General features: G+C 38.9%; 2 protein-coding genes and 3 long non-coding RNA genes across 26 annotated transcripts; 2 read left to right on the top strand and 3 right to left on the bottom strand.

Moving 5' to 3' along the window:
- Nucleotides 1-63252: 63252 nt before the first annotated feature.
- LOC144323194 (uncharacterized) lies at nt 63253-64756 on the bottom strand. Its single transcript, XR_013388671.1, has 3 exons — nt 64546-64756; nt 64313-64401; nt 63253-63532 (listed from the first exon to the last, which is right to left on the bottom strand). It is a non-coding gene; the product is annotated as an uncharacterized LOC144323194 (long non-coding RNA).
- A 5644-nt stretch (nt 64757-70400) lies between these two features.
- LOC144304146 (uncharacterized) lies at nt 70401-94951 on the top strand. 14 transcript variants are annotated; one of them, XR_013371386.1, is made up of 11 exons: nt 70406-70611; nt 71402-71520; nt 72411-72487; nt 74037-74173; nt 77127-77236; nt 78630-78770; nt 78955-78996; nt 79274-79375; nt 80014-80193; nt 91466-91586; nt 94665-94946. It is a non-coding gene; the product is annotated as an uncharacterized LOC144304146 (long non-coding RNA). The 14 variants fall into 14 exon arrangements; XR_013371161.1 differs by having other exon boundaries at nt 70401-70611; nt 71402-72487; nt 94665-94951; XR_013371147.1 differs by lacking the exon at nt 70406-70611 and adding an exon at nt 70954-71128 and having other exon boundaries at nt 71402-72487; nt 94665-94951.
- Nucleotides 80320-100814, bottom strand: LOC144304500 (uncharacterized). Its single transcript, XR_013371475.1, has 3 exons — nt 100338-100814; nt 94827-98209; nt 80320-82014 (listed from the first exon to the last, which is right to left on the bottom strand). It is a non-coding gene; the product is annotated as an uncharacterized LOC144304500 (long non-coding RNA).
- A 2494-nt stretch (nt 100815-103308) lies between these two features.
- On the bottom strand, nt 103309-231642 carry NETO1 (neuropilin and tolloid like 1). 9 transcript variants are annotated; one of them, XR_013370873.1, is made up of 12 exons: nt 231214-231630; nt 229202-229255; nt 228831-228968; nt 222017-222265; nt 161887-161928; nt 161645-161772; nt 151580-151808; nt 127157-127270; nt 120906-121464; nt 119842-119916; nt 105641-106109; nt 103309-105234 (listed from the first exon to the last, which is right to left on the bottom strand). XR_013370873.1 is itself a non-coding variant. In XM_077882468.1 (11 exons), the coding sequence occupies exons 1-10, from the start codon at nt 231239-231241 to the stop codon at nt 119856-119858; spliced, it is 1602 nt and encodes a 533-aa protein (XP_077738594.1). In that variant the 5' UTR covers nt 231242-231630; the 3' UTR covers nt 103309-105234; nt 119842-119855. The 9 variants fall into 9 exon arrangements, 7 of the variants coding, with proteins under 7 accessions (XP_077738594.1, XP_077738461.1, XP_077738540.1 ...); XM_077882468.1 differs by lacking the exon at nt 105641-106109; XM_077882335.1 differs by lacking the exons at nt 103309-105234; nt 105641-106109 and adding an exon at nt 107849-110605.
- Nucleotides 231240-236020, top strand: LOC144296294 (uncharacterized). Its single transcript, XM_077869431.1, has 3 exons — nt 231240-231308; nt 231367-231993; nt 234366-236020. The coding sequence occupies exons 1-3, from the start codon at nt 231240-231242 to the stop codon at nt 234516-234518; spliced, it is 849 nt and encodes a 282-aa protein (XP_077725557.1). The 3' UTR covers nt 234519-236020.
- Nucleotides 236021-288358: the final 52338 nt, after the last annotated feature.

Below are 288358 nucleotides of genomic sequence, written 5' to 3'. Positions count from 1 at the left end.
GCAATACTGTTGAAGACGATGCTCCCTGTTTATTAGGACACGTCTGTCCTCTCCTTCCTCTCTTAAGCATGCTTGCAAAGGTTGTTTTTGAGAATCCTTCCATTTTAGTTTCCTTTTGTAGTGTTTTCCATTTAAACCATATTGATTTTCAATTTTCAGAAGCCTTATTATCCAGCTATTAGAGTGCATGGTATTTACTATGCTATCATGCAGAAAAAAACACAATTTATACATTTTTCAAACCTCTGTCCTATAAAAATTATTTAACACGCTGTCTGGAAAAATGCAATCGTGGCAGAGGTTTAAGGAAAAGAGAAAGTTTAGCTTCTCCTAAACTGTATTTCATAGCCATACATAAAAGTACAAATAAAAATCATGAGGGGGTTCAACTTTTTTCTTTTTCCTAAATGCACCTTCTCCTCTCATCTTCTCAAAGTGGTTGAAAGGTCAAACCTAACCATTAACTGTGACGCTCTGTCTCCTGAATTGAGGCCTCTTGTGTCACTACGCTTCCATTTCAAACGGATCCTTAAGAATTTTTATCTTGTTCATCTTTATGCCCAAATCTCCTGTAATGCTGGCCCTTGGTGGGTATCTATGTACTGTTTCTGAGTGAGAGAATTAGGACAATGGATCAGACCACTAATTGGACCGCTTGGGTCACAGAATAACATGCCTGCTTTTTCACTATTGGGAACTATTCCTAAAGAAGTTGGTAAAGTCTTCTCTAGAATTTGAAGGATAAACCATTTTGATCTAGGCAAGAATTCCCATCAATTTTTGCATGTCCCCAAAAGTATAATAAAGGTATCCATTAGGGAAAAATATATATATAATCCCCTTTAACTAACATGGATCTATTTATTTGATGTAATGCTTTCAGGCGAGCTTTTGGTATCACTAGGTCAAAGAATATGGCTAGCAATTTCCAGTTTCAAAAAAACAAGGTATCTTGGCAGATTTGATGTTGGCAGAATTGAGGCATGTTCTAGAAACTAGCAATCAAAAAAGGCTACCCATTTATGTTCAAGGCCCTTCCAGAACCACTGAATTGATTGCCGTAAAGATTTCTCGTTATACTATGTTTGTCTCACAAGATTTAACAAAGCCAGTATTGAATTCAGGGTATGTAGAATGTAGGTGAGAATGAAACTCTCTTGGAATTGCAACAGATCAACAATTAATACTTCTGGCTAGAAATATGAAACTTGGGGTTTTGAGACCCCTTCTTTGAAAGGTGTACAATTGTAACAGCACAAACTACCCATTTAAAAAGTATAATGTAAGGGGGTACCTGGTGGCTCGGTGGGTAGAGCAAGTGACTCTTTGATCTTGGGATCAGGAGTTCCAGTCCCACTTTGGAAGTAAAGCTTATTTAACAAAACATTTAAACATTATGAAACATTATGCTTTTGAGATTCGTTGAGGTGTTTCGTTCAACTATAGGTCACTCATTTCAACATTGTAAAGTACTACGTTGTATGTCGTATCTTAACTTCTTTGTTCCGCTACTGTTGATTGACATTTAGACTGTTTTGCCATTTGGGAAATGATAAATAATATTGCAGTAAGCGTGCATGTGCATGTGTCTCCTAGCACACGTATGCATCGGTCTGGGCCGGGTATTACTAACAAAGACTCTTATTTTGACCAGAATTTCAACAGCCTCCTCTGCTTTCCTCTGGACTGGTCTTCAACCTTGACTTCCAGCCCCCTACCCCCACCCCGCCCCCATCTTCGGTCTGCCTAGCTGAATCTTTGCACCATCATGCTAATCAGTTTAGCTAGAATTTTCCAGATTTCATCATCTGATAACTCTTGATATTTAGTGAAGTTCCTCATCCCCCACGTTTGATATCTGGTCCTCAGCCTGCTTTTAGCAAGAACCCCTGACATTGTATGTGGCCCCTTAGTCATTTCTGTCACTGACCGCCACTCTCCTGGTTGGCTCTCAATTCCCATCGGTCTTTCCTGTAATGGGGAGTTGAGTCTGACCTCCCATATTGCGATAAACCTTATTGCTGTAGTCATGAAGAAACTCTTCCTCTTGTAATATGTGTTAGAATAACTTAAAAAAAAAAAAAAACAATATATGTTGAGGAATGAATTGCTTAGTCTAGGGCACCAGCATCTTCAACTTATCAATATATTCTATTTTCTGCAATGAATAAAACAGTTTCCACTTCCACCATCAATATATGAGCATTTCAGTGGTCCCCCATTTCAGCCCTATCCTATCTCTGCCATCTCCTGGTGGTTGGAATTTTAGCCATTCTTGTTGATGGATAGTGAATTTCATTGTTTAATTAATATCTTGCTTATCATTAATGAGGTTAAGTATCTTTCCACATGTATATTGACCACTGAATCATTTGAATAGCCTCTTTACATCTCATTATATTTGCTCAACTTGCTTGGATTTTTAGCTCATTTTCTCATGGGTTTTCTGTCTTTCCTTATAGAAATGTAGAATTTTCCATATATTCTAGAAATAGCATTTTGTGATTATATGTGTTGCAAATAGTATCTTTTTCATTCCTTTAATGCTGAAATTTGGTGAACAAGCGATCTTATATTTAATGCCATTCGGTTTATAGTATTTTTCTCCCTGGTGAATTTTTTTTGTATTGTGTTTAATAGTTTTCTGTCCTGATACTATGAAGATAATCTATTAATGCAATTAAATTTATTTTTTGCTGGTAGAGTTAATTCACATTTGTTTACGTGTGTGTATTACACTTATAATCGCTGTGGAATTATTTCTTCATAAATGAAATGCAATTGGTTCAAGTTCTTTATATTTTGTCTTGAGGAGGTTCTTTTAGCCCCACACCATTTATGGAAAGACCACATGTCCTCCACTGCTCTGGAGGATTTATGCCATAAATATGCCATACTTGCCTGGGGCACTTTAGAGCCTTGTTCCCTTGCTCTCTTTGTCTACCCTTGTACCACAACATATGCTTTAGAATTAGTGGGTTTTTTTGTATGGCCGTTAAGTCCTCCCACAGTCTTGTCCTTCAGGAGTGCTTTGTCTATTTTTGGATCTTTGCATTTCCATGTAGATTTTGGAAACATCTTGTCAAGCTCCATCTAAAGTGTTATTTATTTTCATGGAAATTTTATTAACTATATAGATAATTTGTGATGATCTGACATTTTTGTTGTGTGGAGTCTTATCATACACAAGCATGGTATATATCTCAAATTACTAAAACTACTTTAAATTCCTTAATGTTGTTTTAAAATTTTCTGGCATTCTGTGCATCTTTTGTGGGACATATTTGGAGGTACACTTGATTCTCATTGATCTTGGTACTTATGTTTTATAAACTCACCACAGAGACTGAATTTGCAAATATAGAATCATTGGCCTTAGGTTCATGTGAACCTCTGGCTATCATATGTCAACTGATCAAAACACAGTCTTGTTTTATGTGTGATTCTGTTTAAGCACATCCTATTTGATAAAGAGGGACTAAGTCTTACATGAAGCTCGATAAATATTAAAGAATTATAAATATATTTGATTTTCTACCTTGGAAAGACTAGGGATCATGGATATTAGTTCAACATCAAAAATATTTGCTTTGAAATTATTTCATTATTTCAGTATTTATTTAGGACATATTTCTCTCAAGGGCATTTGTTATGATGAGCACTAGGTGTTATATGTAAGTTATGAATCACTAAATTCTAATCCTGAAGCCAATATTACACTATACGTTAACTAGAATTTAAATAAAATTTTTTTTGAGGGGAGGATATATTTCTCTCATACTTCCAAAAAACTTAAAACAGTTTTGACTTTTTAAAAAAATAATGGTAAGGGGTCCCTGAGTGGCTCAGTCAGTTGAGCGTCTGCCTTCCACTTGGGTCATGATCCCAGGGTCCTGGGGTCAAATCCTGCCTTGGGCTGCCTGCTCAGTGAGTATTCTGATGGTCTCCCTCTCTCTCTGCCCCTACTTCCCACTCGTGCTCTCTCTCTTTCAAATTATTAAACAGAAAAATATTTTTAAAAAATGGTAAGATAAAAATTTGCACAGAAAGCAAAATAGGAATCATTTAGAAGATTAAAAAAATCCCTGTTTATCTGAGTTGACCAACTTAATAAAACTTTAGGCAAGTACAGTGACATAAAGTTTTCTGAAAGACACAGGATAATCTAAAATATTTACATACATGATTTAAGAGAAAGCATAAAAATGCATCATGGAGAGATTAAGAGGGATGAATGGATGATTTGATTTGCAGACAAAAGCCATTTGAGGTCTCCTGGTTGCTATTGCCTTGGGTGGAGTGGGTGACATACAGAGGGATTGTGTGGAGTGTTGAGAAAGAGAACATCACTCTCACCATGATGTGCTCCCCCCAGTAAAGCCTCCCCACTCTGAGATTTGTGTATCCAGTGTCAGAAAAGCACTAGCTATTTCATGGTGTTTGGAAACAGAAACATTTTGTTTCTATGCATGAGGCAAGAGATGCGGAGTAGCTTTTCCCAGGGCCTGGGAACCAAGTCCAGGAGAGAGATTGCCTGTGTCTTGTGCTTTGCCAACACTGAGCACTGAATCTCGAGTTAAAGAATTGCCCGATGTTTTTCAGCAAATGCTTGTGACGTGTGTGTCACGTGCAGGACCAGCTAAAGAGCAGAGCCTCAAATCCACTGGAAAGCTCACTGGAAAAAACAAACACTGGAGAAGGCGTACCTACAGCACTCCCAGCACAGACACTAAAAATGAGGTCTAGAGCTAGATGATAATTAGTTGTGAAGAAAAGACCACAATCTCACTTGGAGTCAGAATGCCTAACTTAGACCTACTACAGCATTTGTATCCTATTCTAAATATTTAAGTTTTCAGTGAGCTACACTCAGGGAGTAGGGCCTGCATTCCCAGCCAGGTCCTGTCACTGCACCTGAGGTTCACTCCCTGAGAAGAAGGCCCAGCCTTCTCTGTAGGGGGAGCAGAGCAGGAATCTGCTGATATTTGGGGCCACATGTGGTGGAAGTCTCCTGGGCAGAGACCGAATCTGGAGCACAGGGGTGGGCTTTGACCTGGTGAAGAACCACCCCCTCCCCAAGCACTGGGCAGGCAGGCTTTCCCTCATACCATATGTCCTAGTCAGATTCAGGCTGCTATCACAGAAATACTATAAATTGGGAGACTTAAACAACAAATATTTATCTGTCACAGTTCTGGAGGCTGGAAGTATAAGATCTAGACCAAGACTCCAGCAGATTCGGTGACTGATGAGGAACCACTTCTTGGTTCATAGATGGCCTAGCTGTGTATTCAAGATGATGGAGACAGAGAAAGCCCTGGGCTTTCATATTTCCTCACATAAAGCCACCAATCCCATCATGGAGGCTCCATCCTGCCAATGTCCCCCATACCTAATGAAATCCCAAAAGTTCCACCTCCAAATGCCATCACTTTGGAGACTAGGCTTCAACATGTGAAGGGGCAGGGAAGACACAAGCATGCATTCTATAGCACCACATACCATCAACTCAGAATCTCCAGGCTTTTTTTTCCTAAGCATCCCACCAGCTAAGCTCCGGGAAAGAGGGGAGGGAGGGAGGGAGGACAGTCGTCTGGGGACCGGTCTGCCTGGACACCCACCCACAGCTTTGGAGCATCTCTCCTTAAACAAAAGCAGCTGCTCCTGGATTTGCCCAGAGCTGAGGCCCTGATCCTCTGTCACCCACACCCACCCCCCTTGCAAACACAACTCCCAGACTCTCCTGCTCTGCCTCCGGAGCCGATTCTGCTTACTAGGGCAGACACCCACACATTGCATTTCGTTTTCCCTTAGCATCCAGGACACCATGAATGTTTAGGAGTTTTTTGTTTTGTTTTGTTTTTGTAGCTTACTAACATTAATTTTACAGATTAGGTATCACAAGACTTACCACGCTTATTTCAATATTGGTTCTTTTTTTGATATTTTGGGAATCTCAGAAGATGGAAGTGGCCAGAATTCTGTCTCTGAGGAGCTCTGGCTACGAAGTAACCAAGTCAATGTTCTGATCATTGACAGTTATGATAAAATCTAACAAAGTGCTTCTGAGCTTTGGCTACGTGTCACAATCACGTCCCAGCCATCCCACACTTGTCAATTTTCATCTCTGGGAGTGGGACTGAGACCCTTTTAAAAATTCCCCAAGTCGGGGCAGGACCATCCTGGGCTGTGCATTGTACACTCAGGGCTGAAGCCATTGGTCTCACATTTATTAAGCTCTTGCTGTGTGCAGGATACTCTGCGAGGCACTTTGGACATATTTTCTTGTTTGTTTAATGAAACCTCCTCACAGTCTTATGACCATGACCTGTGGGGCCTGATGTTTATGGCTCGTACATGCCTCGCTCACTCACTGATCTGCTGTTTTCCCCACTCACTATTCTGCAGGCACTCGGGCCCCTGATTGTTCATCCAAAACATCAGTTCCCAATTTGAGGCCTTGGAGCACACATTCCTGGTTCCCAGAGACCTTTCCCCATGCAGGCACAGGTACTGCTACATCCTCATTCTGGCCCCAGTTTAAATAACTCCTCAGACAGGCTTCCTTGAACACCCCCTGCTCTTCTTCTTCCATTTAATACATGATGCAGGTGGATGATTTGAGTTCAATATGGTCAAGGTGGGGAAAATTGCTGTGAATTTCTTTATCATCCTTTCCGTACATTCCCAGGTGGCTCCAGGAGACCAGCTGGGGCTAGCAGAGGGCAGACTAGACCTCCACCAAATGAGAGGCCAGTCTTCCCAAAGAATCACTGAAAGAAAAGTAATGACCTACTACTCACAAGTATTCTCTCATCTCATTTTAATTCATGAACGGTTAAGCATGCAGCTTAAGCCAAACTTGAACATTTTATTGATCTGTTCAACACTATTCATGAAGATCATTTGTACTCACACAGTACGTTAGTGACTGATGTTATTAGGTGAAAATGGAATCCAGCTGAAAGGAAAAGTAGACATATATTGGGGACCAATTACCATATAAATAGACATTAACTATCTAAGAGAGTTCTCCAACATAGAATAAGTGAAGCAGGTCTTTGGGGGTGTTATTTCTGAGGTTTCAAATTGGAATGGTATTTCAGCACTAGCTTTCTCTCTCTCTCTCTCTCTCTCTCTCTCTCTCTCTCTCTCTCTTTTTCTTTTTCCCTGCACTAGCAGAGGAATAAAACTCTAAAGGAGAGGTCGAAATTTTCAAATGTTCAATCTATCACTGCGAAGTATCTATATGAACATACGATCCAGTTACAAGGTGTGAAAAGGCACAAAATTAGATACAAAGCTCAGCATTTTTTATATGAAAATGACAGTAAAATACCATCAACATTCAGATAACACAGAACACATATATTATAGGGGGGTTAATAAAGTTGCGTGGATTCAAAAACACAGCTTTATTTTTCTATTTTTAAAATTTATAGAAGCATTCCTAAAAGCAAACTGGCATGAAGTGATGATATTTTCCACATAAATTGAAAATACAAGAGAAAAATAAAATCTTTTAAATGTAGTTCCTCATGGAAGCCAAAATGCATCGATTTGCTTCGCTGTTTACTTACTGTGTAACTTGAGATGGAAACCAACCCTTCACTTTGTTCACTTAAAAAGTGAATTAAGGCTCTCACCATAATAAAACAAAATCTGAAGGATAAGAGAAACAAGGATAATCACTGGTTACATTTGCTTCTTTATGTGGATGCTCAAATTTTTCTGTAGCCCAAAACTGCGAATTAAATATGTTTAACTGTGAACACAGCTGATAAAAAAGACTACGGAGTTAGTTAGGAAAGTCTTTTCTCTCTTCTAGTTCTGGTTTCCATTATTTATATTTTTAAAACCCCATGATTTCTGTGTATTTGTTGACGGTACAGGCTTACTGTTTCTGTCTGACCTCAATGTCAATGATTATTTGCATTTGAATAGTGTTTCTCATTTTACAAAACAATTTAACATAATAGGAAGCGTAGTAACTCTATGAAGAAGCTAAGGCTCAATGGAGCTTGTGTAATATAGTTACAGCCCAGAGTCAAAAAAAAGTCTTGCTGAGACCCAAAGCTCTGTCTCCCGGTTTCAACTCCTGTGTTCTCACCACTATGCCGAACTGCTTCTGAAATAACAATGCATCTGTGCTCAAATTAATAGGTTACGTCTTTCTTGTGAGTGTTTATGTCAGCTATGGGATATACTGAATCACTGAATATTAGCTAGGACAGTGTTTGGCCTTCCCTAATATTCTTATAATAATAATGATAAAGATTACTTTGGATTTGAGTAGGACTCTGGAGTTCATAAATCGCTGTTATGTCAGTTGGCTCATTTAGCCATAAAGCAAATACATGGCTTAGTAATTTGCTACACTGCCTCGCCCTAAACAAGTTCACATAAGAATTCCCCGTCTTATCACTTATTTGGAGCTAAGATTTGCAAGGGAGGCTGTTCTCACAGTCTTTGGAAATTCAAACAAGTGTGAGGAAGTTATGTGTATGCTGCAAGAGCCCCCACACGATCGGTCGATTCTGACCTCTAAAATGCTTCGGTGTCTTTCTGAATTTAAGTTTTATTCACTCATTGAATCTAAATGTTTTGAATGCACAGTTAAACAAATGCATGTTTTAATTTTTCTTTTATATTGAGGCAAAATTCACACACCATAAAATTAAGCATCTTAAAGTGAATAATTCAGGGGCATTCATTTTGGACATTCACAATATTGTGCCAACACCACCTCCATCTGGTGCTACTTTGAGTTTCTACCATGTTTTGTGCTAAGGTCCAGCAAAAAGGCTGAGGGGACACCATTTTGGAGTTCGAAAACCTGCCCTCCTAGTGAGAAAGGCAGACGTCTACAGGAAGTTTCCAGGGCTCTGTAGTGGTACCAACAGGGGTGAGCTCAGGGTTCTATGGGGTCTATTATGGGGGCAGGTAGCAGTGTGGGCCAGAGTGCAGATGGTGACATCTGATTGGATCTTTGAGGACTAGCAGAGGACTTAGGCCCAGGAAGGAAAAGAAGGCAGGTCCCAGGCAGGCAAATGCAGAGAGGAAGCTTTGAAAGCCTAGAGCTGAATTGTGTCTCAGGGAGGATGAAGCTCTTCATTAAAACCAGAGCACAGGCTGTAAATGACACACAGTAAGAAACAGTGGGAGGAGGTGAGACCGAGACAGAGGCAGAGGCAGATCACAGTGGCCTGGCTGGTGGGAGAGCTTGCTCCTTAGGAGCCAGAGAAGTTCATCTGGCATGCAGTAGGCAGCCAGGGAACTCTTAGGGCTGCTCTGGCCAAGTTTTCATCGTACAGAACTCATCCGGCTGCCCTGTGGCTCGCTGGCAGTGGGTGGGCAAGAGGGAGGCAGCATTATGACAAGGAGGTCAACTACAATAGTTACTGATATCCCTTAATGCCCAAGGTCACTGGTAGGAACAGAAAGAAGAAATTGAAGAAATATTTAGGGAGCAAAATCCACCGAACACAGAAGTTAATTGCAGACAGTTGTTGAGCATAAGAGAAGTTAAGAAGAATGAATATCAAGTTTCTGGTCTGGTTGACAAGGAAAAGCTTTTAACAACCAACTTCAAAAGTAGAAGAGAATAAAAGAGTTAATTTGGCTTAGAGTGAGTTTGGCTTTAAAAAATCTGCATTGGCATTGCCTATGCAAGTCCTCATGGAGTGATCCTGGAGTCTGGGTAGACCTGGGGCCAGAGTTACTGACTTGGAAGGTGCAGAGAGTGGTTAAATTCAATCACAGGCGTGGGGTAAGAGTCAGGAGTTAACATGGAAGGAGTAAGTGGGTCAAAAGCAAAAACAAGGCATAGAAGTATCATAAAATAAGGATTAAGAGTGAACAGTTGGCATTTAGCATGTTCTCGGTGAGTCTACTAGAATAGTTTTGCATTTAAGACACAAGGACTTGAGACGTGAATTTCAGGTAAAGAGGCAGAGGCAAGGTATGATCCAATGTTGTGGGAAACCATGGATGAGACAGGAAGAATAGTGGAAATTAGAAGCCATTGTAAGATCTACGAAGGTGAGGGCTGGGCCACTGGGCTTCTGACACCTCAAAGTTTCAATAGCACTGTTCATGGCAAATGAATAGGAAAATGCATCTGAAATTAATGTATCGTTCACAAATAAATGAAATTGCATTTGGTTAGAATTGACTGTTACATTAACTGAATTTTCTTTTTAAAAAAAATCACGTAAAACTAAAGCAAAAAAAACAGTGACAATGACAGAAATCCTTGACTATAGAAATATGGCATTGGTACATGGATTTTGATTTAGGATGGGATGTTCATGATAACGGAATAACCAAAACTCTGTAAATATTCTTGCAAACTTATTATCCAGTCCAGTAGCCTACTGTATAATAATAAATCATTGATTCCCTCAGGTGAATAATGATATTTAAGTCCTAACTTTCTCTTTCTAATTGGCTAAGCAGCTGAAAAATCAAGTCAGGAAGATAAAATAGCATTAAATAAAAAAATAAAATAAAATATAAAAACAAGCATGTAAATAATATTCCAATAAATCACTGTGTTTGTCATATTTATCCTGTTTAATTCATATTATTTTTCTACAGAATTCTGCTTGAACATTTATTACACTGACTTCATGGCATTACCAAAGACAAAGAGCTACTCCTGAGTTTGATAGCTCCTTGATATATTTGGCCAATTTTTAGCTGAAAGGATGTGTTTTCTGAATCGAACCATCAATATGACAGAAGCCGGTAAGATAGGTGTTTTATCTTCAGCAAAGTTTTTGGAAAAAGGGATTAAAATCAATTTTTATCATATAATTGATCTACTAATTATTCAGCTAGGTATGAATTGTAAAGAAAACCCTAAGTATGGCCACTGTCTTGCTTACAAATCTTACTCGACCCTGATTAACTTGAAATGATAAATGATGAATGCTACAATGTGAAAAGGACAAAGAATAATAAAAAAAGAAGTCCAACACCCCTATCAGAATCACTATCAATGCAATGATTGCTTTGTACAACTTTTTTTTAAACCTTGAAGCTATTACGATGGTATTGCTGACTTCTCTGTCACTGTCAATTTTTATTTTTTTTAGGAAGTGTGTTTTTTGATGAATTTACTCCTCCAAAAGCCTGTCACTAAATGAAAGCAAGATATTCTTTCTCTGAATTTATTGTTTCTTTCAAAAAAAAAAAGAGCATTTAAAAGGTATGATTGGACCAGAATGGCGATAGGACTTCCCAGAAGAAAAGGTCATGGAGCTGAACTGAAGGAGGTCATAATACTGATCTATGATTTTACTAATGCAATCCTGACAAGAAGGCTAACTTAAAAATTTTTAAATGTCATCTTTTTTCATATATCTTGTTTTAATTTAGATTTGAACTTTTCCCTTCTGTGAAAAATACAGTTTTATATTTTTCCTAGAAGCATATTATTTGTTCATTAATCAAATTACATGATCATATATAGCAAAATAAACTTCTTGAGGTTCATGCAGGATGTCCACATCAGGGCCCATTTTCATAAGGCTGTGACAAAGAGCCAGTAGGAAAAGAAACAAACAAAAAGATAGCCGATGACCCTGGAGAAAGAAAGAAACACTAATAAGTCAAGTTCTTTGAAGCAATCTGAGGGAGGAGGAGGGTCAAGGGCAATAATGAGGGTTGGCTCTCAACCCTGGTTGGAGAGATGGAGAAACGGCAGGAAAGGTGCTGAAATCCTGGGGTTTCAGAGCCCAGTGGAGATGGTCGGGGGGAGCTGCCCCAGGAATCCTGGCTGCTCCATGGAGGGACCAGAGCTGCTCCAGGACACCCCTGAGGCTACCACTCTGCCACGTATCCCTTCCAGACCACACTTGGCCCCACATTTTTCTCCAGAATTGGCAGAAACTCAGATTTCTCACTGGAATAAATTATGTAAAGTTAGTTAGATGTTGGTAATATGAGTTTATTTTCTTTAATGCTACAATGTGTTGATGATGTGGGATGATAAATTTAGCCACCAAAATGATTCAAAGAAAAGAAAGATTATAAACTTGATCCTGAGCTATGGGATGTGTGAGGCAGGTGTCTGCGAACGTCAAGAGGAAGAGGGAGTTGGGATGGGGTAAGTCGTAGTTGGGCCGATATGGGATCCAGATTGGGGGTGAGGGACGAGGGGGAAAGATGCGAGGAACTCCATAAGGCACACAGGTAAATACCAAGGGTATTGGTAAGGCCAGGTGATGAGACTAAGCAGAGTTTTTTTTAGACTTCAAGTTTTCAAAAATGAAAAATGTCCACATACACACAAAGCTCAGCACATGGTGTAGGAGGTAGTAGATATAGGGACCACCAGTCAAGTAGGCGAAAGTCTAGGAGGTGATTTTTTGAGTAGACCTCCTGGGGAAGGGTGGGCGGTCCTTACTCTAATGGTTGGCTCTGGGGACTCCGCCAGAAGGCATGATTCTCCCAGGTGGATAGGAAGGCTGAGCTGAGAGGAAATGGGAAAATCCTGGAAGAGAGTCAGTACTCCAGAAGAGTATGGAGCACCCCTTACATGGTAAGCATGGGCCTCCCAGCAGAGGGGAGAGTCCCTCATGAGAGCCAAGGGGTTAAGACAAGGAAGCGAAATACTCAGCCAACCCTGCTGATCCCTCCTCTCCTTTCACTCCCCTGCAAGCAGCCAGACTAATGTTTTCCCCAAGTGGTGCACCTGAGGGTGCCTTCGCCGTGTCTGCAGGAGAGCAAGACAGCGCTGGCCTCAGACAGGCTAAGCCCTATCACTTTGTGCTCCAGTTACTCTTTGCAAGGCAGGTTGCTTGCTGACTGATTCCAGAACAATTAATCAATAATTAACAATTGGCCCCTTTCTGACCCTCTCCCTTTTAGCAAGGGTTCTCCAGAGAAACAGAACCCACAGGGTATATAAAGATGCATATGTAAGTGGAGATTGCTAGAAATTGTCCCACATGGGAGGCTGAGATATGGCCTGCCCCATAATAGCTGGAGAACCAGAAAAGCTGGTGGAATCATTTGGTCCGTGTCCAAGGTCGGAGAACCAGGGGGCCACCGGTATAAATTCCAAAGGCTGAAGGAGTTTTCAACATCCAAGGAAGGAAAAGATGGATGTCCCAGCTCAAGAAGAGAGAGAGAATTTGGTCTTCCTTGGTTGTTTTTGTGCTGTCTGGGCACCCAACAGATTGGGTGGTGCCTACCCACATTGGTGAAGGCGGAGCTTTCCTCAGTACATTGCATCACATGCTAATCTCTTCCAGGAACACCCTCAAGGACACATCTAGAAATAATGTCTCACCAGCCATCTGGGCATCCCTTAGCCCTCTCAGTGGACAAATAAAACCAGCCATCACACACGCTCTTCCCAAAATGAAAGTAGTCAGACTTTTAGATTTTACTTCAAATTCCATGCATTATTCATTTCAGTTTTATAAAGAACTTCCGCCTTCAAATATGTTCTGGGGTCAGACAGGTTCCTGACAAGAAAAGGGAGTGGAGGGAAGATTATGAAGCTCATTGCCCATGGCTGCTCTGGGTCGGGAGAGGAAGACTCTCTGTTTAGTGTCCCCTGTACCTAAACCGTGCATTTGTTTATCCCATTCCAATAATATTTTCACTTTGTTCCAACAGTTTCTGCTTTTGCAAGTTTTCTTTTCTTTTTTTCCAACCTCTTTCCATTTCTAGTTTTAAGTGAAGCTCCTTTTCACCCTGTCAGCCCCTCTCCTGACCCTCAGCCCCACACCCCCACATCCAAACACACCTTGATGGTCAGGTTCATGTGTCAACTTTACTCAGGCCCCAGGCTCCAGTCAATCCAACAGTAATCTAGGTGCTGCTGTAAAGGCATTTTTGTAGTTCAAATTAAAGTCCGTAACCCCTTGACTTTATGTAAGGAACATTATGCTAAATAATCTGAGGGGGCCTCATTCGGTCAGTCAAAAGATCTTAAGGGGGAGAGCTGAGGTTTTCCGGAAGAATTTCAGCCTGGTTTCCAACTCGTACTTCTCAACAACTTGACCCCACCCCCCAGCCTCCTAATCTCATGAACTGATTCCTTGCAATGACTCTCTTCATGACATTCTGCTGGTTCTGTGTCTCCAGTCGAACACTGACGAGCACACACACCTTTATATTTTGCCCCCTCGTGGTGTGGAGGGGCCAACAGAGCACTGCCACTTACTGCCACCAGCAAGGTCACATAAGTGGTCTTACCACCAATAAAACCAGCATAATAAAGCCCGCCTTCCAGGCTTACTGAGAGGATTAAATGGGAGTACTTATACATATTTCATGCCACCAAGAGACTCTCAATAAATTGGTTTCATTTCTTTCTCTTTCCCTGTTTTTCCTTTAATGATTTACTTTTTTCCTCTCCTTGTGACATACTTTACAATTTGTTTTCAGATTGTGTGAAAAACTTTCTCATTGAAATCTCCAATATCTATAAATAATAAAATATCTCTTCAAAGGCGTGGGGACATTAACCCTGGAAAAAACTAAGGTCATTGGAATTTTTATTCAGACCTCCTCATTTTTCAGGTTTTAATTCAATAAGTGATATATTTTTTTTTCCTAACAAAAGATTCATGGCCTAAATCACTAAATAGCCAGCATAACTCAGATCCATATGTGAAAAGTAGTCACTGTACATTCTTGAATCATTCAAAGCTTTCAGAGATTCCCTTAAAATGCTAATCTGTCCATTCATATTTTATTATTTTTCTGTTTTTACATGGTTCAGAATAATAGGCTTTTGGTAATGAAAATTATACCATTTCTCTTCTTAAAGCTGCCATTCCCCCCGCAGATCCTTGCACCAGTCACCTGTGTGAGTGCTTAGCTTCTAGACATTCTCTTTGAAATATTTCACCAGCTAAGACTTCTAATCCCAAATCATCTACCCACTGCATCATCAAAGGAAATATACCGATAAAACCGAAATTTCATTATAGTTTACTTAATACATTTCAGTGGGAAACCCAAAACAGAGAAAAAGGCATGAGATAATCTTTGAAAGTATCGTAATGACTCTGCTGTCAGTTGGAAAAATATAGCCTCTGGAACTCATTTTCTCTGAGGAGTAATCCTTGTTATTTTCTAAAAACTAGAATGCTATTCACACCAGAAGTTTTCCAGCCTCTGTGCATGTGGAACCACAGAGTGTCCTTTCCATGTCCTGGTTCTCAGGCTTGCATCCCATACCAAGTACAACAATTATCTTGATGACAAGGACTAGGAGAGAGGACTTCTCAAATGGCACAACCCAATTTGAGAATCTATGATGTACCCTGAGCTACTCTTCCTCAAATTGTGGTTTAAGACCCACTAGCATGATGTCAACTCTTGGGGACCCTATTGGACTGGCAGATATTGAGTCCATCCTAGACCTATTGGATCATAGTCTGCTCTTCAGAAACACCCACAGATGATTATCCTGGGCTTATGAAACCACAACTTTCTTCTCCTGCTTTTTTTGGTCAAATGTCTTCCATAGTCTCTTCATTACTTCTGGTAGAATTAGGACCAGTGAGGTGACCTTCTAGGTTAATGTAAACAATAGATCACTTTTTAAATTTTGTTTATCTTGCATAATGCAAACTCTTTATCTACCTGCCTACCTAGCTTTTTAAGGTAGGATACATGTGTTTTAGGGGATACACAGTTCACCAGTCATATGCTGTCCTTAGAGAGCTTTTCTGGTCCAACCACACCAGGAAGAGTGGCACACACTTCATTATCATCGAAGGCTAAAATGGCATTCCTTTCCACCAAAGCCTGCCATGGAAGAAAGGGCAGATTAGAGAAAATTTCTAGAAGAATATGTCACCCTACTTTGTATGTAATTAGTTCCTTGTTATATCTGAACACTTGACCCTACCTTTCATGACAAATTAGCCACGTTTCCTTCTTCCTCTCTCAAAATAAGTTTCTAATTGAAATTAATTCACAGTCAAGCAAAATATGATTGCCTCGCCCACTTCCCCACATGTATATCTTTTCTTGCGCTGCAAAGTGACATTTGAACATGGTGCAGAAACGCAGGCATCCTCCTGTTTAATGGATCTGCACACCCTTCACTCTTCACCTTCCCCTCTTAGTAGACACCTCATCATTTCTTTTTAACGCAATGCAGAACTTAATTACTGACCTTCTGTTAACAACACCAAGTGAGCCTGGAAATTGAACCCAACTGGCTCCAACGAATTTCTTTCCACTTTTCATAATAAATGCACAGAGATAACACAATAAATAGTTTGAAACATGAAATAATGTTTCTATTACATATTTTTTTTCTAACTTCCATTATTTTTTTTACTCTGTGCAAATGATTCCATTGCATACCGACAATAAAGAGTCAGATATAATAGGAATTTAAGGAGTGTTTTCCAAGGATCCCTTGAAGACGTTGAGTAGACATGTATCTGGGGCTGCATCGAGTCCCTGTTATGTGTGGGTAGGACAAGAACTCTTATGCACTAGTTAAGAGTTTCCTAACTTACAATGTTTCCCCTTTACTTGAGTCACTACCAGGAAAAGCAAAAGGTGTCTCCTTAGAGAGACACCTCACAGCCAAGCCTTCCTCCTCTGCTTTTCAGGGTGACATTTATCTCCACGTCGTCTACACATCCAGGCACCCAGAGTAGTTTGGTGCTTGTCTAAATGCTGCAGTGGCAGGAAAAGTCTGCCTATGAGCTAAATACATTGGAAGAAGATCACAGTCCCAATCTCTTCGAATTAAGTTTTAAAGCACTTGGCTACTTCTGCACCCATGCAGTCGGTTGTGCGGTTCCAGTCCGTTCAATGATGCCTTTTCTTACTAGGGAAAATGCTGTCACTTTTCCCACTAGGTCCTTGAGAATCTTCCCTGACATGAAAGCTTTGAATATTCGTGAGATATCCTTGGGGTGCCTGGGTGGCTCAGTTGGTTAAGCATCTGCCTTCACTCAGGTCATGATCCCAGGGTTCTGGGATCAAGCCCAACAACGGGCTCCCTCCCCAGCAGGGAGTCTGCTTCTCCCTCTCCCTCTGCCCCTGCTTATGCTGGCTCTCTCTCTCTCTCTCTCTCTCTCTCTCAAATAAATATTTTTTTAAAAAATATCCCTAAACAGAATTTATGTATTCTTTTCCACCCAGTGCAATCTTAATATTTTCCTTGGTCACAGGAAGCCACATGATCACCAAGAGAAGCCAAGGAGTGAGGCCTGCAGCCGATTTCTCCTTCACAGCCCTCAGAAAGGACCCACTCGGATTACCTTTTGATTTCAGACTCCCAGACTCCAGTCTGAGAGACAGATTTCTGCTGGTTGGGCCCCCAGTCGGTGGTAGGTTGTGATGGCAGCCCTGGCAAGCTGACACAAGCCCCACAGGGTTTCCAGGATTAGAAGACACGGAGGTCGGAGATCAAGGCAGCTCACTTGCAAATGCACAAGGGTGCATTCCTCATCCAGCAGATAACGAGCATCTTTTCTAAGAAGGAAGAGTATCAAGTGTTTCCTTTCTCCTGTGGGATCAGCTGTGGCCACTTCCTGGTTTCTCAAGCCAGATGTCAACTCAAAGAGTCTAAGGGCTGCTTGTCCTTGCTTCTAGAGCCTCCCACCAAGCACACGGTCCCAGCTTCCTTTCTGACATCTGCGCGAATCCCTCTCCGTCCTGTTCATTCCATGTAAGTGTGTCACCAAGACGAGATGTCAGCCAAATCAGGGCCTGACGTGGCTGGTCCGTGTGTGAATCTAGAAGTCTGAGCAGGTGACTGAGTCCCTTCTCTCCCTCTGCATTGAGTTTTTGAATTCTTTCTTCCCTAATCAGGCTGTCACTTTTATTAGGAGCATTCAACATACTTTTTCTCTCGCCACAACTGCTGTAGTCTCATCAATACCTTCTTGGCAGCTGCTTGATTTCCAAAGAGAATAGCAATTAGTACAGACTTATCTGAAGGCATATTCCCTGAACTCTTTCAACAGGCTTGCAACCAACCTCTTATCTGACTATTTTTGCCAAAATGAGCCATCTCTATATCTATCATTTTTCCTCTCTCTCTCTGAGGCTTATTTATGATGGTAAAAATATCTTAGAATTATTCCTGGTGAATTTATAATAATAGTTCCCACAACACTTTCCATCAGGTGACTGCTCTGTTTCTAGTAAGCAAATCTTGGGAAGAGAAATCCTTCCTGGAAATCCTTTCTTTTCCTTCCTAGCTTTTGAAACATGGTATCAATCTCCACTTTAACCTTGAGTTTCTATTCTCTTGGGGAGTTGAATGCAGGGAAAATAAGAGAAGTAGCAGTTCCTGTACTCATTTTCTATTTTTTCTTCTCTCTGCCCCCACTTTGGGGACCCCTCACACCACTGTGTCCTTCTGAGCCTGCACCAACGAGCTGCCCTCTTCTCTCGGGAGTGATGCACCAGAAGTGATGCTAACAGGCCTCGGCTAGAGCCCCATGGACCCCCTCACAGGGGCCCTCACATTTCTTTACATCCCTGATTCATGCTCTGTCAGCAAACAGCAAGTGCGTCAGAGGAGCCTGCCTACCTGAGGAAAGGAGGAGAGCCCGGGTCCCAGGCCACATCAGGGGCCTCGTGCTCCACAGCTCACTTGTGCCCAGGTGGAGTGGGGCTGGCTGGAAGCAACGGAGGAGGGAGAGAAGGTTCTGTGCCTAAGGACAGGCCTAAAAGGGACAAAGACTGGCCTCTCTGGACATTGATGCATTTTCATAAACAGGAAATGTTACTGGCTGAGTTGTGTCCCCCACAAACTCCTGCATCCACGTCTTCCCTCCCAGGACCTGAAATACAGCTGTGCAGATGGTGGAGAGAAGATCTTTAAAGAGGTGATTAAGGTGAAGCGAGGCCCCACAGGTGGGGCTCTACTCCAACACCACAGGTGCCCTGGTAGGAGTTCTCGAGTGGGCCACAGGTGCAGAGGGGAGACCAGATGAGGCTGCAGGGAGAAGATGGTCATCTAGGAGCCAAGAACAGAGGCCCAGAAGGATCCAGCCCTCTGGCACCCTAATCTCAGACCTCTGGCCTCCAGATCTGTGCGACAGTAAAGGCTGGTGCTTTGCCCGAGCAAACTGTTACAGAAAACCATCTACCTCAGTCTCTACTTAAAACTAAGAGAAGCTGTAAAATAACACTTTCTTTAAATTTCATGGATCAATTTAGTAGGAGAGATTCCCATTTGCCAGGTGCACAAGCTGTGACTCCCAGAAGCTGATGGAAACTTCACTTCATCCCTTTCCTGAGCCAAGGTGGGGTACGCAGATACTTTATTTTATTTTATGTATTTTATTTATTTTATTTTATTTGCTATTTTGTTATTTTATTTCATTTATTTTTAGAGAAAGAGAATTGTGAGGGGCTCGATCTCATGACCCTGAAATCATGACCTGACCCAAAATCAAGAGTTGGTCTCTTAACCGACTGAGCCCCCCAAGCGCCCGTTTGCAGACTTCTTGCATATCTTCCCAGTACCTGGCAATCCTTGTCACATCAGCTGGTGTACAAAGCTGCTGCCCCCTTTGTCTATGCCATTCAGTCTCTGGGATGGCTGTGTTATCTGGGAGTGGAGGGTCTCTCCTGTGGCTGCCCTTCCACCTCTGCTTCCCACCTCACTGCCCCTCTCGCCATCATTCCTTGGGGCCTTGCAAGTTCACTAAGAGTCTCTGCTGTGTGACAACCCCCTCAGCTGAGGTTCATCCCAGGCCCAGGTGACACCTCAGCAGGCTGAAGTAGGAGCCACATACCTCACCCTACTGTGACCAGCCTTCCCCGGTGTCATCCTGAAATTATATCAAATATCCATGAATCACTCTTTGTGTGTTTATCTCCATTGGGATGCAAAGTCTTGTCATGGGTAGTAGTCTGATTTAAACGATCATATAGCTTAATTATACGTGTGTGTGTGCATGTGAACGCGTGCTTGCATATGCTTTTCTATGCGTTGGTGCTTGCGTGTGCATTCATAGAACATCAAAGGTCCACTGTTGCCAAATTAAAGGTAACCTCCTCAGCCTGACATTCAAAGACCTTTGCAGAATGGCCCCAGTTTTCCTTTGGGGCCTTACCTCCCTCAGTTGAGATGTACATTTTTTATATTTTTCTCCTTGTGATGTCTTCCTGTGGTCAGAAACCTCCCCTCCACCTGGGGTGAAGCAGCCCCCCTCCTGCCTCCCCTGTCCCAATTCTGTCAATTGCCTTAAGGTTTAGTTTCAATGTTACCCTTATCTGTGGAGATATTTCCTGGCCTGCGACACCCACCTACCTCCACCCGAACCTTAAAACCTTCTTTGACTCTGCTTATTCTTCTCTTAGGATTTGTATTCTTGCTTCGTATTTCACGAATGGGTGTTTCTATCTTGTTCCTCCCAGGATAAATGTCAAACCCTGTATGAGTTTGCTAGGGCTTCTTCAACACAGTGCCCCAAACTGGGTGGCTTAAATAACAGAAATATACTTCCCCACAGTTCTGGAGGCTGCAAGTCGAGAATCGAGGTGGCAGCTGGATTGGTTCCTTCAGGGGAGAGTCTGTAATCCTCTGTTCTTCATTCCTTAGCTTCTGCTACTCAACGCCAATCTCTGCCTTCATGTTCCTATGATGTCTTTCTGTGTTCACATTTCTCCTGTTCACAAAGACAGTCATAGTGGAGGAGGACCCAGCCAACTAACTAATTATATCTCCCAAGGCCCTATTTCTAAATATGGTCACCTTCTCAGGTGTGGCAGATGAGGACCACCTCACAGGAATTTGGGTGGGGCAGGATTCACCAAGCTCCTTTACAAAGGCTGTCTTCTCCCTCCATAGGGTTTGATCACCCTACCCAGTGCTTCTCTCATTATGGCAACTCCATCATTTTGTTGAATTGAAAGATGCCATTTACACTGTGGTACAAGCTGGCACTTAGTTAACGATTCAGCAACACAGTTTAGGTTTTTATTGGCCACAGTGACTTTGTTCTTATATATTCGAATGGAAAGTTTATCCTGCTATCTCGTTTCCACTTTTTTGTGGCACGGCCCTACTGATGCAAGGCTCTGGAGAAGCTTAGAGTCTTCACACTAACACAACACAGAATAATGGCGTGGTCAGGAGAAGGGGGTTGTAGTGGGTGAGCGCAAAAGAAGATAAAGTGGCAGAGGGGAAGAAATTTGTTGTTTGGCAGATACCCAGCTTGTTCAGAATGCAGAAAATCACCTATTTGAACATTGTCAGTAGCAATGGGCCCTAGGGACACATTTATTTACATGTTTTCCTCAAGCCACAGCCCAGCCATTTCTTTGAAAGTCTTATAGATCTCAAGCTTGTTGACTCCAGAACTGAAGTGTTAGATTTTTTTATACAACTTTGCCCTTCAAATTCATATTATTGTCTCCCTTTTCAGTGTGTTGTGATATATGCAATTTATATTCAAAATGTCTTCTAAGACAATCTATTCCTCTAGCCCAGGGAAGTACTTTGAAATCTCTTTGTGAAACAGTATTTCTTCTGCTACTTTCTGTCAAAGAGATTTCCAAATGGCCTCTAGGATCATGTTTTTCCTATTACATTTTTTAACAGCCCTGTTCACAACTCACAGTGGGCTGTACAACGGGCTGCCACTCAGGACCATTCACCTAAGTCAACTGGAGTGAGTCTTACTGGAAAAGGATGCCTATTACCTTCAGACATAGTGACATCTTTATAAACAAATGACAATATGCATCTGGCTTAGAAGTTATTTATGAATTTTAGCATAAATAACAAATCAATTAAAATGAAATAAACCTTAAAGTGAAAGCAAATAACACATTTGAATAATTTCTGTGGTCTGTACTCATATATATCACTTCAATGTCATCTAAGAATTAATTTAACAAAGTATCCAAACATGAAGATGATTGTTGGAACTTACTAGGCAATGCTGAGGTTTGAGGTTTTATTTTCTTCTTTCATTGAATGCATTAGGATGGCCAAATAAAACGTTCATTTGTTTGTTTTTTGTTTTGTTTTATTTTTTTGTTGTTGTTGTTTTTGTTTGGGTGTGTATGTGTGTGCATTAAGACTTCATTAGAGAACAAATTATGTGGAAAGTGGAAAGACTTAGTCTATTGGTTTTAGTGGTTTGAGAATTGCATATCTGATTTGAAAAAGCCAAAGATTTATTTTAAAATGTATACTATTTATATACCATATCCACAGTAATCAAACTATTGGCGTTAAAATGTAGTCTCTGTAAAACTCTAGATGACCATCTGAAAAAGCAGTTCTAAGAAGGAAGTTCATAGTCATAGATGCCCACCTCATTAATAATAAAAGAATCAAATAAACCATCTAATCTTACAGTTCAAGGAACTGGGAAAAAAAGAAGAACAACAAATGAAGCCCAAAGTTAGCAGAAGGAAGGAAATAAACATTAGTACTGCAAAACATGACATGGAGACTAAAAAGGTAATAGGGGAGTTCATTTAAACTAAGATATGGTTCTTTGAAAGATAAATAAAATTGACAAGCCTTTAGTTAGATTCGCCAAGAAAAGAAGACAGTGGATTCAGGTAAATAAAATCAGAAATAAAAGAGATGTTACAACTGACACTGCAGAAATAAAAGGATCATGAGGCTACTATTAACGATCATACACCAACAAATTGGACAACCTGGTAGAAATAGATAAATTCCTATAAACATACATCCCACTAAGGTGGAATTATGAAGAAAGAAAATCTGACTAGACTGACTACTGATAGGGATAGTGAATCAGTAATCAAACTCTCCTCCCCACCAATGATAAAAGGTCTAGGACGACACAGCTTCATGGGTGAATTCTACCAAATATTCAAAGAAGAATTAATATTAGTCTTTCTCAAACTCTTCCAAAAAATAGATAAGAAGAAAGCTCTTCCAGACTTATTTTATAAGGTTAGTATTCCCCTGATACCAGAACCAGACAGGGATGCCACAGGAAAAAGAAAATTTGGGACCAGTAATCCTAATTCACAGAGATGTAAAATCCTCAACAAAATATTAGCAAACTGAATTCAACAATGTGTTAAGAGGAACAGACATTATGATCCAGTGGGATTTATTCCAGAGATGCAAAGATGATTCCATATCTGCAAGTCAGTCCATGTGATACATCACATTAACAAAATGAAAAATAAAAATCACACAATCATCTCAATAGTTGCGGAATAAGCATTTGACAAAATTCAACATCCATTTATTCTCAACAAAATGGGTGTAGTGGGTGTAGAGAAGTAGGTGTAGAAAAATCGTACTTTGACATAACCAAGTCTTTCCATGACAAGCTAACAGCCAACATTGTAGTGAATGGTGGAAGCTGAAAACCTTTCCTCTAGGATCAGAAACAAGACAAAGAACCCATCCTCACCACTTTTATTCAACATATTTATTGGAAGTCTGACTCACATTCATTAGGCATATTAGAAATAAAAGGCAAGTGTAAAAGAAAGATGTCACTATTTTCAGATGACATGATTTTATATATAAAAAAGTCATAAAGATTCCATAAAAAAAAAACTGTGAGAACTAATACACAAATTCGACAAAGTGGTAGGTTACAAAACACAGAAGTCTGTTGTATTTCTCTGCATTAAGATTAAGCAATAGGGAAAAGAAATAAAATAAATAAATAAACAAGACCATTCTATTTACAATTGCATCCAAAGAATACAATACCTAGGGATAAATTGAAATGAGGTAAAGACCTGTACTCTGAAAACTACAAGACACTGATGAAAGAAATTGAAGCAGATACAAATAAATGGAAAGACTCACTAGAAAATGTACCTGCATCCCCATGGCCTTTGCAGCATTGTTTATAATAGCCAGATATGGAAACAATCTAAGTGTTCATTGATGAATAAATGAATAAAGAAGATATGGGAGATATATATGTAATGAAATGTTACTCAGCCATAAAAAAGAATGAAATCCTGCTATTTGTGACAACATGGATAGACCTCCAGGGCATTATGTTAAGTGAAATAAGTCAGACGTAGAAAGATAAATAATATACAACCTCACAATCTCCCTTATATGTGGAATCGGAAGAAAGAAAGAAAGAAAAGAAAGAAAGAAAGAAAGAAAGAAAGAAAGAAAGAAAGAAAGAAAGAAAGAAAGAAAGAAAGAAAGAAAGAAGAAAAAGAAGAAAGAAAGAAAGAAAGAAAGAAAGAAAGAAAGAAAGAAAGAAAGAAAGAAAGAAAGAGAAAGAAAGAAAGAAAGAAAGAAAGAAAGAAAGAAAGAAAGAAAGAAAGAGAGAAAGAAAAAGGCCCATAGATACAGAGAGCAGATTGTTGGTCGTTCCCAAAGATGATAGGTTAGGTAAACTGTTTTTCTTTTTATTATTAATGAAGAAAAAAATAAACTTTACTATTAAGTTTTTAATGTAGCCTATATAAAATTCTAGGTTATCAATTGAAAAAAAGCCATTGATTAAATATGAAATTTAATATAAAGTACTTTTGAGACTTTGACAAATTGCTACATAGTTAAATATATGTCATTATTAAAGGCATTCAAATTGGCAAAGAAGAAGTCAAACTCTCCCTCTCTGCATATGACATGATACTGTACGTAGAAAACCCAAAAGACTCCACCCCAAGATTGCTAGAACTCATACAGCAATTTGGCAGCGTGGCAGGATACAAAATCAATGCCCAGAAATCAGTGGCATATCTATACACTAACAATGAGACTGAAGAAAGGGAAATTAAGGAGTCAATCCCATTTACAATTGCACCCAAAAGCATAAGATACCTAGGAATAAACCTAACCAAAGAGGTAAAAGATCTATACCCTCAAAACTATAGAACACTTCTGAAAGAAATTGAGGAAGACACAAAGAGATGGAAAAATATTCCATGCTCATGGATTGGCAGAATTAATATTGTGAAAATGTCAATGTTACCCAGGGCAGTTTACATGTTTAATGCAATCCCTATCAAAATACCATGGACTTTCTTCAGAGAGTTAGAACAAATTATTTTAAGATTTGTGTGGAATCAGAAAAGACCCCGAATATCCAGAGGAATTTAAAAAAAAAAAAACATATCTGGGGGCATCACAATGCCAGATTTCAGGTTGTACTACAAAGCTGTGGTCATCAAGACAGTGTGGTACTGTGACACCAATAAATAATAAATTTATTATAAAAAATAAAATAAAAATAAAAATATTTGACTCAAAAAATAAATAAACATATGTCATTAAATTCATTACTTCTCGGATCCCTGGATAGCTCAGCGGTTTAGTGCCTGCCTTCAGCCTAGGGTGTGATCCTGGAGTCCCGGGATGGAGTCCCACGTCAGGCTCCCTGCATGGAGTCTACTTCTCCCTCTGCCTGTGTCTCTGCCTCTCTCTCTGGGTCTCTCGTGAATAAATAAATAAAATTTAAAATAAATGAATAAATTCATTACTTCTGTAGAGTTGGCGAATTTTTCTTGATAACTAAAATATGTGTTTATCAAGCTAACGTAACTTGCTCCAGAAAAATATATCTACTCTGGATTTGAAACAAGTTTATGTTAATAGTGACTCCAAATTACCATAGCTGTGTATTACAAGGAGATCTCTTGCTGAATGCATAATACATGTATATTTGCTTGAGTCTATAAGTGTAAAATAGTCTGTCAGTTAAGAACACAAAGAGATGAAGAAAAATCTTCTAAAATGCAGATTAGAAGATATAGAATGAATTTTCATTTTCATATTAGTTAATGAAATACACATTTGTATTACACGACGCATGTTAAGTCATTTTTGCTTTGTCTTACTTTGTTTCGATGATTATCTATGAAAAGTGACCAGTAAAGCAAATTTACTTATTTCATGATGTCTAGTGAGCTTTTACAATATAACAATGATGTTGAACTTTTTTGGAGCCCTGTGCTCCCAGACAACAGGACTGGTTATGAAACACCCTATTGTTTCTTGTTCAATAAAATGGTTAATCACAAAGGACTGTGGCATCTTCAGATATTCTGACATAAGACCCATCTCCACTCTCCCTCATAATTCCCTTGTTTTCTAGAACCCCAAAATTTCTTCCTCTTCTTTGAGATATTGCATTCTCTATGACAATATCCTGATGGAAATGATCTCCTTAATTATCTCATACATAATCATCTTTGATATGCCACAATATTATCATGAATGTTTAATTTTGGAGAAATAGTTTATGATTTTCTTACATAATTTAATAGGTAACTGTATAGGCAAATTGGGCTGACAATATGCAATGCACCTTGCAACGTTATAATTTCCTTTCATATTGAATACTATTTAGACATGGGGAAAAAGAAACTTTAATACAAAGTGATCAAATACCAAAAGAGGCTGTTATTAAACCAGTGTGGGGCAGACAGTAATTGGAAGCAGCCTTAGAAAAGTAAGTTTGAGGAAAGATAAAGAAAACAAAAATTGCTCTTCCAGCTTAAGAATTATCAAGAAAGCAAAGTTGCTTTGGTGAACCTGTCTCTGTGAAATCTTATTGATTATCAGATAGATTTTTACCACCTTTTATTGAGGATATGGTGATAATTTGGGAAGCATATTTTCTAACTTATCAAAAGAAATTATCTCAAAATTTTCTGGAAAATAACAGCCAGGGGAATCCCTGGGTGGCTCAGCGGTTCAGCGCCTGTCTTCGGCCTAGGGCGTGATCCTGGAGACCCGGGATCGAGTCCCACCTCGGGCTCCCTGCATGGAGCCTACTTCTCCCTCTGCCTGTGTCTCTACCTCTCTCTCTCTCTCTGTCTGTCTCTCATAAATAAATAAATAAAATCTTACCAAAAAAAAAAAAAAATAATAACAGCCAGGAGCCTGAATGTCAAAGGAATGACAGACTGATCTAGAATCTGAAAAGGAACACCCAGCCATGTCACATCTACGTTATGTATTTAGCACTTTGTCACGAGCCTCTATCCAATTAACTCTCAGACTAACTTAGGTTGGGAGAGAAGCTCTGTAGGATTCAACAGTCAGATTTCTTTCTTCCTCTCTCTAGATTGAGAACTTCCTTATTCCTGAAGCAAAAAGTTTCTTTGCAGCTCTTCCTGACATGCCCCTGTGTCTCCATTAGCTGCTACATGGATTATGATAAAAAATTACTTTATTTGCCTCTTCACACTCATATTAAGTAGAACACTAGACTGTTATTCCTAAAGTACATATTTGTTTATGCTAAATTTTTTATGCTATTTTCCAATTGGTGATGGGGAACTATGAAAATTTTTAAATTTGTGGGTTATCCTAATTATTGTGTATGATATATAAGTAAATTTACAAAATTGCTCCAACTTAGCTTTATATACATGCATAAATATACACATGCTTATATCTAAACCTACATATTTATCCTCACAACTCTCTCATATGTAACCTCTACTGGTCTATTCATGGAACTAGTTCAAGCAAGCCCTACTCTTGATTCAAAGGCAAACTCAGGTTGTCTATAAGGGTGATTATATGTGTTTTCATCCCAGACAAGTAGACATACACACCACTTGGGCTGTCCAGAGCAAAGTGCCAGGTTTGATCTTCTACTTAGTGTTACTATATTACACAGCAGCAACAATCATGTAATCCTATAGTTGGTGTTTTTATTGCATCAATAACTTTAAAGGCAATCGCTATGAATCGTTTCCCAATATGATGTAGCATGCCTTATATCTTTCTAATTACTGCTATTTCTCTTCATTTTCTTAGAAAACAGTTTTTAGTTACATTATATTTGTCTTACTCCTTTCAACACTTTGGTTTGCAAAATTATTCATGTATTATATATACATATATATTTGTATATATTGTATATACTTATGTATTATATATTATGTATATATATATACACATAATGTTGTATTTTGTGTAATAATGGGGTGGGAAAATAGGTATCTTCAATTGGTTATATTTATAAAAAAAAAGCACTGTAAGAACAAATTAAAAACTAATAAAAAGTATTACCTACAAGGAAAGTGGAGAAGATAGAGAAGAAAACAATATTCCTGAATAGATCTTATTATATTGTAACTTTGAAAAATTTAAATGGTTTGCATATTTAAAAATGAAACTGAATGAAAGAAAAGCAATATCTCAGAATAAAAAGCAAGTCTGCAAATGAAAGTTGAAGCTTCTGAAATAAACATAGAAAAGGATTATTTTTTTTAAAATGTAGGACTATCAAGGTTCTGTATACACAGTTGTATGTATGCAAAGATGAACAGAACTACAAAAAAAACAACAAAAAACAAAAAACCACTTAAGCTTAATTTTAAATTTAAATTTCATTTTTTAGTATAAGTAATTGAGATTGTTTTGAAACTATTTTGTAGGTCTAACTGAAGATAAAGCAATTCAGTAATAATGTTAGGATTGTTAAAGGTCTATTTTTTATCTATGTAGGAGGAAGTACACCGATATAAAAATCAGAGAGCTTTCTTAAAAAAATCTAACAGTGCTTAACTGGAATTGGAAATAGATTAATGAAAGCATGATTTCTTTTCATTTCTAAAAATATGCATATTTTAATTATCTTCAGAAAAACATAGAAGTAATGCCAGTGGAAGAGTACTAATGAGCACCTTCGCACTCAAAAAATGGTTTCTAAATATCATTCCCCACTCTAAAGAACCTGCATCTTCAGAGTAGTGGCCAATTCCATTGTGGTTTAGGAAACACACAAATGGTAGTCCCAAAGGACAAGGAAGCCAACATGATGATACAGCCATTGGCTAGAATTGTGAGAATTATATATTAAAAGAGAATAATGCAATTTGGTGGAATGTACCATATAACACAAGCCCATAATGCATTTAGATAAGACAGACATGAACAGAAATCCAGCAAGGCAGAAGCAATAACAGTATTTTGGGCACATTTGGTGATAAGCGTACCACATCTTCCTCTAAAAATTAGATTGATGAAGGAAATAATTAAGCCTTCTCTTTATAAACTATATTTTATGATATACAAATAGATATAGTTTATTTGAAAAAGTACTTTCCAGAAGAATTCTGCCTATTACATGGGACGGGAATGATTACATTAAGAAATGGCCATTTTTCAACACATAATGGAAATTCAGTCATGGAAAGTCCATCCCAAAAATTAAATGAAAAGTTGATACTGGGAGTCACAGGGAAGGAATCTACCTGTCACCACTTGAACTCACAAAACACAACCCAAGCACCACTAAATATGGACACTGATATTGCATTCTGATATGATTTAAAGTGAAGCACATCACACCACCTATCAAATGTTCTTGCCAAAATGTTGAACCTTTTCAATCCTTGAAAGCTAACTTGAATTTATATGTAAAATGCAGGTAAGAGAGCAACTTAACTGATCTCAAGAAACCAAGCTGATAGGTCCAGAATATGGGATATTTTATTGGGCAATTCAGTTTATGCAGTACATCAATGAAAAATAAAAAGAAAGAAAAGGCACGAATGGGAGACTGAACTGCTATCAAATAATGAGTCTCAAAAGACATAATAATAATCTTAAAAAAACAATGTGTGCACTTTGCATCCTCATTCAAAGATTTTTTTAAATTTATTTATTCACGAGACACAAAGAGAGAGAGAGAGGCGCAGAGGGAGAAGCAGGCTCCATGCAGGGAGCCTGAAACAGGACTCGATCCCAGGTCTCCAGGATCAGGCCCTAGGCTGAAGGCTGCACTAAACCACTGAGCCACCCGGGCTGCCCTGCATGCTCATTCAAATAAAGCATTCTAAAAAGAGACTTTTTAAACTGTGAAAATTTATTGTTAATTTGGTATTAGATATGCATAAAATTATCATTAAAGAATGATACTTTTATTTCACCTTATTGCATTAGGGGTGTTATTTGCAGTAGACATGATAGTGGCATATTTTTTAAGAGACATGTAATAAATGACATACATGACACTGAAAATGTTTCAGCATATTTTAAAAAGAAAGAGATGAATCATATTTGGCAAAATCTTGAAAATTGTTGTATCGGGGTAATGAGTGTTTGTATTATGCTATTCTATTTCTGTATTCTTGAATATTTCATGATATTTTCAGTCAATAACCCTTGGTCAGCTGATATATAACATGAGTGTCCATCATGTGTTCTAAAGCCAAGTGTATTAGTCCATCCTAATGCCTTAAATGGCTAGTGATTTTATAATGACTGTGAACACAATGACACCTTCCCTTGGAAGCTTCCAAAGCATTTCACAATCAATGTGATAAAACCTGAACCAAGAGTCTCTTATTAACCTTATTAACACTGTCATTATTAACCTTATTAACACTGTCATTTTCTTCATTTCTCTAAATTAGGAATATATAATTATATTTTACATAATTATAATTACATAACTATTTTACAGATAAATTATATATAATTGTGTAAAATACAACTATATTATTATCTAATTATTATGTTTTATTTAATTATATATTTTATAAAAGTTGTCATTACCAACTTAGTCTCTTTTATTTTCTTTATCCAACCAAATTCTGCTTATTTTGCCCTTATATATGTGAAAAATCCACAGGATTCTTAGACATTTTTCTGATTTTCTTGCATCCACTCTTGATCAACTATAATCTGTACTCTTTTAAGAATGTAAATCTTAAAAAAGTCTTAAAAATTTCCCATTTTTCTTAGAACAAACACAAAAGTCCCTCATGTATCCCACAGGGGGTGTTAGATACAGCCCTCTGTCTTCCATCCAGCTGATTTTGAACTGCATGTGAACTTTTTAAGCTCCTTAAATGTGTCATAGTTCTTCTTGCCTCAGGGCTTTTGCACATCCATCTGTTCTGTCTTAAAAATGTCTCATGACCTTCCTACTGTTAAGTTCAACCGATAGGTCAATCTCAGATCTTGTTATTTTCTTTTTTTGATTCCCTAGATTGAATCAGATGTCCCTTTATTTATTTTCATAAACTCAGATTCCTTTCCTTCTTAGCACTTACCCCTGCTAAACTTTTATTGTTATTTGTGTATTTCCTTAAATTCTTTACCTGGATATTTAAGTTCTGGAGTACATGAACCATAGCTGTTTCCTGTTCATGCTTGTATCAGTGATTGCCAACACAGTGATTGCTAACAGTGCCAACTGACCAGTTATTTCTTTTTTTTTTTTTAAGATTTTATTTATTTATTCATGAGAGGCAGAGAGAGAGATAGGCAGATAGGCAGAGACACAAGCAGAGGGAGGAAGCAGGCTCCATACAGGGAGCCTGACATGGGACTCAATCCTGGATCTCCAGGATCACACCCCAGGCTGAAGGCAGTGCTAAACCACTGAGCCACCAGGGCTGCCTGTTATTTCTTGAATAAATGAATAGATTCATAAATAAATGAGTCTGTGAGTTGCACAATAATTATAGATTTCCTTGCCTCTCAGACTTACTGCTAAATATTTTGTTTTACTGTGATTTTGGATGCATCAAGATCCGGGCCATTCTGCAGCAAAGTTGTGTAGAAAGCACAAATTATTTTCACATTTTCAGCCTTCCTTGTCATTTATCTCAGCTCCCCAGCCTACCATGACTTCTCATTTTTGTGGTCCAGGGACCACAAAGACATGCCTCTGTTGTCTCTCCTGTAGAAAATACCTCTGGGGAAAGAATCTGGAAGACTTCATTCAGTATGTAATGACAGGATTTCTCTCACATTCAGCAAATATTTATTCTTTTTACTCTTTTTTTTTCTTTCTTTTTTTTTTTTTTTTTTTTTTTGGTCACACCAGATAGAAGGCATGCACAAAGCATTGTGCTTACAAAGGAAAATAGAACTCCCTGTGTCCCTGTGTCCTAGAGAGGTTGTAATTTGTTACTACTCCTAGAGGGCTTTTCATTAGTAAGGCAGAGTGTCATAAACCACAGAAAAGATCATTTGTAATATTGGGATTGGTAGAATTTCAGATATGCATCAAGTTGGGAGCTATTTTAGTGACAGCAAATAAAAATTTTCCTTAACTATAAACTCATGTGAAAATGAATTATTAATCCTCAATGGGAAGTCAGGCTCACTATGCAAAGGAGGACAGATGGAAGGCAAATCGGCAAATGGGGAGTCTGCTCTGATGACCACTGGCTCTCAGAAAAGCTGGACACTGAACTATGTCTTAAGTCTGATCGCCTCCTCAGGTCTCTAGTTTCGAATGGTTCCATTATGAGCACGTCATCTCCCTCCAAATCTTGGCTTCTAATACCACTCAATCATCTTGTCCATATTTGAACTTCATATACATCGATTTATACAGTGCATACTGTTTTATGTCTGACTTTTCCTGCTTGACATTATTTTTACGAGATTTACCCACTTTGTTGCACCCAGTTGGAGTTGACTTATTCTCAATGTTGTAGAGTATTCCATTATGTGAAAATACAGACTATTCAAATATTGTGTATGAGAACACTCACTGTGGCACTAATAGACCCAAGCTGAAATCTACTCAAATGCCAACCAATAGCGAAATGGATAAATAAACACATTCTAGATACTATTTTGAATTTTTTAAAGCAAATGTTCTACAGCACAAACTATAGAATAGTTTTCTTTAGGAAGCTTTTTTTCAAAATAAATGTTTTATATTTATTTAAGAGTCTCATAATGTTGTTATTATTTGTGGTAGTAATGTAATGTTTATTCTTATTTTTGTAAGAAGAGGTTGCTGCTTGGCAGGCCCTGATAAGACTGTGCCTTGGCCAAATACTATTCCAAAAAGAGCTGTGTTTCCTGATTTTGCTCATCACTTCAGACATTGACATCCTGGTTATGATTGTCAATTGTCTCAGGAATTATCTCTAAGGATCCATGGAGACATGAGGCTAAGGGGAGGATGTTTTGACTTAAAACTCCATATTGGTAACAAAAGAGTGAATTGAGAGGGAGTGAATCTTCCCTGTGGAATGCAACCTTACAAAGTTTGTTAATTTTCTGTCCAATCTTCAACATACCTGGAATTGTGAGTGAATGTACATGATAATTCATAAATTTGAAACATATTAACACAACACTATAGGAGTCTATTCATCTCCAATCTCTTTCCATTAGAAGTTGAATTAATCTTGGGGCGCCTGAGTGGCTCAGTTGGTTAGGCCTTCAACTCTTGGTTTCAGCTCAAGTCATGATCTCAGGGCCATGAGATTGAGCCAATGTCAGGCTCTGAACTCAGTGCAGCATCTGCTTGAGATTTTCTCTCCCTCTTCCTCTGTCCCTCCTGTTCGTGGGCTCTCTCTTTCTCTCTCTTTCTAAAATAAATAAATATTTATTTTTTTAAAAATTGGATTAATCTTTAACAACGCAAATCTCAGAGAACTGTCTTCAGACAACTCCAGTGTGGATTATCTTCCTTTGTTATTGCTCAAGTTAAATATTGTGTACTATCTTCCTCTTCTTATGGCATGGTGTTTGGATGGGATGTTGGAGCAAGATTCCCAATGATCAAACACTGCTCCTTGTGATTTGCATGACTTAGCATTCCTTCTCCATCTCAGTAGTCTCATCTGCAAAACTGGAATGACAATGCTCAATTTGGGGCTGGGTTCATACACAGCTAATGTATGACAATCATTACATGGGAGACAATCACTTGCACATATTAGCGATTGTTGGCATGTTGGCATGCATAAGATCAGACCCTTTCTAGAAATGTAAGTGCTTTCACTCTTTTGTGCTATAAGTTTTCAAAGGTCAAAATTTTAAATGAAAGTCATTCTGGTCCACATATATTTATTGCTTCAGCTATTGCTGGTCTGTTTTTTCACAGAAATTAATGACATCATGTTTCTTGTCAAATTATTTTATAAAATGCCTACAGTCTTATTTATTACCAGGAATCTATTTGCATGATTCTAAAACTATTCTCTTGTTATCTTTGTATCATCTGTCCCAGTAAATCCTCTGAAGTATGGTTTTATGGTCTCTATGTTCTTGACGAAAACAGTCATTTCTACTTAAGAAGGGCTGGTTGCAGGGTTGTGGGTGGAACCTGTGTCATCACACAGGACCTGCACTCAGAATACCACACACTTGGTTTAATACCCTGCCTTGCCATCTTGAAATTATTGAATACTTTTTAAATAGGGTGTCCTGTGCTTTCATTTTATACTAGGACCTCCAAATTTTGAAAATAGTCCTGGCACGAGATGGAAGATAAAAATGTCTTTACCACAGTCAGGCTTCCAAGGAGGACATCTCTGCATGGGAGTGTAGGACATAGGATGGGTATTAAAGAGTACCTCCAGGATCCCTATCTACGGGAAGGATGAGAAGGAAGCATAATTGGACAGAGGGAGAAATTGAGCCGTCATCCAGGACCACCCTTAGCTGAGTGCTCAGGAATTAGATTGTCCCATTAGAAGTGTCCAGATTTGAACTGAGATGACCATGACTTTATCTCTCTCTCTGCCTCTCAATAATCAGTTACTGAATCTAGGCTGTCCCACACAAGGATGAGAACTCCCGGGGTGGGGCGGGGGGGTAATAGTGCTCTGCAGTCAAGGAGTCAAGGTAATTGTTGAAAGGTCTGATATCCAAAGATCCAAGTCACCAGCATTGACAGCATCTAGAACTGACCCCTTCATTGTCAAGGACTTGTACAGCACATTACCCTGTCCCCGATCTTCTGCCCTTACTCTCCTGAGACACCTGCGTAGCACCCTCAAATATCCTCTTGGCGCTGGCAGTCAGCCAATGTGTTTACTCTTCAATCATTTTCTAGTCACTGTTTCATAAACTGAGTTTTCCTTCTAACTTGTGATGAATTTTTATGGGTCCATCCACACATTCTCACTACTTCCCCTTTGGCCTATATATGGATTTATTTGTTGGATGGGTATCTATACTCAAAAATTCAGCCCATGGCAATGGAATGGGGTAAGGCTCATTGAAGTGGAATTGAATCTGGGACCCTGACCTCATTAATGTGCCTCTTAAACCAAGAAAATGACCGCATTTGCCTCACGAAACTAGGCTGCTCCAGTTGCCAGCAGAGAAGTGAGGACCAGTCAACCATCTACTATATTTATACATATAGCTTATAAAGTCCAGCAAATTTAGGCAACAATCCATTGGCTATCTACTTTAGTATAACGAAATCAATTCTTCATTATCAATTAATAGCAAAACAAATCAATAAGTTCTTAAGTGTGTTAACTTTGCCAACAAATTAGCATAATATGAAGTGCCAACTAATCCTTCCACTCTGGTTTGCTTTATAAAATCAGAGGCAGCATTAAACACACACATGCACACACATGCACACACACGTGCATGCATAACCAGAAACTTACAATTATGTACCAGAAACTAAAATATCAAAAATTAGACACAATATTAGGATCTTGCTGATGTGCTCTATTAGAGCAAAAAAAATAAATAAGGTAAAGAGGCAAAAGAAATAAGAAAAAAGAAGTTTATTAATTTAAAAAAATAATAAAAATAAACAAAGGATGGTCTGGACTGGAGACAAAAGAAAGAGGACAGGTCGCTGTTTTCTAGAAACATTCCAGAGATGCTAAGTGAGGTAGGAAGAAGGCATTTAACTTTAGTTGTGGACCTATTGATTACTGCTGATTTGGATCAATTTCTTTGAAATTGAAGCAAGAAAAATTATCATTTGCAAATTCTGTATTGAGACTCTCAAAGCCTAGAAAGCATCAGTATTTCTCCAGTAACTTGACTCCTTTTTCTCTAGGATCATATAAAATGCCAGCTGGGTCACAGTATATAAAAGGCTAAATGGAAGCTGTGAAAAAAAATCATTGTTGCCTAGGTGCTTTCATCATCCTTAGTATTTAGAATAAACAACTCCAAATATTTCCAACTATTTCTGATACCACACTTTTTAATATTGGGTTCCTGAGATACTGGAAATCCATTTGAACCAAACCACCTGTCTCTCTTAAGCAAAAGATATCAGCCTGGAAGTTATAAAATTAACATCCAAATGGCTATTGCTTGAAAAGGGAAATAAAATCTTACATGGTATCATTCCAGATATGCTGGAAGGGTCTAATCCCACAAGCTAAACATGTATGAGTTCTATTACTGCAGGTCCATGCACTATGATCTTATACCTGATAAAACTGTTAATCCCCTAGAGGACCACATCCCATCATGGTCGTCACTTTTTATACTACTGGATGAATTATTGCATGGCATCTAGATAGAGGCCCCCCCTTAAGCAGTCAGCCGCCCAGTTCAGTGCACAATAAACCTCGGGAAACACTGTGACTAGTCTTGTTCTTACTCCTGGCTTTGCAATTGCATCCCAATATTTTAAATGCTTACTTCTGGTTTAGCTCCTCCATTACTGGGTGAACTTTCTGGAGTCAAGGATTTTTTTTGAAACTGAATTTTCCTGGCATTGTGCCTGGTTACAGCAAATTCTCAATGAATGCTTGCAGAAGGAAGAGGTAATAGAATTGACGAACATGCACACACACACACACAAAGAATTGACGAACACCTGCTGCTCCAGGCAACACACACACACACACACACACACACGCACGCACACACGTGCGCTCACACAGACTTTTAGTACTTAGATAAGAAAATTGAGATTCAGCACTTTACTGACAGATGCAAGGACACTCAGCATGTTGGCAGCTCTGATTATAATGCACAGGCTTTTCATTTGAGGTCCAGCGTTCTTTCAAAGGCATAAACTCTTCTTGCCACTGCAATCTTTTTAATATCTGTTGAATTCTTTTGCTGTCTTCTTTCACATGGACCTGAGGGACACAAACAGCCTTACACTAAAATTATTCTACTCTACTCAAACACATAACAGATCCATTCATACTCTGAAGCTAATATGAGCCATTACTGTGTCAAAATCATTCTCACTGAATTCTCAAGCATGGCAAAGTAAGAGTAGCTATGAAGCTGTCTCTGCTTTAAAACTAAAATCTCTGTAGGAACTCCAAAAAATTGTTACCTATCTAATAATAGGATAGTTGTTCCTCTCTACAAGGAAATCGGTAAAATATGCTTTCCTGCGGAGGAGCTCCGTGGCACAAGCATACTAACAAGGGGATTAGACGCTTTGCAAACTTCTTTAGTGAAAGAACTGACTTTTTTCCTTTTTTTTTTTTTTTTAATGGGCATTTCTGTTTCCTAGCAACTGGAAAGTTCTACACTAATCTATAACCACCTTCTTATGGGAATAGATCAACTCAGGTGCTATTTATGGCACTTGAGCTTTGGGGGAAAAAAGGAGAAAGACAACCTGAAAAGAATTTATCATCTTGTTTTGATCCCGGGTGTTGGTTTAAATTATATGGTCCTGATTCAACTGTCTTAGGTTTGTAATTACAGCATCGAAACCAGAGTAGGGGAAGAAAACGTCACTTCTTCCCTTTTAGGTTCTTTGGTTCATCTAATGATTAAATTGACATAGGACAGATTAACAGGAGCAATAGAAACTTAATTTTGTGCATAGGAGAGCTCATAAACATATGGGGCTCAAAAAAGTGACCAGAAGGAGCAGCTTTATGTCTTTTAGACAAACAATATATATATGAAGAATTGATGAAATAGAGGAGTTTGCACTTGGGTAGCAGATTAGTGAAGTAACAAGGTTTGTTTACTCAGGCTGCTCAGTACTGAATTCCTTGTGTCTGGTGATACAGATACCTCTTGACCTCCCTGTACAAGGAGTATGACTTTCACTCAGGAGATTTATTTCCTGCTTTCAGGGCTCAATGGAGGGTCAGAGTGTCCTTTGTACCCTGGCTGTTTCATAGGTAATTTTCATTTAAAATAATCAATATGGCAAATTGGTACATTTGGGGCCACCAACCCATGAACCTGAACAGATTACACAGGTGCTCTATAGTTATTAAAAAAGGAAGACTAGTGTATATTTTTAGAAATATTTTCCTATTTTGTTAAAGATTTTATTTATTTATTCATGAGAACACAGAGAGAGAGAGAGAGAGAGAGAGGCAGAGAGAGGCAGAGACACAGGCAGAGGGAGAAGCAGGCTCCATGCAGGGAGCCTGACTTGGGATTTGATCCCAGGTCTCCAGGATCAAGCCCTGGGCTGAAGGCATCGCTAAACCGCTGAGCCAACGGGGCTGCCCCAAATATTTTCCTATTAAAAAAAAATCCGAATTAGTGTGGTTACTTGTTTCAAAACCCACTCTGAATCTGGAAAGCGCCGCTGTAGTTGTGTACTTGGGAAACGTATCAGGCCATGGGAGGGATGACTCTTTCTCCCTCTCCACCCCTGTCACTAAAGAAATTTGGGGATGGAAAATCACAGCGATATGTCCCAACTTGCTTATTTATGCAAATCTGAAGGCAGAAGTCCTGGAAGTAGAATCTCAGGACCATCATTTGTCAAAATTCATCTCTCGTAAAGCCTGGCACTCTTGCCATATACCAAATCTCCTCAAAATATCTCACCAACAATAGAGCTCCAAATTTCCATCTGAAATTCATTCAGGATATGCAGTTCAAACTTGCACAAATTTAGGCATGACACAATGTGCTGGGGATGCAGTTTGAATCAGCAGCCTACAAATATTACATATGCATTTTAAGGGAATATAATACCAGCCCATGATTGATGATTTTGATAATACTAAAATACTTCTTTCTGGATTAAAGTTAGACTTATGGCCAATATTGTTTCTTTACTATCATCCTATTGCTGGGGAAGAAAAGTCTTGTCTTCTCCTTTCTCGGTTCTTTGGCTGGTCTAATAATTAAATTGACATAAGTCAGATTAACAAAAGGAAAAAAAACAAATTTAATTTTGTGCGCACAACAACTGCAGAGAGATGAGGCTTCTGGACAGTTGGTCAGTTGGGGCTCCCATGTCATCCTGAGCCAAGAAGAAGGGGGTAGGGGTCTGAGTCTTCAAAGAAGAGGAAGACAATTCACAGGAAGATGGGAAGAGCAAATGTGTGGCAAATAAATGTTTGCCATGTCATGCAGATAAGTCTTTCTGCTGTAAAAGTTATCCCTGACATTAGCTGTCTTCTGGGACAGGTTTTCTATGTAAATTCTTTGAAGGATTTAGGGAGAAGGGTAAAAAAAAACCCTAAAAACCTCTTTCTGAGTATGTTAAACCATGATTGCGTTCAACTCGAAATAAACCACATGCCAACATGGCACATTCTGGGGTCATTAATTTTCCTCCCCCTCACAATCATCTTGGCGTATTTCTAATTTAGAGACTATTTTTAATTAGTAAATTAAGAATTTGGGATGCCTGGATGGCTCAGTGGTTGAGCATCCGCCTTCGGCTCAGGGCATGATCCCGGAATCCCAGGACTGAGTCCCACATTGGGCTCCCTGCATGGAGCCTGCTTCTCTTTCCTCTGCCTATGTCTCTGTGTCTCTCATGCATAAACTAAAATATTTAAAAAAGTAATAAATAAAAATTCAAGGAGCCCTAGTAGGCAAATGTATAGACATAAACAGAGGTCTATAAGAAGAGTGTTACAGGGTAATACTTCAGCACACATCTGAGCACTTTGTTTGAGAACACTTTCTTTTACTGTGGCATCATACAAATTCCTGTTTAAAGTATCATGAGTTTAAAATGTAAAATTAATTTAAAAAATAAACACTAAATAATTTAATAATTTTAAATGCAGTGAAAGAAGAAACTGTATTGTTTGCACTTAGATATACACAGAATGTATATTTTTATGATTTTATTTTATTTTTTAAAAGATTTCTTTATTTATATGAGAGAGAGATCATGGGTAGGATGGAGAAGAAGAAGAGAGAACCTCAAGCAGAGTCTGCACAGAGCACAGAGCCTGACACCGGCTTGATCTCACAGCCCTGAGATCACGACCTGAGCCAAAACCAAGAGTCAGACACTTAACTGACTGTGCCACCCAGGTGTCCCTATTTTTATGATTTTAAAACTAACAATAAGGATACCTTAGTGTCTCAGTAGGTTGAGTGTCTGACTCTTGGTTTCAACTCAGGTCATGATCTCAGGGTCCTAGAATCAAGTTCCACACCCAGCTCCGTGCTCAGCAGGTGCTTGAAGATTCTCTTCCTCACCCCCTCCATTCTCTCCCTCTCTCAAATAAATAAATAAATAAATAAATAAATAAATAAATAAATAAATCATTTTTAAAAACTAAGAATAATACAGATTTAGATGTACACCAAATGCATATTTTTATGATTTCAAAACTAGTAATCTAATACTTGGTCCATCACTACTGAATGTATAAGGGTTTTAAAGATGCTTTATATGCAATAATTTCATGAGAAACAAATTTTGATGGAATCTCACTAACATAGGCAAATATATCAGAGAGGATTTAATAGTACCCACTGCCTAATTCAATCTATTTTACTAACTTGCTGTTATGGTCAATGATATAATCCATTTTAATTAAATCTCAGTTAATCTTTACCTATTATGTGAAGGATATGTGTGATCCAGACTGTATTCAGATATATTAGATAAGATCTCACTAATTATTAAATCAGAATCTAAATCTCTGAAACTAATTTTTAAAACCTACCATCTGCCAATCATGTATTCATGCCTTCATTTGTTCCCTTTAATGTGGACTGAGCACCACAGAAAGTATATCCTTATTGGGAATGCAGAAATACACTAGACATGAGGGCTTACAATATGAGGGATGTGATGTCTATGTAGGTAGGTATTTGATAACATGTGTGAGAAATGTTATAAAAGTGGCATAAACAAATGCTTTAGGAGCTCCAGGAAGGAGCAGTCTAGCAGTAGGTTAACAAGCAAGTCTACATTCTGTTGCAAGGCTGGCTGTTAAGAGGGATTCATAATTGTAGTCACAGTGGCCTCCTGTGGTCATAAGGTATTTCTACAAAGTGATATCCTTCAGTTACCCTCAAAAAAAGTCTTAAGAGCTTATACACATACATTTGTACTTAACGCTGGGACATGAAAAGGGACTGAGGAAGTAGCTCAGAATAGCCCTCTTCCTTATCGCTTCTCTTAACCTAGAATGTTTGCTTTCAAAGATTTAGGAAATGCAACTGAGGAGAGTAGGAAAAACTGACCATGGGGGGCACTTGGGTGGCTCCGTGGTTGAGCATCTGCCTTTGGCTCGGGGCATGATCCCAGGGTTCTAGGATCAAGTCCCACATCAGGCTCCCTACAGGGAGCTTCCTTCTCCCTCTGCCTGTCTCTGCCTCTCTCTCCGTGAAAACCAAAAGCCAAAAACCAAACACAAAAACTGACCATGGGTGGTTCTTTTCAAGACAAGCCAATTCTTTCTGGGTGCACATTCTTATTTCAGCACATTATGATTGTTCTTTCCATTGTGATTTTTTCATTTTATTTCCTTAAGTCAATTGATTCTATAATAATATTTTATAAAAGAATACATGGCAGACAGTTTCAGGAAAATTATCAGTCCCAATTATTTTAAAATCAGCAAATGAATAAGAAGTTTGGAGAGGGCAAGAAAACAAAATTATTCAAAACTCAAGAGACAATATTTGTCTTTCAAAAGTCCTCTGATGGAAAGGCCCTATTCAAAATGAATCTACCAGGGTATCGTTTAAAAGAAACAACATCTCAAGCTATAGCCAATCCTGTCATATCAGAAAATAAAGTCAGTAATCATTGGCATTTATCTTCGTATATTTCCATGGGAAAGGAAAGAAAGTGGATGAGAAAAAAGTAAATGTCTCTGTAAATGATGACGATATCCTTATACTGGCAAATTATTTCAAAGTACAAGTAAACAAAAAGATATGTCGTTTTATTTTGAGTCAAACAGGTAATTTGTTGTTAAAGTTTGATGTCCACTGTTTAAAAAGAAAAATCACACTGTCCTCCACGTTAGAAGTTTTTCAATAAACGGCTCATATTGGAAATATCCAGGCATATTTCTTCTATTAACATGTATAATTTAGATTTTCTAAACTCAAATTTATTTTTTTCTGTTGTGAGATAGAATATTATCTAGAGGACATATTACTCAAAAGTATTCAAATGTCAGGTATGTAGTTCCTGATCAAAAAGACCTCACATTTTGTTATTTTTATATAAGCAAGCATTTCCCACCCCGACTCAGTACAGATTATACAATATGGCAAAATTGGTTATTTAAAGAGTCACAACACAGTAGGATAATGTAATGTGGCCAATAAAATGACAAACAGAATTAACTATTAAGTGCCTGATAGGTGCTTCTGCTTCATGGGGCAAAACAATCTATATGGATGTCTTTCCACTCAGTAAACGGGGGAACAAATATTCTCTAAGCTTTCACAGTATATAGATATTCACAAGATAACCTCCCGGCCAGGAGCCTCCCTTTCCTAGAGGTAGCCACATATTCTTTGGGTAGCTTATCATCTCATTCCCTTCAGAAGCAATAGAAAACCCACAACACTGGTGTCCTCTTTAGTTTGAGAAACTGTCTCATGACAAAAGTTTAGAAGAAATTCCATTGCGAATAGGACCACAAACTTCGATTTTCCCTATCGAAAATGGAAATTATTTCCACTTATGGGCGTGATAAGGAGCAAGTTACATCTATAAACTCCTGGCATCAAAGATTCACCTGCAAAATTTGGTAACTCATCATTCTCACTATGATGACATCATTGGCCTTGAATTTTCACATTTAAAATATCGAGTCAGTCGTGTGGCCTTCTATTCATAGGAAAAAGTATCCGAAATGTTTACCCCATGTAGGTGAATTAATCACGGTCACGATCAATGCCCAGTGAAGCCCAGATGCAAAGAGAAAACAATGCAGGGCCCATGAGCTAGGGAGTGGGGGCAGGGCATCTTCTTTCCCTTCCCATAAACTGTGAACCTCAGGGACTCTGACCAACTATTGTAAAATACTATGTTCCCTATAGGCCAATATTTTCTTGAAGACAAAAGTTGTTTTGTGATGAGTTTAAATACTTGTGCACATCCCAAAGTCTGGTGATTGGGCCATAGAAGAAATGAAAAATAATCCTCACATATTAGAGCGTATGACCTGCTCACCAGGGACTTAATATATTCTTGTCTCAAGACTAAGTTTGCAACTGTTAAGCAGTCGGTTGATGACTGCAAATGAAAAGCTCTTGAGACTCTGATTACATTTTCTGAGCTGAGCCACAGCCCTGACACGCTGGCAGCTGGTGCTTCTCTCGGGCACCCAGGCTGGTGTGAATAGAAAGTGACAGCAGTGTGCTACATGTCACATTTGAATGAACAGCTACCATGACAGGAAGACTTTTCTTGTCAACATGATAAGTGTGGCTCTGTGAGAGCCCACATTCCATGTTATTTCTCCCTGGAGGGAAGCTGGTACCTGATAAGTAGACTTCATTCCATGAGGTCAACATTTATGTAGGAAGTATCTGCCATTGCCAGGCGCTGGGGTTATCCTGTGGGACCGCGTGCCTGCTCTCAGAGAGCTTTCATTCCCTGGGACAGACAGGGGAGGAGGGGTCAGATAGGGAATCAGGTCCATAAGTAAGAGCATCTGGAATCCTGGGATGAGCTTTGAGGGAAGCAGACACTGCAGGGCAAGGGAGACAGAAGGACTGGAATCTCTTGAACACAGAGGTCAGGAGAAGGTGGCTGAGATGAGGAAGGTAGAGCTGCCGTGGGAAGGTCAAGGAAAGGAACATCCCAAGAGGGAAAATAGCAGGGCCAGGTCATCGTGATAGCAAATCTTGGCGAGCCCATGGGCTGAGACAGGCTTTGACAGCTCTATCTGCACAATGTATATGACACATTATGTGACTTCATAGACATAACACGTTTGTGATAATACTCAACTATGGATACACATTACATATGATACGATAGGTAATTATATTCACATCATACATATAAGCAAAAGGACTGTCCCCAAATACATCAATCTGCAAAACAGTGGCTTCTAATAGGTTCTAAAGCAATGTCGAGTATTAAGAAAACGTGTAAGTATTTGGAAATATATTTAGTTCTTAACTATTTGTTATGCCTCCTTTTTGTTCATCCCACACCCTTCAGGAGCTGACTTTTCCTAGGAAAAATGCTAGAGTGGAGTTCCCCCTGGCCCACACCTCCATTCCATCCCCATGCTCACAGAAAATGAAAATATATCCCAGAAGATCTGGAGAGGAAGTGCCAAGAAAACTCAATCTAGTCCATTTTTATATCTAATGTCACCTACAGGGAGCCTAGTTATGCCGCCACCCTTACTGGCGGACACCATGACCTGTTGTACGCTCTTACTCCATTTATGCTGATGACGAAATTCCAAGTGGTCTGTGAATCATCTGCTATTTCCTACACATCTATTTTAGACTTGCCAAGGGAGAAGCAGTTCTGAAATATGTTGTTCTAGCGCTGCTTTTTTCCAAATGACATATGCCACATAATCTCCCATACCGCCACAGGAAATCCTGGACACTTTTTTTTAATTGCACAGCATCCACTGCCACTGATGCAGTCACCAGAGGATTATTTGGCAAGAGGGTATTACTCTAGCCAGGAGCAAGCAACACGGCATGCCAGCAACTAAAACTTGGTGGTATTTTGAGAATGTTGGGGTGGGGGGGAGCGCTTTATCCAGCATGTGATGTCTGATTGATGCTTTGTGGCAAGATCAAGACCTCCCCGTGTCCTCTGCTTCAACAGCTCGTAGTTAGGCCACTTCAAATGCCCTGGGCTTTCAGGCCAGGCTGCTAGAATTTCAAGAGACCATGTTTCATTTGCAAGGTAGAGTTTCGAGCTCAGCCCATTATTTGTAGACATTTGTTTTGTTCATGGCAAATTATACTCACAGACTGAGATTATTTTTGCCACTAATTTAACACTGGTTCACTGGGGGAATTATGACTTATAATAATATTTCACAAGCCAATAGCACACAGAGTAAGGTCTCCTTAAAAGCCAATAAAGTAATAGCATCCTCCAAATCGATGATAGCTTCAGCATACTGCTGTTCCAGGCAAAGAGGAGCTGAAAGAAATAAAATCCAAATTTAGTTGAGGTGTACCTTCCTGGGAGTCAGTTCTCTGAAGAGGTGGCTTTGCCAACCAAGAGCGGACGACCAGCTGCCATGGCAGAACAGAGGGCCGAGGCGCCAGCGCGGGTGCTATCCATGGTGCTGGTGTTGGCAGGCAGATGATCTCCTTCATGGGGCATGGTTTTCACTGCTGCCAGCAAGGGGCTAATGCCCCAAGGTCTTCGAAGTGCTTTTTATATCAGCAAAGAGTGGTCTGGCCCAGACTGAACACTCTTGGTAAATCATCACAAATTCTCGGGATTTAAGCTCTAAATGTCTGTCACTTCGTCGTCACTCCTTCATATGTTCCTCTGGATGAGGATGAGCACCCAGTGGCACAATTTTGACCACGTCATCCTGACACAGCCTTCTCAGTGCAAATGAACTCAGCCCTAGATCAAAACAGTGTTACTTAAGCTATAAAACAAGAGAATTTGAAACCATAACAAAGTAACGCACCACAGCAATGTTATTCGACAAGTGAGTTTGAAAAAAGGAAAGTGTTAAGGAATGCATCGTGTCATTACTTGTCACATGATTCATTAATTTACCTTTTTTTCCCTAAGGTAATGGGATTTTAAGTCAAAAAATGTTGCTTTGAGCCCAACTGAGCCTTTTTTAAACGTTAGCTAGTTTTGCTTGCATGTGTGAGTGTGCATATATGTAGGTGTGTGTAACAAAGGAACAGGAGAAGGGTGGAGCCTACTACCCCCTAGACGACATATGCTACAGATGCTACAGACCATAAACTAGTGTCACGTGCCACTGAGGCTTCATATTGAACACGTAAAGATAACCAGTGGACAAAAATGATTGCCTGAGCTCTTACTGATTCTGTGTGAGACCTGGTATTTCACAACGATAGCACTAAAACAGAATCATCTGGGATCATTGGACATGTGCATATACTTTCTTCATCATTACTTCTATTTCTAGAGTCTAGACACTCTTAGTTCTATCTGTTTAGCTACTGCAGCATCTTTATTCCAGGCCAGCTCCCTCATAGGCTAGGAGCGTGGAGGACCTGCTCACATTGGCATATACTTGCACCTAAATTAGGATCTTTTATGCAGATACCACGTATTTTCCCAGATGCAGGTGCAAGTGCAGGTTTAGGTCTCTTGTGTAATTAACACGACCCAGGCAGAGTTGGTGTAGTATTGAGGGGTGTGAGCATGATATGGACAATGACGAGTCCCTCATCAGTGCCGTCACTCAAGACTTGGCCACTTAGCTTTTCTAGTGGGACCACAGGAATGTTCTTTTTGGAGAGGTGGCATGATGATAGCGGTGTTAGGGAAGTAAAAATCACTACATCTAAGTTTTAGGGCAAATGTATGATTTTTTATCCTTAGGATAGAAATTGAGAAATAGAAAATATTAAGTAAGTGATTAGAAATATTTTTAAGTCTCTTGATACATATTTTTTTTCTTTAGAAAGCATTTCCACTAATTTTGCCTTTTATATTAAAGAATAGTACTCCTTTGTGATGTTGATTACACTGAGTATTAACTTTAATTCATCTTGACTTATTTGATGGGAGTAAATATTTTTCATTTAGTTTACATGCTACAGTTTCATTACTAATGTATATGAATATTTATCATTTTTATTTGTTTAATGTCATTTACATTTTTCTTTCATAAATCGTTAAGTTCGGGTCCATTCCTTTTACTGTGGTGTTGGTAAAAATATGTTTATAAGAGACTCTTAAAAATAAATCCTTTTTTGATCATTTTTAATAAAAATATTTTCCTCATTTGTCATTTGCTTATGATATTACTGAACCATGATTGTTTTCACATTTTTATATGGTCAAATACATTATGCTTTTTCCTTATATTTTTGTAATATATTTGTTTTACACATTTACATGTTGAAGTGATGATAAACTTTACAATAAAATTTGGAAAGCTCTATAAAAAAGAAAAGAATGCGTTTATAAAACATAAGAGCAAGTCATATAAATGTGATAGATATCAGATTGGATGAGATATTGATGAAAAATATCTCAAGAGAAGAGAGAAAATAGGGTGAAATAAATCCTCAACAAGGGACAAGCAAGGGGGAGGAACCATTTTATTTTTTTAAAAAAAGATTTTATTTATTTATTCATGAGAGACAGAGAGAGGGGCAGAGATACAGGCAGAGGGAGAAGCAGGCTTCTGAAGGAGCCCACTGCAGGACTCGATCCCGGGACCCCAGGATCAGGATCTGAGCCAAAGGCTGAAGATGCCCAACCACTGAGCCACCCGTACATCCAGAGGAACCATTTTAGAAGAACAGAAAAGAGCATTCCGATTGAGGGGAAGAGATAAAGTCAGCAAGTGAGAAAGCAAAATTCTTGGGAAGAGTGCATTCAAGAAGGAGAGAGTCATTAAGAGTGTCATGTAATGCAGAGCTGCCAAGAAAAACAAAGATTGAGGAAAAGGCACTTGAATTGATCTGCTATTTGTAAAACCCTCAGCTGCCACTCCAACCCTCCAGTACTTTCATGATAAGCCCCAGCTAATGACTCAAACTATCATCTGCAAAGCAACAGAGGTATGTGGAGAATCCCATTTAATGCAGTTAAGAAACTGACATTTATCACTCCATTCCCTGCAATGCAGAATTTGCTAAAATAAAATATCCTGACACAGGGAAGATTGTGGAGATATGAACGCTGGCTATGAACATTCAAAATGTGACATTTGTTCAAGAAGTTGTCATAACATTTTATAGATCTCTACTTTTAAAAATGCAATTTCAAGAAGCATTCTCCCAGAATAAGGACATCTCCTACAACAGCATCAATTGTAAAGTACAATTTCTATTTGGGGAAACAATGTGGATATCCACCTGGGGAAAAGAATCAACCTGTGCTTTCCTTGCTGAACTGTGCATGTACCCATGCCTCCCCCAACATGCCACCCACTCCTGCATGACCTCCCCGATGGCCACAAGGCACTGTCTTATATTTTGCCTAATTTTACACATCCACCTTCTGCAAAACAACCAACCACCATTACAATTCTTTATGTCCTCAACCCCTTACACGCCTTTGAAATCCAACTTATGTCTCTGATCCTCTACACAACTATTCTTTATGGTTTTCTTAACTTTTTTTTGTTTTTGTTTTTTTGTTTCACCAAACTCAAAGAATTCTATTTTTCCTTATGTAACATTATCCTCTGTAGCACTTAACCCACAAACAATTTCCTGTCTTGGCTTCTAGGACATGAAAGTTTTCTTGTCCTCTTCTGTGACTGCGCTTTCTTTTTATCTTTTAATGGATCCAAACCCATTTCCATCTCCTTATACTGCCAATCTTTTCCAAGGTTATGAATTTTACCACTTTTCTCTCTCTCTCCATACATTCCACCCTCACCCAATTGGCCATCTCACATACTACAAAGATTTAATTCATAGTTCTGTTATCATGTACATGTTAGTTTTTAGGAAAAAGCTACCAGAAAAGATGGCCAAATATGTGTTGAAAATTTGCCTCAAGGGGAATTTGCTTCTCAGTGTAGTCATTCTAAGTTTAGCAACTGGCTTGTTGTGTTATGCATTTCTTATCCTCATTTTTATCCATTTCCTAGAGATAAGTACAACCCAAGAAAGAAACCTTCCTTGTGGATCCGTGATATTTTTGACTGCTGAGTGACGAGCAACGCCATCATGTCCCCCAAGAGAACAAAACAACGACCAGGAGGTTGCTATGAGAGCCAAGGGAAAAGACGTTAAGTGATTTTTAAGAGAAACATCAAGATCTCATAGTAGATGAAACATATTTCTCTGTTTTACAGTGATTTTTCTCTAAATATCAAGACTAGTCATTAGCATCAGAATGTTTTCTTCCTGCCAGAGGGCACTGGCGTGATACTGACAAATCCTCAGGATCCAATCTCCTAACTCAGGGTTTCCTACCGGTCACCTGGTGGGTATTCATCATTATAATACTTCCTTGTGCTAGATCTATTCCCATTCACAGCTTTATGTTAATTTAGTCACATTTGGATTTGAGATGCTCTTATAAGAAAAGACATCTGACCTTTTATTGACATCTAGAAAACTACCTGGTTCTAGTATCAGCACACTGAATGATCCCTTCTCAGATGGGATACCTGGATAGATATTTATGAAAATCGCCCGCATGACCCATTTTGTGTTGATTTTATTCATCCAATGTTACTATTTTCACTTTACCCTGAAAGCTCTTGTCCATTTTCAAAGACTCTATGTAGATCACTCCTACCTATCTTTTGAGCTCCAGACTATCTGTGTAGATGACTTTTGACACATTTCCACCATGTTGCCAAAAGCAACCACTTAAACTAAGGCACATTCAAAGTCAACGTCACTGCCATATCTGTGCCTTCCATCCCTTCCTCCCAGAAACTAATCATCCGTAGTTGCTTCTTGGATTTCCTTTACGGAACATTGTTCTCTCAACATCTCACCATGCTTTGAAACATCACTATTGCCTTTGGTTCCCCATCTCCTGTTTATATCAGGAACATATGGTCTCCTGATATTTCATAAACATATCCTGTTTATACCCTGAACATATTTCTAATCCTATGATACCCATCTTGGTTCAAGTCCTCAATACTTGCACAGAATAGTGCAGCAACCCTCCTTTGCTGGACCCCAGCTTCTAATTTCAGTTGAATCAATCTTTCTAATACACTAGCACCAGCAGAATGCTCCTAACTCAGGGTTCTATCTGCGTTGCATTCCTGGCACTAAAGTCTTTATTGGCTTCCACTGGACTTACTAAAACCTAAAGTAAGATGGAGAGAATAACTAAAACATAAATGCAATCAGACAAAGCCAGATTTGAATCCTAAATATACCACCTTTTAGATTTATGACTGGCATGAATTCCTTCATTTGTAATATGGGTGTAATAATATTCCTTACTCAGTGTTTAGTATCATACATGGCAAATATTAACCTATTATTATTATTATTATTATACGACTTATTTCTCAGAATATTGAAAACACCTGGTGATTTGACTCCAGATAAAGTTTTTTTTTTTTTTTTTTTTTTTTATGATAGTCACATACAGAGAGAGAGAGAGGCAGAGACACAGGCAGAGGGAGAAGCAGGCTCCATGCACCGGGAGCCCGACATGGGATTCGATCCCGGGTCTCCAGGATCGCGCCCTGGGCCAAAGGCAGGTGCCAAACCACTGCGCCACCCAGGGATCCCCAGATAAAGTTTTTAATTTGAGTACCTTCACTCTGTCTTTTAAGCAAACCAATTCCCAAATAGGTTCTCAATAAGCATCCACTTTCTCGTTTCCATTATTTTCTTGCTATTCTATTTTCCTAATACAGACTCTGGGTGTCTACTTATTAAATTGTATCCATTCTTTCAAATTCAGATGCATTGCCATTATCTTTAAGAATACAACTTCCCCCTTTATCTTGGTAAGAATAAAATTGATAATATTGATACCATAATCAATATTAATTTAACTATTACAGTCTGCCATACTATGCCTTAAGAGCTTTACATATATTTCGAGGTAATCTCCGTCTCTTGGATCTTCATAGCATTTTGACCACTCTAATTCATCTTACGTACAGTGGGTAAAATTATATTTCTAAATTACTGTTCAGATCGTGTCATCTTCCTGCTCGAAATCTTTTCCTGGATCCTATTATCCCCCCCAAAAATAGCACTCGAATTCCTCGGCTGCTGATTCAACCCACTACTACTCACTGATCCAATTGTCCTCTGGTCTCCTGGATATACACACGGGCACTTCTCTCAAATTCAGCCATGTGCTACCCTGCATACACTTCTTGCTTTCCCGATGCTGCGTCCCTGCCATGCTGCCTCCCCTACCCAGACACTCTTCCCACTCTACCACCCTGCCTTCCTGTCTTTAGAAACTACTTCAAGTCCTGCCCCCTGAAACCGTCTTTAGTAGCAACAATTTTGAATGATCTCACTCACTGAATATGCAAGTACTGTCTGCATCTCTCATTTGGAAACTAACAATACAAGAAGTTTTTAGTGTGGGTTTTTTGTTTTTTGTTTTTTGGGTTTTTTTTGGGGGGGGGTATTTGTTTCTTACTTACTGGAAATAACTCAAAAGCTATTCAAAGACAAAGAACATGTTTTATGCTTCATTGTCTAATGCAGACACTATTTTAGGTCTGATGAAATGGCACATCATTTCCTCTTTAGGTTGCCTTTCCTTGTTGCCTTTCTCTTCTCAGATAAGTAAAGAGCTGGAGGATCCCAGGGAAAGAGAACATGGTATTGACCAGAAGAGCCACAGCTTTGAGCCACAAAGAAGACTGCTTGGAATCCTACACTAGACAACAATCTTGAAAGCCAAGCTTTGTTGAAAGGAAGCTACACATTCATCCATAGGCCACTCAATGGACCAAGAGGCAGGCTTGGCTAACTTAATCTTTGACCTGAGGAAGGAAAAACCTCAACCAGACTTGAGGAAGACATAGAAAGTGTATATCTTCAGGTTTGGGGTGATTGAGAAAGGGCTGACTGGAGACTCATCAAAAAAAGTAGGGCTGAGACACGGACATCCAGTCCTTTCCTCTCCAGCTGCAGTCCCAGAATTGGGGCAAGGGTGTGAGCCAGTTGCTATGGGTTTGTTATGTGCCACCCAGTACCTTCACAGAGCTCAAGTCTGCACCGTTGGCAGGCTCTGCTCCTCAATGCGTCAGCTGTGTCAACGCTAAGTGGGGGCTAAAGTCCTTGGAAGGCTCACTCGTTTCTTCACAGGGTGGTGCTGGGGCGGGACCAGGTGGGGGAGACAGCAGAGGCCCCTCACACATTTTTCTCTAACTCCATATGGATGAATTCATGTTAGCTGGACTTCTTATGTTGTGGCTCATTTATGAAAGTGGGGGAGAAAGAGAGAGAGAGAGAAAGAGAGAGAGAGAACATGAAAAGTCTGATCAGCTAATCAGACAGGTGTAACTAAGGATGACCCAACCTGCACGGAATGGAAGAAAGTTAAACCCACTGTGGAAGGAGTGTCAAAAAATCTACAGATAGGTGTGGAAAGCACCACAGCACCTATTGCAGTTTCTTTTCTTTTTTTTAAGATTTGATTTATTTATTCATGAGAGACAAAGAGAGAGAGAGAGAGAGAGGCAGAGACACAGGCAGAGGGAGAGGTAGGGTCCACAGAGGGAGCCCAATGGGGGACTCGATCCCAGAACCCCGGGATCATGCCCTGAGCCAAAGTCAGGTGATCAACCATTGAGCCACCCAGGCATCCATCCCTGTATTGTAGTTTCAAGGAAATCTGAAAACAGAGGAAGACTACCGACCACTGCACATTTAGGAATCTTGCAGCGCCACTGTGCCAGGCACACCTTGCACCAGCATAGATGGATGGAACGGTGTTTCCCTTGTGAGAGCGCAGCCCGGCTGGACAGAGAAAACGCATTGATCCCCTGTGGAGCAGGAAGGATCCCGAAGTTCCAAAAAGCCTCTCAATTGATACACCGAGTAGCGGTGGAGAGGGGAAGACAAACAAGAAGGAAACGTGTTCAGGCTTGACTTCAGGACAGAGATCAAATGAGAGCTGAAATCGCATGTCATCCCCTCCAAGAGGTAAGATGCGCTGGGACAGCAGGAGAGGAAGGGCCGTGTCCTGACCGAGTCACCGTCTTTGTCACAGGATGCCAGCGGAGCCCAGGAGCAGTGTGGGGAGGGCTGCTTGGTGGAGCCCGACAGCACCCACCCCCAAGCCCACAAGAGGCCCCTACCTCGAGGGCCGTGAGCGCACACTACCGCTTTCTCATCAGGAGGACTCCCTTAGGGGGAGAAGGTGGAAAAGGCTGAAAGACTGAGCATTAACTAAGGAGCCACCGTATCTATCTGACATCATCTCTGAAAGGAAATGTGTCTTAGAATAGCTGGAAATCACTTCTGGAAAGGCACCTGTTAAAATGGGAAGAGACAGCGAGGTGCTCTTCATTTCTCTAGTACCCAGTGGGGGGCTTAGATTGGAAGCCTTACAGGAGAGACTGATTATATGTAGGATATGAAAAGTTATACTCTATTTCCTTTGTGCATATAAGTTAATGTAAGTAGATTTTTGACAGTGGCGTGAATATACCCACATTACAACATGCTGTGAGTGCCTTGCATATAGAACGGATTCAATAAATATGTATTAAGTTGGGCCTTAAAGGATTTTGCAAATGCAGAGAATTCCAAAGAGCACTTCAACAGCGAACACACATTACAAGCAATCAACCCCAGGGTGTGCTTAGGAAGGTCGGCGGGTGAGTCTTCTGGCCCCGCAGCCCTCACTCATCTCCCAAGGGGCTACCTGGCGTGCGACTGGGTGCCTGGCACGCTAGAGCACTTACACGGTGATACAGCAGGGTGGCCGGGGGTGACTCTCCTGCTCACCTCTTGGGCTCAGGACACACACAGTGCTGCCCCTGCTGCTGCTGACAGTTTTGTCCCCCGGCTTCTGCACACCAACCCTGCTACAGGGCGGTCGCCTCTGGCTTCTGTCCCCCTGCTCACTTAGTCACTTAGTGACGTGGGCCTCCAGCTATGAACACCAGGCGGAGAGACTCCAGCTACCCGACTTCTGAATAACGAATGCTGATCTTTCATCTTATAAAGGGAAGGCTTGAACTTCCTGATGAAGAACAATCAGCTTGCCACCACCTTTGAGATCATGAGACGGGCCTTGTGTCTCAAAGTAGGAAAACACCCTTGGCACTTTGACACCTGAGAGAGAGGTCCAGCTGTGTGTGTGGGGGGGGGGGGGCGGGGGAGGGGGGGAGTCCACCTGTAAACACTGAGATAGCCACTTACTGGGCATCTGTGATTTCCTCTCCTCTCTGGGTATCTAGTTATCCCTTCTAGATCGCACATGTCTCACCCCCTTTATTTATTTATTTACTTTCACCCCCTTTAAATAATACTGTTAATTTACTGTTAATTTTTGGGAAAATGGAGCCATATCGGCCGGTGAAAGGAATGAGGCCACAGAGGCTGGTGCAGGTTGAAAACAAGGAAGATGACAGGTCAGACCCGGGATGCTTTTCCTACTTCTGCTTCCTGCCAGCGGCCTCAGATGACAGTGGGCAGAGGGCAGCATCTGCTCGGGACGCAGGCAGGTGCGAGGGTAAGCCCTCAGAGCTTACCTGCCAACCTCGGAAGCAAAGTGGAGAATCTAATCCAGGGCCTTAGGCTGTGTAGACCTCGTTCACTGCTCCATCCCGACGGCACAGGAGATCCTGGGCCCCTCTTTTCTCCGGGTCGTAGTGACTCGTAAATCACAGTTGCTTTTGCAATCCATGTCTTACAGTGCCACGGTGTCCTCTCAGATTTCAGTGTGACTTTAATGTCACAGAACTTCGAGGTCACTGGTCAGCTCAGAATTCGCCTGATTCACCCAGCATGTATTTTAAAAGTTTCAGTCAACATCAGGGAGGATATTTACATGCAGACTGAGTTCCTATAATCCTGGGTCCAGCAGGCTGCAGACTGACGTGATGCGGGGAGACAGGGAGGAGAGGCCAAAATGCAGAGCACCTTCGAGGTTCGATGGGAAAAATTATTAATCACCCGAAGAACGCCAGCTCCCTGCCCCAGAATGATAGACCAATGCAGGACAAGAGGATAGAGGCGATGTCCCCAAACATCGAGGGCCCCAAGACAAATAGTGAGAACCTCTGTGCCAGTGTCCAGGGGGAAATAAAAACAAAGAGAAAACAATGTGAGCAGTTAGTACTCTAATAGAGGTTTGGGCTAGAATCCCAAATGGGCAGACTGAATCCTCCCCTTGGTTGCCCCCCTTCCCATCAGTGATCCCTCCTAGGATCGAGTCTGTGGCGAGGAGCTAACTGACAGTAAGTCAATCCAAAAATTGGAGACTGGAAGAAAAGTGGAAAGCATTCCCTAAAATGATCTCTCAGTTACTTGAATCTCTATGGCCTGGAAGAGAGCCATAGAGATTTTAAAATCCAGGTATAATGGGAGAAGAGCAGAAATGGTTAATTGCACAGATCAAACCTATATTGTACAGAACCCTCCAGCTTCCCTCCTCTAGAATGTTTCCAGGATCCTTTTAGACTGATGATGAACTTCAGGCTGCTTCAAAGACCCACATGGGTGTCTTCGAAGGGGCCGTCACCTGTTAACGGTTCCTTAAATCGTATTGATCGATTAACCTCTCTCCACCTAGAAGCGAAGATCTTTGAGGGCAAGTGTTTTGGGCCTTGCTCTATTCCCCACATGGCACCCAAGAGCGTCCTGCAGAGCCACGTAATGCTATTCTGTTCCTGTCCTTTACAGTAATAGCCTCAGGCAGGGCCTATTACCTGCCATTTTTGGAAAAATGGAAAGAACTGACTATGTATAATGAAGGTCATCCCCTCAGCCCCATCCAGTGCAGAGATGAAAGAGAGGGTCAGACTCTGCGAATGTTTAATTTGCATCAGGACCAGGTAGCCACTATCAATGTAATTTCATGCAAAATAAGATTGGTGTCTGGACACTGAATAATTCATATGTAACTTACATAAATATATTTCCATTTGTGCTGAATTGTGCACATTTAGGTTAACTTGGGTTTTTGGTACTTATCCCCTAAAAAGATACTCTTATTAAATGAAGTAGAGATGTGTTATTTTCAAGTGGACTTCCTGTTCCATAGGGAAAGATCTGCTGTGTCATCTTGTAACCCTGGGCTTAGCCAGCCTGCGTTGATTTAGATGGTTGCGTGCGGCCCCCGATATTATTGCTGTACGGTCGTGTGATACCAGCTCCCAACAACAAATAAGTGGCAGCCCGTTTCTGATAGAGGAAGAAACATGACTTTTATTTTGAGCAGTCAGCTTGCATTACTTAAAAATATCCCCGGCCTCCTTTTCCCTACGTTTAACAGCTTTCTTCAGAAATAATTCACAGACCATAAAATGTACCTATTTAAAAATATACAAATCTGTGTTTTCCAGTGTACTCACAGCATAGTAAAAACCATCACAACAATGCAAGTGATTTTTTCTGTTCATCACCCCAAAAAAGAAACCCCATACTTCCCTGGGGTCACCCCCATTTCTCCTGTCCTACAGGAGATTTGGGCCCTACACCGCCCCAAATCTACTTCCTGCCTCTGGCTGACCTGGGCACTGCAGATAAATGGGGTCACAGAATTGATGGTTTCTTGTGTGTTGCCTCTGTCACTTAACAGCATTTTGGTGATTTGTTCATGTCACATGAGTCAGAACTTCCTCCTCTTTCTTGCAAATCCAACACCGTTGTATGGATATACCACATTTTGTTATGGGCTCACCAACTGATGGACGTTGAGGGGTTTTCAGCTCTCTAGCTAAATCTTGCAGTATTTTAAAAAGATGAATTTTTGAAAATTTCTGAAGCCTACTTTTGCTTTAACACTTTGGAAGTGTGAAAGTCAGCCTCTACTCCACATTCCAACACAGCAGCCTCCCCCGGCTCGTTGGCAGGGCAACCACACCAGACCCTGCGCGTTACTATCAAGATGGGCTTCCATTTCTTCTCCCCTTACATTCAGTGGCACGATCAAGATAACTGGCTGTCTTTTTTTTCCCCCTCTCATTCACTGGCTGATTCTGTGTCACCAATAGTCTTCATAATATGATGGAATAAAAATAAACACTTCCCCAAATTTGAACATGAGCCCTAGGATGGTAGCTAGAAAAAAAAAAAAAATCTGTTTCTCTTCAATTCAGCTACTGCCCACTGGGGAACACAAGCATTGTCTTCATTTCCTCTAGACCTGGGGTTGATTTATAGCGGAGTGACCTGGCTGGTACTCTGCCCTGAGATGTAAGAAACTTCGGAAAGAAGCAGCAGCTGTGAAGTACAAACTGGTACCAAACAAACCAAGCGAAAATCTGAAAGCAAAGCCAGAGCTAATAAAACTCTCATTACTACACATTTTGTTTGCTTGCTATGCTTTTTTGATTTCTTGATTCCTAATTGTCTTTATCTAAACGTGGAATGTTTAATGCGCACAGACACACAGAAACACACACATACACACGGATGCACACACTCTAAGCGTTCAATTAGTAAAATACATTTTGGATTCCTTTTCCTTTCTTCCTTCCTTCCTTCCTTCCTTCCTTCCTTCCTTCCTTCCTTCTTTCCTTCCTTCCTTCCTTCCTTCCTTCCTTCCTTCCTTTTCTTTTCCTTTCTCTCTCGGTCTGTCTCTGAGCAGCATATGAATTGGGACCTCACTGTATTTTAATTATTCCTTGTTACGGGGCTGTCTTTCTGGGAAGGAGGAGAGCAGCTTGGATGGCCTGCAGGAAATAAGGGACGCAGCAAAAAGCCGAAGAGACTGCATTTATGAAGACATATTTGACAGCACATATAAGACATGCCTTTCAAACCCAGTACCAGGCTTAGGTTCTGTTGCATTTATCAGAAAAATAAAATACAATAACATGGCTTTACCTCATGTGGAAGATAAACCCAGAGATCAGAAATCTATGATTAGTATGGCAATTCCCACATCTTATTCAGGGCCAGACTATGGCTGTTCCGCTCTACCTCCACAGAATTTGATTTTATCCAGCAAATCAACTCATGGCACAACATGGCTGCTGGGTTTCTAGCCATTACAGCCATATTCCATGTTGTACGGATGAGGAAGAGAAAGGACAAAAAGAGGCATGCCACATATGGCTTAGCATCTTTTAAACTCATCTTCCATGATGTCATAAACAATCCTCTCACTTAACACTGAATTAGCTACAAGTTTGTCACATATATTCATAATCTACTTACAAAGAAATAGAGAAGGGAGTCCTTTCCTGACTTCACACTTGCCCCCTTTTCAAGCTGGGTGGTGTTATGAAAGAGCGAGTGGAGCATGTATATTGGGCAGACAACTCTGCTGCTGGGTCTATCTTCCCATGTCCATACAGAACCCAGGACTCGTGCTTATCATAAGTTAAAACAAACAAACAAAAGGATTGAGGACTTCGATTGTTTCGTTGACTCATTCCTATTTTTATGGCCTGATATCTCCACTTATCCACTGAACAAGTATCTCTTGAATTTCTCTTGTGTAGACATCGTTCTAGATTCTGAGATTTAAGAGGATGAGGAAGACAAAACACCTGCCCTCAGAAACTTATATTTCAAAGGGGGAGACAACAAAAGCAAGACGAACACACACACACGCTCACACGATGGCAGGTGGCCATGAGTTCTCAGAATAAACATGAAGAATAAGGAGACAGTGATTACAAGGGGTTTAGGGAGTATTTGAGCCTTTGCCTAAACAAAACGGAGAAGCCCGTACTTGGTCACAAAACCAAGGTAGCTGCTTTGGGGACAGATTGAATTTGGGGGCAGGTGGAAATGTCAGTTGGCTGTCGGATATTCGAGGCTGGTGGCCTAGAGACACTCGGTTTTGTGAACTTTCGTGGATCTTTAACGCATGGGAAATGGGGAAGCCCCCTTCCCGGGTGGGTGCCTTTGGAGGGGAGTAGAGTCCCCTGGGCTGTGGCCTCAGTAGAGTCCCACCCTGTGGGAGGGTGGGGCCGAGGCCGGGGAGGGGGGGCAGGGAGAGCTGAGCAGGTGCAGCCTATGAGCTGGGAAAGTGTCTGCAGCAGCAGGGGCTTAAAAGGAAGTCACAAGAGGCCTCCTCCAGGAAGGAGAAATAAGCAAAGCTGCCAAGCACTACCGAGAAAAGCCAAAGACAGGGACGGATAATTTGCTGCCGGTAGAGGACCCAGTAATTCCACCGTCACGCTGGTCTCAGAGGCATTTCTCACCATCGTTTGGTGGATTAGAACAAAAGCCGTTAGTGGCTCGGGTGATGAGCTAGTCTAGACTGGCAGGTCCCCGGTTACGAAGAGTTCCTTTTCCACACCCTCTGCACCTGTGCTCCCAGAGGCCCCACAGCACAGATGTAGGAACTGAGCCCCGCACACACACCACTTCCGTGTGTATCACTCCCAGTGTCCAAGAGTCATTGTGAGGCACCTTAACCAGGCTAACGAAAGACAAAAAAGGACTCCACACAATAATTTTTCTTTTTTTTTTTTCCATAAGAACTGCCTTCAACATCTTTCTTTCCAGTCAGCTACTGGGCTAGTATGGTTCCAAATACAATTTTTTTTTCTCATCTCAGTATTTTTATTTGGAAATCATCTTAGATTTCCCAAAGAGTTGCAAAAGACAGTCGATTCCTGGGCACCCTTCGCCCAGTGTCTTCTGACGGTAGCATCTGATATAACCACCGCACATTTATCAGAGCTAAATACAGCAAGCTTCACGGAAGGGTCGATTTTTGTTTGGATCCCCCCAGTTTTTCCACAAACATCCTTTTTCTGTTCCCGGATCGCAAGCAGAGTAACACTTTGCAGTCAGCTTGCATTACTTAAAAATATCCCCGGCCTCCTTTTCCCTATGTTTAACAGCTTTCTTCCCCATTCTTATATGTGGCCCATCTTATGCATTTGCTGTCCTGGACTTAGAATCCATCGTCTCTCCTGGGAGCTCTAACAACAAGTGGTATTTATTAGAGAATGACATTTAGAAGCCTATATCTGGGTATTTAATGTCTGTAACACTATCAATTTAAAATGACTAATTTATCTAGCCCTCTTCTTTTGAAACGTGGATCCAACTTTTACTGGTAAAGTTCACGAGAGCAACAGAGTTATTACCTGAGAATCTGAAAACAAAAAAAAAAAACAAAGACAAAACACCTAGATATATCTGTTCTCATAGAGCTAGCTATAGAGTTATCCGTGATGGATCAAAAGAGAAGTATGTAGTCACCTTCAAAAATAATTAAATAAGTACATTTCCAGGGCCACATTAATTTTTAACATATAGAAAAATATATCAGCAAAATAATGCTTTTCACAGTTGCAGTGATGAACACTAAACGTTTCCAAATCAAACACAAACCCAAGGAGAGGAATACACATAGAAGCAAATTTTGAATATTCAGATGCTGTTGGCATTGCTAGTCTTATCTTGCAGGTAGAGATCCAATCCTTGCCGGTTATACTGAATTATTCCTGGTTCCTGAGCATCTCAGACTGAAGCCATCCAGAAGGAATACCTGTTCTCCCAGCCCAGCCTCACTTACCTCCATGCCCCTGCAGCCCTGTCATCTCAGGAGAACTCCCCACCTGCCCAGCTGCTCAAGCTAAAAAGCATTCCTGGGCTCCTTTCCATTCGGTGCATCACCAAATCCAAAATTTACCTTGAGCAGAGAGCCCTGGTCAAAGTCACTGGCATTTGGAAGCCACTATTTTCTCAGGCTCCTGACAGGTTCCCCCGATTTCATCCTTGTACGAATTTCAGTCTGTCTGTCACACAGCAGTTGAGGATTCTTAACACATAAATCTGAGCATGTCACTTCCCTGCTGGGATCCTTCCCACCACTCCACTCAGGACAAAGCTGATGTCTGCTACAATTTTTGGGACACGTGGCCTGATTGGGCAGCCCGGTGCCCTCGGCTGGGTCTCACCCCTGCACTTACTCATCTTGAATCTCCTCTTCCTTCCCAGTTCCACACCTTCCCATAAGCCCTGCCTCTTCCGAAGAGTCTGCTCTTTCCCCTATATTAACTTCTCTCTACCTTTGGTTTTTCTACTCAAGACCAAATAATCAGAGAGATGGTCCATGGTCCTGTCATCAAAAATAGGGTTTTCTGTTATGTTCACACAGCATGTTCTATTTTCTCCTTATAACATGGATCATGAATTCAGATCACAAATCACAAACTCATGTATCTATCAAAAAGAACCTTCATTCCCGGGTTGTCATAAGTTTAATCTCAAGCTTTTGGAGATGTTCTCCATCCTGTGGGTTCTAAGGGGCCAAGTACTGGTGTGACTTTCTGGGAGCAAGCACCTGTTCCCTGTGGTCAGTCTCTGTTCTGTGTCTTCATTCGGTGACCCCCTCAGGCCCTGCTGGGCCATCATAAGAATCTACACGCAAGGCCTCTCGTCTCTGCTCACTCATGCTCTACATGCTTATCCAGGTCACACAAGAAGTGTCCTATGGCTTCCATGTGACACCAAGGGGACCTAGTGAGGCTATTTGTGATCCTGCTGCCTGGATAAATCACCAGCAGTTTCTAAAGTGGGGTTCCCCCTTCTTCCCAGATATTCGCCCAGGAGAAACGAAGCATCCCCTGCTCCTTGGGTTCCCCAGAGCTACTTAGAAGCTTTATCATCACCCTCTCTGAGAAGCTTGGTCAATAGTGGGTAGAGAACAAACCATCTTTCTCAACAGTTCTCCAATGGGAAAACTTCTCTTGGCCTCCAAATGCTTCTCTTCACGGCACTTGGGAACATATTCCATTCTGGGGGAGCTTCCTTCTGACTACAGCCTGGGTGTTTGCTCACGTAGTGATTTCTGCTGTGTCCTTTCTCACATCCGCCAGGATGTGCTGGCTCAGGATTCATGGCAGTGTTGGCTATGGGTGGGTTTTGGGGGAGATGAGACTGGGTTTTGGTGAATATACATAGCCTCTTAATCATACAACTGTGCATAATACTGATTTATTTTAAAATTCTTAGGAAACCCCAGTCAAGTATGAAGCCTTGTTTCACTGAGGATTAAATACAGAGATAAACTCTTCACTGAGCCCCTTGCACTTCCCTCTGCATCTTCCTGAGCAGAGAAACCCGGGATGTGCGTTCCACCTAATACACTTACTACATTAGCTGTGAAAACTGCCTGAAAACAATCCTGCTTCTCATTGTGCTTTGGCTTTCCCAGGGAGATAACCCGCGGTTACTTAGAGAAAGCGACAGTCTTTTGATTCTGAACTTCAATTCACACGTTCCACCTAAGTTCAAGGACTGTATTTTTCTTTCTTTTTTTTTCAAACACTAGATAAACTTTCAAGAGATACCCCGAGGAAGAGTAATTACTTTGGAATTGATTCTGCTGTTCAAGTGGCTTCTCACTTTGGAGAAACAATTAGAGTTTTCCACTCCTCGGCCTCAATTCCCGGAATAATGGGGCATCGGAATTCTTCAGGATGAAGTGAAGAGCAGAGGCGGAGATGGAGCACGAAGATCTCACAGAGGCAGTGCCTGCCCTTACTACCCTGCGGTGCACCTGCCGCGGGCGCTGTTAAGTTGTGCCAAGTCCCATGAATGTGGAAGCCCCACCGGCCTTGGGAGCCACACATGCATTTCTGCAACCTGAGTCGTCATGTCTCCTAAGGACATGTGGGTTGGATGCTTGCAAATCCATAAATCCCAATGTCATGCCAAAGGCACGCAAAGCAAATCCCAGAGGAAGGAAGAGAGCTTTCCCATTCGGTGGGAAAAACAAGAAGCAGTTGGATGCAAATAGAGCTGAGCATGGGGCCAGCAGGAACCCAAAATTATGCTGCGTCAGTCCCCAATCTGATCATTTTGGATAGATCTGGCCACGAAAAGTGTTCTCTCTTGTTTCTTCCTAGAATTTTTGGACAGCTGATACCTGTGGCCAGAAAACATTTGTAGGGCTAAAAAAAAAAAAAAAAGAAAAAAGAGTAGTATATTTATTATCTAAATTCCGAGTTATCTTCACATAGTAAGAGATTGATACTAGAGATGCACACATAGACAGGAAGTCTCTGGGCACAGAAGTATTTCTGCATCAAATGAAATTACGATATTGGACTTATCATCACCAAATTTCTTAATCTCATCTTCTGAGGTTGTGGTTGAATCCTCCTGGAATGCATTTTCCTTGGTCACTTATTTATATCATGTTATAGTAAAACAAAAACAAAAACACAAAACAATAGTGGCATGTTTATTATTTCTGACACAAAGTTCTACTAGCGGCACGCACCGAGTCCCTCTCCAAGTCAGTCCCGGTATTTAAGAAGTGGGACCAAGAATCGGTGATAGGGTGCAAGACATAAAGAGACACTAAACCAAAGTTCTAAGAATACCTAGTCAAAGAGGGCATACTGTTCACGGCAAATGCACGTTATCACTAAAATGTCACCATGCACTAAAGGGGGGCTAATCTGGGCTACTCTGTTGTGTTTATTTTCTACGTTTAGGTAAGACCCTAGAAGAGAAGACATCCAGCTTAGAAATCAGGTTTCAGATCTTCTCATTAGAATATGATAAAGAACTTGAAGAAATCAAGTCAAACAAATCTAGAATCACTATAGGAGCCAAGTCAAAGGAGCAAAAACGTGTAACTTTCAGCTGGGAAGATGATCAGGGTCTTCTACACTAATTAATAGCACATCAAGGAAATAAATCATCCTGTCATGCCCTCCAAAGGGAGGCCACCAAATAAAGGTCTGGGGTTTCACACTATCATAAATGAGAAACTGCCCGGGGTTTTGGCCCTCACTGTGGTCCCAATGAACCCTCACGGGGTGCTCACTGCATGTCAGCTCTCATTCTCTCCTTACTGACCCATCAGCAGCATTCCACAGATGCCTCCTCCTCCTCCTTGACATACCTCTGCACTGGTTCCAGGGCACCATACTCCCTTGGTGTTCGTTCCTCCTACGTCAGTGGTTTCCCCTCTTAGGAACATGTCTGTGGCTTCTCCTTTTTTCCCCTAGTTTCCTGAGTGTCAAGGGTTCAGGTTTATTTTCTCTTCTCTGTGCTTACTCACCCCCTGCTAATCCAACCATGTCTTGTGGCCTCGGACCATTTATATACTGGCAATTTCTATATCTGGGTTTTAAGTCTCAAGCTCCTGAAATTCAGACTCATATCCAGCCAGCCACCAATATGAAATAGCAACTTGGACGTCTAATAGACATCCCCAAAATGCTGTGTGCATGGTGTGATCCTAATCTCTCTCGTCATATCTGCTCCATGGCAGCTTTCCCAGCTATGTGACAGCAAATTCTTCCTTCCATTCCCTCAGTCCAGATCCTCCATTTCATCTTTCACTCATCTCACTGTTGACACATCATGGCCAAGGAGTACATAGAAAATCCCAGGACTGCTCCACCTACTAAAAATCCCAGGCTGCTCCACCTACTGAAGAGTAGGAACTGGTTTGGCTCTGTGGGTGGAGTCTCACTCCCCCACCACCCAGCTCTTCTCTGGTTGCACCTACACTGTCTTTCTTCTCCTCCAGGAAGCCCACAGGCCAATCCCCACCTCCCACCATCAGCACCCACCATTTCCATTTCCTCTGAATAAAATGAAATATTCTTCCCCTAGGTGTCCACCTAGCTAAACCCTATGCTCCCTTCCAGTGTCTACTTCATGGCGCCTCCCCAGAAAGCCCGCCTGTTCCAGCTCATTTGAATTTACAACATGCTCTCCAAATCCTTCTTGGTCTACATTTTACTTTTCCCCAAGGACCTACCACCTCCTCACTATGTGACTTACCTGTTAGTTTTGTTTATGGATGTTGTATGCAAGAACATAAGACCCACGGTGCAAGCATCTCCACTTCGTTGAAGGATGCACCCAAATGCCTGGAAGAGTGTGAATTATAGAGTACAAAACGGATGAAAATTACTGAATAATCAAGAATTCTGTGAATAAATACCAAAAAGTTAGAAAATATTAAAAGGTTATCAAGAAAGGAATTAAAAGTATAATAGCCTGAAGATGTATACCTGCACGGCCTCTGGGCTAGGTGAGGGCTCCTTCTCCTCCCCCCTTCCCCACGGGGTAATGCTCCATTCTAAAAAAGAGCTCTGAAACCACAACGTTGGCAGATAAATAAATGAACTCAAAACTACATGAAGCATCCATATGTCTGGGCTTATTTTATATATTTCTCTTAGCCTCTTGCTTTTAAAGAGCAACCTTCAGTTATCCATTCCAGAAAACACTGTAGGGAGACTCCTGAAACAAATGAATGAAGAAAATAGGTTTGTAAAATCAGGGAAATTTTGCTTATTTACATTTTCCCAGCTGTTATCACTTTGGCTTCATTCTTCAAATTCAAAAGAGTAATACGTGGAAAACACAACAGATCTATTAGTATTAAGAAAAGTAGAGAGAATGACATATGCACACACATAGACCCAAACCAAAGTTGGACATTCATAACATGAACCACTGCATAGGGCGATTCAGTCTGTAAGCACAGCTTCCTCCATCACAGGAAGGACACAGAAGCTCTTCAGTTGTGGAGGAGATGAACCAGAGGGATGTGGCACTAAGGGAATCAGGGTCATAGAGAGGAGCGTGTCCTTTTTGGTGGCCTGTTGACTTTGGTGGGAATGGGGGGTGGGTAACAGAAGGAAGAAGGGACAGCTATAGAGAGCCTAGAGCAGTGGGGATTGTACTCCTCTGTCAGGACCCTGGGAGGATGCCATCTGCCATAGGTGCCCCCTCAGGAAAGGAAAAGAAAAAAGAAGGAAGCTGAGGGGCAGAGAAACCACAGCAGGAAGTTGAAACCTATTTGATTGACCGTCAATCATGAAATGGCTATGTAAATTCGAATAGATGACAAAAATCTCAGAAACATACATTTAAAAGCTTTCCACAATCCAGAAGACAGGGACTGACAAAGAAGCTAATTTCATCTTTTGAAACACAAAGACAGGAAAAGTTATTAAAATATACTGTGTGATTTTAAAACTGACCACTGTGGTTGCCTGTACTGTGTTCCCTTTAGTAAAGTTTGATCCAGTCCATCTTGAGTAAATAATAGCCATATGGCATCTTTTAAGATTTTCAGTTTCATTTTCTCTAACGTAGAGCAGGAATCTGCAGAATTGGGAAGCAATCCGATTTCAGAATCAGAATGAATTTTTATGTTTTCTTCAATCTTCTAAATCTCTCACTCATACACAGTGGTTTTTTTCCCACTTATTTCTATCAAGTTTTTCAAAACTATTCAATATAATTTTTACAGAAAAAAATTCTTCCTGTGGCTTCATATCTCATCCCTTTAGATGACAATTGATTCTATGCTACAGTTAAAATAATAAGCTCAGCCATGGCACGGTGGTGAAGAAACAAAACCACCTCTTGGTAAGCATACAACTAACTACAGGAAGCAGAAATTCTATAAATTTACAAAGCAGAGAGCATCCAGCTAAGCCCGAAGCAGCCCTAGTCACATGGGCTGATGTCAATATGTCTAAGAAATAGAAAAATAAATAAAATAAAATGAATAAGGAAAAGGAAATCTGGGTTGAATGATAATCCATTAAGAGAACATCTCCTTAACTCCAATCAACTTCTTTTTCTTCCCTTTTTTTTCCCAATTAACTTCTGAAATAATTATTGCCTTAAAGTCTTCCGAGAAGCATAAAACAAGCTGACGTTATCAGCTTGTTATCAAGGGCCCCCCTTCTGTACAGACACGCACAGGAGGGGAGGCCGCAGAGGTAGGGCGGCAGGTGCACCCTCCCACACGTCACACCTGCGCAGACACCTGTTCCTGAGGGCCCTCACCTGGCCTCAGGGCTGCGGCCCATAAGCAGGTGGCCGCTAATGCTCTGCTAGCTCTTCGTAGGGTGCCCTCTGCTCAATCGCCTACACTCAAAACAGCAAGTCGATTGCAAACATTTTTTTTAATTATGAAAGTTAATGCATCAACAAACTAGAAGCAAACCATGAATTTTTCATCTAGTTTGAAAACAGGCGGTCAAAATCTATTTTGCAATTAATATTGTATTTTATTTGACTTGTGATCAATACCTGGAGGGGTTGTGGAGTGTGGAAGGGGAAGCACTTATTTCCATATGCAAGTGTCGGGGCGGTTTCCCCTTTAATGCTCATGCCTATTCTATTCCACTGCTTCTGGAGGCAGAGAGGCAAGGGACAGGCATTAACATAAAATAATTGTATTTTAGGCTTTTAATCACATTTAAAACAATCAGTACACAATTCGGGAGTGCTGGTTCATTGGATGAGATCCAGCCACCAAAGCAAGATTTTAGAACCTCTGTGCTTGTAGAAAGTTCCATTCTTGTCCATATGAGAGTCCCTAGCCCCCTCTCGTGGTGTCCTCGAGGTACTACCACCACTCAGCCCTCCGAGGGTTCTGTTAAGTCGGGATTTTCTATTACCAGAAAGTCATTTGGAAGAAATAATTGAGAATATGTTTTTGTCTCCACAACTGCAATCCATTTTAGACATCCCTAAAGAATTTATGTTTCCATCAATTTTAATAAAATCAATTATTTTCCCTTAAAATCCAAATCTCTAATCCATTTGACCAGTGTAGGCGTTTCATTGAAGATTTCTTAAAATCGTGTTTACCTTGAGCAAACCTTGAAACAAAAGCAGAAGTAGGTCAATGACCATCTGAAAATTTTGAACTGAAGAGGCTGACATGGTGAGACAAGGAGCCCTGCTTCGCTGGTTCCTGCCTGGTCAAGCAGAAGATTACATAAGTCCCCCGTAAGCACTTACAGAGACAAAGGGCATAGAAAATCCACACTTCACATGTCACATTAGGGAGGGCATGAGGGCGAGTTTTAACCAGACCCGAGGCCCCGTGCGGCCCTCATTCTCCCGCTTGCCAGTGCTGCGTGGTGATTGACAATGTGGACAATGTCTTGGACATTACCTTAGAGGTGCACACACACAGCACACGGTGCTGAAAGAGAACTCATGAGACATCTGGAATGCTGGATCACACCAGTGTTGTCCAGGTGCATGAGGTATCCAAGGGGAGACCAGGAGGCAGTGAGATTGCATCTGTAGCTAACTGAATTTCAAACAGTTGTGCCGTTTTTTGTTTTTTTTTTTAAGATTTTATCTATTTATATGAGAAAGAAAAAGAGTGAACACAAGCAGGGAGAGGGGCAGAGGGAGAGGGAGAAGCAGGCTCCCCACTGAGCAGGGAGTCCAATGGGGGATGGGGGGAGCTCTATCCCACGACCCTGGGATCATGACCCTGCAGAAGGCAGTCACTTAATGTACTGAGCCACCCAGGTGGCTCAGGTGGTGCCATTCTTAATAGAAGTTTCTCTGCATAATAATAGATGTGTTATAAATAAAGATTTATTTATTTTATATATAGAGAGAGTGTGTGCTCAGGTAGGGGGAGGGACAGAGGCAGAGGGAGAGAGAATCTCAAGCAGACTCCCCGCTGAGTGTGGAACCTGCTGTGGGGCTTGATTTCATGACACTGAGACCATGACCTGAGCCGAATCAAGAGTCAGAGGAGTGGGACGACTGGGTGGCTCAGTGGATGAGTGCCTGCAAGTCTGCCTTTGGCTCAGGTCGTGATCCCAGGGTCCTGGAATCAAGTCCTGCATTGGGATCCCTCGCAGAGAGCCTGCTTCTCCCTCTTCCTGTGTTTCTGCCTCTCTCTATGTCTCTCATGAATAAATAAATCAGAAAAAAAAAAAGAGAGAGGAGTAACCAACCTAGCCACCCAGGTACCCCATAATAGGTTCAATTTAGAACAATACTGTCAAAATAGAGCTCTGAAATCATCTTAAAGGATTTTTAATAAAGCAATTTATATGGTTTTTAACTTATTATCTGAAGAAATCACCATGTTAACTTTATATATATCAGCTTTATATATATATATATATATACACACACAGGAATATATACTTGTATCTATATATATAAAACAGGAATAAATACATTTGTATCTATATCTATAGATATAGCTTATATAGAGAGAGAGGGAGAGAGACTTTATATATAAAGATAAACTTTATATATAGAGAGAGTCAAGTGGCCCTTCAATTTTGCATATAGAAAAGAAGATGAGCTCCCTTCATTTCTTCATGAATCACCTCTACATAACCATATTTTAAAAGCAAAAATAAATTTACTTTGGAATAAGACATTATAAGAAAAGTAGAATGTAGGTTCTTCGTCGAAACATATTCACAAAAAACTCACTCACAGTGTAATTGAATTTAACTCATGCCAAATCCAGAAATGAGTTCAAACCAGAATAACACGCAGTGAGAAAATCAACACGTTCTTCCAGAAGACAAATGATATTTACAATGAAGACACCTAATTTTGGATTCCGGTTACTCCATTTATGAGCTTGGTGATCTTGGTCAAGTCAATTAACCTCAGAGCCCCTCAGTGTCCTCATCACTGAGGCAGAGATTAACTTCTCTGACAATCGTCGTGATGAGCAAGTGAGACATGATGTGGGACAAAGTCTGGGACCCTGAACAGCAAGGAAACTTGCCACCTTAGAATCAATACGGGGTACCGGGACAATGCTCAGAAAAAGGATTCAGGATGACAAGGACATGACAGTTCCCAAGACCTAGGGGATGAGTTTCCCTGATTGCCTATCAAACCTTCAGCTGGTAATGAAAGCACACTTTTGGATAACGCAGTTATTGTGAAGAGAGAGTACCTACAAGACAAAGCAAAGCTCATCTGCGGATGTAAGGTGCCTTTGGGATAAAGTGTATGAATCAGGCAAGGTCCAAAAATATGGAGACGTTCTGAAGCCAAATTGGCCTCCTGTCCCTAGGCCAGGAGTTGACTTCATCGACAATGCGCCACCTGTTTGCAGATCCAAGCTCACCTGATTCCTGGCAGGCTCAGGAACCGTGACCTTGAAAATCTCATCTCCTAGGACCTTTCCTCTAAACAAGGCAGCGGTTATTTGCTGTTTCTCCTACGAGGTAAATAAAAACGGGCTTCTCTCTATCACGGTTTCCTTGAAAACACTCTGGAAAGAGGTCTGTCCGAGTTTGGAGGCTGCAGGGTTGGGGCGGCCTCCCTGGTGGGCTCCTCGGTTGCAACAGAAATAGAAGCTCCCTGCTTTAAGCAGAAAAAGAAACAGAATAATGAAAAGGATCGGGAACGCTCACACACTCACAAGAAGGCGGCTGTGCTGGAGCTAAAAGCCAAGTTCCTGCCATGGGCACATGGGGGTGGACGGGGGCGGGGGGGGGGGGGGTAGAGCTGTGTCCAGAGCAGCCAGGGAGACCGCTCTGCACCACCTACACCACCAGCAGCACTGAATGGTGCCAGCAGCCCTGGGGGTGGTCCCGGGGGCAGCAGGTGCCAGTGGAAGAGGTTTGGTGGGGGCGAGACCTGCGGAACAGGAAGGCCCTGGGAGCGGAGGAGGCAGGGGGGACCTCAGGCCTGACTAGGTGTCTGGGTGGGGGAAACGGGGAGCACGGCCTGGGCAGGAAGAGCCGCTGACCGCGGGGTCGCCTGGGCAAAGCGCGCGCCACAGAAGCCCCCGTGGGCACGGAGAAGCAGGCGGCACACCCCACGCCCAGGCATTGGCTAAGCCGTGGGGGACCGGCGCGCCCGCCCCGGGGTCCCGGGGACCATCCGGCCCAGCTGCTCCGGGAGGCTCCGGCCCACGGCAGGCCCGCGACAGGTTCCCCCTGCGGGATCCGAGCAGCATCGGCCGGGACCCGGGACCCGCCGCGGCAGCCGAGGGCTGGGCGCCCTTCACGCCCGACGGGAGCCGACGCCTGGGGCTGCGGAGCCGGGAGCCCAGGCCCGGGAGCGGCCACGCGCAGCGCCGGTGTCCGGGCGGAGGTCGACCTGCGCGCTCGCAGACAGCGCGAGGAGGGCAGTTTCTGCACGTTCGGGCCCCGCGTTTTGGGAGCCCCGCCGCCCCTCCCCAGGAGCCGGTAGTTCTGCCCCCACAGGGGCTACGCTGGAGCCGAGACACGCGGCTGCCATCAGGGCACCAGGAAGCGCCGACCGCGGCCCTGAGCCCTTCCCCCGTCGGGCCACAGGCGCCAGCAGGGATCTAACGGCTGGTTGGGGCCAAGGGGGAGCCGCGGGCGGGGAGCTGCGGGGCGGGGAGCTGCGGGGCGGGGGGAGCTGCGGGGCGGGGGGAGCTGCGGGGCGGGGAGCTGCGGGGCGGGGGGAGCTGCGGGGCGGGGAGCTGCGGAGGAGCTGCGGGAGAGCTGCGGGGCGGAGCTGCGGGGCGGGAGCTGCGGGAGAGCTGCGGGGCGGGAGCTGCGGGAGAGCTGCGGGGCGGAGCTGCGGGGCGGGGAGCTGCGGGGTGGAGCTGCGGGGCGGGAGCTGCTGCGGGGCGGGGAGCTGCGGGGCGAGCGGCCAGCGCGGCTCCGGGAGGTTGCTTGGGGAGCAGGGGGCTCGGCGGGGCCGCCCTCGCCCCCTTCCGTCGCGGGCCCGGGGCAAGGCTGCGCGGCCTGATTCCTTGCCGGCGCCCCCGAGGGCAGCCTCCTGCGGTCTCACTCGGGCTGTCGGCAGAATCCGGTTCCCTGCGGTTTCAGGACTTCCCTGCGGCTTCCTAGGTGGCTCCCGGCGGAGGTCATCCTCAGCTTGGAGACACTGCCCACCCTCGTTCCCTGGCACGGGGTTCGGGGTCGTAGGACGCGGCGGGGCTCGCCGCCCCCCCTCCCGCCGTGCCCCGCTGCCCCTGCCCCCTGCCCTCCCCCGGCGATGCCCCCCTGCCCGTCCTGCCCCCTCCCCCCTCCACTTCTCCTCCTGAGGCCTCCCGCCAGCACCCTGGGCCCCCCCGCAGGGATAGCTGCCCCTTCTGAAGGTCAGCTGATTTTTTCAACCGGAGTTTTGTGTGCCCAGGACCGTGGAAACAGCATCTAGATCCGTGTGCGATTGAATAACCGGGGCACGGGAGGGGGCCTCCTCCGAAGCGCGCCGGCCCCGAGGCCACGGGCCCCGTCATCATGCTGGCCCGAGAGGTGCCCATTGCCTCCGTGCGTGGCCCCGCTCGCTCTCTTTCACAGACACCCCAAATTTAAAGCAAGAGTCACATAGAACACGCTTTAATTTTCCCCGTCTTAGCCATGCTCGTTTACACACGTATAGTGTGTAATAAATACCTACCGGACACGGAGACGATCCGTATACATCTTACACGAACACGGGTAGAGGTCAACCCGCATATCCGCAGAAATGCGGTGCTTCGGGTCGGGTCCTGGACTCGGTGCAGGGCCCGCTCGCAAAGCCGCATCCACACGTCCGTGCACCGCATCCCCGACACGTGCCGCCCACGGCCTCGGGCTCCGCGCTCCCTGGAGGCACCGTGCAGGGCGGCGGCGGCGGCGGCGGACTCCCAAGTCCGAAAAGCTCTTGTGCAACGTGCAGCCTAATCGCTAAGCTGCGCCCGAGGACCATCCCCGCCCGTACAGGGCCCTCGGGGGTTGGGAAAGGAGCTGACGTTTGGGGGCACCTGGGACTTTGGTGATCTGCCTTGTTCCATCCCGGAGGGACCGCGTCTCCGCATCTGAGCATCAGGCTCCTGCATCTCTTCAGTGAGAGCAGCACCTGCGAGGTAGCGGCTCCGTCCCCGTGGGAAACCGCGGCCGTGGCGGTGTCCCTGGACGGCGTCTGTGCCCGCACCCCTCCCCGTGCGGAGCGGTGCTCTCGTGGGAGCTCTGGTTGCCCCCAAGATACTTTGGCGGAGTCCAGACACAGAGAACTTTCCTGTCACTCGCATGTCCTCGGAAGTCCCAGGAGTTCTCCTGGGGGGGGAGATAAATGCACTGCGACCCAGATCGCTCCATGCATCAAAAGCTTTTAATCTTTGTTGTTCTGTTTTTTTGTTTTTGTTTTCCTTTTCCCCTAGCAGACTCCCTTGCATCTCCTCAGTTTGACAGCCACTCAGCCTCAAAGGAAGATGGAAAGATGTGGCTCAAAGAACTTCCAGTAAGTGAATAAAAACGGGCAAGCACAGATGTGGGTTTGTCAGCTTTTGAAGCCATCTCATCACTGCTTTCAAAGTGAATATGTTTTGTGATGTTTCTATGGGCCGTTCGAGATAGCACGTTACCCCTGGAAATCACTTTAATCAAATTACTCCCTTTTTAATACTGGGTTTTTTCTTGTTACAACGGGCACATAATTTTCGGCAGTTGGGCAGAAAAATAATTGAGCATAATTGTATTTCAAAGGCCTATTGATCAGTTCTGGGAAAGATGGAAGAGCCACATGCCTCCCCAGTTCTCTCTCCTAGAACTGGAAATCCCTGGGCGTGAGACAACCAACAGGTACAAGAAGACAGCTGAAGGCAGGGTAAAGAAAGCAGAATGGGTAGGGAGCTGGGGATGTGAGGAAGGAGGGGGACGTAAGTTCCCCGTGTCTCCTGTTGGCTCCCCTACATCGCACCCAAGGGGAAGAGGCCACTAATATGCCTTGATTACTTTGTCATTACTAGGACTGATTACAGGTGCTTAGTTGACAAATGTGCAAACAGTTGGGACTAGACCTTACAGAAGTCTCACATAATTCATTTTTGAAAAGTGCAAAAGCCACCTGCATGCACACACACACCTATTCTATCTAAGTTATATAGAAAACCAAAACTCACATTTTGATTAAGGATTTCATAAAATCCTGAAGCTAGAGGGGACAATGAACCTCCAGCCATCAACTGGCCATGTTCCCTTCAATCAGACAGGGTGATGTCAAACGTTTCAGCTTGTCACCTTCTCTGACATCTGCTGAGGGTACAGTGATGGCCTACTTCTGCGACGCTATTAAAAACTCCCCTTAGACTCTAATAAGACTGTTTCTTCCTTGGAAGTTCTCGGTCTTTGAAATAGCTGCTAGCTTTTCATAGAGGAGAAGGGAGGGTGTTGGAGGGGAGGGAGCAATATCTCCTCCTGGGCACATGTCACTAGGGATTAACTATTGGCCTCAAAACTGTCTGAGGCTGTGCCCCAGATTAATTGTAAAACATATTATAGGAACAACTTCTGGACTCATTAGTACACAATTATCCGTGTGAAATTGCATAAAGTTATGGGGTGGAAAGGGGTTGGGGGTCACATGTCAGGAAGTGCAGCTACTCAATAACTGGGAGGCTTTTCGAGGTAACCAGGTCCTGCTGGTGGCCCAGGCAAGCAGCTCCAAGCACTGCGGGAGAATCACAGAACAGGTGAATACCATCGCAACGGGCCCATTATGCACACGTTTATTTATATACATGTAAACATCTTAAACAATAGAACTTAAAGATGATTTCACAATCTGAGATCTGAAGTAGTCCACCAGAACAAAGAAAAAATAAATCACTTTCCAGGTATGGTTATTACATTGCAACTATTTCTTAAATTTCTATATATGAGCTTGTTTTTGTTTCTTTTTTGTTTCTATTTGTGACAACTGCTTTGAGCAATTTGCCTGATTCTGTCCCTACTTGTCTGATTTGAATTCTCTCCTTCTTTCTCTCTCTCTCTCTCTCTCTCTTTTTAAGATTTTGTTTATTTATGAGAGACAAAGGCAGAGGGAGAAGCAGACTCCCTGTGGGAAGCCCGATGAAGGACTCCATCCCAGGAACCCGAGGACCACGACCTGAGCCGAAGGCAGACGCTCAACCACTGAGTCACCCAGGTGCTCCTCTCTCTTTTTTTTTTTAAATGAAAATCAAACATCATGTGTTCAAAACCTTGGCTACTCCCTCTTCAGGTCCTTCACTCTTGATCTGTCTGCCTTGGCTTATTTCTCCTGATAGGCAACCAGCTTCTAGGACTTCTCTGTCCCAACTGCTACAATTTGTCACTGTTTCCATTGATCTGAATACTCTATGCAGCTGTTAAAATTAGTTTGCAGGTTTACGCCTCTTATTTCACTGAATTTCACAACTTAAACACATCATACAGATCTGACACGATACTGATGTTACAAATGGGGAAACCAAGGAAACCTAGAAAGACGAGGTGACTGAGCACAATCTTAACTCGAACTAGCAGCCCGGGCTGTGACAGCCCTTCCGTGGGCTCCCAGCTGCCATCGGATGTTACAGGGGACTGGCTATTGGCCTCAAAATTGCATCTGAAGCTGTATATAAAATTAATTGCAAAATGTACTAAAGGAACTATTTCTTGGCGCATTAGTGCACAACTACCCGTGTGACATTGCACAGTTATGAGGCCATTTCTAAAGTGTCTTCCTTCTCTAGGTAGACTGTATCTGATCTAACAGTCATTCACTGTATTTTAGAAAGTGTTGAGTGGTTACTGTATCCTAGGCAGTGAAGTAGATGCTGGCATAGCATGGTGTGCAAATGTACCCGGTTCTTGCCTTCACAGAACTCACAGTTAGAGGTCATCAAATCATTCCACAAACATATTTATCATGACAAACATGAAGTGCTGTGCAAGTAAATATGGGATGTGCTGGGAAGGTAAAATTGGGAGCCGGTTCTAGTCTGCTGGTCAGGGAAGAATTATCTGAGGCCGGCATACATGATCTGAAATGTGATGAGAAGGAGCTGATGGGGACGGGCAGGAGGAGGATGTCAGCTGGAGCACTGGTCCTGAGAGAGGGAGTCGGTGGGACCACCCTCGGGACTGGAAAGGAGGTGGGATGGGCTGGAAAAAAGTGAGGGGGGGAGAGAAGGTGGGGGCGGGGTGTTTTTGCAGGTTGCAGGGACAGGCAGGGGGGTTCTGGTGGTCTTTATACCAGGAGCCCTGGAAAGCTGAGGAAGGAAGGAAGGAAGGAAGGAAGGAAGGAAGGAAGGAAGGAAGGAAGGAAAAAGAAAAGAAAAAAGGCATATGCCTTCACCAAAAAAATTATTATTCTGGCTGCATTTTGGAAAGGATACTACTCAGTGTCGAGGGTGGAGGATGGTATATTGAGGTGTATCTAAGCTACCACAGTGATCTTGAAAAACCTAAGTGGTCACAAAATATACTCTGAAGATGCTACGTAGCCAGAGATTCAGATCCATTCACAGTGTCTTAAAGGTGAGACGTTTAAGGACTCTCTGGAGCTCCGGGTGTGAGGGAGCCTCCCTCCTCCCACAGGCCCCATTGTGTCAACAAGCACAGTCCTTCCTTTCTTTTTTTTTGGTGGTTATTCCTTTGCTCCTTGTCACTTTAAAGAAAACACTGTGGTCCCTCTAGTATCTTTTTTAAATAGATATCTATAATTTTTCATTACAGTATACGTTGCTATAAAGGATATAATCCAGGGATAAAGTATATTGAGACAATGGAAAATAAAATTGTTATGTAATCCTCTGCAAGTATTCAATAAGATATAAGTGTTTTTTAAAGATTTTATTTATTTATTCATGAGAGAGTCAGAGAGAGAGGCAGAGACACAAACTGAGAGAGAAGCAGGCTCCCAGTAAGAAGCCCAATGTGGGACTCGATCCCAGGACCCCGGGATCACACCCTGAGCCAAAGGCAGACGTTCAACCACTGAGCCACCCAGGCGTACCTAAAATCTAAATATTATGGCAATCTGATATTCATCGTAAGCCATTTAAAATGCTCCAGAACAAGCTCTTCTTTAAAAGCCAACGACTTTACATTGACCAGTTTCTTCTTGAATCTGTATGTCCTTCCTGCTTCTGCTGGAGAACATCTGGAAGCATGGTTTATTGAATGTCCTGCCATATGTCTGTGCCACAAAACTGAGCATGTACATTTAATTTGCACTTCTCTGTGTTCAAAAGGCATTAGGGTAAACATTTATTTTTGACTACCTGACTATTGCAATTATTATTAGCAAAAGCATTTTGAGAAACAAATTACTATATGTTTTATGAAATATTAGGCATGAAAAGCAAATTCATGGGACATGAATCTCATGAGAGAGGGGGAGAGAGAAAGAGAGAGAGAGAGAGAGATGATGTTTTCTTTCATTTCCAAATACTTTATATTTGTGTGTGTTAGCACCACGTCTTGCTACAATGAAGTAGGGTGGGGCACAATTTTATTTCTATTTTACTGTTTTTACAAATGTAAGTGCTTAAAAACCTGGCTCAGAGAGACAGGAATGGAAATGAAATTTGTTTTACCAATGCCATTTATTTCTTCAAGCCCCTTTCAAGCTATATTCAAATATCACAGAGTGATCTAGAAAATGAAATGATTTTTAATACTCCACCCAGTGACAACTTGATTAACTTTTGTCTAAAAGGAACTTCAAAGACTTAATAATGGGCAAAGAGATTGTGTTCTTTCAATTAAATGTTGGGACATCTCACAGACCTTTGAGGCTATCTGATCCTCTAGCTTTCTCTGTTTTTTCTTTTTTCCTTTTTTTTTTTTTTTTTTGGCTGAGCTATTTTATGCCTGTTTAAGATGCAGAAAACTGAAGGTAATGATAATTCTTTTTCATAGATATTCAAATGCATTTTATTAGGTGGAAATTCAATTAATTTCTACCTTTAAGAAAGATGTTGCCAACATTGCATTTTGTGCAAATTCATGTCCGCACTCCTGATGGTTTGTGCGTGTCTGCCTTTGGATTATTGTTTGAAATGGCTTTCCTATCTACTGGTCCCACCAGTAACCAACGAGCTAAATAAAATCTTTGCATGTGTTTATTTTAGGTCTGTAGGAGAGTCACAGCAACATTGTGACACTGCTGTCGGGGGTCGTGTAGATCAACCTCATCGCTGCAAGTGGACCCTGTGGGAGAGAGCCAACTGGCCAGGTCAACGTAGGCCTTGGCTTTTATTATTCACTTGTGCTCTATTGACCCAACACAAGTCTGTCTCCAAACTGTTCCCAAGAACAGGCTGCACTGGACTTGCTGAAAAAGGATATGCTGCTGCAATTTATGGGCAATTTTACATGATCATAGATGTAGAACAAATATTTATTCCACAGTCTCTTCCAAGGGAAAAATATGTCTTCTTCAGACACTTGTTTATTTCAAACTTGAAGTATTCTCCTGTTACATTCCGTCCTGCCCACGTCTATTCATACAGAAAATAAGCACAACACTTGCCCATGTGGAGCTATCCTGCCTTCCTAAGACTTGGCCCTTCAGGCTAACCATCCAGTATACTTTCAAATGTTATTTTTATGACCCAGAATTTAGTGTCATCCTTATCACCGCTCTTTCCAATGGCCTCAGCTTATCTCGCTCTGCCTTATAGTGCAGGGGTCCTGCTCCATGTGATAAGAAGTATATCAGCATTTTATTCTTCTTCCCAGATTCCATTTTTCCATTAATCTAATCCAAGATTATCTTGCAGTCATAGTAGGCTGTCGCCATGCACAGAGGTCACTTGTAACCCAACGCATGCGACAGGCACTGTCTCGCACTCACAGTTCCTCCTGGCTTCACTTCATATAATTGTTATTTTATACCCAAATCAAAATTTTTTCATGACTGTTGAATTTCGTATTTTGAAATTCACCCTGTCTTTCAAAGTTGTTGGGTACAAATTTGGGCATCCTGATTCACTATGCTACATATCTTCTCTCATACTCAGCTTGGAGTTTTATTAAGAATAGGTAAGTAGGGTCTCAATATAATTTTCAGAGCTTAATAAACATGTAAAAGAGGACAAGGTAGGGCTCAACAATAATCTTTTTCTCACAGGGATATCCAACAAACCAGCACTGTTCTGATACCTATCTACCTATGTACCGGCCATCTATCTATCCCAAGATCATTTGTTGACTTGCAATTAAGTTCATATTCAGATCCTTCAAGCTTTTAACATAACACTCATATTTATTCTATCATCAAGCATCCCAGTAAACTTTTAGAAGAAAATACGGTTTATTTTAGTTAATTAATTTCTACATTGACTCCTTGATATTCCAAGTACATAAACCTCCTTAACATTCTGTTTTTAAAAACTCTTAAGTGACATAATTTTTTATGAACAGCTTTATTGAGGTATAACTGACAAAAACTGCACATATAATGTATGTATTTTGATAAATTCGGGCACATATATGCCCCTGTCACATATATATACCCATCATCACAGTCAAGGTCATAAACCCGCCCATCACCTCCAAACACTTCCTCACGTCTCTCCTCTTTTGTGGTAAGAACCCTGAACATGAAATTACTCTCTGGTGTTTTTTTAAAGTGCATTGTTGTGCCCAAGATTACGTATCCGAGGAACCACCAAGAAGCCGACATCGATGCAAACACACGAGGGTTTATTTACAAGTTCGAGCTTGGATCCAAGTACACCCGACACAGAGGAGCAGGGACTTGGGGACCCCAGGTGGGTTCCAGCTTAGTTTTATGGGCTGGTCTAGGGGACCTCCAGAAGGGGGGGAGGGATTTCTCAAGTTCTGTTTACATTCTGATATGGGCTTTCAAGGGTATTGAGCTCTGTTCTCATTCTAATATGGGGCTTCCTGCCGCTGGCTGGGGCTCTGTTCTCATTCTAATATGGGGTTTTCTAGGGCGTTAAGCTGTAAACTGTTTTTTCCTGTAACTGAAGCAAGGTAAATTTCAGCTCTTATTCACAGGGGCCTGGGACTGTACTTGTGCTAACGCTGAACTTAAAGTGGAATGGCCTTAATTTTCTCGGCCTCCACAGCATAATACAATATTGTTAACTGTTCATATGTTTAATCCTAATCCCAGTGTGGGATTTGGAGGTGAGACCTTTGGGAGGTAATTGGGGTTAGATTCAATAATAAGGGTAGGGCCATCATGAAGGGGTTAATGCCTTTTCAAAAAAGGTAGGGACAAGATTGTTTTTCTCTCCATTATGTGAAGAAGAAGGCCTCTCGTGGAAAGCCAGGAAGGGGGTCCACCCCGGGAAATGAATCATCTTGGAATTCCTAGACTCTGGAACTGTGATAAATAAATTTCTGTGGAGTAAGTCCCCAGTCTCTGATATTCTGTTATAGCAGGCAGAACTAAGACACAGAATCTGAGTATACCTAATATTTATATTTTGTGTATCTACAAGATTAATTCAGTGTCCTCAGTGCGCAGCCAGGCTGACCTGCATGGAGAGTGATTCCAAGCTTATTTAGATAAATCAGGACTTGAGGCATTGGTGCAATTGAGCTTCCAGTAAGTTTTATGTGACGTTCAGCCCCTTGGAGTTACTCATCCACAGCTACTCCAAGCAGAGGGGAGAAGGACCTAAAACTCCTGCTTTTAGTCTGTTCAGTTGTCATTGTGTATCCCAGCTAGCTTTTTGCCTTTATTACTTAGACAAACGACACTTAATTTTTTATGTGGCTACTTCTAAAATCTGACCTCTATTGGCCTATATTGTTTTAAATTACAATGCTGTACTAGTTCAATTTCTAAGAGATATTAGTTTTCTAGCTTATAAAATAATCATGCCTATGATTTTTGTATATAAGATTTAAAGAAACATTTTAAAATTTTTAATAAAAATTAGTATTTAACAAAAAATCCACCATTGGCTAAATAATTTATATATAATTTTTTAGAGGTGGAGCAACACTTGTTTGATTTACCAAAGTATTTTCTGTATTCAGCTTTTGAATTAATGCTTAGCCTTCTCCTGACAATTGAGCATATGGTGCTGTGCCCAAGATTGCGAATCCGAGAAACCACCAAGGAGCCAACAGTGATGCAAGCGCACGAGGGTTTATTAACAAGCTCGAGCTTGGATCCAAGTATACCCGACACAGAGGAGCAGGGACTGGGACCCCAAGGTGTGGTTCAGCTTAGTTTTATGGGCTGCTCTAGGGGACCTCTAGAAGGGGGGGAGGAATTTCTCAAGTTCTGTTTACATTCTGATATGGGGTTTTCAAGGGCATTGAGCTCTGTTCTCATTCTAATGTGGGGCTTCCTGCCACTGGCTTGGGCTCTGTTCTCATTCTAATATGGAGCTTTCTGGGACATTAAGCTGTAAGCTGTTTTTGTTTTTTTGTTTTTTTTGTTTTTTTCCTGTAACTGAAGTAATGTAAATTTTAGCTCTTATTCACAGGGGCCTGGGATAGCAGTACTTGTGCTAACACTGAACTTAAAGTGGAAAGGCCTTAATTTTCTCGGCCTCCACATGGTGTTCACACATTTTCATAAATGAATCTTCATAACTATGGTAACGTGCTCATCACGGAAGTATATGGTACAAAATCTTAGGGCAACGGAAATGTAGTTGTGCTATTTCCCTGAAACAGAAAACTTATCTGATAACATGACATATCCTCCTCACTCCAGTAGATGTCTCTCTTAGACTTTCTCAAGAATCTAGAAACTGCAATAAGGCAATGATCTTTTTAAAAGAGAGTTGTCTATAGATGTTTGGTGATACATTTTTACTCTCTTGAGAGAGAGAGCATTTTTGAAAATCAATTCAAAACGTGTCATCATTAGGGAAATATTTTCCTACTGTTTATGCATAAGTGTATTTTTATTTTATTTCTTTTCACACAACTTTAAGTAAAATTGGAGGATGATTCTAACAATTACAAAGGTGGGAGGGGCTTTCACTTACTAAGGATGCTAACCAAATGCTTAGGAAAGCAACTCCCTGTGTGCCTGGATGTTTGCAGTCTCTACTTCTTACTCTGGAACAGGTGATGGCAGACCCATCAGTGTTCTGGAGGGGCAAAGTGTACTCTTCATTCCTGCAGCAAGCCTCAGATTATTTGATCTTGGTTTAACTTCCTGATGCTGCTTTACTTGGCAGAGGATGTCTGGTGACAGCTGTGGGAGAACAGCTGTGATTTTTCCTTTAATGAGTAAAATGAGCCTTGAGAGCGGGGTAGGAAGTGTCCTCTTGAAGCGCGGTCCCCTTTACGTCACTTTAGACGAATGGTTGAGCAAGATTATATATAATAGGGGAAAAAATGCTTCCAAGTGCTCTTTCCCAAAGGAAGGTTATCCATCATCACTCAAATCTATAAAATCCATCATTCTTTCCTCCCCATTTTATGAGAGGCAAGAAATGTGATGCAGGTTAAGGGAGAGAACTGAAAGCAAACATTGATGCCTGGAAATTCAAAATTGAGTCTGCATCACTCCCAAGTCACACTCTCTCCACTGCGCGCGCGCGCACACACACACACACACACACACACACAGGAACTCTGCTCTCTGGCCTTACAGGTGGCACATTGCCATATCTGAGCTTCATATAGTTTTTGTATTAGTATTCATCATGCATATATGGGCTCAGAAATCAAATCAGTTGCATGACAAAGACTTAAATAGTTTACCTTGAATTTAAAACACTTTTTTTTTCAATTGCTAAGTTTTTTAACTTATTCTCTCAAGGAAGTGAATATTAAAATAAAAACTGGTAATCTATCTTATCGTAGGGGAAGGGTTTGGATCCCATAGGATCCTTCTAATTCTAAAACAACAAAAAAAAAAGTTTTCTGGTTTTACTTACCATATGTCTTTTAAGTTAGGAAAAATAGAGTAATACTTCTTTGAAAGACTTCTTCAATTCTTGTCAAATCTGCCCATTGAAATACCCTTTCAATGCAAACATTGAAATACCCTTTCAAAGCAAACAGAAGAAAATTCTGAAAGGTAGAGAGAAGTGATATAAAGCAGCCATAGGAACTGAATGAACCAAATCCTTTAGATCATGACTATTGAATGATAATGCATAAAACCTAAAAATTCAATGCTCTCGATGAAACCAACATTCTTCCAGTATAAAATAATATCGATGCTAGCTATTTCAATATTGAAGTTTCCAAAGTATATATATATATATTTTTTTTGCAGTAAAGGAAGTGAGCTAAATTTTTTATGCTAAACAAATTGTACACGTTTGCTTTCAAGTATGAAACAACATGTATTAAATTGTTTCCTCAGCAAGAATAGTACAGCAGAGTATGATTCAGAGCAAGTATGACAACTGGGTACAATTTTTGTTTGGTCCTGATATTTGAAGTTACTGGAAATAGTCACAATATAATAGTCACAATACAATCATGATGATGATCATCATCATAGTGTCTTGGTTAAAAGTGTATTATCTTGCCTTCACACTTCTTAGTTGTACATCAATCATGTTTACCCTCCTGGAACATAAGGATGATTATTTGTAGGGGTGATGTGAGCCTATTATTCTAATGTAACAAGTCCCCGATTGATTTCCTCTGTAACTCACTCCCTATAAATGCTTGCTACCTCTCAACAATGATGGAATCTCAGGTTCTGAAGGGCCTTGTCACTCCATCTCTACTGCTGGCTATGGGACAGATGACACCATGAGCTTTCTGACTTGTCAACAGATAAAACATTCTCCCTTTTTAATAAATTAATGGGAATGCCGCACCTTGAAGACATGTTTTTGTTTTCTTCTTTTGGGTTTTTTTTTTAAGAATCATATAGGGAAGCTCTACTTTGATAAAGATGAATCAGAAGTACTTTTTTCCCCTCTTCTTCCTGCTAAGCACTAATATAACTCTGAACCTTATATGTAAAGCAAACAGAAGAAAATTCTGAAAGGTAGAGAGAAGAAGGCAGACAAGTCAGTGACCTTAAAACTCAAGAAAGGAGTTAACTCAGTTCCTGGGTTTTCTTTTGGCTCATATAAATCACATACGAAGCTGAAGAATTCTACTGGCAACTCGGAATCATGGATGGATGCAGTCAGAAAAACCTGCTCTTTCTGGCTCAAGGATCTGGAAAGGGGGTGTACTGGGAAATAGAACATTTGAGACAGTAATCTCTCTACTCCAGCAAACACTACAAGAAAAAAAGAGAGGCCTTATTCTACCTCTGCCATCAAAGAGAGCAAGGAGCAAAACAAAACAAAATAAATAAACAAACAAACAAACAAAGAGAGCAAGGAGCTTAGATTTCTGATTTCCCCAGGCTCTAAACTCCCCAATGGATGGTATCATGCTAGCTGGGCAATAACAAGGTGCCCTCACATGGAGATCCTGGACTTCCAGCCCTATCCGGCAATAATGAGATGCCACCTTCACTTCCCTGCTGGGTTCTATCACCAATGGTCTAGTGCCCAGCAGTAATGAGGCCAAGCTCTCCACTCCCCTCTATGTTAGCAAAGGCCAACTTTGGAGCGTTAACAAGCTGCCCCTATGCCTCCAAGCCACTGAGGGTCTGATAGGGAAATGGAGTAAGGAGCATCCCTACCCTACTCCCTGGTATTAAGAGACTGACTGTGGGAACCTGGACCTCCAACCCCACTGGCAATAAAGAGGTGCTGCTCCCTTCTCCTGTCTAAGGGATGTAAGGGGAGACCAGCTAAAAGAATAGATGGAAATGAGACCCAGATTATACCAATATAATACTCAAAATGTTCTGGTTTCATTGAAAGTCACCCACCACACCAGGATCCAGGAAAAACTTGATTTAAATGAGAAAAATCAACCAAAAGAGTCCAAACACCAAAATGATACAGATATTAAAATTATTTGTTTGATAAGGAATTAACAACAACAACAAAGCTTTCACATTACAAGCACAAAGGAAAGTAAAGATAGGAGTCTTCAGGAAGGAAATCGAAGATAAAAGATGAAACAAATGGAAATTTTAGAACTGTAGAATACAATAACTAAGACAAAAAGCTCAGTGGATAGAATGGAGAGACAGAAGGAAACCAGTGAACTTGAAGGCAGAACAATGTTTATTGAACAGTAGGTAAACAAGAGAAAAGCCGACTGAAGAAAACGCACAGAGCAATGGTGGCATGGGCACTTACAGCACAAGACCTGAACCACGGGCCTTGGTGGTCCTGGATGGAGATGGGCGGGCAGGACTGCAAAAGTAGCTGAAAAATAATGACTAAAAAGTTCATGAATTTAGCCAAAGATGTAGACCTATGGATTTGAGAGGCTGTATGAACTACAAAGAACACCTGAAGAAATCCACAGCAAGACACATCGTCAAATTTATGAAAACCTAGGACAAAAGAAACTTTAAAAGTAGTGAAGAACATCTTAGCTGACATGCAATGATGGGGAATTTCTCATCAAAATAAAGGGTTTTTAAATGCAGAGAGAAAAGGCCTGTCAATCTTAAATTCCGTATTCAGTGAAAATATCCTTCAGTCATGAAGGACCTAGGATACTTACAGATGAAGAAAACCAAGAGTACGTATTGCCAGCCCCCATGATCTGTTGGAATGACTAAAGGATGTTCTCTAAACTGAAAGGAAGCCACAAAAAATCAACTGTGGAACATCAGAAAGAAAGGAAGGACGCAAGAAGCAAAAAAATGGATAAATACAATAGACTTTCCTTCTTGAGTTTCCTTTATTATGTTTGATGGTAGAAGCAAAAACATAGCATGGCCTTATGTGGGTTTCAATGCAAGTAAATGACACATTTAAGGCAGTTACTTAAAAATGGGGAAGACCACGGTAATATAAAGACAAGTAAAGTTTCTATATTTCCTCAACCTGGTAAAATGCCCAAAGTAGACTGTAAGTGTTGGAGTTATATAGTCCTAGAGCAACCTCTAAAAGTCATACAAGATCAATCCAAATGCCATATAAATAAATCAAGATAAATTCTAAAAATTATTTAAGCAATTCCCAGAAAGGCAGATAAATGAAAAACAGAGCAAACTGAAAGCAAAACAGAAAATGGCAGATGTAGGTCCAAAAATATCAATAGGCACGTTATAATTGAATGGTCTAAACACTCCAACTAAAACACAGAGATTTGTAAAATGGATGTATATAAAAAAATGAACAAAACAAAGCAAAACCAACTAGCAAACAATGAAAATAGACCTAAGAAAACTGACCCAACTATAAGCTGCTTATAAGAAAATCACTTCAAATATAATAATACGGCTGGGTGGAAAATTAAAGGATGAAAAAAGATCTACCATGCAAACATTAATGAAAAGAAAGCAGAAGTAGCTCTATTAAAATCAGTTAGCATTGACTTCAGAGTAAAGAAAATTGCCAGAAACAGAAACAGACATTACATAATGATCCACCAAGAAGTAGCCATAGCAACCCCGAATGTGCATGTGCCAAACAACAGAGCTGCAAAATAATGGTAATGCATCAGGGATGGACAGAATCAGGAGGAGAGACAGACAATCCACACTTCCCGTTGAAGACCAGCACCTGTCACTAAACAATTCATAGAACAACTAGATAGAAAACCAACAAGGGTAGAGAAGAACTCAACAATCCTGCCAACCCAACAGGATCTAATCTATAATCACAGAACACTTCAAACAGCAATGGGATCTGCACTCTTTTCAAGTGCCCATGGCACATTTACCAAGACAGACCATACCCCGAGTCAGAAAACAAACCTCAGTAAATTTAAACAATTGAAATCATATACAAGGTGTTCCTTGGTCACAGTGGAATTAAGCTGGAAATCAATAACACAGAGAGCCAGGAAAACCCCCAAACACGTAGGAACTAAACAATATACTTCTAAATCCTCCTTAGGTCAAAAAGGAAATCTCAAGGGAAATAAAAGAAGTACTTTGAACCAAATGAAAATACAAACACACTGAACTGAATATATAGGATTTAGAGAATGATCCCTAGGGAGTTAAAAAAAGAAAAAAAGCTAATGAACTAAGATTTACAACAGAAGCTAAGGATGAATCAGTGTCTCTGTCACAGAATATCAGTTTCTTAGTATTTTGATGTGATTGTATGGTGTTTTACCTTATTTTTTTTAGAAATTAGTAATAATGATTACCATCAAGTACTAGTTTTGTGGTGCTTTAAATGCTTTAGTGTTGTATATATAAAGAAGAATCAAATGGAAAACCAAATATCTACCGCATTTCAGAGAAGCAGTTCCACTTGCAAGTCCTTGCTAGACACTGAGTAACTAGACTATTCCCTCAAATGCACTTACATTTCTTTTACATTAGAAACAGCCTCCTTCTGGGAAGGGCTTTGTTGTTTAAAGAAAAATAGAGACTTCATTCCATAGCCCTGATCCCAATGAGGACAACTTAGATTCAAGAGAAAGGAAGGCAGCTGATGTACTTTCTAAACATCTGGCAAAAACATTTTAAAACACTGATTTAGGGATCCCTGGGTGGCGCAGTGGTTTGGCGCCTGCCTTTGGCTCAGGGCGCGATCCTGGAGACCCGGGATCGAGTCCCACGTCGGGCTCCCGGTGCATGGAGCCTGCTTCTCCCTCTGCCTGTGTCTCTGCCTCTCTCTGTGACTATCATAAATAATAAATAAACCAACATTTAAAAAAATAAATAAATAAAAAATAAAACACTGATTTAACACATTGGGAGGGATTTATAGGAAGTTTTTTTTTTTGCATGTAATATCAGAAGGAATGATTACGAGGCTGTTTCATTTTAAACTCAAAGTTCTAACAAACTGATGTGATGCTATCCTCTGAATAGCTACTACTGACCCGCCATCACTTATAGGTTCCTACCTGGGAAGTCTACCTTAAAACCCTGCTCATAATTATTATATGAGCAAAAAAGAATCAAAATGTCATTTGCTATTCCTAACAGTAAAAGAATACCATGAACTACTCAATACTGTTGATATAAAACATGAGGGAGATGTTATAAAACTCAATGACAGGTATAAACATCCTTCAAAACGCATGTAAGATCAATCAGCCCAATTGATTACCAGCAGCTTCATGCAGGTAAGACAACTGCAGGTCCTAGTGGGAGCCATGCTTATAAAATGCCTTCCACTGGGAGCCCTCCCCCAGGGGGTAACGGCGCTTCCCTCCCTAACATCCAGTACACAAGTGGAAGCTGGGGGAATTCAGCTGAGAAAACAGGGCGGGTGGAGAATGAGTATGAGTTATGTGATCAATCAAGTCAGAAGTCAATGCAACAGATAGGATAATTAGTATAAAATTAGTGTGTCATTAATCTGAAATGAGGAAACGCGGGTGGGGGGAGAGAGAGAGAGAGGGAGAGGGAGGGGGAAAGAAAGATTCAGACAGAGGGAGAAAGAGACTCATTCAAATTGCCTTAGGCAGTTCATTTATTGGAAAGTAGTTTATTGTGAAACTGTGAACAATATATTAATGCCTCCAGGCAGATACTTTCTATTTGAAATATAAACTGAATCTTAGAGCTAGAAGGTCCTTGAAAATCATTTGGTTCTTTATTTTACACATGGGAAAATCACGCAATTCAGCGATTTACTGAAAGGCACAGCCAGGCAGTAGCAGAGCTGATCATAGAAACCGCTTCTACCAATTCTCAATTTATTTCTGATCAGACTGCTTATCCTTCTCCCAAAATTGCTAGTGTCAAACAGAACTCTGGTATTTTTATTTTTATTTTTATTTTTATGCACAAGACTACACTTCCTCCGACTGACACACAGGGCAGTTGGTGACATGCAGAGAGGTGGGTGCTGTTGGCCGGCCCACCAGAAGGCAGGTGCAGGTCACTGACCACAGAGCCTGGTGGGGATTTGGTGCCCATCCTCAGGCCTGTGATCTCACCCCAGCGGGCTAGTTACCAGCACTGCTGTCTTTTGTGAGCATTTAAGACTTCTCTGGGCCTCTCTGTTCTCAGGAGTGAACTACTACACAAATTAACTTTACAACATGTGAAAACATATCCTACACAGCTACGTGTGAGCACACAGGGCTGCTGTTACTCTCACAGTGCTTTCTAATTGGTTCGCACACATCCAGACTTGCCCTTGTCAAAGCAATCTTGGCAAATAGTGAACAGAATCAACCTCTTCCATCACACCCATGAGGCTCTGGTCTTCTATATTAGTTCTTCCTTGTCTTCTAATTGCCAACAAATAAAGTATAAATCACCCAGCATGGCTGCAGGAAACCGCCCCACCCCCCCACCCCTGCCTGGCCCCAGGTAGACAGGATGACAGGGATGGTGGCCTGAACACATTACCCGTCTAATCAACTATACCTTTCTGCACATTTATGCCCTGATCAGATCATTCTTTCCTTCCAGAAAAAAAAAAAAAACACTTTATTAAGTGCCCAAACACGGCCTACTCTATGACGCCTCACTGTGTCAGCTGCAATGTCAACGTTGAATATTCTCATAGAAGCCTTGCAGCAACATCCCAGTGAGGGACCATGTTTAGGGACTATTTTATAGTTAAAATACATTTAACACAGCCATTTCTCACCATTTAAAAAATTATCCTACTGTGGTTTTCAAAACAGTTCCACATTATATTGAATAAATTCTGGAGGCTGGTAACGACCAGCCTCCAGAATAATATCATAAACTATTTTGAGTTACTGTGATAGGAAACTCAAATTCTAAATTTAACAGAGGACATAACTTACAAAACAGTTAGTCACATTAAAAGAAAATTCATCACTTGATTCTTGCAAACAGTGATTTCCCTGAGTGCTTTTAAAACATCATTTGATGTATGCCAAAGATTTCGGGGGCATGGTGTTGCATGAAGCAAGGTACAAGTTGTTGATTTAATATTTTCAAAAGGGTGGTTCAGTTCTCAGAGCTGTCAAGATAGAACTAAATATGTTAGAAATTACTGAATTGATATTTCAGGAAAAACTGCATTTTCCCAAAAGTTTGGCACAGCTTTGATTTTTAAATAAAGGATTCTTATTTTTGTTTATGGCTAGTTCAACTGACTTAAAAACGTAAACCCATCAATTCTCTTAAATAATATGGTAGTATTTACAATTAATTTCAAAGAACAAAATAATTAGTAAATATATCTGGGAATAATAGACTCTATGTCTTCAGCTTTAATGGATGAAAAGGAACATATAGATGTAGATTTAGATGTGATGTAGAGAGATCTATCCTCTTAAGTGTAAAATACCATAACAGTGAGAATATTAAAAACTGGAGAATCTAGAATATCATACATATACTGTTAATGTTCTGCAACTGGAATCTTATGGAATCAAGACACATTATCCCCATATCCACTGAATGCCAATAATCAATTAAAAAGTTGATTGACTTTTGGTTGTAATAACAGTCGTACTGCATTTATGCAATGAATTAGAGTGCACAATAACAATGCAGGCTTCTTAAGTCTTATCCAGTAAAATCTTCCAAACACTCTGTGCAATAAGTAAGACAGACTCACACAAATAAAAGCTATCTGAGCCACCAGTAAAAAGGGAAAATACATCAAGACCAATCCAATGAATAGATGGCCGTATGAATAATTTGAATTTGAAGGGGCTACTAGTGTTATTTTGAGAGATGAGTAGCACTGAAGCAGTAAACCCTCTGGGAGCAGAAGACATCCCATGTGAAGGAGTGTGTGCTGGCAAAAGAAGTGTGTTTAGAAAACAATGGAGTCCTGTGAGTTGGCTACACCTAGAAAGCTCACTGGTTCTCCTCTGGCCAAGACCATGGATTCCAGTGGTCTCTGACCACTACAAAGCATGAACATTGGTGCTGCCTACATGCTGAAAGAGGTGTCTGCAACTTAGTGTGATGCAAATTTGCTGCACAAAATTGTAAGAGATATTATTTTCTCCAACTCCAGAAACATCTGTTATTAAATAAGTTTTGCAATTCTTATTTCATATTTACTATAGTAATAGAAAATATGAAAAAGATTTTGCTTATCTGATAGGTGAAAATGCTTCAAAGTTTTGTTTTTTTGAATACTAATGAAGTTGAATATTAATCTATACATATTGGCCATGGGGTTGCTTCTTTAGTAAATTGCCTACTCATAACAAGATATACATTCTTGATTTTTCTCCCCAAATTGCTCATCCATCTTCTCCATATATAAAGCCATATACTAAGCCATTGCTGGAGTTCATGTTAAAACCTCATGAGTCATTCTAGATTTTTCTCTGTTCCTTACCCTCCATATAAAATCTTTCAGCCTCTACTACCTATTCAATCTCCAAAATATGTCTGGAAGTCATCTTGTAGACAGCTGCTATAGCTTTCCATCTAGTCTGCATTTCCTGGAGACTCTTTTTATTTATTTATTTATTTATTTATTTATTTATTTATTTATTTATTTATTTTTTATTGGAGTTCAATTTGCCAACATATAGCATAACACCCAGTGCTCATCCCATTGAGTGCCCCCCTCAGTGCCTGTCACCCAGTCATCCCCACCCCCCGCCCACCTCCCTTTCTACCACCCCTTGTTCGTTTCCCAGAGTTAGGAGTCTCTCATGTTCTGGCTCTGCCTTTCTGATATTTCCCACTCAAAAAAAAAAAAAAAATGAGACTCTTTATATAGTCATGTACTTTGAGAGTTTGGCCTAAAACAATCTCAGCTTGGAGGATGGACTGCTATTTTGCAATGCATTCTTCCAATAGGGACCTTGCTGTGTTTTTCCCCAAAAGTCACATGTCACGAGTGTTACAATCCTTCCACCCTCCCACTCTCAAAATACACTTTCCACAGAACTGCCAGAGTGACCATTTGAGATAGAAATCTGATTAGGTTGCTATACAGTTCAGATAGCCATGATTATCTACCATTTAGAAAACGTCTACATTTTTTTAAAAATTATTTTTACTTTGAAATAATTTCAATCTTCACAGAAAAATTGCAGGTACAATACAAAGAACTTTTCCCCCAAAACCATTTCAGAAAAAGTAGTCAACATGTTGTCCATCATTCCAAATATTAGAGTGTGGATTTCCTACAAATGGGGCTTTCTCCTATATAATCACAAGATGGTCAACAAAAGTAGGAAACAAAAGTGGATACATTACTACAATGTCACCCTTAGATCTCATTTAAGTTTTTCTAGCTGTTCCAATAACATTTGTGTGTATGAGTGTACATGTGCACACGTGCCAAGGGCAAACTAAACACTTGATAAATGTCAGCTGTCATTTTGAAAATAAATCCAAGCTACTCATTTTACAGAAGGAGAAACTGAGGTCTAAAAGGGAGATGTGACTTCAAAAGCATTCTTTAGAGTAAAATGATCCAGATCAAAATCATGTCTTTAAATTAATTAGGTCTCTTTCTTAATCTTTTCTTGATTCTGATGCTTTTGAAAATTACAAGCTAGTTATCTTCTAGAATGTCCTTTCATTTTGGTTTATCTCCTCTCTTTATAGGATTTGACTCAGGTAATGCATCTGTGGAGCAAAAACTGAAGTATAGTGTGTTATTTTCATTGTGTCCTATCAAGTTTGATTTGAATCATCTCTGTTGATGTGAACTTAAACTTACTTTAAGGTAACTTTATAGAGAAGCTTGGCAGATGCTCCTTGTCTGGGTAACCAACACCATATTTGAGAGCCAGGACATTTCTGTCACCTCCTTCTCTGTCTCTGTCTCTCTCTCTCAGTTGTAGCTGTCACATTAGCTAGAAACCAGAACTCAGCTTTGTCTTCTCCCTTTTCCTACTTCCTCCCAGCCAGTTATCAAGCAAATACAGCAAAAAGACCAACTTCACTTGGGGGAAAAGCTTTTCCACTTGTCAACATTAGTAGAGACAATGTCAGCTGACAGGGCACTGACTGAATAGAGGAGCCTGATCTTACAGGAAAGAGCTGGGCTGGGGAATCATTAGCATTAGTAGATCATACTAAAAAGAAGAATGAACAAAATCACTTGGAAAACATTTATGGAATAAGGAACAAGGACAGAATCCTTAGAAACACCAATATTAATGGGATTGTTGCAGGACAAGAAGCTCAAATAATAAAGTATCACTGAAAGGGTCCAACAGAGCCACAGGTAGAGGAAGAAGTAGCTAGAAGAAAGAGCCTTTCAGAGCTTCATCAACAGCAGATATACCTGCAGAGTGACTTAGCCAGTCTTTGAAAGGAGAAAAAATAGAGATTTGAAACATTTGCCTGTTTCCAGGATAAATAAGGATTTATATATCTTGCTCTGGGAAGAAGGAAAACTAACACATACTAGATCTCAATACACATTAGTCATTTTGTTAAGTATCTTAGAATGATCTTATTTAATAAAATCTCATGAGAAAAAAATGTAAGTAGGCATCATTATTCCTGAAGGTATAGTCCAAGCAATACTCAGTTGGCAAATGTCTTACAAATCGATTAGAACTCCGGTCTTTCAGAACCTCAGCCTATGCTAGGCCATGTATACCAAAGAAAGATGAAAATATGTTCAGATTTCTATGATGATAAAACTAATACTATGTCAGAGCCATAGATTTCTGTTGCCCTCTCTTTAAGTGTTTATATTAGAGTTTGATTTTGTGAGTTATGAGTTCTTTTTTAAAACGTTCTGAAGGACAAAATTCTCCTCTGCCTTATAAATGTCCAAAATCAAATGTAGACCACACTAGTGATGATTGGAAGCAGGCATTTGGGAAATAAAGACTGGAGAACATATAATGCAGAAATATTCCCCATATATTTATCCTCTTAGTTATCCTCTAAGTTACCTCTTAGTACTTAGTAACCACTTAAAATATCAAGTGCCCTCTTAATGTAGAGAATACAGTAATCAGTAAAACACACAAAAGTCCCTGTTCTCACAGAGCTTCCCGTCACAGAATGAGATGACAGAGAATAAAACCACCAAATACAATATGCTAAGGGATCATGATCACTATAAAAAAATAAGGCAGGATCAAGGGCTCAAGACAGGTGGCAGTGGGGTAGGTGGAGTGTAGGGGCAGAAGAGGATGGAGCAGCACTCTTTAGACAGGGAACCCATGGAAGTCATCTGTGTCAGGATGATAAGTGAGTAGAGACCTTGAATCAGTGAGCCAATGTCGTGGCTATATAGGGGAAGAGCTAACAAGGCAAAATGGCAGGTCTTTGCCATTTGAGAAACAACAAGGAGGCCATTGTGGTTGACTTGGAGGAGATAAGAGATGGATGTTTGGAAGCTGGGGAAAGACTGTGTAGGAACTACTATAGTGGATATTTAATGGTAAATGTTCTATTTTGAACCAGTGAGCCCTTTTTATTTTAGTAATGTGTTCTATTCTACTTGATATTCACCGACAAGGACACTGTGCAGATGTTCAAACTCTAAAGATGGAGCCCTTAGAATGGAAGAAACCCATTAAGCTCACTGCCTCTATTTCTCTGGCAGTGCAGAGCAGAGGTTAAAAAGATACTTAGCAATTATCTACAACTTTAATAAGCTGAGTCCTTGTAATTAGCCATTCACGACATCCCACTGTGATACATCTAAGCATTGTAGTTTCCAGTTTCTAGATGGAGAACTGGAGTCAGTAATAAAGCTGAAGGCTCCTAAGGACATTATTTTCAAGTCTAGCTTAAATTTTAGGCTTACTAACTTCATGATATGTTATTAGACTGGAAAACCCCAAATCATGAATCGTTCTAGATGCAATACTCATATGGCTCATTACACACAAAGGTACTTAACAGCTTTTAAGTCAGAGGAGGAGAGTTACAATCCCAGACCCCTGTCTAAGGATTTTGTCTTCAACTGGAAATGCATGGGTTTAAGGCAGAAAGGTCAAGTTCATCACATGAAAACTTCTGCAGTGGCAGAAGCATGCCATTTTGAACACAGAATCAATGATGTGTCTCTGTAGGGTTACTTTGTTTGAATCAAAGAGAAGTTCTTTATCACCACACTATTGTTATATAAACTTTAGAAACTATTTTTAAAATCATAAGAATATTAGCCATAGAGATAAAAGTTTTGTAATGAATAGAAATAAGGATATAAAACATTGGCAAAATATTAGAGAGGAACACCTCTTAACACTATGTTAAGAATATGAGCTTTGTTGATAACCAGGTATGGGCCCAGCCTTAGCTATGTAGAATTTGGCAAGATTCTCAGTCTTTCTAAGCCTTTTAAAATGGGAAAGGTAATACTTACTTCAGAGTCACTGTGAGTGTCACAATACCTGTAACTTGGTGAGCACAATTCCTGGCATATAGTAAGCACTTAATAAACTGTAGCTCTTAGAAAAAATACTTTAAAAATTACACTGTTTTTTTATATTTAAGTGATAAAATGTATTAGTCTACATTTCAAGACTCCTTAAAATATACTTTTACAAAGATCTACAAAAGTCTCACATCCAATACTTTAAAGAGATCAATAAAATATTTCCATGCATTTTTATAATGTAACACAGTGTAGGTTTTATATATTATAAAAGTCATTTTTGTAAAATTTCCATGAGGAATTCCTGCTTCTAAAAGAGATCAGTTATATCTACACAACATGGCAATATCTGATTACATCTAACATTTGACTATAAAGTGTAGCTTTTAGGAAATAAATAATGAAATAGTAAATGGTGTTCATATTTTAAACTATTTTTTCTGTATGTCATTTCAGCATGTGTTCCTGGGATTGGAAAGAGGCATCCTGCATGGTAACATGACCACAGAGATGTGGGTTATTCATACCAAGGACATTTTAACCCCAAAATTGTTTCCTAAAACAACTCTATATCTCATGCTGAAATAATTGGATAGTGAAGAAAAAAAAATAACTTACCCAATCAGAGATATATAAGAATTTCATGATGAAATTTGAATTTTTCTTTCTTGTAAAAATTTAACAGCATGAGAAACATTCACCTATTTTTATCTGTTATTTGATTGTCTATTATTTCTGGAAAATAAACAGAATAAATCAAATGCATTTTTCCTTTCTATATTCTAAATGTGGTCTTGACACAGATTCTAAAATATAAAAGCTCAACCTTTCCAGAGGGATCAAGCGATACTCACACCACATGGTTGTATGTATTCTGGAATCCATATAGGAAATCTCCCTGGTTTTATTCCGCTTGGTGTCTCTGTGGGCTGGTGAGTGGTAATTTAGGTTAATGATCGTCAGCTGCATTCCAAGCTTTAACACTAACCACCTCTTTTCACTTGTTTTCTCTCACATTAACTATCTACAGATGATTTCACTTGCAAAAAAGGAAATACTTTAAAGTGAGTCATCCTGAAGCCACACTGTAGGGGGTGCTGGTGGTTGTGTTCTCTGTGAGTTTACCACGCCGGAAAACTATTTTGAGTTGATTGTAGAGTACTCATTGCCTGTTGTGTCATTGGTTAGCAGCAATCTTCATATAGTAACGTGTTACTAAATGGTGTATCACCACTACCTAGGATAACGAGCTCATTGCCCGAATTTTCTATAGAAGAGATACTGAGAAGAAATCTAAGGCAAACCTCAATTATCAAAATTCAGATCAGGGGGCTTCTGGGTGGCTCAGTTAGTTAAGCGATAGACTCTTGGTTTCAGCTCAGGTCATGATCTTAAGGATCCTGGGATGAGGCTCAAATTCGGCTCCTGAGCACTCAGGGGGAGTGTGCTTGTAGATTTTCTCTCTTCCTCTTCTTCTCCCTCTGCCTTTCCTCTGTTTGTACTTTCTCTCTCTAAATTAGTAGATAAAAAATCTTTTAAAAAATTCAGGTCAACTCTTGGTTAAAAAAAAAAATAGAGTCCAGAATCTAAAAATTAAGATTTATTATCTTTCTCAACAATCTACCATTTTACAGCATTTTCGTGTTATCTCATGCAGCCTATATTTACAGTCTCATTAATCTTCTAAGCCACATAATAACCACAGTGTATTTTTTCTGTTTAATAGATGAAAATTCAGGGAGATACAGAAATATAAGTGGTCACACAACAGCTAAGCGCCTGCCGGTCCATCTGGTTTTCCTATTATGCGACACTTGCTCCGTTTTCAAAACCTTCTGAGATGCTATCAATATTTTAGAAGACATTTATAAAGACTATATCTGCCCTTTGAAGTAGAAATTTATTTGATGCAGCCCATATAGTAATTTCTAGAAATATAAAATTAGACATAAATCGATATCAACATGTATACATACCTCATTCCTTTACTTACAACAAAGTGAAAATAATCTGTATGTTTTAATAACTGATACCAATATTTTCTCAGCAAGGCAACAATAAAAAATATTTCTTAAAAATATGAACAAACAAATACATAATACTTTAGGACATGGTTGAGGTAGAAAGTCAGGCTTTGTGTTGGTAGGATGGCTTCAAAAGAAAAAATCAGACCAGTGGTCATGAGATGAAAAGAGAGAATTGCCTTTAAGCTTTCAAAGAGAAGTTACATAAAAACATAAAAGTGGGAATTGAGGACTGCAGAGAAGATTCATGGGAGGACAGGACCCTAGCCATTACATGGAAAAATTGTCAAGAAAATCTCCATTTTTGCAGAGTCCAAAATGACAAACAAAATTTAAAATCTCAGCTACGTGATTTTTAATGTGTATTGGGTTCAAAGACCGGAAACACATCTTGTGATCCTCAAGTGTTTGGTGAAGCCTTCCTTACTCACAAATGCTTTGAGTAGAATGTGGTTGTGCTGGATAGAGTGAGAGGCTGGACATTTTCTCTCCTGTATTTTCATGAAGGTAAGCAGACTCATGGCATGCAAGCAAAAATGACTCTTAAAATACAAGACTTTTTATACTTAAATGGGAAAAATGTTTTAGAGAGAGCTTAGACACCTTTGTCTTTGGATATCAATGACTAGCCAATGGGGATTTGGGTCTTCAATTTCAGTGGCCAGCCCAGAGAAATATATGTATACATGACGCCAATGTGTCTTGGACTCTGTACATTTTTCTGCTCAGCCACCTTCATCATGGCGATTTTTTTCCTTATAAAATCAAAATAACCACTTCACTTTCAGACACTACATTTACAGTCCAAGTGGAAAGAAGAGAAAGTAAAAGTTGTGGCCCACTTGACTCCTTTTTGGCCAAAACCAATACCATTTGCTGAAGCCACACTCAGTGAACAGCTTGGGCATCACTGCCTAGAGCTCATCCACATGGCTGTGTGTAGCTGGGGAGGTGGACACTTAGCTGGGCACATAGATGCTCCAAACAAAATTAAGATTCTGTCGTTAAAGAGAAGGGGCGCAGTGACAACACTTTGAGGCTGCGGAGCTCTCCAGGGTACTGGGGACATCATTTCACCTTCTAAAAACAATTCTTAAAGTCTGAAAGTCCAGAGAACTGGGAGTTTGTCATTCTGTCCTCAATTTTAACAACGCTCTACGTGTTCCCCCTATTCATACCATAGAGTTAATTAATGCAAACGGTAGTTTCCTGGAATAGACTCATTAGGTAAATCCCAAATGGATCTCAGGCTGCCAGTTAGGAATAAAAAGATGTAGGCTTGTGTACAGAGACTGCATTAATTAGAACCCATCTGGTTTCATGAAAAGACTCCAAAATCTTTACAAGCCAAAAGGATGTGTTTTATCTGCTGTGACAATAGCAGCACCTAAGGCTCTCTGTCAACTGGTTTGGTAATTAGTATGCCAGGGCGTCTACAGCTTACTTTTCTGCTGGCCGCCCCCCCCTCCCCAAAGTTCTCCATGTCTAGCATATTTCGAGAAATCATTAAAGTCCACAGCATCATGACTGCAGAGACCCATTATTTCTTTTTTTTCTCTCTCTTTTAAAGAGACAATATTTCCCCTTTCAGATTTTGTTAGTATTGACCAAAATATGGTCTTAGGAAATGAAATCTGCTTTGCAGATGCATTAGATCTATCTTGTTTTTTCCTGACAGAGTTCACATGGTATGTGGGGGGCATTCAGCAGACAGCACTGAACTGACAATGAGAAGGAATGAGGTGGTATTCTCTGATCTGTTGAGAGACCTTCAGGAAGGAACTTGACTATTCTGGCTTCCAACTTCTCATCTGCAAAGCCAGGAGTTTGGGCTAGATGATTCTCAGAATACTCTATGCTATGTAGATCATTTGATAGAGGTTCCTTTTATTAGAGGATAAAGAGTTGATTCCCCAATGCTTCCAGGTACTGTCATTCACAAAGAAGACTGAGAAGGGAGTGCAATTTGGGCAAAGACTAAAAAACAAAAGAAATGTAAAAATGTTAGTTTATGTCTAGACAATACTGAGTACCCACCTTGGTGGGAACTAATGAGAGGCACTCATAGGTAGGTTTAGCTATTAGATCACCCCAATTATTTGTATATGTATATAAATAATTAAATATCCCCAATCAGGGACAAAAAAGTACAGTATGTACAAAAATGCATGATGTACATTTATGTATAAAAAATACTGGTAGCATTCCTTGTGGTCACCCTAATGAGGTGGCCGGGAGAACAGGACTTCTGTATATGAAATATAATATACAGCAATATATGGTAATAGTACTATGTGTCACCCTGATGATTGTGATGCCAGGACCGAAGCATCTTTTTTGTTTGGGTGGCAGGAAAAGAGTGATGGGGTAGAAATGAATAAGTCTGAAATGGAAATGATAACAAATGATCAATACAAGGGGACTATGCTTAGTCATGTAAATTAATTAAAAGTGATCTCTGTCCTTTTACTCATGCTAAAGAAGTAAACTTTATATCTATTAGAGTTCCATTTATTCCATAAATAAGTCACAAAAGAATACAATAAATGCTGTTAATAATTTACAGAGTTGGGGCTACTGGGATGGCTCAGTCAGTTAAGCATTCAACTCTTGATTTTGGCTCAGGTCATGATCTCAGGGTTGTTAGATCCAGCCTGGCATTGGGCTCTGCGCTCAGCAGGGAGTCTGCTTATCCCTCTCTCTGCTCCTTCCCCCACTCATGCACTCTCTCTCAAATAAAATCTGAAAAAAATAAGAAGCTGAAGAAAATAGAAGTTAATAAGGAAATAGAACTTCAGTATGCTAACTCCTATATTGAAGTTTTACTATTTTGTCTCCTCTTGTCCCCTGAAATGTGTATTTTCTAAAACCAGGTATTTTCATTATCCCCTCCAAGACCCTAATAATCCTTATATAGTGACTATTATAATTAGTATGATTAATATTGACCAACAATTTAGTTACTTAAGGAAGATTTTTTTAAATTTATATTCACTCTGCTATTTCTCTGGAAGAATACTGCTTTGATCTTCAGGTTCCAAAAGAGATTAAAAACCTCATAGCATCCACCTAATTCTTGGGAAACTTTTAGGATAGAAAAACAAATAGACCCAACCACTCCTTCTCACATGGTAATGCAGTTCAGATGGGTTAATTGATAAAAAGTGTCTACTCATGCATAATGCAGGATAATTATTCATAAATAAAGAGCAATTTTGGAAGAAACATGCCAGAAATCATGACTAGAATACTTAGTAAAGTTTTGGTTTAAGACTGGGTGGAAGAAATTTGCTAATACATTCTACAAATACTTATTAGACATCATCTGCATCACTCTGCTAGATTCTACTGATAAAATATAAATAGGACCATCCCTCATTGCAAATATCCAAATATAATGGAGAAAAGCAACCAACAAAAACTGTTATTGAAATGACATATTGTGATACATTAATCCAAGATTCTGAAAGCAGACTATAGCGGTGGCCACACCAGACTGATAAAGTCAGGCATACTCTGGAATGCAAGAAAGATAGTGAATCTCCTCAGAGATTGCCAAAAGTCAATTTGGCAAACAAAGGAGGTAAGATGATCCTAAAGACCCCAGGTTAAAACAGAAGTTACTGTAATGAAACTGGGTCTCTGAAATTCCAATTTGGCACCAAAGAAATATTTAAGTCAGCATGTTCTTTATCAAAAGGAAAGGAAATTAATCTAGGATGTCCACTTAGAAAATTTATATGCCTGAATGTCAGTAATAGCAATTAATTGGAAATAATATATATGATGACTGAGAAAGGAAGGGCCAGAGAACCTTCAAAGTCACTTAAAGAGGGATTGTCTTTGTTGAAATTTGGTCAACTGTAGTTTGAACTGATTGAAACTCAAAGGAACATTAAAAAACCCTTGAGGTTTACAGGACAAGAGATGGGGTTGAGGGTAGCATTAATGGCTTATAGTATTAGTAGCTTATGGCTACTTTGAAAAATGGATCCTGAAAACTCTGTCCAGAAAGTGACAGAAATTTAGGTAATTTCCATATTCAGAGCCCAAGAACATCACTGAATTAGGTTCAGACTAATTAAACTCAGGCTTTCTGCCCTACCTGGGTGGCTTCTCTCACATCAACCTTCCAAGAATATGATCTCATTTTCCCCACTGTGTTGCATTGATTGGTTTGCATGAACACTCGATTACTTTCTTCTCTGCTAACGACCATAAGCTTCTCAAAGTCAGAGAACCACTCTCTTTTTTGTACATCATTCTCTCTTCAGATCCGGCATGACACTAAGCAAAGTTTGAGTTGCAAGAGTGAACGGTGAGTGAATATATTAATTTACAAGAAGATAATCTGAGCAGGACCTTCATGATGGAAAGTGTACAACTCGACTTCTGCTTCCTGTCTGGTCTCACCTCCCAGGCAGAGCATCTGGAACGGACTGCCCCCTTCTCAACCAGTGGCAGCACTCCTCCTCTTTGGAAGGGCCTTGGCAAGTCTCTTTCCCAGAAAACATATTTTCCTTTGACTCCCAGCTTAAGAGTCACTGGAGGGGCATAGGCTATGTCTCCAGGCACACTACATTTGAATTGTGCCACTGCCAAAGAAAGTTTGTCATTGTGAGGTCACAGGAAGGCAATGTATATTAAAAAAGAGAGAGAGAGAGAGACCAATTTCAGGCATGTAAAAACATATCCTTTTAATATTCTTTGGGAACTACTGCTTTCACAATACTCAATTTATACTATATTATGCAACATAAATAAAATATATTTCTTTGTAGCTCAAATCTATGGTACTATAATTATTTACTTTTATTTCTCATGAGAACATGAATGATCATACCTACATTTCTAACTCTCAGGAGAAGTGTCTAGTACAGATCCTATAAATAAATGTCTATTTAATGTATGAACAGATGACTGAAAGACAAAGTGGTCAAATAAATATTTTCTGAAACACAAAAATGAGACAGTTTTACATGGGCATAATTAAATCACTTTATTGCTGAACTTTGTTATACATATATGAAATGTACATATATAATTATACATGTATATTCTAATGCTTTATATATTTGCCATAAATATTTTGTTATTGTTGCTGGTCGAAAGTCACACTAATAAGCACTCTTGATTTTTACCAAAAGCCTGATAAGCAGTATAGGAAAATTGTCATGATGCTAGGCAAAATCCATATGTACAGCATTACTTGCATTTGTTAATTAAAGTTTTGTATTTTGATTTAAGTTAAGATTCATTTCAGAAGCAATCTGTCAGATTATTCAAGTTGGAAGACAGTACAAACAGTCACTTTATTCTGAGATGCTTTAAAAGAATGTGGGTGGGAGAGAAGAGAGATTCTTCTTCAAGAACAAAATTGAAAAGTTGAGTTTCCTGTTGCCAGTAACTATATTCTTACATAAGTTTCTCTATGTCTTTGCTATGAAGAAGGGTACAGGAAAGGACGGAAAGGATGACAGTTACCTAGAAGATCTCTAGAGTTAAAAAGGAAAAACAAGACCACTCCTTTATTTATACCAAATACTGTAGGTTGGGAGAATATAGTAGATACAGAAGCCAGTCGAACCCTAACCCTTGGAGGTGGGAAACAAATACCCAGCTTTCAGTATCAAAACCAGTTGCTGATGAGTAACTTAGGCGTGTTCTTGTTAAAAATGCCAAAAGAAGGTGGATTTCAGGAGGCCAACAGGTACTGGGCAAAGCAGTGAAACTAAGTGTTGATCCTAGCATGAAGACATTTCAGACAAAGTAGAAGAGGGGGGTGCGCGGTGCTGCTCTAAATCTGGAGCTGTCTTTGGAGTTTTTTTACATGTTATTATGCAATTTGCATGACAACTTTACAAGGTAGATACCTTAGTTCAATTTTTTTACATATCCTGGCACTAAGATGCACAGAGGGCGGGTAACTATGAAACTTATAAAGGTCACAGATATATTCACTGGAAAGCTTGAATTCAGTGTGTTTGATGCCAAAGTACTTTTTTTTAATTTCCATAATTTTAATTAAACATTTTGAATAAGGAATTCTGGACCTTGAAAGTCATACTTAGAGTGGGGTGTTACCTTCTGAAACATACTTTACAGGAGAAATTTTATAGAGAAGTGAGGCGGATTGCATTACTGTTGCCAATGATTTGCTCCCCTTTTCTTTGTCAGACATTTTGCACTCTTCCCCACAGATCTGGGTCTGACCATTGTTACAGGTTTGGCCAGTGGAATGCAGCGAATATGAAATAAACCAAGACCAAGCAGAAATTTCAGAAATATCACTTGAATGTCTTCCAAAGATCTTGTTTTTTCCTCCCCAATGAGAATCACATGTCCTCAGTGTAAGCTTCTCCTCCAGACCAGCTCTGGAATGAGAAATATGGGGAGCAGAGCTGCAGAAGCCACTGCCTCTGACATTGTAAGGAGAGTGAGATATAAATGTTGGTTTGTATGGTTCACGGATCATATCTTACTACTGCCAAAATGACTATTATAGAAGAAAAATGTCTTGGTGCTGGAAGCTACAAGGTCCCTTGATGTGAAGAAAGAAAGCAAGAGAGAGGAAGGAAGGAAGGAAGGAAGGAAGGAAGGAAGGAAGGAAGGAGGAAGGAAGGGAGGGAGGGAGGAAGGAAGGAAAAAAGAAAAGAAAGTATTTAAAAATATTTTATCTAAGTCATTTATGTTTTCATTCACCAAATATACATTGATAACCTGCTATGTTCCTGGAATTATATTGAGTATTGTAGATAGGGAGGTAATTGAAACAAACAACACAGAGCTGCTGCTCTCCATGGAGTTTCCCATCTAGAGGGATGACTGTTTCCTTCACTAATTGTTGGCCCTTTGGTGTAATGCTTATCTCATTGGGGAGGTGGGTTGAAGAACACAAGTGAGCACCACCCAACAGGGATATAGGAACATAGGTACTGAGAACTGACTGCAGACCAGTGACAGATGGTGTTTCAGCTGAAATGAAGGTCAAACAACAAGGGACAGTGGATATTTAGAAGCTGTAAAATCCAGTAATCAAGACAGAAGTCTCACAAGAACACAAGAATACAAGAATGTATTTTTTTCTGACACAATTCTTTTATTAAGTTTATACATTAAAACTTGGCATGATGTTGTTGAACACATGTAAAGGCAAACACCGCCAAGTAAGTCTCCTCTTGGACATTTGTGCAACATCACCATTTATGATGATTCCAAGAGGTTCAACATTTCAAGTGAGAGAGGCAGAAGCCAGGTGTCTTTGTCGTCACCGTAAATGACATTCTGAATTGGGAATCGTCTCGATACATTCTCTGTGATGCTGTGGGGAAGGTTCATGACACATTCACCATACTATAGACCTAGCTCTTTTTCATGCTATTTTGGAAATACTATACTCAATAAATCATGTTTTGCATTCAAAAATCAGTATTCACTTGCGTCTAACAAAATGTTGTCTATAGTCTGGTTTAGTCACAGATAGACAGCATGGTGTATCACTGTTTTGATTGGATTATTAAGAGTCAAATAATATATCTGTGTACACAAACAATGCATTTAATATTAATTCTATTCAATAATAAATTGGCAGCAGTATTATGGATAAAGATTCTTTTATCTCTCAGAGACATAGACAGAATAAGTAACATCTGTAACTGAGAGAAGGCTGTTAATCTTTATTTAGTGGGTACTGATAAATGGGGCTGAATCTCATAACGAACATTTAATAGCAGGTTTTGTTTCCAAAAGGCTTCCTCTGCATTAATCTTTATGACAGCATCAGTGACAGTGCCATCATTTTGTTTTAGGTTTGTATATCCTGCACACATGAAGCTGCTCTTTTTCCCCACCAAATATAGTTTAATGTGCTGTCCCTTGGTATGTAGTAAGACCTTATATTTATGATCTATGATTTAAAAATCCAGGCTTTTAAAAACATTTGCTTACCTGAACATGTCATTTTCATATGCTTGTGCTACGTTACCTATCACAAAAAATATATGTAATTTCTTATAAACTCAGTGGGCTCAAACTCTGTACAGACTCAACAAATGGTAGCCATATTGATAATAAAAAGTAAAGTACATTTTCTAGAGTACAGATTTTTAAAAATATAGTCAGTATATAATATACCAATATCATTATTAACACATTAAATCCTTAGTCTCATTTCTAGACATTGAGAAGAAAACTGTTCCTATTTTTGCTTGAATAATGTCAGAATCCTCTTGCCTATGGGTGTGCAATCCACTTGACATCAAAGCCAACACATGCCATTCCTGTTTCTTGTCCTCCTACTGGCACTACTCCACCAGTCAAAGCAGTTAGGGTAAATATTCACTGTATCATTTCCACAGGCTTATTTGCCCATGTTAATTCTCTGATGCCTTCTATCATACCCCCCACCCACCCCCACCCACAGTCAATTTGGTAGAATGAAGTGAATTTATTGCAATATACATAATTTTTAAAATTTCAAGTGTGTTCCACCCAGTGGCCAAGAATCACTGCACCTTTACTGGCAATGACACAACTTAGATAAGACCACAGGACAAATCTTCCACCTGTATCCATCAGGGTTCAGTCAGGAAAATAGAATTTCCATAGAAATTATAAGAATGAGGAATTTAGTGTGGGAGTTGGGGATCCCACCAATGTGAGAGGAGATGACTAGTGAAAGCCTGGAAGAGCAGCCACTGCACCGCAGGAACTGGAGAGAAGCCAAAGCTCATGGGGATTGTTGGAGCCTCTACATCTTGTCACCATGATGGAGAACTGGGAGCTCACAGATGTGGCTGAGAAACTGCTACATCTGCCCACTGCGGCCTCCTAAGAAGAATGACTTCCACTCCATCTTCCCCTCCAAATCCTTTATGAGTTCCTCTCATTGACAAACTCCAACTCAGAGCTAGAGAGGGAAGGGATACTTTCAAACCTAGTTTGCAATCCTAGTAGACAGTGTTGGTGGTGCTTCATTAACAACAGACAATCCAACATAATTCCTATAAAGAGAAACCAAATAAATAACTACTGATGCGGAGAAAAATAGTTTTCATAGAGATAAGGATGCATATATATTGGTTTTTGTTTTGTTTTGCTTTTACCCTCCAAATGGTTTTAAATTCTTTCTTTGGCATTGGTCATTGAACATCACTAAGCATCAATCCTCTCAAAAGAAAAAACACTGGGCCAGTTATACTCCCCCCAAAAAATCTGGTTCCAAAGGTTGAATTTGGAAAGTGCATATCAAGCATTAGCCCATATCTGGGGCTCAGTATATGAAGTCAGTACTTTGGTAGCAAATGAGTGTGTCAGCAGGAAGCTTACATGAGAATCTGGGAGCCCCTCCATTCATTGGCTGTTAACTGGATAAATTGGTTGACTTCTTTTAAGATTCAGTTTACTTACCTGTAAAATGAACAATGTAATAATATCTTCCTTCAGAATGACAGGATACAATTAAACAAAACCATGTGTGTCCAAGAATCTTCTTTAGTTAACCTTATCTTACTCGTAGCAACTTGTCATGTTCATGATGAATGCTTATTCTAAGTCATGAGAAAGCTAAGTGTCTATTGTTGAAAACCAGACCCTCTTAACAGATGTGTGTGTTGCTTGCCTTTGCTGTGACTGAGCTCCAACTTCTGGAGCAGGTATTCTAACCTGCCCAGCACCGTCAGGTAAAGAGTGCTCCATGGAAAGCAATGGCATAGAGTCCGGTTCTAAATAGGGTTTTGTTGTGATTGCATTGCTGTTTTATAATAAGCACAATTTCCAAAATGTTTTCTTGGATAGTTCTTAGATATATCCTTTCAGAACTTGACAAGAAGATTGAGCTGTCTATTTACAAAGAATTGCACCAAAAGTGTAATGGTATCTGAAAAAAATACAAGCATATCAATTCCATTATACTTGGTAAACCTTGAGAATACAAATCTCTAATCTTTTCTTCCCAAGTCCACCAGGAATAGTTGAAAGATTCCCTTGATTAAATAGTAAGAATAACAGAAAAAAAATGAAATGGTATACTCCAAATAATCCACAGCTGTTTCAAGCCTTGCTGTGCCTTGTATACCTTCTTTTTAAAAAATCTTGCTTCTTATATATTTTTCTGCTCTTCACATTTATTCATGTTCTATACTCCCTTCACAAACTCACCCAAATTTGAATCATAATTCTATACGGATAATTTCTCTAGTGTAAATCACTTTAATATACACCTCTCCACTTGTTCATATGGATTGTCTCAGAGTGTTGGCATTCAATTTGCCCCATGATAATTTCTTTTATTATGGAAAATTTTTCATTCAATCAAAAAGTATTTATTGTGCATCTAGGATATTTCAGGAAGGTGCTATATTCTGGGGATACAAAAACGAAAAGGATTTTCCTTCCTCAACAAGCTAGTACACTAGTAGGAAAGAAAGATATCAAAATATACAACTTAGTTATTGTATAACAAAATTAATTCGGTAAACCCCTGCTTCCGGAGGACAGAGTTAGATCATACAGTATTTATCTTATCTCTACATCAAGCCATTGAATAATGAATGACATATGAAAAGAAAATTACTTTGAAGGCAATTCGACAAAGAGGTAATAATTCCAGGAATTTTACAAGGTACAAATGAAGGATAGGATTTGTCAGTGATAAGCACTTGTGCAAGATTCGACTGGAGGAGATAAGAGGGAGGCCATTATTCTCCAAAGGCACTTGCAGCCAGATGCATGTTTGATACTCACATATGTGCAGGCGTGTTCTTCACAACTACCCTCCCCACTTGCCTTCTGTAGCCTCACACATAGTTTTGTGGCATTTTTCAGAGAATCTTAAGAATTGTAGAATCTTCCAGGCATCATCAAGCTAAGAGCTTTAATGTAGCTTCTCTGACCTTTACTCTTCAGGTTTCCCAAAGGTTATTTAAGCCCTTAATCTCTACATATGTTTTAATCCCTTGAATACATACAGTGGCTTTGGTTTTCCTGACTGCACTGACAGACATGCCACACTTGATTCATCTCTCAGCTGCACCATTGCATTTCCTTCCCCCTTACTCCTTTCCAGACTATTTTCAACACAGCAGACAGAGCAGAGCTGGAAAAGCAGAGCCATGTTGTGCCACTGCTCTGCCAAAGCCCTCCAGTGGCTTCCCATTTTAAAACAAATACAGAACAAAATCCGTATTTTCCAGCATTACTTGACCTTTACCTGATCTTACTCCAAGGCTACTCCCTTCATCGCTTCCTGCCATCTCTCTCCTGCTCTGTCCCCACACATGTCTTCTCAACCACACCCAGCACACTCCTGCCAGAAAACTCTTCCCTCAGATATTGACAAGTCTCACTACTTTACTCCATTAAGATTGTGGTCAGACATCACATTCTCAGAGACGCTGCCCAGGTCTTTTCCACACGAAATGCCAATTTGGTATCTCAACACTCTTGTTCCCTAACAGCCTTATTAATTTCATTTTTGTCAAGGCACATTCACAACATGCCATATCATTTTTATTGTTTTCACATTTTTGTTATTTTATGTTTCCTTCACCTAGATTATGTGACACAAAAGGAGTATTTTTTCCGTTTTGTGACTAAAACAGCTCTGTGCACCTAGTATGGATTCAATAAATATTTATTGAACAAGCTGCTGTTGCTTGTGATGTGTTTATTGAATAAGTTAACAGTGCTCATGATAACCACTTACACAAGCCAAAGGAGCATACAGCTTTGGCACTGAAATTCTTGGAATTCTCAAAGAATTTAACTGTAGGAAACTCCTTGAGGAAGCAAAAAAGTCAGATTTCAAATCAGACTTACAAGAATCACATATTTCATACAGAATCAAAATTCACCAGTAATTCAAAGAATTCAGGTAATTATGAGCTAAATGGAATGCATATGGAAACATGGCTGTACAAACCGAACTCACTAGGCCCTTGACAGCATAGCATGGTAGGCGAACCCCAACACAGTTTACATACAGGGACTCTCTCTCTAAGTGGTGTCTGCAGAGCATCACTTACACAAAGATACTTTAGTTATGAAACATTGTCATTTATTACCGATAGAGTCACATGCTGACTCTTGACAGTTTTTGGCAGATCTTGAACCATACATAAATCCATAAATTCTAAATGCATGTACCGTAAGCAACCAAAGAAGACCACGCCATCTTTATCATTTCATAGATAAAGATTCTCCATTATTTTTCTCCAGGATCCCTACGGGAATGCCTAAAGCATGCCTTCAAGGAGAAATGACTATATTATTTATAACCCCTGAGCCTTGTCTTTTCTGTCTCTGTACTTGCGAGGTTAGGAAGAGTGGATTTAAAACAGTGACTAAGGGCAGCCCCAGTGGCACAGCGGTTTAGCGCCGCCTGCAGCCAGGGGTGTGATCCTGGAGACCCAGGATCCAGTCTCATATCAGGCTCCCTGCATGGAGCCTGCTTCTCCCTCTGTGTCTCTGCCTCTCTCTCTCTCTCTTTGAATAAATAAATAAATAAATCTTAAAAAATAGTAAAATAAAACAGTGACTAATTCATTAAAATTAATAGATGGGAAATCAATAAGAAACAATTTGATTCATGGTTAAGACTATAGATTCCGTGGGCACCTGGGTGGCTCAGTCGGTTAAGCATCCACCTTCAGCTCAGGTCATGATCCCAGGGTCCTGGGATCAAGTCTCATGTCAGTCTCCCTACTCAGCAGGGGGTCTGCTTCACCTTCTGGCTCTGCTCCCTGCCCCCTGCTTGTATTTTTTTCTCTCTCTCTCAAATAAGTAAAATCTTAAAAAAAAAAAAAAAAAAAAAAAAAGACTATGGATTCTATATCCAGACTTCCAAAGTTTAAATCCCGACCTTATTAGTTACAGAATCTTAGGAATGATATTTAACTTCTTTGGACCTTATTTTTCTCATCTGTAAAACAAAGCTAATAATAACAATCTTGTAAGGCTGTTGTGAGGATTACCTGTGTAAATACCTGTAAAATACTTCAAACTGTAATACTTTAAACTTTTTAAACCTGTTTTGCTGGTTCTCATTCCATTGAGATAAACCTGTTCTTTCTGTGCCTTCAGAAATGGCTACATTTGCTAGATTTATGAGGGAAAACATGTGAGTGTTCTGGGCAAAGTCTGGGTTGAAGTAGTGTCAAGAATACTTTTTGTATGAAATGAGTTTATCATAACTAGCTATGGTTTCATCTGATTAAGCCAGAAAAATGGATCTTTTCCCCCTGTATAATCACAAACTGCAGAAAATCACAATTTAAATAGACCACAGACTGAGTCAAAATTAGTTCACCTATGAGCCACATTTCGTTGTCTCCTTGTTCCCTTGACATAAAAGTTTGATGGTGGTTGACTTAGATGAAAATTCTTACCACGAGGTGATTAGATTTGAAGCCTTTCCTTGTGAAAAATCGAACTTATAACATTTAACATTTAAAGCTCTGTGGCTGGTTAGTTAGAATTTAAGTTATTAGCCCCTACAAAATGCTCTGAAATTTCTCACAGACCAGAGCAGGACCTCTAGGCTCTCCTGAAGGCATCTATAGGCCAAAACTGCCCAACCATTTTGACAAAAACTTTATTCCTGAAGAATAAAGTAAAATTTAAAGATCCACAAAAATTGATTATGGTGCACATAAATGAATTAAGAATTTGCCTGGAGCTGGCTAGGTCAGAAATATGAATTAGAAAGAGGATCCATGATGATTTTCATTTCAATGTCATGTCACTACAAATATAAACCTCTTCCCCCTTATAAGTCCCAACAAGATTTGAGAAATGCCCAACCCATGAAAGGGAACACTTGTTCATTATAAATATATGCATTATAGTCACGTAAATTTTAACAGTTCATTCTCTAGAACTAATATTTCAGAAATAATTTTGTCAGTGTATGAAATTTAACTAGGCAAAGTGTCACAAGGTAAGCAAAAGAATCTCAGGTAAGAATTTTAAAACGCTCTTAGCAAGGACAAGAATGTCAGTTAAAATCCATCATAATCCTCTAGCCAGAAAAACAGAAAACATATCAGATACATTGAGAGGGACTGTGATACAGGGAATCTATTGTGTAGGGTTGAAAGGCCATGAAAACAAAGAAGGAATAAGGAGGTAACACAAGGATCCTAAGTGATGTGAAGGCTGACCAGGCCTCAGACTCAAAAACCAATAGGAGACTGAGGTTTTCAGAATCTAGAATCTAGAAGGTATCCTGAGGAGGCAGGGCTCAGCAGTGCGGTCTGAAGAGGGCATGCTTTTGCTGGTGCAGATACCTCTGAGGGATGCTAGGGGGCGTGGTCTCCAAGTGCCTCAAGGAGATGGAGGCTGCTGTTGAATCCAAGCAATGATGCTTGGATGACACTGATGGAAACAGGAAGCAAAAAGCAAGTAAGTCCCTGAGGTCTTCAGCCGACTCCATCCTTCTCTACTGCCCTCTTAGGAGATCTGGCGGGGACCCTCTGGCAAAGGAAAGGACCAAAGTGCAAAGTCCCAGGCCTGGTGATTCAGAGCCATCAATTGGAAGGTGAGATAGTTTATCTCAGCCACAGGCCCCGTCCTGAAATAAATAGTACTTATTTACAAGAGACTAAAGGATAAGCATCTGGTCAGAAAAGACTTACATACTTTATAAAAATGATAGATAAGTGTTGGTTATAGAAAGGGAGTAGAGAGCATTTTCTCCCAACTGCATTAACAATTTATAAAATACTTTATTAGCAATTAATGACTTAATCATTTTTAACATATAAAGACTGTCTTTTCAGAAAGTTGGACAAGTTTATTGTAAGAAAACGTGTTCATGGGTTACATCTGAACAATGCTGATCTACTTGGAAAAGCTGCGTTTTAAAGAGTGATATTTTTTAAAAGACACTTCCATTCACAGAGTTGGCATATGTGAGAAATTAAAAATCATGAATGGCCCATGGTTCCCAAGTATACTGAATCGATATGTACTTCAAGCAATCCTATTTAAATGTTATTCTAAGTTTTTGTACCTTAAGACTTACCTTTGTTGTTGTTGTTGTTTGTATTTTGTCTCTGCTTGTTTGGAAAACACAACCTGCTAATTAATAATTTTTTAAAAAGCTGGCATGCCAGCAATACCAGTTATAAAATAGCATTTCTTCAGGCATACTTGAGAATATGACTTAGTTCTATAACTTCTAGAAGGAAGGGCTACATAAATAGAGGCCAGGGTGGCAAGTTGGGACAGTGCTTCTGTGACAAAGAAATTTAATTATTTCTTAAATGAAATTGTTCTACTCATTTGCTCATTTAACCGACCCACACTGACTGTGCACTTAACAATATTTTTGAAAGATACCCAGATTGGTCTTATATTTTCTTATATTCTATGGTCTTATATTCTAAAAATCAGAAATTTTCAATTTCATATTATTAATACTAGATCTGTATTGGCTTCTCTTCCAGCATCCTCCTCACTGAGGTCAGATGGTTATAGGCAGTGTCTGACTCTTGTCACCTAACTAATCACTCCATTCCTGCCATTTGGTCCCATCCTTCATAATCCCTCACTCACTGATATCAGTTGATTAGCACCTCTGAAAGGTGAGATCTTTTCCTGAGTTTTCTAAACCTTTGCTAATCACAAATATGGAGCACTCCTGTTTAGTTAGCAGTGACTGATTCACAGATTTATGAAAGTGCTTTAGACTAGAGACATTTTTCCAATTTAGAGTACAAATTACGGTAAAACACAGTGGAAAATCTTCAGCCCCCAGGTTGGTTATCACTGATTTCGTGTCATTGTTGGATACCATTATCTCCAAATCTTTCAGCAACTTTTTCATTAGTGCTAGGCTCTCCCTTTCACAGATAAAGCCTTCAAAGCTCAGAGGGTTCAAACAGCTTTTTTATTTTTTTAAGAGCACATAAGTAGTATGAAGTGAACCTGAAGTTTGAATTTGAATTCTTCCTGTTGAGCGCACCTGGGTGGTGCCAGGTGCAGATGTTTAAGCATCTGCCTTCGGCTCAGGTCATGACCCCAGGGTCCTGGGATTGAGTGCCACATCGGACTCCCCGCAGAGCCTGCTTCTCCCTCTCCCTCTGCAGCAACCCCTGCTTGTGCTCTCTCTGTCAGATAGATAAATAAAATCTTTCAAAAATAAAAAAATGAATTTTTCCTGTCGAAAAAGGATGCACTATTTTTTAGTACATTATACCACATTTTATAAGTGTGGCTCAGAAACTGTAATTGTCTATGTAACTGTCTATATGCTTGCTTATCCACTATTTATATCATGCAAGTTTATATTGAACAATTGTCTAGGATTGAAAACAGGATTTTCTTTCAAGCGTTGGTATTTCTGTGTATATTGATGACTAGGGCTTTTCGAGTCACCTAGGGCCTCTAGAGTTCAGTAAGATAATGCACTAAAATAAGCATCAGAGAAAACGTCATTTTAGTGAATAACAATCAGTGAGTTCTGAAAGTGAGTCATTTCACTGTGAATACAAGAAGACTGGAAATCATTCTTCATTACTGCTCCTTTATAGATGATGTGCTTGTTTCATGCCGATTATAAATGAAGTTTACACATGACTTAAACACTACGTATTCATAAGGATATAAAAATATCTTCCAATACAGTCATTTTATCCTTCAATGATACAGGGTGAAGAGAAGTTGCTATAATATATATTTTTACAGATGAGGAAACACAGAACTATGGAGTTACTATGAATACAAACTGACTTCTTTCAGCAAAACATGCTGTGTTGACTACCAGAGAGCCATATGCACATAGGTAAGTGAGGATCGCTGGCTGATTTGGGCATTAATCAGACTAGGTTTGGTGCCAGATTTATCACTCCCTATTGTGCAGTCTTAGAAAAGTTAATAGAAAACTCTCTTTAATATCTTTGTAAATAAATGGAATAACAACCACAACTGTAACAATGAGTATTCCATATGCACATAGGTAAGTGAGGATCGCTGGCTGATTTGGGCATTAATCAGACTAGGTTTGGTGCCAGATTTATCACTCCCTATTGTGCAGTCTTAGAAAAGTTAATAGAAAACTCTCTTTAATATCTTTGTAAATAAATGGAATAACAACCACAACTGTAACAATGAGTATTGTTATTACTAGTGTTTGAACTTGGTAAGATGATCAATGGAATACTTGACTGTAAAACACACCAAATGGTGTGCAGCACATAGGGCTCAATGGGTTGGTTAGTCAAACATAATCTTAAGAGTTAAAAAAAAATACAGCAGAAGATAAACAGAAAAGCAAGACAGATGTTTCTGGATATAACAGTTATTCTTAGTGTTTTGTTTTGTATTGTTTTAATTTCCTTTACTCATTCCTATCTCAATGGAGAAAACATACTGCCATCAGAAGATTCGACTTAAAGTATAATTCATAAAGCATATCACATTAAGAAACATTAAAATACTGTCCTTATAATAAAATATGAATGCCTTGAGATGAAACTACATGCACTCAGAAATCATGATGCAAATGCCAACCTACTCTTCCAACTATATTTACTATTTCTCCTTTTGTCTACTCCTACTCTTCAGCTAAGTCAAAAAAATACATGGCCTCCCAACTACTCCCTGCTCCAATTTCTCTAGGTGAAAATCTCTCCTTGCTCCAGTATTTGATGATCTCCAACCTTCAAGACCTGCTCAAAAGGACAACTATTCATTAAGCCTTTCTTGATTCCTGAGAAGATATATGTATCCTATATTTATGCTACTGACTTCTTTATTATAAAACATCATCTGGAGGTACTTGTGTAGTGCAGTCAGCTAAGAAGTTGACTTTTGGTTTCAGCTCAGGTCATGACCTTGGGGTTGTGGAAATGAACCCCTCATTGGGCTCTACGCTCAGCTCAGAGTCTGCTTGAGATTCTCTCTCTCTTTCCTTCTGCCTCTCACCCTGCTCATACACATGCTCTCTCTCAGGTAAATAAATAAAATCTTTTAAAAAATCATTTGCATTGTATTCTCTTGACAACTGAATATATTTTATCTTCCATACAAGATTATGAAGGGGAGAACCATTTAGCTTTTTAACATGAAAAACTTGGCAAATAACTTTGGTCTTCATTTTTTGGATCTAGCTCCTCTAAACACCTTTCATCCTCTGAAGCTCCATAATCCTATTCCCCAAGATTGCTGCCTTTTTTTTTTTTAACCATCCCCAAAGCATTTAGGAAGAATCCCAGTATATAGATTGTACAGGATCAAAATGACTGGCTATGTTGATATTAAACTTAACTGGTGAGAAAGTGATGAGAAAGTACAAATTTCATAATGTTACGTAATAGAAATGTCTTCTTTTAAGCAATGTATACATTGTGTTTTCTGTTCACTGTTACATTTTGCATCTACATCTGGACCATTAGGAGAGTAAAAAGATAACTTTTCAAAGAATCGATCAATGTAAAATGGCATGCCTCAGACTTTGGAGAGATGGTAGAAAGTTGAGGACAAACAAGAATATTCTGACTGCACATTTCCTAGGAATATAAAGCAGTGTTTTCACTACAAAATCGTGCTAGTGCAGAAATAAACAATTTTCTGGAAACCAACCCTAGACCCTTGTAATGACATAAGTCTGAAGTAGGTAGAGTTTATTATTCTTACTCTGAGGAGTTAAAGTCATATTAAGAGGGCATTTACTCCTTTAATAATGCAGAAAGAAGTACAGAACCAGAGGCCTTACCTACACAAAAAAATGATGATGTATTAAGAGTGCCTGACATTGGTCACTCATGTTTGGTATTTCTATGACACCACTGGATTTATTTGAGTGACATTAGTCAGTTAAAGAAATTTGTAGTACAGTTTAAGCAACTCATTAACAAAACTAATCAAGATAAATCTGTTAACAAAGGGCCTCAGATTTGTGGAACAAAATTATTTATAAAACCATATTTCTGGCTATTTTTCTGATATATTTTACTTTACTACTTTTCTCCAAACTTTAAGAGAGGAATGGGAAATTTTAATGAAATATGATAAGAGATTTATCATAAATTCAAGGCTTCATTCTTCTATTTTTCATATGTAACAATTTGTTGGCTGGCCCCCCATGCCATGAGTGTAACAGATAGACACAAGCAAAGGGAAGAAAGAACGCAGAAGTAGACATGATATTGAAACTGACTCGCTTCAGTGAAGTTAGAAAAACCTGAAACTTGCTTTTCAAATCATATACATTTAGGATTCAGAGAATTTTAGAGATTTTATTTATTTAACCTCCCTCTAGAGTTGGAATCTGACAGGACTCATTTTCATCATTGAAATATACAAACTTCATAATGAGATAAAATGCTATTAATTATTTTACCACCAAAACATCAATAAATTATTTGCCATTACTTTAATTAAGGTAACAGGAACCAGTATCATATTTTGTCATTTATTATGATATTCTGAGGTCAAGGAAAATCCATTCATGGGATTTTTTTTTAAAAGCTATCAAATTTGAGGAAAACTCAAATTCCTAAGGGAGGAAAAACATAGAAAAAGTTGATGCAACAGTTATGTGAATATTCATTCAGTTTTTGTCAAAGTCCTAACTTTATTAAACACCAGGAATAACAGTTTATGGAGTCAGACCCACTGAAATATTTTTAGTGGAAAAAAAATGATGCAAAACAGAAAAGTCAACATTTCCAGTGTGGATTGTTCTCCTTCAAAAGTCCAAAGACATTTATCTACAGTTACGTTTATAGCCACATTTTAATTATCTGACCAAATGAAAGTGATTTATGGAAAACCAACATCACACATGTCTACTTTGCAATATGATGCATAGCAATTGCATGTATATAAAATCAGGTACAAAAAATTTTGTTTCCAAATCAGCACACCAACCTTGAATTAGGCAACTGAAATGCACTTGGACAAAAATAAGAGGCTGAATGCAGGTTTTCACAGGTGTTGCATAGACTCATGAAATGTCTCCCAGTTTTTGAAAGTGAATTCAAAAATAAAGAAATAAAAGGAAAACAGCTATTTTCAAATTAACTAACATAGTGTGTAATTATGTTTTTGGAGAACATTTTGTGGAATCAATAAAGCACTTGTGTAAGTCATATTTGAATTCACTTTATCAAAAAATATAATTATTTATTAAAATAAGTTGATTTGAAACATCTTGAACATCTTGAAACATCTCATTCCTTACCTACGATGTGTCTTCCCATTTGAATGTAAATGAAAAGTTGATATTCAGGTGATAGGGTCTGATGTACCAGTAAATAGGAGTTTTTAATATATGGATACATTTCAGTACTGGCTTTTAAAGAGCTTCTTCTAGGGGCCTCCGAGGTATAGTGGAATCCCACACTTTCAAGGTCCTGCATCTAGAGATCTTGAGGGCTAATGTAAGCCATGAGGTCTCTGCCCTGACATCACACTACCTTTCTTTGTGATTCGTCAATGACTGATATTAAATATTTTTAGTATGACCACTGAGGAGACCTAGTCGTCATTTGAAATATTTGTGCTCTCCCCTGGAGCTGTTGTGTATTAAATATACATAAGAAATCCATTTTTATCATTTTGCTTAGTGTGTTTGGATTTTGTTGTTTCATTAGTGGATTTCTAGTGCAAATATCTTTTAAGCAGTGAACCAGCAGATCAGAAGCATCTGCATATTTAGAACTGCCTGTGCACAGCTATAGGGCAAGTGAATGGCAAGTGGTTCACCTCATTTATTTTCCTTTTTTTTCTGTTATAGATAAGTCTTGACATGAATATCATACTTTTTTGAGATTATTCACTCAAATTGTTAAGGGTCCTATGAAGATTTCTACATAGGGAAAGTAAAATATGGCTAATCACTTCAAAAATAATCTGTGGATGCATTACATTTGAATTAAAGGGCATAAAAATTGGCATGCAATTAAATAAATCAGTCAAGTCAAATACTAAAGGCTAAATTATGGCATGAGCAATGTGTATAAAATATGTAGCAAAACAATAGAAATAATCTTTCTTTATCATGTTCAATATATTTTTTTCTATTCATCAGTTTATCACATTCACGGAAGTGATTATTTATGAATATCGACTTTTTTTCAAGGTAGATTATTCAGAATTGCTATGATAGTTCTTTAATGTTTCTATCATAAAATTTTATTTTCTTTCCCATTTGTTTTTCTAGCATATATGAAGTTGAATTCCTAACAGAGATGTATGTAAGTAATTCATCTATGGATTCGTAAAGCCTGCTTGAGTCACAAAGTTTTAACTGTGATAGACCGGAGTACTTTACTATTTGAAGGACAGACTTCTGTAGAATTCAGCAGTTTTGGAGATGTTGGTAAGCAGATTTATAGTAATTCTGACTTTTAAAATTTATTTTCTAAGAATACACATTGAATATTTAAAAAGTATCCATTTATTAAATCAAACTTTCAAGAGTGTGTATATGATTCAATGGCAATCAAATGTAGTATATGATTTTACTTTATTTATATTAAACACATCATGATTAGTAAGCTTTCAGGTATTATATGTGCACCTGAGTATGAGAACAACCCAGAATGGTATAATTTGGGTCATAAAAGGGCCTGTGATTTTAAAGCATTTAAAAAGATTTTCCTATTCTAAAAGGAGAACATATTCCATAAAATTTGAGAGATCAAATTTAGAGAAGTAAGCCTCAATACTAAAAGACATCCTAGAGCCTAACAGGTAGAAAGAGTTGATATAAAGTGTGCACTTATGTAAGTCAGTTTTTATCACTCTAATAGAAGAAAACATTTTTCTTAACTCAAGTTAGGAAATATTATACATTTTTATATATCTTTATATAAAAAGTTACAAGTAGCAAGCATATGACACAAAGAAATGGAAGCGTAACAGCAGTTTTCGAGAATGCATGCTTTTTACAATGTGTCTAATAAAAAGGATATTTTTCCAACTCAAATATCGAGTATTGACATGCAGGGTATTTTCTCAAACTCTCAATTCAGTCATATTGCTAAGTGCTTAATCAAAAAACATTTCTATTGATGGGTATGAATGGTAAAATACCTGATTTCAAAAACTCTTTCTGAAACTTAGTATCTTCCTTTGATAGAAAACAAAAAAGGAAATTGGGAGGGGGGAACGTTTGGGAAAGAACCCCCAAAAATGAGATGTTTCTTATTGCAATCTTGTTATTTTTACTCATGACTTTTGGCTGCATTTAATCATAATACAACAACAGATGTTTATAGTCCATAAAACTCTAGCTGGTGCTTCCATGGTCCATATTTTCACTTCTTAACTGTAGCATGTTCAAAATCCCTCAGGAACGCACTATTTTCAAGCAGTCTATCTAATGAAAACAACGTACATGTAACACAAAGTTCATCCAAAATCGTGTTGTTCACATATCACACAACGTACAATTATATAACAAGGACATGAAACAACATAGAAACAAAGTGAAACTAACAGTAAAAATAAAAGTTGGGATAGTCTTAATCAGGAACTAATTTCTTCTTCAAGTTTCCAGTAAATCTCAAAATGTATTTAAAAACTAAGGAGCACTTGGTGGCCAGCAACCAAATTACGAAATGAACATATCATTGTGCAGCGGGGATGTCTTGCCGAAGGAATAACAAATGTCTGGAATTCTTAAGTTTGGATAAAGGCAGTGGAATGAATTTAGAAATATGTCCACTTTTCACAATTCACTATAGAATTTTCGTTTCACAGTCCCCATGTTTGTATAAATAGTTCTTCTCTGAAAATAAAACACAGTTAAAACATTTTTCTCCCAATGAAAAATGCATACAAATACACCAATTTATTAAGGTAAGATAGAGCATGGAAATGCATTCCCCTAATTCAAGAATAGTTGATAGGCTTGAAGTGTTTTGAAGAGTTTAGCTGTCAAGCAAATTTAATTGGAGACAAATTAGTCTAATATAGATATAGATTATCAAGTGCTAAAAATAAAAGCTCTTATGGTATTTGATCACAAAATAGATGTACACATAGACAACTAGTATTTATGGAACATTTTACATTGTTAAGCATTCAAATTTGATATCAGAATTTGGCATAACATGCTGCATATAATCTTGATGAAATAAGCTACATATTCATGCAAAAATAAGAGTGCACAGATTGCATAAGTACCACCAAATACTTAGTATATGAGTCTGATTAGAATATTGCCAAATTAAATAAGAAAATTACCAGCTTCATATGTTGACTTCAGTTATATTGAGACAATATTCCATTGTTTTTGTTTTGAAAAACTTGCATTTCTTCTGATATTTTTGAAACAAGTTTACTAGTTTTTCTCGATTTTAACCTTAAATCATGTAAAAATTAACTTGCTAATTTAACATCCTCTTTTACTAACATTGTAGTACAATGCCTGATGGTAAGAATATGAACATTTACTTTAAAGATATGTATACTAAAAATCATCACTCCATCAGCATTGAATCCAGTATATTTCTGGTTATGAAATATTATGAAACACTTATCTCAAGAAATAATGAATAAATAGCACATTCTCTAAAAAATCTACAAGACAGTTGCAACAAAACAAAACAAAACAGAATACAACAAGGTGGGAGAAAGAACCAAGGGCATTCGCTTACCTTGAATTTTCTTTTTAGACCCTAGTTGTGTTGTATTCAGATTCATGTTTGCTTAGAGACCCAATGAGGCAGAACCTGGAATGTTATGGCTATTTCATTCAACAAAGTAATATTTGCACAAAAAATAAATATGCATACAAGTATTTACTTAAAAGCATTCCTAAAAATTCATGAAACTAAGGAAATAGATTTGTTCCATCAGCATGCAAAAATATTAAATCAACTAAAAATATTTTAAGTTTTGAGGATGCATAATGAATTGAGAAAGTATGTCCATATATAAAACAAACTAAATGCTAGTAAACATGCAAAACAGAACATATGGATTTGGGGATCTAAAATCGATTTTTTTCTAAACTAAATTTTCTTCCCCCAAAATTTTTACTGATTTTAGGGCTAATAATACAATACAGATAATATTATCTTTATATTAAAAAGAAAATGAATCAATTTTTTCTATTTTTTCTACATTTAAATATAAATGTTTAGTATTTTAGCATACCATACTATCATATGCAATTTGTAATATAAGTATTATGTGATATGTGGAAAACAGGATTTCAGTATTTTCACTTTCGTAAAAAAATATAATACATTATATTGCAAAATATGTTATTTTTACATTAAAATTATTCAACAAGATGGCTTAACCATCTTGGTAAGGCAGTTATTTTCAACTATCATTTCATATCTGAAAGTATATTATTGATGAGAGCAAAATTCATGACTATGTGGAAGGAAGCAAATTAGCAATACAAATTTATAATATAAATTAAAACCATAATTTTCATAGAAATAAATATCATGTGTGTGTAGAAATAAATGATCTTTGGCATGTGTGTGTGCTCACACACCCACACACACACCTAGGTACACAAACAGGGTTTAGGAAGGATATGGATAGCACTGGAACGGAAAAAAGTGGGGAAAAACTTGAGACACTATGATTTAAATCATTAATAAAAAGAGAAACTGAAATATGAAGCTCAAATAGAACACAATTATTCTGGAGGCATTTCAGTCCTCAGGTTATAGGTGTCATCAAAAAATCTATTGATACTGACCGCTGGACGGCTTTGTCGTGTCGGGACAGCCTGTGACTTGTCGTTGGCACCTCCTCGATCTCATCGATGTCACAGGCATCTGCGGCATCTTGCGAGTAGTTGTGTTTCATGACGAGGATGTTTCTTCTGTTCATGGGTGGGATGAGGGGTTTGACGGGCTGCGGGGGCATCTCTGTCAGTACAGAAGCATCTCTCGTGCTGAGGTTACTGCGGCTGCCTTTCGTACTGGACACTTGGGACCCACAGTGATGGTCGTGAACGCACTTAGAAGAGGACCTCCGCAGTTTATGATAGTTCTCAAAGTCATCGGCCACATCTGCAAAGTCAGCGGTAGCTCCTGTCCCTCTGAGAGTACATAACTCATAATGAGGAGGTTCAAACACCTCCTGGAAAACTGTCTGGTCAAAGTCTGATTTCCTTTGGACATATTTTTTACGAGGCTGTTTGATCTGCACAATGACAGAAATGATAATAAGGATGATCACAATGCAGGAAGTCACGCCAATGACAGTCCCACTGGTGTTGGTGAGCTGGTCCAGCAGGCTGGCTTTCCTCTTCTCTACAGGTCGAGGGGAGTGAAAACAACAAACAAAACAAGAAACAATCCACCACGCATTAATATGGTAGTCAAAGCACCTACAAAGAAGTACACTGAGCACAGAATTTTTACAGGCTTATAGTTACATGAAAAAATATTTAAAATGAAACAAGAAGCTTCCCTTTCCACAAGGGCCCCATCTTCTAGCCTTAGAGACAGACCTCCCGTTGCCCAGCATCCCTACTTTAAACATACATTTGGAGAAGATCTTACAAGACCTGTTAGCATGACATTTGGGAATCAAGTAGTTATGTTAAAAACAATAAATCATTTTTCTTCTCATAGGTATAAGGAAACATCTCAAACTCTACGAGTGGGAACATGACCCTACCTATATTGTTCTGAGTTTATTCCAGACATAAATAACTGAACTCAAAGTAACACCAATTTCTGAGACCAAAAGGTAATTAAATTTCATGACAGATACTTCTGGAATGGTGGCATGAGTCTGTCTGTGGGCCTTTTCCCCAGTGAAACAACCACAACTGGGAAAAATGATTAAAAATATATATAGTTTCTGGAGATTGTCCTAATGGAAACAGCAAATGCAAGTACATTTATTCAAGAAAATTTATGGAATTTCATTAAGAACAGTGAGAGTCTGTCCTTTAAACCTGTTCCCCCACCCCCACTCCAACTGGCCATGATGGAAGCTTACTTAGGGACTTAGGGAGGTTTCAGGCAACAGCATAGTGCTTCCTCTCCCTAATACTCCCCACCTAGAGCTACAGTATCTCCCCGAGAGGAGCAAGCCACAAGCATTTCTCCCCAACCCCTGAATCCATAGTGCAGGTAGGTACTCTATTCTAGGCAGGAGAGGCTGAGTTATCAAGGGCTGTATTTCTCCTCCCAGCCCCATTGGTAGGATGGAAGCTCTACACTGGGTGCAACAGGCTGAGGATGTGTGTCTCTGGTCATACTCCCCCAAGCTCACTCATAGAATCTATCTGCCTAGAGAGGCAATCTGAGAAGCCCAAAGGTCACCATCCTCACCAGTACTCTATTCATGAAGTAGGGGTGTTCCTCTGAGAGAAGTTGGTCACTGTCCCTGCCTCCTTTCAACACCCTGAGCAGTAATGCAGAAGTTCTACCCAGGAAGAGAGGCAGGCCACAAGAGCAGAGAGCACTCTAGCTTTCCCCAAGGTTTTTTCTTTTTTTTTTTTTTTTTTTTGAAATAGTGTGGTAAAGTTCAAGCGTAGAAATCTAAAACAAAGTCAAACAAAACAAAAACCCAGACATTCTTCTGGTAATCGATTAAAAGCAGACTGGCAAGCTCCTTGGTAGCAACAAACCAGACCCAAGAACAAGTAGAAGCTTAACATAAAATACCAGGAAAATATCAGGTATTAAAAAAAAAAGAAGAAGAAGCCTCCTAGTTTAGAACAAATCATAAAGGCTGGACTCAAAGACTAACCCCCAGTGGAATTGAATTTAATTGGATCAAACCTTGGAATAATTTATACTCCTGGGAACTGTCCAAAATCACAGAACACTCATTCAGCAATTAGTGGAGACTAATAGCTGGGTATGATACCGACAAAGACAGATAAACAGAACAGAGAAAGGATGGTCAGAGAGCGCCTTACTGAACCATGATTATCTGAGACTATGGTATGTGCATCTATGGCATGATCTTCCTACAGCAACATCAGGCACAGACGTCAATGAAGCAGATCAGCCCTGTCTATCCCTATAAACACATAAACAAGAAAACGATAGGAGCATCAAGCCCTGGGGAGAGAGGAATCAATATCCAGAATTGCTACAATACATTATCTAACATGAAGTTTCCAAAAAAAATATCACAAAGCATGTAAAAACAACAACAACAACAACAACAAGAGAATGCAATCCACACACAGGGAAGAGGAAAGCCTGCAGAGGGCCAGATCAGATTTAGATAAGGATTTCAAAGCAACTGTGATAAATATGTTCAAGGAACTAAAGGGAGCAATGATTAAAGAAGTAAAGAAAAAGAAGAGGATAAGACTTCCTCACATGCGGAACAGCAATGAAGAAATAGAAATTACGAAGAAGAAAAAAGTGAAAAATCTAGAGTTGGACAACATAGTTACTGAAACAAAAACTTCACTTGAGTGACTCAGCAGTACATTTCATCTGGAAGAGGAAAGTATCAGCAAACTTGCAAAGAGATGAGGGAACATTATGCAATTGAAAGGAGATTAAGAAAAAAAGATGCAGGAAAATGAACAGAGCCTCAGGAAAATGAGGGAAACCATCAACAGCACCAACTTAATGGATGAGTAGAAAGAATGAAAGTAAAAGGAAAAGATTCAATAAATAAATCAATAAAAGGTGAAAACTTCCCAAATTTGAGGAACAAATTCACATTCAAGAATTTCAACAAATTCCAAATTAAGATAAATGAAATGATAAGCACACTCTGACATAGAAGATTAAAAATGTTGCAAAAAACAAAAAATCTTGAAAGCAACAAGGGAAAAACAACTCCTCACCTAGAAAGGAACCCAATCAGATTAACAGCTGATATATCATCAGAAATTTTGGAGGCCAGAAGACAGAGGCATGACATATTCAAAATGCTGCCGGCAAAACAAAAAACAAAAAACAAAACTCATTGATCAAAAACCTAATATCCAGTATGACTAACTTTCAAAAATGGGGCTGAAATAGACTTTTCCAGATAAACAAAAATAAAGGTAATTTAATGCTGAAAGAAATGCCTTAAAAGAAATATTAAAGGAAATTCTTGGTATTGAAAGTAAGTGACTTCAGACAGTAATTCAAACCCAAATGAAAAAATTAAATGGACAGTAAATTAAAGAGGCAAATAAATATTGCCAATAAAGGCAATTATATACATAATTACAAAGGACTGTATAGTTGTATATAACTTCTGCATTCTTCTCTTAACTTTTTAAAAAGAATAATGTCATATGTATAAAATTGTATTGTTGGGCCTATAACTTAAAGAAATATTATATATTTGGAATTAACATTATAAGTGAGGTAGGTAGGAGCAAAACTGTCCCGGAATAAGGAAGTGACATCAGATGGTAATGTGAATCCACAGAAATAAAGGAAGAAAATCAGAAATGGTAAAGAAGAAGGGTTATATAATGAACTATATGAGTATACACTTGCTATAAAATTATGTAAAGTAATAATTACAGCAATGTATTCTTTGATTTATAACAACTATAAAAATAATGTGTATGAAAGTAATAGGTAAGAAGAAAGAACAGAGCTATATTAAATAATGTCACTGAGATTAAATTAGAATAAAACTGAAATACATTTTGAGAAGTTAGGCTGTACGTTGTAAGCCCTAAAATAATCACTAAGAAAATAACTCAAAAAATACATTAAAAAGGAATTGAAATGTTACAGAAGAATGTATTCACTCAGTGCAGAAGAGACCAATAAAGGAAGAAAAGAGGGACAAAAATACATGGGACATAGAGGGGGGAAAGAAGTAAAGTGGCAGATATAAATCCAACTATACATCAATACCAGCATTAAATATGAGTGGATTAAACGCTCCAATGAAAAGGCAAATATTTCCAGAATGAATCCAAAAAGAAGACCCAACTATACACTGTCTATATAAGATATACTTTATATCCAAAGATACAGGTGGACTGAAAACAAAAGGATGGAAAAAGATTGGGCATACAAACTTCATTTATAAGAAAGCAGAATGGGTGTGCTAGTATTAGGCAAAATACTTTAAAGCAAAAAGTTATTAAAAATAAGAAGATAGTTTTATAATGATCAATAAGAGGGCCAATCAGGAAAATACAACAATTTTAAACATATATGAACCTAGCAATTAAGCTCAAAAATACAGAAATTGAAAATTTTTCAGAAGTGAAGAAGCAGAAAATTCAACCATAATGTTGGAGACTTCAATAGGTACTTTGAGAAATAGATAAAACAAGGTAGAAAATGGAAACAGAAATAGAAGACTTGAATAATGCTGTAAACCTACATCTCTAGAACAATCCACCTAACAATGGCAACATGCACTCTTTTCAAGGACACATGGGACATTTTTTAGGACACACCATTTGTTGGTTGATGGAACTAACTCCAATAAATTATAGGCATACCTCATTTTATTGCACTTCACCTTGTTGCACTCCACAAATATTGTGGGTTTTTTTTAAATTGAAGTTTTGTGACATTGAGCAAGTCTACCAGCACCCTTTTTCCCAACAGCATTTGCTCACTTTGTGTCTCTGTGTCACATTTTGATAATTCTTACAATATTCCAAACTTTTTCATCATTATTGTATTTGTTATGGTGACCTGTGATCAGAGATTTTGCTGACAGGGTTCATGATGGTTAGCACTTTTTTAGCAATAAGTATTTTCTTAATTAAACTATATAGTACATTGCTTCTATAGACATACTGCTATCACACCCTTAACAGACTGCAGTATAGTATAAACAACTTTTATATCCATTAGGAAACCAAAACATTCATTTGACTTGACTTATTGCAATAATTCCTTTATTGTGATGGTCTGGAACTGAACCTACATTGTCTCTGAGATGAGCCTGTCACAATTAATAGAAATGGTAAAGGTGTGTTTCCCTCTCAAAAGAGAATGAACTAGAAAACAAAATACCGGTCTTGCCATCTAGAGAAGATAAACATGGAAGCTCATAATGCATATCCATTCATATTCTCGTCACTCCTCTCTCATGTCAAATAGTCCTTATATATGTGGGAACAAATCCCATTGGGCAAATAAAGCTTATGACTATCAATCATTAACAGACCCATTTAAGATTCTACTACACAAATTAATTTCCCATCCATTCAGAAGTAGTTCCTTGAATAATCACCTACACCTCCCCCACCATCATGGCAATTGAGGCTGCATATGCCTTTCTCCTTGACTGTAAACCATGGCTGCTGTGGCAATGCTTCTCTGCTTTTATCCACAGAAAACATGTTAATAGATAATACTGGTCTTTATGCATGAAAGAGTTTATTGCCTGTTCCTTTCTGCTTGTAAATCAGTTAATATTGAATCTGAATAAAAGAATATGCCTGGCATTTTCACCTTAACTAAAACATACATTCATAACTGAGCCAAGGATTGCTATCTACGTAAACAAACCTTTGTGTCCAGGCTAGGAAAGGGAGCAGGGGCATCAGAAGCTGTTTTCACTGGAAAGGAAGAAAAGTATTTTGATACCAAAACTGAAGTCAAGTTAATTGGCTGGAAGTACCTGAAAGCACAAATGTTCCTTCAATGTGCTTCTAGGGCATGCGCATGTTGTCCAGTGAAGATAGACTGGGATAAATGAGAGCGGCTGGCACAGAGGAAGGGCTATGTTTTTCCCACCAGGTCTGATGGGAAAAACACACGGCACTAAAAGCTTCACTTCCTCTCCACGGCTCGGCAGGCTCTACTCAGATGTCTTTAATGAGCATTCAAGTGCTAAAGGTTCTCTACTGTGCATTAATGAATGAGCAAACTTCTGGTAAAAGCAAAGAAAAACGTTTACAAATGAATTATAAAATATACAAGAGGCTCAAAAAAGCCCATATACAAGTCCAATTGTAAGTCTGTCTGATACATCTCCACGTTGTAATAAACTCCTTCCCACTCTATAGGCAGAGGATTTTTGCAAATGTTAAGGTCTGATCGTTACCTTTACAATGATTTTCGTCCCAAGGATACACACAGTTCTGGAGTCCATTGCAGACCAGCGTATTGTTGATGCACATGTTACTATGGCAGAAGAATGTATTGCCTTCACAGGGAGCTAAAAAAATAAGAAGAAAATAAAAACAAAGAAAAAAGTTAGAACTGATCTTCAGTAGGAAATCACTCATATCACAAATCTAAAAACAAAAAGATTAGAATGATAATTTGCCATCAAATTGAGATAAATGATGCGACATTCCATTCTCAGAAGTGTTGCCATGGTGGTAATTATTTCTTGTGTTGCTAACAGAGCTGGCACTTCTCTAGATGTGCTCAGTTTGTAAAACTGGCACAGGAGGGTTTCCATCATAAAAATGAAGTACATTATCTATATGGGTTCTTTTTTAATTTTTTTGACTCAGTGCATTCATTTAACAAAAATTTAATGCCTGCTACACACATAACTCTATGATTTACACTGAAATTCTATCTGTACAAATTTAGTTGTTCAGTGCAAAAGTCTTAATTAGATTTACACTGAAATTCTATCTGTACAAATTGAGTTGTTCAGTGCAAAAAGTCTTAATTACGGGTGCCTGAGTGGCTGAGCATCTGCCTTTGGCTCAGAGCATGATCCTGGGGTCCGGGGATCAAGTCTCGAATCAGGCTCCCTACAGGGAGCCTGCTTCCCCCTCTGCCTATGTCTCTGCCTCTGTGTGTCATCAGTGAATAAATAATTTTTTAAAAAAACTTTTTTAAAAAGTCTTAATTAGCACTGAAATAATTTTGTAGAGCACAGGCTTACAAAATACTAATGAAAAATATATATTAAACAAATCCTTACAACATTATTGAAGCATAGGAACAGAACAAAGAATGTCATGGAAATTCAGGACAAGGGAAATCCTGAACAACATAAGGGAAGTATATATTATCATCAACATTACACATATATATGGGGATGAAATTAGCCTACTTTGCATGTATTTCACACATTCTAGTAACTTTAGGTACAGTGGTCCATGATTTCCATATCATAGTGTACATTCAGGGTGCTGGGAGGTAAAGTAAGAACCTACAGAATGAATCCAATACATAGATATGAGAAATGATGACGAGTTTAATATAGCAAATTATAACATTAGATAGGACTTCAGTATTAGGAAAATCTGTTTCTTTCATTATCAGAGTAACAGGATATTTAGAATAATCTAAATCCATGTGGTAATACCACATTAGGGATTATAGTTTATGAACCATGCTTTAAAGATAACTTTTGTTTTAACCTTCATAATGATCCCACTTGTCATAAAATGTAATATTAGTGTTTCACTTTTTTTCTCAATAATAGTTCTAAAACCCTTTTAAGGATAGCACTCTAGAAGAAACATATTAGATACAAAACACATAATTTGGTCAATCGATCAGTGAAGATTAATGATCAGTACTATCTAAATGCCCATCAAGTTGTAATGACTTTTTCACTTTCAAGACTATATATCACGAGTATTTTAGAAAGTTACCTTCTTTAAATGTATTTGCTATATTAACCAAAGTGTCAGGCAAATAATTTGCACAAGGCAACTTAGTATATTTTAACACTCCTAGAGAAATCCTAACTACAATAACAAAAACAAAAACAAAAACACTTGAGTCTTGAAAATAAAAAATATGGCAAAGATACAGTAGCCCAAGCAAAAATGATTCCTTCTGACTCTCCATAACCTTCCCTGCCACCCCCTTCACAGGAAAACAATTTCTTCTTCCCATGGCTTTGTTTGACTTTAGGTCCCTGATTAAAATCTTTAAGATGTGGTAGTCACTTTGAGAACAAACATAGAGTAGAAAATACTCAGTAGTCATTTTGAAAAGAAAGTATCATGCTTAACATGGGCTTGTGACTTGTTAAGCATCATATAAGCCTTTTATAATGTAAAATTTAATGATCTGATACATGATTGTAAAAATCTGCTCTTTAGTAAGGAACTAAATTTAAATTTCTGTAGTCAACCATAATGGCTTTTGCAGAACTGATATGGTCTGTTAAGCAGATAATGAATGTTGTCAAAATGTGTACACAGAACAAGAAGTTCTCTACAAATGGAGTGGCTGCAAAATGTCTTAGTAAAGAAAAAAGAAAAAAACTGTAAAAAGTACATATGCACTAATAAATTGGTGGTTCTGAAAATACAGTTATCCATCAAGTAAAAAATACCTTTAAGAGAGCATTATTTATTGCCTTTCCAGAATGAGTTGGAAAAATTGCTACAATTACTATTAAGTAGGATGGTTAGTTTTAACAATTTTAAGTATATAAATAAAAATGACATTGCATTCTGTAATGGAATGGAATACAATAGAATACTGGTAAGAGCACTGGAACTTGAATTCTCAATTCTCCAAATGGGATTTTATTTCTAGTTCTGCTGCTTTGTGGTTGTGAACATGTTTCCTAAACTACAAATCAGTGTGTCAGTGTCAGCGATCATTACGTATTGGTGGTTTGACTGGTAACAGAACAGGTAATCCAGGACTGTCAACAAATCACATTCCTGACACGCTTCTTCACATCAGATGAGGAGGCAAATGTGCCAGGTAACTGGAATCATCTCACTTTTTAAAATTATTATTATTCCAAGTATTATCTTTTTCTTCTTACTTTTGCCAGAATTTACAGAATTGCTATGCAAACAACAAACAAAAATGAACAAGCAAATATTGCAATGGCTCAGAAACAAATATCTAACAATTTATATTGGGTTTTGAATGTTCTTGCTATTGTATGTCTGAGTATTTCTCTCATATCAATGCAGACAGGCAAATGGTTCATTAAAGATTCTTATTTCTGTCTCCTGCTGAAAAGATGAAATGGCACCCTCCTGCCTCCCAGAGCAAGCTACATTCTTATTGTACTTTCAAGGATGTCTGGACCCACTATACATACTGACATTATTTCCTATGATCCTCAGCACATTCCTGAAATCTGTGGCTCAGGGCAAACACTCTTTCCCCTCTCTCTTCCTGCAATATCCATTCTTCACTCTACTATCCAAATCATATCAGCATGGTATTATCTGTACAGTGTTGAAATATAATTCCAAGCTACCAGGAAAATTATTTTTCTTATATCCTATTATACTCATAATTTTAAAAAGAGCTTAACACTTAGCATATGCTTATCATCTTTCCCCATGTGTTCCTCAAGGAAAAGGGTATGCCTCCTAAAAATGTTCATTTTTCATCTCTTATATGGTTTAACATTTCTAGGCTTATGGTGAATATTCGACAGATATTTTTAATTGATTAATGTTCCTGAGCAAAATGTTAACTCTGGGGGTGCCTAGATGGGTCAGTCAGTTAAGCATCTGACTCTTGATGTGGGCTCAGGTCATGATCTCAGGATCATGGGATTGAGCCCTGTGTTGAGCTCCATGCTCAGCGTGGAGTCTGCTTGTCCCTCTCCCTCTGCTCCTCCTCCTGCTCACTCACTCAATCTCAAATAAAATCTTAAAAAAAGAAAAAAAAGAACAGATGAACTCTGGTCAGGGTGCATGCATACCTGAATATCCCAGAAAGCAAGAGACTCTAACAGGTGTGTTTATTAATGGAGATCTAACCTTCAGTGCTATGGTCTTCAGGTATAATCCAATTTGTGATATTCTCAGAAACTATACCTCATCATCATTTCCTCAGCAATCTTACAATGGCAGAGAAGGACACATTCTACCAGTTTGTGGAGGACTTGTTCTACTTAGAAATTCAATATACATTGTTAAAAGCTCTTGCCTCTTAAAAATCAGCTTCTTCATTTCCTAAAATTACGTGGATGGAATTCAAGTAAGGGTAAGATTTACTCATAATAACATGGTGGCCAAGGAAGCTATACTCACAGTTCAGAGTACTTCACACTCTAGTTCCCAATATCAAAAGTCTACTTATTTCCAGAAGGAGGTTTTCTGTTATTATCAAAATAGCAAAAAAAAATAGCTTCATATTGGCTTTTAAAAAGCTAACTATATAGAAGAAACTATTTTCATGGCTTTTTGCCTCTGAACTCATTTTTTTTTTTTTTTGAGAGAAAGAGAATGAACGAGACAAAGGAATCTCAAGCAGACTCCCCACTGAGCAAGGAGCCCGATGTGGGGCTCGATCTCACAACCCTGAGATCATGACCTGAGCCAAAATCAAGTCAGATGCTTAACTGACTGAGCCACCCAGACGGCCCATTGCTGAACTATTATAAAGTGTACTGAAATATCCGGAGTGCAGCTATTGCGATCTTGCTTTGGTGGGAGAGCTGACAATGTTAAGTATTTCTTTTTAAGAAAAAGACAGAAACTGAATGTAGTAAAATAATCTACTCAGCCAAAAGAAGGTCATGTGTACAAACACTGCATTGCTCTTGATTTAAATCATTCGGGTAACAAAGAAAATGGATATTCTAACATCACATAATGGGTCTTACCTCACCGTTCCCACCTCCCTCCTCCACCAATACATACCCTTTCGGGCAAAGCATTATATTTTTGGGTTATGTGAAAGACTGCATATTAGAATGAAGCTTCATGTGTGTTTCTCCAGACACTTCATCCCGGGATGGCAGAGTCCTGACAACACTCCTGGGGGCAGAGCTGCATCTCGGCTGCAAGGATTGATAATCCCTAAGGAGAGACGGCTCCTTCCATGAACACTTACTCAGTTATCACATCTGTAAAATGGGGATAAGGATCATACTTACCTAAGTGATTTCATAATGCCAACAGCTTAGGAGAGTACCAGCCTGTGGATGCAAGCATTACAGCTGTAACCACAAACGGTTCCAGAAGGCAAGCATTGCTCAGGGGCCATGGATTCAAAATGTCTGGGACTGAAACCTGGTCCACGATGTCCAGATTGTGTGAACTTGAGCCAACATTCCTTAAAATGCCCCAGCTTCCATTACACGTGTGTAAGGCGGGGGCTCATCTTGACTACCACATACGGTTGTGGGAATTAAATGTCATCAGTCTTTAAAAATTGTAACCGATATTGTCCAATGGTATAGGATAGATGCACATTAGCTGGTTTTGAATTATGATAATAATTACCAAAAATTAAATCAATAAATGAAATGTACAACATTAAGCAGATAGAGGATACAAAAGTGATGTGAATTAATATTAAATTCCTTGATTTGTAAACTGAGGAAAGTCATTCACAGATCTCTCGTCAGCACTAAATGAGAACGCAGACCTGAAATTCATACATTATAGCATGCAATAAACGGTGTCTAAAATGATGAGTTATACACATAGGTGTCTACTCTCTTGTGTAACAACAAAGCACTGATGTTCTTTAGCTAGTACAACCTTGTAAGAGAAATAATGCAATTAAGTGGGTTTCAGCACATAGATATATAAGCTGTTATATCTCAGGGTAATATTTTAAATGTCTATCAGTTCATGGGAACCAACCAGTCGGAGCAGACGGATGCTGACCGTTACGCCACACCAGGGCGCTCCACCACAGCCAGGTCTATAGCCACTTTAAGAAATTGTAAAATAAAATTATGTATCACGAGACATCTTTTTCTCAAAAATGTCTGGGGAATATTTATCTTAGTAGCGTCTCTCGCATATCTTTCTCCAAGCTGTTATTTCCTACAACACCCATCATTCATCTCATAAAAATCCAATCACAAGTGCTAAGCAGACAACTCCCTTCTAGGAGTCAAAAAGTGGTTTTAAGTTATTTCTAAAAAAAAAAAAAAATCTAATATTACACAAAGTAGCACCATGATAGATAATACAAATAATTAACTTCGCAACTTGCAGAAATTCAGGTGTTTATCCCTCTTCTACCTTGAAAGTAATTATATGAATTTAGCAATATATTTAAATGTGAAAAGTCACTAATATACCAGAGACTTGAATCTCTGAGTTCTTTGATTCCATATTTATGTATAAAAAGAAAAAAAAAATAAGTCTGCAACTACTCTCCCTTCTTTATAGGCAACTACAATAAATACACCTAGGATACATTCAGGACTTTACTGAAACTGAAACTTCCTAAGTTATTTTAATATCTTGGGGAGAAATTTATTTGCTATACCCATGCCTTGTGTAAAATACTACTGAAGTTCAATTCTAAAAAAGAAACAAAATAGATATGCGTGTTAAATACAATGCAAAATGTGGATTTTAATAAGTGCTTGAATTACTTTACAGGAGGAAGTTTTAGGTGTATAAGATAGCTATGATATTCCTTGATTCATAAGATAACAAGACCATCAAGATAATGTGCATTTTCTAACCCTAAATTGAAATGGGAGGTATTTAGGTCTTGGAAAGCCAAGATAGGCAAGTGCGTAGAATAGATCTTGATGTTTTGGCTCCAATATGAAATCCAGGAGTGTTTTTTCTGAAGTGCTTGGTGATCCTATAAACTAATGCTTGGATGAAAATGACAACATTGTCCTCCAACTGTAGTAATAAAATTTTCAGAACAGAGAAACACAACACACAGATCTAGTATCTGTATCAATTTTGACAGTGTTGATGAGAACTTAAAATCCAATTTTAAAATTTCAATTTTAAATATCTTAAGTGAACATTTATCCAAATATTCCATGATAAATTCTTTGGAAACATAAAATTTAATGCAACATTTTGCTCTAGTGAGGAAGGAATGTATTGTGAATTAGTAAGACTGAGAAGCATGGTGCACTTCCATACATCAGCTTTTGGTGGACCCTTCCTTGTTCACAGAAGTCTGGCACCACGAAATCTGTTTAGCTTTGTTTAATCCAGATGTTCCGATTGTATCAGTTTACCACTTGATAGACAAACAGGAACAGAAGCAAAAGCAAACCCTTGAGAAGTGTTGCCCCAGTGTTCAAAACTTACAGGGAGAGAAGTCTTATTTCTGAAGGGAATAGAAAACAGCATGGGGAATTACTAAGGTATAAAATTGGATGACAAATGAGGATACAGAGTGTTTTAGATTATAAAGCCTCACATACAAATATACATATGGAAGATTTTACTGGAAATACTAAGCCAAAATGTGGGCAATGGCTATTTCTGGGATATCCACAAGTTATATTTAGCTTTTATTGAGAAACGTTCCATATGAACATACACACATAAAAATATGTATATACATATTTGGGTATAACACACAGTGAGACGTATATATACATAATATATATAACATATATTATATATTATATATACACACATATATAATATATATAACATATCATATATACATATGTACACAACACATATTTTGTAATTGGGAAACATCTTCTAACTTTTCATGAAAAAGACAAATAGTATTTTTTAAAGTCTGTTTTCTCTTTCATATTTTAGCCAGTAAAATAATAGTTTTCACATAACACTTATACCTTACTATATTTGAAGATAACTAGTGAACTTAGTCTTTCTCTGAATTCACGTTCTTTGGGATTGCTTTGAAATCCTCACTTGTTTCCACACTCACCACTAGGTGGCAAGCGTGCACCGTATTTCCTGAAATAGCATTTCACTCTGTTGGGATGTTTAAATCCTACATGGCATCTGAGACAACACCTAGACCTATATGTTGCGGATTTTTAAGAAATAAAAACTTCAGTAGAAGACAACCAAAGTAATTTGGGGCATTAGGTAAGGGAGGACAAGAGAAAGAACTGCAGTCATAGCTCTCAACATAAAGTTTTATTTGAAATTTTAAAAAAGAATCATAAACCATATTTGCTGTAACATTAAAGGTCTAATCATGAATGTTTCATCATTTTTCAGCATTGTGCCACATGTTCATAAATATCGTTCTGCTCTTGTAATTAAAATTTTTAAATTTGTAATAACTTTTTTTAATGCTAAAATCACTAATGCTCCTTCTATATTAGGGTTATTTCTCCCCAATGGCTTTTTAAAAAAAAATTTATTATTTTTTTCTTTTTCAGTTGTTTTTAAATTTGAGTACAGTTAACATACTGTATTATATTAGCTTCAAGTGTACAATATAGTGATTCAGCAATTCTATAACATTACTCAGTGCTCATCCTGGTAACTGTACTCCTCATCCCCATCACCTTTTTCACCCATCCCCCGACCCACTTTCCCTCTAGAAACCATCCATTTGTTCTTTGTAGTTAAGAGCTGTTTTTTTGGTTTGTCTTTTTTCTTTATTCGTTTGTTTTGTTTCTTAAATTCCACAAATGAGTGAAATCATACAGTATTTGTCTTTCTCTGACTAACTTACTTCCCTTAGCATAATACTCTCTAGATCCATTCATGTGGTTACAAATGGTAAGATCTCATTCTTTTAATGACTGAGTAATAATCCATCGTATAACTGCCACATCTTCTTTATGCATTCATCCACCAATGGACACTTGGGCTGATTCCATAATTTGGCTATTGTGAATCATGCTTCAGTAAACGTAAGGTTGCATATATCTTTTCAAATTAGTGTTTTCATCCAACTTCATTCTTTTTAAATAGAGAAATTCACTGAATGCTACTCTCAGGAAATATTAAAACAAAACAGAAATTTAAAACTGGCAGATTTATCTGGAAACATTGATATTTCAAATATTTGTACTTTATGGTAAATAAAGTTATCAATAGTAGGTTATTTCAAATTCAAAGAACATGGTACTTCACCAAGAAAATTTGGAAACAGAAGTGACTCTTGATCCTATTTTCCTTTTAATGATTATATCATCTAAATAACAGCTCAGATACTCCCTCCACATCTTTAAATCCAAATCTCGTTCTCTCCAAGCACATCCTCCTACTTCGTGCCTGCTTCAGATTCTTCTAACTTCTTTGATGTGAAGTTTGTCAAAAGTCCGCCCACTTTGCGCTGGCCTCTGTGGTGTCGACACACACACGCACACACACTCACACACACTCATACCCCAGCCATGGGGTCTTCTATTTCTGCTCATCATTATTCCTCATTAGTCCTCCAATCTGAAGTTGGGAGGGAAATGGTCACAGAAATGTGTGGAGCTGTGGGAGGATGAGGATGTAGCTTGGGGGACACTTGCTTCTGCTTTTGAATTCAACTTTTATCAGCCCTGAAGACATTAATTTATTAAAACTTTCTGATACTCAAGATGCTCTAGAGCCTATCATCTTCTTTGCCTGAGAGATGGAAATAAAGCTTAAATTTATTATAAATATGTAAATGTGATACATATCTGCATTATATATTTAAGCAATGAATTAATACTAAATAGCAAGATCTAGCATACTTGGAAACACAATTACTTTTATTCAATAAAGATTTTAATTGATTTAGATGACAGAGAGAACTTTCCCTCTGCTTCTCAGAACCCTGTAGTCAAGTCTCCTGGCCATTATCAGAGGTCCTTTCTCTTCTTTCTCCACAGCCTTCCCCTAGGGGATCCCAGCAGATTCAAAGCTTCTGACACTCTATTTTCTCCTGGGCTCACCCTTATAGCTCTGAATTCCATCTGAGGTCCAGATTTATGCCCTTCCATCAAATTCCTGCAAAATATCTCCACTAGGGATTCTAAGTATCACATCAAATGGAACATGGCTGGATGGGCTTACAGAAAACAGCTGTCATCTTAATCCTTTTTACCCCTTCCAAATCCCATTCTTCCCCTCACACACCTTCCTGACATTAATAAGGAGCAGGACCCATACCCTCAGCTATTAAGGCTGAAGGGTTGGGGTCATTCTTGAGGCCTTTCTCCCATAACACTCACATCCAAATGGCCTTTAGTTGTGTCAGATCTATCATCTCTCTCTCTCTCTCTCTCTCTCTCTCTATCTATCTATCATCTAGCTATCATCTAGCTATCTACTAACTTCTTATTGTGGTTTCCACTGGTACAAGTGGCTCATGGCCATCTGCCACCAACTGTTGTTCTTTTTTTTTTTTTAATTATTTATTTATTTATGATAGTCACACACACACAGAGAGAGAGAGAGAGAGGCAGAAACATAGGCAGAGGGAGAAGCAGGCTCCATGCACCAGGAGCCCGACGTGGGATTCGATCCCGGGTCTCCAGGATCGCGCCCCGGACCAAAGGCAGGCACTAAACCGCTGTGCCACCCAGGGATCTCCCAACTGTTCTTCTATAGCAGGTCCATGGACACAGCAGCCAGAGGAGACTTTCATTAACAGTGTAAATCAGGAGCACCTAGGTGGCTCAGTAGTTGAACATTTGCCTCTGGCTCAGGTCGTGATCCCGGGGTCCTGGGATCATGTCCCACATTAGGCTCCCCAGAGGGAGCCTGCTTCTCCCTCTACCTATATCTCTGCCTCTCTCTGTGTGTCTCTCATGAATAAATAAATAAAATATTTTTAAAAATAAGAATAAGAAATAAAAGTATAAATCAGACTATGGTTCACCCCAGTTTCAACTCCAAAACTTTACTTTAAAAGTTAGATTAAATTCAAACTCCTCAATACCCCTTCTGCTCATTCAAAATCTTGACCCAGCTGCCTCTTGAACTCCAGTGTCACCCACCATAACCACGGGGCACTGAGATCCACACTCTTCTTCACCATATTACCTATGCTGTTGTTTTTCCATAATACTTATTAGGACTTGAGTTTATCTTCTTTAATTAACTTCTCTGTACATCTTTTCCCTCCTCTTATAAAAATGCAAAGCAAGGGAGTTATCTTGTGCACTGCTTTCTCACTTGCACTTTGAATAACACATGCCATTTTGGAGATGCTAAATAAATACTTGTTGACTGACAGGTATCAGAACAAAAAAATTTTCAACAGTAAAATGGATGTGAAGTGCCAAATTTCCATTAAATTCTGAAAATGATTTAATTTCTAACAAAGAGCTAAACTTTTCTTAATGAACTTAAGGGAAGAAAATAAAACATCAGCGGTATCAATTTGACTTAAGTATCTGAGTAAGAATCCAACATGCACATGAGAAAATGCTCTGCATCACTTGCCATCAGGGAAATACAAATCAAAACCACAATGAGATACCACCTCACACCAGTGAGAATGGGGAAAATTAACAAGGCAGGAAACAACAAATGTTGGAGAGGATGTGGAGAAAAGGGAACCCTCATACACTGTTGGTGGGAATGTGAACTGGTGCAGCCACTCTGGAAAACTGTGGGGAGGTTCCTCAAACAGTTAAAAATATACCTGCCCTACGACCCAGCAATTGCACTGCTGGGGATTTACCCCAAAGATACAGATGCAGTGAAACGCCGGGACACCTGCACCCCGATGTTTATAGCAGCAATGGCCACGATAGCCAAACTGTGGAAGGAACCTCGGTGTCCAACGAAAGATGAATGGATAAAGAAGATGTGGTTTATGTATACAATGGAATATTACTCAGCTATTAGAAATGACAAATACCCACCATTTGCTTCAACGTGGATGGAACTGGAGGGTATTATGCTGAGTGAAGTAAGCCAGTCGGAGAAGGACAAACATTATATGTTCTCATTCATTTGGGGAATATAAATAATAGTGAAAGGGAATATAAGGGAAGGGGGAAGAAATGTGTGGGAAATATCAGAAAGGGAGACAGAACGCAAAGACTGGTAACTCTGGGAAACAAACTAGGGGTGTTGGAAAGGGAGGAGGGCGGGGGGTGGGAGTGAATGGGTGATGGGCACTGGGGGTTATTCTGTATGTTAGTAAATTGAACACTAATAAAAAAACAAAACAAAACAAAAAAAACAAACAAAAAAACCCCAAAAACTTCAAAAACTGCATTCAAAAGTCTATAGCTTGCTGCTAAGTATAATTTTAAGTCATGGCATTCTAAATTACAAACACATAAAATGAAAAAAAATATATATTTGGCCTCAGAATTGTCTCCAAAACAAACGTTTTGTTTTTCCCTAAAATAAATGGAAAATTACCCCTGCCACCATACTTTAAACTTAAAAGGGCCCTCAAGCTATGCAATTAGAGAAAATGACATTTTATTTGAAAAATGTTGACCAGATTTCAGGCCAGAAATAGATTTATGCCTCTTCTCTTCATCTCCTTTATCATCTTCATATATTTTTTGAAAGATCAATATCTGCCTTTAAAACTCTATGTTCCAATGTGACTTAGTTATCTGTCAAAATATCCAGTATTATTAAGATACATTTTAATCTCTTTTTTTAAAATACAAGAAAATCTATTCACAAATTTCAATTTAATCCCACTCACATTTATTAGATTCCCCCAATCTTTCTGCTAGAATCGTACATTGCTATGGCTCCAAAAAGACATTACATTAAGAAAAGAAAAGCATCTTCATGAGGAAATTATATTCGATAGATAGAGGTCATTTCTTTCCTCACATAGGACATGAACCCCATCATGACTTATCCATTCTGTTTGATTCCAAGAATGAGCATACATTTTTATACTATAATTATATCTGCTTTGGATCAGCTACATGATGATTTCTTCACTACCTGCATTTACACAAAGCTATAATGACCATAAGGAATATATTATATTTCTTTGGAGGAATCTGTATTCTGATTATTATTAGTACTTGGACGTGTGTCTCAGGCTTTGTTTTCATGACTGCTGTACACATGCCTGCAACAGTTGGTTAGACCTGCTGTTCTGTTAAAGTTACTATAATTGGTTTCATTGTTGAACATGCCAAGTCCCTAAAGTGGGAACTGAGGTAAATAAAGATTAGAGTGGAGAAAACATGGACCATCATAACCTTAAGTTTGTGATTCTCTTAGTTCAAAGGCTAACAATTCAGAATAATAGTTTCCTGTTTCCATCCAACAACTATATACAGTCTGTTTTCAGTGGTAGACACAAACTACTGCAGCTGTAAAGCCAGCATCAAAGGGATCAATATATGCTATCCCCGAGGATCCTACCAAAAATTACAAGGAACTTACTGTCTTTATTCTTGTCCACAGGATTCTTGGCAGACTGACAACTTAACTAGAGACCACGTTGATCTAAAAAGTTCAATGGAAATTTTGTGAAGTTTTCTAAGTAATTCAACAAATAAACATAGAAACCAACATTATTTAAATATTTTGGTCTAAAAAAACTCAAGGAAATTGATTTTAAATTTTAATTATTCCACCAACCTGTATATCTATATGCATACTTTTAAAAAAACATAATTGGAGTTAAATGACAGTCAACAATAAATGTCCATTAATAATTAAATTAAAATATTAAAATATTTCTGATGGCTGTTTTTTTCCTGCTACAATTGGACTCAACCACATGCTTAAAAAGAAGGGAGGGTGTGGGTCCCTGGCAGATGATACAATTTTATATTATTATCCTTTGCTCAAAATTCTCATTAAATTTGCAAGTAAGAAACTACTGTGAAGATTTCCTTGGGTTGTTATTCCATTAACAAACACATGAGTAGCCACCATTTGCTCTGAACACATATTTAAAACTTACAGTTGTTCTATAATGTCTCCTTCATTTTCTAGAAAAGAAATTGAGGCTTAAAGTCAAGGTGTTACAGGTAAGAAAGGAGCAGAATGGACTGACTGGTACCAAATGGGTATTCTTACATACATTCGCATCCTATTTCAATTTTTTTTAACAACAAAACACTTGTTTTTTCAGATTTGTAATTCTGTTTTGAAAAATGTCTAACATTAATTTTAGAATTCTAAACACGTATATACTTGCCAAAATTACAGGTTTCTGATGCATCCCCTTTTTGTATTTTTTCTATAGTAATAAAAATATTTAATTTTTAAATTATATAGATGACTATTATATTCATTATATAGAAGACTATTTACTCAGTAGTAGGGCATGAATGGGACATGTGTGTAGATAGACCATTACCACTCGGTGCTGTGTACCTTTGGTCTTCAAGTCAAATACCTTTTTCCCCCCATAATTTCAGATGAAGAGTATGTCACTTCAATGAAAATAAATCAAATAAACACAAAATAAGAGCATCAGATCTACTGTGGCAAACTGAATAATGGCTCCCAAAGAAGCCCACATCTTCATCCCCAGAATTTGTGAATGCTGCTTTTTATGCAAAGGAGATTTTGCAGATGTGAGTAAGAACTTCAAAATGTGGAGATTATTCTGGATTTCTGATGAAATCACAAGTATCTTTACAGAGGGAGGAGCTCCAAGGGGCAGAATGTGATATAACAAGCAAGTGAAGAGATATGAGAGGTTACCTTGCTGGCTTTGAAGGAGGAGCTATATAACCCACAAAGGGAGGAACACAGCTCTAGAAGCTGGGACAGGTGAGGGAATGCACTCTCCACTATGGCCTCCCAATAGAGTGGCTTTGTTGACACCATGGTTTCAGCCCACTGAAATCTATTTCGAATAATAGATTTATATTGTTTTAAGCACTAAATCTGTGGTAATCTGTTACAGTAGCACTAGGAATGAAGCCAATATGCCTATTTATACCAAGTAGCTCATTTCTGAGGGTAATCAGAACACGATCCACCAGCCCCTGTAGATGTAGGTATGACCACACAATACCGCAACGGGGGCAGAAAAGGCCAGAAATAGGAAATGTGAAGAATGAGATCTCTGATGTAGGAGGGTGATGGTTTTCAACCAGGACACCCTGCAACTCCTGAGTCACGATTTGTGAAATGGGTCAAGAGTAACATTTTCTAACTACTTACATCATTTAAAATAATAGCAGAAATTCAATGATTTAATCACATCACCCAGCAGAGGAAGGACTGATGTGACCTCTAGTTCTCCAAGGACATTACAAAAATGCAGGTTCAATCATCAGCATCTGTCATGCTATATAAAAGCCATCAAGTGAGAAGATCTTGGAGGTAAAAAGTGCAGAAATTCTAGTGGAGACCTTGGTAATTATGTAGCCTAAAAGAACAGGTCATTAGATAGTGACCTGTCCTCACCTATTGGCATAATTACCACCCCCCAAAAAACTCTTGATCAGTTATCATTTCCTGACATTGTACATGGGTCTTGATTTTCTCAACACAGAAAATAACATATGTATGGGGCACCTGGGTGGCTCAGTTGGTTAAGTTTCTGACTCTTGATCTCAAGTCTTGATCTCAGGGTTGTGAGTTTAAGCCCCACATTGGGCTCCACGCTGGGCATGGAGTCTACTTAAAATATATTTATTTATATATCATACATACCTATAAAACATATAAAATTATATATAATTATATATAATATACAATATATTATATATACACATACAAAACATATATACTCGTTTTCTTAGATTTAATAAATCCCTTCAGAAAGTCATATCAAAGTCTTATCAAAGTTATATTATTGCTTTAAAAAATGTTTACCAAAAAAACTGCTCATTGTAGAAAAATCATAAAACCTTGAGAATCCAAAAAACTCATCACCTAAAAATCATCACTATTATGTCACTATTAATACACATGTATTACATATATAATAAATACTTTATATTAAATATTTATCACACATGTTTACAACAGTATACTTGCACATGTTTTGTTTGCTACTTGCTTTTAAAATTTTATTTTTTCATATACTCAATGTTAGTATCAGTCTAATACATCATTTTAAGGGTGAAAAGAATATATGCATGTTCCAAGAACCAGTTAACCAAGCCACTCAAGCAAGTTTCATTTTTTAAATGATACTAATCTTATCACTAATATACACATTCCTAGGTATACTCTTTAGATCAGTAGGAGAGACTTTATTTTTATTTTTTAAACCTGCTTTAGAATGCTGACACATACTGCTAAGTTACCCTTCAGAAAACTTCCCCTTTCCTACCAGCATACATATATTCTCATTTTACTACACTATCTCAAAACTGGGTAATTATCGCTATTTTTCAAAACAATTTGATAGATGAAAATGAGGTCTTTTTCCTTTTGGAATTTATATCCTTTTGTTCTTTAATACAGAAAGGTGTGTGTTTCCTGTACCAACAGGCCATTTGTTTCTCATGGATTTATTTCTCACTTTATTTGCCCCATTTTTATCTGGTATGTTTATATAACTTTCTCTAATCGTCTTATAGCATCTTTATTCCTTTTAGGTTAAGAATATTTACCCCACTGCCTGCTGTTTATGTTGCCAATCATTCAATTAAGCTTTTCCTTTTTAAATTTTAATTATGTTTTTATAATAATACATATCTTAAATTTTGGATATTTATATATGTGATATGTTCTCTTATCCGTACAGGGTTTTATGTCTGCTTGAGAAAGACGTGCCAAAATAGGACACATATACAGCAGTCTTCCAGCCTATTTCATATATTACTGAAATTTCAATCTATGCCATCTGGTATTTATGCAGCTGTAGGACAGATATAAGTAAATATTTCCTATATTATGAAGTAGTCTTAAAACTTTTTAAAGCACACCAACTCAAAACTGAGGCATGGAGATCTCTATCAATAAAAACATCGCTTTAGATTTCTGTCTGTGTCATAATTGGCAACACTGCTTCCTGTAACAAACAGCATGTTTTCTCCTTGCATGAAATACATGTAAATACAATGTCTTTCCATCTCACCATTTACTCCAAACTTGTGAATGTGTTTTCCCTTGCTTTTTCTAGAGAAGAGATTAAATATTATTGCTGTGAGTTGATCGTCATCGATATTTCCTGGTGTATAATCTCAGAGTGTGAGTGAACTTGGTGCATTTTACATTCATAATCAAATATCTCTATAGTTTCTCTCCCTTAGAATTCACCAGCTTTAGTTTACTGATGTCCTATGACAAGTGCACTTGCATACTGCAAAACTGGGAACATGCACTGTTGAGGATGGAATGTAAATTATGTACACAAGAGGCAGATAGCATGCCAAAATATGCTCCAAACAAGAAACGATAATAAAACTGAATGGTGAAATAAGAATTGATCACTGTGGCAGAAGAGCAAAAATCCTACTAATAACAAATGCTAGAGAAAGAGCAAAAATCTCCTATGAGAAAAGAATCCAGTGTCTCAGTGGATAATTTGCTGAAATAAAGGACAAAGTGGTGAAGCTGTGGAGCAAAGTACCAAACATAAATGAACATTTTCTGAAGTGAGTCACATACTGGAATTTAGTTTGAGTGAGTGTGGCAGCACCGTAAGAGGAGCAACCATCCACTCACCTCAGCGCCTGGCTGCTCACATGCTTGTGGAAGGAACAAAAGAACAAATGAAGGCATATGAATAAATCATCAAAATGAAAACTCTGATGACTAGGTATATGACATAGGAGTGGTTACTCAACCTTTAGGGTCAAGCTGATGTTGGAGGGATTATTTTTTTATATATTTCCTGCAATGCTATCTTGCCACAGCTCCTCAACTACTGAATCTAGAAACAGCAATAAACAGTTAATAAAAAATGTTAGTTACTATACGCAAGTAACTTATGTAGATAGACATCTGGATAATCAATTGCATTCAAAAGCACACCTCATTACAAAAAGAATGTGTTTTGGTTTTCTACTGTTGAGTAACAAATTACTACAACCTTACTGGCTTAAAACAACACCCACTTATATCTCACAGTTCTATGAGTCAGAAGTCTGTGTTGGGGGTTCTCTCCTTAGGGTCTCACAAGGCCAACATCAAGGAGGCAACTGGACTGGGGTTCATCTGGAGCATGGGGTCCCCTTCGAGCTCATTCTGGTTGTTGGCAGAACTCGGTCTCTTGGATTATGGGGCTGTCAACCCCCTGGCTGTCAACCGGGTGACATTCTCAGCTCACAAAGCCCACCCACACGCTGTGCCACATGGCCTTCCCTACAATAGGGCAGTGTGCTTACAGCCACAGGATATTTGCTACAGCTTAGAATGCCTCTGACGTCTCCCATCCCTGACCTTTCCGCCTTCTTTCAAAAAAGCTTATTACCAATATTTGCTGTGTATAGTCAGACCCACTAGGATAGTCTTCCTTTGGTTAATTTAGAATCAACTGATTTGGGGATGGTAACTATTATGCAAAATCCCCTTTGCCACAAAACGTAACAACAATCATGGAGTGACATTCTGTGATATTCAAATTCTTCCTGCACTCCAGGGGAGGGGTGTTTGCAAGGCCTGTACATCAAGAGATAGATAATACTGGGGTCATCACAAAACTCTGCCTGTCACAGCCCACCAGCTGGCTGACACCCCCACTCCCACGCTTCACTTCCTTCATGGATGCAAAATAGCATCTCTCTTTCTGAAGTCTCCCACGAGTGTCACTGCAATGCAGCACCTGTTCAAGGTCCCAAAGCTCACATCTGAACCATGTAAATGTGGTGCAGAAGAGGCTCCTGGGTGCAGTCCTTGAACTGCAGCCCTGGGGCCCATTTCCCCTCCACCTGTCGACCCAAGGAACCAAAGAGACAAGCCACCTGCCCCAATACCCCAAAACACAATGGTGGGAGAGGCGCAGCATAATGGCCATAGAGATTCCGGTTGGGAGAATGGAGAGTAAATAGCAATAGTTTTGAAGTCCAGCAGAGTAAATGTTGGATTTCTCTGGACTATGTTTCTAGTTTGAGGAAAAACCCTCTGTCAGGGTGGGCTTCACCTTGACATTCTTGGTGCTGCTCTAGGAGTCTTTCTTCCCTTCTTTGAAAGGTGACATATGTTTGAAGTTGGGCAGTTCTATCTGATAGCTCCCACTACAAGAATTTTGGGCTTCTGGTGACATCTTCTCATTAGTATTCTGACCCTTCCAGTCCACATTTCAGGTATTCGTTACAGCAACAGCTCCCTTTCAGTACCAAAATCCGCAGTGCTTTTCTACTGCTGTGGAACAACCACCAGAAGTTTAGGATCTTAAAACAACACCCATTTTATAAGCACACAAAGCCAGAAGTCCGAGCACTGGGTCCTCTGACAGGGTCTCCTAAGGTGCAAACAAGGTGTTCGCTGGGGCTGTGGACTGCACCTTGGCCAGGGTTCTCTTCCTAACTTGCTCAGGTTGGTGGCATAATTTACTTCTTTGCAGTCGTGTGACTGAAGTTCCCATTTTCTTGCGAGCTGTCAGCCAGATGCTCTGGGCTCCCCAAGGCTGCCCCTCTCACAGGCAAGCAGTACACAACACACCTGTCTGCATTCTTCCTGCAGGGCAGCAGTTCCTCTGGCTCATGCTTCCCCTTATTTCAGAGAGCTCATCTGATTACTCACATCCACCCAAGAAAATCTCCCTCTTGATGAACTCAAAGCCAATTGATTAAGGGCCATCTGCATGTTGCAAAATCACTTTTGCCACAGAATGTAGTTTATTTTTTTTTAATTTTTTAAAAAGATTTTATTTATTTATTCATGAGAGGCACACACAGAGAGAGGCAGAGACACAGGCAGAGAAGCAAGCTCCGTGCAGGGAGCCTGATGTGGGACTTGATCCCAGGACCCCGGGATCACTCCCTGGGCCGAAGGCAGACGCTCAACCCCTGAGTCACCCAGGTGTCCCCAGAATGCAGTTTAATCATGGAACCGCTATCCCAAGGGATTCACAGGTTCTGCCTACCTCAAGGGAAAAGGGATGTGAGGTGGGAATCTTTTGGTTCATCTCAAAATTCTGCCTTCAACTCCATTTTCCTTTGAATTTGGGTGCAATTGTATGTATGTCTTCATTGTAAACAAATCTATAGTTTATACCTGACACAGTCTTTGCCACAAATAAAAAAGTAAGTAAATTATCTCATTTTAGCAAATTATTATAAACAGCATGCTACAATCTTAAAATGGACAGTTTGTTTTTTACCTCTCTGTATTTGTCTGTTTTTAACAGAAATATGCTACTCATTAATCAAGTCTTAAGTGACTGAGATTTTATGATGCAAAACTTCTAAATGAAAGCAGAAGAGTAGCTGAAAGCAGAATTTCAGAAGTCAAAACTAGATATTACTTACATTATTCATCCATTCTAGTTATTGCAAATTTATGTTACACAGAAAAAGCTGAAAAAGTTGGCAGGCAGCTCAATTTGAACACATTTCACTAACATTTCCATTATGTCTATTTATGCAGTTCCATCATGATTGGTTATGAATTTTCATATATAAGTATGCTCAATATTGAAATTATACTAACAATAATCACATTTCTAAAAAATTGAGTGATTTTTTTTATAGTAAAATCAATGACTTATAAAAAGTGATGCAGGGGCACCTGGGTGGTGCAGTCAGCTAAGTATCCAACTGTTAATCTGGGCTCAGGTCATGATCTCAGGGTCATAGGATCAAGCCCCACATCCAGCACCATGCTTAGCGGGTGTCTGCTTGAGTCTCTCTTTCCCTTCTCCCTCTACACATTCTTTCACTTTTCTGTAATTTATTCAAATATAAATGTAAAAATATGATGATTTGAAAATATGTTTCTATTTCCATCCATTAGTGTCCAGAGTAGTATGTTCCAGAGCAGAAGTCCCTTGTTTAATTTTACATGAATCTAATCTTCTAGGTCATATGAAAGTGGTGTACTGTATGATTTTAGCATGTTTGTATAAGATGTAGACATAAGATGCAGCAGACAGGACAGAAAGATCAAAATTCAGTTTTTAAAGCACATAAACCACTGCTGACATATTTGAGCTACATGAGTGACATGTAAGTGCTACCTATTGTTATCACCATCTTTATCATCATCATCTTTAGACAATAGAAGCTCTGTCCATTCCTTATAAGTGACAAAGCTATCAACAAGAGAACGTATGAGCTCAGGGGCCAGGTCTTAAATCCTTGCCACAGTAGTGTTCAATCTCTAAGCATGGAGTTGAGGGTGTGCAGGGAAATCCAGTTAACTTCCTGCATCTTTTCTTATTCTGTTTCAATTCACACAATGTTTGGGATTGAAATAGATGGTCTCTAAACTCTTCTGTAATATCTAAAAATATAAAAAAATATAAAGCAGAATCAGGGGATCCCTGGGTTGCTCAGTGGTTTAGTGCCTGCCTTCAGCCCAGGGCTTGATCCTGGAGTCCTGGGATGGAGTCCCACATCAGGCTCCCTGCATGGAACCTACTTTCCCTCTGCCTTTGTCTCTGCCTCTCTCTTCTCTCTCTCTCTCTGTCTCTCATGAATAAATACATAAAATAATTTAAAAATGTTTTTTTTAAAGAATCAGACCTATAAATACAACAAATGAACTGATGGGGAGGTGGGTTGGGAGGCTGGGCAAAATGGGCAAAGAGGGTGGGAGGTACAAGTTCCCAGTTAGGGAATAAGTCACAGGAACAAGAGGCACACCATAAGGACTACAGTCAGTGATACTGTAACAGGGATGTAATGGGGCAGATAGTAGCTACACTTGTGGTGAACATAGCATCATATATAAACTTGTCAAATCACTAAGCTTCATTACCTGAAACTAATGTAACATTGGGTATCAACTATATCAAAAAAAGACATCATATGGTCCCAACACAAGACCTTTTGACAGATTTTGGAATACTGTTGAGTATGCTATAGGCACCTCTCAACACTGTGCTGGGGATACTACCCAATAAATGTCCACAACCAAGAAAAGTATCAAGGAACCAAGAAACATGAAGGTGGTTTCTTATTATTTGAGTAAGACAAAGCTGTCATTGATTTCACACTTCTAATCTTTACTCTGTGTCTGTGGGTGTGTATGGAGTAAGATTAGAGAGATATACTTTAAATATGAATATTATATGTATTATATAATTATTTATAAGATAGTATATTATATATAAACTATATATATGCATATAATATATATTATATAAGTTCTATACCTGTCATCATCAAAAAAACAAAAATGTAACTCAAAATACTCTCTTAGCCACCAGCATCAAATAAAACAATCCCATTTGGGGAACTTGAAACTCCCTAAATACAATTCCTTTGTTTCCTCATTTAGAGCCCTTAAAATGACCCAAACCACTCATTTTCTGAGTGGCAGCACTGACTGAAGTTCACTTCTTGTTGTTTTGAAATTTTCGTCTCCTATCTGGAATACTTTGATTTTAATCAAGAAAGACTTATTAGTCCATAGTGAACCCTTCATCACAGAATGACTTTGATTTTAGGCATATACAGTAGAATTCCACCCAGTGTTAGCCCCCCAAAAAGAAAAAAAAAAGCAGAATATCAAAAAGCTACATGGCAACATGACACAGAGGATAAATTTGTTCTAATTGAAGCTTATTGTAAAATTTATGAGATGATCACAGAAAATGCTATTGTAATACTCTTCACTGAAATGAGAGTGATAATCCATCCACTGCACAGGAACATAAAAGAATGGGTACTTTCCTCCTACAGAAGAAGAATGTCATGTTTTTTTTCTGAATTCAACATTGAAAAGTCCACCCACATGATGGAAGACCTGCAGACCATTTACGTACATGCATGAAAACTCTATCTTTTAGCCCATATAGAAGTATTTCTAATGGCATTTACACAGTATGATATAATTCACCATTTCTTGAATCAGCAGAATTTTAAAGATTTATATAACTCAGTCACTGCTAGAATTTAATTGAACCTTTGAGGTTTATCAGTCCTTTCCCTACAATACACAGACATTCCCCTCCACCATCCATGCCATGTGCTGATCTGTTTTCAGAGAGATCACCCTTTATGCACAGCCTATATCCTCTATGGGAATCCACTCAGTTTTGGAATATCCCAGTTCCTATGAGCTAGACATGCTTTTCCTAAATTTCACTCAGATGTTTCCCTACAATTTAACAAATCTCACCTTTCAGACATTAATCCATATCACCAACATAAGTCTAAGGCAATTATCACATTTGAACAACAACAAAATCTCTAAGACAAACACTTCTCCTTTGGGCTCGTCTCATGTTTCTAGCTGCTTTTACATCCTGGTTAACCTCTTCCAAATGATTACTCGCCTCCTTGTTCATAAAACCCAAAAAAGAACAGATTATGTAATCTGCTGTTTGACCAGTGCAGCTTTCCCACGAGACTATCTTCTTTGAGTGATTTCACTTTCTTTAATATAAGCCGAGACTGCTAAGGTTCTTTTTAAATAATTGACAAAAATAAAAAGCATTAGCTCATACTGTGTTTGAATGGAATAAAACTTTAGAAAGTTCTAGGCATCAGGGTTCTTCTACACTACTGTTGTTTTGGTTGATATTTGAAACATAAATATATAATTTCATTTTATCCTTATTGCATTTTATGGTACAGTTTTGGCAAAAATTGAAGATTTTTGTGGTATTTGTAAAACCTTGATAACATACAGGTTAGCCCTTCTATATGTGTATTATTTTAATCAGGAATTCTCAACATATTATCACCCAAGACTGAGAAGAATATTAAGTATCTTTCACCTCTCACCAAAGGCAAAAGCTATTGGCTACTGTGGAGTGATCAGCAGTGAGGACATGAAATGTGCTATCTTGTAGCTTGAATTTCTTCCTACCCTAGTCAAGAAAATGACTAATTTTTTTTTTTTGGCCCAATACCTTGCTGAAATAAAGATGTACTACCTTTAACATTTTGATCAACTGCTGAAATGAGGGCATGATAGCAACATGCTGTTTAAATCTGCAATAACACTGGGAGAGATAATGCACTCCATGATGGTATCAAGTTGTAGAAAGACTGAGTGACATTTGGTACTTCTGGCGTCCTAGAATTCTCCAACTGGGTAATTAGAGAGGAATTTCAAGCCAAAACTATTCACTATATAAAAGAATTGTCCAGTATATTTAATATTTGTGAGTTGGAAAAAAATAGCACATGCTGTGCCTATCACCAAGAAATCTTGAGGATTTCAAAAACATTTTGTTTTTTCTATTTAAAAAATACAGTTTCAAAATACAAGATGCTGATTTCTTAAAGCTGAATTTTTCAGGATTTTTTTTTCATTTGTATAACATTATTAAACATGAGCTATTCAGGGTTTCTAAAGAACATTCCAAATATATCTATTAATATGACTCATTATTTGTTAGAACATAATTTCCTAAAATTGCTGTGCTTTGCACATAACTCTGGATATCACCCATTGTGCCATTTTAAATATTTTCTGAAACTTTTTCTATTTACTCTCTTCTCAAGCAATTCCCTCTCTTTGCCTACTTTAATTGGAACTCGACTGTCTCAGACCTATTTGCAATAAAGGGGACTGCAAGAGAAGCTTACTAAAGAGAGCCTGACCAAATATTTTTGTGCAGGTTTTTAAGATTGAAAGTCAAACTTCATCAGAGTCTGTTTGAAGTCCCATTCACTTCATAAGAGCTAAGCAAAAGACAAGACAAATCATCATTTCCCAGTTGAACAGTGAACTGTCTTAAGGCAAGGCGATGATGCCTGCACCGAAACAGGTAATCAAAATGTCATGTGTAACTCTCCTGTCACTGGGTCAAAATGAAGGAAGGGGAATCTCAGTGATTATAAGGACTTGTGAGACACACCCCAGTGCGCTCACACTGCAGGGACAAACACCATTAGCAGTTGATGGGCCTTGCAGCCTATGACCTAGGTGAAGGACAAACAATAAAGTGCAGAGAATCTTACGTTCTTGAAAGGATGTAAAGAGCATCTGAAACCGGCTGTTCCGACTGCCCTCATCGGCCCACATGCGGATGACCCCAAGACCCGTGCGGAGCATGACGTCATTGGCCACAGTGCTACAGAACTTGGCTTTCAGGTCCCCCACTGAGCTGCTGCCATCATACACAGCCACAAAGTTCCTTTTGCATTCGTTTGAATTCTGCATCTCATAGTCCAAGAAGCGTAAGTAAATCTGGAAGATAACAACAAAGATGCAGTCATTTCCTCAAAGCAGAACAGGATTTCTCTTTAGTCTCACAAGGTAGTCCTGATGGCAATCAATCTTATGATTTTTTCCCCTGTGGAGAGGAGGAGGTAAAGCTGTACAACCAAGATCAAACTGTGTTTAGTAATTTTTTTCAGATGTTATTTTCCTTTCTTCATGCACATAAATGTATGGCAATAAATAAGGTATATTACTATTAAAGGAAAACAGAAATGGTATCAGAACATGGTCTCTAATTTCACTTTGTTTAAATCATTTCACACAACTACAGTTTCATTTTTGAAGGAGAGGAAAGAAGAAAGAAAGAAAGAAAGAAAGAAAGAAAGAAAGAAAGAAAGAAAGAAAGAAAGAAGAAAGAAAGAAAGAAAGAAAGAAAGAAAGAAAGAAAGAAAGAAAGAGAGAGAGAAAGGGAAAGAGCTAATCTGTGACTGTTCTCACCACAATATAGAGTCAAGCCATTTAGTTAAGTCCACATAAATAAAAATTATATTAACATTTAATGAGTAAAAATTTCCTATGCAACATACTACATAGATTATTTTTAAATACTCCCAACTACTCTATAAATTCAGATGGTGAAACAGAGACTCGGGTGGCAGAAACTGGATGCCAGACAAGGTGTCTCTAACTCCCTAGGCTATGACCCTTCCACAATATAAGACTGCTGCAGACATGTTGTTTTATGATCAACAGATTTTATTGGACTCTGTTCCAATGTGCATTACAAAACCACAAGCAATTCAGCCAAAGATAGGTTTGAAAAAAAGTCATCTGTCCATTCACCCACTGGTTCAACATTATCTACACTGTGGCCTCTGACTTTGTCCCAGACACTATTCAAGGCACCAAGGACACACCAGTGCCCAAAGGAATGAGGCTCAGTGTTGAAAGTGTGTGTCTATTAATCCATGACACACAGACCAATGTCATACCAACAGAAGGGACATAAAGAAAAAAAAATCTGTGCACTATGAGAGGGATTTCTGGAATGGTTCTAAAACGAAGAAGGCATCCTTCAAAAATATCTAAGTATTTTATGTTTTTGAACACGAAAGGCTACAGGCTATTTTCTCTCATACACCCCTCCATTAATGTAACACGGGCGTAAACTGGAGACATGTGTTCAACTAACAATCCATCTCTTTCATCTCTATACTCATTTTTGTTTATTTATTCATAAACTATGAATCCCATAAAACAAACATTTCTCAGGTTCCAGATGTCTGCCTTACATTTAAAAGCTTCTGTATTTCAAATTATAAGAAATTTCTCTTGCACCCTCAATGATCTTACTGAATTGGGCAGCAATCCTTGTTAATCTGACCTTCAAAATGGTTGTTTACATCTCTGCTGAAGGGTCTATGACATTTCAACCGTCTCCCAACTGGCCTGGATATGTCTAAGGTTCTAACTTTCCACTACACTCCCAAAGCCCAGCCCCGTCAAAGTTATATTTCTAAGAAACAGATTTAACAATCACACTACAATCTTCAACTGGCTTCCAAATGGTTATAATAATAATTTTTTAAAAAGTTTAAAAATCATGAACTGGCAAATTTTTGTTCTTAGGTCTGAACATTTCACCCTTATTTTACAAAATGCCATCCTTTCTGCACAGGACATTAGTTATATGTGAGTAACCATTCCTTATTCTCTGCCTACTGAGTTCTTCCTGGTTTTTCAAAGTCCAATTCAATTGTCACAAGCCCAGCGCAAGATATTCACTGCTCCTACTCCCCAACCATAGCAGAATTTTCTCTGCATCTTCTATGCTAAAATATTATTTTGAACGTATTTTAAGCTTTAGTTACTGGTTCTATGAAATTTTTACTAACACCATGTGTTTCTAAAACACTGGTGTAGTGAAGTACACCTTTTTGAATTTCAAGTGTTAAACCATGTGTTGTATATGTGAGGCACTCCATCAGAGTTTGTAAGAGGACATACCTGTGAATGACTGATTGGTGAATTCTAGTTTGTTATTGATTTCATTTGTTAGCTCCCTATCAATTATTGATCAGGGCCCTATATGGCAGACTGTTCTAAGTGCTATAAATAATAATTACATAGACTAATTGGCATCTTATTATTTGCAGTAGGAAAAATCAACTGCAAAACTCCCCCAAACAAGGTCTTTCTAACATAACTCTGAAACATCAGGGAACCACAAAACAGTCTGCTGCGGATTTTGTAAGAGAAAACTGACTAAAAGTGTGTGTCCCAAGTCAGGAAATACTCATATAACCTTGAGGAAGGAGGACAACAGAGAAATATGAAAAAATGGGCAAAAATTAAGAAACAGTGGAAAGCCCTTGAGTTTCATTATGCTTTGCTTGGTGAGGTTTTCGTATATAGGCAATATGTAACATTGCAGCTGGAGCTACTCGAAAATTTCCAAACACTTCGATGCTAACTTTAACTGCCATGACTACAGACATAAAACATATGCCCTAAGAAAGTATGCCTATTCCTCACTTTCAGGTTATGTTTTATTTTATCAGAGGTTCAACTATTACTCACGTAATCCATCTGGGATTCTCTCTTCCCAACCAAATATTATGTTCCTGAAAACTATCCGGGAAATCCCAGAATGTCTCCTTTACGAAGGCAGATTTGAAAATTTCAAACCTTCCAAGTTTTCACCAACTACTTTGCTTTTCAAATTATCACATGGATTTATAAAAAGGGGATTGGGTCTTTCCAATGACCTTTGCCAGGAAGCTGAAGCAAAGGAGACCAAGCAGCTCACTCAAGGGATGTAAGCAATCAATGTGAGAGACTTAAATAGGATTAAGATACCTAACTCTTGTTCTAAAGCTCTTTTCATCACCCCATCCTGGCTGAAAATAAACAGACTGGAACCTCTATAAAAATAAAAATACTTACAAAGTCTAGGTATGCTTATTAGGCAATGTTAAATGCAACAAAAATCAAGTATGCATTTATAGTCTCAAATACAATACAATCAATCCAACAGTTTATTAGCCCTCAAAAGAATATGCAATCACAATTGTAAATATACAAAACTCCTAGTAGGAGAAAATAGTGAGTAGGGTACATAAAAAGGTCCTTTGGAATCTAATGTAAAGTAACCCCTCCCTCCAGTGTCCTTTTAAAGCTCTAAAAAACCAAACACTCTGCCCACAGAAAGTAAAACAAGTAATCATTTGACTAATTAAAGAAAGAAAGATATCCGAGAGCCTAATGTTTCCAGGTTGAGTGAGTCAGTGGCCCAACATGCGTGAAACATATTCAAAGTAGCCTCACATTGCCTGTAGAAGCCCAGCTTAAAATGCTAATTATTTATCTGCATCCTATTACTGGCAATAACTTAAGACATTACGCTAACACATGATTTCACTCAAATCTCTCAACAACAGACATGTGTTATAACCATTTTATCACGAAAAAGCCAAGATTGGAAAAAACTAAGTAACTTTTTCAAAGTGATCCAAGCCCTCAGGTTAATAAATAAGTCTTGAACTCCCATCTGCCTGGTAGGTAGTTTGCCCCTTCATACGCCCTGTGCAGACTCGTGTAATTTTTTCTTTTTAATTCTCACAGACTTATGTTCCAGAAAGAAAGTTATAATCTTAAGGAAAACCAACTGCAACAAAATAAATAAAGAAGCAAGCAAAGCCAAACTGTTTCGATTTTCCTACAGGGGCCAGGAAACATGTTGACAATCAAGATAAAAATGAGATTCACAGAAAATAAATGTGTCCCTCTGAAATAAATGACTGTCTCAAATTTTCTTAAGTTTGTTTTATAGAAGAGCACTGCTATAGTTAGAAAGTAAATTTGCATATTTAGCGCGTGGTTTCTCATTTGACAGCTCAAGAGAGCGTCCCCATTTTCCATACGAGAGGACTAATTGATGTTCTTACAATGAAGTTCAATGACCGAGGTCTAAGCACCTTCTCTATTTAAAGGCCATTCTTGGTAGACAGGATACTATTTATAGAGAAAGTGAACAATTAGTCACTAGATTTTATGTATTCACTTCTGAAGCATTCCATTATTTTTTTTTCACTTTTTAAAATCATTTAAGACAAGAAATAAAATATGCCAGTGGATATTAGCTTTACTGGGTGCAGAGCGGTTGATGCAAAAGCCAACTATCCTTAGCGAGAAGAATGATCAAGCTTCCCTACACTAGCTTTAGGATACATCATATGAAAGCCTTCCTTATATTGGGATTGAAATGATATCCGGCCAGCTTAAAGCATGTGCCATAAGATCACCACAGGGGAGAATGCCACATGAAATGGGTTTTATTTAAGGCAGAAAACCACAGAAAGCTCTTTAGTCTCTCTGCTGAGAAAAAAGGGAAAATGATAAACAGAATCATATATAACTCCAGTAAAATAGTCAGATTACAATCTCCTCTCAGTGAATCATTTTGATGCATTCTTCTTTCTAATCAATCACAAAGAGTTTGAGCTGACAAAATGATTTATTGAACAGGACCAGAGGAGCTTCAGAACACATAAGCAATTTCTGGCAGTATCTGTCTTCCAAATCGCACTAATAGAGCAGAATCCCTTTGGTGTACTTAACGCAAGTAAATTGAGCTAACAATTTACCAAGTAATATATTTACAAACAAACGTTTAATACCAACCTTTCAACCTGGTCCCTCCCCTCATGTCACAATGATATGCAGCAAACAGACATTGTTTGGGGCAATTATTTAAGATTTGCCAGAACAGTTTTCGCCATGAAAATACAAATTAAATGCACAACGGCCCAAGAAACGCTGTCCATGGTTCCAACACTACTCTCCACTTTGATAAATAAAACCACAGTCTAAAAGTGTATAGGACAGGACTTGTGTGCTTGCTGTTTTACCTATGACTGGACATGCCAGGCCTTTAGCCATGATATCCCATGAATTTGGACGGTAACAGCACCCTCTTTATTTGGAGGAGAAAACCAGAACATCATACTCTTTTCTGAAATGTCGTAATGACACACCTTACAAGAAATCCCGATGAGCATACTAAAATGATTTTCTGGCCTACATCAGTGGGGATCAAAATATTTCAAGTCCATCTCCAAAATCTGATCATAAAAACTGAGATTTCAGTTAGATACAAAGTGGAATCACGACATGTTCACTGGTGATTATCTGCTAAAAGTTTCATTTGGTTTACCCAATTTTTATTTTCATTTAGGAGATAATAAAGGCCAACTCAGTCTTTCGAACCCTAAAATTTACCATTGTAAGTGAGTTCAGTTACTACTCTTCATCTGTTGTGTTAGTTTTCTCCTTGCCTCATAACAAGTTCCCAGAAATAGAGCAGCTTTAAACAAGACCCATTTAGTATCTCTGAGTTCTGCAGGATACAAGTAACTGTGGGCTTGACTGTGTTCTCTGCTAAGGGTGTATGAGGCTGAAAACCAACCTGCTTGCATTCTAGGACCAAGGTTCCTGTTTTCTTGATGACCATTTCCCAGGGATCACTTCGATCTCCTAGAAAACATTCTTACTTCCTCTGACTTCCTCTTTTGCCTACAGCCAGAAAAAAGCCAGCTTTGGGAACACCTGGGTGGCTCAGTGGTTGAGCATCTGCCTTTGGCTCCGGTCATGATCCCGGGGTCCTGGGATGAAGTCCCACAACAGGCTCCCCGCAAGGAGCCTGCTTCTCCCTCTGCCTATGTCTCTGCCTCTTTCTCTGTCTCATGAATGAATAAATTAAATCTTAGGGAGGAAGGAAGGAAGGAAGGAAGGAAGGAAGGAAGGAAGGAAGGAAGGAAGGAAGGAAGGGAGGGAGGGAGGGAGGGAGGGAGGAAGGGAGGGAGGGAGGAAGGGAGGGAGGGAGGAAGGAAAGAAGGAAAGAGGGAAAGAAAGAGAAAGAAAAAGAAAGTCCTTTTAGAAGACTCATGTGATTAGATTAGGCTCACCTGGATAAACGTTTTTAATTAACCCAGAGCCAACTGATTGGTAATCTTAATTGCATCAGCAAAACCCCTTTTGCCAGGTAATTTAACATAATCAGTTATGTGATATTTTATATTCACAGTCCCACTGATTGGGCTGGAAATCTTGGGTGTCATCTTTAAGATTCCACCTACAATTAAGTTCATCATACAATTTACTTTAAAACAACTTCACTATAAGATATTGATCTATGATATTTGTCAAGTTTTCCTCTTTATTTAAAATGCTAATTTGATTCAAAACATTTTGAATCAAGTAACAACACATTAAAAATTAATGTGAAGTTTTAAATGATGGGCAATTACTAAAAGATAGAAATTTATTGTTCCAACACCTTAATCATGAAGTTAATCATCTTCATTTGTGCACTCTTAGAAGTCTTTGACTTATCCCTTTTCCTATCTTAACAAATTTGACAATATCCTTAAATAGTGTGTTTTTGTGACATCACACTGGACTGGGGAATCGGGAGAGAGAAATCTTGCCTTAGCTCTGTGCTAACAAACCAAATATTTGTGCAATCACTTAGCATAGACTCATCAAGGTTTGGTCATGAGAGGAGTTTAATATTATCTATGCCGAAGAATTACCTGACTTTTAAATTATTGTGCAAAATCTCTGCCAAACTTCATTTGCATTCTTCCTATGGACTCTAATTTGATTTTTGGGGAGTTTCATTATTAAAACAAAGACTAAACACTTCTTCATATTGAATCAAAAGCTTTATTTTCCCAGTTTCAAGCATTCAAATAGATCGTAGTACTTGAAACCATGAAGATTAATCCTTATCCTCCTGTTCCTCTGTCATATGACAGTCCTTTAAGTGTCTGAAGATTGCTATGCGACCATGTTCATTTTTCTAAATATACATCAGTTTTTTATTCCATGAGTTTTAACTGAATGACAGATACTTCACTTGGTATTAGGTAAACTGGGACTTATTTATTGGAATTCCATGAATAGTTACCATGATTTGATCATCCAACATTCTTTTCTGTTGGTTCTCTTCTGTACCAGATCCAGGAAAAGACATCACAACACCCTTCCTCTAGAGTCTATGCAAAGGTATCTCTATATTCTATTATTAACTCATCTAAGACTTCATTATTCTGTCTCAGCTTATTGATCTGTTAAATGAGCTAACCAGTATCAGATTTCCAACGTTCTTTCTGGCTCTAGTATGCCAAATTCTAAAAACTCTGTACTAATTACATTCTAATTAAAGGTGATTAACTGTTTTACTATTTTCTACTTGTCAAGTCCGAGAAGCAATATATATACTTGATATAAATTTTAGTAGAACCAAAAAAAAAAGTTTAATAGAACCCCAGTAAACTATTGAGCACCTGCATTGTGCAAGATGTTTCAATCCCCAGTTATCATTCAAATATTCGCCATGAGCCACTTCAAGTTTAACTTGTGCTTTGATAGTCTATTCTCATAAGTTGCTAGGAACTCTACAAAAATAGAAAGCCCACATAGACAGTCATATCCAGTTCTTGCTTTTCTCCACAGTTATTCAAAGCCACTTCCTATCCTCTAACCTTTAATTTAACGGAGAAAGCCTGTCACAATAGAGTCATCTTTGTCTAGCTCTGCAGGCGGCTTCCCCTTTGGGTCACAGAATGCCAAATTCTCTAACAGACAGGTACACTGGGTATTGTTGCTCTGGAATTGTACAAAAGACAGCCTATTTACAGCTGGAAAAAAAAAAAACGATGTGTGTTTACACTCCCATAAAAACCCTCTCTTCACCACTGTAGTGATAAAGATGCTACTTACAACAATGAGGTGGGGATCAAATGACTCCAGCTAGAAACATTTTTTTAATCTTTCATTCATAGAGTTTAAGAAAAATGACTAGCACTTGCATGTGAACCCACAGATTACGTAAGAGAGCATAATAAACTGCAATCTAGCTCCTTTATAATCCAGGGAGTGGGTTGGCTTTTATGTCACGAACAGCCTTTGATTTTTTAAAAAAAGGAATACTGTGTATTTCTTGTTAATACAATAAAAGTTTTCAAAGATTTGCAAAGATGCAAAGAGTTCTGCCAGTGGCAAAGCTGCAAGATGGAGAATGGCTCTGAATCTCTGTAGCTGGAAGTCTGGAGAAAGTATGCCACACTGCAAACTGTATGCAGACCCCAGAGACATCTCCATGGGAAAATCAAGTGATGAAAGGCAACCTGTTTCCTGAAATACAAACATCCTCAAAGATGACTCTATTTCACCCCATCTTGAATATTCATCCACCAAATTATCCTCTACTGATCTTGATTATTTCTTTTGCCTATCTACCGTCATAAGCTAGCCTCAACCATGGGGATCATTGCCACATCTCCCTCCTGAGTCTTCTGCTTGTGGTGTGCGCTCCTCTGTCCCTACTTTGCAGGGAAGAACTATTTTTCTGGAATGCAAAACTAATCACATCATTTTCTTGCTTCAACTCCTCCATATATCACTAATGCGATCACAATGAATCCAGGTTCTTTAGCCACCTACAGAGCTCTTTGGCTAAAAGACTCACCATCCACCTCCAAACTTTATTTGCCTCCATGCTTTTATTTGGTCACATTCAATTACTTAATTCCTAAAAAAGCTCACTGTCTTCTGATTTGATGACCCAGATGCTACTCCTTCTACCTAGAGAGCCCTTCTCTAGTCTACCTAACACAATGTTGTTTCTCATTAAGATTCAGTGGACATCCTGGCTGAATTTGATTCCACATTTGTCTTACTTTCGCAGGTGTATGCAGACTTCTCCCTCTCTCTACTACACCTTATGAACATCTTAATGTTCATGTCTCATTCCTTGGATTATTTTGTTACATATTTGTCTAAGACTTAAACTGGAAACATGAAGACAAGGGATAACATGCTTTCTTCATCTCTCCAACATGTTTGAGGATTTACAGAGCCACTAAGTCTAATTAAATAATAAACTCTTTCAATCTCAAAAATAGTCAACAACAAACCTAATTAATCAATACTGCTTGATTGAAACTGTATAGCTGAGGAATGACAATAAGGGGAGAGGGATAAGCAAATGAGCAAGACTCCCCACCTATGACAGTGACTGACACAAAATCATCCCCAGTATTTCTTAAAATATCAATAAGAGGATAAATATGGTTGTTCTAAAGAACTAGTTCCAAAGTAGTGGCCTGAGTCTGAATCTGACCCGTAATATATTTAGTTTAATAAGGTAAATTTACAATTTCAAAAATTTATTGCCAGCATTTAAACATCAAGGTGATCAACATAAAATCTAGACCCCTAGATGAGAAGATTGGGAGACTTGGTCATTTTAGACCAGTACTTTTTCATAACAATAATTTTTTAAAAAAAGCTTAATAGGCAGTGAAGTCCTGCTGGCTTCTTTGCATGGGCCAAGCTCTCCTAGGTCCTGTTCACCACTGTCCCCCAGTCTTATCACAAGATATTTTATATGCCAGAGATACATGATTTTGCAAGACCTGGACAATTTCTTCCAAAGATACAATATAGTTTGAAAACTGAGCAAACTACAGATTCTGACAGTGAGGGCATACGTGTAATTATACTTAGACCCATGGCTTACGCATAGCACTTTGATCCATTTTCCAGAAAGAGGGAGTCACAGTAGGGTCTCTTGTCCAGGTGATCAAGTGATATCTTCCAAACACCTTCTCCATATTATTTATGACATCAAAACTTCCTTTGATGAGGCAAGACAAATTGCATTTCAAACCCAAATAAAGTAAAAGCTTCTGATTGCACTCTGAAACCCACTAAGCATGTTCAGTCTGTTCAAAGCAGTGCATGCTCCAGACAGTTCCCAAGCTGACTGTCAAATCTGTTTTCACCTTAAGACTGACCTTGGATCGTGGAGGTGCCCGGATGTACCACTTGCAATCCACGGCCTCGCTCGCAGAGGCTTTGCCTTCCTTCATAATTTGTATAGATTCCACGATTCCTTCAGGACCGCCCATCTCAAACTCACATGCTACATAACGAAATGCCAAACAAACATACAAAAATGGAGCTTGAATAATAAACCAAAAGTATATTCCAGAGCAGAAAACAAAGACCTCTGAACATTATGGAGTATTTTACCAACCTGGTAACGGTTTCAAAACTCCAAGGTCCTTAAAGTCAGGATCTTAAAAATTGAGAAAAAGATAATTAGTCTTATTCTGCATTTATTACTTAAAATGATGGTGAGTACAATACCATTAAATTATTCAGGAACCTGCCAAAAAATATATTAAGAGAAATTAAGTGGATAAATAAAAAACTGATAATGGTAAGACTGAAATGTTAATTTATAAAAAAGAATTATTACCATAGGGTTTTTATCAATACAAAGGAAGCCATTTTTAAAAACCTTCCAATGCCACTCTTCATCTAGTCATCAAATGTAGATATTAACTCCTTATCTCTAAATCCTTAATCGGACACTAAATGTTTTTGTAAAATGTATCCACAGGTAATTCAAGCTTTGTGTAAACTTCTGTCTATGACATATATCATCATTTGATCTGATTTAATGGATTCTGTAGATTGATGAAACACAATTTTCTTTACTGAACTCCCAGAAGTACAACTTTAGGCTGTGAAACTGAGGGCTTCTCTCCCCAGGCAGGATGTACTATCCTGTTTCCATCAGATCTTCTTCCCTAATGTATTATTCCATGCTGGCTTCCAAAGTATTCCCCAGTATTCACTGTGCCCTCTCAACGCCAAGTCCTGCCCTTGGCTTCCCTCTCACCTGCCCCAGGTCCGGGCAGGTGTCCTTCTCTGCTCATGTACTTGGGGGAAGTTTGACTTATCATGAGCCTCAGAAGCATCCTAATTATTATAAGCCAAAAATGGTGGGCTTGTTTCCATTTCCTGAAGTTGATTTTGAGTTAGGTATGCAACCAGTGGAATGTTAACAGTGAGCCGGCTGGAAGACTTCTGAGGAAGTTTTCTTCAATAAAAAAAGAGAAACAAAGACTATATAGTTTTCTGGCTCACACTATGGTCTGGTTTGTATGGGGTGTCTTTGGGATCCAGCACAGTGGTCAGCTTACGATGTTGACAGGAGCTAACGTGAGGAGATGCTAATTCTCAAGGCTGAGCAGAATAGAAACCTAGAGAAGGTGAATCCCTATGGACCTCACACAGCATCGTATTCTACTCTGTAGTCACACTTCTTTCTCCCTTTTGCTTTTTGAAACAATGTACATCCTTATAATTTCAGGTATTTTGAATTGGATTTTCTTTTACTTATAAATAAAGGGGATTAATGGCTCTGATTTCTCTTGGAGACACCTGGCACCCAATTTAAAAAGATGACTGTGAAATTTAATTTCTTTTTACTACTAAAGTATTGGCTGTACATTAAAAATCTTATAAAGCTAGAAATATGTTGAGAGACACTGATAAACAAGAGTCTAGGGCTGAAATATGAAAGGGTAGCACTCTCAGGAGACCATTATTTCTGGATATCAAGACTGTGTGTGCATAGATATCTGTGTGTATCCTAGTGCACTTCTTTGTATGGCTGTGTGCTTGGAAACACAAAGCCTGTGGCTGCAGACTGACTGTATCACTGTATTTATTTTCATTACATGTTTTTTTCGAATTTTGTTGAACAGTAATGTGTACTGATACACTGAAATTAAAAGGCCTGGACCAGCCAGGCCCAGTTTAGTTGGGTCAACTATTTAGATGCACTTTATTATAGAACACAATTATAATGTGGTGATACATTTGGGAATCAAGATGCAAATATCCTTGTATAATTATTTTGAAAATAGTCCTTTTACCTTTTGGAAGAAGGAAGGAAGGGAGGTAGGCAGGATGAAAGGAAAGAGGGAAGGAAAGAAAAAGAAAAAGAGAGAAGGAAAGAGGGAAAGAGGGAGATAGAACACCTGTACACAATTTCCATAAAGATGCAGAAATGAGGACAAAATAGTTAATTTGGATCAGGATACCCCCAAGTAGATTTTTTGCCTTCATCTAAGTTAATGTATATTTGGTTATTCTTTTAGAAAAAGTGCATAAAGATATTTTTTAAATTATTTATTTGAGAGGGAAAGAGAACGAGTGTGTGCACAAACATGAAGGTGTAGAGGGAGAGGCAGAGGGAGAGAGCATCTCAAGCAGACATGGTGAGCATGGAGCCTGACATGTGCCTCAATCTCATGACCCTGCGATCACTATCTGAGCTGAAATCAACACTCAGACGCTTAACCTACTGAACCACCCAGGTATCCCTCAAAAAAATGTATATTTAATACTTAACATGTACAATAAAAGGACTATGTTTTGTACAGAATTACTCAAATTGGTTGTCACCATTAAGCAGTTATATTAGTAGTGAAGAGACCTAATATTTTCCCTACTTTATAGCAAGCTTGCCCACTTCAGTTATCCAGATTCTTTATTATTCAGTATATCCTTTTAACTATTTTGCATAATGTTTAATAATAGTTCTTGGTGATTAGGGACACTTGGGTGGCTCAGTGGTTGAGCATCTGCCTTCAGCTCAGGTTGTGATCCTGGGGTCCTGGGATCTAGTCCTGCATCAGGCTCCCTATGCCTATGTCTCTGCCTCTCTCTGTGTCTCTCATGAATAAATAAATAACATCTTTAAATAATAATAATAATAATAATAATAATAATAATAATAATCCTTAGTGATTAGAATGTTTCAAGCCTTGCATGGCTGATCCTTCGATTCTTGTGAAAATGTAGTTGGTATTCCATTTTCTGGTTTGAAGGGTAACATTTGTCATTTTTGCAACTCATGCTAGTCAATGCTGAGAGAAATGCCAATTCTGGGAATTGAAAATTTATTTTTGTCTTTGTATTAATGGTGAGAGTGCTTATGGTTAAGAAAAGGGGGAGGGGGAGGGAGAAAAAAACTTTAGGAAACAATTGTTTCTGTACTTCCATTTGAATTCGCCACCAGGAATATCATAGTCACAATAATCAGTGGACCCTATGATTTGCAAAATAGGCAGAAAAAAAAGCAACACAATAACTTGTTAAAGCAGCCTATACCGAATTTAAGAACACTAAGATTGGTTTTTCTGTTCGGGGGCAATAATAAGAATTACTATGCAGGAGAATGGCGATGCCAGACTTAGGAAGTCACCTCCTGCTCTAGACTCCCCAAAACTGTTCTCCACTAGCACTTCGAATAAACTGTTAAAAATAGAAATCAAATTGTAATATTCACCTGGCTTTTCATTGCCTGTAGAATAAAACTACAGCTCTTTTTAAGAGACTGTCATTCTGTGTGTGTTCTTGTCCCTGTGTGTTCTGTGTTCTGCCCCCCGCCCAATGAATCACAGGCTCTCGACTTCACGGTCTCCTCTGAAACACGCCCCCCCTCCCTGTTTCTCCAGATGTGAGGCTGCCCACCCCCACCCCCAGGACATCTGTACCGTCTTCCCCACATGTCTTTGCACAGCTGGATCTCCTTCTTCAGCTCCTGATGGGGGCACTGTCTTCTCCAAAAGGCCCTTCTGGATGAGCCTCTCCGAAGTAGCACTACCTCTCACTCCCTCTTCTCCTGTCATGGTTTCTTTTATCAAAATTCACTTACTGTTTTACTATCTATTTACTTTCTTATTGGCCATTGAGTCCCACCAGACTTTAAGGAAGCACACTCTACAGGGGACTTTGGTCTGTTGCTCCTCTCTCTCCAGGGCCTAGCATCCCACTGGAATATACAGTGGGTACATCATAGGTATTATTGAATTTAGCATATTTCTCTAGCTACAAAAAATACAATAACCAAGAATTAACTTCAGTTACGTTAAATTACAGAGATTTTAGATTTTTTTTGTGTTCCCAAAAGGTCAAACTATGTTCATGATACCACTAAAATGCTCTTTTCACATTCTCAGTTTCTCAGGAATGTATTGCAGAGTTTCCAGATCCTACATGATATTTGATGACACTATCACTATTGTGGTTACTAAAATATTGGCTTCTGTTTTCAAGAATATTCTAAGGTGGTGGATTTAGGGTATAAATGATGTACCTTTTCACAGATTAATCCAGCCTTTTCTCAACAATGTTATTGGACATTTATTGGCTCACTTCAATTTTCCCTGCTATAATCTCTGTAACCACACTTTTGTCCAAGACACTGCTACTATGAAATCTAGAATTATGTCTTGAACTTACAGGGAAGCACAACTAGAATTTAGGACATTTTCTGTCTTATTTTATAATTACATATACATATATAAAATATTTTACTTTTTTCTAATTTTAAAAATTCTACCTAAATGTATATTATGAAATTCAATTTCCTCTGAAATAATAGAAATATATCTGTAATATTTCTTCCTGTGCAGGGGAGGCATTTGTCGGAGATGAAGGAGACTCAAAGGCTCACTTTCTCCATCACCCTTACACGGTCTAGGTCTAAATCTGGAAAAAAGGATAACACTAATATTCCAAGGAGGTCTCTTACTCATCATGAAAAGGAGAAATTTACTCCAAATACAACAGAAAGGCTGTATGTAAAAAATGAAAATATGAAAAAAGCAATCATTCCAAAAAAAAAAAAAAGCAATCATTCCTTCAGTTTTATAGATGTTAATAGTTTGTTTTCTTGTGATTTAGGCAAACAAATATTTTCTAGTGATTTCACTGTGATGGATCGATTGCAAAGATATTTTAAGATAAATAATTGTTTAAAAAAGTATTGGATATTTCAAATGTAGACATAATTAGCTCCTTAGAAGCTAAAATCTCTTACTATACTTTTGAAACTAAAAATGCTAAAGTCACTGAGGCATCTTATGAAACAAGTTATTATCCTGCTTTGGCTGGAGAAGCACACACAAGAGATGACAGCCTAACAAAACAACGAACTAATGCACGGCTGCCATTCAAGAGTATCTACCGGATGAATAGTCAGGAAAAAAAAGGGCGGCGGCGGGGGGGGGGGGGATTCTGCTGCTTTTCAACCATATAGTAACTTGCTTACTTGCTGATTTAAAGTTCTAGCTTTAAACAAGAAGAAGGAGTTAATATCTTGTCTACAGAATTTTACTTTTCTATAACAGATGTACAGAGATGATTGAATTTGCTTCTTTTGCTTGAGTTCATCCAGTGTCAGCATGAACCAATCACCAAAGACCTTTTTCTAAGTAAAATGCTCAGCAACAAATGTGAGCAATGCTGAAATACTCAAATTTTTGGAGAACTTTTGAATGTTATGAGTTATGCTGGAACATCTGTGTTGACATTTGCATTGACGGTGCAAAAGCAACGGTAAATAAACTGCTGATGCCTTAGCACGATTCAAGACAATGGCACCAGACCATGGCCATCGGTATTCATTGTATAATTCATCCCCATGCATTTGTGAGGATAAAGAACTATTTTATTTTAAAAAGTCTCCTGGATGAAAAATTGCTGCTTTTTTAAAATCTAAAATTTTGAGTACATGTCTTTTCTGCAGAATGAACACTGTGAATCTGTTGACTTTAAAGAAAACAACTGACAATATTTGCTGCCAATGATAAAATTCAAGCTTCAAGTAAAGAAAACCATATCCATCCCTGTGTATCTGACAGCTATTCAATATTTAGAGCATTTTTAAATGTGATTGTTGATTAAATGAACCAGGATGATTTTTGATGTTCAACGATGAAATGGGTCAACATGGAAGATCGCCTAACAGTGATCCAAGAACTGTCAAAGAGTAATGCATAACATTAAAAAGTCATGCATGGGTAAAAAAAGCCATAGGTAGATGTTAATGAGCAGAAGAGAAAAACTTCACTGATAAAATTTCACATTCCTCACTGCAACCAATTTTTAAGAAACTATGACTTTGGGAGGCCTGGGTGGCTCAGCAGTTGAGCGTCTGCCCTGGACTCCCTCCTGGAGACCCAGGATCGAGTCCCATATTGGGCTCCCCACACAAAGGCTGGTTCTCCCTCTGCCTATGTCTCTGCCTCTCTCTCTCTCTCTCTCTCTCTCTCTCTGTGTGTGTGTCTCTCATGAATAAATAAATAGAATCTTTAAAAAAAAACACTTTTTTAGGTTTGAGGTAGTATCCATCTGAAAAGGCTATGGAAAATACTCTTCCCTTTTTCAACTATGTATCTCTATGAGGCAGAATTTTCTTCATTTACTTCATAAAAATACATTGTAACACATTTAATGAAGAAGATGTGAGAATCTAGTTATCTTCTAATAAGCCAAACATTGAATAGATTTCTAAAAATGTAAAAGAGTGTGATTCTTCTATTCCTTTAATATTTATAAATTAATATTTTAATATCAATCATGCCTTTAAAATATGTTTTTAGGTTAACATATAATTAATTTATTAGTATAATTTTTCTATTTATTAACAACTACTTAAAATGTTGCTGGCTTGAATGTCTAATACAATAAGTATTGATTAATATAGCCATATAAGCACTTTGAGGTCTTCAATATTTCCTAAGGCAGGACAAAATATTGCAGAATTTCCACCTTAGCCAGCCCCACCTTTGTATCATAGATAAATATCTTCTTCCAACAAAATTCAAAGTTGCAGTTTATTAATTCAGGACTGTGCAGTGCATTAGTTTCATTTTCAAAAATTTTCACAATGCTAGGCATACTGTTAATGGACTTTTAGTAAATTAATGTTTATCTGATCAGACAATAACTGAATCAAATCGGAGGCATCTTCGTTTTACAAATGAACAAAATGGAGGCTCAATTACTTTAGAAAAATGCGACTTGTTTTGACCTAAAACCTAAACAGCTTTATAGCTAACTTAAAACATTGAACTGATCATTAAATATATCTGAAACTTATTTTCAATCAAAACTGTTGTTGGTCTAGGCTTTTTACAGCTCACATATGCCATTATATCACAAAACACAGTGGTATTCCTTGAACAACAGTTGATAGGAAAACATAATTGCCTGACCTGGCCATGTAACCATAACTACAAAACCCTCTGATTATAAAACTCAACCTCAATACATGGATATGTTTGCAAGGCACAGCTCAACTACCCGTCAGGCTAGTCTTAAAGAATGTTAATATCTCCCTCAAACTTCCACAATCTCACACATCCTGAATCATGCTATTAGCTACATAATGTCTTCACCTCTCTTGTCCATTTATTTTGGAAAGTCCTGTAATATCTGTGGGCATATTTTTATTCAGTTAGCTCTTGCATGGAAACTAACTGCCATTCCAATGGCCACGTCGCTGTCTCCATTCTTCTCTCCTCACCTGTAATCCACCTCAACGTTGGCTCCCTGCTTCCTACTAAGATTGAAAACCACTGATCAGTTAACTGAACTTAAGAGGCCATTTTAAAAAATAATTGCAACAAATCCTGACAGCATAGTACTGAAATAGCTTGCATCATCATATTATCTGATTTATTCACTCTTGTCTAGAAGCAACATTGCTCTAACATAAAATTCATAGTATAATATTTTAAACCTTTTTAGGGGAACTGTTATCTATAAGCATAAGATTGGCAATTACAGCTTCACATAGAGTTTCTCTTTCTCAGGGTTTTAAATTTGGCATCGAGTTTACATATCATGACTTCTGGTTTCACATAAAATTGACTCATATATGGATTTTAGAAATCAAAACTTAAAGAATTTGAAGGAAGTCTGCAAACCCTTTAAAATATTATTGATATTTGCATGGCTTGTACAGATGTTCCGTTTCCTTGTTTTATTTATTTGGCTGTAATATAAAAAGTTTTCTCAAGATGCTCATATTCACATGTTTAAATAAACTGAAGAAGCATAATTCTTTCTTATAAAACATATGCAAACAATCTGGATTTTGCTTGTGCTCACATTAAACAGGCTTTTACAGTGTTTGTTTTTGATAGACAGTCACAAGACAATGGTATTATTCTATAGAGAAAATAGGCATTTACCATTCAGAATAAAGAGAAAATTTGTGGAAAGAAAGGAAGAAAAAATCATCAGAAGACCAAGAGTGTTAAAGACAATTTTTAAAAAGCCTAGATAGTCCGAGACACCTAGGTGGCTCAGTGGTTGCGCCTCTGTCTTCAGTTCAGGGCGTGATCCCAGGGTCCGGGATCAAGTTCCACATTGGGCTCCTTGCAGGGAGCCTCACTTCTCCCTCTGCCTGTGTCTCTGCCTCTCTCTCTCTCTCTCTCTCTCTCTCTCTCTGTATCTCTCATGAATAAATAAATAAAATCTTTTTTTTATAAAGTCTACATAGTCCAAAGTTGGATTTTAGTGTTTACATATTGAATGCAAAGAAAACCAGGGAAGTTCTTAATTGATTATTAGCAACTCCCTGCCTCCTGCACACTTCTCTCAGAAGCCCTTATTCATTCATCCAGTGAAACACATCCTAAATAATAGGAATCCTCAGATAAACAAGTCCATCTTTTGAACCATCTTTTTTTCATAGAACTGGTTTAGTAAGACATTTCTTGCTGGCACAGCTGGAATGCCAACCCTGTCAACGAATGGACACTTCCAATGCTCTCTTCTTCCCCTCAACAACTTCACATACACTGCTTTCCCAACATCCAGCAATGTTTACCTATATACACAAGGGAAACATGCTTCCAGTTATAGAATGAATAAGTCACAGGAATAAAAGGCACTGCATTGGGGATAGAGTGAATGAGATCGTAATAACATTGTGTGGTGACAGAGGGTAGCAACACTGAAGGTAAGCATAGCATAGTGTGTACAGAAGTTGAGTCCAATAGTGTACCCATAAAACTAATGTAGCTTTGTGTGTCAACTACACTCAAATAAAAGAATTTTTTTTGAAGTGTTATTTCATAGAAATCAGGGAGAGGCAAAACTGACCATAAAAAGTTTCATCGATCGGGATCCCTGGGTGGCGCAGCGGTTTGGCGCCTGCCTTTGGCCCAGGGCGCGATCCTGGAGACCCGGGATCGAATCCCACGTCGGGCTCCTGGTGCATGGAGCCTGCTTCTCCCTCTGCCTATGTCTCTGCCTCTCTCTCTCTGTGTGACTATCATAAATAAATAAAAATTAAAAAAAAAGTTTCATCGATCAAAGAAAGACAATTATCACATGACCTCTCTCATATGTGGAATTTAAGAAACAAAACAGAGGATCATGGGGGAAGGGAGGGAAAAATTAAACAAGATAAAATTAGAGAGGGAGACAAACCATAAGAGACTCTTAATCCCAGGAAACAAACTGAGGGTTGCTGGAGGAGAAGGGAGTGAGGGGATGGGGTTAACTAGGTGATGGACATTAAAGAGGGTATGTGATATGCTGAGCACTGGGTATTTTATAAGATTGCTGAATCACTGACCCTTACCTCTGAAACCAATAATACATTATATGTTAATTAACTTAATTTAAACTTTAAAAACTCTTAAAAAAATAGAATAGAGCAAATATCATGGCATGTAGTATGGGGCTTGCATCTGAGGTTTCATACCTAGAAGAGAGAGAGAATGACATCATGAGGGTGAAATGAGAGTCTGGACCTCAGCCAGCAAGTGTGGCACTCAGCTACATAGGTGCTCCCCACACTGACATGCCAATTGAAAGTGGGGCTGGCACCTCAAGTTGTGTGTATGTGTACATGCATGTGTGTGTGCATGCGCACACGTGTGCGAGAGCATGCTCGGGGTTGGCATTATTCTCACATCAACTTCTTTTTACTCCACTGTGTCACTGTTGCTAAACAAACTGTCATTGAAAATGCAAAACAGATACAAGAAAAAGTTATGTTTTCCTAATTTTATTTAAAAATATAAGTGCAAATATCACAAGGAAGCTTTGTACCTTACAGCTAACTAACTATACTATGGACATAATAAAGCTGTACAAGCCACGCAAATGTAGCTTCAAGACAACATCTTTCATGCTTCCAGTGGATTTGATGAGCCTAAGCCGGTTCTAAATAGAGCTGGAATGGCCCCTAATTGGAGATTGTGGGGGCGTCCTCTGTTGGTGCCCTTGGCAAGGACACTAGAGTTTTTATGCCAGGCACTAGCAGTGCACATGGGGAAGTGGAGCCATGATGGGATTGGAAAAAATGAGCAAATGCAAAATGCCAAGTTTTGTTCCTACCAGTAGGCTGTTGTGGATGCATATGTGATGCATCTCTTGATAAATCCTGGAAATGCACATGGAATAATCTGAAGAGGATGCATTTCTGCCCACCTGGATGAAGAGTTGAAGTTACCATGTCTGTCTTTAAAAGTGTGTCCTTACTTTAACTCACAACTCTCATCTTCTTGGACTAAGGTCAGAATCATTGAACTCTAGCCATCCTTCCAATCCACAAAATCCAGCCACATGCTTTTTATAAAAGCCATGTATGTGCAATGCATACTGATGTGAATGATTGAGATTAAAAGGACACAAAATGATATTCCCGTCAAGCAATTAAAAAAATGAAAAAAAAAGCCCTCTGAAACAGTATTATGCTAAATAAAATGGCCCTAAAAGCAAAATCAAAATATACATCAAAAAGGAGGTCAAATATTAATTTCATAAAGAAGAATTCACCAGAAAGATTTAATGATGCTAAACCTGTGTTATATAGCAACAATTATTGACAGAATTCTACCTTCTAAGGTATTAATCGCCTCCTTTCTAAAAAAATTAGGATTAAAAATACCAACTGGGCTTGGTACCAAGCAGAGAACTTATGAAAATAAGTTAGATAATGGAGAGGATTAAGATTTCTTAAAATATAAAGCGCTATATAAACTATCCCATCCATATTTAGATGGGAATTTTAGCTCCTGGATACAAAATATCTAAAATATTGTTTTAAAAATATACCTAAAATATTTTCGTTGCTCTAAAACCATTATTTACAAACCAAACCGCATTGTTGTAACCTCACTATCTATTCTGCATATTGCACTTATTTCCTTTTTTAAAAAAAGATTTTATTTATTTATTTATTTATTTATTTATTTATTTATTCATGAGAGACACACACACACACACACACAGAGACACAGACACACACAGGGAGAAGCAGGCTCCATGCAGGGAGACATGGGACTCGATCCCAGGACTCCAGGATCATGCCCTGGGCTGAAGGCAGCAGTAAACCGCTGAGCCACCTGGGCTACCCTGCACTTATTTCTATTAGCATCTAATGTTGGAATTAAAGAGGATTTCATCTCACTTCCTCAAATGCCTGAGATCAACTGGAGAATACCTGCAGAAAACTCATAACATACTTCCTACTGCATATTTACAAATATCCAAATAAGGATAGATATACGGTGAATGCCCAGACATCAACTTTCCTTTAACATATGACAACATATACAAAGTATAAAAAGCTCCTTTATGTCAATTTAGCTCAAAATTTATACCTTAATTTTAGAGAATGGTGAAATTGAGCTTATCTGAATATGTATGAAGGCCATTTAAAAAAAACTTTGTGCCTCATGTCACAGCTGGCGATTTCAGAGGGCTTCTCCTAGATGCACACACCTGTCTGTGACCTGGAAAGCTCACCATGTACTTGCCTCCTCCATTAGCAAGTAACTTTGGTCCATTTAAGTATAGGGAGATTAAATGATTACAAAAATTAAGATCCGGAATCATTTTGTTTGCATTACTCTCATTTCTTTTTTTCCCCCGGAACTAATTTTTCCAAAATCACAGTGATTCTGAAGTTGGAATGGGTGTCTGAAACCAGTGTATTGTATTTAAAGATTTATTTATATGACAGAGAGAAAGAGGATGAGTAGGGCAGAGGGACAAGGAGAAGCAGACTCTCCACTGAACAAGGAGCCGGATGCAGGACTCCATCCTAGGACCCTGGGATCATGACCTGAGCCAAAGGCAGATGCTTAACCAACTGAGCCACCCAGGAGCCCTGAAACCAGTGTTTTTTAATGGTTATTTCATTTGAGATTACAAGTGATCAATCAAGTACCTGGTTTTGAACCACATGTTAAGAAAATTAGACTACAGCTTCTTACATTCCTCCGCCTCTGAGAAAGAATTATTTCTGGAAAGTTTAGCCTCCATCTTGGGAACTGGGGAAAACTATAAAATGAGCTCCAGACAGAGCTGGGCTGTCAGGGTCCACTTGACCCCAAATGGCTCATCTAAAGATTGCAAGAAGCAAACACTTTTCTAGCTTACATCAAAATACAACTCAGTATTTCCGTTGAAATATAGATCTTAGAATGTTTAGAAAAGCTGTACTGAGTTTTTCATTGGCATTTAACAAATATTTGTGTAATTGTAAAGCTGGTGCTACATTATCAAAACTTGCAATGCTTCATTTGCCTGAGACTGCAGTTTGAGAACTAGCTGTTTATGGAAACACTTACTAAATCCATACTCTCTTTGTTAATTTTTCTGTCATTCAAATATAAGAGCGCCTAAAGTTATTTCATTAGGAGATGTGAAGATAATGCAAGGATTCCCCAAAGTAATGGTCTAAGGCAGTGTAAATCAATACCATAATTTTTAAGTTGAAAGGGGAGAATTAGATCTCTCTTATTAAGTCAGAGAGTTTGATTGATGGGATCTCATCAGTTTTATTCCCCTAGACTCTTCATCTTTACTAATTACTAGCCTTCTCCTGATTACCTGAGCTGAAAATTTCTAAAAATTAACTTGACTCCTTCACACCTTTGCTTTCATCAAAACAATATCAAGAGCTTTCAAATATTCTTTGTAAAATCTCTCACTACGAACTCATTACTGTAAAATCTCTTTCTCTCTCCATTTCCAGCCTACCATGGGCTTCTTATCCCTGGCCTTCATCACCTTGGGGTAGCAGAATCCTAGTCAGTCTCTTTGCCTCAGCCTCTCCTCCTTCTGGTGCTTTGTGAATAAAATTTGAGCTAAACTGACAGGAGAAGCAGAAATACATCCTCTCATATAAGGTCAAATGAGTTTTGACAAGGATGCCAAGACCTTCAATGTTGGAAAGTCAGCCTTTGGGGCACATGGTGATGGGAAAGCTCGATATCCACACACAAAGTAATGAATTCAGACCCTTACTTAACATGCACAGAAATTAACTTGAAATATATCAAAGACCTAAATTGTAAGTCCTAAAACTATAAAACTCCTAGAACTCATTAATAAAAATCTTCATGACACTGACTTTGGCAATGATTTCTTAAATAGGATACAAAAGGCACAGACAACAGAAGAAGAAATAAAACAAATTGGACTTCATGAAACTTGAAAAAAATGTATGCATCAAGAGCATACTGACAGAATAAAAAGTCAACTCACTGAACAAGAGAAAAAATTTGCAAAGCAGGTATGTGATAAGGGACTAATAATGTCCAGCATGCGTAGAGAACTCCTAAGATGCAATATGACCACCAACAAAAACCTAACAACCCACATTCCAAAAATGGACAAATGACTTGAATAGACCTTTCTCCAAAGAAGATACACAAATAGACAACAAGCACATGAGAGGATGCTCAATGTCACATATTAATGATCAGGGAAAAGCAAACAAAACTACAGTGAAATACCACCTCATGCCCATTAGGATGGCTACTCTCAATAACATAAAAAACGACATGTGTTGGTGAGGATGTAAATAAACTGGATCTCTCGTGCACTGTTGGTAGGAATGTAAAATGGTATGGCTCCTGCAGAAAACCGTACGGCAGTTCCTCAAAAAATTAAAAATAGAATCAATACAGGACCCCAACATTCCACCTCTGGGTGGGAATAAAAGACAGAATAGAGAGTTGCTGATCATATCAGATTTCTAGGTAGAAGGAAGAAAATGGAGAGCACACAATATTTAAAGAAGTAATTATTCAGAGTTTTACAAGCTGTTGAGAGAAAATATTTAGAACAGCTAGAGAAAGAGAAAAGCAATTTCTTCAAAGGAGCAAATACTTGTGTTTAACAGAAGCCAGAAGGCACTGGAATGATTTTTTTGTAGGATACTGGAGGAAGGTGGGTGCCAACCCAAGTCACACCTGCAAGAAGATATTATCGCCACATATAGACTTCAAATCCTAATATCTAGTCTCTACAGACGGACAGTATGGAAGAGACAATGCACCATAAGATGGGCAAACGTTCTAAACAGACATTTCACACAAGAAGAAATCCAGGTGTCCTGGAAACATAACACAAGCTCCTTAAGCTTATTAATAGTCAACAACTGGACACTAATTAAAACAACTATGTCATCTCATTACACAGCTAACCAACCAGAAAAACAGACTAAGATGGACAACATCACGTTTTGTGAGGATGTGGGTGAAGGAGAACATATCCACTGCTGATGGTGGTGGACATTGCTACTGCTCCAGTTAAAGAGAATTCCATTTTCTGGGGTGCCTGGGTGACTCAAGCAGGTATGGGTCTGTCTTCGGCTCAGGTTACGATCCAGGGGGTCCTGGGATCGAGTCCAGGATTGGGCTCCTTGCTCAGTGAAGAGGCTGCTTCTCCCTCTGCCCCTTGCCCCCTGCCTGTGCTTGATCTCTCTCAAATAAATAAATAAAATCTTTAAAAAAAGAAAGAAAGGAAAGAAGGGAGGGAGGAAAGGAAAGGAAAGGAAAGGAAAGGAAAGGAAAGGAAAGGAAAGGAAAGGAAAGGAAAGGAAAGGAAAGGAAGGAAGAAAGGAAGAAAGGAAGAAAGGAAGAAAGGAAGAAAGGAAGAAAGGAAGGAAGAAAGAAAGAAAGAAAGAAAGAAAGAAAGAGAAAGAAAGAAAGAAAGAAAGAAAGAAAGAAAGAAAGAAAGAAAAGAAAAGAAAAGAAAAGAAAAGAAAAGAAAAGAAAAGAAAAGAAAAGAAAAGAAAAGAAAAGAAAGAAATTCCATTTTCTGCTTTAGGTGGTGGTTGGAGGTCAGCAAGCCCTTGACAAAACTCTCAATGGTAGCCGGAAGGACAGTTGCAAAAACTTTACTGGGCTTTTACACCACTGTGTTATTTCATGGTAGAAAGTGGCTTGGGTAGCACGGTGGCTTAGGTAGCATGGAAATTAGCCAGCACACTCAGTGAGCTGGGGAGGTTAAACTAAGGCGATTTCCAGAAAGAATGTCAAAAGTGCTAAGTGCTTTGTCATAGGTACCTGCCACACGGTACAGATGCAGATGGACCTGAGAAGAAATTCTTCATCAGAACCATGGGTGGCTTTGCCAACTCAGGACCCCATTATTGTCTATTTCTTCCTTCTCTAACCTGAAAATTATTCCAAACATAAAACAGTCTGAGGACAGAGATCAATGAAGAGTGCTGACAGCAGATCCATCCCCTCCTCCAAGGGGGAGCAGTGGGGCTGTTGGCTGGTGGCAGGGGGATGGAGTATCTCAGCCCACTTCTTGGCCCGGCAGGCATCTCAGAGGACCCTGGGCATATCCCCCCAAAGCACGCTGGTGTGCATCATGTTGTGGGACACAGGAAGCCTCCAAGTTCTGATGACTCTCATACTGGCTTTGATTCAAAGCAACACAAAGACTTCACAATGAATAGAGGCCTCCAGGGGGCTACCCTCCTCGAGTCAGGAAGAACCCTGAGAACCCTGAGAACATGAGCCACTTTGAGGGAGAAGGAAGGAAGACTCCAGAATCAGAGCCCAGAGGTTGGTGGCCAGAGCCACCCCGGGCACCCAGGGGGAATGGGCCCCAGACAAGAAGTCCCTGCTGCCCATCAGAGGACATGGTAACCTGTGTCAGGCTGGATCTGAGAATGCCCATGGCTGACACTAATGTGAGCCTCCCATTTTCCCTCTTTCTAATGGCTTTCCATCCCAGACTTACCATTGCATACTAGGCGGGGGTAGGGGGGAGGTGCAGATAATGTGACTTTTTAGCTCACAGGTCTTGCTATCAAGGGAACTGTACTTGATCAACTGTGCCAATAGGACGCTGCCATGCAGTGCCACCTACACCTGGACCCGATACAGATGATGGGATACTGGATTTCAAGTTGTGTCATACAGAGTGACAAGTGGAGGGTCCTGGAAGGAGGTGAGCACCTGTAGCTTGTGGGAGGTATATGTCCTAGTTATGGCCAGGGTGCACACTGAGGTAGCCTATCTTCAGAGATGTTCTCCAGCAGAATTCTTCTCCAGTATGGGGATGACAGTTCCCCATCAAGAGGTGGACGTGAGGGGATCCCTGGGTGGCTCAGAGGTTTGGTGCCTGCCTTTGGCCCAGGGTGCGATCCCGGAGTCCCGGAATCGAGTCCCACGTCGGGCTAATGACATGGAGCCCGCTTCTCCCTCTGCCTGTGTCTCTGCCTCTCTCTCCTCTCTCTATGACTATCATGAATAAATAATAAAAAAAAAATTTAAAAAAAGAGGTGGACGTGATGTGTCCTCCCTCTGAACCTGAGCTTGCCCTGGTGCTGCTTTGACCAACAGAATGGAGTGTCATCCTAGACTTCTGAAGCTAGACATCAAGGGACTGGCAGTGTCTGCTTTCTTCCTTTGTGGCACTCACACTTGGGATGCTCGCTCATACAGAACCCAGCAAATACACACTGTGAGGAAAGTCAACAGACCACATGGAGAAGCCATGTGGAGGGCAACGACGTCTCCCCAGGCAGCAGCCCCAGCTGAATTCCCAGCCTGTGGCCAATACCAACTGGTTGGCATGGGCATGAGGACCCTGGACCAACTCAATGCTCAGAGCACCATCACATGAAGCAGAAGAACCAACTAGTCAGCTTACAGAAACCAAAGAAATGCACACTGTTATTGCTTTGATGCACTGAATTTCAGAGCCTTTTGTTTGGTTTTGTTCTTGTTTTTACTGAAAAAGGGTAATACACATACCAAAAGATCCTTACCTATGAAACCTACATACAGAGATTGAAATACCATGCAGTATGGTGGCTCTAGGAAAATCCTGCATGTTCCCCACTTTCTAGCTAGTATTCACATCCGTGGGCTAACTGCTCCCCCTGCAGCGTGAGCTACAGCTACACCTGTGACTCACTTCTAATAGTGACTCACTTCCACTAATAGTGATGGGATGTCACTTCCAAACTGGTAGAGACAGTGGCTTCCATCTTGTTCTTGCCTCTCTTGCTCTATGTGTCTCTATGTCTCTCTTATTCTCTCTCTCTCTCTCTCTCATTTGCTTTAAGGGAAGTCTGTCCTCATATTGTGAACTATAGAGAAACCCCATAGCAAGGAAATACTGTGTTAGACCCACGGCCAGTCCAAACAGAGCTTGGTGAATAGCCATGGGTACAGTGAGCTATGAAGTGCAACCTCCTGGAGATGAAAAGGTCACACATCTACACAACCTTTGGCGTGTGTGTCTTAAATAACATTAACCTTTGGTTGGCATGCAGTAAGAAAACCCAACCTTTGTACTTCCTGATTTTTAGTAGTTACTGTTAATCAAAAATATCACACCATGATCAAAGATGAAACTAAAAGGATATGGATGTATTTAGCAATAATTGTTTGGAAATTAGCAGGAAATCTTTAGAAAATGGATTTGACCACACCATCTATTCACTTTTAGAAGACTCCTGAAATCAATAAAATTTTCAAGCAGAAATATAAATTCTCTCATGCACTTGTCTCTTGCAGCTTGAGGATATTAAGGAAAATATTGACAATAGCATATATGCCAGATTCTACCTCTGGCAACATGTACCTCCATATTTAAGAAACAGTATTAAAGTACAAGGAGTAATTTAGGGCATTCTTCTACGAAGACCTCGAATCCTTGCATGGCAGAGGCATGCTGGGAAAAATGTGGAAGCTTCTCGTGTACTTCTTCCTCAAAATAAAAATAGGTGGTTTGCTCTTCAGAACAAAGTACTCCTTCTACCATTTTAAGCCAATCCTTTAGAAATTAAGACCTTATTCATCCAGTATTTTCAGATTTTAAAATTAAAACCAAGGCATTAAAAAAAGGAGGATCCCTTGCTAATTGAGATGTTATGACTGACTTAGTAAAAATATTTATATTACAATTTGGGGAAAAACCTATACCATAAAATATGCTTACTATCTTTATTTTAAAAAACCACTTTATTGTTTATCTGTCAAACAAAGCAAACAAGCAATACATTCCTTTGAAACTCCCATGATAGTTATTGCAATTACATGTATCATTTTCCAATATTAATAGCACAGAAATTAACAATTAGCTAAAAAATATAAAAATAGAAGTGTAGTTATGTCTATGTATATATGTGTGTGTGTGTATATATATTCTATTCCTAAAACACACTCGCCTCTATAATGAATTCCATTTTTCCACTGATTTAGATGCAAATGTTTCCACACAAACTCCAATGAGTTGTCCTTTCTTCCATTTATTTTCCATCTGCCCATCAGTTTACGAAGCCACAGTGAATCTAAATCACGGCTCCTTATTCTCCCTGCCCCTTCTCATCCTCCATTCTTCTTACTTTCCTCCTTTTTCTTTGTCTCTCAACATTGTTCCCTATTTGTGTTGAGAACTATTCTGGAGAGTGTAAATGCGAGGCCACAGCAATCATGTGGCAATCACATCCAGCCCAGCAGGCATAAGAAAGGTCTGCCACATAAAACTGTGCCATAGGGAGACCGCTACACATTCCAATCCAATGATGAAAATACCCTTATAGCAAACCTTAGTTTATTTATATATTAGGTATTGCTGCTTTACAGAAAATGACGAGATTCTAAAGAGCTCTATGTTTGCTGAAATTCTGAGAATCAACTAACACTTTCCAATTAAGTGATGCTATGATTTCAAAAATATTTGACATCAATATTGGATTTATTTCAAAATGAGATATTTTCATAACATTCCTATGTTTTTTCCTAGTAAAAAAGGATTTAATTATTGGGAATTCCAACACTAAAACATATAAAGAACCTGGATTTAAAGAGACTCATTTAAATAAAAAACTTGAAAACACTAAAACTCTTAACATAATTATAATTTCATTCCTTAATTTGCATGCTAAAATCCCTTCTCTTGAACACTGATATTTTTATCATGAAAATTTTCACACAGTGATACATAGCAAAAGTAAAATAATATTAGGCCACAGTAACAACATTAAATATAGAGATATTTCTACATAAAATCGCTGAAAGTAAAAAATGTGTACTTTTGAAAAAATACATAACATTAATTTTGAATTATATTTGATGTGACAAAGACAACATTTCAGGATATTAAATTTAAATATTATTTCAGGACCTAATTTTTCTTAGGTAAATCACTCCCAGTCTCTATTTCAAAATTTATTTTGCTGATGAGAGATGAATGCAACAGAAACTCAAACACGTAGACGGCACTACTCTAGCACCAAAAAAGTTAAAAGGTTTTCTATTACTGCTTTTGAATGACAAGGAAAGAGTACATTTTACATTAAAGCTATGGGGATTCCTGGGTGGCTCAGCGGTTTAGCACCTGCCTTTAGCCCAGGGTGTGATCCTGGAGCCCTGGGATCGAGTCCCGTGTCGGGCTCCCTGCGTGGAGCCTGCTTCTCCCTCTGCCTGTGTCTCTGCCTCTCTCTCTCTCTCTCTGTGTGTGTGTCTCTCATGAATAAATAAATTTTTTAAAAAATCTTAAAAAAATAAAGCCACACTGGACAAATTTTAATTTATGAGCTACTCTAAAATATTTTAAAGAGGTTTCTTTGATGTATAGGTTTCTTTGAACTTCATGTTCATTTAATTTATATACAGACTATGAGAAAAGGATTTTTTTTTCCATTTCAGAAAAGAATAATAAATGTGGGAAGATGAAATTTTAGAAGTCCCTGCTTCTAAAGTTTCCTCTTTAGAACTGCAATGTACCTCCATATAGACCAGTTACACCAGCAGGTTCATCAGTGGCAAACCACCAGGCAGACTGGAAGGCAAAATTAACTATAGAATACAGAGGCCTGTCTTTGACTTTGCCACCTTTACTTCATTAGGCAATAGAACTCGGTGCCTCTCTCCACCCCAGCCCAGCCACTCCTCCTGGTAGTGCCATTTGTTCACCAGACATCTTATCTCCTGGCCACAGCTTTGAAAACATAAGATGTCTTGACAGACATTTGGCCACACATGATTTCTCTCTTCTCTGAGGCTGTTTCTGAATGAAACTAATCTCTAAATCTCTAAACACGTAAAAAGATTGCCCTCCCAAATGTGAGTGGGCCTCATTAACTGATACACTGAATTCCAGAATAGAACCAAAAGGGAAACCAGCAGAGAGAACCACTGCCAGACTGCTAGGCTGAGACATCAGTCCTCTCCTGCCTTTGGACTCAAACTGAAAAACTGCTGTTGACTCATGAGCCTCCTTGCTCTGGACTGTAACTATGCCAGTGGCTGTCCTGGTTCTCAGACCTTTGGACACAGAGTGAAACTAAATCAACAGCTCTTAGGTCTCCAGCTTGTGGGATGCAGATCTTTGGACTTCTCAGACTCCATAATCATGCGAGCCAACTCCTTATAATAAATCCACACATATCTAAGTATGCCATACGTGTATTACCTATATACACAGACACATATATTCTATTGGTTCTGTTTCACTTGAAAAGCCTAATACTGATGGCACAGAGCCCTTCATGATCTGCCCTGCATCCCTCTCCTGCCCAGGAAATGGCCGTAGATCCCCTTTTGCTTCTTGACCCTGAAACAACTTCCCCTGGCTGACACACTAAATCTTGTCATTTCCTTAGCTCCTTACTTGTCTCCAGGAAATGATATTTATTTGCCCTTTATATCCTCCTTTTATATAAATCAATAAATGTAAGGGAATATCTCAGAAGAATCATGCAATATTTAGCAAGGTCTTACTCTATACCAGGCCCCTGTGTAGGAGCTTTGATACTGATGATCTCATTAATCCTCAGAGTGATACCTATCTTGGAGGGTGGTCATCACCCTCATTGTCAAAGTTGAAGAGTTGAAGAAAGTGAGGCTTCAGGTAACTGAGAGGACTGGAGAAGGTCACGCTGCAAAACAGGTGGCAAAGCCAGAATCTGAATGTAGGCAGAGGCCATGGTCTTAATTGCCTCACAATTGAAGTCTCCTTCTAAGATCCAGTATAAAGGAATTGTAACAGGAAAGGCATAAGGCAGTCATGGGACATGTCACTGCTCACCTAGGTTACCTGCTGGATCTTCCCCTGCTAGCATCCTGTGAGTGTTCTAAATTGTCCCTGTAGAGGTAGGGTAGGGGAAGGGAGGAGAAGAGGGACTGGTCCTCTCCTGCTGAGATCCGATCAGGGAAGGAGGAGTCCGTGTAGGAAGGGGAGCCTATGCAAGGAGAGGATCAAGGGTCTTGTACTCAACCCTGACTTCTCACAGCTGCTGGGGAATCTGTCTCTCTCACAGACACAGAGAGGATAGTGGGAGTTCTCTGGGAGCTTAGCTGGGACTCTGGTCTCAGAGAGCTAGGGGGCAGAGAGGGTGGACACCAGGGGGACCATGGTGCATGGGCGAGTCAGTGGACTAGGACAGGGAGCCTGACTCCCATGGGCTCACAATGCCAGGAAGCCGCAGGCTCTCCAGTGTGCCGTGTCAGCGAGCCAGCTCTGGGGATAATCCATACCACCAATTAGATTGCAACAATCTAATTGGCAGCTGCATGTAACAGCAAAGGAAACAAAGAAAATAAGGTCAGGACCACTGCCCCCTCATGTTCCCTTGTAGGACTTGGGGAAGTGGAGCAGACAGCAGAAGCCATCTGAAGAAGGTACATCAAAAAGAGTTGAGTCGAATCTTGAATATGACTTTAAAAAAAAAAAAGAAAATCACTGGTTAAAATTCATTTGACTACTGCCAAGCACAATTATGAGCACAGGTCAAGAACAGAATTTTGGTTATAAAATAGGGTGACATGTTCCTATTCCTAAAAACATGAGTTTTGTGCATCTTGTAACTATAAAACAGAGAATAACTGCGCTACTCCTATCAGAAAAACATGGATTGTTGTAGGAATAAAAGTTGAAGACTCAACTTGAGGCAGATACTGTCCTGTAAGCTGTTTTATAAATTATCAAATTTGCTTATACAGTCAGATTTCTGGAAATGAAATAAGCAGTAGCAACAAATCTTCCAACCTTCTTCCCTCCTTCCAAAAAAAAAAAAAAAAAAAGATATTCAAAAGAACTTCTTGTCCATCATCAAATTTATACCCACTCGCTTATGCACTGTCTGGTGCGGCTGACCCACCACAAGGGCAGAGCTGAGTAAATGCCACGGAAATAGTGTGACCCCAAAATATTCACTATCTTGTCCATCACCAAAGAGGAGCTTAGTAATGAAAGAACTCTTATCAAAAAGAAGGACCAGTGGATGGTTTATGGAGTAGTGACTCTGTCTGACTATATTTTTGAAAGATCACCCTGGCTGTGGAAAAAAATTCTGCTGGGAACAAGGGCTTGACTTTATCATACACTTTTATGTCTGTATTATAGAATTTTGCTCTACAGTAATAATGTTTACTCATCCTGAACTCCTAATGGATTAGGTAGAACTCTGAAAGTGGGTAGAGTTTTCCAGGTTATTTTAATCTCAGTAAATACACTCTCAGAATTCCCACCATTTAGCGGGTACTCACGTAATGATTGTTAACGATCTAATGGACTCAAATCATGCACTGGGACTTGGGTGGAGATAACTTTATTTCCGATTATATTTCCACGGCATTCTGTTATTAGTATGTTTCTTCTCTCATAACATTTTTGTGAGCCTCAATCTTAAAATTATGATCTCAAATTGAATTTATAATTACCTGGCTCTGTATACTTGGTGCAGATGAATTAGGTATCCCTTTCAAACATTAGAAAATGTTCTGAAAAATATTCATTAACTACTGAGGATATCATAATATGAAAATAGCTCCTAAGTATTTATTTCATTTCTTGAGATGAGAAAGTAACTTAAATTACCATAAAAGAGATTTGGGATTAAATATAAAATCACGCCTTGATTTTAGAATAATAGAATAAGAAACACTGTCAAGTGTTCTTGTGAAAGTTCTAGCAAGTAAGAAATCTCCAGCCATGGACTCATAAGCCAAGAGTAGCATCCATGGAAAGAGATCAGAAGTAGATGGTTTTTGTTCAGTTAATGCCTATTTTTTATATTCCTTAATTTCCAGCCCTCCTGCAAGTAGGAGAGTGTATTTTAAGCTCAGGTGTGTTATTTTTAAGTATTATGTTCTTGACATTTTTCCTTGGTGGAATCCTCTTCTCACTATTTTTTTTTTAATTGGTGAATTTACTCTTATATTTATATTGATTAATAAAACATTGGGTCTATTTTTACAACCATATTTTGTGTTCTCTTAAACTTCCTTTTTCTTCTCATTTCATTTCTCCTACTCTCCTGGCTTTTCTTTTTGCTTTGTATGATTTCTGTTTCCTGTTTTACTCTTTGATGGTTTGGAAACTACTGACTGTATTTCTGTATCTTTAGCAGTTACCATTTTATTCTCAAATTTGTAAGTTACCTATTTCATAGTAACTTTCTAGTATTTGTAAAGGCTCAGTAGTAAGTTTGTAGAATTTTATAGTTAGTCCCTCTATATTTTCTTGATATTTAATATATTCATAACAAAGTAATTTTTGACAATAACTCTGAGGCCTCTGTTTGTTGTACTACTAGTGATTAGGAGTTCGGAGAAGCACCACACTCGTCTGTACATGCATGCATGTGCACACACGTGTACACATCTCCACATGTGTGTGTACACACTTCCCCAACAGAAGTCCTGACAGTCACACCCACAGAGGCCTTCCTGGTCTCATCAGCCACAGGATGACTCTCAGGCCCAAACAATCCCAAAGCGATGGGCTGAGGCCCTGTTGTGGTTGGACCCCACTGGACTAGCCTTCAGTAGCTTGGAGAAAAACATCTGGATTCCAAAACAGAGACTCAGAGGAGAGAGGAATTTGGTGAGTAGGAGGCAGGAAAGTGGTCTGAGTGTCAGGTCTGAAACAGATCGTCTCTGATGCATGAATCCTTCAGCAACACTTCTGTGGGGATTTTGAGCATTGGGAAGCTAGATCTGGGAATCTTTTCTACACTGACCCTTTAGGAGGGATGCTGAAATAGTATTGGTCAGGTAGGTGTTCTCTTTTGCTACAGAAAGAAACAAGAAGGATAACAAGTCATCCTTAGAGGAAAGTTTTCCCCAAAATTAGCACACATATTAATGGGAATAGATTAAAAGGACAAATAAAGAGCACACACGCACACATGCACACACACACACACAAAAGGGAAATCACTGCATGACAGCCAATAGAAATAACACCCAATAATAGATTCTAGAGTTGGGAATCCTCAAATATAAAATAAACTTTTTTTCAAAAGTGGCATTTTCAAAACTAAGCAGATAATCAGAAATGATTTTTAAAAAACCATAGAGACTAAACATGGAATCTCCATATACAAATTTGTTAAAGAACAGAAATGACATCTGGTAATATTTAAAGAAATATTAGCTCCGAATTCTTCAGCACAGGTGAAAAAAGTAGCCACTGATCTATAAGGTATATCTTCCACGAAAAAAATAAAAGGAAACCCATGCTTCCAGACATGGCAATGGAGTCACAAAGCAGATGATCAAGATAAAACCTTGAAGAGGCAGAAAGAAAGGCCATGCCAATTAAACGAAGTGACAGAATGATTGCAGACATTTCAATGGCAGAAACACAAGTCAACAGACAGTCAAATAATATCTACTAAGAGCTGGGAAAAAATACCTGTCAACCTAGAATTGTCAGTGAGCAAAAGGATCTTTCAAGGATGAAGGGGAAATGAAGACATTTAGAGAGTAAGTAAACATTGAGGGATTTTATCTCTAAGAGGCTTGTCTTAAAGGAAATTTTGATGTAGTTCCAAAAGAAAAAATGATCTGAGAACAGTCTCAAATGCAGGAAAGACCAGTAAACAAATGAAATGCTAACAAGGAACACTCCACATTTTCTGATCACAATACAATTTAAATTAAAAGTTAATAACACAAAATAAATCCACTTCGCTGAGAAACTGAATACTGCCATCCTTTCGAAAACCAAAGGGGGGCTCAAAACATTTTAAAAGACTTACTGAACAGTGGTGAAAGGCATCAGATAAGACCTGAATAAGAGGAGAGACTCAGCATGGCGCCATGCTCATTAAACACAACGCTCAACATATTAAAATTGCTAGCTGTCCTCAAGTTGATCTATAGACCAATCAAAGCCCCAGAAGTGATTTTCTTCTTGATAAGAAGGAACATGATAAGCCCTCTCATTCTCTCTTGTTCTCTCTCTCTCTCTCTCTTTCTGGAAGAATATAGAGTCAAAAATAACCAAGACATTCCAACCAGTTATGAAGTCTTACTACAACGTCATTCATTATTATTATCATTGCTGTATTTTCAGGTCTGGCACATTCCCAACACACCTGCCACATTCAAACCTGTGAACTGAGATGTATCCTTTAACACCCAGCTTCTACCGTAGCTGTTACAATGGGTCTATATTTGTTTTACTCCAGTGTCTATTTACTTTTGGAAATACAAAGCACTTTGTTGGCTCCTTTGCCAAAAAGTTGACTGAGAAACAGACGGAGTGGTAAGGACAGGAGAGGAACCCTAGGGAACCAACCAGATTGGCCAGTTTCTCTCAGACCCAGGCAACACCCACACCAGTGCTCCTTAGTTGGGAACAAAAGAACACTGCTCTTGCAGGCTCTCCAGCACATCCTAGCAGCTGTAAAGGCAGCATGCCCATTATGTAGGAATGAACATCGCCTCACTTCAGCTTGAGGCCACAAGGCATTACCCTAGGTTTTGGCCCAGGCAGGTTAAGACACTTCTGAATATGTTTAGAGTGTATCTATCCCCGGCGAAGTAAATAAACCTCACTGCAAGAATAGAGAGACTCCTGGTTGTACGTATAAAGACGATGGGTGATTTGGCAAGATCACAGTGTATGTCCCTGAGGCTGCCTCATGTCTGTCCCCAGATCTACGTATGTGGCTGGAATCAAAGGATTAAGAGATCAATCTTTCATCATATGCCATCGTATGGGGAATAGAAGGCGGCCGAGGACTTGGGGAAGTGACAACGAGAGTGAGAAAGCAGCTATGCTGAGGTAGGAACAGCAGAGCTGTACTGGCAGAGGCGACAGAGGGTGGAGGTGGTGCTGCCAGGATTGGCAAAAACGAGGTGTCTGCATCCACACGCTGAGCATCCTGGACAGGATCCAAACGCCGGAAATGGGGGTGGCAGCTAGGTGTGAATTTCAGCAACAGCACCACTTGCATCCTCAGGAAACTCTTGTCCTATCTCCTCTACTGGGCACTCAAAGGGACAGGGGCATCTAAATTAAGGATCCTGAGCAAGAAGGAGAAAAAGTAACAAAAAGACCAAAGGCCATGGGGGCTTCAGGTTGGCTTGCAATTCCTCAAAGGGGGAGAGGGAGAACATTTTTCAGGAGCACACTTTGTTTGGGGGGGTATGATGGGCAGGGGGTGGGAGTGGGTCTCACCGGGTAGAAGCAAGGCATAATGACACTTACCTTGAGGCTAATTCTTGGTGGAAGCAAGACTTGCATAAAGAAGGGACAAAAGGTGAACCTTAGAAGCATCCCCTTGACTCTGCACCACTCCTCAAATTCAATCACCTCCCTCCTTCGTGTCACATGCCTGCTCTCCCAGACAAGGACCCAGAAGGGTGAGGTCCCTGTGCTGATGGCCTCCAGTCCTCAGCTTTACCCACCACTCAGGTCTCCATGGTCTGAACTCTACCTGCCCCCTGCGAGGAAACTGTATTGGGCAGGAATATCACTGATTCCTTCTAATCTGAAGACCTGATTGATAATTTATTCCACTAATGTGACTTGAGTAGGTCTCTTTCCCGTGGTTTCTAGGACCCGTCCTCCATCATCCGAAGCTCCCTTTGCCCTAACACTTGCTAGCCACCCTGCTGATGAATAATTTTTTGGTTCCTCCAACAGCAGCCTGTCTACTCCATTCAAATATCCTGTCTTTCTCTTACTTGACAATCCTTGCATGAGTAAATGCCATCCCTCCCCACCCATAGTTTCTACTACCAGCTCCATGCAGAGGCCTGACACATGGTTCCACTGACCTGACCCTCTTCTTAATTTAAAACTCTGTGCAACACGTGGAGCTACAATAATGAATGAAAAAGGATGGATTTTTTCAGAGAACTGCAGTCTGGTGTGTCAGAGAACAAAAGCCATTGGGTGATTTCACTTCCATATTTCAAAGGTACCTCAAGCTGACAATGTACCAATGAAAATTCACTGTCATTTCTCCTTACGTATATTTGGAAACCAAATGCCACAAATTTTAATATCTCCTTAACACTTGAAGCTACATCTTCCTGTTTATCTCCAGTGCTATCCCTGGAACTCGTATTAACTCACCTGGACATCTCTACGGCTTCCCAATTCATAAACAGTTGCAGCCTCTTCCAACATGCTCTCTGGTGATCTGGTGATGTTTCTATGTTTCAACTACGCTCCTATCCATATATAAAATGTTCTGGTGGTTCTCACTGTGTCATGACATGTTAGCAAGAGCACACCCTGACTTTCTCTTGGTAATGTTCCCAAACACATCACTCATTATGTTTTTTTGCATAGTCTTTATGTCAACCAAGCCAAATCATTTGCAATCTCTTTGATAGAAAAGCAAGAGTAACATTTGTCTTTGGGCACTGCAGTCCCAGAGCCTGGAAGCTATGTCATACCTTCCTCCTAAGTGCTTGGAGACCAGATCTGGTTTTCCCTCTTGGGTGTTTCTCTCTTGCCTTGCTTCAGCAGAGTTCAGGGGCTCTTACTTCCTGAAAGCCATATGTTACCTTTATTACGACATATATCACATTGCACCCCCTGTCTCCCCAAGTAGGATATGAGCAGGTTCTCTGAGTTTTATTTATTTACCTCCAGTGCCAAGCACATGAATAAATAAGTAACTGATAGATGAACCACGTGATCTTTAAAATTCCTGCTAGCCCTACAATGTACTTATTTTTAAGTTTTGATGCCATGTAGAATATTTTGTAATTCTTAGAAAATAAAATAAAAACATGGTTCCCAAAACGTATCAAAAAATCTTTCACAACATCACAGAAACTCCAGTATGACTCAAAATATTTTTAGGAGAAACGTTCTTGTTTGCCATGGTTAATAAGTCTAAGATAGGAAATTGGGGAGAATTGCATCATCCTCATAAAGATCAAATTTCTTTCAGGGCCATATCAACACATAAAATATTATTTACTTCTATTTATTCTTCAGAAACAGCCACTTCCAAATCCTACTGCTAAAGACTAAAGAAATAGTCAAGTAGTCATCCTTGGGCTTTTATTAACCCATACACCACAATAAGCAGATCTTAGAACTCTGTCTCTGGAGATCCTGTGTAATATCTGGCAGTTAATGTTTCTAAGTCCTGTTACACAACATCTCTGGCTTCCTAGTGTCATCCAATGGATTGATGTGTGGCTAGACTAACCTAATATATTTCTGCTTGCTGCTCTCACTTCTGCAGGCTATTAGTAACGGACAGGCTGAAGGAGTATTTATTATAATTCAGGTTTCCATTTAAATCTTTATAGTTTGAGTGTTTATATGCATATTTTTACTTATATAGTAGTGTAATAAAAGCTGTTCTTAATATCACTATAGTTTTACTTGCAAATGATACTATTCTATTCCATCTTCTAATGTAGGATTTATGATATCTGTAACCTGAAACAAATAAAATGAGCAAAAAAAAAAAAAGTCAGAAATTCTCTTGGATCATTTGAACATTCTCCAATGTAAATAATTATTATTAATGTAAAATGTTTTTAAATATTTATTCCATTTGCTGTTCTCTGGTCACAAACCTATAATCATTGTGTAGATAGATGATGATAGATGATAGATAGATAGATAGATAGATAGATAGATAGATAGATAGATAGATTCAAAAAGACCCATGGTAAGCACTGAATAAGACACTGCCTCAGATCAGGATGCTACACATACCTAGAAATATTTAATATATCAACATGTAATGCTACAGAATAACATATAATAAATAACACTGCCAAATCTGGGGGGATAGTCCATAAGAGGAATGACACAGGAATTTAAAGCAGAGGAAGGTCACCAAGGATAAGAAGATCTGGGAAAAAATATTTTATGAGAGAAGTAGAACATTTTCTCTCAACAGGGTAAAATGCAAGGAGAGCTGCACTTTGGATGATTAATGATGAGGAACCTGAGAAAAATATGGCAAAGGGTGGTATAGAGCTTCTCAGAGAAAACAAAAAGTTACTATATGATCACACTTCCCTTCCTTCAGTTCTGGCTCCTTGGTTGCCATGACAACCACCACGGTAATTTTGAAATAATACAAAATCAAAAGAGGGAAAAGCAAGACAAAGTAATCATTGATTGAATAAACAACCAGTTGGCAGGCTGCACTTAGCTTAGGACTACAAGTGCCCACTGGACATATTTCTTCCTACTCTGGAAACAGATCTAATCATGCTTCTTGTCCAAATGCTCATTAAAGGTTCAAAGGTTTACATTGAAACTAGCAAAGAAGAGTGATTTTAATATATGCCTATTTTTTTAAAAAATATTTATTTATTCATGAGAGACACACAGAGAGAGGCAGAGACACAGGCAGAGGGAGAAGCAGGCTCCCTCCTTAATATATGCTTACTAAACAACATTCCATTCATTGTCCTGAAAATTTCGCATGCCTGGATTTGTTCAACTGTCACCCTAACTTGACAGCTTCATTCTGTTGTTCTCACTTTCCAGGTGAGAGATCTGAATGTCACCAAAGCCACCTGACTACCAACTGGTGCAGCAGGATTTTAATCAGACTCCCTGTGGTGAGATACTTCCTTCTAAATCACAGCTTTTATTTTGTTGTAGAAAAATCTTTGGAACACCAGTTAAAAGGCTCTACATAGGGACGCCTGGTTGGCTCAGTGGTTGAGCGTCTGCCTTTGGCTCAGGGCGTGATCCCAGAGTCCCACATCGGGCTCCCCACAGGGAGCCTGCTTCTCCCTCAGCCTATGTCACTGCCTCTCTCTTTTGTCTCTCATGAAAAAATAAATAAAATCTTAAGAAAAAAAAAAAGAAAAAAGGTTCTGCATATGTGTGACTTTGTGCCAGATCTTTAGTATTCAATACTAATAATTTTCCTATACACATAGTCTCTGCTAGATGATAAAATACAGATAAAATACTTGGGCCCAAGAGCCAATTTCATTTTGAAGTTGTGTGAGTTTTTTAAGTTAATCAACTAGTTAAGAAATTGATTTCTTTATGAATGATTCAAAAGTAATAGGAAAAAACTTAGTTGTCAATTTCATATGTTGTTGTTCAGATCATAATGAAGTTGAAGATAGAGAAAAATCCATGTTTTATAAATCATTAAGTTATTTACATGTTTACTTTTGGCCCTGAAACCATCTCCAACTTTTTTATTGACTGAGAAATAAAATATTATCTTGAGTTTTTACTGGCACATTTGAGTAAAAATATGGTACATAGATGGTAATTCTCAGGCACTGCTGATAAAAATATATATATATATAGTTTCTAGGCTAAAGAACTCACAATATGTTGGGCAGGCAGTGTGGGGAGGTCTAACATTACAATGGAAAGATTATGAATGCCCGAGTAGGGATAAACATAAAAAGTACCTCACAGAGAGGGTGGACTTCATGTGGGTTGTAAACCAGAAACTGGAATTTGCTAAATGGGAGAAACTTTCTAGATGGAGCAAGTGTTCTCAGAGGCACAAGCGGTGGTACATTGGGTGTTCTGAGTGTGGTTCAAGATGCTCAGAGTTCTGGCACTGGAGCATCCAGAGATGAGGCTAGACAGGGAGGGAGATCACAAAACACTCTGTATGTTGTACTAAAGACTTTAGATTGTACTCTGCAGACAAAGAGTTGCCAATAAAGAATTTTCATTAGGCCAGCTTCACAATTAGGTGTGAATTTTAGAAAGCCCATTCTAGTAGATGTTTGAGAATTGCGGGGCTGGCGATTCTGAAGTAGGAGCCCAAGCTAAAAATCTGTTCTTCAGTCTCATTGTTAGTGTATAGAAATGCTGCTGACTTCTGGGCATTGATTTTGTATCCTGCCACACTGCCAAATTGATGTATGAGTTCTAGCAATCTTGGGGTGGAGGCTTTTGGGTTTTCTATGTAGAGTATCATGTCATTGGCGAAGAGGGAGAGTTTGACTTCTTCTTTGCCAATCTGAATGCCTTTAATGTCTTTTTGTTGTCTGATTGCTGAGGCTAGGACTTCCAGCATTATGTTGAATAGCAGTGGTGAGAGTGGACATCCCTGTCTTGTTCCTGATCTTAGGGGAAAGGCTCCCAGTGCTTCCCCATTGAGAATGATATTTGCTGTGGGCTTTTCGTAGATGGCTTCTAAGATGTTGAGGAATGTTCCCTCTATCCCTACACTCAATACCATGGACTTTCTTCGGAGACTTAGAACAAATTATTTTAAGATTTGTGTGGAATCAGAAAAGACCCCGAATAGCCAGGGGAATTTTAAAAAAGAAAACCATATCTGGGGGCATCACAATGCCAGATTTCAGGTTGTACTACAAAGCTGTGGTCATCAAGACAGTGTGGTACTGGCACAAAAACAGACAATGATCAATGGAACAGAATAAAGAATCCAGAAGTGGACCCTCAACTTTATGGTCAACTAATATTCTATAAAGGAGGAAAGACTATCCATTGGAAGAAAGACAGTCTCTTCAATAAATGGTGCTGGGAAAATTGGACATCCACATGCAGAAGAATGAAACTAGACCACTCTCTTGCACCATACACAAAGATAAACTCAAAATGGATGAAAGATCTAAATGTGAGACAAGATTCCATCAAAATCCTAGAGGAGAACACAGGCAACACCCTTTTTGAACTCGGCCACAGTAACTTCTTGCAAGATACATCCACGAAGGCAAAAGAAACAAAAGCAAAAATGAACTATTGGGACTTCATCAAGATAAGAAGCTTTTGCACAGCAAAGGATGCAGTCAACAAAACTCAAAGACAACCTACAGAATGGGAGAAGATATTTGCAAATGACGTATCAGATAAAGGGCTAGTTTCCAAGATCTATAAAGAACTTCTTAAACTCAACACCAAAGAAACAAACTATCCAATCCTGAAATGGGCAAAAGACATGAAGAGAAATCTCACAGAGGAAGACATAGACATGGCCAACATGCACATAAGAAAATGCTCTGCATCACTTGCCATCAGGGAAATACAAATCAAAACCACAACGAGATACCACCTCACACCAGTGAGAATGGGGAAAATTAACAAGGCGGAAAGCACAAATGTTGGAGAGGATGCAGAGAAAAGGGAACCCTCTTACACTGTTGGTGGGAATGTGAACTGGTACAGCCACTCTGGAAAACTGTGTGGAGGTTCCTCAAACAGTTGAAAATAGACCTGCCCTATGACCCAGCAATTGCACTGTTGGGGATTTACCCCAAAGATTCAGATGCAATGAAACGCCGGGACACCTGCACCCCGATGTTTCTAGCAGCAATGTCCACAATAGCCAAACTGTGGAAGGAGCCTCGGTGTCCATCGAAAGATGAATGGATAAAGAAGATATGGTTTATGTATACAATGGAATATTACTCTGCCATTAGAAACAACAAATACCCACCATTTGCTTCAACGTGGATGGAATTGGAGGGTATTATTCTGAGTAAAATGAGTCAATCGGAGAAGGACAAACATTATATGTTCTCATTCATTTGGGGAATATAAATAATAGTGAAAGGGAATAGAAGGGAAGGGAGAAGAAATGGGTAGGAAATATCAGAAAGGGAGACAGAACATAAAGACTCCTAACTCTGGGAAATGAACTAGGGGTGGTGGAAGGGGAGGAGGGCGGGGGGTGGGGGTGAATGGGTGATGGGCACTGAGGGGGGCACTTGACGGGATGAGCACTGGGTGTTATTCTGTATGTTGGCAAATTGAACACCAATAAAAAATAAATTTATTAAAAAAATAAAAATAAAAATCTGTTCTAATAACTTGGGTAAAAAACAATATTAGGAGCACCTAAAATTAGTGCTGAGGTAGAATGATCAGGTGGAGATTCAAAAAATCACCAGAAAGCACTTCTGTGGTACATGAGCATAAAGTAGAGGGAAGAATGGTGGATATAATGGCAGGTCACTGCTTGGCAGACCAGGGTTGGCTGTGTCATTATCCCAAATAGGAAACACAGAAGGAAAACCACAGTTTTCTGAGGAGAAAATACTGATATTCTCGAGTTTGAAGAGGAAATGGGACCTGCAAGCGAAAGCAGCAGTGTGTCGGGAAATAAATGGGTGAGAAGTATATCCTTCCATATGTTGACACTATGGCTAATGTTTGGAACACAAATGTGACTCACTTCCTTATGAATCTCACAGTGTAAAGGGAGAAAAAAATATGTAAATAGATAATTACAATGCAATGTGAGAGAGCAAGGAAAAGATATAGGTACACACACACACACACACACACACATACTGGAGTGGAATGGAGCCATCCTTCTGTGTTGAGACAGGAAGAGGAAAGGTGTAAAGACAAAGTGAACAAGAGAGTAGCGTTTAGAAATGATTCATTAATGTTCTCACCACAGAGAAGAAATGATAATGGTGTGAGGTGATGGAAGTGTCAGCTAACAGGACAGTGATAATCCCTGATGGATATATACGTGGATCAAGCAATGTGGTACACCTTCCACTTCTACGCCACGTTCTACGTCAGTTCAAACAAACAAATGTTTATCAAGCAGCCTCGAAAGGCAGAATACTCTTTTTAAATAACAGATCAAACTATGGCATTCCCATATTCCTCAGCTTTCAATACTTACTCATTCTCTTAAGATTTAAATTAGACTTGCTATTATGTAATTCAAAGCTGCACCTAGATTGGTTCTGACTCCCTCATCTTCTGCTACTTCATTTGAGTGAGAGGTGAGGACTCAGTGAGTAGGAAAGAGAAAATCAAATCTATTTCATATGATGTGGACTTGGGTTTCTAGGGGAACCATAGTGCTGTTGAGCAATCACAAATCCTAGGTTTAGGGAATGTTCCATATTCCGTCTTCATCTGGGGTGTGGAATCGATGAGCTCAAGGCTGGACATCATAAGTTCAACATCTGGAGTGCATTTAGGGGATGCCTAGTGAGTAGCTCTGAATGCAGAATTGGATCTCTGGAGACAGTGCAGTAACACAAATGAAAGGATACCAAGTACCCTAGGTTTAAGAATCAATGAATCACTGCATTTCTTGGTAAAATAAAAATTGAGTCAAAGTAATGTTCTTCCTTACTGTGAAGATATCTCTAAGTTTAATTTGTCATTTTAGTTTACACAGGAAGTACTTCATAGGAGTTAAGGCAAGTGTTAGGGTCAGACTGCAAGGACTTTGATTTTTCTGCTGGACTTTGTAAACTGAGTGATGCTGGGTAAGTTTTTCACCTTTTCTTGGGCTTCTACTTTCTTCTTTCTATTAAAGGAAAATAATTATATACAGAACTGATTTGGTGGCTTATCTCAATGGGGTTCAAAGAAGAATAATCTTACTTTATTTCATTTCCCACTCTAGCCTTTGACTGTGGTAGAATTTCCTTTCCCTGTTAGTAAATGAGAGCTTGGGAGGCTCCCCCAGGTTTTTAATTCCTAAGACACCACTTGTTATGAACAGTTAAGACTCCCTTTCTGATATTCCAGCCATTTCAAAATCCAATAGTCACATATCATCACATTTGACCCCTCCCCTCTCCATCCCTAACAGATGTCTCTAAGAGAGCCCTGCAGAGGGAGAGGGGAGACATGACTTCCTTCCCTTCCTTCCTTCCTTCTTCCTAGCTTCCTCAACCCTCTTATCTCCTGCAACTATCTGGCTGAGTCACAGGTTAAAGGAAAAGGAGCAGAAGTTTATAGATTTAGCTGTAGAAATTAGGAATTATCTCTTGACTATTGAGGAATCCCTGTGAGTGGCAGGCATTTAAATAATGGTTCTCACACAGAGGTCACAGTGATGAGAGCGATTTGGACTCTTCTTCAACTTGTCCTCTTTGACTCATGCCGTGAGACCGCTCTCCTAAGTCCACTAGATTTTACCTCCCTGATGGTCCACCTGGCTGGGCAGGGACCACCTGGCCCATTGGAAACATACATCTTGCTACGCCAAGACATGAGAGTCCAGGTGTGACCCTCTTCTCCCCTGTATTTCTGCTTCTGTCACCAGCCAGTCCAACCAGATCCTAGCCTCTTAAGTTCTTCAAGTAAGAAGCAGGCAGCATTCCCTTGGCTCACATGTATTTCCAAACCCTTGGGCACAGGTGTCCCAGAACTCTCTGGTCACATGGTGCCAGTTCGTCTCTTGGGACAACTTCCCAGCTCCACTTGTGGGAACTCAAAATTTTTAAGACTCTTTTAAGACTCTTAGAGAATCTCCAACCAGGATGAAAATTCTCCTATTCTAAGACTTTGTGAATTTTCAGGTTTCTTCATAATAAAGTCTGTTGGGAAGTTGTGGGGTGAATTTTGAGGCACAGTCTTGGTCACTTAAGTCCCACATGAATATACCTAACAGTTGTCCTTAGAATTTTAACATTTTTCCTTACTTATTTTTCTCAACTGTAAGGTTTTGACTAAAATTTGCAGGCAACAGAAAACCTTACATCCTGTTATATCTGTAATAATGCTTAAGTGTTTAGGGTTGTCGTGGAGGTTGAAGGCAGTAATGCATAGAGGACCTAAGTAGATTTGCCTGTTATTTTTTTCTGCTCTTTCACAAATCAATGAACCTTTAACAGATGTATACTTCTGTTACTATAATGTCAAACAAAAGTAAATAAAATAATGATAATTGTCTTGCTGCAGAGCTCTTAAGAACTGAGTAACAAGAAGTTCTGCTGAATATATGAAGTGAAGATTTTGAATCTGTCCCCTCCCTACTTGAGTCAAAAGAAACGATATAGAATTTGGAGTTAGAAAGAGTGGCTGTCATGGTCAGCTCCTCTAGTCACCAGCTACACCAGGCTGTACAAGGCACTTAACTGCTCTGCTAGAGACTGAATGTTTCTGCCTGACCTCCCAAATGCATTTACTGAAAACCTAATCTCCAAGATGATGGTATTAAGTGGTGGGCCCTTCGGAAGGTGGTTAAGTCATGAGGACAGAGCCCTCATGAATGAGATTAATCCCATTATAAAAGGGACCCCAGAAAACTGCCTTTTCCCTTCTCCATGGGAGGACACAGTGAGGAGGACTGTCTATGGTCCAGGACATTGGCCCTCACCAGATACTCAATATGATCTTGGCCTTCCAGCCTCTAGAACTATGAGAAGCAAACTCCTGTTGTGTAGAAGATACCCAGTCTCTGATATTTTGTTATAGCAGCCCAAACAGGCTGAGACAGGTTCCAAAGTTCAAATTACTCACCTATAAAACAGAGGAACAGGGGAAACAATACAAATTCGTTTTGAAAAATCAAGTGATCAACATTTCTAAAAACATTTTTAATGGGATATGAATGATTCTACAATTTTAGAATGTTAGAGCTTCAACAGTCTCAGATGACATCAAGTTCCATACGCTTCTTTTATAAATGAGCAAATGGAAGTCTTAAGTGGGTGAAGGACGTGCTCAAGGTCACATGGCTTGTTCTTAATCCAGGACCCATCAGACCTTGGCATTACATAAGTGCCTTGAAGGGGAGATAACCTTCTCTCATTTTAGTAGAACACCTCAAATGTCTTTAAAATGCCTACTTCTCTAATTTCTTTTCACAAAAAATAAAGTACATACTTTCCCTAAGGTATATAGAGAGTGTAAATAGAGAGATATTATCCACATTAAAGGAACAGAGAAAGGGGAAAGGTTAATTTTTTTCTAAGCTTCCAATATCCAAGAATATTTAAGAATGGTTCTTATTAAGATGATTTTGTTTTTAATTCAGCCATAGTCCTTTGTATTTGCTTGACTGTATTTGTCTATTTATCTCCGACTCCTGGAGGACACAAAGCAGGTGCTAAATGACCACTGGTTGTGAACGTGGAGAACAAGTGAAGGATTTCCAATGCTCTCAGAGTCAGAAGCTGTTCCTACCCCTTCATCATTTGTCCCACTGCCTAGAAGTATAACCCCCGTGTTTTATTCCCTTGAAACCAGGAAGTTTTCTCAGGGCTTATGAGTCACCATTTGAAATGCAGGTTGTCCTGACTTGGCTTGAGTACAACTCCCCATCAGTAGAGACTGGTTTATAGGAGCATTTTCCAGTTAGGACAGGAGCTCAGAATAAATATCTACATGAAAGAGACACCAGATGAGATTCTAAGGTGAGTTCTGACCATGGACAAGGGAGGGAAACATGGCAGGTGGAAGCGGGAAAGTGTAATACTGAAAGCTAAGAATGAATTAACCACAATTCTCCTTCTCCATCCTCGGTTTGCTTTTTATTCTCTCATGAGAAACCAGAATAGTCTTAAAATAAGCACCTTTTTTTTTTTTTTTTAAATAAGTACCCTTGATCTAGTAACATTCAATTTCTATGTGTCCAGTGATTACCCTAGATCTGGAAGCCATCACAGACATTATCAGAGTGCCATCTAAAGGCAAACAACCCAACAAATAAATCTTTGGGTGCCAGTCAAGCATTCTCTAGTTCAAGGATCATTCTTCCAATGATACAAGCAATAGGGGAATAATTATTGTGGATGATTTATAAAGATCTCAGAAAGACTGCTAGTGGACTAAAGAAATTTTCCACAAACATGCATTATATAACCCAATAAGGAATTTGAGCTTGCTCCAATAGCAAATTCAGAGGTAAAGGAGGAAGAAAAAAAAAAAAAAAGCTTCTTGAAAATTGCACTCTGGGATTTAACCAATAATATAGATATAAGATTGTGGTTAATTTAAGTTTAAAGGTGGGTTAATTTCCTGGTGACCCAGTGTTTGTTTTAGGGGTTCAAGGTAGAATGATTGACACCAGATGTGATCACAGTGGGAGGGTAATGAAAAGGTTGGTAGACACTAAGTAGAGCAGATGAATGGTGACTACCAACATACTTAATAGCAGGTTATTAGCGACCTTTTGTAGTGTCCCTGCTAATGCATATCACCCCAGGCAATGTATTATTTTCCAAAGAAGGGAGCCCCTTCCTCACCCTTACCAGCAGCATAAATTTGGGGAACAACAGTTGCTGGTTATTTAACTATTTGGTACCCTTCTGTTTTGGTGACATTTGTTCTTCTAGGTGTTGTTCTGATCATCAAAGGGATGAAGGAGAGGCATCTGGGAGGCAGAGGCTGAGTCAGACTTATGGATAGACAAAAGAATGTGAGATAGGGAGAAGGAAAGAATATTTGGAGGGGAAGTAAATATTTAAATAAAATATTCAGGAAATCTGTTTTTTGATATTTGAAATAATTACCTAACCCAGCTCCTTGAGAAACCTTTAGCAAAATTTGCCTTGTGGATCAGGGACTTGGCTATGATATTTGTGGCTTCGGTATGGAGGGATGAAATGGTTCCCAACAGTTTATAAACAGGCCCAAGGTGAGAAAAGAAGGCTCACAGTGTCCTATCTAACAGATCACATATATATTATCTTACTTAGTCCTTGCAAAATCAGATCAAAGTCATTGTAATAAGCACCTGGCAGACAAGAAATCTCAAGCACAGAGGGGCTAATTGTTTTGTTTTCATTAGTAGCTGGAGAGTATCCTAACTGCAGCAAAACACAGGCTCACCTTACTTCCCTAACCTGTTGCCAGACTTCCCAGAAGTAAAGTCTTAGCTTTGTGCTGCCTGGCACAAAAGTTGTGCTCCCCTTACTGTGTCCCTCGGAGAGGGTCCCCTTACTGTGTCCCTCAGAGAGGGTCCGAGGTCTGTGGCACTCGGACCTGTCACCACTAACACACACCAGGGGTTGTCCCACTTTGGCACCCGCGGTCAAGAAAGTGCAATAAAGAGAAAAGACATAGAGCTCTTTCTGAAGTTTAATTAAAAAAAAAAAAAAAGCCAATAGATGCTATTTCTACTTAATAAAACAAAATATATAAGGAAATGTTTGCAGGCGGGAGGAAAAAGGGTGTCACTGCACTTGCAACTTTTCTAAGTTTGAAATTGCTTCACTATTTTCATTAGAAGTACAAAGAAATATCTATATTTCTTCAGCTTCTGTGGGGGCAAATATACAAAATGAAGATGACTGAGGCCTGTTATGATTTCAATATTTGAAACAGTCATTTACTCTTTTGTTACTAGCTGACAACACAGAAATTGAGTGAATTAGTCTTTTCCTATGACAAATATGCATTATGATGTACTTGACAATATATTATTTTTATGGAATAAAAATGGACTCATAACATAAATTATAAGCAGTGATACTATTGTTACTAATATTGATGATTAACGTGATGATGATGATGATACCAATGATGAAAATAAAATGTTATAATTAAGATTTTAAAAATCCAGGGCAAATGTTTTGCTTAATTATTATATGAGGGAAAATGTTGCTGCTGTATGAAAGATGTTAGACTATAGTGAAAAGAGAAACTCTAGGATCACCAAAAACATCTCAAAACTCCACAATCAAATCACAAAGGGTGAAAAAAAAATCAATATTTTTAAGAAGTTAAGCCCTGAAGCAAATAATTTGTTGACGGTGGGGACTAATACCTAAAAATTCTTTTATCCAAGTCTCAGCTTTGCTAGAGAGATGACCTTGAGCATAGTATTTACATTTTTAATCTTTTTTTTTCAAAAATCCAAAAATCCAAAAATGGCAATGATATACTACCTATAAAAATCAAATGGGATAATGCACGCAAAGTGCTTAGAACAATGCCTGGTATATAGTAAGAACTCAATAATTCATTATTTTTGTTAAGATGAATATCTTATAATAAGATTGTAGAAAGCAGGAATCACTGCCTAATTATACCATTATTTCATATGAATTAATTTTGAATGACTTACATTTATTTATTGTTAAGCCAGATAATTTCACAGAGAAATTTGGGAGAGAGGTGTTTTATCTAATAAATAAATCCAGATACTTTCACTGAGAAAGAAGCTATTTTTTTCTGTAAATATGCAGGATACACATATAAGAATATTTTGCAAAAGAGGATCCCCTTTCTCAGTCCAACTATCTAAATCATAGGCATCGGTAACCTCTCTTTCAATATCTTTAAAAGCAAACGTATCACTTTCTATTATTTTATTCTCCAACATAAGTTAGGACACAATCACCAAATCACTGAGGATAGCTACCTCAGACATTTCCACCTCTCTTTCTCTACATGCACACCTGATGTGTCATTACATCTTTTAACTTGCTCTTTCACTACTGTGCCACACACGCTACTCAAATCTTGGTTCTCACAATTTCTTCCGTGCAGTGGGAATTATTTTATCTTCATTCTCTGTGCTTTTAGTCTGTCTCTACTCCATCCATCCATTGCAATTCAATTTAAAATATTAGCACATTTCTGACCTTTCCTGAAGTTATGTCGGTGTCATTCACAGAGGTTACAGAACCATTCACTATCTGAATCCGATTATTCTTCTGGTCCTTTCAACTTCTCTCCTTTCAAAGTCACACATCTACTTTCTAAATGGTCTTGACTACCTACCATACATGTTACCAGCTTTTTCATACCTAGTATCTTACTCCTACCTTCTTGGATTATTCAGCTCCACTCATTCATTCATTTATTCATATCCAAGTATTTATTCAAATCAATTTTTTTAAATGTCAATGAATGCTAGGCACAGTTAAGGCACTGGAAATTTAAAGGTGTAAACCAAAGTTCCTTCCTTTTAAGAAGTTTGGTGTTGACAGAGAAAAAGAATATTTCTGTAATGGACTCTTCAGGGGCATGGTAGAGCTATGGCTGAGTAAGCATGGGCAGACACACATCTATGCGTCTCCCTCTGTCTAGGTCTCCGTCTATCCCCATCCTAGGGATGGAGGGAGGGCTGTGTGGGGAAATGCCATTGCAGTACAGGCCTCATCCAGTGGCTCCCCCACTTATCCATGGTACTCATCACACTGGTTATAAATACAATTTCTTCAAATACACTAATTTCCTCAAGAACAGAGTCTATATCTCAACCTTATCTCAGCATTTAGAATAGAGTCTGAACCAATTATGGGTCAATATTCTTTTATTTTTGTTGAATGGATCTACAAAACAATGAATCAGAGGTTCAAATGTGATCTCAGGGAAAATCACGCCACATGTTAAGTAATGTCAGTATTTTGACTGCATCGCTAGGTAGAAAAATCTATAATGATAATGTGTCTAGTGCTGGTCTCTCATGAGGAAACTAAAGCTAGGACATTAAGTAAATTGCTATCGCCAAAGTCACATAAGAAAGTTTCCAAGCCAGAATCTGAACTTAGCCAAAAGCTAGCACTAGGGCCCATGTCTGACCACATTTCATAATACTAGTATATACGTGTGTGTACTTACATATATATATGTGTGTGTACATTACACACACACATATATATATGCAAGTCCATATACTATATGAAACTATGCAAAAACTATGACTATGAGAAAAATGGGCTTATGAAGAAATGGAGAACTAAAGACACATACAAATAAACTATAGCAATGATTTGGCACATTGCTAATACTTGCTGAAAGGAAATAAGTATCTTCCAACATCTTTTAAAAGAAAGACCTAAAATAAATTCTTTTTAGCTGAATATGTATTAATACTACAGCTTCAAATTATTAAGGAGTTAAAATTACTAATATTTTTTCCCTGATGAGGAAATATAAGTCACATTGAAAATAGTCTGAAACCGGAACACCTGGGTGGCTCAGCAGTTGAGCATCTGCCTTTGGCTCAGGGCGTGATCCTGGTCCTGGGATTGAGTCCCACATCGGGATTCCTGCAGGGAGCCTGCATTTCCCTCTGTCTATGTCTCTGCCTCTCTGTGTGTGTCTCTCACAAATAAATAAATAAAATTAAAAAAAAAAAAGCAAATAGTCTGAAAACAGTGAGAATCTCTAGAACATGGGTACTTTATAGGCATAAAGGAATGAATACTTCATCCAAAAATAATGAGAAAAACATACCAAATCACATTTTTTAAAAATTTTCTTTATTTATTCATGAAAGACACAGAGAGAGAAAGGCAGAGACCAAGGCAGAGGGAGAAGCAGGCTCCAGGCAGGGAGCCTGTAGAGGGACTCGATTCTGAGACTGGGATCACCCTGAGCCAGGGACAGGTGCTCAACCGCTGAGCCACCCAGGTGTCCCCAAATCACATTTTTCCCCCAAATCACATTTTTTAGAGTGACTTTTACCTTCACAGAAGTCGGGCTTTACTGTGGATTACTCTATGTTCTAGAATAGAACATGTAAGTTGTTGTTAAAAGAAAAACCATATTCCAATTTGAAGCCTAGGCAGTGAAAAGTTTAGCACAAAGAACCTAAGTGCCAACCTTGACATTTCTAACAGAAACCTAACTACCATATTTATTTATATAATTGCTACATCTCTCCTATGCTAGGGGGTCATAAATAGTTCAGATGGAAATGGTATCTGGATCGTTTTTTTTCTAGAACATGTGGAAACAGACCAAAACAAAAGCAAAACTAAGAGCGAATGGGACTGGCAGAGTCAGGAAGTGCAATATAGGGCCTGGATATTCGACAGCCTGGAGGAGCAGCAAGGAGAAGGGAGTGGGAGACACACTGCCAGGGAGTCGTCAAGAAAAGAGGTGTGCAGCCACTGGCAGTAAATGGAAAATGCTGGAAGGAATGGGTGGCAGGCAGAAGCAGAGGAAGAATCCAAGAAAATAACAAATGGGATGGTCTAAGTGAAAACCATATAAAAGGTAAAACAGCTGTCAACCAAACATCAGCATGGTTGTATTACTGTTTAAATGCTCATTGTCCCTTAATTTAAAATTGAGCTATAAATACAATTTGAAAATTATTATTAAAAGATAGTAATAAAGGCAGCCCGGGTGGCTCAGCGGTTCAGCGCCGCCTTCAGCCCAGGGTGTGACCCTGGAGACCGGGAATCAAGTCCCACGTTGGGCTCCCCACACGGAGTCTCCTTCTCCCTCTGCCTGTGTCTCTGCCTCTCTCTCTCTCTCTCTCTTAAATAAATAAGATCTTAAAAAAAAAAAAAAGAAATTCTTCTTCAATAAAAAAAAAAGATAGTAATAAACACCTGCAACAAAAACTACGAAGAATTTTCTCACCAGTTAGCCAATTATCTATGGCAGAAGGTCTCTGCAGAGCTAATTCATCCTCATGCCCATGGAAGCCCTCGACTTCGGACTTTACTTGCCATCTTGTGACAACTGTCTTCTTTCCTAGTTCCCTCAGCGCAGCCACTGACCATTCTACAAATTCTACTTTGTTTGCCCGCCCAATCTGCTACACTTTCCTCTCACACAGCATCAGAAAGTACAACAGTCTGGGAATATCTTAAGGTAGAACTGATTTTCTGTATCACAATTCTCTCTGAATCACTTAGAGAACCTCCTTGGGACTTTGAAGTGCAAATTTCAGGAGAGAAGTTCCCAGGGAATAAAAGACTTCTGATTTGGGTTCTGATCAATAGAGAACAGAACAGAAGTGACATATTCATGACTAACATGTCCTCCTGCTTAAAAAAGTCAAGTTTAGTTCTTTTGTGGGTACATGACTTGCTGATTGTCAAGAGTCCTACTATATTATTATCACTCTGTAATTCTTGTGGTAGTCTAGTTGAAGGGAGGTGTCTGAAAGTAGTCGGAAAGGGAAAATGCCATAAGGATGTACTGAGGCAGAATTTCAAGCAAGTCAGCATAGCTGTGAAAATGGTGGGAAGCTGGCCAAGTGAGCAAGCAAGAACAGACAGCAGAGCTCTTTTGAAGCAGAGGCATCGGGCAGATACACCGTGAAGAAGCAGAGGCTTCCAGAGTGCCAGGTTCTACAAATAGCTATTATTACCACAAACAAAAATACCACCATCCCATGTACATCTTCAGGAAGGACTGCAAGTCATTACTTTGTTGCGATTTCAGCCATATTTAGGCATAAGGATGGCATTTACATAAAATCAAATGATATATCTACAGATATATGCAAACATCCACATAGAAGGAGACTGTCAATTTACGTGTAGGAACGTCAAGCTGAAACGATTTGGTATTCTCCATTTGGAACACAGGTATTTTAAAAATTTCAACTGATAGACTCAAAAGTATAATGTTCTTCTTCCCAACAATGAATCCTTACATTATTTGTTTACTTTCTCTATCACTCCCCAAATTTTAAGACATTTTAGTTAATGACATGCTACCCTAATTTCTTTGTGCTCCTATCACAAATTAGCACAAATTTGATGTCTTAAAACAGCACAAATTTATTATCTTACAAGTTCTGGATGTCAAGTCTGAAATGGGTCTTACTGAGTCAAAATCAAAGTGTTGGCAGGGCTATGTTCCTTTTCTGGAGGCTCTAGGAGACACTTCATTCCTTGCCTTTTTCAGCTTCTGGAGGCTGCCTGCATCTCTTGGCTCATGGGCACCTTCTATCTTCAAAGGTAAGGGCCGCTGGAGTCTTCCTCACATCATATCCTTCTGACAGATTCTTCTGCCTTTTCCTTCTGCACTGAAGGACCCTTATGATTACACTGAGCCCATCCAGATTATCTGGGATAATTCCCTTATCTTTGGGTCAGCTGATTAGCAGCTTTAATTCTGTCCATACCCTTAATTTCCCTTTGCCATGTAAAAGAATATACACACCGGTTCCAGATTTCTAAATGAAGACATCTTTGTGGGCCATTATTCTTTCTACCATGATCTAGCCTGTGGCCCACCAAGATTCAAGCCCACCCCACACACAAAATACATTCATCCCATTCCAAGGCACCCAAACATCTCAACCCACTACATATCAACTCAAAGTTCAAATCGTATCAGCTCAACATCTGTATCAGCTAACTCAGGTATGGAAGAGCTACTTCCCAGTGGCACAAGTTCTCTCTATCTGTGAACCTTTAACTCAAGACACATCTTCCCTGCTCCCAATACACAATGGTGAGGCAGGCATAGGGTAACATTTATAGACATTTCTTCTTAGAGGGGGAGAAAAGTAGAAGGAAAAAGAATTCCAACAGTCCCAAGCCAACTGTGAAATCCATCTGGAAAACTGCACTTGGTTTCAAGGCCTGGAAATTATCTTCTGTGATTCTCAGCTCTACTTCTGGGCTCCAAATCCCATCATCTGGGCTTGGGGTTGTGCCCGCTGAATCAGCCTTCCTCTTTCATGAAAAGTAGAACATGCCCAGGGAGCTGAGAAGTTTTATCAGCAGGTTTCTTGCCTGTAGATATTTGGTGGTCTTACCATTTTCTTTTACTTCATTCTGTCTCCTTCAGTTCAAGATGGCAACATTTCTGCTGATACAACATTCTCAACAACCTCATAAGTCTCCTGTGTATATCACAAGATCCACTCTATTAGCCAAGAGTCTCCTCCACAGGTCTTTTCTAGATAATCCCATGTCTATTTTTGGCTTCTGCTGAGATGACTGAAGAGATTTATGAGTCACACACTTAATCATTTGAAAGAGCCTTTTGTGAGACTGAATATTTTGATGTTTTTATCTTTCCATAGGATTAGGAAAAGGTTGGCTAGCTCTACCTTCATTTTTTTCTCTCTAGAGCATGTCTTTTCAGCCCCATCCCAAGATCCCATAAATGTCAATGGGATGTGAATCTCTTAATTTTAGAATCGTTGGTAATCTAACAAATCATTAAGCCTCAATTGCTTTTGTTTAAAAGTTCTTTCTCCAATCTGTCTCTTCCCTCTTGTTTCTTCCTAAAGCATCAGGAAGAAACCGGGCTGAATCTTCAATACTTTCCTTGAAAATCTCAGTTAAATACTCAAGTTCATTGCTTACATTAAATTCTGCTCTCCATTGGCCCAGGGTGCGATCCTAGAGACCCGGGATCGAATCCCACGTCGGGCTCCCAGTGCATGGAGCCTGCTTCTCCCTCTGCCTATGTCTCTGCCTCTCTCTCTCTCTCTCTGTGACTATCATAAATAAATAAAAATTAAAAAAAAAAAATTCTGCTTTCCATATAATTCCAGGACACAATTCTGGTAAGCTTTCTGACTTGAGAACAAGGATTCCTTTTCCTCCTGTTTCCAAATACATATCCCTCATTTTCTTGGGAGTCCTCAAAATTGGCACCTTTCCATTCATATTTCTATCAGCACTTTGCATATGACGACATACGTATCATTTAAGGCATGTATGTTTCCACACAATGCTCTTCACTTCCTCGTGAGTCCTCCTTGGCAACGTTGTGAATACCCATATATCTATTAACAGTCAGTTTAAGGCAATACAGGCTTTTCCTATCATGCTTCTCTTCAAAAATTTTCAAGCTTTTGCCCACTGCCAAATTGCAAAACCATGTCCACATTTTTTAGATGAGTTTTGCAGCAGCATTCTACTTTCAGGTAGGAAAATCTGTATCTGTTTCTATCACTACTATAACAAATTATTATAAACTTAGATGATTTAGACAACACAAATGTATGATGTTACAGTTCTTAATGTCAGAAATCTAAAATGGTTCTCACTAGGTTGAAATCCAGGTGATGACAAGGTTGTTTTTTCCTTTCTGCAGGTTCTAGGGAAAAATCCACTTTGCATTTTCCAGTTTCTAGGGGCTCCCCACATTCCTTGGTTCATGGTCCTTTCTCCCATCTTTAAGGACAGAAGTGGCATTGGATTCTTTCTTACATCATACTGACACTGACTCTTCAGCCTCCTTCTTTCACACTGATGATCTTTTGTGATTACAGTGGGCCCTCCCCGTTGATCCAAATTAATGTCCTTGCATTAAAGTAATCTGATTAGCATCCTTGATACAATCTATTATCTTAATTCCCATCACCATGCAATGAAATATATTCACAGATTCCAGAGATTAGGTCATAACCATGTTTTGGTGGGGGGAGGGTGGAGAGGAATTACTCTGTTTACTACAGTCTATCTGATTTTCACTATCTTATAAAATATAAACTCATCGTATGGAGGACAGAATCGTGTACAATGTTTATATATAGTACATATATCTTGTTTTTTTTTTATAAATTTTTATTTATTTATGATAGTCACACAGAGAGAGAGAGAGAGGCAGAGGCAGGCAGAGGGAGAAGCAGGCTCCATGCACTGGGATCCCGACGTGGAATTCGATCCCAGGTCTTTAGGATCGCGCCCTGGGCCAAAGGCAGGCGCCAAACCACTGCGCCACCCAGGGATCCCTATATCTTGTATATACTGCATTTCTACAGTACATTTGTTGAATAAATGTAGTGGCAAATACCGCCTAGTGGAAATTGCTATTCTGTGCATTCACTTTAAGAATAGTTGTATGAACTATACTTAAGTAGCTATAATGGCATACAAATTCTAAAACAGGGAAACACTTTTGGTCAAGAAAAAACACTATGGGTTGCTTTCCTGATAATTTCTTGATTTTTTTGCATAGAAATGACAACAATAGGCCTCAAACAATATGCAAATTGCTATGAAAGATAATATTTTTTAAAATTAGGTAATATTTTCTGAGGCAAAATACAGCAAATGTTTATAGTATGAAATGTATACTTCTTGAGGATGCAATGGTAAGTTAAACGGGAGAACCTTCTAGATTATTTTACCAAGAAGCTTGATGACTCCAGATACCCAGAAAAAAAAAACATGACAATGAAGATAGAACATATGCATTATTTTTTTCTTTTGGTTTGTTTTTTAAATGTTCCTCTTGCTTAAATGCTATAATTTCTCTTTAAGACTATCTAAGTGAAGGGTAGAAGCTGGCCCTTTGATGCTGGGACTACTGTGTGACTGGGTACAGAGTTGATGTTATTGTGATTGATAAAGGCATACCCTCAGCTTCTCCATAAGACACCTTTGTGCAAATTAGTAAGCACTATTGACTTCAGGATACAGCTCTGCCCCAGGGCATCTGAATGTAAATGGGATCAGCCCTTCCTTCTCCTTCAGCTGAGTGTCCTTGAGGTACACAACCGTTCATAGCAACTCTGGAGTATGGTGCTGGTGATCAGAAGCAACTGGCATCACAAGAAAAAGCCAGAGACATGTGCAAGGAAGGAGGAATAATTGTGGGAGACCCAGGAGACAGAAATGGAAGATTTCCCTTGAGTATTTCACATATGAGCCTCAGGTTTCGAGTCACAAGAACATTTTACACACAGCTGACCATGTCAATCACAGCAGATATTTGAGAACAGGAAATGAATCACACACCTCAGGCTCCGATGGGTTGAAAGGGCAGAGTTTTATAACACACTAGAGGGAGAGGAGCCACATCATTACCTCTTTGGTCATTTTGAATGGAAAGACATTTCAGACAACATGAAAAAGATTAATTTTTAAATTCATATGCCAGCTAATGGTAAAATATGATACAGTATTGCCCCCTTAATTAAATTTCTTAATATAACTGTACTAAAAGTGCTTGCAATGTGTGATGTAATTAAAGTCATACCTCTAAGCTTTGAAGGTGTATCAGCACAATTGTTATATAACACATAAACAAGCAGTAACTTAACTTCTACACAGAGTCATAAACCTGGGCAGCAGATTTTATCTAGACCTTTGGAATCTTCATCTTTAAAATGAAAAGGCTGAATGAGGTGAACTCCAAGCTCTCTTTCAGATCTAAAGAAAATACACATCTACAACAGAAATATGCCTGAGTCTCCATGTGGTCGAGTCCCAAATGTACTGTAATCAATCTCATGTGCCAGCAATTAACCACTAAATAAATATAAACAACTAAAAACACTTTTCTCTGCCTCTCCAGGAAACAAGTTGAAGAAGGCATTCTTTCTGTACAGGAAACTTCTTAAAAATCTTCCTTCTCCTTTGTTACTGCCTTCAGTATTCTCTGCACAGATGGCAGCTAATCCTGGAAATCCTCTCTCCCACTCTCAACTTCTCTCCTGAACACCCACCAAGACCAAATAGCATTTTGTCTCTCTATTCCTCATCTCTCCCCCTAAGTCCTGTATTGTATAGATCAGATGAACTAAGTCACAGGCTGGGTGGATGAAAGTAAGGAATATACAAAACTGCCCTCACATGAATATGTCAGTGTCCATTACACACTCATAATTTTGTTCCTGCTATGACTCTCAAATTTTTTATTTTATTTCTTAAAAACTAAGCCCCCAAAAGAAATGTGAGAGGGGGTTCAAGATGGTAGCATATGAAGACCCTGAACTCAACTACCCCATGGATACATCAATTCCACCGTTAGATATAGAACAATCTTCTCTGAAAAAGACCAGAAAACTATCCAAATAGCTCCTCTACAACAAAGGATATTAAGAGGTGAGAAGAAGCAGAGACACGATTTTGCCAAGCAGGTGAAGTGGGAAGAATCTCACACATACAGAATATATTACTGAGGAACAAGAAGTCTGAGCCCTACATCAGGCATTCTAACTCATGAGACCTGCACTGGAGTGATGAGTCTTCAAAAATTTTGGGTTGGGATGCCTGGGTGGCTCAGTGGTTGAGCATCTGCCTTTGGCTCAGGGTGTGATCCCACAGTCTGGGATAGAGTCCCACATTGAGCTCCTTGTGGGGAGCCTGCTTTTCCCACTGCCTATGTCTCTGCCCTTCTCCTTCTCTTTATGCCTCTCATGAATAAATAAATAAAATCTTTAAAAAAATTTTGGCTTTAAAAACCAATGGGGCTTACATACAGAGACGCAAAGGGTTGTAAGAAACAAACATCCACGTCCAGGAATCCTAGAGAATTCCAAATAAGATAATCCCAAACAGACCTACAGCATAACACATTATAGTTAAATGCCAAGAGTTAAAGATAAGAAAGAATCTTAAAAGCAGCAAGAAAAAAACAACATTTGGGCACCTGGGTGGCTCAGTCAGTTAAGTGCCTGTCTTCAGCTTAGGTTATGATCCCAGGGTTTTGGGATCGAGTCCTGCATCGGATTTCCTGCTCAGCTGGGAGTCTGCTTCTCCCTCTACCCTTCCCCCTGCTCGTGATCGTTCTCTCTCAAATAAATAAATAAAATCTTAAAAAAAAAAAAAGAAAAAAATTGTTACATATAAGAGAAAGTCCAGGGCAGCCCCAGTGGCACAGCAGTTTGGCGCAGCCTGCAGCCCAGGGCATGATCTTGGAAACCCGGGATCGAGTCCCACATTGGGCTCCCTGCATGGAGCCTGCTTCTCCCTCTGCCTGTGTCTCTGCCTCTCTCTCTCTCTCTCTGTGTCGCTCATGAATAAATAAATAAAATCTTAAAAAAAAAAAAAAAGAAAAAGAAAAAAAGAGAATGTCCAGGAAACCACCAGCAGATTTTTCAGCAGAAACTCTGAAGACCAGACGACAGTGTCATGATGTTTTCAAAGTATTGAAAGCAAAAAATGTTTTTAACGATGAATATTCCATCCAGCAAGGTTATCATTCTTAATTGAAGGAGAGTTAAGTTTTTCTTAAAAACTAAAAGAGTTCACCACCATTAAATTGGCCTTATAAGAAATGGCAAGAGTGGGCATTCTTGTCTTGTTCCTAATCTTAGAGGTAAAGCTTTTGGCTTTTCACCATTAAGTATGATGTATGAGCTATACATCATGAGAACTACTCTAAGCTGAAAAGAAATAGCATTGATTGGTAGCAAGAAAGCATATGAAAGTAAAAATCTCATTGGTAAAAGGAAATACATAATAAAGATAGTGGATTAACTATTTATAAAAGCTAGCATGAAGGTTAAAAGACAAAAGTAGCAAAAATAAAAATAACCATAACTAAAACAATTAATTAAGGGATACACAAAATAAAAAGGTGTAAAAGCGGACATCAAAAACATAAAACATAATGAAAGGTATATACATACAGTTTTAGAATGCATTCAAACTTAACTTGCCGGATGCCTGGATGGCTCAGTTGGTTAAATAACCGACTCTTGATTTTGGCTCAGATCACCATCTCAGGGTTGTGGGATCAAATCCCACACAGGGCTCTGTGCTCAGCAGGGAGTCTGCAGGAGATTATCTCCATCCCCCTCCTCCTCTGCTCCTCTCTGCTCACACTCTCACTCTAAAGTACATAAGTAAAATCTTTATAAAAATATTTTTTATCAACTTATAATAGACTAGTATATGTGAACTGATAAGTTTCATGGTACCTACAAGGCAAAAACCTGTAGATACACCAAAGATACTAAGAGTGGAATCTAAACATAACACCAAAGAAAGACATCAAACTACAACTGAAGAAAGCAAGAGAAAAAAGAGAGAGGAACTACAAAACTAGTCTCAATAAATTTAAGAAGATTAAAAACATGTCAAGCATCTTTTCTGACCAAAAATGTGTGAAACTGAAAATCAATGACAAAAAAGGAAACTGGGAAAATCACAAATATGTGGTGATTAAACAACATTCTGCTGACCAACTAATTAATCAATGAATACATTAAAAAAGAAATTAAAAATACCTTGAGACAAATGAAAATACAACATACCAAAATCAACGGGATGCAGCAAAAGTAGTTCTAAGAGCTCACAGGCCTATCTCAAGAAACAAGAGAAAAACTCAAATAAATAATCTAACTTTACACCCATGGAACTAGGAAAAGAGAAACAAATAAAGCCCAAAGTTAGTAGACTGCAAGAAACAATAAAATCAGAGTGAAAAGAATGAAATAAAGACTAAAAAGACAAGAAGAAAGGTAAATGGCTTCAAAGAGCTGGGTTTTTTTTTTTGAAAAGATAAACAAAACTGATAAACTTATAGCTACACCCACAAAGGAAAAGGAGTGAGGACTTAAATAAATAAAATGTGAAATGAAAGAGAGGTTACAAGTGACCAAAGGAATACAAAAGATCATAAGAAGCTACCATGAACAATCATACACCAACAAATTGGATGACCTAGAAGAAATGGATAAATTCCTAGAAACATACAGTCTTCCAAGACTGAATCATGAAGTAGAAAATCTGTATAGACCATTTGCTAGCAGGGAGATAGAATAAATAATCAAAACCGTCTCAAAAAGAAAAATACAAGATCAGATGGCTTCACAGTGAATTCTACCAAACATTCAAAGAAAATTTTAATAGTTATCATTCTAAAACTTGTCGAAAAAATTGAAAAGGAGGAAATACTTACAAACCCATTTTATGGGGTCAGCATTACCCTGAAACCAAAATCAGACAAGAACATCACAAAACGAGAGAAAAGAAAGAAAGAAAGAAAGAAAGAGAGAGAGAGAGAGAGAGAGAGAAAGAAAGAAAGAAAGAAAGAAAGAAAGAAAGAAAGAAAGAAAAGAAAAGAAAAGAAAAGAAAAGAAAAGAAAAGGCCATTACCCTTGATGAACAGAGAGGCAAAAATCCTCAACAAAATATTAGCGAACTGAATTCAGTAAAAATGATTAATATACATACACCAGGATCAACTGGGATTTATTCAAGGTATGTAAGGATAGTTCAATGTCGACAAATTTATTCACATAATATACCACATTAACAAAATGAAGGATAAAAATTACATGATCAACTCAAATATAGATGCAGAAAAAGCATTTGACAAAACTCAACACTCACGATAAAAACTCAACAAAGCAGGTATAGAGGGAATGTAAATCAACATAATAAAGGACATCTATAACAAACCCACAGCTAACATCATACTTAATGGTGAAAGCCAAAAGCTTTTCCTCTAAGATTAGGAACAAGACAAGAATGCCCACTCTTGCCATTTTTATTCAACATAATGTTGGAAGTCTTAGCCGGATCAAGAAAAAGAAATAAAAGGCATCCAAATTAGAAAGGAAGAAGTGAAACTGTCACTACTGGAGGACAACGTAATTCTACATACAGAAAATGCTAAAGACTCCACAAAAAAACTGTTAGAACTATTAAATGAATCCAAATCAATAACAAAATTCTGTTGTATTTCTATATACTAACAAAAAAAACTATCAATTAGGATAGTTAAGGATCAAGAAAATTCTTAAATTAAGAAAACAACCTCATTTACAATTGCTTCAATAAAAACCCTAGGAATTAATTCATCCAAGGAGGTGAAAGTCCTGTACACTGAAAACTACAAGACATTGATGAAAGAAATTGAAGAAGATACAAATAAATGTAAAGATATTCTGTGCTCATGGATTGGAATAATTTATATTGTTAAAATATCCATAATATCCAAGGTAACCTATAGACTCAATGCATTCCATACCAAAATCTCATTGGCATTTTTCAGAGAAATAAAACAAATAATCCAAAAATCTATATGAACCACAAAAGGTCCCAAATATCCAAAGCAATATTAAGAATAAGAACAATGATTAAGGCATTGCTGTGCTTAATTTCAGACTACATTACAAAGAAAGAGTAATCAAAACAGCATAGTATTGGCATAAAAACAGACACAGAGATTAACAGAAGAACAGAGAGCCCAGAAATAAACTCACACATATACAGTCAATTAATTTATAGCAGAGGCAAGAACATACAATGGGGAAAAGGCAGTGTCTTCAATAAATGGTGTTGGGAAAACTGGAGAGTCACACAGAAAAGAATGCAACTGGCCCACTATCTTACACTAGACACAAAAATTAATTCAAAATGGATTAAAGATTTGAATATATGACCAGAAATCACACAACTTCCTAGAATAAAACATAGGTAGTAAGCCCCTTGACATCATTCTTGGCAATACTTTTTTGGCTCTGACTCTAAAGGTAATGGTAACACATGGAAAAATAAACAAATGGAATTATATCACACTAAAAAGCTACTGCACAGTAAAACAAACCATCAACAAAACAAAAAGGCAAGCTATGGAATGGGAGAAGACATTTTCAAATCACATTTCTGATGATATATTTCTGATATAACCCAAATATTTAAAGAAATCATACAACTCAATAACAAAAAACAACCTAATTTTTTAAACGGCAGAGGATCTGAATAGACATTTTTTCCAAAGAAGACATACTAATGACCAACAGGCACATGAAAAGATGTTCAACGTCCCATCGTCAGAGGTAAATGCAAATCAAAACCACAGTAAGACATCATCTCATATCTCCAAGAATAGATCTTGTCAAAAAGACAAGAAATAACAACTGTTGGCAAGAACGCATCGAAAAGGGACCCCTTAAAAAAAAGAAAAGGGACCCCTTGTGCACTATTGGTGCACTATAACTTGGTGCAGCCACTGTGGAAAACAATATGGAGGTTTCTTAAAAAACTAAAAATACAGCTATCATATGATCCAGCAATTCCACCTCTGGGTATTTATTCAAAGAAAACAAACGCACTAATTGAAAAACATACACAATGAACTCTATGTTCATTGCAGCCTTGCTTACAACAGGCAAGATGTGGAAACAACTCAAATGTCCATCAACGAATGAGCGGTTAAAGAAGATAATATATACACATACGTACAAAGACAATGAATTCCCTGATAGACACACACACACACTGGAATACTACTCAGCCATATAAAGAATGAAATCTTACCATCTGCGACAACAATGACGAACCCTAAAGGCACTACACCACTATTTGAAGTAAATCAGACTTAGAAAGTCAAATACTGTATGAGTTTACTTACGTATGGAATCCAAAGAACAAACCAAATGTACAAACAAAACAAAACTCAACTCAGAGATGCAAAGAACGGGTTAGTGGTTGCCAGATGGGAGGGAATTTGGAGGGTTGGTGAAACTGGAGAAGCAGATCAAGAGGTACAATCTCCAAGTCATAAACAGATGAGTCGTGGGGATGTAATGTATGGCACGGTGACCACAGCCAATAATAATGTATTGCATGTAAAACCTTATGTGGTGATGGAGAAACAAGACTTCTTGTAAGCATTTCCCAATGTACACAAATATCAAATTATTGTTATACATCTGAAAATAATGCAATATTACATGTCAATTGTACCTCAGTAAAAAAAAAAAAGAAGAGGAAACGTGATTTTGTATCACACATTTTCTTTTTGACAGCTTTTGCTGGGCTGAAGTTAGACTATTTGGATCTACAGCGTAAAGATAATAGAAAGACGACACAATGCCATCTGTCTCAATGTACTTAATCTTTTATTTCTATGTGAAAAAACAAGTAATTAGACAAAGTCCTTCCTCCAACTTCAGCCTTTAAAACCTTTTATTCTTTCATCTTTTAGAGCAAAGTTCAAATTAAAATTCAGTTGTTGAAAAAAAATGATATAGATACATGTATGCATTCTTTCCCCTCTCTCACCAGAGCATATATCACAACTCTGATTATGTAGAAGCGAAAATGTAAGAGCTTTCAATATGGTTGATACTCGCACATACTTTCACATTTCAGAGGCAAAGAAGAAAAGCACTATGCTAGATAATTAAAATAGCATCGAGTCCATGATGATATTTTACCTAAATAATATATTTCATTTAATATGCATAGAAATCTTTTTAGAACACTCAATTTCAATCACTGCAGTATATCCCTTCCACTGCCTTTGATGTCAATCAGCTTGGAGTCTAACAGGAAACTAGGAATTGGGCAGAATGTTCCTAAAGCACTTTGAGCTCTCAGATGAAAGGTGCTGTTTAAGTACAAAGTATTCTAATAATCTCAATATATTTAACAACTCCACTCACTTGCACATTAATACCTCACCTGTTTGGTATGTTGAGGCAAAATCCTTGAGTTAAATTTCTCCAATAGGGTATATAACACATTGTTTCACAAAACTCGTTCAGAAAAAAAAAATCATCAAAAGAGGGAGAGTTCATAAACATTACGTTATATATCTATGATTAGCAGAAAATGTCTCTGCTAAGATGAAAAGTACAAGGCTAACAAAAGATACTTGTTCATAAAGAGATTGAAAAGATTAATTTCCCCAAGAGTAGAGCATCCTAGATGTTTTTCTTCCTTAATATTGAATAAAGCTTCTCGTAACGCTACTGGACTGGGGGATACACCAGATGTTACACGTTTTCTCCTTCATTTATATTTTCCAGTGGTAAAGAAAATTGAGGTATGTAGGCAGCTGGCTGGAAGGGAGAATCCTTTTCTACTTGAAAAGCATTCTCAATTTGAGTTAAAAAAAAATGGATGAATGGTATCCCTCTGCTCCAAAAATTCATCTAAAGATTATCGACTATAGTATTTCTCTTCTTTGATATTTACATAAGTAGTACCAAAAATGTAGCATCCTTTAAAAATATGAAAGCATTATTAATAAATGCTAATAAATCTTCACCATCTCCATCTATATCCCTTCAACTCATCCTTATTCTCCTCTACCCCCTACCTAGCTAGGCTAATCATTATTCATCTTTCTGCAATACACTTGATTTAAATCTTTCTTTAAGATAAAGAAAATTGTCTTATGAAGATGAGAAAACAATATAATTTTATCACAATGAGTATTTTTATACCTCTTCTCATTAAATTATGTGTAGGCTCCCAAATTTTCCATCATGTAATTTTTACCATTTTCAGGGATTCTAACTCATTCCTCTTCTCAGAATTGGAAGTGCATTGGTGAGGAGACCCAGCAACACAAGTCTGTTTACACAGGAAACAGGAAGAGGTTCCCTTACAGACATCACCCTGGAGCCTCCCATGAGGGCTCAGGGTCCCTTAGTCCTTCCAGGCCCCACCCTTGTCCTTTGTCTCTGCAGATTGCAGGGTTACACCCAGCTGATTTTTCTCTGACTGCTGCTCAACCTCACAATCCTTATGCATGCTCCACTATAACCCTAGGTGACTCATCAGCACTTTGTGGGCCAGGGAACTGACACAGTATCCAAAGATAACCATAATCCATGAAATAAAAAGTGAGGACTAGTCCAATGTATCCGGAGAAACAGGAACTACCCCTTCAAGAGTGCTTCAATGGCATCTTCTCTGGCTCTGCCCTCCTACCCGGCATATTCACAGATGACCTCCAGTTAGCTAGCTCCCATCCACCACCAGTCCAGAAGTATGGCTACTAGGAACACAGGAGCTCAAAGGAAAAGGCTGGCTTTTTTTTGACGTTGTGTAGGAAGAAAAGTCAAAGAGACTCAGGTATTAAGAAATAGAAACAAATTTTGAGACAAGAGTTGACCCAAATTAGTGTCCCGGTCAGACAGGATGAAAGCAGAGGCTGTACAGAGAATTGATACCATGGCAGTCTGAGATGCAGAGCACCCTTGAAAAAATGATCCACGCTATGGAGATGAATCATCATGTACCTTAGCTGGGTGCTACTCAACAGGCATTTATGTAATTAAGTTTTACTATTTGGATTGCCACTCACTACATAATCTTATTATAAACCTGATATCCATGTATGTATGTTTGCTTACAAGAAAAACTGAGCTGTGTGATTCTAAGAATTCTTATTGAGAATGCATGTAGGTTTACACGTGTGTACATGTGTATGTGTGTGTGTATCAATGTGTACATGTCTACATGCATGTTCAGGCTTTTTAGCTTGGTTGACGTGATTCATTCCTAAAAGTGGGTATATTCTCAGTAAGCTGACTTCAAGTTTCTGAGACTAAGATCCAGATTCCAGATGGGAGTAAGCTCACAAACATAAGAAAGATCACCTGGCCTTCCCACTGATATTTCTGCTCAGACATATTTTATGGCTGCCATCACAAATAATTACAACCCTCGCATGGAGGCCTAGACCCATTTAAACAAACTAACAGGGAAAAGTGACATCTTACAGGTATGAGTTTTACACATCTGCCCCCCAAATCAGAGGAAGAGCAGTTATAATCTAAAAGCTCTGGGACACTCATTCTCCCAATAAACTATTAACGAGGCCCCTTTGCTCTTAAAGAACACATGATCAAATAAATAAAAATAATAGCAACCAATAGTTGAGATCTCCTAGGAAGTGAAAAATCCACAAATAAGCATTGGTTGGCAAGCCATCAATCTTCGATTAATCCTATGTGGTGGTCAATAGCATCCCTATTTTATAAATTAAAATACTGAGGCACAGACCATGAAGGACTATGTCCACAGTTTACAGCAAGCAAGAAATAAGAAAGTCAGGACTGAGGCCAGATCTGTTCCAAAACCAGCCACAGTGGGGTCCAGCTCTTGAAGTAACCTGGTGGCCAGGGTCTCCCCCTCCAATACCCGGTCCACAGGGATGCCCTGGTGATTTCAGCAGTGCTTTATGGCTTAAATCATGAGGCTGACTTCAGGAACTCTACCTTTTCAATTTCCCCAAACCACCGCTTGAAGCATACAACCAAATCAAAATTAAGCCCAAATTAAACTGAAGCCTGACTCCCTAGTCCTTAAATGCTGTCTAAATTATGACTTCATCCCCACCCCCCTTCCTCTTTCATTAACTAATTGGCTTCCTCAATACTGCCTCTTTCTGGAATGAGCTGTAGATGATTGTGCCACTCAGGCAATGGCCATGGGCCACGGAACGTCAATGTCTGCAGTCATGGAAGTTTTACAAGTCTCCCTTTTATGGTCCTACTGTCCCTTCATAAGCCAAGTGTGTGCCTCTCCATGTACTTACTCTAGTTTATCTAAGTGGAAACAGAAGCCTGGCTCCATCACTCATCCTCAATTTCATGGAAATCATTTCCTCACGTTTCCGTCTGATTCACTAGTTAATGGCAATAAAGTCTCCTTTTATATACAGATAAAGTGGCTCGAAAGGAACACGGCCCAGAGAACATCGCACAGGGAACAGAGTGGCTTTTTAAAACCCTGGGAGAGCCGACTGAGCTCCAACACTTATGTTCTCTCCGTTAAAGCTAGAAATGTGAACCGCATTCCTTATTTGATAGGGTTGACCCTATAATTTTATACAAAATCCTAGACATTATTCCCATGATCTCCAATCCCAGGATGAAAACAGAATTTATAAAAAAGCCTAGAACTATCTCTGGGTCCTGGTTATACCCGAAAGTATCAGTTAAGAAAAAAAAAAAATATTTCCATTTATAACTCTAGCACTAATAAAGGAATCCCAATGTTTGCAACTTTTCAGAACACGTCAAGTTAGTTTGATCGCCAATATGAAATACCCATGCTTTCTGTGAACAATCCAATATTAACAAAGCATAATTAAGACCACGATGTCTCTTAGTGATACAATGAAAACATTCCTAATGTTTAAGGTTAGCACATATGGTACCATTAATATATGATTTACTTAACATAAACCATGATATCATAATGAATCATTAATCTTTAATCTTATATTAATTATTTAAAAAATTTCAGTGCTTTATCCGAGCATCTGAGCCCTGCTCTTATACTGCTACCTCAGTAACATGGAATAGAAACTTCAACAAATTTTACGTATATTCCAATTTCATGTATTGCCTGTTATAACCTTAGTAAAACAATTTATACAACCTGGAAAAATATGCAATTACATATAAATAACACGTTTTATGTAAGTTGAGTCATCTTTCCACTAAAAAAAATGACTTCATCAAATCTCAAATCGCTTCAGCCTGATGTTGCAATTCAAAAATGTGATAACCAATTTTTATTGTAATAAATGACAACTCATCAAGTGAGCCAGTCAACATCACAGACTCTTTTTTGATATTAGCAGGTTAAAAGGAAAATTGACATAGAACGCATAATTGTATAATGACACATAATTTCTGCAGACCTTGTAAATGAGTATTTGGCCACTATGGGTCTCAGTTTTGCTTTTATCAGAACTCTTAGGAATTTGCATTTCTAAAAAGGAATTATACTGCTTTATACTAAGAACCATTTGCTTTAAAAATTATAATTTTCAGAACAAAAGAATTTTTCATTCAAATTCTCCAAAGATTATTTTGATGGATACATTTTACAATACTACAATTGCCTTTTCAAGTTTATAGGGATTCAATGTATGCTGTAATTAGTTTCTTTATTACAGGCTGCCTCTCAAATTACACATTTCAGCATAATGGAAGTCCATTTAATTAACTGTGCTCCTGACGATCATGCCGACCCCTGAATCACTACACTTCACCTCTAGTGGAGACTAAATTTTAAGGAAACTTTCTTTTCCATTCAGAATTTATAAAACGAAAAGAGAAAGTACTGTATATGTGATTTTAAAAAGAGCTAGAAAATTCTTTGAAAAAATATGAAGTTGTCTTACAAAAGTTCTTGTACTACAAAGACAGACAACTAAGGAAGAAAAAAATATAAGAAAAAAACCAAACCCTCACTTACCAGGTGTGAAATTGTATCGAGCTGAAAATCCCATAGATTCCAGCTCTCCATCAGCAAAAAATTTAATCCATAGAAATCTTCCACTGGATTTTATTACAGGTGGATTTTGTTGTCCACAAAAACGTCCAATTATTGGAGAAAATCCGAAAGGTCCATCTCGAACTTCAATATGATCAAATTTGCACTCCCAAGACGGTTCAATAGAGTACTTTTCATCAAAGTAAAGTTCAATGCACTGTCTTGGGGCAGCTGAAAAAAGGAAAGATTCTATCTAGAAGGCCATTTTTTACTCTTTAGTTAGATTTTTGTAATTCTACTTCAGATTTCATCTGTACATCTATCAAACTTTGAGCATGACATGCATGGAAGTGCAAAGCAAGTTTCTAACACTTAGCATTCTAAGGGATAACATTTCTGTAAGAATGTCTTAGGGATGCTCCTTAAAACTCATGATGTTGCACACAAGATTATTTGGACATAAAATGACCATTTCGATGTCTAACACATTCCTAATAAATCACAGTATTTTTGTAAAAGACCACTAACATCAGGTTTAGAAAGTAGACGTCTTTTTGTCACCTTTCCCATATCTTCTTAAGTATCCAGTTTTAAGATCAAAAACCACTTAATGGGTGGCTTTTGGGTAGGTGGGTGGCTCAGTGGTTGAGCATCTGCCTTTGGCTCAAGTCATAATCCCGAGGTCCTGGGATTGAGTCCTGCATCAGGCTCTCTGCAGGGAGCCTGCTTCTCCCTCTGCCTGTATCTCTGCCTTTCTCTCTGTCTCTCTCATGAATAATATTAAAAAAAAAACCACTTAGGAATTGTTCAGCACAGAGTTATCCAAACATTCAAATAGTCTCAGTCAAACGTCTTGGTTAGACCCAAATGCATATCCAAGGGCATTAAGAATACTTCTTCTAGCACACAAATCTTACCATGTTACCCTCAGGTTTCAACTTATTCAGCAACTCTCTATCAGCTACAGGAAAATGATCAATGCACTTGACATTGCAGGAGCTTTATGGGTATCCTACAACTCATACTTCCAGGGTCTCTCCACTCCACACACAGCCCAAACTCAGGCCACTTCAGACACACTGTGTTTTCTAAGGCAACAGGTTCTTTCAGGCTCTCATGTATTTTTCCACTTTCTGAAGTATCTATCTTCAATTTGCTAACTCCTCTTTATGCAGGAAAATCTTGCTTAAAAGAACCACTCCTCTAAATCTGCTCACTAAAGACAAAATCTATTCACCTTATTTCAGCATTTAGTACAGTACTTGTCATTGAGGATTTCTCCAAAAAAAAATCTCTGTTGGATGAATAGTAAATGAGCTTATCTTCATAAATGTTTTTTATAGCTCTCTAAAGAGTCAGGAAGAGCCTCATAGGGCCAGCAGCTCTAGAAACCTCCACATGGATGCATTTGCTAGTTCCCTTGCATTCTTCCTTTGCCATGTCCAAAAAAGCTCAAAATCCTGGCACTCCAGACTGATCTTCAGCCAGGATACCCCAGAATAGCCATAACAGTTGTCGAAATATCTGCACACATTTATCCTAGTTAGTAAACAGCTGTTGCCTTGAGTCCTTTGAGTGCTTCCTGGCCATGTGGCCCTCTTCAGGGACCAACACCCTCCAGAAACTTGCAAGTTACAAACTGGCACAGCAGGGTCTGCTCCCCATGTGGTCAGTAATCATTCTGAATGACTGCTATCCACACCACACCAGTTCTTAAATATGTACTGAATATCATCCTTGATTGCTTTAAAATTAAAGCCTTGCATGCATGGATATCAAAAATTTATAGAGAATTGAGATACATGATGACTTGAAATTTAGAGAATTATAGAATAATCGGAGCTCATTCGATTAAAGGTCAATGAATGTGACAAGACTATTTTAGGAATTATTATTATTTTTTTAGGAATTATTTTTAATCTCTAAAAAATGTTTATGACTCTTTGGACATTGAGAAGAGATATTTATTACTCTTACAAAAAGAAAGAAAGAAAGAAAGAAAGAAAGAAAGAAAGAAAGAAAGAAAGAAAGAAAGAAAGAAAGAAAGAAAGAAAGAAAAGAAAGAAAAAAAAAAACAGGAATGGTTTTACCAACCACTACTGTATATTCACAGAGGTCAACAAATGTACTATTACCATAATGGTAGATTTGATGATGTTTCAATGATTTTTTTAAACATCTGCAAATTGGAAAGTATCCTAAGAAATTATTTGGAAAACCATGTTTTTCCCCTTGAGGTTATTAGTCCCATAACAAAAAGGCAAAGGCTTAAGAAAGTGGACCTATTATTAGCGTTAAGCAGATTGTTTATATGTATTACAATCTTATAGACTGTGCCTGGTTGGTTATCTCCTCTTTGGCAAGCCAGTATGATAAGTTTTAGAGGAAAACAAACAATTTCAGAATGAAGAATGTTTTTTTTTAGATGTAAATAATGTATGGCTTAGGGAATAGTAAAGCAATGAGGGCAACCTTTGCTAATTTACTTAAATCTCTATTAAGCAATAATATCAATCTATTTTTCCTTATTAAGAAAAGAAATGCAGGGCCATCAAACATGAGCTCATTTATGTATATCTTTATTTTCACTGTTGCTTAACTTCTGTCCAACATGGATGAAGAAACCTCTCAACATTCCTTCACAACACTTACTATCATCATGGCTTTGGGTAGGCCTACACTTAATGTGGACAGTCCATCTTTCTTTGGTCCAGCACATTGAGCTACACACACTCATACATGAAATTCCACTAACTGAATTTTAGAAGGCAGTAAAATAACGTTTTAAAAATAAGCATGTCATAGAGTTGTTGTAATTAAAAATAAGTGATTATAGGGATGCCTGGCTCAGTGGTTGAGTGTCTGCCTCTGGCTCAGGTCGTGATCCTGGGGTCCTGGGATCAAATCCGACATCAGGGTCCCTGCAAGGAGCCTGCTTCTCCCTCTGCCTATGTCTCTGAGTCTTTCTGTGTGTCTCATGAATAAATAAAAAAAATATTTTTTTAAAAAAGTGATGATAGTGTATGCGAGTCCCTGGAAACTAAGTTTAGCTCCCTACACTTACATTTTCCTCTCTTTCCAATCACTAATGCACAGCTGCCTTGCGCTTCTACATTTTCTCTAAGTCATCTTGTATCTAAATCTGAGGTTCCTTTTTGAGAGGTCTTAACCCCTCCTAACATGTCTTTGGACACACTGGAACGTCTGAGTACTTTCACCTGAATAGTGCACAGAGGTACCAGATATTGCCTCCTATTTGTGGACAAGCTGAAATCCATGAAAGGGATCTTTATTTCTGGGACTAGGACTCCACCCTCATTCCTCAGAATCTATCTGCCCTCAAGAAACTTGACCGATGACTTAGACCTTTCTTGTATTTTACATTTACCTTTTTCTATCGAATAGGCTACTCTTTTCAGAATGAAACATGACAATATGCCCCCAGAAAGAAGAAAGGACAAAGAGAATTTGTCTTTCTACCTTCGGTCCACCAATATCCACCCCCCACAACTCCATCATCTGTGAGCCAGCCTCTGCCCCCATGAGGGCAATGAGTGCACAAATCCTAAGGTTACCATCAGCCTCTCAAAGGCTTCCTGCAATAGATGTGTTTGCTTTTTCCTCATCTCTCTTTGCTGTGATAACTGGTACTTTAACTACTCCCTTCCTCCTGAAATGTTACCTGCACTATATGCTAGGTCATCTTTCACCTGACCTCCAGTCCATCTTGTAGGTTTGTCCTGCACAGTCCCTGCTACCCTTCTCCTTATGCTCCCAACCCTTACCTGTTGTTTTTCAGAAACCTATCCTATGTCATCTTTCCGCTCCTTCTAGAACAGTGCTCTGGGTGCCACTGGAATTCCAATGGAGAGCTATTATAATATATGAGGCCCACAGCTCCATCAAAGACCGATTCAACCAGACTTCTTGGGGACAGACCCAAGCATCTGTATTTTTTGAAAGATTTAAAACATAGTGCTCCAACTATTCTCTCTGCATCATTTTATTCATACCAAGAGTCTCAACAACAATCCATATTTATGACTTATAAATATCTATTTTTAGCCTAGAGCTCTCCCGTCAGCTAAAGACTCATGTATCCTATTTCTTTACGGGACATCTCCATAAACACCAAAATGGAATTCATTATTTTTTCCTGTAAACCCTTTTTCTCCACCCATGTTCTTTACCTGGCATAGCAATTCCAACTATACATCAAGCCAAAAACTTTGGAATAGTCTTGAGATTTCCTCCCTTTCCTCCCCACATTCCATCACTCGTGACTCAGTTTCCCAAAGACCTCTCACTTCTTCCTTTGACACCACACACAGCCAACGCCACTTGTGTAGTTCAGGCTTTCTCTGTGATTTACATGGTCTTTCACAAAAGCTTCTGCTTACATCTCTTGCTTCAGTCCAAAATATCAACACATTATCTCTCCACCTAAATTATTTCCATGTCACGCTGCTGTCTATCATACAAAGCTCAAACTGCCATGGCTGGAGTAGATAGAAAACCAAGTTTTCCTTTATCTGAGACTGTCGACTTCATGAGCCTCCTTATTTGTTCCTCTTCTACACATGGGTCCTGATCACACCGTATCTCAAACTTTTGCACAGGCCATTCTGTATAGAGAATTACCTCTCAGAAGTTCTTCAAAACTAAGCAGAAGTATCTCCTCCTCCTGATAGGCTCCTCTCCTCTCTGCTCCAAATACTGCTGATTTGGGTTCCCTTTAGATTGTTTACGAAAGGGGCATGGTCCTCAGACCATATTATAAGTTCCCCAGGCAAGTTCCATGGTTGTTTTGTTAAAGACTCTCTAAACTGTACCTAGAAGAGTGCTGGTTTCTTAGTAGTTGTTCAATAAATATTTGTTAAATAAATGTTTGGATGAAACAGTGGCTAGGGGCACCTGGGTGACTCAGTCGGTCAGGCATCTGCCTTTGGCTCACTCAGGTCATGGTCTCAGGGTCCTGGGATGGAAGCCCATGTCAGACATCCTGCTCATTGGAGAGTCCGCTTCTCTCTTTCCCTCTGCCTCTATCCTCCCTCCCCACTTGTGCTCTCAGCTCTTTCTCATGCTCTCTCTCTCTCAAATGAATAAAATAATAAAAAAAAAAGAAAAAGAAAAAAACAGTGGCTGGTAGGAAGTACTTCAAAAAGAGTGTAGACGTATGATTAATAGTAACAGGAGATTCTATTGACTTCACAACTTTAAGTTTTGGCCTTGACATAACTACGAAAGAATGTAAATATGTGCATAAATATTAAAATAAAATGCTGGTGATGCTTTTTAATTCTAAATAACTATAAACACGAAAGCACAATTAATTTGCAAAGATTTGCTTCTGAATTAATCCTTTAAATGAGAGAACTAATTGATTTTATTCTTTTTAATAATTCAAAGTTCTAAAATACCATTGCTTCAAAACACAAATTATGTGAATTTAAGCAAGACATTTAACCTCTCTGTGCCTATTTCTCGGTCTATAAAATGAGAACAACAAAAAAACCCTACTTCCTACGATTAAATGTTCTAATACATGCTAAGTTCTTTCAGAGTTATATATATTTTATATATATATATGTATATATAATACACGCGCACACATATGCATATAATAGATAAGGAATATTAACTTGGTAAAAAGAACCACTAAGTATAAGCCAGAATTTCCATATTTCAATTTCCTTTTCTATCAATCACATGAGGAATAAAACTGCCAGAGCTGAGATTTCTCAGTTTTATCCTTTTATGAAAGAAGCTTCTTTTTCCTTCTGCTTTTAGCGCAGGGTGTCTTTAGTAAAAGTTCACCCTCAAGCACAAAAAAAGAGAGAGGTAGTATCTTTAACTTAAAAGTCACAGAAAGGAAAAAGAATCATTTCTAGATAAGAATTCTTGGAATCAGTAAAACAGAGAGCATTTGTCTTTCAAAGATCTACCAAATGAACTTGCCCCTCATTTAGGTATAAATACTGAGCATACACTGTCTTTTTCATTAAGATGGCTCAATCTGTCTCTGCCTGAGTGGGTGGAGGGATGAAGAAGGGTTGCAGGTTTGGGGCTATTAGGTATTAACACTTAAACAATATTGAAATCTTCATCACTAGATGAAATGATCATTCATTTTAGAAAGCTGTACTTAATCGAGTGGTGTCCGCAAGGGTAATGGAAATTGGAAATGTTCAAAGGCAAATGAATCTCTTTTTCAGCACTATTTATCTTTTGAGTTAGGAAAGAAAATGATGAAAAGAAGCATCATAATTTGGAATCCTGACTTTGGCACTGAAGTATGATAATGTCACTTGTTAGCACAAATTAAGGCAGCTATCATTCAGATTGTTTGGAAACATGACTATAGATTTATTTTTGACATTAAGATGTATTTTTGTTCTTGATATTATTAAGGGAAAAAATAACGAATATATAGGTTTTTCTACTGTCACCCAAAAAATACTAGTTTCTAAAATCGTTATACATTAGGTAATATTATGCCAACTCTGCATCCATTCCATTAATTTAGAATTCTAAATCAATTAAATCAACTGCAAAATCAACTGTTATCGATTAGCTTTTATTTGCCAGAATGTACTTATTCATATCTCATTACTAATAATTTCAATAATTAGCTTGATCCCAAATTTTACAGTTATTGATTCATTAAGAGATATTTCTCTGCACGGTCTCCAAAACCAATTTTTGTAACGTCCGTAGGCAATACTCTCCGTCTAAAGCATAGAGGTGGCCAGGTTTGGCTTGGAGCTCTCCCCAGCCCTGGCTCTATCCCCCTTACCTTCTATGATGTAGATGCACTCTCGGTCAGGGGGGTACTTGCTGGGGTAGTTGGGAGAGGTAAAGATACCTCCCTCTGCATGTTTTGTCCAAGTTCCACACTGCACTGACTTCTGAGTTTCCGAGGTGGTTTGCTTTTCTGTAAAAAATAAAAACAGAAACCATCATCCAGTTTTCTCTAGGACTAAAAATAGAGAGGACATTCTTATAATATCCATTAGCAAATTAATTTTCAAATGTTGTCTTAGTCAAAATCAATCAGTTATACACACTATAAAATGTGCAGATATTCTGGAATATTAAGAATACAGGGAACACAGGAAAAGGTAAATAATTAGAGGTCTTCCACTGCATTTTCCCAAAGAAACACACCTGTTCCTTTCTTGGTTGCCCCAGACAAATGGAAGATGATTAAACTTGCTACAACTGAAACAGAAAAGAAAAATTAGAAAGAGGTCATATCAATCAATACACACTGAAATGATCACATTCTATAACAACATAAGGATCAAATAATATCAAAGCAGATTAACTGTATTACTGTTAACTGTTCCACGTTAACTCAGAATATGCCAAAACTGGTTAGAAATGCACAAATCAGGAAAATTTCGGAATCCCTCCAGGAAGTAATGCAAGTTAAGGATGGATGAGACTCAAAAACTGCATATGTGTACCTCAAGACTTCAGAGGCAATACTGTAATCTAGTCTTGTCACATTAGAGTAGGACTTCAGGACCCGTATTTTTTCTAAACTGCCCTTGGGGAATGGCTTTGCTAGGGCCTCTGAAGGAAGAGTGAACCAGCTGAAAGGCTGTAAGGACAAAGGATGTGGAAGGACTCCATGACTGACCTAAGGTGGTGTTGTATCTGAGAAAATAAGTACTTAGGCAAATCTTTAAGGCCGGTGGGGGGAGGGGAACAGGAGAAAAACATAAATGTGGGTTGGAGGCATTAAGCAGCATTATAAAAATGTTTCTTACAAAAAGGTACTATACCACCAAGTAACCACTTCCTAAGCTATGAAATTAATTCCTCCTAACCTTAACTTCGACTTAATATTTAGTATTACCCAGAAATAGACTCTTACTGTAAGAAAGGTGATTTCTCTGAGGATTTTACTGAGCCAGTTTTTCAGTTACCAAAGAGATGATCTGCAACAAGAGTAAGTCTGCAAAGCCCCCCGCAACCGGAACTTCTCTGTTTTACTTTCACATCTTGATTCACTCAACATTTTTATAGAGCCTGAAACTAGAAAAGTAATAAAACAAGCCAGTCTTCAGAATTACTAGTTTTTTCCTCTCTTACTCTGTCCTTGTTATTTGTTTGGTTCCCTAAAAGCTCTAGATTCCACTAGGTGGGTAATCCTATTTCCCCTCAAAATTAATTTGGGAAAGGGAAGGTATAATTCACAAGGATTTCCCAAGCTGAAGCTCTCGGCAGGAGCTTACGCGTTTGTTTTCAGATTCTTCCAAGAAAAGAATGCGGGCCTTTCTATCGATGTCTGAGAAAGTGGATCAGTTCCCGTATCTGTACTCCTGCCTGCTCATCTGCTTGTAGATCACAACACTGGCCGTGGCGGTGGTTTAAACAGGCAAATAATAATAATAATAATAATAATAATGATAATAATAATAATCAATAAAATAAAATCTTATTTTAACTTGCCATGGTTCTAGACACACACGAGCACACAGGTACACGGCCGTCAGTACGGGGACGTACGCGCGGTGCTGTCTTTACTCTGCTTTTCCTGTTTTGATGGAATCACACGCGGAAACACGTACTACGACGAGCGCATCCACAAAGCCGGACTTTGAGCCGCGTGGCACAGGACTCACGCTGGAATCCTAGCTTTTTAACGTGAAATCTCCAGCACTCGTTGCCTCGCGCTGCCTTTGACTTTGCAGCCTTCCGAGGCCATTTTCCGCCCCGCCGCACGCGCCCCCACGCACCCCGCGGCGCGACACCCGAGGTCTCGGGGCCCCCGGCGCGGGCGCGGGCGCGGGCGCGGGCGCTCGTCCTCCCGCAGGCGCCCGAGAGTCCCTCCTGGGGTGAACCCCGGGCCGGCGGCGCTCGGGAGGCCCCGCGGGAGGACTCAGCCCGCGCGCCCGCCCCTGCCGCCCGCGCCTGCCGCCCGCGCCCGGGCCCCCTCGCCGCCGCTCCCGCACGTGCTCGCCCCCGCCCCAGGCCGTCGGGCGCACGGAGGACGCGGTCCTGCGCCGCCCCCGCGCCTCCCGCGACCGCGCGGCAACCCAGAAAGTTTACGGGCGCCGGCCCGGGCGGCGGCGGCGGCGGCGAGGCTGCTCCCTGCGCGTTCGGCCACGCGGGAGGAGGGGGGAGGAGGAGGGACGGCGCGGGGCCCGCGCGGCGGGAAAGGTACTCACTGTGCAACAAACTGCGTCCATAGATCATGTCTGTTCGTTACACCAGAGGCTCCGCGCTCCACGAATTCCATTTAGAGACGGGAAGACTTGCAGTGGTGGGGAGAGGACGGAGTCGGGGGGATCGTAAATGTGCGAACCCACAACCGAATTAAGGGGGGAGAGGGAGGGGGGAGAGAGCCGAGCCCACACAGCAGCAAGATCCGAATCCCGGCGTCCTCCGCCCCTGGCTCGCTGTCGCTGTCGCTGTCGCTGTCGCTCGCTCTCTCACCGCCGCGAAGCCAGCATCCCCACCATGACGCTCGCATCACACCCGGGCGCCGGGCGCCACCATCGGCACCGCCGGCGGCATCACCCTCCTCCTTTGCATCATCGCCGCCGCCGCAGCTGTCAGGAGGACGCGCGGGCAGCCGGCGCGCGGGCGGCGGCGGGCGCGGGGCGAGCCCTGGGGCGCCGGGGCCGGGCCGGGGCCGGGGCCGGGGCCGGGGCCGGGGCCGGGGCCGGGCGGCGGGCGCGGCGAGGCGGGGGCCAGTCCAGTCCGACGGCGGCGACGGGGCGGGCGGCGGCGGCGGCGGCGGCGGCGGCTGGGGCGCGCTCAGTCCCCAGTTTCATACACCACGAGCAGCAGGTCGGAGCAGCGTCTCCGGGAGGACGTCCGGCCGCAGCCCTCCTCTCGCCAGCCCTTGGGGATCTCCCGCTGAGGCATTGAAGACAGGGGGAAGGGGTCCGTCATCGGCTCGCGGGCTCCGCGCCACCTCTGCGATCTTGCGGAAAGAGGAGCGGGTGGGTGGGCGTCTGGGAGGAGGCGTGAGGGTGGCGGAGGGGAACCGGGGTGGCCGAGGGGGCGGGGAGGGGGGAGGGGGGAGGAGGGAGGAGGAAGGAGCGGGAAGACGGCAGAGTTACCAGGTGGGCGCCTGAGTCATAGCCGTGGGCTGCGCGACCCTCCGGGAAGCCCGGGGCCGGGGCGAAGCTGGGCGGCGCGGCGCGGCCGGCGCCCCCGGGGCTGGTGCGCGGCGGAATGGGGCGGCGGCGGCGGCTGCAAGGACATCACACCCGCTCGGATCCCGGGGGGAGGGGAGGGGAGGGGGGTGAGGACCAGGCTGGGATCCGTCACTCGGCCGGCGCGGGCTGAGGGGGCCCGAGCGGAGCAGGCAAATCCCCAGCCGGATCCCTACGCCCGGTACTCGGCGGGCGAGGGGGAGGGGCCATCGCGTGACAACCCCCTTTGGGGCTCAGTTTTCACTTTTTGAGGCTTGGAGATTGCGGTCGATCTGTACCCCACAGATTGCTCTGTCTAGAGGAAGCGGGTTTTCCCTCTCCTCGGGGCTCGGTGGGGGCGGGGGCGGGGGCGGGGGGCGGCGGGGGGCGGGCTCTGCCGTGGGCCGCGCTCTCGGGCTGGAGCCGAGGCCGGGGCGCGCCGCAGGCAAAGGCAGCAGCAAAAGTTTCGCGGTCAGTGGCCTGGCCGGATGCGGAGGTCGCCCCCAGCAAACTGCTTCTGCGAAGTCGCCTTCCTCCTCCCCACGGCATTTAGAACCCGCGAGGCAAGCCCAGAACCCCTCCTGCCCCACCTCTACAGGCACAGGCGCGCGCGCACAGCGCGCTTAACTCGGGGGCGGGGGGGGGGAAGAGTTGCTGGGGAAACAGCCCCGGAACAGCCCCGGCTCGTAAAATGCGAATAAATGAATAGGAAGGAACGGGAAACAGCGGGCGGCCGGCGGAGGGCCGGAGCGGCGGGACTGAGGGGGAGGCCCTCCCGGCCGCTGCCGCAGCACCTCCTCCCCCCCCACCCCCCGCCCCAGCCCCGGCCCCGGCCCCGGCGCCCTCCCCGGCCGCTGCGGACTGGCCGCGCCACCCGGACCCCGCGGCCCCGAAGCCGGAGACACCCCCCCCGCCACCGCCTCCGCGGTCCCGGCCCCCCGCAAACCCCCCGCTCCGGAGCGCGGCCTGGGGCTCGGTTGGGGGCTCGGCAGAACTAAGGAGGCCGGCGGCCGAGAGGCGGGGCGCCGCGGAGCCTGGGATCACCTCCGAAGGCCGAGGAGAGAGGACAGGCCCGTGAGCGCCGACGCGAGAGCGCTGGCGCCGGGCTGCGGCCGCCGCGGGGCTCCCGGCCTGGCCTCCACCCCCGGCACCTGCTGCTGCGGCGCGGGCCCCCGCCTGGGGGCGTGCGTGCGGGTGGCGGTGCCCGCGCCCGGGCCGCCTGCCCCCCACGGTGGCCGCTGGGGGCCGGGGGCGGGGGGGGGGGCTCCTGCCCGTCACGTGGCAGAGGGACCGTGAGGCGACCCCGGAGGCCAGCAGGGCTCCCCGGGACCAGACCCAACCTCCAGACTCCTTCCACTGAGCTTTTGGTTCCTGGATCCCAGGCAACTGCGAGTCCTCGACGTGGCCGGGAGAGGGTGTGTGTGTGTGTGTGTGTGTGTGCCCGCGCGCGTGTGTCCGTGTGTCTTTCCATCCATTTCATGAACGGTGGGTAGATGGGGCAGGAAGGAACGAAGGCCAGAGGGGCAGATCGACAGCAGAAACTGCGCACCCGCAGAGCGCCAGCTCCACGCGAACTTGGCGCGGGAGAGAGGAGCTGCCGGCTCAGGAGCCCGGGGTTGGCGCATCCACAGGAAGCCAGGAGGAGCGCCCGGGAAACCAGTTGTATCTGGCCACGCAGTCCCTGTAGAAGGGTCGAGAGGGAAGTAGGCGGGGGGGTCCCGCGGGAGTCGGGGGACCCCTGCGTGATTCTTGCGCCAGCGCTGGGGTTGGGGGTGGAGGGGAGTGCAGATGCGGAAGAGATGCCCCAACTGCAAAGAAGCACAAGCGACCAGAGGGTGGTCAGGAGCCCCTTAGAGTGGCTGGTAGATGCGTGAGTAGATAGATGGCGAAGAGGCAGGGGCCCGAGGCGGGAGGGCGGCCCCTGAGAAATAGTCCACACCAAATGTTCATAGTGGAAGGCTGAAACCTTTAAAACCGGATGGTAATTACAGTTTACATCCGGAAAATATGTCTTCTTTAGGAAAATGATAAAACCATCCAACAGCAGCGATGTTAAATTATATATCTGAAGGGAAATTACTGCATTTCTCAGTTGCCATTTGAAGAGGATAGAAACTTGGTCTTTGCTAAATCCACCCACTCAGGTATGTCTAACGTGTTTCCTACTCTTCACCCAGGTCAGTTTCCCAGCACCCCGAACGTTACTGGGCCAAGGAAGTGGCCACCGAAATTTTGCTGGAAATGCAGGAAGGAAATCCCAGAAGAGAAAAAAGGAGGGGATGGCAGGGGTGATACAAACGTTTATACATTTTCTCACTGCTCCACCATAACCTAATGGCTCCGCGTGTCTGTGTTGCAAGTCCAATTCTCTGACATAGTGGCCTGTTTGATTTATGAACCCCAGCGCTCTCCTGGGCGTGTCTGGGTCTAAGACATGGCATTTCTGCTCAGACCTCAGTGCTGAGGGCATGAGTATGCACGTCCTGGACCAGGTCCTCCGCTCACTCACCCAGAGACTGAGACTGACCCGTGGTGTGGCTTTGAACTATTGCCCTAATCCTCCTGGGCTGTGACTGCAACTTTTCCTTGAAAATTCTATTCATTTTCCTACACAGGCATGCAGAAATACTTTTAACTACCCACCACATTCTGCTCTGTTGGCACACTGCCTTCTCACTTTTGAGTTCAGAACCGCCACTTGCTGAGTAATGCTACCTCCCTAATGGGAACCCACAAGATATTTTTTTTCTGAGAAAAACCAACATATGGGAAAAGTTGAGCTTCTCCAAGGAAGGTTATGCATACATATGGTCCAACCTCAAGACATGATTGTTTTGAAACGGAGTGGTTATAAGCGGAGAGCTTTCCCTCAAAGAACTGTCCCAGAAGAGCATGCTTGTCATAGTTCTTCAAAATCAACCTCGAAATAGAGACTGCTTCTAGAAGATAAGGCTAAATGCCTACTTCTGGAACCCAGTCAAGGTGACAGTGGTTTCCTTACACTTCCACTTTATAACAAAGCCCTTAAAAGAATTGGTTTAGGACACTTGCTCCTCTGATTCAAAAGCAAGTAGTATTTGTCTGCTTGCTCATAGCTCTGTATAGAAAATTAAATGCTCCAGAGCGCCTCGGACTCTTTCCTTAATTCATCTGTGGTATTGGCATCCTCAAAGTTGTTTTCATATGGCTGTCACAGGTGATATTACAAAACAACAAATGAAATAGTGCTTCTGACACACTCTATATTAAACAATTTTATTTTAAAGAAATTATTTTCGTTTATTTACATAGTTACATAAAGTTGTGAGTTTTTTTCATTTTATTAACTCACCAATCTACCCATCATGGTGTTAGTTTATCAAACACATTTATTCATACATATGTGTTGACAAATATCAGAGTGTCTTTAAAAATTGTCTGAAATTCTTACATGAAACTGGTTTGAACCAACATGGGAAGCCATTTCCCTTGAACAGCCTGTAAACATATCATGACAGCATAGAAAATCTTCATTTTACAGAAAATAGTTAAAAGCATCGAAATCTTACATTTAAACCAGGCAAGATATCTTATGAACATGGCTAGAGAAATAAAACATGTTTTTCTTAGAAGTATGAATACGTTGTGTTGTTAGGTATCACAGGACCATTAGCCTCTTGTGGAAAATTATCGGGCCACTATGCTATTTAGCCAGTTTTCATCAGTACTTAGAGTTGTATGGTCATTGTCCACACTGTTTCATATCAAATGATAGCCGTGCTCCAGGAACAATGTATTATTATCTCTGTCTGGGGAAATGTGAGATGAATAAAAATAATTCCATGATCCACCAGTCCATGCAAAAATTTAGAAAAACCTTATTTTCCTTCTGACTGATACTTAGTTGACAGTGGCTTATAAAAATAACATCAAAACTGTTTTAAAAAAATCACTAGCCTAATGAATAGCTTGTAGTCTATAAATCAGCATAAACAAAAGAGACGTCTATAATGATCATCCTGAGATAGAAAGATCCTGTACTCTCTGTACAGGTCCACCTTTGTACTGACTTAAGCCACAGCATCTACTCACTGTGATTTTGGGGAAGAAAACAATCTCTGGTTGAAAAAGGCATTTAACCACATTTGGCAGATATAAGTTTAGCTGAAAAACAAACGTATGCATTTCATGGCAAAACATTCATTAAGAAATACAAAGTTTCACTTAAAGTTGCTAAATCACATATGTGATTATGGCCTATGGGTCAGATATAATTTTTTATCCTTGGGACGCCTGGGTGGCTCAGCGGTGGAGCATCTGTCTTCAGCCCAGGGCATGATCCTGGAGTCCTAGGATCGAGTTCCACATCGGGCTCCCTGCATGGAGCCTGTTTCTCCCTCCGCCTATGTCTCTGCCTCTCTCTCTCTCTGTCTCTCATGAATAAATAGATAAAATCTTTTTTAAAAATCATAATAATGTTTTATCTTTAATTATATAAGTTAAAAGCATCACTGAAATTTACTTCCTTTATGTATTTAGGACACATAATATTATTATGATGGTGATTCATTGGGTGTCAAGTAGATGCTTTAGAAAATAGCAAAAGTCAGGATGTGCTTGTTGAGAGTAACCCTGAATATTGGGCTAGGACAAGACTTATGTCTGACTCATGAAATAATTCTAGAGTGAACCGCTATGGTTTATGGAAATGAATGTTGAATCAAAATACTGTTTTTTTTAAATATATATAATAGCAAAGTCATGTATCTACTCTTCTTTCCTTGGATGTCCATTCTTTTATATTCAATATGTTATCAGGAAATATCCCAAATGTTTTCATTTCCTTTTGCAAGACAAGAAGAGAAATATAAAATAGCTCTTTCCTCCAGTTTTAGGGCAGACGGAATTGCAAAAAAATACAATTTCAGAGGGAGTGATACTGCAGCAGAATTTTTGCCAAGCGTTACAGTTACGATGATTTTAAAACATCAAGGGAAAATGCCATCAATGCTTTTTCGTAAATGTATCATTTAAAATAGTAGTCTTCAAAATAGTTTTCTAATTGACATATGTAGTTAATTTTTCAATATAGGTCTCTTGGAAATAAAGGATTTATTATAGTTACAACTGGCTGTGCACAGTACATGCCTCCTGTCATAATTGCTGTTCCTTCTAAAAGGATGATTTCTAACTGAGTGGAAGAAAAGAAGAGGTGGCTGGAAAGGATATAAAGCACTAAACTTCTGAGGGGCACTCTGATAGCTGTCTTAACACAGTCCTTTGCACAGAATGGCCTTCTGTCAAGGAATAGATAGGGAAAGAATGGAACAGACCCAGACCGGTAAGAATTATTATATATGCACAGGATACAAATTTGAATATTTTATTTTTTTAAATAGGTTTGCTTAGAGACTGTAAGCTGGATGGCATGTTTGGTATTATAGGAACCAGTTCCCACGAGGTCAGGGTACGAGAACTGAGTAACATCTGAGTTGAGCTAGCATCAGAGAAGACTAAGTTAAAATCATTTTAATTAATAATGAAAAAGCACAACAGTTCTTTTGGTCAAAGGTTAAAATCTGATGCTTCTGAGTTATGTATTTTATTAAGTCCAAATTCTTAACGGTCCTTGCTTCACTTAAAAATCATGTCTGGACCACAATTTACCAACATTCCCAATGTCAGCAGCCCTTGTAATCCAGACGAACAATTGATCACACTCACCACAATCTCTGCCATCCTCTGCTACTCTGAGACATGATGTAGGAAATATCCACACTATTGAACCATTTTCACTAACGTAGCTTTACATCTCTGCCAAAACTGTTATGACACCACTTTTGACTGTTTGGGACACAAGAGTTAGAATGGTTAAGGCTTATGCGTGTGAGTTAGCAGTACTTGATCTTCTCCCATTTTATCATTTTAAAAATGAAGAAAATGAGAGCAAAGGAAGTGCAGTAATTTCCACAGTGTTACTTTATTTATAACATAGTAACTGTTGGAATCCAGATCTTCTAACTCATGGTGAAAAACAAAAACAAACCTTGCTGTTCAACTTGAATTCCTTCCCCTGAGCTCAAAGGAAAGCCCTAATCTGCCATTGGTGTCCTTCCTCACTTCTGACCGAACTGTGTTATGCCTCCAGAACCACCACTGCTGAACATAAGTGTCCATGAGGGTTAGGATTAAAAAAAAAAAAAAAAAAGAGTTCAAGGAGCAATTAAAGAAAAAAGCAGGTGCATTGTAGGAAAAAAAGCACTAGGAGCAGAAATGCCTTGGTACACAGAAAGTATAAGTGGGGAATGGCAGAGTTCATTGAACTGTTGTAGTCTTACCGGAGACAATTACTACCTATTCATCCAGACACACACACGCAACATAAGGAGAAAGCAGGTGGGTACGCCTTACATATAACCAAGCTAAATAGCATCACCTGTTAGAAGACATGACAATTCCTTAAGAAGATTTTTACAGTGTCTAAATGTGATGTGTACAAGTTAAGAAGATTGGAGTCAGGAACTTGGTGGTAGAATGCAAGATCTCTCAATTAGTAAATACGTAAATATTACTTAAACTCTCGTAGCCTATTTCTCTCACCTGTAAGACAAGAATAGTAACATACAGAAGTTATTTAATGATTAAACATATTTGCATACAAAGCACTGAGCCTGACAGGCATATGTAAATAAATGTTGCTATTTTTTTTTTTTTTTTTTTTTTTATTCACACAGTGATGGAAACTACCTATTCTTGTGTCTGGTAGATGGAAGCAATTTCATAAAAAACCTAAGTACCTGGATAATATCTCTACCCATACCTATTTCTGTGTCTATGTCCGTACTATCTCTGAATTTATATCTCAGTCTCTACCAATCCCTATAGTACATACTTCTATCATTAAGACATATGTGATTTTATAATTTAATGTAACAATGTTGATTCATATCTAAGCTGAGAGAGGTTAGCATATATCACAGCCATGCTCAATAACTAATACAAATATTGTGAGATGCTCTTCAAGAAATCAAAGATACTGGTATCCTGACTTGAGAGCAGATACACAGCAGGCAAGGGGATATGAGCGTGTGTGTGGAAGGCGGGGGTTGTTGAGGAAGAGTTTGCATGGCTTTTTTAAAGATTTATTTACTTATTTGAGAGAGAGAGAGAGCAAGCAGGGGGAGAGGCAGAGGGAGAAGGAGAGAACCCTCAAGTAGGCTCCGCACTTCGTGTCATGGACTAGAGGTTCCATCCCAGGACCCCAGGGCCATGACCTGAGCTGAAATCAAGAGTGAGATGCTTGGGATGCCTGGATGGCTCAGCAGTTGAGCATCTGCCTTCAGCTCAGGCCGTGATCCAGGTCTGGGATCGAATCTCGCATCGGGCTCCCTGTGAGGAGTCTGCTTTTCCCTCTGCCTATATCTATGCTTCTCTCTGTGTGTCTTTCGTGAATAAGTAAATAAAATATTTTTTAAAAAGAGAATGGGATGCTTAATTGACTGAGACACCCAGACATACCAGAGAGTTTGTATTAATGCCATAAATCTACCATTGTGTTGCTCTGAAGCTTAGATCAATATACTTTTATTAAAAACATTGTGGGTTTCCTATAGATCTTATTGGAACGGCTCTCCTCCATCAGATAAAAATCAAATTCATTAATCTCTTTGAGTGATTTCTCTCTCAGCCTTGGGCTAAGAGTTAGGCACCATAGAACAATGCTTTCAGACTATTAGTTTCTCTCTTGGTCTAGTTGAGAGGATCTACAAGATACACATAAGATTCTTGAGGCCTTTTCTTCTCTGCATTTTTAACCATGGTTCTTATAACTTCACCTTTGATTTGAACTTACTGTGAGGCCTGGTTTCACTGGACCTAACCCAGATCTGACCTTAGAAAGGCCAAGGATGACAAAAAGCTTTGTTTTTTGAACTTAGCACGTTCTAGGTCCTTCATATTTCCTTTAAATTCTGCTTGAAAGATGAAGTTTCATCTTTAGCTAGAAGACACCTGTTGGCATTTTCTCAGCTCCTTAGCCAAATTCATTCCATCATTAGGTATATTTTCTACTTGCTACATTATCACAGGTAACAGTTGTGTTATACTTTCTATCACTACACAACACATGCCAACTTTTCTTCTGCTCAGTAACAACTTACACATTGTCTTTTCAGTTCCTACATCAGTTTCCTCAGGGTTCTAGGGCCTCCAATTCCACTCAGTCCCCAAGACAGTGCCATTAGTTTCAGCTCTTTCTTAAAGCAGCACCTGTTCACTTCTAGGTACTAATTTTGTTCTGTGTAACAAACTGCTCCAGGGCATTGCTTGAAAACAAACCATCAGGAAGAGTGTGGAAGGGTGGTTTGGTTCTGCTCTACATAGTATCAGCTGAAATGGCAAGAATTGAGGCTCAGCTTCCACAAAACTCCCTTACTCGAAAGTCTGACACCTGTTCCTTCTCTCTCGCTCTCCCTCTCCTTAATGAGATATCTTCCTCCCGTGTTTCCACGTGGTCAGGGCTTCTCACATCATGGTATTCTCAAGATTACATGCCCTTCTTGTAGTGCTTTCTGACTCAACAGGGACTGCAAACTGCAAGACCAGAGAAAGTGTATGATGCAAGTGCAGAATGATAACATTTCTGTCATAATCTGTTGGTCAAAGAAGTCATGGGGTCCACTCAGTTTTCAGGGAATAGAAAATTAGAATCCATCTCTCAACAGGGGAATGACATGGTTGCATTGCAGAAAAGCCTGTGGGATTGGAGATATTATGAAGACCATCTTTGAAAAATAAAATCTGCTGCAACTGCCCCATTGCTGTCCTCAAGCTAGAACACATCAGGGTGAGTGTGAGGCTGACAACACCCAATATCCAGGGAGACCAGGAATGAGGCTATACTGGGGAGCTATTGAAATAGTGCAGTTACCAGCATCTTTTAGTTTAATCTATATCCAATCCTTCTTGGGTTGGTCAACTTGGGATAGTGTTATGAGGTGAGCAAAGGATGGGGAAATCAAGATACAAACACGAGAGTTTTCCTCTTCTGAGACACACTCTAAACTCCCATCCCCTAAACTCAGAGAAGAACAAACTAACACTTGGATTTTTGCTTCTCTTTTACATAAGCATCATATCAAAATAGCTGTTAGCCCCAAGAGAATAACAAATGACTTTGTGCAAGCACTCTGAAAAGAAGACAAGGCATAATACCTACACAAGCATAGGAAGAAATATGCACCATAAAAGAAGGTTATTGAAAACTTTAAGAAGTTACAAAGCTGAGTAGAATGTTCTCTTACCTGGCTACAATAATCCCTTCCTCTCTCTCCACAGTCCTTTACAATATAACATTGATGCCCACCCCCCCCCCCCCATAAAGATCATGGAGTTCACTTCTACCACCTAAATCTGGTGACTTACTTTGGCCAATGAGACATTATCAAACATGATATAAGCAGAGACTTAGCAAGTACTTACAAATTGGGCTCAACCTCCTGCTGATGAGAATTCTTCTATCATCATTGAGAAAATCTGACATCCTCTTAAAGGATGATACTACCTGGAACATAGATGAGCCACCCCAGTGAAGGCTCCTAGAACAACAAACTCCCAGCCAAGTGCCATAACCATCTGCAAGATGTCTGTGTGAGATCATCTTAGACCATACAACACTAGTTGAGCCACTAATGACTACTGTTGAATGAATGACTTCAGACAAGACCAGCTTTAAAACCACCTAACTGAACACAGTACAAACTGCAAACTACAAAATCATGAGTTAATAAATTGATTATTGCTTTAAGCTGCTAGGTTTTGAGTTGGTTTATTCTATAGCAATAGATAACTGACACAGAAAGAGAAGACATTGAAAGTATTGGGTATGAGAATGATCATTGTTGAAATGTTAAAAAAAACTAATGAATGTATTGAAATGGTCAAAATTGAAGTACTTTCTCAGAAGGCATCCAGAAAATGTTAATAGATGTGGAGGATAGACATATAAGATTATACATACACCTTGGAATGAAAGGATTAAAAACATGACAAAATATAAGAAGTATTTCAAGTTAATAATAACATAATTAAAGAATCTTATCAGACCTCAAGTTAAAAAAACACATATGAGTACTGAACAGCTTATTTCGGAGAAAAAAATAAAAAACTTGAATACCAATAATAACATTTAATAAAATCAAAACCAAAAGGAAATTCTGAAACATTAAGAAGAAAGGAAAAAGAAAACAATAACAAACACAGCCCAACAGAAACAAACATAGATCATGTCACAAAAGTAGAATTATATTCACAACGATCTTCTGAAAAGCATCACTAGGCACAAAAAGTTGATAGAGCTGTATTGTCAATGTTAAAGAAAAACACTGCTTGCAAACCATTGCTTAAATTCAAGAGGGAAAAGAAAGATGTTTTCAGCACACCCAATTTTAAAGAATGCTTAGATGTGTTAAAGAAACAAGAATAATGACTTCAGGAGGATATATTACAATATGGAAGTAAAGGTGAAGAAAGTCTTAGGAAGATTTATTGTTCTCTAAATGAGCAATTGACATATATTGCATTATGGGGGAAGGTGGAAAGAACAGAGAGGATAAATGTGCTTTAAGTTTCCTGTCTGGTTTGGATAAAAAATATAGATATTGAATATCACAAGCCGTTGGTAGGGAAGGCAAGTTTAACTCTATATAAATAAATTAGGGGTAATCACTATATGAGTAGAACAATGTAAAATGTTTGTATCACTTAAGAAATATTCAACCCATCCAACATAAGATGCAAGTAAAAACAGATAAATAACTAAATAAATAAAGCAAGAAAGCAAAAGAGAACTGTAATTACAATATATCTATAATAATTATTTCAATTATAATTTAATTACCATGAACACATAGGGGTTAAGTATATCAATGAAAACAGTGTTTCTGATTCAGTATCAAATGATATCAACTAAAATGAAATCCATAAACAAGATATCTGTAAGGGAAATATTTCACATAGTTTATAGACCTAGAATAAATGATTAGCAAAATGCATCACAGTCAAATATGTATACCCAGATGACAATTTTATTTCCCCCCTTTTTTAATTTAAATTCAATTTGCCAACATACAGTATAAACACCCAGTACTCACCACATCTTGGGCCCTCCTTAATGCCTGTCACCCAGTTACCCCTCCGGCAACCCTCAGTTTGTTTCCCAGAGTTAGGAGGCTTTTTATCCTCTCAGATTTTTCCCCATTCAGTTTCCCCCCTTCCCTTATGGTCCTTTGCACTACTTCTTATATTCCACATATGAGTGAAACCATATGATAATTGTCTTTCTCTGATTGACTTATTTCACTTAGCATAATACCCTTCAGTTTCGTCCACACTGATATAAATGGTATTTGTCCTTCCTGAGGTCTAATATTGCATTGTGTATATAGACGACATCTTCTTTATCCATTCATCTGTCGAAGGACATTGAGACTCCTTCCACAGTTTGGCTATTGTGGGTATTGCTGCTATGAAGATTGAGGTGCAGGTGCCTCTTCATTTCACTACATCTGTATCTTTGGGATAAATACCCAGTAGTGCAATTGCTGGGTCATAGGGTAACTCTACTTTTAACTTCTTGAGGAATCTCCACACTATTTTCCAGAGTGGCTATACCAGCTTGCATTCCCACCAACAGTGCATGAGAGTTCCCCTTTCTCCACATCTTCGCCAATATTTGTTGTTTCCTGTCTTGTTAATTTTAGCCATTCTTACTGGTGTGAGGTGGTATCTCATTGTGGTTTTGATTTGTATTCCTCTGATGACACGTGATATGGAGCAGTTTTTCATGTGCTTCTTGGCCATGTGTAGGTGTTTTGGAGAAATGTCTGTTCATGTCTTCTGCTCATTTTTTGACTGGATTGTTTTTTGGGTGTTGAGTTTAATAAGTTCTTTATAGATCTTGGATACTAGCCCTTTATCTGATATGTTGTTTACAAATATCTCCTCCCATTCTGTAGGTTGTCTTTTAGTTTTGTTGACTGTTTCCTTCGCTGTGCAGAAGCTTTTTATCTTGATGACGTCCCAATAATTCATTTTGTTTCCCTTGCCTTTATAGATGTATCTTACAAGAAGTTGCTATGGCCGAGGTTAAAAAGGTTGCTGCCTATGTTCTCCTCTAGGATTTTGATGGATTCCTGCCTTACATTTAGATCTCTCATCCATTTTGAGTGTATCTTTGTGCATCGTGTTAAGAGAATGGTCCAGTTTCATTCTTCTGTATGTGGCTGTCCAATTTCCCCAGCACAATTTATTGAAGAGACTGTTTTTTTTTCCCCCATTGGATATTCTTTCCTGCTTTGTCAAAGATTAGTTGACCATAGAACTGAGTGCCCATTTCTGGGTTCTCTATTCTGTTCCATTGACCTATGTGTCTGTTTTTATGCCAGTACCATACTGTCTTGTTGATCACAGCTTTGTAATAGAGCTGCAAGTCAGGCATTGTGATGCCCCTAGCTGTGGTTTTCTTTTTCAGTATTCCTCTAGCTATTCAGGGTCTTTTCTGGTTCCATACAGATCTTAGGATTATTTGTTCCAAGTCTGTGAAGAAAGTCCATAGTATTTTGATAGAGATTGCACTGAATGTGTAAATTGCTCTGGGTAGAATAGACATTTTCACAATATTTGTTCTTGCAATCCATGAGCACAGAATGTTTTCCTATCTCTTTGTGTCTTCCTCAATTTCTTTCTTAAATGTTCTATAGTTATTAGAGTACAGGTCTTTAACCTCTTTGGTTAGGTTCATTCCTAGATATCTTATGGGTTTTGGTGCAATTGTAAATGGGATCAATTCTTTAATTTCTCTTCTTCAGTCTTATTGTTGGTGTATAGAAATGCAACCAATTTCTGTGTGATGATTTTGTATCCTGCCACACTGCTGAATTGCTGTTATTAGTTCTAGCAATTTGGGGGTGGAGTCTTTTGGATTCTTCACCAGATGACAATTTTTTTATTAACCAAATAGAACTAAAACAAAATAAACATCATGAAGGAAAAAATGTTGTCATATATTTGTAGAAAAAGAGTATATGGCAAACTGATAGAATGTTCCTGAACATACTTGCAGTGAAAATTGAGCCTTGGATTAACATTTTTCTAACAAAGGATACATGAAAAAATAGTGAATTATATTAAATAATAATTGTAACTTAAGGGCACCTGGGTGGCTCAGTGGTTGATCTGCCTTTGGCACAGGTTGTGATCCCGGGGTACTGTGATCAAGTCCTACACCGGGCTCCCCACAGGGATCCTGCTTCTTCCTCTGCCTGTGTCTCTGCATCTTTCTGTGTCTCTCATGAATAAAGAAATAAAATCTTTTAAAAAAATAATAGTAGCTTAAAATTCTTAATGCAGTCACCTCAGAAACTTGATTAAATATATCTGAAATTAAAAGATTGAGAACCCATGAATATAAGATCATTTTATTTGATATAAGCAGAAATTTAAATCCAATTAAAATAAACATATTTTAAACTCCTAGTAAACATTTATTAAAAATAAATGCATGCTATGCAAAAAAACAAAACTGGTAAATTAAAAGAATAAGCATATATATCAAATATCAGAATACAGTAATATTAGAAACTAATATGCAAAGTATAGTTTAGTGCCACGTAGCTGGAAACCAAAACAATAATATCAGTGACATTAAAATTACTTCTATTTAATATGTGCTTTTTAGATCAAAAATGAAATTACAAGGGAAAGATCCAAATCTAGAATTTAATGACAAGTATAGAGACAAATCTCTAAATTTGTGGGCTGCTATATAGCAGTGTTTAGAAGCAAATGAGGTTTCTAATACAGAGCAAACAAACAAAAACCCTACATATAAAAAACTGTAAGTTTAAAAGAAGAAAAAGAAAGAAAGAAGGAACAAAGAGAATGCTAGAAATCAGTGAAATAGACCGAAAGAATCGGGATGATTATTAAATCCAAATTCTAGTTCTTTGAAAAACCATTTTAAATAGATTGTCTCTGACAAGATTGAACAAGAACAAGAAAGGAAATAAGATGCATGTAAACAACGTAAAAAAAGAAAAGGAGAAAATCAGAGATTAAAAACAAGCCAAAGAATATTATTAACAACCACATGTAAACAAATTTGAAAGCCAGGATGACATGTATAAAGGTAGAGTAAAATATGAAAGACAAACATTTGTGGAAGAAAATACAGAAACTTGGGTATATCAGTAACTGCAAAAAAATTGAATTGTTGATTCTATTCACTACCTCTCATCTCACCACTAACAGAAAAAGAAGGAAAGAAAGGAATGCATACATGCATGAGTGAATGAAAAAATACATTAAATGCATCCCGGGACAAGACAAGATTACATCCATGACAAATTTTACCTCTGCAGACATAATCTAGGTTCTATACACGGCGTTCCAGATTTTTTTTTTTTTTTCAGATTTTTTTTAAGAGAGGTAAAGTTGAAAATCTCATTTCATGAAGCTGGTATAGCTTCAGCATCAGAACCAGATACAATGAACTCTGGTGCAGCATTATCCTCTTGGGCCTTATCCTGTCGGTTCACACTGGCTCATCTTCCACTGCTAGCACGTGCCAACGGTTTTCAACAGGCTCCCTCTGGAGGCCCACCTTTGAGTAGCTCTCAGCCAGGGGGAAAAGTGCAAGCAACCTTCAAACAAGGACTGTCTGGAGCTGGTGTCCCTCACTCATCCTGTGGTGGGATCCCCAGGCCCATGTTTGACCCTGACCTCTAAACTTCCCAGCAGTAGCTTGTTGGATAACACACACACAGATGGCTGATTCTTTTCCTAGCCTCAGTAACTTTATACCCTGATAATACTTCCAAGAAGAACCTCTAAAATAACCACTTATGTACAGATTCTTATTCCAGAGGTTGTTTTTGGTTTGTTAGTTTGGTTTGGTTTTGGTTTTGGTTTTCTTCAAGGGAAAAGCAAAGAAAACAATTGGTTTGGTACCCAAAGTGCTCCTGGGATGCCAATCCTAAAGATGGGATTCTGGATTTGAATCATTCACTGGTCATATAGTAACAAATACTCCATTGATGGGGATAATCAGAAGCTTAATGCCCTCCGTGTGGTATAATATCATAATGGCTGAGGCTTCTGCCTACAGAAAGTTGGCATAGAAGAATAATTAAAACAGAGTGCCCTGGCATTTGCCAGTCACGACTGCATCTGTATTAAAGTCAGGCTGCAACGGGAATGTACTGGGACCCTAAGACCTGTGATGGTCAGGAGGTGGTGGCTTGTGCCTGAGAACTTTGAATATTCAGATTCCTCTAACTCCTCTGGGCCAGCACAAGTATCTCATCTACACATGCTAGAAAAGCCTCCCCTTGTCTCAAAACCGCATAATTCCCTACCCTCAGGCAAATGCCATGAGGTGGATAAGTATTTTCTCAAGGTCTGAACCTCAGCTCCCTTCATTGATTCTAAACCAATTACTAGATTAAGGTCTCTGGGTGGCTTAACTGGGGAAGTCCTATCTCTTCTGAGGCAAAAGAGATCATCAACCATATCTGGGAATGGATCTTGAAGGTGCTATGTCGTACCCTTGAAAGCAGCATCTTCAGATGATTCACTGTAAGACATTATTCTTTGAAGGCATCAAGGAAACATTCCAGTGGTTTATTATCAGTACCTGCTTCAAGTATCCTTGTCAAATCATTACATTCTGGGTCACGGGAAAGTTCCCTCATATCAAAATCACCTTATTGATATTCATGCTTTGTCCCCAGTCTGGTACCTGCCCATTAATTCCCAGTTCCTGCTACTAATTCTCTTCTCAAAACAGTAACAGGAGTTCCCCAGTTGGGACATGCTGATCCTTGAACTTGGTCATTGGTCTGGAAACAAGGAAGGTGAGGGAGGAAGTAAATTTTAAATCATAAGTGATCATGTTATCTTCAGTATGGAAAATAACTGTTTTCCTATATTTGAGCAAATATTAGGGTTTGAGGGTTAGGCTAAGTTCAGAAATAAGAAAATGGAGCTAGTCATATTTTTGTTCATGGAATGCATAGTTTGCTAGATTTATACCCAGCTGTCTTCCTTTGCTCCACAAAACAAATTTATTTCCAAATTTGAATGAAGCATTCCTCATGACATGCATATAGCTACCAAGGAGATTCCCCCTGAAATCTTATGCAAAAATTTTTCTCAAAACTGAAAAAGGGAAAAATAATTGTAATAAATGTGGCAGCTACAGAAACCTACAGAACATATTAAGGATGATTTGTGAGAATCCAGGGGGCTAGTCAAATTAGTGTCAAATAGATTATTTGTGCAGATTTGTGATCACAACAATTAATCTTTTTGTTTGTTTCTGGAATTTCTCCCGAATTATTTTTTTTTCAGATGACATAGTCTCAAGAGAAGAGCAAAGCTCTTATATATAAAGTCTCTTCTCTTCACGTTTTTATTTTCCTTTTCAAGAAGATTCTGTATTGAATAAACAGAGAGTACATTTGCAAGGCAGTGAGAGAAGGTCAGATTGATTCATGAAGCGCCGGTGTGCTTGCTAGAGTAACACTTCTTACGCAGCCAAAGGGTATGTTTTGCAAAACCCAGGCCAACTGAATTCGGCAGTGATACCAAGAGTGTATACTACCTTTAAAAAGAATGAAAAAGTCATAATTTGACCCCCCGTAAATAGGAAAAAAAGCATTCAATAAATGAAAATAGATTGGATAAACAGATAGGGAAATACAGGATGATGATGATGATTATGATGATAGATGATAGATAGATAGATGATAGATAGATGATAGATAGATAGATAGATAGATAGAAAGAAAATGAATATTCATGACAGAATTTAATACCTTATTTTCATCTACCTAGACTTTACTCTCAAGCACCATACTATCCATCTTTTTGAAGTGAAGGATTTGCCTTTCCTTAGGCAATCTATACATTAATTTAAAGATGGAACACATTGTCCTTGTTACCCTTAGCAATAAGGATTTTTTATGATTTATTCTTAGTATATACCTTTGACTCATATTCTTTTATTTTAGGCACACAACTCAGGATTCGTAACTACATACATATGGATAGAGGTGCTTGAAAAGAAAATCTGCTCTTCTGGAATACTGAATGCAAAATAAAAGCCCTATCACTGAAAGCAGAGTTTGGAGACTAGAAATGGAAGATGGAACACAGTTTTTAAAGGGATTATTAAAATCTAACAAGTCTGCACTTTGCTTAAGCACTATGAAATGTAAAAATAGATTGTTCCACTCCTGCCTCCAGGGTTACAGGATGATTTAGGGTCAGCCAACTAATGCAGAAAATTCTATGACCAGCGTGACTGGTCAGGAATGATCATGTGATCAAAACAATGAGACATAGCGACACGACTTCTGTCAAATATTCAGGTAGGAGTCCGTTGAGGTATCTCCATAGGACAGGAGCCAAAGGGATGTTTACCTTAGGGTTTTAAGAAAATGGCTATGTTGTCTGTTAAGTATTACTGAACCTGCTCAGGAAGGATAATTTTATACCAATATACAATCTATCTGTATTATACAGGGTAATACAGATGTGCAAGGAAAGAAGCATGCAAGCTTTCAGGGTGGGACAGGTGCCAGAGAGGAAGAAGTAAGACTGGGAATAAAGAGAAACCTTAGAATAAAAGCCAATAGCAAAAGAAGAAGAAGAAGAAGGAGGGGGAGAAGGAGAAGGAGAAGGAGAAGGAGAAGGAAGAAGAAGAAGAAGAAGAAGAAGAAGAAGAAGAAGAAGAAGAAGAAGAAGAAGAAGAAAGAAGAAGAAGAAAGAAGAAGGAGGAGGAGGAGGAGGGGAGGAGAAAAGTAGAACAGATACAAATTATTCCAAATAATTTGAGTTTCTGTATTAAATTGTGTCTAAAGTACTACTCCTGGGCTTTTCAGTGTTATAAGTCAATAAGTCTAGTTTCTCAGAAGTCCGTTTACATTGATTTATCATCATTTGCACAGAAAAGGAGTCCAAATTGATACAATATGATTTAAAGCAATTTTGTCTGAAGAAATCCTGCTCTGGTCGGGTTGACAGCAGAGATAGCCGCAGAGAGCCCAGCCTCTGGAGGTGTTGTCCTACAAGGGGGAGAAGCAGACCATGAACAACACAGGTCCTCAGCTGGTTGTTGGATTGTGTGGGATATGCACCCAAAACAAACCCAGTGTTTCTGGATTTTAATTGATTGAACTGATTTTTTTTTCTTTTAATTGTAATAAAACCACATAACATGAAATCTATCCTTTAACAAAATTTTAAGTGAAGAACACAGTATTGTTATTTAAATGCATGTTATTGCAGGGCAGATGTCAAGGACTTTTTCATCTTGTGTGACTGATACTCTATGCCTGCTGATCAGCTGGCCCCCTTCCCCCAGCCGCTGACATCCACAATTATCCTCTCAGCTTCCATGACACTGACTATTTTAGGAACCTCATGTTGATGAAATTATGCAGTATTTGTCCCTCTCTGGTTTGTTTCATTTAGCATAGCATCCTCAAAGTTCATTATGTTAGCGCATACAGCAGGGTATACTTTTTTAAGGCTAACTAATATTCCATTGTGTGATATATATCACATTTTCTTTTTCCAGTTATCCATCAACACATGTTTAAATTGTTTTCACTACTTAGCTACTGTGAATAATGTTGCAGTAAACACAGGAGCACAAGTTATCTCTTCAAGATCTTGATCTCCATGTTCTAGGGTTAGATGGTTGGGTCATAAAGTAGTTCAATTCTTCATTTTTGTAAGGAACCTCTATTTTGTTTCCCATAGAGAGGGAACCATCTCCTATTCCCACCAACGTTGTAAGAAAGCTTCAGTTTCTTCCCATCCTTACCAGAATTCTTATTTTCTATTTTTTTGTTTGTATGTCTTTTTTGACTTTTTTGAAGAAATGTCTATTCACAATTTTTTTTTTTTTTCCCCATCAGGTTATTTGTTTGTTTGGTCACGGGTTTTGTTCTTGCTGGGTTTTTTTTGTTTGTTTGTTCATTTGTTGTTGAATATAAGAGTTCCTTATGTGTTTTGGGGTATTAACCCCTTATCTGATATATGGTTTACAAATATTTTCTTTCTTAGTTTTGCTTTTTTGCTCTGTGGACTATTTTTTTGCTGTGCAGAAGCTTTCTACTTTGATGTAGTCTCACTTATCTATTTTTGCTTTTGATGCCGGTGCTTTTCTATCAATACAGAAACAATTAAATATGGCAATTATGAAAACAGTATATCTTTTCCTTCAATACTGTGTATTTGTTTATTTGCATTTAACCAAATAGTAATGATTATTTAGTCATTATTGAGAACCATGCATTCTCCTAATCAATTTACATATGGTAACTGATACAAAAAGGATAATTCTTTGAGGTATGTGCTTATCCATTTTTTCCAAAAAGAAAAACTAGGGCATGGGGAGATTGAGCTATATACTAAGGAGCGGATTCAAACATAGGCAGTTTTGCTGCAGAAACCTTACATTTAAACATTAGATCACATTGCTTCTCCACTATGTTATTACTTGTTTAATTCAATAAATAAATATTGGTGTGTAAATGAAATGAATGGTTAAATTAATGAATAGAGTATTGATATGGTAAGAAATTACTAGAATTGCCATTTAGAAATACTTTAGGAATAAGAGCTAAGTTTAGAAAATTGAATTAACCAAAATACGCTGTATATGAGAAAGAATTTCTATTATTTGTTTATTTCAAGGGACAAAATATCCTATGTCTTAGTTGGCTATTGATAAATTGTTTTATAGGACCCAAAATTGAGTAATAAGGTAATATAATCTATTATTTTTTTAATGATTATATCAGCCTGGAGGCAAACTCACAGCAATTGTAAGCATTCTCATATAAATCTTTACAAGAATGTTTCGGGTTTATACAAATAGGTAGTCACATAGCCACTTTGACCAAGAGGGGACAAGCTTCAGGCTAATGTCAATATACTGAAGATGGTAGTATGAAAAGATTGAAAGAAACGGTTTGATGATATCACTTGGCTGTTGAAATTACCTCCAGAATTTCCAGGAAGTGGAAAATCTATACTATTATTAAGTCATTTTTAGTTTTCAAAAAAATGCACAAAATTTTCTCTAACACACACTAACATTTAGATTTTTGACTATAAGGCTTCTTAAATAGTGTTTAGGTTTGTTTGTATTAAAATTCAACATCTGTGATGGAAAACCCTTTCCAGACTATTGGTCCCTTTAAAAGCACCCCATGATACGCATAGAGGAAAGGGCTGGGTATCAGGAAAACAAAGCACCAAATGCATAATTTGCAGCTAGTAACACCCGAAGCCACATCATCTGTCATCCGTTGCCTTTTCCTAAGTCAGCTTCAAGAATTATCAAACAGCGAAGATATCACTGTGCATAAAGTCACTGCCACAAATCGTGTGGGGTAGCAACTTGGGAGAGGAACCAGGTGCCTGGAGAAGCGGAGTAGGTGGAGGAGAAGAAGTGAGGACCCACGAGGCAGGACTAAGATAGGCTGTGGCATTGGCAAACGCAACTCCGCAGAAACAGGTGGAATGGCAGCAAGCTACAAGACTCTCTCTCTCTCTACTTTCTTTTAGATTCACTCACAAGCTGTAGGCTTCTTTTCCTGACATAATACATTTCTACTTTCTCATTCAAGTTTGCTGGTCTTGTTCATTTATGGATACATTTAAATTGTAGAAAACTGAACAGATCTTTGTTTTCTTTTCCTGTCACTGTTACCTAAAGACAATTTTTAGTATCTGCTGAGAAGTTGAATGATAAGACTGGATATGTCATTTTGTAGACAAGAGAGGAAGCCATGCACGGACCGTTTGTATATGATGACTCGCACCCTCATTTATCCAACCAATTTCATACGCTCATTTGTTGGTCCATGACATCAAAACCTGGGCTGTACAAACTTCTGACTGGTGATCATACCAGCCCACAGTGACAAGGTGGCATTAGTGGAATGCAAGAAGGAAAATGGCCATTTTGTTTCCAATTTAGTTCTTGGAGATATTTCGTTCAGACAAGCAAATCTAAGGAAAAACAAAAATTTACAAATTATTGAAAATAATGGAAATAACATTGGAAGATTCTTACTTCAAAAAGTCCACGGTTTTGAAGTTGGCATTGGACCAACAGAGACACCTTGAGCTTCTCCTTACAAAGTTATTTTTCTCAAATAACATGAACATGGACAGAAATAACGTAATCATGAAAGACTTTTAAAGAAAAACAACGATCTCCTCCTCCTTCCCTCTTTCTTTCCCTCCAAGGCAATAGGTTTTTCATCCTTCAGCTTTTCATTTGGGTGCTAACACCCATATCTGTGAAGTTACTTAGGCCACCGTATACTGAGTTCTCAGAGTGAGACACAGCCCATTTCCTTCCTGTTATGACAGCTAAAGATTTATCTATTGTTCATGGCAAACTACCTCCCTTCCTTCATCTTTTCAAGAGATTTGTAGTATATTTACTTAAATAAAAGATTTACTTAAATAAAAGATGTATAAAGACATGATGAGGTAAATAATGTTTACTCCAAAGTCAAGATGTGGAACATGATTATATTTCTTTTCAGTTAGAAATTTTGTTTGTCACTGGGCTTTCAGACTTTCTCTTCCTACTGTAATGTCCCCTTCATAATAAAATAGGTTTTTAAAAATTCAACCTAGCAAGTGTTCTAGGGGAATCACATTTTTTTTTTCTTGGTAATCTCTAAACTGAATGTTCTCTCTTCCAGCTCCCGATTGATCTAGTTGCCTCTAGGTTATAAACCTGGTGATATTCATTCATTCCTTTGTTTTTCAATGTACTGTTTCCTGTTTCTTCCGTGTAGCGGGTATTTGGCATCTGTTGCTCTGCAGCCATGAAATCTTTTGGGGGAATCACCTTATTCCACTCTTGGATAATAATGATTTTACTGAGAGTGATCCTCATAACAGGAGGTGGATTCTGAATAGTCTAAACTTCGTACTCTAATTCGTCTTGTTCCAGCTTTGCTAGAGTAATCAGTTGGGGCCAAGAAGAGTGATCAGGGATTATACTGTTGTCTTTTGTCACTGTGAGGAAAAAAAGCTGTTTTTTTCTCCCAAAAACATGAGGTTAAGAGGGTGTGCCTGAATCCCTGCATTCACTTGTAGTCAAAGGAAGAGAGGATTGAGTAAGCAGGTCCAAGAGTGACCTACAAGATGAAGGTCATCAATCGTGTGGAAAGCACTATTTGAGTCTAACATCAACCTCCCCCTTAAACCATTATGCAAATTAGTAAAGAATATCCTTCTCATTAAGGCTGCTGCTGCTGTTTTTTTTTTTTTTAAGATTTTATTTATTTATTCATGATAGTCACAGAGAGAGAGAGAGAGGCAGAGACACAAGCAGAGGGAGAAGCAGGCTCCATGCACCGGGAGCCCGATGTGGGATTCGATCCCGGATCTCCAGGATCGCGCCCTGGGCCAAAGGCAGGCGCCAAACCACTGCGCCACCCAGGGATCCCTGCTGCTGCTGTTGTTATTTGCTTATGCTACTTTTGTCGGTATTAGGATATTCAAAGTGAAAAGTGACCTGAATGATACATCAGATCAAAAACATTTTTAGCCTAATATTCAGTTTGGCTGAAACTCTTTGTCATATAATTTCCTGAGAAAAGCTTACAAGGGGAAGAAATTGTTCTGGGTTCTTTCATGACTGGAATGTCTTTTATTTGACTTTCACTTAATTGACAGCTTTGTGAGGTATAACAATTTAGATTGAAAATATTTTTTCCTTTCATATTTTGAAAGCATTTAGAGTCTGGTATTGAGAATAAGAAGTAAAAGAAAAAAATTCTGAAACTTATTCTTATGTAACTTAACTTTGTTTTTATTTCTGGAAGCATTCTGAATATTCTTATTATTCCTGATTATCTTAAATTTTATGAGATTTCACCTTGGTCTATTTAGTTTGTTTTGTTTTTCTTCATCTCAGTAGGAGCCTCAATAGGTACTTTGAGTTGGAGGCTTTCTCAAGTATCTGTTTGTCCGTACTTGGTTTTATTTTTATGAATAATGTGATTAAAAGATAGGGGAAATTTGGATACATTTATAAGATTTGTCTATTGTCAGATTTGCTTAAGAATGATTGGAAGCAGGCTAGATGTAATTATGCTGAGAGAGAACCAAATTCTAGACTATGGATTGCTCTTCTATTAAGAAAGTTTAATTTCCCCAGGGACGAAAGCTTGGATCTCCTGCCTAGGGAATGGGAGGGAAGACAGATGCCAGACATGCAAAATTCTGTGCATGAAGGCAGGGTATGACAGTCTACAATTGTATATAAAGGTTTTTCAGTTAATTTTCCTCTTTTCAGCCCAGATGAATGTCCACCCTCCTTTGCATCTTGCATCTCCAGCACTAAGTGAAGTTGATATGCCAGAATTGTGTAGCAGACAGTGGCCAAGGGATGGAAAGGCTGGGGTAAATGGGCATGTTAGTGAGGGCATACTCTGTAAGACCTGCAGAGGATTACTATCCACAATAAAGTCCAAAGGATCTACCATTAACTATCATCATGAAGAATGAGCTGGTGACCAGAGCTCCAGCATCACCAAATGTTTAGTGGTGGCCTTCCTCTTACACCAGGGCATATGGCAAGAGAAGTCATTACAGAATTAGGCACAATAATAGCAATGTGGCTAACAGAACCCTAAAACAAAAGAAACCAAGTGGCTACAGTGTCACCATTATCATATTGGAATGAGAGCAGGAAAGAATGCTAATCTACTGCAAGTTATGGAGATAATTAAAAGAACACAGCAACCCTAAGAACAACATAGATGGCAAGTCAGCAGGGTTGGTACTACCAGAATACATCAAGGAGATATGCCTAGGATGCTGAAATCCCCCCAAAATGTCAAAATCTTTTGTTCCATTTCTGGCCCTGAGCCAGCTTTCTGAAGTAGAACTCATGGACTGAAGAGGAGGCCGTGTTCCCAGAAAGAAGGACTCCACAATGCTGCCATCGTCCTTGCCAATGCTCTGCTGCCTCTGGGCCGCTAGAGCCAGGGCCCTACAGTCACATCCTTGGGCCAATGTGTAGGGAGTGTATCAGTTTCTAAGGGCTACTGTAACTGGGCAGCTTACACACAATAAATGTGTTCTTTCATAGTTCTAGAAGCTGTAAGTCTGAGACTATGGTGTCAGCCGGGTTGGCTCCTGCCGTGAGGAGAATCTGTTCCAGGCCTTTCCCTGAGCTAGTAGCTTGCTGGCAATTTCTGATGTTCTTTGCCTTGTAGAAAATCACCCCAAACTCTTCCTTCATGTTCACATCACGCTCATTCTGTGTTTATGTCCAAACCTTGTTTTGCAAGGACACCAGATGAGGGCCCACCCATTCCAGTATACCTCCTCTTAACAATTGTATCTGCGACAGCGTCTTTGCAAATAGAGTCACATTTGAGGTACTGGGGGTTAGTATTTCAACATATCGATCCTATGGGGACACAACTGAACCCATAACACTGAGAAAAGGTCATGTTAAACCATTTTGAGCACCACTGGACACAAGTCCAGGTTGACATTAGTATCTAAAGACCCCATGTATAATCATGACCCCTGTTAGAATGGGGGGCAAATGGCATCCATGTCACAAATGTCATCCGTGGTGGGAGGGCCAAGCAGAAGCCTGTGAAACTGCCCCTTCACCCTCAGTCAAGGCAGTGAATCCAAACTACACTGCATGGGAGGGGGGTGGGGGGGGTTGCGGGGGATGGAAGCACAACAGAAACAGAGCAACCTTTAAGAATATAAATGAGGAGTAAGCAAACTACAGCTTATGGGCCAAATCCAGACCACAAACCATTATTGCATGGCTCATTGGTTAAAAATGGTTTTTATGGATTCAAAGGATCCTGAAGCCAAACAAGAAGATACATCACAGGGATCAGAAGTGGTTCAAAAAGCTTAAAATATGTACTATCCGATTCTTTACAGAAACACTCTGCCTTCCTGTCAAAATGATTCGGAGCCCTAGTCCTTTGCTGTTTAATGACTACTGACCATTCTTGTCCCTGTAGAAAAAGGGCACGTTCTAGATGATGATGGTACACTACTACAGTCATGACCCAACTACTAGGACCTCAGATACATGCCGTCTGACCATATAGGTTTCTCTATTCCATCGGAAGAGAGTATGCTGTCAGCAGACAATACCCAGATGTCAGCTCCTTCAGGATCCGCTCACTAGCCGCCTCCCTGGGTAGCCTGTGGCCCATAAAAGCTGCAGGCAAACTCCAACTGGCAGTTTATGCTCCAGAATGCCCTGTGGGGTGGGCCAAGCCTTTAGGGGATCTGCATCGCTCTTTGCTTTTTCCCTCTAACCAGCCTTGCTTTGGATATAGCAGTTGGTTTTATCTTCCTAGGAAGGTTGATGATGCATTAATTCAACTGAAGAAATAGAAATAAATCAAAATGTGAACAAATATCTGGCCCAGTTAAAGTAAAGTTGTGGACATTCCTCGGGCTGTAGGTGTCTACATCTCTTGTTCTCCCTTCGACCAAGGTGAAGCTGTGAGCTCTGCTGAGCCGCATTCTCTCTTCCTGTAAAATGCCCTGATTCCCCTTCGTTGCCTGTGGTTAAGATCAAGCACTGACTTGAAGTCTCCCACTCTTAAATATGTGCTTCTGTTCTTCTCACTATAGTTTGAGCAACATCAAAAGAAGCTTTTTTACCTCCAGAATCAAGATGTTATGAGCATGAAAGTTTTCCTAATATAAATTTATAAATATTAATCTATGACTATGACCATAAGTGTGCAATGTCCCAACTGACTTCAGGACACTCCATTCCCATACGTTTTGTCACAAATGTGACTCACGTGGAAAGAAGCGTGTTCTCAACCCAGGATGATGTTCTTACATGGCTGTTTTCCACATCCTTGAAAATAATTAAAGAGAAGTGCAGATGGCTTTCCTGATGGCACACCTTTTTTCCCCCTCTCTTTTAAAAGACAGGGGTAGGTAGGATCTTGTCCCCTCATTATCCAATGCTAGAAGAAATTTTTTTGGTTTTTTTGAACTGAAGAAAATAAAATTTGTAAGTCAAGTGGTTTACATGCCAGTTTTGTTTTGTTTTCTCCCAAATCCATGCCATGAAAACAGCCTGGCAACACGGGTTTGCACCAGGTGTAGATACAGAACCACCCTGTGGTCTGGGCCACAGCACTATGTCTGGCATCAGGCTATAGGAGACCTGAGTCCTGGGAACCCGTTTCTGGCAAAGCCTATACAAGAATGTGAGGTTTTTTGCCTTTGTTGTGTCAGCCAGAGGAGAACTTAATCTGGAATGAAGAACATTTTATCCTATTGATATCCATTACTTTTTTAATGTTCTCTTTATTTTGACCAAACCCAAACCTCTTTGATTAGGATAAGGTACACAGGCAGATCAGCTCCATATTATATAGTTCTAATTAAATGCAGTTAATTGAAAAACCTAACTAAGTTTTTATTTGGCAGATTTTATGACTAGAGCATTTTAATTAAGTAGAATTTCCAAGGGATATTGATAATAGTATTGGGTTTTAAATTGAGAACAAAATCTCCTTACTTTGGGAAAATGAAAGGAGCAAATAGAGACCATATTTCTTTTCTTCCTTAATGAAAACTCATGCTGCATCTGTGCATAGAACTTCACAGTGCAACAGATGACTGGTGTATTTAAGCCATTAGATGCAGAGGCAGGGAGGTGATTTCAAGCAGGCACAGGGAGTGGGGGCCCACGAAGAGTTGGCTCATTAGGGTTTTCGACACTGCTGCCAATGTGTTTATCTTGTTCTGAAACCACACGTGCAAAACGGAAATCGAAAAGTTCAAGAGAAATAATTCTCAGCAATTGCCATTTGGGCAAAGGTGTTTCTTTACCTTTGTTTGCTGCTTGTTATCCTTGCCCCTCTAATGGAAACATCCAAGAAAATAAGCAAGAGAACCTGCAAGGTGCTAGAAACATGCTTTTGAAAAGCTCACACTTCTCTCTGCACATGCGGCTTTGTTCACGCCACAACTGTCTCGCTCATTTCCCCATTTCACTGGGGACAGGTCAAGCATCCTTCTCTGTCACCTTTGTCCTCTCAGTGAAGACAGGACTGCAGAGGGAAGGGGCAAGATCATGAGAAACAGAATTAGGTGATGAAGGGAGAGTGGAGGACGGTTCACAGATTTCAGATGTGAAAGGGGGGCCAAGTGGACCTCTGTGTCAGGAGCTTCCATCAAATGTTTGCTGTTTCAAAGTCACAATCCGTCTCAACGGATGTAGGGAACTGCAAATTATCCTCTAATTTTCAAGCATTGATTTGGATAGACAAACAGATGCCTTAGAGTAGCATGAATAAAAATGAAATTGCGTAATTGTAGTAATATAACAAAATCAAGCAAGCTAAAAGTCATTTTCTGTCTCTCCCTTTCCTGTAGCTTGTTTTGATGAGAACGCCACACCTATTAAGGATTATTCATATTCAGTGTCAAATATTCCGTTTGATATAGTGGGATCTGACAGTGAAATAAAAGCTGTATTTAAAAGATAGTGTGTTCAGTGACTGTTAGGCTCTATGAGTGTGTTATAAAGTTATCCTTTAACATATTACAAAAAAAGAGGATTTTTGAGCTTCTTGCTGTTACTATGGAAACAGTATAGTCTTAAAAACAATAGCAAACATTATCAGAATATAAAGCAAATCTATCCTATCTATATTCTTTATTTCTAAATTTGATAGACACTTCACAACTCTGGGCATTTGTCAAAAACACTACTATGTAAATATTGACAATTAAATTCAATAACCTCTTAGAGTTTATGGTATTATATCATATAGCACAAGGGACGGTGACATGCACTCACGAGGATTATAATGGAAATTTTGACAGAAACCAAAATCATCAAAATTGATGTAGTTATTTCGAATATTTTTAAATGTATCAAATATATGTAAAAGCCACTTCCTTTCAGAGAAGTTTAGTTCTAAGTATGTTTATTCTGCCTATTTATAAGACTTTCAGTAGCCTACAGGGCAGGATTCTAATTAAATTGCATATGTCTACATAAGGTTGAACATTTAAAAGGATAGAGTGTCAATGGAAAAATTTAGAATTCAGTTACCATAGACCATATTTCACCTAATTCAATAAAATGAAGCATGGAGTATTCATGTAATTTTTATAATATTGACTTGTGAAAGAAGAAAAATTGACTTTTTTTAAAAGATAGAATAGAAAACATTCATTTGGCTCTGTGAGTTCGTGAAATTGTAAGTTCTTTAAATTCTTTGTAACATGGGAGATACTTACTCAAAAATGGAATGCTCTTTGGGATCCCTGGGTGGCTCAGTGCCTTCCGCCCAAGGCGTGATCCTGAAGCCCCTGGATCGAGTCCCACATCAGGCTTCTGCATGGAGCCTGCTCTTCCCTCTGCTTGCGTCTCTGCCTCTGTGTGTGTGTGTGTGTGTGTGTGTGTGTGTGTCTCATGAATAAAATAAAATCTTTAAAAAAATGGAATGCTCTTTACTCCAGAGAAAGAAACTTGCAATAGAGAATTAATGATATTTTAAGTCCCGGTCTAGAAGAAATCTAGCATCATTAAACTGTTAATGTTAAAGGAGGTCAGATGTCTTTCTACCCATAATTTCTATGCCATCTTTACTATAGATTCAAGTATACAAATTTCTATGTTATGATTTTTATGCTTAAGTGCACAAGTACAATCCAATCTACTCAAAATATTCTGCACAAGTGATCTAAAATAAATAGCATTATGCACTCCTTTCCTACGGACCACAAAGTATGCTGATCAAATGAAGAATCAGTACAAGAAATTACTTTTGAGATTCAAAATGAAGTGTTGGGCAGCCTGGGTGGCTCAGCAGTTTAGCGAGGCCTTCAGCCCAGGGCGTGATCCTGGAGACCTGGGATCGAGTCCCACGTCAGGCTCCCTGCATGGAGCCTGCTTCTCCCTCTGCCTGTGTCTCTGCCTCTCTGTCTCTCTGTGTGTGTGGGTCTCTCACGAATAAATAAATAAAATCTTTAAAAAAAATGAAGTGTTGTTTTAATTAAAACAATTATAAATACTAGTGGGTTGCTACTCACTACAATACACTTACTAAGAGGTCTTGGGCCATTAGAACGTCATTTTTAAAAAACATATTATTTTTTATAACTAATATACCTAATAAACCAAGAGGATAAGCTTCTTTACAAGCATGGTTTCCACTGAACAATGAGAGCAGGGGTCATATTCTTTGTATTTAGTCTACTTTGTATTGTCTGACAAATTTCATTTTTCTCCTCCATCCTGAACTTATTCCTCTATTTTGCTAATGACATCACTACTGTCTGCCTCATGGCAACTTAACCCTTCATGAAAACATCCTAGTTCGTTTGTATGAATACACCATGACTTGTTTACTCTTTAGCATGTTGAGGTACACTTGGATTGTTTACAGGTCAGGCTATTATGAAGTAAGTGGTTATAAACATTTTTACATAAGTTTTAAAAAAAGCCCTAGTTCCTCAAGCTTTCATTTCATATCTGATTACTGCCCAGTCCTAATCTTAAGTGAATATCTGGCAGTTAGCCTTAGATTTTGGGTAACATTTTCAGAAAAGTAGACCTGTCTCTCCTGTTTTGGTTGTAGATTCACTGAACTTTAAGTCTGTGTCTATTTCCTGCCAGACTAGAGAGCATTATCTATGATAAATGTTGCTAATTTTTTATTTGCCTGGTGGGTGGAAGTAGCACATCCACTGTTCTGTGGGAGCAGTATTTGATCTAAGGGAACAGTCTTTGTGATACTTCAAATAGTTGTGAAACATCGAAATCAATGATCCTAACCCTAGAATCTGATGTAGGTAGTAGCCTATTGTCAGAGAGAATAATATTTTTTAATTTATTAGCTTTTGATGGATCACTCCATTTTATGGATTCAAAAATATATTCTAAAATGCATTATATAGAAAATACAATTTGCTAAACAAATGAAAATATGAAAATGATTCATCATATCCAATAAACTCATCTTCTTTACCACCACCAGCATGGAACGATTTTTAGGACAAGAAAATAAACTCTAATTTTTACCACTAATTTTTTTAAGGAAATATTACAAGCAGATTTTAATTTTAATTAATATATTGTCTCCTACAAATTATAAGAAAACAAGGGCAGGTTGTTACCTATAATTTCCATTATAGAGGCTTAGAAATACATGACTGAGGTTTCATTCATTCATTCATTCATTCATTCATTCATTTTTATTTATTTTTAATCAGGTCTACACCTAAAAGCTAACTGAGGAAGGATAAATACAAATTAATTTCTGTTAATGCAAGAAATACAAACTAATTTCTCAGACTAGAATGACTACCGCTTCAAAGTGTGACAGCTTCAAATTCTAAGAAAGGCAGTCCGTATGTGTAGATTCTATTACAGGTATTTTTTGTGACTTTTTTGCTTTGCATATATTCGTACATTTAAGGGTAAGTTATATTACGTTGTCCTTTTTCTCTTCAAATAATCTATAGGACCTATTGATCAATCAATTGCTGCTTTTCCACTGTCCCTTGACAATATGAGAAATGGACAGAACCATTAGCATTATTTCCACTGTCCCCCACGCCCACCTGATTTATCTGGCCCCTCCAGATTATCCCAAGAGGGCATTATTTGAAATGAAGCCTTATCTAAGTTATCTTTCTATTTCCAAAGATGCTCTGGAAAATGGAACTCAAAGACCTTCTCTTTTCATCTTTCACTGATCCTAGAGAGCTCCATTACTTCCTTTCACATGTGTGCCTCTTAAACCGGCTGTTAGCAGTCTGCTGCACAATCTTCCTTGCATTAATGCCACCACATATGGATTCCAGGAGGAGGACATGTTTTTAAAGCATGCATTCTTCTCTTCACAGAGTCCTACGATATATTCTGTGATAAACCTGGGTTCACAGCAACATTCTTCGGCCACTGCTCCCCCTGTGCAGTCGCAATCACAAGCCTTTCATTGACACAACTATCATTTCAGGCTTTAAGCCACTAAATAAAGCTGAGACAGACCACAGTGATATACCTGATTCCAGAATCGTGAGCAATGAAGGCCAAGGAAAGAATACAAATTTGTCTATAGCCTTATATCACAAAGCACACGAAACAGGAAACCAACCAACTTACTTTGGCCAGCAGAAAGCTACAAAGGTCATATTTTATGTGCAATTATTTCCCCTTAAATACCATATTCTCCAAGAGCCTCCGCCTAACCCAGAATTGAAAGATTCCATTTAAAGACAACATTTGGGTTTTTTTTTAAATGATTTTATTTGTTCATGAGAGACACACACACAGAGAGGCAGAAACACAGGCAGAGGGAGAAGCAGGCTCCATGCAGGGAGCCTGATGTGGAACTCAATCCCAGGACCCCAGGATCACAATCTGAGCCAAAGGCACTGACTCAACCACTGAGCCACCCAGGTGCCCTTCAAAGAGAACATTTAAAGCTCTTGCTAATTTCCACCCTTTGTACAGGGCTACCTCCTTATCTCAGCCAGGGACAACATCTAAGATACAGATTAGCATGTGATAAGACTCCCTAGACTAGGATGCCCAGTATATGTCACAGCTCAGGGACTCTGAGAGCTATTTTTAGAATTGCTTCCTAAGATAATTAAAACAGATCAATTATGTTAAACTTTAAATTTTAAATCAGATATCAAATTAAGTCATGATGCTCTATTTCTAACATATCATGCACAGAATGATGCCTACACATTTCAAGCTCTTCAAATGCTTCTCCCTTCACATTCTTCCTGTGGTTTTATTTTGGCCACAGTTTCTGGAAAGAGAGAATGCTGACTGTGGGCAAAGATTCTTATTGTCCCTGCCACCCGCCCACGTTGAAATCTGAATAATGCTGGCAATATGGAAACATTTTAAGGAAAACTAACTCAACACACACACACACACACACACATACATGCCCCCCACCACACACACTTGGGTCCCCATATCTTTAAATTAATATATACATTCTGTAACTTTGACAAAGCATTCACTAAAAGAAAGTATTATTATTAGTGCTACTTGCAATCTATTTAATAGTGATTCTGGCAGGGAAGCAGAAAACCAATATGAAAATGAGGCAACATCGGAGTAAGTCAACTATCTTGCAATTTGGTCTTTCATTTAGAACAATTTAAGAGAAAGAGGGGCTATCAGATGGTCATTTGTTTATAAACCACCGCTTGCAGTTATAGTCATATATTTCATAGATGTACAGCCACAATAAGTTATAATAATAAAAATAGCTAAGATTATTTTAGAAATAAAGCATAACATTATTCAGAAAAATGAATTAAATATGATGTAGAACTTGGCTGTATATCTGACTCTTAGAATCTTATACTGTTTCAATTTAATTCGCTGATGCAAAATTTAACATATTTTATACCTTTGTTTTTTCTAGAACATTCAGTTTATTATGATAGCTGTTTGGTAAATTAGCTTACCCTTTATTAAAGGGTAAATTTACTTACCCTTTATTTATTATATGATAAGTAAATATTTTTGTATATGTCTCACCTACTTCTGTGTGAATTTTTAAATACAGACTGTTTTATACGACTTCCACCAAAGTACAACGATGTATATATCACAAGTTGTTTAATAAATACTTAAAATTAACTTTAGACCTTTAACAAGATGACATTAGCAAAATTGAGCATATAATAATCATTTTTGGTACTTTCATCCATGACATTTGCTAAGTATCCCAAATTAGTGTTTTAAAATGTCTGCAAGTCTCCTGCTCCTCAAAAATGTGGGAGATAGGGAAAAAAAGCAATTAAAAAAGATTTAATAAATTATTTGTAATGCTTTTCATATAACTTGAAGAAAATTAACTTCTATGCTATTATAGCCAGTGCCTTCTATTAGCTCTCCTGTAATACGAACAAGTTTCTGATCTTTCATTTTCTTTACCACTTTCCTTAAAAGAATATCCTCAGAAGATTGTCAATAGTCCTCAGATTCAGTGCCTAGCATAAAATATCTACTCCGGGTTAGTTCTTGCTAATGTCCACGACCAGCAGCTGTAGCATCTGCCCGGAAAGTTGGTGTATAGACTCAAACTTCACCCACATCCATGGACTCATCTGATATGATACGATTCCCAGGTGATTCATGTGTCCTTTCAAGTTCAAGAAGCACCGGGCCATGAGCTAAGACAGGTTGTTTACTAACCTTGAAGAGCTATGTTTTTTCTGATAACGCAGTGTACAGCCGACTTACCTTTTTCCGAAGCTTATATTATGCTTGCAATTAACTATTAATCCGGGCTTTTCATAATGAATTGATTTTAATTTCAGCCTCTTTCACGTGATGATAATGGTGATAATCATAATAGCAACTACTATTTCTAGAGTGATTACTTAGTTTCAGGTACCTTGCTAAGGAGCTCATGCATGTTATCTTGTTTAATCCATTTATGAAAAAGGAGACTGAATATTAGGAAATAAGTAATCGACCAAAGTCACAGAAGAAATAGTGATATTTCATTGGTTCGATCCCATTTCTATCTAACTCTAGAATCCACTTTCTTAAATCTTGCAATCTTTCCTCATTAAATACACACGTATGCACACACCTACATGCAAGACTGGACATTTTTTTCCTTATGACATTTCATATTTCCTGTTTCAGTCTTTCATTATAGTTTTCCAAAGTCCATTGTAAATTCTGCTGTTGCCATTCTTCATGACAGACTTCTCGCTTTGCACTATTGATATATTTGTTTAACTGGTACTTTATAACTTAGCAAGTAAGTGATAAAATATTACAATAAACAGTCAAGGACAGAACCCATCTGGCTGGTGCCCACACATCTCAAGTAGCAATCTATAGAATGCTTGTTTGTCTAGTAAACTTCACTATGCTATTATTCAATCTGTATATTGGTATATTTCAAGTTGAAGACATAGAGATCTTAATACTTAGAAATCTGCTGCAGAAATGAGGCAGGAAAATAGACAGAATTTAATTTGACGAGAGGTTGTAGGAAAGCTGTGAAGAGACCATCTATGAGGAACAATCAATATGATCAGGAGAAATTTCCAAAGGCTATCAAGAACTCTGTTCAGCACAGAAATTGATGGTGCCTGGTTTTAGAAAAGAATGAAACGTCTTCTTTATTAAGGAAAGGGGTGAGACTTTCAGTAAGTAGAAGCCTACCCTCACATCAAAAACTTAGTCCGTCTGAGAAAGAATGTGTCCACCCTGCATAAACCTGCACACTGCATCTGCGCTGCAGCCCAAGGGACAGGACCTGGACCGTTTGGCTCTGATAATCAGTGGCTTGCATTCACGAGTCCCACAAGATTTATTTGGAGAGCAGGAAGACAGAAGCTTCAGATTATAAGCTTTATTTTATGATAAACATTATTTTGAGGGGTGCCTGGGTGGCTCAGTGGTTGACATCTGCCTTTGGCACAGGTCATGATCCTGGGGTCCTGGGATCGAGTCCCACATCAGGCTCCCTCCAAAGAGCCTGTTTCTCCCTCTGCCTGTGTCCCTGGCTCTCTCTGTGTGTCTCTCATGAATAAATACATAATTTTTTAAATGTATTTTGAGTAGGAAAAATACATTTTAACTAATTTATAGTGAATATGTGATAAGAAATAGCATATAAATATATCAATTAAATATTAACACAAATTTGATTAAAAATAACTAAATAAATGAATTATAAAATTTTTTAAAGAGATTTTATTCATTTATCCATGACAGACAGAGAGAAAGAGACAGGCAGAGGGAGAAGCAGGCTCTATGCAGGGAGTCCAACGTGGGACTAGATCGCTGGTCTCCAGGATCACACCCTGTGTTGAAGGCAGCGCTAAACCACTAGGCTACCAGGGCTGTCGAATTATAAAATTTTACAGAATACAACACATTAGTAAAATTACATATATATTATAATTTTTAAGATATATACACATGCATACATTTAAGTTTACTGAGCACCCAGATAAAAAAAGGAAATAACTTATGATTTAGTTGAGAAACAAAATCATGACTGTTTAGGGGGAATTTTTTTCTCATGACCTTAGCTTTGAGGAGGAGAGATCACATGGGGCTTTACTTTAGTCACATAGTAACCAAATGATAACAATCCTTGACATATTTTAACTGTAAAGTCAGAAACTGACTTCACTTTTATTTTATGCATTAATCTCCAAAGGAAAGTTATTAGTAAAATTCATTGAACTTGTTCAAATATTCTAAATCTTTATCAATCTTTGTATGTAATCACTTACATTAGTTGAAATTTACCACTAACTACATTATATCATCAATTATAATCTTGTATTTAAAAGGCTATTAATAAGACAAATTAATGCATTTGTCTCAAATCATATAGTTTTCAGTATGAAATGGATTTCAGATTCATGATATTTTCTGATGGAATATTTGATCTTAAAAAGTAGAAATTAAATCAAACTCAAGTGTTGGAAAATTAAACAAAAATGAGTTTAACCTATTGTGATTGACTTAATCCTGTGACAACTGATTTCAAACAAAAGAGCATAGGGGACTGAATCAAATATTAATCAAACTAAAAATATGACCTATATGATATTTTTCATTTCATCAAGTTTCATATTAGTGCCTGACGTTTAGATGCTAAATGTGTGTTGATTAATAAGTCTTAGAAAATAAAAATGAATGGAATTAACAATTAGTTATGCTAATGACAAAATAATCTAATTATGTAATTCTAGTTGCCTGTCCCTAAAGAGTCTATGTGCCTAGACAGAATCTTGAGAGTGTTGACTATTAAATTATACTGTGACCATCACCTGTAATAATGTCAAGGACTGTGAGATTCGAGTGGACATTTTCCTTTGGTTGCAAGTCCCAAAATACTCCATTCTTTAACCTTTAGTAGAGGGAGTCATTCTCCCAAATAATAATTTTTGTTGTATTTCAACAGAAGGATACCCAGTACCTATTCCAACTATGCAAATTCACTCTTGGTTCCAAAGCAATTATTATTGTTGGAATTGCTAGTTATCTAATATCTCATCCCCGGTATGTATGACAATAAGCAATGTCATTATAGTACCTAACATTTTTTACTCATTTTTAATTCTCAGAAAGTGATGGTTTGACATAGCAAGATACATGGGTATCATCCAGTACTTTGTAGCTTTGATCTCATAGTGAGAAAACATGAAGCATTAAAAGAGCATGTTGGATACACTCCTGAGAAGTTTAAGAGCTAAGTAATATTGAGGATAAAGGATCCTCCTGAGGTATGAATGTGAGATGCCAACATTTTCCAGTGGAAAATATCGTTAAATTTACAAATGTGAAAAACTATTCAATATCAAATTAGTGTCTCCTGGTATTATGTACAAAGACAATAAAATGAATAAAAATTATAGTCATAACAAGAAATTATCAGCACTCTACAGTGAAGTTTGCTGAGAGAAAAGGACAGAAATCGATGGGACTCACATTCAATTTAAGAATGTATGATGAAATTTCAATAAAAAGGCAAATAAATGTTTTTGTATCAAAAGGGATAGTTAAGATATAAATATCACCAAGAAAATTATCTGAGAGTTTAGTAAAATGATAAGGTGATAAAACAGCAATTCATGACACCCCCTAGGCACTCGACATGCTCATAGAATCAATACAATGTTCTACCGAAGGTTATACAAATTTCGATCTAGATTTCAGAGCCCCAAACTATATAGATAAGAAATAGCAAAGAATCATTTGTTTATCTTCTTGAAAACAGTTAGGAGATGCAAATCAAACTTTGAATGGCACCTGTTGTGGTAATACTCACCCTAAGTGGTTCATATGTCCATTGCTTTATCAATCTAGAGTCTGTTAAAGTCACAGAGGCAAGAATTCCTGGTTCTGAGAAAAGCTGCATATCTAAGTAACCACGCTTTTGATGAAGCATTTAGATACATATGAGATCCACCTTCTTTTGATTTTTTGTACTAGTGACTAATCTCTCATGGCACAATTAATTCATGGCATTAACAATTTAACTCATCAGTCAGTGAGTAGCATTTACTGTGCATCCTATCAATAATAACTGGTAATAAATAACGTGAGGATAAAAAAAATTAAAATGTACATAGCAAAATACATACAGCATTGTGTAGTTTTCTTGCCAACAGTGTTTTAATTCTGTTCTAAAAATGAGAAAGGACAAGACTTCAAAAAGATGTTATTCTCATAAAATACTGAAAATCCAAGGGACTTCTCTAGAGTTGGGTAAAATAAAGAGACATGAAAAACCAAATGTCACATGTGGATCATGAGGAAAAAAAAATGCAGGGGCTATTTTTGAGACAATTGGTCATATTTGAATATGGGCCTCTGGGATGGAAAGGATTAAGCAGCAATTCTGTGCTTTCCTCTCTCCCAGTAGCAGTGGGAAGCCCCCAAAGAGGGAAAAAAAGGTGAGTGAACTATTTGCTTGTAAACATCCTATTATCACATATTCTTGCAAGAAGATAACAGTGTTTTCTAGCAAGACTGTTTATCTGTGAAGCCTTTTAAGCTGGATATACCAGGTTGTCTAGAATTACTTACAATAAACAAGTGTGCATTCTGAAGGTTGGTGGAGCATGGCTCCTTGGAAAACATCACATAAGCTTACAGCAGTTGTGCAAGCAAGTTTAAAATGTTTTCAGAGCAAAATAGCTCTCATTCATCTAAGTAATAGGAGGTGCACAACTTGCCCAGGGACCTTGCATGTTCTTCAAGACCCAAGGATGTCAAGGTGGTGAGAAAGGACCTTGGAGAGCTGAGATTATGGTTTCAAATCTTTCCTCTGTTTGGATCTCTTGAGTTCAGTCTTTGGAACCATTAACCTTATCCTTAGTAAAATATCAGATTCCTGTGAGTGTAATTTGATAATCTAATGCTGGTAATGTAGCTGCTGGTCATCGGGAGACTGCCAGTGCACTGTCCAAGCACCAAGAGTCTATGCCTCCCTGAGTCCCCAGGCCAACCCCAAGCTTAGAGGAAGAGAAGATTCACCACACTTGCTCACTGTCTTCCCTCCTGCTTATGGTCAGGGGGCCCAGACATATTCCACTGAAACAAGTGTTTCACTACCTTAAGTGAATGCAGAAATATTCAGTCCCCAGAACTGTCATCACTCTGGGGTTCTCAAATGACTGTCTCTGCTCTCTTGTCTGGCACAGAGTGGGGAAAAGTCCTGGGCAGGGATAGGCAGGGAATTGTGAGCCCTGAAACTGGCCTTTCTGTCCTCTGTTTCATTAGAATGCAGAAATAGCACCAATGCATCTTCTGCTCTACAGATATGGATGGATGTCTTCCTAGGACATGGCTGAGCAGTTCTATAGAATAAACCTGGAGCTCTTAGTGACTCCATGGAGAAGAGTTGCACAACAACCCTGAGGTGAGTAGACATTGATAAAATAGAGAAATAAACATCTCTCTTTTTTAATCCACTGCATTTTGTGATTTTCTTGATTGGACATTTCCTTAATTATCTCTTAATAATGAATATTGAAAATGAATGCCTCTTTCCTCACATTTTGCCAAAAGTTACCAAACTTTTTTATTTCTACTAACTGCTAGGTAAAAATGATATACTGTTTTCCTTTTTAGCTTCTTGCTTAATATGATGAATGAGATTAATAATATTTTATGTTGATTAAAAGTCATTCCTACTTGCAGAGAACTTTTCTTTCCTCATTTTCTTCATTTTCCCGTGGGCTTCTGTCTATAATTATTATTGTTGGTATTTAGGAATATAGAGCTTATGGTGCCATGACTGTCATAAGTGATTTTCTTCATTTTCAACTTTACTTTCTTTTACATTTGTGGTAATATTTTGCCATGCAGAATATCACAACATTTCAGGTAACAACCTTTTTATGTCTTTTTTTAGTGATTCTTGATTTCTGTTTCATGCTTACAAAGATCTTCCGTACACCAAATTTTTTACAATCTATATTTTCTTTTAGTACTTTATGATTTATTTTGTTTTTCTTTCACATAATTAATCCCTTTGGAATTTATTATGGTAAAAGCTGTAAACTTGTGATTCATTGTGATTCTTCTTTAACTGGCTAGCTTATTATCCCAGTATTTATTGAATAATCCATCTTTCCCCCATAGATTGAAATGACTATGTTATAGTATTAATACTGGAACTTAATATTCAGATAAATATGACTCTGTAGACCAAACATCAGAGTGGAATATCATTTGTAATCATAGTGTAGGATGCCAGTTTAAGTTTATTCCCGCAAGAGATATTTCTCGTTATTAACTCAAACTTTATTGGGAGTAGATATTAAGATGGTGTTGAAGGAGTGGAGTAGAAAACAAAGTCAACATTAAATATCTAGATCTAATAAAGCTTTATTTTATTTTATTAATTTTTTTAAATTTCAGTCCCAGATAGTTAATTTATTTTTTTAAAGATTTTATTTATTTATTCATGAGAGACAGAGAGAGAGAGAGAGAGAGAGAGAGAGAGAAGCACAGACACAGGCCAGGCAGAGGGAGAAGCAGGCTCCATGCAGGGATCCTGACATGGGACTCGATCCTGGGTCTCCAGAATCACACCCTGGGCTGAAAGCAGCGCCAAACCGCTGAGCCACCCGGGCTGCCCTAAAGCTTTATTTTAGAAGATACTTTGTGTTTTCACTTTTTTCCTCCCTCTGAGAAAATATTTCTCAAATATCTAACTTTTCATTGAATTACCATTTTAGTAACAAAGATCTAGATTATTATCTCTTAAGTATTAATTCTATAATCTGAATTATCTACCTGTACATATAATGGTAGTTTTTATTAAATATATATTTTACAACTTTCAAATAAATTAAGAAAATTCAATCAAATAAATTATGATTGATGGGTATTCACACATTGATTTGTATTGATTTTGCCCATAGGCTTCTTGGATGACTGGCTCATATATGCGACACTCTGCCTAAAGACCTGTACAAGTTTTTAGATATTGTATGAACTTTTCTTGTATGGATCTTCTTTATTCAGCACCATGAATGGAACGTGATTGCTTGCTACTTGCTTAGGAGTGAAAGGATAGAATATTACACTCAAATTATTCCACTTCAGACAAATAAAGATTCTCAAACCAGGTGAAACTGAAAATAAATAGAATTGTTAATTGAGCTTGCTACATTCAAGGCATTTGCCAATCTAAACACTGTTTAAATTTAATTGAAGGATTCGTGAATGAAAAGGGAGTATAATAAAAGCTTTCATAATAAGATACAATTCACACACGGCAGTTACCCATACAAGTTAATAGGGCTTTTGTAGGCAATGGATTAGTCAGTTAAGGTCAGAGGTCACACTGTGGAAACCCAGGTTGCGTTTTCTACGGGAGGGCATGATTTAGGGTAATAGCATATCCACATCGTAATCAAACACAAGATTCTGTCCAAGTGAAGGGATGTGAAAGGGCTCCCTCATTAAGATTCTTAGATCATAATGCATAATGTATAATCTTGCCTGTAAAATTAGTGACTCTGACAGTGGATGGGATTTTCTGGCTAAAGAGGCCTCTCTACTCCTGAACCCTGACATAATGATCTGACCTGTCCTCCAAATTCCACATAGGCATCTGTGGGCAATGATCCAGATATCTCTTCCACCCCTTAGATTTCCCATTCCAATCATTGTGAGGCTATGAGCTCTTGATAGCATTCTTGAAGCACACCAGTGAAACCGGGAAGAAGGTAAATGCCAACTTCTATAGAACCCATGTTAAGAAGAAATGAGAATTAGTTTCCTTTTGGTCTTTTCTTTTCTTTTTTTTTTTCCTTTTGGTCTTTTCTTAACATAAAAGCAGAAAGCTCATGTCTTTATTTTCTCCTGTTTTTTTTTTTTTTCTTTAAAATTGTTTCAACTCTTCTCAAGCTACAGAACTGTGCATCTAATCCTTGATAGTTTCTTCTTCTTTCTTGAATTACTTGACTGCAGTCTGTGGTTCTTTTTTTCAAGAGCTACCATATGAATATGTTTCTGAAGGAACCAGTGATTTACGTTCACCCCGGTGTGGCTGTAAGGCAGATTCCTCGCACTGCCCTCCTTCGGGAGCTCATAGTTCTTGGGCACTTGTTCTGCCGCTCGGTTTCTTCCACTTTTGCTCTTGGCATTCTTGACTGTCTTGTCAGAGAGGTTGTAAAAGCAAATTGATGTCTCACTCTTTTCTATGCACTTCCTCTTAGTCATTTTTCCCCCTGAAAGATCTCTGGATTGCTGATTTTCTTTCTTTTTTATTATTATTATCCAAATAGAATCTTACAGTAGGAAGCTAAACAATATTCTTTCCCTGTATTTTCATGGAGCATTGTGTACTTTCTATTTTTTAAATGTTGAATATTAAAAGAAAAGGATGACACGGAAACCAAGGCTTACATCCTAGGTTGCTATTTTGCAGTGCCTCAAAGAGAAAGGAAAATGAGCTGCAGTGTTAACTTCTAATTAAGAAGGGACACGTAGAGGGATCCCTGGGTGGCTCAGTGGTTTAGTGCCTACCTTCAGCCCAGGGCATGATCCTGGAGTCCCAGGATCTAGTCCCACATCGGGCTTCCTGCATGGAGCCTGCTCTCCTCCCTCTGTGTCTCTGCCTCTTTCTCTCTGTGTCCCTCATGAATAAATAAATAAAGTTTTTTTTTTTTTTTTTAAAGAAGGGACACTTAAGCCTTCAGCATATAGGAGTGATAGTTTCTGATAATGTATAGTTTTTGGAATCGTTGCTGTTCAAAATAGAATTTAAGTGGCATGACATGTAGTGTCTAATGGAAGATTATATATTGAAACGTGTATTGATGAGCATATGGTGATGAAAATAGCAAAGAGAATAGTTCAGTCACCCAACAAATATTTATTTATTGGGCAGCTACTATATTCTAAGTGTGGAGGATGCAGCAGTGAACAAACACGCAGAGTCCTTTCTTGGGAGAGCTCAGGCATGTAGCAATGCATATTTCAAAGGTCAGATATAGATTGATGCTATAAAGAAAAGTAAAAGAGAGAAAGGGCTAGACAGAGAAGATACATTAAATATTAGCAAGTACTATGGGAGAAGCTTTTCTAATGGGGCACTCTGCTCAGATTCCTGATGGGTGTCAGGCTGATTTGGGAAGCGCTCCTGTCAAGACAGAAGAGACCTCCCAACTCCTTAAGTCTTATCTCTGAAAACATCATCTGTTTGTTCTGAATATGGGATATGTTTTCTTTTAAAATTAACAATAACTAGCAGTGAATAACTGTGGGCCCCCACACTGATTCAGGAATCCTAGTCACTTATTTAAATGAATTAGTGCTCTTGACAATGAGCTTATATAAAGAGTCATAAATATTAAATATCTGCAACCCAGGAAAACCTCCATTCATCTCCGTGCCATTTCCAGGGAATGCACCTGGCAGCTTGGGAAAAACTTACCATCATCAATTTTAGGAAGTTTCTGACCCCTACCTATAGTGTGGGTGGGTGCGTGGATGGTGTTCTGTTAAAAACAGCTAGCAGGAGTGACTGTCTTTCTCATGGTAAGTGTACGAGCACACATCTGGCTCTGCTAACAGTGTCTTCTGTCCTAAGGCTCCAGCTATTTCCCATTTCCATCATCCCATTGCATGGCACTTCCGTTTCGGTGACTGAGAAGAAAACTGTGCCATCTGCTCTGTAAGAATTTCATCTTAGTCAATACTGTCTGTAATTTATAGATAACAAAAGTAAACCCGAGAGGTGCTAAGTAAATGAGCAGATGCCATGTGCACAGTGAGCATAGGACCTGGGATTCAAACCAGGCTTTGATCACTCGGGAGAGCAAGGGCACTACTCCAGGCGGTGGTTCCCAAAATTCAATGTGCATCATAAATGCTCGGAGCACTTGTGAGAATGCAGGCTTTGGGCTCCATCCCAGAGACTTTAACTCAATCATTCTGGGCCCAAGAATTTGTATTCCTGACATTCCAGGGGGTGCTGATGCTGCTTACCTCCATTCATCTATTCCATACCAAGTAGAGGCTCACTTTTGCTTTTGAAAGTTTGAAATTGGGGCACCTGGGTGGCTTAATGGTTGAGTGTCTGCCTTTGGCTCAGGTCATGATCCCTGAGTCCTAGGATCAAGTCCTGCATCGGGCTCCCCACAGTGAACCTACTTTGCTCTCTGCCTATGTCTCTGCCTCTCTCTCTGTGTCTCTCATGAATAAATAAATAAAATCTTTTAAAAAAAAGTTTTGAACTTTGAAGTTTTTATCTTTTTTCTTTTAACCTAAGGTACTTGTGTGAAAAAAAAAAAGAAAGAAAAAGACAGTGACTTGGAGAAGTGTTTTCACCCTCTGGTGATTTGCCCCTTTATCTGTCATGAGGTTGGGTTGATAGGACAGTACAGACAAAGTTTTCCATGGTTGGAAAACAACAATTCTCTTAGAATTATAGTGTTAAGGGAAATAAACAGCTTTTTCACATTGACAGTGGCTTATAAAATGCACTTACCTCTCAGGAGCCAACAGTTTCAAATAATTAGCATTACCAAGTCACTCTTGGTTAGCTCCTTCTACAGAACTTGTTTTAATCTGAATTGGGAACACTGCCCTGGCCCCTCGCCAGACCATAGACATTCTAAAGCTCTTAACAATCTCAGAAGGTACATTGCCAAATACTTTTCCTAAGTGACTTACCACTGTTGAACTTGAGTGAAAATAAAAGGGAGAACAGGCCTCTTGGGTCTTCCCTTCTCAAAAATTATTTGCTAAGATGTCCCGTGTGCAGACATGCATCATTCCTAAGGACCTGAATATACCTGCAAATATACAGTCATCCAAAACATTTTGCAATTTAACCATTATCAATGAATTTTTCTGGCTCTGTAGCTTAATGAGCAATTTGTTTTTCCTGACAGCCTCTGGGAAGTTCTTGGTGATTGCCTAGGATGGAGCCACATTGGAGGGTATCTCCTTTTGCTTTGGTGTGAAGGAAGGAGGCAGGAAGACTACAATTCCTAGGTTTTGGAGGAAGGGGAGGTCTTTTTATGAAGTTATTGGGTATCATCTCTCATCTTAAATCTACATTTGAGGTTTTTATCCTGAGTTTAAACAGTTATAAAAGCTGTATTTTGTAAAACTGTAAATGTTGACATTATGAACTATAACTATGTTATCTTACCTAAGTATATGTTGCAGATTATATACACCAATGTCATTCAGTACCGACCAGAGTCTATTTTAAAAAAAGAAAGAAATGTCCTTTTTAAGTTATGAATTTTACATTGTTGCATTTTCCTCTCTGAACTTTTTTTTTAAGACTTTATTTTATCTTTTTATTTGAGAGAAAAAGAGAGAGAGCACAAGCAGGAGGAGTGGCAGACAGAGGAGGAGGAAGAAGCTGACTCTCCAATGAGCAGGGAGCCTGATGCAGGGCTCAATCTCAGGACCCTGGGGTCACAACCTGAGCTGAAGGCAGATGCTTAACCGACTGAGTGACCCAGGCACCCTTCTCTCTGAACTTCTAATTGCATTTCACCTTTTGCACAGTTATCATATCCTAATACAGTATGCCTTGATTTAAAAAAATATTTCACTGTACATCCATACTATCTCTCTACATGTATGTGTATACACATATATATACATAATTTAAAATGTTCTTGTGACCCTAATTCATTAATCTTTTCTTCTCAGTTGGTGTATCATTATAATTACTATTGGTATACAGATAATAAAAAACAATATAAACATATGAAATGTTTGAAAATAGCATAAAGAGAAAAATTTGTTGGAAATGCATATATTAATGAGAAATGAGAAAGTAAAAACTCAGAACAGTTCCAATGACAGCCACCATTCTGCCAACATTCTGTAGGTACATGGACGTGAACATCAGTAAAGAACCCAGAGAAATTCACTTACATGCTTAGTGAAGAGAAAGCCGCAGATTGATTCTAAGCTGGGTCCTGCATGATAGCATCCAGATCTGCCCAGATAAAACTCTTTAATGACTAAAATCTCCATCTCAATGAAAGCACCCATTCACTTCTTTTCCACACTTCTTCCATTTTAATTTCATTTCCACAACGTGGAAAATAATCCTGTTAGGTTTTTGAAAGCAGGACCATGTGGCTAACTCTTGTTATAATCGATCATGAGTCATTTTGAATGTTGTCTTCCATATGGCTGTATACTTCATATTAAAGTGTAGCCATTTTAACTTGCCCAGAGTTCCCCCCAAATGAAATTCAGCCCAAAATAAATAAACCCATCAATCAATAAATATTACACATGTAAAATTGACTCTATAGAGCACTAGACTTAGACTTTTACAAGCTAATAATTGTCACATTTATGGTCTCTGTTCTTTCTAGGACTGCAAAAATAATATTAAGTTCTTCTTTTAAATCTGTGAGAAAAAGAAAATACACTTATCTGCAATGGATAATAAAAGGTATCAAATCAATAGAAAATTCTCATTTAATTTTATGATTAAAGCAAGGCATCTAAACAAATTCTGTGGTTTTTTTTCCCATAAGTTCTTATAGCCTAGAATCCCCAGATATACCTGAGATACTCATTCAGAATTTTGAGAGGCAGTGCCTGTATATGTTTCCTAATCCCAAGTTAAATTTAGTGTATATAAAGAAATGTAGCACATCTTTCTTTTTCTCTTTGTGTGAATCACACCACACACACACACACACACACAGAATACTTTCAATAGAGAATTTGAAATCGTTAAAAAAAGGAACGAGGCATTAATCTATAGGAATATCCAAGAAAAAGAAAGTTGAGATATTTTTTGTTAAAATTACACAAGGTACACTACCATCCATTCTGTGTAATAAAGAAATAAGCAAAGAAAGAATTTCCACTCTATTCTGGCAGTGTAAAAATAAAGCATTTCTGCCATGTTCTACAAGAACCTCTGGAAAGTTTGATTTATGACATTGCACAGTAATCTGAACATATCTATGGGACAACAGCCTTCTATTTGTGCCAAGTCAAGTGCTTGTTCATTTTTCCCTCTCATGTTTGTTTCTTTCAAAGCCTAGGAAATAATAGTAATAATAATGATACCAATAACTATAATAATAAATCAATATATCAATGGAAAATAACACTTTATTTATAAACAGAAAAAACAGACAGTGAAGTGGTACCACCACTAACTGAAATCACTGAATATCTATTAAAAATGGTGATTGGAGCAAGGCCTTGATGTGAGAAACCTGATAACTTACCAGTTTATCTTTATTTTCTTTATTCATCACTATTTTCAGGGGACAGGACACTTAATACTTGAAATTATAAATTGAAAAGTATGTTGCACACCTATAGGCCTCTAAAAAGCCATTGCTATGGAACTACCTATCCAGATTCAGAAGCATGAGGCTGCATGAGCTGTGATGGAAAAGAGGATGCAAAGTCTGCAGTTGGGCAAGTCCAGATGGGCCGCAGGGCAGAGGTCTTGACAGCCCAACACCACTGCCTAGAGTACAGTGTGGCACTAAAATCTGTGCAATGAGAAAAAAGAGGCACAAAAAGGGAATCTCCATATTCTTTTACTATTGCCTTTGGTAAAGAGTAGTAACCCACAATATTCATAACATCTCGAGATCTCTTTAGAATTATGGTAAATCATCCTTGACAAAATTTGAAGACACAGCCATCCCACAAAGTAATTTTTAAAAATTTCTTCAAAAATGCCCTATTATTGAAAATGTAAAGACACAAGATAGAAATTGCTTTTAATTTTATTACATTATGTTTAATATTAGTTATTTTATAAACTGGAAACAATAGTAGTAAAGATTCTACTTTCTGTAAAAAGCATCTATGTGTTCTTAAAATGTTGGCACAATGAAAACTTCTGCACGAAGTAGAAAACACAGAATGGAATGAGAAATGATATTAACTTCTTGATTTCAATTTTTTCCCAATTGTTTAATTAATTGACAATCACTGAAACTGACAAATTATTCTTTTCCTATAACATTAAATTTGATTTAGTTAAAAGCTGGTTTGGTACAATTACACAAAATTCCATTTTAAAATTGATGAGTCACTTGTTCTGATACCTTTAACTTCAGGAGGCTGTTTTATTAGATACAAACATATTTAGATGTTTTATTTGTTTCTAATATTGGTCCTTTCTCATTGTGAAATGTCTGTCTCAATAATACATCTTCCATTGATATAGTCTGTTTTTTGTATGTTTTCCCTCAGCTTTCCTTTGATGAATATTTGTAACTTATATATTTTACAACATGTCTGTTTTAACCCTCTATCTGTACCTTTAAATTTACAGGATATGTTTTGTATGAAGCTTATAGTAGATGCATTAAAAAATTTAGTCTGATAAGACTATAATTTTAATTGGATAATCTGATTTATCTTTAATGTGCCCACTGATAGAAATTTGTGTAAATCGACCATATAATTATTTATGCCCCTTCTTGTCTCACCTGTTATATACTCTTCTGTTTCTTTTCTCCTTTTAATTTTCAATTCAATTTCAATTAAGTTTTTCCTGTATTATAGGTTATTTCACTAATTTTTAGTATTTAATCCGAAAATTACAAAATGCATCATTGGACTTATTAAAATACAATATACAGTAGACTTTTAACACTTCTTAGAAATGGCAAGAAACTTAAAACACTTTAATTCTTATTTTATTCCCCAAAACAACTTTTAGTTTTCCATACAATTGGGGTCAACTCTTTTGCTTTTATATACATTTACATACCTAAGATTTTATCATTATCATTTTAGTGCAACAGCGTTCATTTATATCCTTGGATTTACTTTTAATAGGGCTTTCTATTCCTTGTTTCCTATCTATACTTCTATCTGGGATCATGTTTCTTCTATCCAAAGAACGCTTTATTTCTTTTAATGCAGGTCTGCTCTTCATTAATTCTAATTTTATTTTCTTTTTTAAGCACCTTTTTTGCTACATATAGAATTCTGAATTAATAGGGGCACCTGGGTGGCTCAGTGGTTGAGCATCTGCCTTTGGCTCAGATTGTGATCCTGGGGTCCTGAGATCGAGTCCCACATTGGGCTCCCCATAGGGAGCCTGCTTCTCCCTCTGCCTGTGTCTCTGCCTCTCTTTCTGTGTCTGTCATGAATAAATGAATAAAATCTTTAAAAAAAAGAATCCTTAATTAACAATATTTTCATCTTACACTTTGATCCATCCATTTTCTTCAGTTTCCTATCTTTATCTGTTGAGAAGTCATCTATGTCTTTGAAGGTAGTATTTCTCTAGATGCTTTTAAGCTTCTTTCTCTTAAATTTAACAATTTTACTATGATATGCTTGTATGGTTTTCTTTATATTTCCTTGCTTGGGGTTATAGAGCTTTATGTTGAGGTTTTTAATACTTGCGGGGGGGACCTCAGCTATTATATCTCCAAATATTGCTTTGATCTCATTTTTTCTCTCCTCTTTTCTCAAATTCCAAGCACAGCTGTTTCAGATATTTCTGTTATATTCAATTTTAATCTTTCATTTGTTTTTGTATATTTCCAGCTTTTATCTCCATGCTTCGATGTGTACATTTTCTTCTGACTTATCTCTAGTTTACTATTCCTCTTTCCAAGTGTGTCTAAACTAATGTTAAAACTATTAATTGACCTAATTAATATATTTTCCCTTGTAGAATTTCTCTTGCTAATTTTGCATAACGTTTTATTCTCTCCTGATACTCTATATTAATCACGATTATTTTATTTTATTTTTTTTATTTATTTTTTTTATTTATTTATTTATGATAGTCACAGAGAGAGAGAGAGAGAGGCAGAGACACAGGCAGAGCGAGAAGCAGGCTCCATGCACTGGGAGCCCGATGTGGGATTCGATCCCGGGTCTCCAGGATCGCGCCCTGGGCCAAAGGCAAGCGCCAAACCGCTGCACCACCAGGGATCCCCCTAATCACGATTATTTTAAAGTTATTGTTGGCTAATTACAATATTGTGATGTCCTATGGGTCTTTCTCTGCATTTATTTTTATTTTTGTTTTAGTCAATTCTTGACTTTTTTATGCATTGTTATTTCCCAATGAATAATGGTTGTGTCTGAAAAATTATAGATAATTTAGGAATCTAGGTGATGTTATTTTTACCCAGAGAAGATGTTATGAAGTTAGAATAGGGGAAAATGATTATTTACCAAATAAAAATTCAACTACTTAAACCTAGCTTTGAGTTTTTATGAGACCTGGTTTACCAGGTTTACTTCATTGTAGTCATTATTGGGTCCAAACTAAAAGTATGATATGCTTATTGAAACATATGCTCCTTGGAGAATCCTCAATTCAAACTTTCTATGCTCCCAATATTGCTTCTTGAGACTGCTGAAAGCTCTACTCCGTATCAGCTGCTGCTTAAAATCAGCAAATACCCCAAGGACAAAAGTACTACCTGAGATGTGACACCCTCTCTCTCTATGACATTAACTTTAATATCAGTGCTGCCTTGGTCATGCTCTCATGCTCTTAAACAGATTCTTTTTTAAATATTTTATTTATTTATTAAAGGAAGAAAGAGAGGAAAAGCAGGTTCCCTGTCGAGCAGAGAACTGGATGCAGGTCTTAAATACATTCTTAAAGTCAGTTTTACAGTTCTGATTGTTATTGATGGAAATGCCAGTCTTACAGAGCCAGAGATAAAATTTTAAAATATCTATTTTATAAAACAATCTAAAATAGGTCAATTAGCCACTATTCTTATTCTTTTTTAGTTCACTACCTGTAGTAATCTCACTTTTAGAAAATATAAGCAAGTAATAAGATAGGAAAATACTAATCCAGTATTGCATTAATTTCCCATGTAACTGACAAATTTTTGAAGTCTTGAGAGGGATTTTGATCAATATGCCTAGGGATATCACTGCTCTCAACTGCATACTGATTCATGAAAAAAGTTGCTAAGGATTTTCAACACTGGATTCAATTAGCATTTGGAAAGTAGGAACTGATCATCATTCCCAGAACAATGTATCTCAAGTCATATGATGTTGAGTTAGTCTGGTAACATTTTATAGACCATTATACAATGCAAATTGGATGTTATGTAATGACATATGAGAAAATAAAAATAACTTGTGTTTAAGAAATCAAATATGTGAGAGTCATTATATACTTTATTGAAATTGTGAGCACATAAGAAAAAGGAAGAATTTAGAAAACCTAAAATTACTAAGCAGATTACTTATGGATGGTTGCTTTCATTATAAACTATTTTTCTTATTAAAAGAGAGGTAATTTTACATATCAGATTGCTTGGTATATGTGAATGATTGCTTAAATATTGCTAATTGCTTGGCCAATTGAATGTGAAGAAGAGAAAGCTTAAACTCATAGCCTTATATTAATAAATGGCTGATATTTATTCACTGTTTTCTGAATTACATCAAATAATTTATTTATTGAAAGACACTTCACAGAATAACAAGGTTGATTCTCACATTTAACAAATATGTACACTGACATCCACAAAAGCATCTGCTCTTAAAGAGTGTTGATATTTGTCTTTGATAGAAGCAAGATTTAAATCCAGTTCTAATGAGTCCTGTACTACATTTCTCTCCCTTCTACTAGCCTTTCCTGAGTTTTATGGTGCTTGATAATCACTGCTAACTAATTAATAAGGAGAGTATTAATAAAGAGAGTATTAATTTCATTAAAGAAGAAATTCTAGTTGTTCAGTGACTTAGGATGTGTTAGTATATGGTGATTGCTTTTTAAATTTATGGGATATGATAACTTTATAATAATTATAAGGAGAATATATAAGAATATATTTTTTACTTTGAAATAAACATGATATATTTTGAAGCTTTGTGAGAAGGACTAAACTGGGGGAAAAACAAGAAAAGAATATGATACAAATATTATATTTTCACAGATAATCATATTTCTTGAAAAATATGTGAGGCCATCATACCCAAAGGAAATAAGTAACATTTTTCCACAAACTGGGAATTTGTACACCATTCATTTGTATGCATCATTTACACATTCAAATCTCACATTTCATATTTGTTGAAATATAAATCACATACATATTTAATACAATAAGTAAGCATCTTATTTATTATTCACCTGCATTTTCTTACCACAAGTTTTAAAAATAATTTGTAGAAGATTACCTGAGGTTTATGGTTTTCAGTAAAATAAAATTAAATTTTTATACAGTAGAAAGTGAAATACAATGTCTGCAGGTACATTAATCTTTGACTCTGTATAATTTCCTCCTATAGGATATAGATTTCTGACTTAGCTTAGATTTCTTTCTCAGACTAAATGTGTTCACAGATACAAGCATTCAGCATCACACTAAAGTTCTATGAAGTTTATAACACCATATTTATATTCAGCTCAGAGAGATGAGCACTAAATCTTAGATAAATAAAGTAAAAAAAGTAGTCACTTTGATTCTTCTGGTTTTTATTTCTCAAGATCAGAAAAATAATCTTGGATTTTAGCATGTTGAGCTTTAAGCTGTTGGTAATCAGGACACTGAGAGGAGCCATAGTATGTGCATCACTATGGGCACATGTAAATAACAATGACAGTTTCCACTCACCGAGCCATAGCATGTGAGAAGTTCTAGACTAACCACTTAGCATACATGACTCAGTTCTTATTTATAGGACACCTGTGATACTCATTTATAGAAAGAAATCATGAAATTTAGAGAGGCTAAGGTACATGCTTGAAATCTCACAGCTCTGCAATAGGCTTAGAATGCAAACTCCAGTTGTCTGAACCCAAATGCCGAGTTAGAGCATCATGTTATATCCACACTCATTCCTAAATGGTTTCCAGTTTAAACACTGGTTATTTTACATACTGATATTCATGTTTATTGATCTCTTTTAACTCTGACAACAAACCTTGAGAGGGAAGTAGTATTCTTACCTAACAGGTAGGTGTGAGACCTGCAGTCTGAGCATCTCACACACAAAGAAGCAAAAGTTAGAGCTAAAAGCCATGCACCTGCCCAGCATGCCTGTGCCTCTTACAGCTGCCCAGAATATTTCATTTCCCAGCCCCACACTGGCTACTCTGTGCTTGAAGATCTGCCTTTCTGTCATTTCCTCTCTTAAACCTTAAGCTGCTCTACCAATGCACACATCATTGGAACTATTACTAGAGAAAGCTGTTCAGAGCAGCAAGGTTTGTAATTACCCTGTTTATCAAGGCTCCTGTTGGCTATACATCCCCAGAACCTGGAGAGAGTTTGCAAAGGCTTATACTCAGCCAGGCCTTGGAATTCAATTGGAGTGCCTGGACATGGAGCTGCACATAGGCATTGACTCAGATCCCTAGTGCATCTAGAGTTCAGAACTGCTGGCCCACCTGCTTCAGTCCATGAGGCTGCCTGGGTGTGGGTAAGTCCTGAGAAATCAAACTGTATATAGTCTGGGCCCTCAGTGAGGTTCCAAAGGTCCAGCACAATTGGTTCTACTTGGGTGAAGGCCATGCCAATCTAGAGTAGAGTTTGGTTGTTAAGTTAAGAAATGGTCCAGAGTCACCACAGTGGATTGATCACTCATAAATTAACCTGAAAATGCAGAAAGTAAAGTAATATGAGCACCAAAAGGAAGATACAGGAAAGTTTCAGGAGTTTTGAAGATTGAGTCTAATAATGACAACCATCAATTTTTTTTTTCACCAGCCCACTCCTTGTCCACCCACATAACTCTTACCAGAGAGTGTCTTACTCTTCATGGTTGTGCTCTTGCTCTCAGAACAGGCTGCTTACAATCATCCCTTCTGTCTAACTTCTCATGGTCAGCAGTTCTGATACCCCTGGAACATGTGATATGAAGTTACTACTGGAATAATAATAACCTAAAATGTTGAATATTACTAATTTAATTCCTGGATAAATTTTTAGAAGTATATCAAACCTCTTCACTTAAGAAACTTGCCAGCTGACATACAAATCAAATGTCTATAACTTACAATTAAAAATAACTAACCAACCCTGAAAACATGACAATATGGAGTAGATTTAGAGCCATCATATTAGTCGTATTATCTTTCTCCTGAAAATGTGGTGATATATTTCATCCCCCAATTACCCAAAAGCAAAGCCCAAATTTGTAGATTATAATCAAATAAGACCTAAAAAGATACCAGAGCATTTGAAATCAAAGCAAGTAGTAGATCCTTTGATTTAAAGAAATTTTTAGTACAGTTAATAAGTTGACCATGGAACACGTCGGTTAAGAGATGAAGTGGGCAAAATAAAAGCTTGGAAATTGCCTGCATACATGAGGACATTTTTTTTATAAATTTTTTTATTGGTGTTCAATTTGCCAACATATAGAATAATACCCAGTGCTCATCTCATACAGTGCCCCCCTCAGTGCCAGTCACCCAGTCACCCCCACTCCCCACCCCCCACCCACCTCCCCTTCCACCACCCCTAGTTCATTTCCCAGAGTTAGGAGTCCATGAGGACATTTTGAAAATGGATTGTAAATCAGTCCTTGTTCTTATGATAATTATAAAAAAAAGTTTTTTCAACCAAGTAATTGCTTGCAGAATTATAAAACTGGAAGTTGATATATGAAATAAGACATTCATGCTTATTTTAAGGACACTTGTGGGTTGAGCCCTAGCATAACTTCTATTTATTGTTTTGTATATATCCTATTTTTTTCAGAAATCCCATTAATTATGTTTTCTTTTTCTTTTTTTTTTGTTTGTTTTTTGTTTTATTTTTCTGTAGGCCCTTGTCCACAGAACTTCCATCTATTTCCAGCTGAGCAAGTACAGTACACAAGAGCTCAGAAGAATGTGCAGCATATAAAAAATAAGCTCAGGGTGGCTCAGTGGGCTAAGTCTCTGTCCTTGGCTCAGGTCATTGTTTGGGGTCCTGGGGTCCCTGCTCAGTGTGGAGTCTGCACACTCCCTTTGCCCCTTCCTCAACTTGTGAACACACACTCTCTCTCTCTCTCTCAAATAATTAAACAAAATCTTAAAAAAAAAGTTCATACTGAAAGTTCTCCACAGACAAATGCATAATTTTAGCAATTTTCATTATGTGTTGGGGTCCTAGGGGGGTTGTAGGATTCCACATATCATCACATCTATGGTTATGATCTATTACCATGAAAAAGCAAAAGCAGAATAAACAAAGGGAAAAAGTACATGGGACAAAATCAGGGAGAAATCAGGCACAAGGCTCCAAGAGTCCTTTCTCAGTAAAACCACACAGGATGCCCTGAGCCTCTCAGCCTTAAGATGAGACAGCACACCTGACGTCTACAAAGGAAGCTCCTTAGAGACTCAGTGCTCATGGAGGCTACTGGGGGCTGGTCACCTAGATGCCCTCGGATACCATGTGCCCAAATTCCAGATTCTCAGAAAGAAAGCAGTTTCAACACGAGCCATGTTATTTGCACAAAAAGTCTAGGTAGAGTGAGCCACCCTAAATGAGGAATGGTGGGAACTTTGCTGAAATCCACCTTCCCAGACACCATCCGAGGGCCAACCTATGGGCAAGCCTCTCAGGACCCCACTAGCCTTATTGTATTAACTTTTTGTGCACAGCCCTGTCCATCTTCCAGTCTTATTCTACTTAAACTTTAAGGTAAATTCACATGGGAATCACATTTATCGATTACAGGTCTATCAATTAACATAATGGTGGAGGAACAACAGTAATTTCCTTATACAATTTTAGAGGATTTCTTAATATACCCCAGAGAACAAGTTTTTTATTTGTTTAGTTGGTTGGGATATTTAGGGGGTCAGGGAAGTAGTTGTTTGTTTTTTTTTTTGTTTTCATTTGTAAAATACGGCATTAACGTTTTCCTTCATGCAGCACTAATAACCTAATTTTTCTCAAAAGTAAGCCTTTTATTTGAAAGGAATTCAGCTGCATTGGTAAACTCTTCAGGTTTATAAAAAAATTCCTTCCCTGCATATACTTGCAAGAATTATTTAAAGGGTCCAATTCAAATGCGATCACTCTATTCAAGGGCTTTTATGAGAAAAAAGAAAACGATAAAAGCAGTGATATATACTATGGATAATGGCTAAATTTATGTTGAAAAATGTTTTGGGCCCTCACAGAATAAATCAGCTGGAATTGCCATATAATGAATTATTGAAGTACTGACTTATTTATTTACTTATGTGACACGTGCAGAGTTTCAGAAGTTCAAGATCTCAAATTAGAAGTTTGATATCAGCTGCATGATCTTCACGTAAATGTCTCCTCAGATGGGTTTATTTTTTACCTTGACCTTTAATTTTAGGATAGCTTTGATTATAATTATTCTCTTCGCGCAACTGAAGTTGAGGTGGTACTTGAAGATTCAACATTAATTTCTTCAGCAATATTACATTTTAGCAAACCATTATTTTTCCCCCAAACAAGACTCTAAATATTCTTCAGAATGAAGCATGAGAAACCAGAATTTAGCTGGGTAGAAACATAGATATTTCCTTCAGGATAATTAATGCTAACTGCTCCAACATTCAAATCACAAAATCTCATTGGCTAAACACAACAGTGCTTATTTCTTACCTGTATAAAGTCCTTCCTGGGTCTGGCAACTTTCACAGATATTTGGGATATTTTTGTCTTAAGACTCATCTTCTTGTCCCGAAAGCTCTTCCAGGCACCGCTGAAAGAGAGGAGAAACACTAGAAACACACTGGAGTTTTAATCTCTTTGCCCCAGAAGGACAGCATCACTATGCACAACCCATTTCCCAAATTAATCAATCCAATTGATTAATAATCAATTAATGATAATCCCAAATTTTAATGGCTAAAACCCAACTTCCAGGAAGACAGGGGAAATGTGAAGAAGCAAATGGAGTATTTGATAAGCAGAGTCTTTCTTGTTACTCCTAATTCCTTTTTTATTTTTTTCAGATGTTGAGCAAAAACTCACTCTTCTCCTTTTCACACCACTTATATTTGGTGGTTTTCATCCAATAGACACCTAGGAAGAAACCCAGACAAGGAAAAGACAATTATCTGACACGTTGGGATTGCTATCATGATGGGCATTTCAACAGCATGCGTAGAAAGAGAGGCAACTGATTGCCAACAGATAA

The sequence above is a fragment of the Canis aureus genome, chromosome 1, assembly GCF_053574225.1.
Source record: "Canis aureus isolate CA01 chromosome 1, VMU_Caureus_v.1.0, whole genome shotgun sequence".
Lineage (NCBI taxonomy): Eukaryota > Metazoa > Chordata > Mammalia > Carnivora > Canidae > Canis > Canis aureus.
Note: the sequence above shows the minus strand (reverse complement) of the source record. Positions and strands in the feature narration are given on the sequence as shown.

Bases quoted from the DNA above. Each gene is read 5' to 3' on its own strand.
- LOC144296294 (XM_077869431.1), top strand. From the start codon at position 231,240: ATGTCTGTTCGTTACACCAGAGGCTCCGCGCTCCACGAATTCCATTTA. The intron at 231,309-231,366 runs GTGGGGAGAGGA...AACCGAATTAAG, and splicing joins AGACGGGAAGACTTGCAGTG to GGGGGAGAGGGAGGGGGGAG. The intron at 231,994-234,365 runs GTGGGTGGGCGT...CTCTTCACCCAG, and splicing joins TCTTGCGGAAAGAGGAGCGG to GTCAGTTTCCCAGCACCCCG.
- NETO1 (XM_077882468.1), bottom strand. From the start codon at position 231,241: ATGATCTATGGACGCAGTTTGTTGCACA. The intron at 229,256-231,213 runs GTGAGTACCTTT...TTTCTGTTTCAG, and splicing joins TGGACGCAGTTTGTTGCACA to TTGTAGCAAGTTTAATCATC. The intron at 161,773-161,886 runs GTTGGTAAAATA...TTCGTTATGTAG, and splicing joins AGTTTTGAAACCGTTACCAG to CATGTGAGTTTGAGATGGGC.